At 41.3% G+C, this 288,358-nt stretch overlaps 1 protein-coding gene and 2 long non-coding RNA genes across 8 annotated transcripts; 1 reads left to right on the top strand and 2 right to left on the bottom strand.

Moving 5' to 3' along the window:
- Window positions 1-99,438: 99,438 nt before the first annotated feature.
- Window positions 99,439-123,365, bottom strand: LOC134516961 (uncharacterized). Its single transcript, XR_010071509.1, has 4 exons — window positions 123,260-123,365; window positions 119,388-119,568; window positions 116,101-116,200; window positions 99,439-99,850 (listed from the first exon to the last, which is right to left on the bottom strand). It is a non-coding gene; the product is annotated as an uncharacterized LOC134516961 (long non-coding RNA).
- An 8,541-nt stretch (window positions 123,366-131,906) lies between these two features.
- On the top strand, window positions 131,907-152,688 carry LOC134516963 (uncharacterized). Its single transcript, XR_010071510.1, has 3 exons — window positions 131,907-131,998; window positions 150,133-150,173; window positions 151,221-152,688. It is a non-coding gene; the product is annotated as an uncharacterized LOC134516963 (long non-coding RNA).
- ARHGEF7 (Rho guanine nucleotide exchange factor 7) lies at window positions 146,281-273,714 on the bottom strand. 6 transcript variants are annotated; one of them, XM_063337793.1, is made up of 22 exons: window positions 273,411-273,714; window positions 256,931-257,017; window positions 221,875-221,959; window positions 217,418-217,548; window positions 214,765-214,966; window positions 206,542-206,630; window positions 199,803-199,897; window positions 199,421-199,516; window positions 191,702-191,824; window positions 181,296-181,434; window positions 180,316-180,375; window positions 178,896-179,042; window positions 177,040-177,126; window positions 173,594-173,672; window positions 172,043-172,182; window positions 171,148-171,372; window positions 169,123-169,216; window positions 166,081-166,170; window positions 162,678-162,854; window positions 153,364-153,463; window positions 152,695-152,749; window positions 146,281-149,406 (listed from the first exon to the last, which is right to left on the bottom strand). In XM_063337793.1, the coding sequence occupies exons 1-22, from the start codon at window positions 273,573-273,575 to the stop codon at window positions 149,284-149,286; spliced, it is 2,589 nt and encodes an 862-aa protein (XP_063193863.1). In that variant the 5' UTR covers window positions 273,576-273,714; the 3' UTR covers window positions 146,281-149,283. The 6 variants fall into 6 exon arrangements, with proteins under 6 accessions (XP_063193863.1, XP_063193899.1, XP_063193909.1 ...); XM_063337829.1 differs by lacking the exon at window positions 273,411-273,714 and adding an exon at window positions 257,117-257,335; XM_063337839.1 differs by lacking the exon at window positions 273,411-273,714 and adding an exon at window positions 257,134-257,335.
- Window positions 273,715-288,358: the final 14,644 nt, after the last annotated feature.

Raw genomic sequence — 288,358 nt, 5'->3', positions numbered from 1 at the left:
GTCAAGCACAACCCCTGTTTCATATTTGAAAATTTTGCTGTAGAAATAATGTTTTTTAACAGTAACAATCACAAAACCCAGAAAATAAATCCATGTTGTGGGAGTATGCAACTTTATCTTTGCACTTCACGTAATTTGGAGGATGCCTTCAGACACAGTATCTGTGGATCTGTTGTGATATATTATCACTTTTAATGACTAAAGCAAACCTAGGCATACTGGTGAGTTGGATGGCAGAAAGCCAAGTAAAGAAAGTAATAATAGTAATTGAGGAAACTGAAGAAAAAAAATCTCTAAATGCTGTCACAGATGGTATTAACTTCAAGGCCATAACCTGACCCTGAGCGTGCAGTTTTCATAAGTTCCAGCTTCTCCTTTTAGAAGAAGCTTTTATTTTTCTCCTGGCTTAATTCATTCTGTAAAGCTCAGGCTTCCTTCTCTACGTCTCCGTTACAACCAGTAACTCATTTTCTTAGTTTCCACAATTCAGTGCCTCTCATATTTTATTCTTCATGTTAATTAGATAAAGTTTGCCTCATCAGAGAAAACATAAGAATTTTGAGCTCACCTATGCCTTAGAACAAACCTTGTGAAACTGAATTTCTCCCCTTTTGAGAAACCTGACCTGGATGCCTATCAGACAGCCCACGCAGGGAGCCTGGTAAGTCAAAGCAGAAGACTCATTTCAGCTAAATATAGCATCTAAAGAAAGTAACTTCTTCTGGTAGACACCTGAGGAGATGTGACTAACTTCCACTCCAACCACCTCTTTTTCCAGAAGTAACCAGAAGGATGTCCATTTGGTTTTACGGTCCATAATCGGGTGCCAAACCCCTTCATTTGTAGTAAGCTTCTAGTGCAGGTTTCTGCATGGGGATTCTGCACAGCCAAAACATGTACAGTGCCTCCAGTCAGCCTTGTCCTGTTCTCCAGGAGTACCTCACAGCTTGGCACCCTCACATACATGCCTACATCTGGAGTTGCCTATTCTCAACCACCACAGAAGAATACCGGCTATTGAAGCATTCAGGAAAAACATAGGAATAATTATTTGCCGTTCTGATACAGAAGAGAAAGAACCTCTGCCATGTTGCCCGTACAGAAGTCCAGGACAGATTCTAAATTTAGAGAGGTATCATATGGATCTCTCAGCACTCCTGCTGTTACCTACTACACTTCCTAAATTATAAGGATTGAATTTAGCAGAAGGTTATTTGCTGTAGACACTTTGCTCTTTTTCCTCTGTGCTAGAATACCATTTATTAGGAACTCCTCTGGGGAAAATAACTTTTAAAAAAATATAGTGGATGCTAAGTAACTTAATGGATAATAAAATGCCTTGCGCTTCTGGGACTGCTATTTAAAGACCGACCTGATGTTTTATGTAAAATAAGTATTGCAGTCTTGGGACCTCACCCTGCATTTCTGTAGGATTGACTATAGGTAAAGTACTTCTTCCCCAATAAGAGCACATGTTTCTAGGAGTCATTAACAAGCTCCCACAGGACAAGTGGCCTTTCTTGCCACCAGCCCCCCCCCCCAAAAAAAAAGTGGGAGTTACTAGGTAAAGAATAGTAAAAAGAAAATCGGCAATGAAATTGAATGCCTCTTCACCACATAGGCAGTGGTGCTAGAGTACAGACTCAATTAGTAGCAGTGCAAACAATTTTGTATAAAAAAAATAGCTTTTTGTCCTTTCACCTACAGTATGAAAATTTGCCAATTAACCAGTTCTAGTGCATATATTCTATTGCATATAAGCTCATTTATGACTCGAGTAGGCTGTTCATCTGCTGTATTCTGCCTTGGCATAGGATGCTATAAATTCCTCCAGCACTGATGTCAAAGAGTGTTTTTACAAGGACTTCAACTATCTTCAGAAACAGTTGAAAACGAGCTGCACGGAAATTGAAGCAGCAAGCTACACAGCGCATATTGTCCACGCCTGTGAGAAGTGATGCAATTAACAGAGAAGTACTGGCTCAAACCTTCCAAAGTGTCTGAGGACATCTATGTTCAAAACTAAAGCTGTACAAGAGCTGGAAGCACCAAAGATGAGGAGCACTTTGTCCCTGAGAAGGAGCCCTCATACTGTTCTCCAGATAACTGCATAGAGGGCATTATCCTGTGTAAAGACAGCTGTAACTAACCGTAAATATCGGGGTGGAAGCTCATGGCCAAGAAGGATTCAGGGGAGGAAACAAAGGGTACAAAACTTATGTATGCTACTAGGTACGCCAAAGGGAAAAAACCCAACATATTCCAGCCTTCTCTTGCTACTTTCTTCCTTGTTGTACAGACTGATATTCCTGTATCAAGATAAATACCCTTTTTTTTCAGAATAACCTCTGTCTTTGAGATCTTTAGAGAAAAGGTCTCATTGTGGCTGGGCAGGGGAAACTGAAAGTTAGAAGTGTGAACCAGTTACTTCTTTGTCCTCTTAGAACCATGCCAAAAGATTTAAGTAGGTGGTCATGGGCCACCACGAACCTCAGTGAGCTTACTGAAAGCTGAAAGAAATAGTTAATTCAAACATAAAAAAAAAAAAAAAGCTGAAATGCAGAAGAGATGTTCATTTAGATTTTGTGGTTGTCACTGACTTGGTTGCAGAAAGAACCCTTTGAGTAAAACTCGCACTCTCCTGACACACAAGAGAAAATTACTGCATAATATTCCTACCACTATAAAGAAAATATTCGTCTTGCTCAGTGATCACAGCCACGATAAGCTAAATAGAATAAATTTAGGAAATGTTCAGAGAATGGCAGAGCATTCTGACAATGAGAGGTCCCACTTTGGCGCTCTCAAAGGAGCAGGTGGAAGAGCCAGCGGTAGGGTTGTCAAGGCAGGTAGGGGCGGTAGGGCCACCTCCGTTAGCTCACTCGGCAGAGATCTGGAGCTGCTAATGTTACTCAGAGAAGACACATTTGAAATCCCAAGGAAGTTCATTACAAAAGAGGCCTGACTGGGGGAAGGCAGTCAGTTGGAAAACAATATTTCAATGGAAGTTGTGTACGTCTCCCCGGTGTGAACGCCCTTTCCTGCAATTTAAACTTTGCTTTGAATTCAGTCTCAGTTTAGATGTGGCTAGCAAGGTTTGAGGTGACAGTTTTCTCAGCTCTAATTGATTTGCAAGTCTAAATGGCCTACTCGGTCCAACATTTTGTCTCTTTCTAGCCATGACACTGTCTTTTATTAACATTGATTGGCCTCTTTCATGGTTGTATCTGTATAAGCCCAGAGTAACAGAGCGCCTCTGTGAGAAGTCTTTGTGGCTTATTATCTGCTTTCTATGTTTTTATCCACCATCATCAAATCCTCTGAAAATCCACAGATTTCTGTGCTGTAGGTTTACCTTGTAAGAGCTATCTCCTAATCTCCCTTATCAGCTTTTCTCAAATGTTACCCCAAAACTTCTTTGCTGCTACTTTACTCTCCATCCTAAGCCTCTGACTCCTCGACATTCTTTCCATCTTTTCTTGCTTTAAACTTGAATATCTTTAACCAGCTTTAATCTCCTGCCAGTCTGGAAGTGAATTCTGGTCTATATGTCTTGGTCAACTTTGAGAAAATTATTTTCAGGACTCAGTTCTTTGGGTCTTCTAGATGCTGATCTCCTGCTTTCTTCAAAAGTTACAGGTTTGGCAGTTCCTTTGCATCATTACTCTTTTTTTTTTTTTTTTAATTCCACATGTGTACACAGCCTGCATATTTATTTGGTTAGACCTATAGTATAATATACATGTACATGATATTAATTAGTATTTTTATGAGTAATACAGGGTATGCATAACACTCCAGTGTAATGTACATACACGTGATACACCTAATAGTGCATGTGAGGTGCCTGTAATGATACTTTATACATTATCTTATAAAAAAGTGATTGCCCTGAGCACTAGACACATTTTCAAGTCCCACCACATTGGTGTGAGATCCCAAGCAAAAGTGACTGAGACAGGACTTATGATTCCAATGGGAGAATTCAGTCCTTTAAATCACCACTTATTTTGACTCTGTGCCTGGCTCCTGACTAATAGCACTTTTGGTTCCCAGCACTTAGTCTCCATGACCTGCTTCTGGCAGCATTATCAGCCTCATCTACCCAGTAGCAGACCCAGCTTTGACTGTATAAGTGAAAAAAATATTTTTAATTTCTTAATAATGACTTAACTCTTTTTAAAAGGAGCAGAAATAATGGATTCTGAAACTTGGAGAAATTTCACAGACCCTTTGATGACAAAGGGCTTGTTTATGAGCATTTCATTCAATGTGTCCTGGACAGCTGTGTTTTCAAGATTGTCTACCAATGTTACATTATCAGAGAAGGCACTTTTATATTTGTACATTGACCTGGTAAAAATATGTTTGACCATTAGTATTGATTCTTTCTCATGGAAAGTAAAGAAAATACAGTCTTCCCACAGACTGGCTGCCATTAGCACCGAGCCACTGCTGACAACATCCTCCTCCAGAATTACTTTAAAACTAGTTTTCAAAGATGCAGATTTTATGTGGTAAAAGTCAATAGGAAGTGAGTTTCCTTCTGCAGCAAAGCTATTCTGAGGAAAAAACTACCATTCTTCGTAACCGAAATGTGATGAAATAAAACATATAGGTGCTTTATTTAGCTGATGTTTATTTAAACATTCTATCTGGCAGTCGATTCTTACAAATGCAATGCCACAGAATATGGTTACCTGACACCACCTGTGAATTTGTTTTTTACAGCTCTTTTATTGTGAAATAACACAATTGTGTTTGAGGGCTTTTTTCTTAATTTATGCTAGCAACAATTTAAAAACTTCTTAAACCTGTTTTGAAATAAATACTTCAAACATAAAAAAATAAAATAGATTTTTTCTACTGCCAGGAGTAGAAAACTCAAAGCGGGAGTTTGGTCTATCATCATCATTAGTTTTTGGCTGGTTTTCACTGTGTTTGAAAAAGTTTTGTTTGAGTTCTTAAGGACTATAAAAAGTCTTGAAAATCTAAATACTTATAAAAATCTAAATGTTGTTATAAGAAGGATCATGATCATTATGAAAGGGTGTTAACTATCCTTGGTCTATATTCATATTACATATATACTATTATTTATCCCTGTGATAAAATAGGAAGTTATTAATCAAAAAAAGAGACACTATCCAAGTAGGTTAATTGTACAGTAAGTAGAATGAAACCAAGAAAATAGAGTATTTTTTCAAATGTGAAAAGGACTGTCAACAGTAAGTACTAAACAATAGCTGTAAAGGAAAAAAAGGCCTTGGTTTTTGGCGGAAAAAAACGTTGTTGTTGTTAGTACGTTTTTTAATGAAATAATTCCTGTTCATAGTATGTTTAAAAATATGGCAATATATAAAATGTTGCACAAAACTATTAGGACTCGGAAGACATTTATTCCTTTAAATGACTTGTGCTAATTCAGAAGTCTCATTTTAATTATGATCCACTGTCCCTAGCCAAAGATATAAGTGATTGCATCTGAAATCCAGTGTAGGCTGCAGTTCCTAATATATCAATAAGCCAAACCCGAATAGGCTGTAACAAGCACAGGATGAATTCATTTTATGCATTGATCTCCCACATCCATTAATACTTTACTAACAAACCAGCTTAAAAATTGTTTTGGGAGTGGATGCTTACCCTTACTCTACAAAAAATAACTCCTTCTGGAAGGCCAAGAGAAAATGATAGATAAAAGCAAAGTGCTTCTTCAGAATTGAAGGAGCCTGGCAGGCCCACAGAAGTTTATACCAAAATAAAGGCCACAGGGAGAATATCTATAATGTAATGCATGTGTGAAGACAACTCCTTTCTCCCTCTGGAAAGACTTCAAAAACTCAGAATGATATTTTCAAGGGAAATGCGAACAACGCTGTGAAACGAAATAAAATTATGCATCCCTGTGATAAAATAAGAAGTTATTAATCAAAACCAGACACTATCCAGGTAGGTTAATTGTATGGTCAGTAGAATGAAACTAAGAAAAGAGAGTATTTTTCCTAATCTGGAAAGGACTGTCAACAGCAAGTGCTAAACAATAGCTGGAAAGGAAAAAAATATTCTTGGCTTTAGATTTTCACCAAGAGTTTGGACAGTCTGAACTCAACAGGGCACGTGCCATTCCTGCGCTTGCAGTGTGTTAACCACTTCCATCCCAAACAAGAATCTCAATGTAGCAAACAGCTCAGCTTCAGAGCTGGGTTCTAGTAAAGGTGTTTTTTAGCATGCTGATCTAAAGTCAGAAATGGCTAACTTCAGAGCATGGGACTGCAAAATGACAAAAGAACATAAAGCAGGCACCAGGAACAAATTTTAAGTCAGTTACATAAGACAAAGTCATTGGAAGTCGAAGGAAGTTAAAAACACAGAGAATATAAAACGAAAAGGTCTGGAAGCTCTTTAGCATAGCTGAGCAAATTCATTGTAGGGGGTTGGACTAGATGACCTCGAAAGGTCCCTTCCAACCCAAACTTTTATGATTCTATGTTTACTAAATTATCATAGGCAGGGCTTACCACCAGATGTGGCAAGAGAAAAACATACAGAAAGATGACGAAAACAAAATATTTGGTATAATAAATGATCCTGAAATGCATATTTGCCATTGGAAAACATGAAGTAACGATACAGTCTAAAAGCCACCTAGAGTTAAAAATGACCCATGTTTGACAGTATATCCTGTAAGACCAACACTTCTACCCTGACCTCCAAAGACATGTTCAAAGACATAATTTGCCTGTTAGTAATAGCTGTGTGGTCCAAAACTATTGGGTTCTTGGTTCTTCTAGAAGTTAGGATATCTCATTCAGCTTTTGCAAAAAAAAAAAACAAACCCCAAAAAACCCACCCACCCACAAAAAAAAACCCTGAAAAACTTGAGGAACAGTTTGGCTTTAGAACCGACCGTACAGATGGGTGAAATACCAATGGCCACTTTTCTCGTGTTCTCACTTCAGCATAAATATATTTAAAGAGTTTAAAGGCAGGGCAAGGAGGCATCTTTGTCCAGCAACAGAGATAGGTAGCTCAGGGCAGACTAGGAATATCAAAAGTAGTATACAAAAAGTTTTGTCCTGAGGGTCATCAGGGCCTGTAAAAGTGCCCACCCTTTCTTTGGGTATTGATTACACGGGGTCTTATGGCATACTTAAATTTGCCAGGACCAATTTAATAACCATAAAACTTCATGGTTTGTCAACGAATTTCAGATTTATGCCAATTTATGCATGTTGGCACCTCATCTCTCTGATTCTCGTGATTAGACACTAACAAATGTACCATAGTACTAAATATTGCTAGTACAATACTGAGTACGTCATTGACAGGGAAATGCTGTTCTGACTGTGGAGAGCAGATTGCAGCAGCTTTACTGTACCATACATTTCCCAACCTGTGTTTGTTTCTGTGGTTCCTGTACAGTACAGCTTTTCCAAACTTGACAAACTTAAAATGACCATCAAATACCCGAGGTCTTCCCCGAGTCAAAGCAGACCCTCAGGGTGAGCTGCACTTAGCACGAGTTAATGCAGCAGTGGACTGTGGTTAAATCTTTATGGTTTGAAAAAAAGAAAACATTCACAGAGCAACCATCTTTCCTGGTGTGAACTTGTCCTGAGGAACCCCTGGGACAACAGATGCCCAGAGTTAAGGCTTACGTGAAGGCCCAGGGAAGGAACACCTAAGAGTGAAGCAGATGAGAGCTGCACTGCCTATCCCTTCCAGCCTCTAGAGATATGAACACTGGGATGAAGATTTATGGTCCTCCCAGCTAATCTCCTGTACCAGGTTGCAAAGTTTCCCCCCCGAAGTTCCCCAGTTTGAGCTGTAGCTCGTCTTCTAAAATTCATACTTTTACATGTATACCATCTTTCTTTTACGTTTTTGGTGTGGTTTTTTTTTTAACCTCATGCTGTTCTCTGTCCTCATTCTGCTTGCTTTTGTTTACTCCCTGTCTGTCTTCCTCACGTGCCTTCCCTTTTCCCAGTTTTCTTGATAATCTCTAATTTCCTGTGCCACACATTCTCCCTACCGTCTCCAGCAGGCAGTCTTTTTGCTGCAGGCTTTGGTGGAAAATAAGTAAAATCCTTCCTCTGGCCTTTGCTCCCCAGTTCTTGCCACAGTGGCATCTCCAGGTCCCCACTCGCCTCCAGGCAAGTCTGGGTCCTGGTCTCTGCAAGGTCCCCCAGTACCCCTTGGAGAGAGGTTTCTGCTCCAAACTGCCTCTGACCAGGAGGGACCTGAGGTGGCTCCTCTGCGTTAATACTCCAGAGGAAGCGCTCGCTCGCTCTCCTTTTGTCAGGTGGTGACTGCAACCAGATGATTCAGCAACGCCAATTTCTAATTAAGGACCTCTCCTTCATAGGGCGCCGTGGAAACCAGAAGCCCACCACAGTATTTTTTGTAACCAAGGAAAGCTGAACAATCTTGGATTTTTATGCAGGGTTTTCTGATCAGTAGGTTAAAAGACATGGAAATGCCACCCATGCGGAAATGTCTGGAACATCCGGCTATCCCAGATCCAGCTTGCTTTTTTGAAATAATAATTTTTAAAACTGGTTAACCGTAGTTTTCTATCACAGCTCATTTGCCCAATCTAAAAGCACTACTTTGCTGGAAGGAATACACAGCTGCCTCTTACAGGTAATAAATTAAATTATTAGGAAACAGAGAATAATACATGTGTCTGTTTCTCTGAAATGAGCTATGTGAGTTTCATAGAGTTATTTTAGATGTTTTTATATTGTCATACATATGATATTGTTTTAAATGAGTCCATAGTAGCTCATTATAATGTTTTCAATGTTTTTCTGTAATGTGGAATTAAAATACGTAATTTCATTACATACTTCTCTTTCTTAAGGGTGTATAACTTTCTGAACGCTTTAATGGTTTGATCTAGGGGAAGGAGAGGGAGTTTTTTCCCTTACATCCTATGTTCAGTCCAAGGAGGATTTTTGCAAAGTTTGAGTACTTCTCTTTCAACGAGATTGAGTAATCACAGATGAGACACTGTGGATTCCGTGCCTGTGCTGGCATTCAAGCTACACAGTTGGAATACATACTGTATCATGGAGAATTTGCTTTCCAATCAGTTAAAAATTACCTTTTTCAACTTTTGGAGAAAAAGACTAAAATACAGCGTGTCTTTACAATTTCAGATTTTTCAAGGATTTAGTCTACTCTGAAGATGAGTGGTTAGGAATATCTGGATGCGTTAATTTAGAAATTATATCCTTCTCAAAATTACATTTTTTGTGATCTTTCACTGTTTTTAGAATGACTTACCAAGTAACAGAATTATGTATGTGTTCATTTACACTACACCTCAGTAGATTTTTGAGCACTATTCCTACAGTATTCTGGCATCATGTGTGTGATATTTAATTATTTGGAAACATTCTGTGGAAACAATCAGAACCTGGGTCTGATTCTAATTTATCACACTCAGATAAGCATAGGCTTTCAGTCATAATGTCATTCTGTTTTCTCAAAAAATGAATGTATTGAAGGGTTCTCAGCAGAGTTGTCTTCCATTTTTAAAAAGAGCTGATTTACCAGTGCAAATTTCTCTGTATTGCTCCCTCCAAATATTCCCTCTGCATTCTGCAGGACTGAAACTTAAGTGAAAATCTTTTTTAATCCCTATATGTGAAATGACTGGTTTCTCTAACAAAATTGCTAAGGAGGATGCTGACTAATGAAACATTAATTTCTTTTTACTTTGTTCTAATAAAAAAAGAAAAAGAAAAAAGTTTTATTAACAAGGAAAAAAACACCTTTAGGGCTGAGAATATAAACAGAAAATCAGGACTTTCGGTCACGTTTCATGTATAGGACACTGAAAAAACAATGAATATATTATTTGTCAGAAGAGCAATCAATAAGCCTGTAAAGATTTACAGGCACAACTCTGATGACAAACACCATCTTAGGTAGGTCACAGAAAGCCTAGGGCTTAATTTAGCACAGCTTGTTAAATAAAGTGTTGGTAACATCAGACCAGAAGTCTGGGCCGCAAATGTGAGCGTGATGGCTGCCCCCCAGCAGCCCACCTAGCTACTAGTAGCCACCAATATCCACAGGCCACTGGACCTAAGAGAATCCCTTTTGCACCAAGTAACAAGCTTCATGATGCCACATTTTTGACCATCCTGGGATTACTAACATACAAGCCCACTAATTAAAGCACTGTGAGGACCAGGTTCAAACTGTGGACCCCTTGATAGTCAATACCACAAAATCCTTAATTTGTCTCCCGCCTTTTTTTTTAGGTGCTCCAACTATTAAGCTCCCAGAAAAATCTGACTAGGGTTTGGGTGGACACAAAATGCTGTGCCTTATTTGGCCCAAGTGCCAGGAATCATGCCCAGAAGCACATACATTTTAATAGCACAGATACAAACTTAAGTTTCTCTGGTAACCTAAGTGAGTTAGGTGAGCACAGGCACTTACGTGTCAGGTGAGCTTGCAAGAGACGTCTATGCTGACAATTAAAATGGACCACGTGCCATGACAAAGTTCACCTTTACAGGGTTAACCTTTCTTTCCCTATGTCAGAAGTCCCCCTTAGGAACAGTTCCTGGAACACACAATCCCCCTGTCAATGCAAGGGATTATACTAAGACTGAGGGTGGGACAGTGACCCAATTTGTTCCTTGCTTTCTTCTATTTCTAAACATAGCACCGTCATCTAAATATCTCTCTAACACCACAGAAGCCCTCACCAATCTTGCCCTGACAAATATCGTGGCACCTCTAGCACGATGGGTTTTGCACCAAAGGCAAAATCGCGCCGGGAGACAGGGGGAGGAATTGCAACCAAAATGCCTTGTAATTCAAATCTTGGTATATAAAACGTAGAAGCTTTAGTTATCCTGTTACTACCTGCTGCACCGTAACCTTGTGCCATAGCTACAGAGCGAACTCAGGATTTCTGAACGTAACCTGCTAGCCAAGAGTGCCTCAAGTGTCGCCGTAGGGGTGGTACCCAAAGAGAGGTTAACAGTTGCTTTGTCGCTTGAGTGGTGGATGTCTACAGCGGGGGAATCTGAACGTTCAGGATCCACATTAGACTCATGACCCACATGGGAGGAGCTTAATGGCGGCATATGATGGGTTATAGGGGTCTGTTTTCTATTTTTTTATGCAATTAGTTAGTTTTTTTCAAAGAAAGAGAAAGCGACCTTGAAAATGGGATTCCTGCTTTGTCACTGTTAACCCTACATTATGGTGAAGCACACAGCCAAATAGAGATAGTTAGCCTTTTGGCTATTTCTCATCTAATTTGCTTATTAGTGATTATCATCTGTTAGTTTTAAAACTGACAGATGAAATCAGTTTCGTAGGCTCTTCTGAAGTTTGTAATACAGTTGGCTGTTTTGCTGAAAGGTTATACCATGGATCACCCAACCAGTGTAAAAGCTTAATGGAAAACGTAAAAAAAGTTTCCCGTCAGGTTAAATGCAAAATAACTAAAAGCATCTGATATTTAAGCAAAAGTTTAATGTTTAAATATGAAATATTCAAGCAGTTCTGGCTGAAATAGTCAAGTACTTCTAGCAAATCTCATGACAGGTCACCAATTAAACAGTTAACGGCACTAAAGTACTGCACACTAATTTAAATACCCTTATCCCAAGCTGAATTTCTCTCACTTGTTAGTGAGAAAGATATTTCCTCGGCCACACTCAGGGATACGCAGTTTTGCTAAATACATGTCTTTGATATTCACATTATCATCTCAGAGACAAATATTTCCTAATGCGCAAATGTTATCCCATACAGTTGAGAAAAAATAAATCAGTGTTCCTTTAAGGAGTAAAACATATATAACGCGACAATGTAAATAAAGCCGAGTTACTGTTGCTGTGGGAACCATAACTTTGAATATCCTCACTATTGTACATTTAAATTCTCTACCATAATGTTGCATTAACTTTTTTTCTTTTTTGCATTACATTTATATCTAATGCGATTCCATTTCCCACTCTTTACAGATGCAGATTAGCTACTGTAATGTTCCTGATGCAAAAACTGTTTTTGGTAAATCATATCAAAATGTTTCATGGAACTCACTGAGAAGTGTTGATATATGGAAATTGGTCTTTTTAAAAATTGCTCCTAAAAACCAAATTGCATATTTTGAACGGCACCCTCCCTTTTCTATCATCACTTCCCATATTTCTGGAGAATTAAAGGGAATGGCACATCTGTGACATTTCAAAAGGAAAGTTCCTATTATTGCTGGTCTAATGCTTATTATAAATACACTGTGCAGCAAGTTACAGTAATCTAAACAAACAAATGTTAGTAATAAAAGTTAACATCTTGCCAGATTTATCAGGCTTGCATTGATAATGAATCTTTCCCACTGAACTGTAAAGATTCGGATATATGAAAAACCAGCGTAGTTTCGGAGCTTATTCAGAGGAAAGTCATTTCAGATTATAATTCATGACCGATGACCTATGAACCAACGATTGACTGTAAACTTATTATAGCATTGAATGTATGCATTTAAAACATGTCGCGTGGTACAACTTCCACTGGAAACAGTCTCTCCTTTGTTAGATAAACCCTTTGGAAATTTTCTCTCCTTTCTCTAGTCATTTCCTGCCTTTTCTGGTAGGCTTCTTCCAGTTCAGAACAAGATAATGACAAATTAATTCCAGCTAAGAGTCAAATTTTTTAGGTACTACATGGAGTATTTTTATAATGAATATAATTGTAATTATTGAGATTAATGTACTTAGGGACAAATAGAGTAGGTTCTAGAGACAGTATTATAAGAGTGCCCATTAAAATCAGGGTAGAGCATAGATCAATAGTACTTAAGAGACTGGTTGCTTTCAAACAATTCATAGGAGAGAGGTTAAATTATATCAATAAATTATATTATTTCAATGAACAGTACTGGTAGCAAAAGTTGAGAGCACAGAACCCACTCAGCTACTGCTCAGTTCATACCAAAATATTTTTCCCTTAGAAAAAATCTTACAAAGTTGTGCTGCAGTGCAAATGAGGCACAGCAGCAAAAAGCAGGGTGGTTTTTTGCTCACTGTAATCCGCCAGGAATGGCTCCACACTTCCCTTTTTGTGGCATTGCATTTGCCACTAACTCCCTGTGTAATCATCTGAGGGTTTGGGGTCTCGTCTGCTTGTCCAAACCCCATTGGTAGCAGGTCTTGCGTTGATTTAAAGTCTAATGATATGCAAAATAATATGAATTAAAAAACACACCAACTTGCAGAATAGGGCGCTACTCGAAAGCTTATACAGGGGGAGGTGGGTGTGCAAATATATGTATGTGTATATACATGTATGTATACATATATTTATACATGCACGAGTCTTTCTACATTAAGTACCTGCATACAGAAAAAACTACACACATGTAATTGAAGGGATTATTAAAGAGAGTATATGTAGGGAAGAAATGAGTAGATGACAAACTTCTGTAATTTGAAATTGATCACAAGTCATTCTGAGAAGATCCATTTATTACAGTGTCTTGCTAGCTCTGACTTATATTTATAATCTATCAAGCACTTAATCAAAATGTTACACAGCTTTGACAGAGAACTTTCCTATACTCTACAGGATATGACTGTAAAATGTCTTCCTTTCTTTGACTGCATGATTGAAAAATCAAGCTTTGAAATTTTATTTTAATAACATTGTTAGAGGTCTGTGTATTTCGCTTCATTGTCAAAGTCTAATAGAATAATAAACCTTGATATTTCATCAGCCTTAAGTGTTTTCTTTTTTTCTCTCTCTTTTTTCCCCCCCCACATAATGGTTTTAGGATTTTAGTTACTTAGTAGATTTAAATTGTACTCTTGGCATCTTTATTATTGATTCAGGTATCCTTAACCTCCTTGAACATGTAGAGACATCCTTTCATACTTACATAAGGTGGAAGTTTGCACAAAAGCTCCATCTAATTTATACAGATTCTCCGAAAACAAAACCAAAACTTAATCATTTTCTGGAATTTCTTTAACCTCTTCTGCTTTGACTTTTGCTATATTTCGGCAGGTATTAATAAAAGAATTAATGTAATAGATGAGGTTATGTAATAAACGTTACACTAAAGTTCCTCTAAAAACAATCTCCAATTACAAATAACTCAGAGGTAAAAAAATCACAAGACATGTTTCCGATCTAGTCTTTTTTTTTTTTAAATCTCCAACTCAATTGCTCTTGTGAGCTTTGTTTTCTATGTGTAACTGGTAGTACTGACCACTAAGAGGAAAAAAAATCAGAGTTTCTGTTGAGACCTTAAGATATTTGCAAATTGGTTTAATTTATATTATTTCACTAAAACACAGGACACATTTTTCTTTTGGTTGGGGGTTTTTGTGTTGGCTTTTTGGTTGGGTTTTTTTTTTTTTTTGGTTGGTTGGTTGGTTTGGGTTTGTTTTTTTTCTTTGCATCTCTAATTGACCAATAATTTAATTCAGTGTCTCAGTATTACATTTTTGTACCTGGCAATTTTCATCTGAAAAGTCAAAATATCTAGTCCCTGGGTTCTATACCTGAGTTTTGCCCTACACAACTATCGTTTGTCTTCCTTGTATTTTTATTTTTTTTCTTACAAGTATTATTCTGAGAAAGAGGGACGAATAAGGAACTACTTTCTGGCATGTGCACCTGTGTACTCTGATACCCATTTGGAACTGAAACCAAGGTGAATGATGGGAAATGCAAGGGACAACAGGTATATTTTAGCATTTTGACATACAGTAGATCTTTTAAACAGTGCATTTACATTTCTTCAGGGAAGACTTCCAAATCAGAGCCCGCTTCCTCCGTGAACTGGAGGGGCAGGAGGTTCAAAAGGACTTTAGCACAATCTTAGGCTGTAAATATTGTGTAATTGGATCACCTCTGCTTTAACCTTTTAGTTCTCACCAATTCCGGATTCATGTGCTTTTTTGTGTCCTTTCGCACGGCAAGGTGAAATATCTGTCCCAATTTGTACCCTGCAGCCTGACCTCTGATCTAGATTGCTCACTCAGAATTCAGTTCCGAATGACTAGTGTTCTGTCAGGGAAAATCTACATAATCTGCTGTCAAAGACTGTCAAACAAATGGTTGACTTCATACACCCCATTTCAGTAAAATGATCAAAACATCAGAAAGAAAAAAAAATAAAAATCCTTCCTTGGGCTCAAAAATATGGTACAAAGCTGGAGAAAATACTCTGGAAACGAAAGAAATCTTTGAAAGGGTAAAAATCAAATTATTCCTGGGAGGATGTAAATGGCTACAGAATCCTCAATGCTTATTCTTAATTTTTACTTCAGTTGCAGGAAGAATTTTTCCTATTTCAGATTTGAATTCTGGAAATTTTTTTTTATATATATATATTAAAAAAAAAAATAAAAAGAAAGAGTTCTCAGATCCAGAGTATAGTGCAATTAAGTTTGGGAAGGGGTACTAAACAGCAAGCAATTATATGTGATCCAGCAATTGCATGGGAATAATTATTTAAAGTCCAAGGTCTTTGTTTAAAAATGTCTTCAAACCGGTTGATTAGATATAAGCCACCATTAAAAATAAGCTTACATATTAGTTTTCCTCAGGGGAAAAGGGCGGTTAATACATCCATTTCTAAATGTAATTACATTTCCAGTGCTATGTGTATTTTATAGCATAACTTGTATCTTAGTAAATCATTTTCTTTTGTTCTTGTAACAAAGTTCCTTGGAATGCTGAACGAAGCGGCTGCAGGCATCCTCCATTTAATTCACGTCCATTAGAAATGACTTATTTTGCTTTCTAAGAGCTGTACATCCTTTTCATACCTGAGGTTATTTTCTTTTTACTGGCTTCATAAGTATAACGATTTCACTTTATTCTTCCTCTACATCTTTTATTATTATTATTATTATTATTACTATTATTGAACCTTCAGATATACTTTATTCTTGCCCTGGGAAATAGCAATTCACTCTGCTAAAGGTAATGTGCTATTTTGCCTCATTATAATAAACACCAATGTTTTTACAACTGCAACAGTTCTCCACCAGTATTAGCATATTTTGGCTGAGGTATTGTTTTACTGTGACCTGTATAATAAGTGTCACATTAGCAACACAACAAATCAAACGTTTGTTAATTTCCCTCGCTTTCCCACACAGCTGCTAGTGTTATCGTGTCACCAGATTTTAATTAATATGATAAGTAACACTTGCAAGACAACAGGCTGATTTTTTCCCCCCTGTGTGTATGTGTGTCTGTGTGTGCACACGTGTAGACCAGAAAAGCAGCAAATAAGAGACTTTTGTGGCAATTGCCTAGTTCGCATTTAAAACAACTCGGTATTAAAAGATAAATTCTCTTCCAGCTTGCCCTGAGAATCCCGCGCAGGAGTCTGAAAATGCGTTACGGATGTACTTGATTTGCCCATTCTACCGTTTAATTTTTATATTTTTAAGCTTTCACCGCCTGAGATGTGCGTGGCAGACTATTTGAATCTGCCTCATTTCTTTCGCCCCTATATAAGTAATAACAAATACGTGCCCGACTTCCGAAAACGCTGGCAAGTGCCGCTTTCTTTGCAGGTATGGCATCCTACCCACCGAACCGCTCTAGTACAAGTCAAAAGTGCCATCTATTTGTAACAGCTAGAAATGCACCGGAGGCCGCCGCCGGAGCGGAGCCTGTGCCGTCCCCGCACGCCTCCCCCGCACGCTCCCTCCCAGCCCACAGGGGAGTCGGGGGGAGACACCAAAAAGCGGGGGAAAAAAAAAAAGAAAAGAAAAGAAAAAAAGAAAAAAAAAAAGAGCCAGCGAATAGCTTGAGGGGATTGTCGCGGGAGGCTGAAACCCGCTTTCGTTCGGAACACGTTGACCACACGAGGAACAGCATCCGGAAAGAAATTCCCCGCTTCTGCACAAGCGCCTAAGTGGCTTTTTAGCCTCTGCCCTGGGAAGTATAGAAAAAGAAATGACTTCAGCCTAAACTAGGGAGCTTGCCGTATTTTGGGGAGGGCAAGAATCTGAGCAGTAGTTCATGACAACACATTTTTGATTCAGTAGCAGCATTAGAGATAGGTGCATATGCATAAAACCATAATTATATCTTATTATTGTATAATTACAGGAGAGTCAAATGCACTCTTATTAAGGATACGGTACAACTGAAACCGCTGGTAGCAAGTTGCCGTTTCTAGCACAATTCCGTTAGGCGCGGGATGGTGTCCTGAAGATTTCACATCCAACACCACCAAGGCCTCCCAGTAAGTGGAAGGACTCTTTTCAACATATATGAAAAGCAGGGCCACCCCTTGAAGAATTTTCACGTCAATTGTGTTCTCTATTTTAAGGGCAATATCGAGCTTCCTACAACCTTCAAGTGGGAAGGTTGAAGAATATAACATATATCAAAATGAAAGGAGAAAACCCAGAGCAGCAGGGATCTGAAAGCAGAAAAGTGAGATGGGAATGGGTCTTGCAGAGAAAATTCCCCTGCTGATATCAAAGGAAATAAAAGTGCACACAAAAAAAGACACAGAGCTGCCTTTTATAAGGCCCTGTTATAAACTACTGCTGATATTAGGCTGCTGAATTTTAATTCCCTCCTCCACTAAAATGCCCTTTTTCTTTTAACCTACTTCTCATTATAGCTTGCGAACTGACAAACTCCCCAGAAGGAGACTGCTGGGAGAAAAAAAAAAAAGCCGTGATAAACTCCCAGCATCTCTGCACCAGGCAGACCCCAAGTTAAAACACGTGCATGTGCCAGAGGAAAGGAATGGCACTTGCTGTTTTTTATTAGAGAAGAGGCAAATGTTATTGAGCATGTTATTGCCTGTAAAATAGGAAAAGGGAATGTATTGGCTGTAATTAAAATACTTGTAGATATTAGGACCTTAAAGTAGTCCTAAGGAAAAGGCATTTCAGAGCTACACAATTCCAAAAGGAACATTGATATACATACACGTATATATGTGTGTGTGTGCGTGTGTATATATACGTGTATATATGTATCTCCAAGCCTGGCAGACTGAATCTGTTCCCAATGAAGTTAATGTGATATTCCCATCCATATCAGGACTAAGATTGCAGTCGAGTGCACAAACAGTAGCACGTCCTCCAGAGTAACGCATTTTCCTAGCGGTCTGGACAACACCTTGGTTAAAGAGTGTTGTCAGTAAGATGGATGTAACACCAGAGGATAAATGGATATGTAATAATAATAGCCATGTCTTAGATATTTCAGTAGGATCAATAAGGGTTTTTATTCTGTGCTTAAACAGCTGTGAAAAGGCTATCCTGACACGGTCCTGGCTACTGGCATCTAATCCCTCCGCACAAGAGACCAGTAAATTGCTGTTTCTGTGCCTATGAATTAAAGCACACGAGAATGTGCACATGCAGTAAAAGCATCTGCATGCTTAAAACTTCTGGGGCTAAAACCAAACAATTTGAATAGTTTCAAGTTTATAACTGGGTGAAAATGTCTAGCATCTTGCCAACAACAACAAAAAAAGAAACCCCAATAGTGGTCCATCTACTGTTTAAGCAGAGAAGAGTTACTCCTGTGACCGAAGGAACTAAAATGTGGCTGTACAAACTTTGCAGCTCCATGAGCCATACCAGTAACCTACTGAAAGCCAAGTGCCAACTTAATTTCCATAGCTATTTACATAAATCTAAATGCAAATCATACATCCATACAGGCATAATACTGTCATTGTTTGCATTTTTATTCCCTTTGACTGACAAACAGCAACTGCTTCTCTTTTGGGTTCTCTAGCAATAAAACCCCACCCCAACAACAACAAAAACAAGCCCAGAGTGGCCTAATGGTTGTCCTTTCCACGGACTTGCAGAGATACAGGAAGTCTGGGGTAGGTACAGTCCCAGTTCCAATGAGGGTGCCCGCGAGCCCCACAGCCCCCAGTCGTATTAAGAAGTGTATCTCTTGGCCGTCAGTGCAGAAGGGGAGAGCTAAATCTGCACTTGGAAACTGTCTGGTTGGATTGAGAAGGCAAAGGCTTTGCAAAACAGCCCATGGAGCTAGGAGCTGGAGGCTGCCGCCTCGCAAGACGCTGTACGCCATCCCCCTGCGATACTTCCGAAAGAATTCTTCACCGCCCTGGCAATGCTTACAAAACCACTCTTAGACAAGTTAAGAATGTGAAAGTCTTTTCTGCTCCCTATTACAGCCAAATAAATACTGATGATTCTTAAGAATTCCTGGAGAAAAAAGCTCAGAAAACTTTATTAAAGGGCAAATTTGAAAAGGAGTTGCAACCTTCCTAGGCACAAAACTCTTCTGCATGCCAATCCTAGGGACAATTGTGTGGGCAGTTCGGTATCAGTATCTCAGTTTAAGACAAAAGTTAACAACCCCCAGAGATGGGAACTAGCTCAACCAGCTTGCTAAACCTTTGCTCTCCTCAAGCACTACCCCAGGGCTGTTGAAGAGATCAGAAGTGTACTGTTTTCAACTCTGAGGCATCCAAGAGCCTCCAACTGATCAGTCTGAGATGCAACAGAGCTAAAACATATGCCCAGGATGTTCTCCATATGTAAGGACACTTCCAGCCCCATGGAAAACTTTCACACTCATGTTTGTGTCTAAGTTAATGTGTTTAAACTGGATTTTTATATACAGATTTGCCATTCATCTAATAAATGTCTACGAAGGAAAACATTTATGGGCTGCGTGAGCTCGGAGTTGCTCAAATGCAAACTCTCATTCAGGCAAAAATGTCATCTTTAAAATCTTGTTTCCTGAAAATGTTAATTCATACCCTCCCTCTGTTAATTCATACATTTGCGTCAGTTGTCAGCACTGAGCTGGTAAAAATCTCTGCAAAATTATCAAGCAGATCTTGGTGTCTTTTTCCAGATTCTGTCTGAGTTTTGTGATCAAGCCAGCCTTGCAAAAGGCATTTATAACTGTTCAGCAGGAGAAACGACCAATTCACAATTCTGGATGAGTGAGCTCTTGCCTCACCTATATAATCTAAGCTAAGTAACTAAAATAAATAGAAGACAATATCGTGAGTAATACGAAGGGTGTTCTGTTTGGTCACTTAAGACATTTCTGAATGTATTGCAAAGTGTTAGGAAATATTTTTAAATAAAGAACTTTTTTTTTTCTATTGGAAAAATATGCACTATTGAATGTGGTGTGTTTCTCTTTAAGAAGGTGACTAGTCTACTCTGAAGACAGTCTAAACACTATTATGTGACATTCAAGAGGTCTGAGGAATCATGTGAGACAGTAAATGATGCAGTAAAATTGTGTTCTTGTGCTTCTTTTTTTTGTTAAATTCCTACAAAATTGTACTTGTAATGCAACAATCGCTTTGTCATGAATAGGGCCCTTTGTCATTTGTTAGCTGACCCATCTCTGCTGTTGCAAAAATCAAAAGGGAATTGATTTTGATGAACTGACATGCAGCTTTAGGGTAACACAACCACCAGATGAACAAAAAGGCAGCTTCACCACCAGTAGGCAGATCGATACTCTACCTATGTCAGGTATATGGGGCTATAACAAAAGAAGAAGAAAAAGAAAAAATTCCAAAGCTACACTCGTCTTAGAATCTGAGGCCTTCATTGTGCTTTGTATTCATCTGGGGTTTTGCTGGTCTTCTCATCAGATAATTTTTAGGTCTTAAAAAAGGAGGACCCTGACCTACGGCGATGCATATATATATGCATATGCATGTCTGGTCAAGAAACCTTCAAGACATAGCCCTCACGTCTAACCTTGGATGTTTCACTCTCCTGTAAATAATGTGCACAAATAAGCAGAGAACGCAATTTCTCTATTTAAAGAGGCCTACGCTCATTAACAGGCATAGCGTTATCCATTACATGAACCGTTCAAGTCAGTACAGGAGAACAAGTGGGAAAAAAGCGAAAGACCTTTACTTCGTATGCGATACCTCTTGCTTCTGCTAATTTTAGTGACTGCGTTTAGACTGGACATCTCATCACTTCTAACTTCCCTGCATCTTTTAATTCAAAACAGAGAGAAAACTATTATCATTCTGCAGATGTAAAGTTCAGGAAGCGAGCGGCTATGTGGCTTGCTTATAACCTGTCTGCCAGGTTTGCCTCTCATTTGGAATGGAAGTGGCAACCTTAACTGTTAAGGCTAGGTGGACTGGTTGATTGTATTGTAAACACAAATGATGTGTGTCATGTTGTAGGGCATAATTTTTGGTTGTACCGCAATGATATCCATATAATGCGTCAGCCACATATAGTTTTAAACATTTCTAGGAAAATATCCCCAAAACGTTAAAAAATATATGTGGATGCCAGGGTAGAGAAAAAAAAAATGTAGCAAGCAAATTCTTCCTACGTTTCATTAATGGGATATTTGTGGTTTTATTTCACCAAACCAAAATTAAACATGTTCCTAATGATCCAATTTACTTTTTTAACTTTTCTACAAATCAGTTACCTATTTGTTCTTAGATGTGTTCATTTATGTCTCATGAATATTAAAGATATACATGTATTAGTATGCTGACATGTAAAAAACCTCGATATATTGGTGTGTAAAAACTTGATAGCATGCATGAGAATGAGCAGCAGTTAATTTTATTCATAACTTGTAAGAAAGGCTCTCCAGCATATCACAAAAGCTCTAATGCTTAAACATTATTTATGGTGTATTATTTAACAGGGGGGAGCATGGGCTTGTTAAAAGTCTCTCCAGTTATGTAGATCTCTCCTTACTCCTTGGGAATGCTTCACATATTTTCCTATGTAAATTAACAGCATCTAATGTAAATCATATAATCTACTTGTGTATTTATCTGAGAGACCAGAATTACTCTGAAGCGTTTGTTTTATTCTCTCAGAGCTATGTGAATATGCCTTTAAAGAATTACCTTGTTATGGAGTATTTGCCGAAGAGACTGGACCCCAGTTCCTTTTCTTTTCATACCCAGCACTGAACTTCTTTTATGCCTCTATTAAAAATACTCTTGGGTAAATTAGACACAAAAAGCTGTGATTAAGTAATATTATAATGGTGACAGAAACAGAGAAATCAACAGTTAAAGTTCCCATTAATGTATGCACCTACTTCACAAAGGTATGTTATTTTATATATCAATAGAATAACGGGTGACAAAGCACAATATGTTTTTCTTGAATTTTTTAACCTATGGATGTTTGAGATATTTACGCAGCTGAATGGGTCACATCTCCTCTGCAAATCAGTTGAATTCTGAGAGCAATACAAGCTATACCAAGACAAAATTCTGCTCTGCAGAATCCTGCTCTGCAGAATTTGGTCTGCTTGCAAAAAAATTAAATGTGTCTGATGCTTTTCGTGAGCCCTAAATGCTACACAGTGCTTTAGGTGCAGCGGAACCTCATGTAAGGACACATTTACTTTATAATACAGGTGTTTTATGGGGAGACCCCATATCAAACATGTCTGATCTTGCCATTTGATGAGCAGCCAGTATTATAAATAAATAAATGCACTAGAATATTAAATGCAGCTGCAGGAAACTGCCTCAGCAGATGTCAAGCTGGATGATGAATGGTGCCAAAGAAATGACAGTCTTTGGTACCATCTTGGAGTATGGTTGAATAGAGATACTTCAACTATACTTTCTGTCCAAAATGTCTCACGTAAGGGAGCAGAGTTCGATTGCACTCCCAATACAACTCTGGAAGACAGGGGCTGATGTGACAGTAACACTCTTTTAAATGAGGGGTACATAATAGTCATGTGAAGGATGTAAGAGGTAATTTTGTATCTTCCCAAATGCTAAAACGAAAGCAAAACAAAACATAGAATCATAGAATCAGAGAATTGTATAGGTTGGAAAAGACCTTTAAGATCATAGAGTCCAACAATTAACCTGACACTGCCAAGTTACCACAAAACCATGTCCCTCAGCACTCCATCTATAGATCTTTTAAATACATCCAGGGATGGTGACTCCACCACTTCCCTGGGCAGCCTGTTCCAATGATTGACAACCCTTTCAGTGAAGAAATTTTTCCTAATATCCAGTCTAAACCTCCTCTGGAGCAACTTGAAGCCATTTCCTCTTGTCCTGTTGCCTGTTTCCTGGGAGAAGAGACCGACCTCCATATCTCTACAACCTCCTTTCAGATAGTTGTAGAGAGTGATAAGGTCTCCCCTCAGCCTCCTCTTCTCCAGACTAAACAACCCCAGTTCCCTCAGCTGCTCCTCATAAGAATTGTGCTCTAGACCCCTCATAAGCTTTGTTGCGCTTCTTTGGACCTGCTCCAGAACCTCAATGTCTTTTTTGTAGTAAGGTGCCCAAAATCGAACACAGTACTCAAGGTGTGGCCTCACCAGTGCCAAGTACACAACAAAACAAAAGAACTCCGCCCTGGACCTTAGACCAGGTGAAATAAATTAGTAATACATATCATATCTCAGGTGCTAAAAGTGAGAATTAGAATTGTTGAAAGGGTAAGACAATTAAATATCCTAATTTGTTGTTCACTGATAAATGTCTATAAACTTACCTAAAGAACCTTCCATTAAAACCTTTACTTGATGTCATGACTTTTAAAGGAAAAGTTTTGTTCATATATCTGAGGATATACCTATAATATACTTGGATGCTGCCTACCGTCCTTTTGTACATCACCTCTGCTAAAGGAGCTTCCCTTTCCAACAAAGAGGGGATGGGGGGGGGGAGGGGGAGACAACAGGGGGGAATACCTTTTCTTAAATAATAACTGTAAAAGTGCCATTTGCTGTTTTCATGACTCCTGACTGAATTGAACTGCAATCCCTGAGAGCATTTGATGTTTCTCTTTAGCCCTTTAGCACCAAAGTCATTATCCAGTTCCAGTTTTAGATGCATTTTTATATTGTTCTCTATCCTCTATGAACTCCTCCTGTCTTAAAAGGTTAACCATTAACTCAGAGGGGTCTTCGGTTCACTTGCGTGGCCTATTCTGCCCCGAAGACAGGGGCTGTGGAACAGTTCAATGCTCTTAGATTTTAGTGTTTATCCCGGAGGACTAGTAGGCTGTAAGATTATCTATTGACACCCACTTATCTAGATTTAAAATGGAAGAGCACGACTCCCACTGACTTTCTGGATATTGGATATCAGGCTGTCACCACTTTGGAGGATAAAGAGGGTAGAAAGGGCTGGCCCGAGAGCTTGAAGGCAGCTAGCTGTGTGGATCTGCTGAAACCCTCTATTCATGCTCAGGGCATCCAACGCCTTGCGTTGGGCAGGCTGGCAGACCTAGCCTGGGAAACGGGAGAAGATAAGCCTGATACTGCTCTGCAGCTTGGGGATGAACAAAGACTGGCTCCAAAAGGAACTTCTTCCCACCTTCCATGCCAAAGCAAACAGCTGCAGAGGAAAAACAAAAGCTTATTGTAATCAATCAGTGGGCACTAGAGGAAAACTAATTTCAATATAAAAAGACGGAGTAAAGCAGGTATTTAACTGCTCTGTCCGCAACCAAGTTATCTACCTGAATGGAGACCCACACTCATCAGTTTGGAACATTTCTCAGTCAAACAGGAGAGGCTGGCACTGCTTTTATATAACATAATGGCAGTTTGAGTGCCGAAGACAAACATCTCACTTGGTTTCTTTTTAGAGTTGGTTTACAGAAAGCTGAAGATTAGAAGGTGACTTAATAATAGACTGCTTTGAATTCCAATCACCTGTATTTCCACCTAAAATACTTCTCACTTTGGAATTCATCTGTAGCAAATGCTACTGCCTTAAGCCTATTACATTTTATTAACCATTTGCAAAATAACATTAAAACTTAATATAAAGAGTGGCAAATTTAATTTTCTTTAAGGGAAGTATAAATTAAACTGAATAACTGAAAATGGAAATTAAATCCCACTTTCCTCAACCAGATATTTTTCATTTCTCATTCAGTTGAATTTTGTCTTTCTTTTGGTAAGAAGCTGGAATCCAAAGCCATCCTGCCTTAACTTTGGGGACTTACCTGAGGCAGCCAAATTACAGCCTAGTTGTCTTTCACTCTATACTCCACGGAGAGAAGAGACAAATCTTCTCATAGACATGCCATATTTATTCATTATTAATATTCTTTCATTATTAAGTTTACAACATTTTGGGGATTGTCTGAGATCAGATAAGAATATTCTTCCACAACAATTTGATTTTTAAGGGCTTAATTTTCTGAGTAAAACACAATGCATAGGTTTGGGTTGAAGTATAAAAGTTTAGTGGGTCTTAGCAGCATCATCTACGAGTCATTTTCAGTGTGCACCACACACTTTATGCTGCAATATTTAATCTGTTTCGCTCCAAAACGTGAAGGGAGCTGCTTTCTTAAACAGCTCTCTGTGCACAGAAAAGGGAGCCAGGAAACCAGCTGAAAGGTACAGGAGAAAGTTCTTATGATTGCCATTTCAATAACAAGCTCTTTCCTTTGCTTTTCTTGCAATTATATAGAAATCCTCCATTTTGGAAGCCAGAATTCTGTTTATCAATTTGAGAAGACGGAACGCAATCTATTCCTTTCTGAGACCGTAGTCAACCAGAGCTCAGAAAGAAAGGAGGAATGCTGTCAATACAGAAGTAACAAATGTCCTTGTGGACTTAGCCCTCCAAAGGTAGGAGCCAAGCTCAAGCAGGGCACCTTTCAATTCTACGTCTAAAAATTTGTCATATGTTGCCTTTCAGCCTTTACCTACTAAATGGGCTTTAGGTAAAAATATCATATATGGTCCAGAAAGTTGTAGCTGATGGAGTTAGAGGCTATAGGTTTTATGGAAGTAAAACTGATTTAATTTCTGTTTTATGTGAGGCTTTATTTCACTTTAAGAGAACAAAAAGTTCTCTACAAAGCCAAAGATAAAAATTCTGTTAATATAGGTAGTCAGGAAAGTTTTGGCTGCATTTTCTGATTTTTTTTGGTCAGAGAAGACGATTCAAAACAACTGTAAGGACACAAAACAGCTGAATCAAAAATTAGCCCTTTTTTCTGCAAGAATAATCCAAATGTAGTGGAAATTTGCATCAGGATAATCTTTCAGGTCCAAGGTGTTTGTTTTGGAAGATGACATAAATGTAGTTAGGTCACTGCCTTTAATGTGTTCATGCTCCTTTTCAAGTCCTATGCTTAAGAAGCAGGCAGGAGGAGGGTGTCATCTCTAGCACAGGACATGCAAGACATCCAGCAGCAGCCCACAGTGTTAAACACAAGGGGATCAAGAAGTATGGATCAAGAAGTATGGATCCCCCCAGATCAAGAAGGGAATAAGAAGTATAGCAGAACAGGAACTTGAAGCCAATTCCCCAGTATCTTCAGTGATAATTCTTTTTCTGAGTCTGATGGGGAATCACTTGTTGTCCCCTTTTCACCCAGAAACAGTGGGGGAGTTGGGTTTGTCCTGACGTAGAACAGGGACATTTTTTTAAATCTGAAAGACTTTTGTTAGCATTTGTAAATCCTTACTCAGTGACACGTGGAGAAAAAGACAATACCCTTACAGAGAGGAAGTTCTGCAGGTACATACTAGGGATTAATATTTCAAAGTAATTATACTTTGGCTACCAGTAAATTTTGCTTTGTTTCAACAGAGTAATTTGACTGTGCTCTAATCATCCAGCAAAAGACTACAGGACTACAGAAGCACCCACTGGTTAATTTGCTTATTTGCTCAGTCAAAAGTGTTTTCTCAGGGAATTAGGACTGTTGTAATTTCATTACATTCTGAATAGTCCAGGAGATATATACTATACAACAGACTACACTCAAGTCTGAAACTGCCTTTGAAATAAATGTAAAGGAAGAGAGGGTATATGCCTGCCAAGGTACAGAAATACTGTATTCAACTCAACTCTTCACATTGCAAGCCATATGGCAGAAATCAAGTTTTTAGTCAAAAGTAGAAAAAAGAGTTTATTAAAGGCATTATAACCAGGGTAATTGAAGACTTTGGCTTAAATATTACTTAAGGCTATTGCAGAAACTATTCAGTAAGATCTAAATTGAGATACTCTGAATACAGTAGTCTGGGATATGGCTTGAAATAACGTTTTTGAAAAGTTCTCAAAAACACAACTTTGGTGCCAAAGACTAGAAATAGTTAAAGGCAATTATGCCCTCGCATCATAGCGTGTTCATTTTGAACACGAGACATTAGTCTTTGCAGTGAAGAACAACCAAATACTGGGCTACATGAGCAAGAGCACAACCCATAGGTGAAGGGAGGTGATCTGTCCCTTCTACTCAGCACTGGTGAGACCACATCTGGAGCAATGTGTCTGGTTTTGGGCTCTCCAACAGAAGAATGACGTAGACATAACTGGAAGAGTTTGAGCACAGAGCCACCAGGATTGTCAGGGGGCTGGACCACATGATGTACGAGGAGAGATTAAAGGAGTATGTTTGCTCAACTTTAAGATGACAAAGATAAGGGGAGGCCGTATTGCTGTCTACAACTGCCTATTGGGAGGGTGTAGAGAAGATGGAGAGAGGCTCTTCTCAAAGGTGCATAATGGCAAGTCAAGAGGGAACAGAAACAAGTTGGAAGATTGGCACATTCTGATTTCTTGAGAATTCGGAAATCTTTTTTTTTTTTTTTTTATTATGAGAGTGATCAAACACCGGAACAGGAACCCAGAAAGGCTGTGGAGATTGTTACAGATATCCAAAACTTGACTTGCCTGTACCAATCCCTGATAAACCTAAAGTAACTGAACTGCTTTGAGCAAGTCTCTTACAACCTGAATTACTCTACAATTAAGCAATTAAAAGTACATCAGTAAAGGAAAAGAATGCAAGGTGGTGCTTCTGTCTTCGCCCAAAGTATGTCTCTGCCAAACAGGAGACCTGATACAATAGATACCAAAGCCAGAAACTTAGCACAAAGAAAGCATGATGTTGTTACTGGTAGACTACACACTGTGAAATTCTTTTCATAAAAGAATACATTTGTAGAGCCATGGGTCTACAGAGGCACATGTCATTTAACTGCTTTTTAAAAAAACCAATATTTTCTTCATTCCTAGAACAAATATGTAATAAAAGCCAAAGGATTCTCTTGGGTAACTGAGCCTAGCAACATGAAAACCTATGCCCAGACAGACTTTGGGAAATTCCGTCTGTTGTCAGCAGCTGAGAAAGGCCATGAAACCTCAGATGACCAGGCTGTACACGGTACTGAAAGTAACAAGGTAAAAGATGAATTTAAAAAGAGAAAGGAAAATGGAGAGAGAAGCACATGCGGGAAGATGATGAGAGCATCATTAAAAAAGCCACTCCTGCTGGCATGGAAAGAGGCGGAGCGGTGGCGGTGGGAGATAAATACTTCTGTTTTTGCAAGTGAACTCAGCGTGTCCAAGAGCAACATTACTTCCAAGAGCAGGAGGGAACAGCCGAAGCTGCACACTGTCACAGGGTTGGGCTGCTTGTGCCGTGAAGTGGAGATGCTGCTGCCCTCGGGAACAAAGCAACAAGAGCCGCACTCTGCTGCACTCTAGCATACCTTTCTTGACATCTGTGTCCTACGGTTTCCTTTCAAGTCACCAGCATAGTCCTGAGAGGTACAAAGGGTCATGACTCCTTCAGAATATAATTGCAAATATTTTAAGACACTCTCCAAATATTGCAGAAATATTTTGCCCTTATATCACTGCGCTATACATATTTTTCTACTTAGCAAGTGCACATTGGATTCGGTTTTTTGTCCCTTTCTCACTATAGTCACCCAGATACTGAATTTTTCTCCCTGCTGAGTGGAACAATGAGAATTTTTTTAGCATTATTTCAAATAGTTTTCACAAGCTTGATTCAAAAAGGGATAATTCCCCACTATATTTTCGGTCTGATTATCAGATGATGACGGACAATAGATTGATAAGAGTCACTCAAGAAGATGCAAGCTCTTGTGTATAACAGCCACTGCAATTATCAGACACTACTAAACTATTATTGATCCTGTTCACATTGGGTGATAACTGAGCATTTTCCACTTATTTAAAGTGCTGTTAGCCAGAAACTCCCATCAATGAAAAGCAGTAGACGAATTTCTTCAAACACGGTTCAATAAATAATAGCACATACAGAAAGTCCATAGTTCCTTAATCTCAGTGAAACAACTAACTGTGAGGCACAAATATACCATCCAGTTGTTGCTAAATGGTTGATTACAATAAAACGGGAACCTCCACAAGGTCATTTAATATGTAACCCAAGTATCACTGACAGAACAATTGCAATCCTCCAGAAAACAGAAAAAAAAAAAAAAAGCTGTTGCCTCATATAGTTTCAATAATATCAAGACGAAAAAAAATCCTGCCCAGATCAAAAAAAAGTGGACTTCTCCCCATAACACCATGGGGCAGATTTCATTGTCTTAATCGCGAAAGCAAGGTTTCTTATATATAATTGTATTATTTCAAAGATATGTAAATCTGTGCTTAATATTAGACTGGTACATTTTGATAGAACTATAATCACAGCAAAAGTGCTCCTTATCAGTGAAATTCATATTACTTTCATTTTGTTCTCTTTAGTACTGGGGACATACAGGATGTGATCTGATATTCAGTGTATTATGTTTCTCAAGCAGGGCCAGTGGCAACGTAGCAGTGGACTAAATGTAAAACTGGCTATTAAGGATATTAACTAGTAATTGCTTAGAGTAATCTCTCTAAATAATCAGTAATTAAAAAAATAAATAAAACGGCTGACCATTGTGATTTAAGGTCAGATTAAAATTGACCAAAAAAGTCAATTGCAATAGTTTTAATTATTTATGGTGCTGTATTTTCCTTCAACAGAAATGTTTTATATTTTAGTGTGGACAAAACAGATAATTTGTAGCAACAATGGCAGTTCTTTTATCGGCTGAAAAAGTAGTGCACAGGATTTCAGGTCAAAAATAACATTTCTTGATTCAAACAAACTGTTAACATGTCAGGGTTTGTTTGACCCTCTACCACCACACCAGCAAGCCACACCAGCAATACCATCTGAATGAACAGATTTGGTGAGAGACCCAACTACATCGTCAGCTACTTTTAGAGATGAACCTTTGCAGCTTATGCCCAAAAGGAGGGAAACAGTGTACACATTATGCGTTTACCAGACTACAGTTGATGGTGACAGTCAGCCTGAGACTCAGCTTTGCCTTGCTAGGGCCCAGCAACATGGGAATCAGACTTGAAAGGTCTTCAGAGTCCAGTTCCTGCTCCTCTTGATCCGTCTAATGGAGAGGCAGGGCAGAGCTCACAGCACTTTCGGGATCAGTGAGAGCCGCCTTGCTAATAGTCAAAAAGGACGGTTGGACCCCGTCACCCCAGCAGATACTCTTTTGACCTGTTTCAGATGCTGTTCGGGGAAAACATTCAGCACTGGGTTAAACATCTGTGATGCCCATTGTGACCAGTGCAGCAGGAAACATCTGCTAATTGCCAAGAATTTAAAACAAAAAACAAAAAAAAAGAAAAAAAAACCACAAAACCACCCCAAAGCTGTTAGAACCTGAATTAAACAAAATGAGCAAAGTTCTTCTGAAAATGCTGTTAAAGTGTTGCAGCTGTTGTGAGGTGGACTAGTAGAGTAAATAACTTCTTTATCTCTGTTTCACCCAATATACTGCTTATTTGGTCAAAAAATAATCACACTTAAGACTCATACATCCGTAACACACAGCCACAGAAAGTATCCAGTTACCACGTAAGAACACCGTATAAAAGACCCCAGACAACTCACTGATCACAGCACATATGACCAGTCTTTGGAAACTATGGAGAAGGTCATCAAGAGATTGTAGATTGTTAGGAAAGGAGATCCTACCTTCAAGGATCTATTCCCAACACCGATTTTCCTAGCCTTCAAGTAACCTCCTCATTTTATTACCTTATAAACAGATTAAAGTTTCTATAGTCCAAGAAGGACTGTATGGATGGTCTGGTCTGATTAATAAACAGGAAGCTTGCCAACATTTCTGTGCAACATCAGAATAGGTAAACAAAACAGTCAAAATCCCAATACTTCTCAGTACATAGAATATTTCATGCAGAGCTCTCGCGGCAACTGAGTAGGCAAAACTTACTTACAAATGCTATGACCCAGCGTGAGCTCACACATCCATGTAAATCAATGAAAGAACCAGGTATTCAGCAATCACTCCACCTCTGATCTCTAATCCTGCTCTTCAGTGCAGACCTGCAAAAATACCTTCTAAGATAAATATAAAATAATGTTCATAGCATCCATGGATAACAGAAATCATGAATTCCAGTAAGATGCAGGTTTTGTTTAGATTTAAGGTGTGCATCTCCTGTTCCAGACCTAAAGATGGGTTTCTATGACCAAGAGCTTGGCTAGATTTTCCAGTTATACTGGTTCTTCCAACTAAGCAACTATTGTTGCTTTCTGCAAGACGTCTCTCATCTGCTTCCTCAGACAGCTATAACAACAGTAACAGAAGAAAATAGGTGCATCTACTGGATTTCAACTCTTTTTATTCTTGGCTTTGTGCGAGCACATTATAAAAGATCATCTACAAATTTTAAATTCTAAAGATTAAAAGAAAATCACAGCTTTGCTTGGGGACAGACCTAGGAATAGCAACTGGCTTCTTGATTCGTTTGTTAAATTGTACTGCCTGAGCCCATGGGAAACAGTCCTGTAGAAGTCCTTCACAATGCAGAAGTGGCGTGTGCTCCCTGCTCTCTCTCTCGGAATCCTACTATTCTTATGGTTCAAAAAGCCACACGCTCTGTATTAGAGGGACCCTAACATTGCCTTTTTTCCTGTATTTGCAAGTTAATTTTGTTGAAATACTGCACCTGACAGAAAAACCAGTGCACCCCACATTCCAAAAATGCTCGTGGAGTGAGTAAAGATCTGGAAAAAAACAACTGACTCGCTTCTGAATTATTCTGATGGGAGCATTTCTCTGTTAATTCATGAGTACTTGAGCTCCCGAGTAAACTGTTCTAAAACCAACACAAAATTGCTTGTACACTGAGACAACCTGGATCTGAAAAATAACTGCATTCCTATCTTCCATTAAAAGGCTTCAAGCAGAACAGCAATTTGCAAGTGTGTCACTATCAGAGCCTGAGCTCTTCAGCAGCAGGAGGAGGACATCACTCCAAACTCAGAGACATGTTAATAATACGTTTTAGAATAGCGTGACTACTGGCTTGAAAACTAATGCAATAAATACACAGTTTGTTACAAAAGCAGACTATTTATACTGATGTCATTTTAATAAATATAACAACTTCAGCATCAGTGAAAGTTCATTAATGCACTATCGCTGCACATCGTAAAGAACCAGACTACAGAATTATGAGCCTAAAAAGATTGAAAGGGCTTCTAGTTAAATCTAAGCATATCAAATTAATTTGGGACTTTGACTCTTTCATTTGGGCGGCACGTTATTTCTGCCACTTTAAATTTAATGGGGGAAGCAGAACACCTCTGCTGCCTACCATGGGCACTGTTCACTAACAGCCAAACACTAAGTCATTCGTACATAAAACTGAAAAATATTTTTCAGACGTAAACAAGTGTTGCCGTTCCCATTTTACATGGAAGAAATCAGCTAAAAAGCTTATTTCCACGGTGATTTTCTGAAGATTAAACTGCTCAGAGCAATTAGGGAAGGAGTTTCAACGGCTTGTGCCTGAGGTCCATTATTTTAAGCTCAGTGGTATCACACTAACATCAGACCGAACCATACAGCAGTAAATCAGATTCTAGGACTCCAAATGTGCAAAATTCATCAACACAGACAACAAGCATCCAATTAGCATAAACCAGATTTTTTTATTTTTATAAGAGTGTAAACTCTAGGTTCTCTCTCTACCCCACACACAAGGTTTTCAAGCCTTCAAAATTCACTCAGGCTTGTTTTTCAGGCTTCTTGACTGACCATGAATATTTTCCATTTTTCTCAAAAGAAACACTATTTCTTATTCTTTATTCATCTTTCTGTCTTATTTTAACACAGGCTGAGATTTTCCAATATTTATTTTATTTTCCACAGCTAGACCTTTAGGTATGATGTCTGATGGCATGAGACCCATGATAAAGCTCCTGAAGGCAGCAATGCCTGAGCTGGTGCTCTCCCACAGCCCTCGCTGCAGTAGAACTTGCCCCACGTCAGGCTGCGGGGGAGGTCCACCATTGCGTAAGTAAACTCAAGGTCCAGCCCAACTGCTTTTTGATGCCAGGTGGAAAGTAGGTAGATATTTATACGTCTATTTTTTCAGTGTTTTCTGGGGGAAGCACTAAAAATTATTTAATAAAAAAAGCTGAAATCATACCTATGAACAGTCAAGTACATCTGCTTTATCAATTAAAAGAAAAGACGTAGTCCCAATTTTTTTTTTTTTTTTGCCCTTCCTCCCTTCAGCCTCATTCTTCTTGCTAGTAAAATGGTTTTAAAGAAAAATAAAGAGGAAATTTAAAAAAAAAAAAGGAACCCCCCAAATTAATCGTAAGTAAGCATTTTGATTGACCACTGCAATATGCTAATCTGGTCCAGTTAGATCTCCTTGCACAAACACTTAAGCAAAAATAGAACATTAGACAAAAATAAGTGCTTCAAACACTGACCCCCAGTTCAGCTCCTCTAGCTTATCTTCCAAATCCTTTTGGAGGGCCACTGTGTTGGATCGGCTCTGAGATGTACACTGAAAAACGTTCTTGAGGGGATCTCAGAATGGCAGCAGCTGTAAGACCCTGGAGGACTTTATTTGCTGATGTTCTCTGCAGATGCAGCGCACACATCTCACGGCAGAGCTGCATGAGCAAAGAAGCGACAGAATCCTACAAAAGCACTCCATAAAAGTAATGAGCATAACAGAACAAAGTTAGGCTTATAACCCAAACTGCAATAGCCGTAGCATTAATTACAAACACTGTTTCTGATCAGCTAGCAGCAGGACGCAGAAATGCAAGAGAAACTAGTGAACAAAGAGAGTCTTGACACTCAGTCCCTCTTAATACAGGCTCAGAAGGCATCAGCGAGAAGCTACAGTTCGGTATCACACAATTATGTGCCTCATTCATTAGTACCACATCATTGACTACACCATGAAAGAAATGACAAATTAGCAATTTCACAGGACTAGCATAATGCTATCATTTGTATCACAAAGTCAGCAAAATCTAACCTCCAATAATTCAGCTCACCATTCTAAGCCAAGGCTGGCCATCAATACGGTTTTATGTGCCTTGTACTAATCACTAAAGTCAGATAATATGCAAGGTTAATGGTTGCAGACAGTCTGGGGAAATATCCAAGATCTGATAAGGAAACCCCACATTATTGCTGTTCTATGTGTGTATATCCCAATCAAGAATAGGCAAAGGAAGGAAATCAATGCTTAAGGCAGTTATAATACATCTCTTGGTGTAACATATAAATTGGCCCTTCATTGCCCATTCACATTTTAGTTAATAAATAGTTCAGACACAGGACACATGGATAGTGAAGAAGTGTAACCATTGTATGTTTGTCTCCCTTACTTTAGATTTATGCTGTCTAAGTACAACAGAGTCTATCCAGTGTTTTTCAATTACTCCACTAGCCTTTTAAAGAAAATAAGAAGTGATGCTTAACCCTGATTGGTAGTTTGTTATGTAGTCCACCACCTGAAAGGAACTTGATGCATTTTCCCTCATTTAAATAAACAGATAATCAACCAGGATATTCTCATTCTAATTGTACCCCACCGTTGCTTACTGTCACGAATATATATCTCATCTCCATTGCTGATAACGAAAATTCCTTTTTTTCCATGCTAGTTACAGCAGACTGGAAGTTGACTTTCTTTTATATGTAGCACTGAGCTATCCAGTGATACTCTGTAGTAATTTGCAGAATAAGAAGTCTGACCTCAATATGCTCAAGCACATTTTTTAATGTAGTGTTGCTGATATTTTATAAACTCACACTATTTAAACTGGTGCCTGTCTGATGTTCCTAAAAAGTCAAACCCTACATTCTGAAACTTTTTTTTTAAGCCAGCCTTTTCCACCCCTCTAATGTAATGACATCACTTTACCCTCTGCAAACCAAAACCAGGCAGGCAGTGTATTAAATTTGTAACTGTACCACTAAATGCAAATGTAAAATTGGCAGCTTTGATGTTGCAGCATTAAATATAGCTTATCTCACCAGTGACAGTGAGAAACAGACACTCTCTTAGGACTGTGAGTTATGACAGTCTCTCCAATGAGTGAAAAATCATCCCTGTACAGCTGTCACTGATGAGATTTTCCTTTTCTTCTTCTTATGGCACGTGAGTGCTTCAGCATAGTTGGAGCCACCACTCCGGTGGCAAAGATGGTAACTGCTTTAATGCAGTGAAGTGTGCCCTTTTGTTCTGCACAGTTTTCTTTTGACATATTAAAAAAAAAACCACACACACAAAAAAACCCCACCACCAAAAAAACCCCACCACACCTTTTTCTTGGAAAAAAAAAATAATTGTGCTCGGCCCAGTAACTAGCAGATACTAAATTAATGTACTATTTGAAGAAGCAATTAGAAAATGACAAACACACAGAGCCAAGGATTAAGAGATGCTTCCAGTGCTCACATCACACAGAGCGTGACTTCTTTTTGCAGATGTATATACGTGTGCCTTTACTCACTTCAGCGTAAGCAATGCACAGTGTTGTTCTTTAAGGATAGCATCATAGTACCACAGAGCTTCAGTCACAATTGAGCACACTGTTGTTCCAGGCACCGTGTAAAGAAACGCAGAACAAAATGTCTTTCCAGAAAGTCTGCAGTCTGAAAAGAAGCGTTTGCAATTCACACACTGAATTTGCTGAGAAGAGAGCAGACTAGTAAGAAGTACTACTAAATCCTGGGAAGCGAGGCTCTTTTCATTCTGTAAGCGAGAAAGAGAGACACCTCTGTCTTTCAAAATGCTCTTGGAAGTTTCGATCATAGCAATGTTAGATAAACAATGGGTGATAAATACTGGTGAACAACGGAGACTCCTGACAGGTCACACACCCCTTCATTTACCTGCCTCTATCTAACTATATGGCATTACATGCCTATAACGCTTTTTCAGTCTTTGGGTGGGCAGCAGGTATTGCATGAGGATTGCTGGCCAAAGGACACGAGCAGGATGCCCCAGTGCAGTCACTTCTTCCACAAGAGGAGTGCAGGACCCAGACTCAGTGGGCTGCACCCAGACTAAAAGGGCAGCGGAATGCCTGCTAAGATCCACGTGAGCAACCTGTGTGTTGCTTTATCTATTTGCTATTTATCTTTGAATGAGTTGACTATGAGTTTGTTTAATAAAAGATTTGGAGGGACCTTTAACCAGCCAACGATCCCAGATCCGCAGATCATCCTCTCCTTCCCCCCTCCAAAAAGAGAGTTCCCTGGCAGATAGCATGTACACTTGACCCCTCACGTTCATACCCCAGGAAAATGAAGGGAGCGAGTGGTGACAATCCAGTGGTCAGATCCTAGAATTTCCTCTAACAAGGAAAAGGAACCAAGCTTCTCATTTCAGGTCTGCACTCCAGGGGAGCCCAAAATGTGTCTTATATGCAGCCCATTTTACAACTGCTCTATGGCTGCCCATAACCTGGTTTTGAATAACTGCGTGAGAACAGTTTGTACAGCTTTGCTGCCTCCTGCTTGCACTTTCTAGCAGATGTGTTCTAGTAATACTTGTTGCTGGATGGCCAAGTATACAGCAACATCTTCCTTCGTCCCAATTTTGATGTCCCTTCTCTCATGACCACTCTTTCCCTGCTCTTACCAACCAGCCATCATCCCTCACGCCTTCCCTTTGTTCAAGGCACTTCTGAGTGAAATTCTCTGCTGCCCTCAGCTTCTCTCTTACCTTGACCTGGTGCTTGTCAGGAAGCCTATAGGCTCCTCTACCATATCCACTATTTTCGATGCGATAGCAAGAAGGGGAGAACTGTCTGCTCTATGAGGCCATTACCCTAAATGAGAGATGTTTCAAAGAATTATTGTTATGTACGTTTTGTGACCCTTGTGGTTAGGATGACCACCGCGTGAATGTCCACAAAGCAACCCCAAAGAAGATCTTCTTCAAAATCTTCCTCAAAATAGTCGTCAAAAAATAAACAGACTACCTATGGTTACAGATGTTCATTATGACCAAAATACTGTCCTTGCTTTTATGCACTCTCCATGCATGTGTTACCTCTTGTGTTTTACCTAGGAGGAAAGTGTTGGGGAACTGGAATTTTATTTGTTCTAGGTTTCTCTAGGAACTTGTATAATGGCTCATTTCAAAACTGATAAGCTAGCCCAGAGGGCTGGGGGATTTCCGTTTTAAAATACTTCATTAACTGGAGAAAAGCTCCTTGAGTTATACCTTTCCAAGAGTCTTCAAAAGAGAAGTCTAACAAATACTCGTTCCCTTTTTTTCTATCTGGAAGATCAGCATAGATGAAAAACTTTTACTGAACTCCACTAACAGAGGATCCACACCAGGATCAAGTTTTGACAATGTGGTCTTTCTGTGGAGACTATCCATATCCTGCTATCTCTTGCATCTTTGCAGCCCGGCACACTCAAAGCCGCCTCTTTCAGGAGCAGAAGTTTTGCAGCAACATGCAGCAGCTCTCTGGTAAAAACGCTACCTTGAGAATTGCTCAGTTATTCAAGTAAGCAAGCTGAAATTGAATCCTAGACCTGCCATCAGGCTGAAAAAGCAGCCAGATTGCAAGGGGCAGAGTATAATAATGCAGTTATTCTTAAAAATACAAGAGAGAATTGACCATCAATTTGAATTTTTCTTCTCTCACTCAGCATGAGAATGCTGCAGTCTCAGATTAATGCTATCTGAAGAGAAACAAGTATGCAGAGCATTGGCAGTAAGGCCAGGAGACCTCAAACAGGATGAGTTTACTCAAAACCCTTCTGTCATCATTATGCAAAAGTTCTGTAGGGGGAGTGGGAGACTGCAAAGCACGAGGCAGCTGGGGTAGCAACCGGAAGAAATCTGAGCCAAGGAAGCAAGGCCCAGGTGACAAAATATTTTACCATGGTTTTGAGCTCCTGTTGAATATTTATTTGCGCACAAGATAGAGCTTTTATGTAATTCTCGGCTGTATCTTAGTCCCAAGGGACCATGGAGAGGGATTTCCTGTTGACTACAACACAACTTCCAACTTCGGCAAGACCCAAAACCAGGGTGCAATTTACAATAAACTCCAAAAACAGAATGTGGAAAGACTATGTGTGCAGAAATCCCCAAAGACTAGAGGATTTATTCGAATATTAATAAGAGGATCGCCTCTCCAAAGTGAATAACTTTCAGTGTTATTTGTATTTTGGTAGGGACATTTGAGGACTAAAACAAGCTCTAATTTTTTCTATAAAACAGTGGTAATTTTCACAGTTCATCAGGACTAGAATTTTTCTGCAAGTGAGCAAGCCCTCATCGTGCAAAGCACTGACAGGTTTTTTTAGGATAAAGGAATAATAGCGCTCTTCAAAATCCTGAAAACAAATGTTTTGCATTGTTTCAAAGCAAAAAGAAAAGGATGCAAAGGTTGAAAGAACAATTAAAAGATAAGAGCAGAAAATTGTCCAGCATGTTCATTGCAACAGCTAATTGGAGCTGTTTTACAGAAGCCATTTCAATTCTACTACTTACAGTACTTTTTTTTCAATCATATTAATGCAACAACACTTAATTGTTTTCTCTTGGTCTCAGAGTTACTATATTAGGTCGTTAGGCAGTTATGTTCTTTATTTCATTCATACTTATAACTCACAAATCAGATCCTTACAAAGTGCATTTCCAGCAAAAAACAGGTTTGATCACTAAAACTTCCACTTTTATCATCAAGACCTCCACTTTATATCCCTTCTTTTTTTAAATTTATGACTGTTGGGTTGGCTTTTTAGCACCCTTTTTCCTCATTTGTTTTTCTAAGCAAGTGGTTAGATTGCAAGAACAATCTTTGAAATATTACTTGAATAAAGAATTTCTGAAGATGTCTGCCTGAATCTGCAGAGAGCCTAAAACACTGGTTCTGAGGTGTAGGTTGCCCCATTCACTTCAAGGGTTGATAACTCTGTGACTAATCACAGACCTGTATCTGTCGCTGTTGTTAGTTACATCATCACTAATCAAGGCTTAAAAAGAGAAGCATTATTAGAACTGGTGAACAATTCTCGGTGACACACAGTGTAACAAAGGAGAGACAGGTTTAAAATTCAGAGAAACAAGCTTTTTCTAAAGGTTGATATATTTTGGGGAAGGGAGGGAGGACAAGGGGGTGTGTGGCACAAACAGGTGGTGCAAAATTATTTTTATTTGAGAATTATGGTGCATGACCTCAGACAGCAATATCTCATATTAGAACACAACACAAAAAAGATATAATGGGGAAGGCAGTAAATGTGGGACTGGGAAGGGAGACCTCCTACCATTAGAGCTCATGGCAAAACCCCTATTGATGTCAACCACATCAATGTTTTATGCCATGGTTTTATGTGGTGGTGGTCAAACTGGTTGCATATGGGATAAGCTGGAAAGAATATGTCTCTGTTTAAAAAGGAGTTTGTATGTGGCAAGTCAATATGCTTTTTCTCATTTTCCTGTCATATCTATTTCGTGTTAATTAGATTAAAAATGTTCCTGATGTCAGTACAATGAAAATGGTATCTAGAAATGATATGCTGCTTAGACATATGGTAACAACTTTGAAACTAAAGAAGGTGTTGAGCTTCTTTCCTGTCTTCTTTAATTTGATAGTTATATTGTCAGAGCCATTTCTGATGGGGAAGAGAAATGAAATGAAATGAAATGAAATGAAATGAAATGAAATGAAATGTTCCCAATCATGCTTTTCCCTTCAGAATTTTCTTTTTCTTTTTCTTTTTCTTTTTCTTTTTCTTTTTCTTTTTCTTTTTCTTTTTCTTTTTCTTTTTCTTTTTCTTTTTCTTTTTCTTTTTCTTTTTCTTTTTCTTTTTCTTTTTCTTTTTCTTTCTCTTTTTCTTTTTCTTTCTCTTTTTCTTTCTCTTTCTCTTTCTCTTTCTCTTTTTCTTTCTCTTTCTCTTCTTCTTTCTCTTTTTCTTTCTCTTTTTCTTTTTTTTTCTCTTTCTTTTTCTCTTTTTCTTTTCCTAATAATCCTGGAGTTATTGGGAGCAACCCAATACTTCAAGTCTCAACTTTGAATACAAGGAATTAGACAGCTTGTGTTCTGAATGGACATCCTGAAAATGCAGTATAAAAAAAAAATGTGATATATACACACGTGAAGCTTTCCAGCCCTCAGGTGAGTAACTGTATTAAGGAAAAAAACAGATCATTTATCCTACAGTGTTAACCACTGAAACACTGCTGACCACGCTGTACGCAGCAGGGGGAGAAAGGGGCTAGATGGGTCTTTGGCAGAAGTTCCTAAAGTTTGCCTCTAATGTGGGTGGCTGGATAATGGTTACCTTAATGACCTTTTTTGGCCAGTACCTTCCATACTCCAAATTTTCTGTGGAAGCAGTGGGGACCAAACATGGCTGATTGTGAACTTGAAAAAAATGTGTAAAAAGGTTTTGATTGTAAATGTCAAGACTGAAAATTACGGCTGCCTGCTCCTGGAAACTGAGGGCTTTGACACACAGGAGTAGCCGAGTGAATATACAGCCTCAGCTATAGCAGCAGCCAACTTTACCTCCCCTATTCAAGGCTGTATAATTTTTCCTGAACCTTCCGCCAGAGCTTCTTCCTGGAGGGGAATATTTTGCTTGAAGTTACCCGGCACATGGAGTTTGCGGTTCTGCCTGATAACTGACTTGAGTCACAGCCTATATACTCCTGGGGAATTATTTTTGGTGCCTTATGTGTGGTCTGTCCATCCCAAATTGCACTCCTAAAAAAGGAACTCAATTAGTAGTAAGCTTACCTATCACTTATCAGCTGACCATGTAAATAGCCTGCAAAATAGTAAAAAGGCAGGTGGTAATCCAATGGGATAATAGCTCAGGGAAAAAATATGCTATTAGCCCTGCTGGGCTCCACACGGCAAACAGCCCTTTCCACTCATAAAACCACGGATAGATCCGCTGCACAGCAAGAACACAGCCACGTTCAGCAGCATGTGTCAAGGCAGGGAGGGAGTGAACCTGCTCTTGTGAGACAAAAGGCTACACTCTGTGAGATAAACAACGCTAAGGCAGCATGATCAAAGAATATTTAAAAATAACCATAATAAAGAAATGCAGAGGGGAAAAAAATGTTCAAACAACCTGAGTGGAATCTCACTGAAAAATAAAATAAAATAGTCCTCATGCCAAAAGGTTGAAGCTACTACCTTGAAGTCACACTTTTTGTTCTTCCTTCTGCTGTTTCAAGGTCCCAAAGAAACAAATTTAGAGAACGAGGGACAGAAATTTAATCCTTGCCCTTTTGCCTCAAGTTGGTACTGGAAGCTGGGAAGCAGGGTGTGGGTAACCACTGCTGAGATTCATCCATCCCTAACTCTGGGAAAAGGCCGAGGAAAAAGGTGGAGGTTCTAAACAACTAAAATACACGTCAGTTATTTTGCTACATCAAGCCCTTTTCAGCTGTGAAACAGCAGCCTAAGTGTTTAGAAAAAAAAATGCATTATTGCGAGCCAGCGTGAGATTTCCTGTGTCTTGCTCCAGTGTTCCTGGTCACCTGTAGCAGGTGAACGGGGCCAGCACAGACAGTTTCATTGTGAATATTTGGGGCTGGAGCTGAAGGAACAGCTGGCTGAACCAAAAACTTTCTCTATGGTCTTCAGGATGTCATTTAACCTACCTTTGTCTCCCTTGCTCGCCTCATCTGTAAAATGGAGATAACATGACTTAGTCACTGGCTACTCCACAGCCGCATTAATAGCTGTGCGGCAGTTCGGGATCCTCAGGTAGTCAGGCACAGACATCACAGCAAGGATGATTAGAAAGTGATGGGCTGCCTGCTATTCTTGGCGCCAGGGGAAATGGTGCAGGCAGAGCAAAGCTGCAGGCAGCAGGTCAGCAACACAACAATTAAATCAACGGTCGAGTTTATTTACAGTTTATCGAGAGTATTTACAAGTGTTGAAGTCCCGGTTTTATGCAAGGAACTGTTTGATGTGTTTCATGGAACAGTAAGGTATAGTACAGGTTGTTTTTTTCACAGATTTGCTGTATTTATCTATATCTCACATTTACAATTTTTCAAAGCTCACATATGTACTTACTGTAGCAGATATAAAACATTTGAATTTTACTTCCTTGGCTCTGGGAATGATCTGTATTTAAATCTACTAATTCCTAGTGTCACTGAAAAATATGCACCTAGTTTATCTGCTTATGCACAGCTTGAAGTAGCTCAGCAACAAAGCAACAAAAGATTACTTTAAACACCTGAAATAGGATTTTCTGGGGTGCTGAGTGCCCAAGCATCCAAATGTCCAATAGTAGCTGCCCAAGTTCAAAGCTGTACAAAATCTACCTCTTATTTTCTTGCCTGATGTAAACTGACTTAATGAAGGAAGGAGGAGGGAATATGGAATTAAAATTTTACACTTTCAGGGCAGATGGGGCTCTTTGAGGCTGAACAAAAGCTGAAAAACAGTGGCTGAGGGAAGAATAAGCAAGAGCAGACACCAGGAGCAAACCTGGAAGAAAAACCACCAGCTCTAGTTTTTCTCCTTCGGGCACAGTGGCAGATCTCTCTCCATACATACACATATTAATACGTCACTGAATAAGCACGTGGATTGTACCACCAAAGAAGCATCGTATACAGATGAGAAAGAGGCAGAGCTTTAGCGACGTAGCAGGAATTCGGAAAATCGGCAAAGCCTCTCAACATTTCAGAAGAAATCCAGGAGCAAATCCATTTGCCAGACCATGTACTCACTACCTGGAATAAGTTCTCAGTTGTCGGAGGAAGGCATAAGGACCCTGCTTCGAGGAGTGCTGCTTCCACTCATCTTTAAGTTTTCCTGTAGCCCTCCTTTGTCTGATTCCAAGACCTCTGGGCAACCGTATTGGTCTTTTCTATCAAATTAAATATTAATGTTAAATCATGTCTAATGAAGAGCAGGATTATGGTAACAGATTAATCAAAAGAAAGAGCAAAGTATAGGGGAAGTACATTCTGTGAATATCAAACTTGAATGAAAAACTAAGAATGGTAAGTAAAGGAGGGGTGAATTTATCATCCTAGCATGCATATTTCAGCCTCTGTCTGACTCTCTCCTCCATTTTTTTTATTTGCCTTTTTTTTAAAGATGAGCACCTCTAATTTAATACTTACATTAGACACATCAGTACAAGGTTTCCAAAGACAATCCTGAAAAACACCCCTAAAGTGTTTTTTAAAACTTTTAATTAAAAAACAATTGCCAAGATAGAATTGCATAAGTCTACTGAATTTTTTATATAAAGTACTTAACTGAATATGCTCAGACATATCCTCAGGGTTGTGCCAGCCAGATCCAGACTACACTGGCCCTGTCTTTGCTTGGCCAGCCCTTTCATTACATTTCCTAACCTGGTATTCCTACTTCTTCAGACTGCAGCAGGCAAGCTTGCAGACCCGAGGCCCACCTATTTCTTGAAACATCTTTTCCCACATCAGTCACATTTTTTACTTTGCCATTTTTTTCCTCTCTCCTTCTGGAAAACTTCCAGGCAAGAGAACTCTCACAAGCAAGACTATCAAGGCTTTATATAAAAATGCCATTAACTTCTTTGGATAGCTTTCAGCCACCAGGTTCATCTAAATTCATGTTTGTTACAGATAAGAATCTATAACACTACGACTTTGAGGGATATACTTCTGTTCAACTACTTCACAATTATCTCTTCTGTGTTTTGTGCTCCAAAATGTTGTTGCTCCTCTTCCAGAAGAGAATGCCAGTAGTGCATCATCTTCTCACTAATGGTTAGCTCAGTGTTACTGACAGAAGTATTAACTTGTACTGACACTCCTGAAAAGCTGATGTACAGGGTGAATATTCACCATAGCTAAGTGTTTGCAGTCATTTAAGGCCCAGGTGCATGCTGAGGAAGACAATTTTTCCAGCTGCCTTTATTCCAGTTTCTCTTCCACCAGTTATCTGTCATATGTGCAAAGTAGAGCCATTAATAAAAGAAGCAAGCAAACAAACACCCTGTCATTTCACTCAAGGAGCAAACATTTGCTAAAGAAATGATCCAAAAGGTAAACCACTATTAATTTTGTGATAGTGAAGACAATAGAAGAAGTTAAAACAGGTGCAGCCATGTCAACATCTTTTCAAAATGGGATGATTATATGCACATGTTCATCAATCTGTGAGGTGGCTGCTGCACCAAACAGGGACTGTGGCCTTCCCTTAGTAATACCAGCAATTTGCGAAAGGTTTGAGCTCTACTTTTTAATGACTTAACACGTTCAGCTCTGAGGGTATACGACTACTTTTTGAAACTTGATCTGTCACAGCTTGCACGCTTAGTTGGGGACATCCCCAAAAGTAGGTTTAAGGGCTCTCAACCTTTACCAATAGTAACCTTACCAGGGGGCATGAGGTAGCTGAAGGTACAGACATTGGCCCCACAACACTCCTGGGCAAGTGGCAGCTCACATCAGCCTAACACCAGGTGAGTATCCCCCACTGCTCCACACACAATCATACCGGCTCCCTGTCTCGGACAAAAGCATCTTCTTCAGCCCTCTCCTCCAGCCAACTCAAAGTCTCTCATTTTATTGTGAATTGATGCCACCGCCACCCCAAATAGTGCCATGCATTCACCAGGAGCTAACTGCTTATCTTTGAGAGCACCTCACCTTTCCCCGTGACAGTCAGCCATCCCCACCACCAGCCTGACTCCTGAGAGTGAAGTGTCCCAACAAGGAAGAGAGAGGGCAGTCCCCAGCCCTCCCTCCCTCACACCACGTCAGGTCGTGTGTCCAGGGCATACAGCATGAACAACAGGCATTTTGCATAAAATGAGCCATACCTGCGGCATCTGAGAAAATGTATTTTGACTGTCTTGCAAGACTAACTTATAAAGCCAGAACTGAATTATCCAAAGTTCATGGAAAAGCAGCACTAAAGCTCTGAGAAGCCAGCAAAATATAAAATAAGGAGGAATAAGAACATATTAAGTAATTCATGTACACATTAAATCCAATGTACATATAGAAAGTGCAGGAAACTGAGGCAATGATCTGTTTCCATCAATGTAGAATGTAGAAACGAGACTTTGCCGTGGATGACACCATTGCAGACAGGCAGGGGGAAAAAGACCCCTTTCGAGTTAAACTGGTACTTACTGGTTTTAGAAGAGAAAAGACAGCAGAATGTACTAAGTCCCAAAAAGATAAAAGGGGAAGGTTAAGGGAATGTTCTCATCTGGCTTGTTCAGTTGGTAGATTGGGCTGTTGGATCAAATCAAATCGACTGAGTCTGTTACTTTGGCTCTGTACTATTAACCTAACTGCTCCGTAATTACAGTTTGCTGTGTAAGTGCTTTTCACAACAAACACATTTTACTTTGTCAAAACAGGCTGGAATCAACTGCGCTTCCAGCCGGAGACGAGAACACCTTCTCGACGCTACGCAGACTGCGCAGTGCCTGCTCACAGCACCGGCGGTAGGAACCAGCCGTCCCCCCGCCAGCAGCACCAGCCCCAGCCCAAGTGGAGAGAGCTGAGAATGAGCAGTGAGTCCCACACAGGCGGGGAGCATCGAGTCTGACAGCTCTGATGGATGTGAAAACCACCTTGGCAAGACTGCTGGGCTGTGAAAGTGCATTTCTTTTTCCAGTCCTTCTTAGGGTTTGTCTATATTGCTCTCCCCTCAAAAGCCCAGGTTCTGAAAGTGGAGTAGAGATATATAGCCCTCTCCAAGAACACCTGTGGGAGTTACTGTAGAGCAGCTGATTCACCGTAAGCTCATGCTCTTGCACATCACTTACAGTCTTTCCCACATAAATAAGTATTTTAAATATCACCTGTGCTATTTCACCAAAGTGTTTACTGTGGACACAACACGGACAGCATGACATCAGTGCACTGAGACTTGAATGGTTAGTCTTTTACACCTGTGCAAAGCAAAAATGACAGCCATTCAGGTCTGGTATTCTGCGTGAGTTCACTTACTTACACATCTAAGTATCTACACAAGATACTACTTGTAGGTATGACCCGGAAGCCCTCTTGAAACACTTCCAATCTATCTCCCACATTTTAGAAACCCCCATGTATGGAAGCAAGAAGGCTTTGTATGTTTTATAAAATTAGTCTTTATACTTACTTTGACTTCATGATATGGCATTCTAATATTAATAATAACAGGGGAAGCCTGAAGCCATGATGCACCAGGAAAACTACGACACAGTGGCTATCACAGAAACGTGGTGGGATGCCTCACACACTGGAGTGCCACAATCGATGGCTACAAGCTCTCCAGGAGGGACAGCCAGGAAAGGAGAGGTGGTGGAGTCGCCCTGTATGTTAGAGAATGCTACGAGAGCTCGGAAATCAAGTATACTGATGATGGGGTGGAGAGTGTTCGGATTAGGTTAAGGGCCGATAAAGCTGATATCGCTGTGGGAGTCTGCTATAGACCTCCCAACCAAAGCAGTGAGGCGGATAAGCAGCTGGGGGAAATCTCGCGGTCACTTGCCATTGTTCTTGTGGGGGATTTTAACCTCCCAGATATCTGCTGGGAATACAACACAGCAGAGAGGGAACAATCCAAGGGGTTCCTGGAATGTGTGGAAGATAACTTCCTCACACAGCTGGTAAGTGAGTCGACGAGGGAAGGTGCCCTCCTGAACCTGCTTCTTGTGAACAGGGAAGAACTTGTGGGGGAAGTAAAGGTTGGTGGCCACATAGGGCACAGCGATCATGAGATGATCGAATTTCTGATTCTTGGAGAAACAAGGAGAGGGGTTAGTAAAACTGCCACCTTAGACTTCCAGAGGGCAAACTTTGACCTGTTCAGAAGACTGCTGGACAAAATCCCTTGGGAGGCTGCCCTGAAGGATATAGGAGCCCAGGAAGGCTGGACATACTTCAAGAGAGAAGTCTTAAAGGCACAGGAGGAGGCTGTCCCCGGGTGCCGAAAAACAAGTAGGCGGGGAAGGAGACTGGACTGGCTAAATAGGGACCTTTGGCTGGACCTCAAGAACAAAAGGAGAGTCTATGACCTTTGGAAGAGGGGGCAGGTCTCTCATGAAGACTATAAGGATATAGCGAAGCTATGGAGGGAGAAAATGAGGAGAGCCAAAGCACAGCTAGAGCTCAACCTAGCTACAGCTGTTAAGGATAACAAAAAATGTTTCTCTAAATTCATTAACAACAAAAGGAGGATTAGGGAAAATGTCCCTCCCTTATTGGATGCAGAGGGAAACATAGTCACAAAGGATGAGGAAAAGGCTGAGGTGCTCAACGCCTACTTTGCCTCAGTCTTTAGCAGTGGAACTAGCTGTTCCCTGGGCACCCAGCCTCGTGAGCTAGGAGACAGGGAGGGGAAGCTGGACGAGGTCATCACAATTAAAAAGGAAGTGATCAGTGACCTGCTACACTGCTTGGATGCGCACAAGTCTATGGGACCGGATAGGTTACATCCAAGAGTGCTGAAAGAGTTGGCAGACGTGCTCGCCAAGCCACTTTCCATTATCTACCTGAAGTCATGGCTAACTGGGGAGGTCCCAATGGACTGGAAGGTAGCAAACATAGCACCCATCTACAAAAAAGGCAGAAAGGAGGATCCAGGAAACTATAGGCCTGTCAGTCTGCCCTCGGTAGCAGGGAAGGTCATGGAGCAGATCATCTTGAGTGCCATTACAAGTCATATAACGGACAAGCAGGGGATCAGGCCTCACCAGCATGGGTTTATGAAAGGCAGGTCCTGCCTGACGAACCTGATCTTCTATGACAAGGTGACCAGATTATTGGATGAGGGAAAGGCTGTGGACATTGTCTACCTAGACTTTCGAAAAGCATTTGACACTGTCCCCCATAGAATTCTCATGGAAAAACTGGCAGCTCATGGCCTGGATGAGCATACGATCTGCTGGATCAAGCACTGGCTGGATGGGCGGTCCCAAAGACTGGTGGTCAATGGAGTTAAATCCAGCTGGCGGCCGGTCACAAGTGGTGTCCCTCAGGGCTCAGTGTTGGGACCATTTCTGTTTAACATCTTTATTGATGACCTTGATAAGGACATAGAGTGTATCATCAGCAAGTTTGCAGATGACACGAAGCTAAGCGGGAGTGTTGATCTGCATGAGGATAGAGAGGCTCTACAGAGAGACATGGATAGATTGGACCGATGGGCCAATGCTAATGGAATGTGCTTCAACAAGGCCAAGTGCCGGGTCCTGCACTTGGGCCACAACAACCCCATGCATCGCTACAGGCTTGGGGAAGTGTGGCTGGAGAGCTGCCTGGCAGAAAAGGACCTGGGGGTTCTAATTGACAAGCGGCTGAACATGAGCCAGCAGTGTGCCCAGGTGGCCAAGAAAGCCAATGCCATCCTGGCTTGTATTAGAAATAGTGTGACCAGCAGAAGGAGGGAGTACCCTGTACTCAGCACTGGTGAGGCCATGCCTTGAGTATTGTGTCCAGTTTTGGGCACCTCAATACAAGAGAGATATCGACGTGCTGAAGCGAGTGCAGAGGAGGGCAACGAAGCTGGTGAAGGGACTGCAGAATAACTCTTAGGAGGAGCAACTGAAGGAGCTGGGACTGTTTAGTTTGAGGAAGAGGAGGCTGAGGGGAGACTTCATCACTCCCTACAACTACTTGAAAGGACACTGTAGAGAGGTTGGCGCTGGTCTCTTCTCACAGGTAATTAGTGATAGAACAAGAGGGAATGGGTTCAAGCTGCAGCAGGGTAGGTTTAGGCTGGACATTAGGAAAAAATTCTTCACAGAAAGAGTGGTTAGACACTGGAATAGGCTGCCCAGGGAGGTGGTGGAGTCACCATCCCTGAATGTGTTGACGAGTCGTTTAGATGTGGTGTTAAGGGATATGGTGTAAGGGAGAACTTTGTAGAGTGGGGTTGATGGTTGGACTCGATGATCCCAAGGGTCTTTTCCAACCTAAATGATTCCATGATTCTATGATTCTAATATCTATCAAGTAATGAAAAAAAAAAAAGTGAGAAGTGGGAAATCAGAGATAGTATCATTAGATACTACAGCCAACATTAGTTAGGAGAGGCACCCAGCTACGAATATGAAGCCAAAGTTCATGGATCACAGCCTTCATTCTATAATGGAGCAATCTTACATTAAGGAATGTAAACCCCTCCATAGCTGATTGAAGGCTTCTGAACTCCTCAAAGGGTTTTTCCATGTTGAGAAATACTGCCTTAAAAGTAATTCTGTCTATTCTTAGTGAAAATTAATCTTGTTTTTTAAAAAGGTATAATCACCAATCTAATAATATAGATCCTGAGAATACAAATTGCTTGAAAAACTGACATAAATCATGAAAAAAGTCAAAAGGGATGTAAAGTTTTGCTATTATGAAGTTTGCCCCATTGAGCCATGCGTTGTGAGTGTTGTGAGTTTTGGAGGACTCCAATACTAGCAGAATTAAAAGCATTTGCAATATTGTGTTAGGGAAAATTTCATACATATGTTTGTATATAAAAGAAAGAAAAGGTAGGTGTAAGATGCTGTAAAGTCATAAAGCAGGTCACAAGGACAAATTAGTCCATCATTCAGAGATCCTGAAGTAAAAAGAGAGAGAGAGGAGCAAAGCAGCCACGTTGTGGGAAGAAGATTTGCATCCTGGAGACATCCATTCTGTCCTGCGTGGGAAATGCACGTATGGAGCTTGCTGCCCCATTGCTTATCAGTGCCCTGTTTATCCCACGTCATTCCACGGGGCAGCAAAAGTAATCTGACCTCATGCAGCAACTAAGTCAAACATTTATTTTAGTTTATTAAATAAGCACGTACACTTACCATGCCCCAAAAACTGATAGTAATGAGTAAAGAACTGCACACAAAAATTCCTCTTTGCTTGTGCAGTTACACAGGTTTTTAGCTGAGTTTCTGAGAAGGTTCTTTTGGCTTGGGGGGGGACGTTGGGTTTTTTTTTGCTGTCGGGTTTTTTGTTTCTTTTATTACCTCCAGAGGCTTGATTACATATTCAAATTTAGGCATCATAGTTGTAATCAGTATTTCATAATACTCCAACTTTGTGGGTAGCTTGGCTGGCCATTTTTCCATTCCCTATTATCTTTATCTGTTTAATGGTCCAGATGTCAGAACAATAGAACATGTTAAATATTGACACTAGGAAAGCATCAAGAAAATTAATATTGCTTTTGTTTATTTTTATATACTAGTAAATGCTTATTTTGGTGAGTGTTACCCTAAATACTCTGCACTGTTACGGAATTTTCTTTCTAAAATTAACTGCTATTCACAGGTTAAACCAGATTCAGATATCACAGGAATTAACCATTTTACATTTTAACGGTTTGGTTACCTCAATAATCCCGTTGCTTAAGGCTATTCCTGTGTCAGCTGCATCATGCGACAGGTATTTGCTCAGCTGAACAGTGTGTATTGTTTGTTTGCAGTGACCCTACCTCCGCTAGTCTGTTTTTATTTACAGATACTTATATCATCACTTGCCTGGCTTTATCCTCATGGCTATCATCTACAACAATCATGATACAGCACGTCTAACTACAACAGCTGCTGCAGATCAAGACGCAGCCCAGTAACTTTGCAAGCAACTTGACAGTGCCCTATAGAGCGTATTTCATTGAATACTTTCTTCGAGGGGAAAACCTGCATTTTCGCTATCTCATGCTGCTATTCAAAATCTGAAAATACATTTGCAATAGTGCCGACTCATTGGAGAATTTGGTGGATGGATATTCCAAACAGAGTTTAAGTTATTTCGAGGTTTTGGAATAGCTGGCACAATTAATTCTAGTTTTAACACACAGTGCAGGAGACGTGAGGCTATTTTGTGCCCTACGACCTCCATCCCGTTTCCGTGGGACAAACCACCCAACTTTTCAGTATGACTTTCTCATAGGAATGTTATTATATTTAATACTTGTTTATTTAATGCTTTCAGAGCTCCAGAAGGCAAAAAAAAGGCAGATGGACAATGCACTGTTGTTTGTTTTCTGCTGGTGATTTATTATGTTAAAAGCTTTACAGAGAATGGATATGCGATGCTCTATTATGAAGGTGGCTGACAGATTTTCTGTGAGATCTCTTCAGAATGAGAGATAAACACGAAAGTAGCTCTTGGCTCATTATGGTTTACTTCAATTTATCATAGGAAGATACCTTTTACAGTGGTGTTATTGAATAGGAAAACTTTTTGGACAAATACAGCCATCCTTTCCGGGACTAAAGTCCCCTTAACCACAGAATAAATCCAATTCGACCCAGCGGGGCTGAATGACTCTGCTAGGCACTTGTGTTTCTTGCAGAGCTTGGGCGCCCTCTGCTCCAGAGATACTGCTGGAGGGGTGAGGCTGTCATGGAGAGAGGGCTAGGTGCATTGGGGACCATCAGTGCTTCAAGTCCATACTGCAAGAAGCACATTTGCAGTTCAGCACTGTAAAAAAATAAACATTTCAGTTTCAGCCTCAGCCCTCCTGATTGGCTTGAACTTGCTTTGACGACCTGAGCTGAAACCTAAGAAATCCAGCCCAGCTACGCAGCTAACCTGAGTTGAATTAGCCACCCTGGATTAAGAAATGAGCTGTGACAGTAGACATTTCTTTCAGCGGTGTGCCGTGCTAAGGATTTGCCTGTTATAAGGAAATATGCCTTAATGCCACGTGCAGTGAGCCAAGGAGCCCCGAGTGTACCCCAGCCCACAATAAAAAGCGGACGCTTCAAGATGTCTTCAAAGCAAATCTTGCATGGAATTCCATCCTCTCAGGCTGAAGCAGGAGGTCCAGAAGGTCTGAGAATATTCAAGGGCTGATGGTGGGAGTCTCATCGTTTCCCTGCCACCCCCTGAGAGTGGGCTCAGCTGAGACCGAGGGGCTTCCAGCACCACAGAGAAGTGACCAGAAGTCTTGTAAACCTTTGTCTTTGAGAGCTTTGCACCACAGAGAGAGCTTTGAATAGTGAAACCCTAAGGTCTGCAGGCGCTTTTCACACCACTTTCTGTTCTAAACAACTTCGCTCAAATCAACCTGTCCTGTCAAACATTCTGGTCTTGATGAGTAAGGTGTTTTTCCCCCACAGAAACCCTTTTTAATCTGTTATCTCTGCAACGCTCAGGAGTGAATGTGTAAACTCTGCATCTCAGCCTCCTCTGGCCCTCAGCATCTCTCCCCCTCACGGAGGTCAGAAGACATCACTGAACAGATTCCTGGTTGTGCAACAGAAAGGAGACAAAAGGAGTAGCTATCAGACCAGTTTCTAGCTCAATGATGGGTTTTGGCACATTTTCCAAGGACTGCAAACCACCGAGCACTGCTGTTTGACAGTGCGCGTCCCCCAATTTAATTATATCTTATTTCAAACAAAGACAAGTAAACATCCACTGTACACCAGAGCGCAGTGGAACCAAAGGCACAATAGCCGCAGGAGTGTATAATACTCCATTAAGGAGAAAAACAAAAACCATGTTAAAATAATGTTCAAACAGCCTACTTAAGCATTCAGAGATCAGAAAATACCCAATATAGGGCTGTTTATACAGTCAGCAGGCTGCCTCTGCAGCGCTGCCCAGAGATTCACCAGCCCTGGCTGAAGCTCCATAGGCTTTCCCAGCCACCTCTGCTCCCAGGACACATGGGTGCCGAAGGAGCACCCTCGGATGTCCTCCAGCGCAGTTGACACTGTGTGTCCAGGCACACCAATACCTTTGTATATGTCGAGGTTGGCATGGACCTGCTGTCAGTCGCTGTGATGGAGGCAGCTGCAGAATGGGCAGTACCTGCTTGTGCTGCACCCACGTATGGTGAGAGGTTACAACTGAGCGCCCCAAAACACAATCAGCCGCAGTCTTTCCACAGTACATAACATGATGTCTTTTTTTCCTCTTTTCTTCTTTCATTTTTTTTCTTGATTTAACATTTTATATCAAGCAAATACTGTTATGGAAAAAAATGAACAAACAAAGAAACAAACAAAAAACCAAACCACAACAGTGAAAATCTGTTTTTGATGGCAAAGGAGGGGTAAGTTCCAGTGGCATGCAGTTTGGGATGCTGAACATTAGAACTACAGGAAATTTATCCACTGCATTTTTTCCTGCTTTCTATGTGACTGAGAGGGACATAATTTCAGCTGGAATTATTTGAGCATAAGTCATATCCTAATGCATCAAGAATGAATCATTTATCTAATTATATATCTTTGTCTCTGTTCACATCCAGTTCTGCATATTAAAAAGACACATAGCAAATGTAATCTAATTTTTCTCTCATTTACACTTTTACATATTAGGTCTTGATAGGAATTCATAGAATAAAAGCATGTTATAGCAACTAAAAATGTTGAGCCTAGTGCCACTCTTTGCTACTACACAATTTAAAAGAATATACTGCTTCTGATTTGTGTTCCACGTCTCATTGCTTCAACTTGATTTTCCTTAAAAGAAAAAGCTGACAGAAAAAAACACTAGGGCAAGAGCAACTGGAATTAAACACAAGACCTTAACACAAAAGCAGCACTCTCTGCTAAAGTAAGTTGGTCTGTTCTAACACTAGCTCTGTGCCTAAGTTCGGATCAGAAGAATACAAAAATTGGGCAGGCAAAGGCAAACTACCTATCTAGAATTCTAGACTAACCCTGATAAGGAAAAGAAAAAAGTTAAGAATTGGTGATAAAAGCAGGATGAAGGGATCAGGTGGGATGAAAGGCTGGCTGAGAAATAAGGACTAAAAAAGAAATAGAAAGCCATGAATTTGAGGTTGAGGATGCTGAATTTGATTCCAGAAGAAGAAGAAACAAGCAATTAAAGGAATTCAGGAGATGAACAACATTGATTTAGCCACAGGACTTGAGGTCTTTAATGTCTATGACCTTCTCCTTTCAGAACAAAAGCAAAGAAAGCAAAAGAACATTCCTTTAAAAATGTGTTTTGATGCTCATGGCCAAGCAGAAGGGCAACGGAGAATGGAGGAGTTTGACAAAGGACCTGTGTTTAGAGGCCCCTGAGGTACAAAGTGCCTTGGATTCAAGACCTTTGTGGCTCTCTGTTCCCTTAGCCTCTTGTCGCTGTGTGACGTATTCAGTAACGTAGCCCCTGGCGGAGCACAGGGTGATCAGACCCGTATTATACCAAAATTATTACTATTTTATTAAAAATCTGCAATTTCTGTACTCATCTCCTCAGCAGAGCCTACAGGCAAATCCTGGATTTGCACAAACAAAACTTGCCGGAGGAACTGGACATCAGCTCACCCACCCTCTGTTCCAGCTCTTGCTTCCGTGCAGCTGGCATTTGGGAGCAAGCCAGCCCGGGACGTGTTTTCAGACAAGAAACAAGACTTTAAAAATAAAAACCCTGAAACTTCCTTTTCGACTTTCTGCTCTGAGATGAGCTACAGAATCGGCCTAAATCCCTGCCATCCCTATCCCCGCTAGCCCAGCTGTCGGCAGCCGGCTCCCGCTTCCCATCCCGACAGTTCGCTTTTCCGTAGGGATGCTAGCAACATCTGGTGGCGGCGGGAGGAAGCGCATCGCCGCGCGACACCAGCCAAAAAACCCGGCAAAAAAACCCCCAAACGCATTCTGCAACTTGTCAGTGACAGCAACTTGTCAGTGGAAAAGTGTTCGGTCTGGAGCAGGGGAGGCGGCAACCTGATTACGAAAGAGCATAAGGGTCTTTTCCAACCTAAATGGATCTAGAAGATGACGAGATGGAAAAAAAAAATAATCCTCAGCCTGAGTAGTACGAGGCTGCTCCAGCCAAGTTCAGCATCATAGGGAACTCTGCAGAAAAGACAGCAAGAATAATCCCTTTGCAATATTTGTAATGCAGCCTCAGCAAAACAGAGATCTGAACCTAGACCTGAACTTCATACTCTCTAACAGACTGTCTCTTGTCACGGTCAATGTCAAGACAAAGAAAGTCATTCAATACAGAAAGAACAGATCTCAAAAACTACTCAGGATTTTACTAGAAACATGAATTGTACACATACCAGATGTTTATTTGTATTTCAAACACGGCCAGCTTTTAGGAGTCCAAGACTTTTGTAGAAGCTTCATCCAGCTTCCAAAAAGAAGCAAAAGACTAAAGGAGTTGGAGGAGACCTGAAGAAACAACTGTCAGTCAGCTTTCCAGTCCAACTTTTCAGCCTATTTTTTTAGAGTTTAAGTGTCATGTCTGATTGATTCTGATGCTGCAAAGGAAACTCCAGACAAAATTGCTGAGTTTTACCTGTCAAAACCAATGAAATTCATAGGATTCTGGAGCCAGGCTCTAAACCACATCTAGTTTGTCTCTAATATCAGTAAGCCCATATACTGACTGCTTTGAAATCATAAAAACTTTACCCCTAAAAATGATAGTCGTTGGACGTTGCTGTCTCCTTGGGTGTGCTGGAAGGTGTATGCATCTGCGCATGCACCTTTCAAACATGAATGAGGTCCAGTGAATCTTGTCTTGTCCTGATTCATAACACGGGCCAACTGACCTTCCGTGGTCGTGTTGAGGAAAATGGAGAATTTTGGCACACAGACTTCTCAGTTCTAGTTTTGCCTCCTATTACAAGTACTGTCAAAATCCCCATGCAGCAGCAGTTTCTACCTTAGAGCACGCAGAGCCTTTCTACCTTAGACCTTAGAGGAACTTTTGGAAGAGCTGTAACTACTCAATACTCAGTCACATCCAGACTTTTCTTAGTTTTGAACGTCATAAATATTCAAATATACCTCTAGTCACCTAGATGCTTTAACTAAACCCAATGTAGAGTCCATAAAATAGCTGAAAATCAGTGGCATTTTGAGATTCCTCTTCCTGGTACATTCAGAAACTCTACTCAAAACTAGAACCACCGCATGCAAACACAGAGAAAAGAAAGCACAAGTACTACATAATCAGCATTCAAATTTGGTTTGAGAAGTGACTTGAGGAATGGGCTGTAATGTGGTGAAGCTCAAGGACAAATTCTTCGCCTGAATCATGTAAAGACCTCCTAGGCTAAAAAAAGAATTAGGCCCCTTGCTTCTCTGAGCTATAGGAGAGGAGGTTCTTGTCCAGGATAGTTTAGGACTTTTTTAAAATAGGCATTCCCATAGAATTATTTTGTTTATGTTTCCCACATATATCAATGTACCAAATGTGTACTGCGTTTCAGGAATCTAAGACACTACAAAGAGAGGGAAGTACAGTTGGAAACTCAGGAACCACAGAGTTGATGGGTTTCCACTTTTCAAAGAAGGCAACAATGAGTCATCCTTAGATAATCGCTGCAGCCTTGACTCCGCCTTACCAGCGTGTTGTGAATAATCCATAGCTAGGAATCAAGGAGTACAGCCTACTTTTCTCTGTAGTGGTAGGTGCATCGCTAAGAGTGGGGGGAAGGAGGGAACATGACAAGGACTCTCTTGCATCTCAGCGAGTCTTGACTGCTGGAGTGGCCTGTCGACACTTCTGGCAGCTGATATAGATTGAAGTACTTTGTGAGCCGCTCCGTCTTGCCTTACGGGGACTTCAGCTCTACTCAGCGTTCGTAAGGCAGCGGCAAGAGTGCAATGTCTAGTTTTGGGCACGGCACTTCAAGAAATCGTGAGCCAAATGGAGAGAGTCCAGAGAGGTAATAAGAGTGAAGAGAAGTGCAGAAAACATAACCTGAGCTAACAACTAAAGGAAATCTTCTAGAAAAGAGAAAACAGAAAAGAGGGTCCGAGAACTGCCTTCAAAAATGTAATCTGTTACTGCAAAGAGAAAGAGAATATGTCCATGGGGACAGGGAAAGCAGCAACAGATTTAAACTGCACCGAGGGTACAGTACATTTTTCTTAGGGTACGTTATAGTTAAAGCTTTTGGGTTTAGTTGGACATGAGTCATTTCATTGCTTAAAAGTCATCTCAACTATTTTATTCTTAATTTTCCTGTGTGCATTTTTCTCTACTGCTTTGCAAAGGTAATATATACATTCAAAATACTGATAACAGAATCACTCCCTAAAATGTGTTTACCGGTGTAAATACAACCTTAATTTCTGGACACCTCAGTTTACAGCATTCCTACCTACTTCATGCAGTTGTTGTGGGACCTGCTCAAACATCTGCTATGCTGGTTGAAAAGTGCAAGTGTGAATAGCATTATTGTACTAATATATAATGATATTGTATATATTAATAGTATATATTAATGTATGTTTAGTAGTGCTTTTTATATATTATTAATAGAACTGATACAAAACGAGAAAAATGAGGCCCCCTCACTGTGACCCTGCTTTCATCAGAAATTTTTCAGTCTGGCATTTTTTCATCATCTACAATTACACAAAGCTGAGGAAAAGGGGGTTGGGATGTATTTTAATAGCTGAGGAAAGAGCCAGGGTCAGCACAGAGTTAGCGTGCAGGTGTCTCAACAGACTAACATCAATAACCCATTTTTCCAAAAGAAAAATGTAGTCAATAAAACATAAAAGAAAAGCATTTAAAAAATTTAAAAGCTCCTTCAAATACAGAAAGTCCATATTACGACAGCAACTGGCCGCTCCAGGACGCACATTACCAAAACATGAAAGCGCTGCTGAGGTGACTGAAGTCACTCTGCCGTTAGCCTTGTGTCTCCCAGCACACCCAAGACACACATTAATGGCTTAATGGGTTACTGCTTAATTAAATGATTAAATGCTTTGTATGTGAAAGACAATCTGTTAAGTGGTAGGTTCTGGCACGCCTCACCCTGTAAACACATTAAAAGCTCTTGCCATCTGAAAAGGAAAGAGAAGAGGGCACAAACAGTTGGCTCTACATTACACAAAATGAATCCAACCAAAAGTGCCAAAATGTAATGATACTGACAGTGAGTGCACAAAAACATGAACTTTGCTTCCAAAAGCAAAGTCTCTGTCAGAAGGGAATGAGGAAACAAGATAGAAAAAAAGCCAGGAATCATATGTAAACCAGGGGGCAAATGCCTCCTAAACCTCTTGCGTGCTGTGCCTGAGATGTCTTGTAGACATACATACCAGCAGTGGGGTACAACCTAGCCTTTATATCAAGCACTTTAAGGTGTGCATTTTCACTAATAAAATTATTGCTGTTTGTAGTTTGACTAGACCTGCTATGCAAAACATCAAAAATACGCTAGTGCAACTGCCTTCCTCTTTAAGAGCGGGATCAGCATCATCTGGAGGTTGCTAAGGCTAAGAAAACCCTATTAGCTCCCCTTTTAATTCCAGAGAATTAAACTTAGTCAACCCCACAGAGAATTACTAACCAAGAGGTGTCGTTTAGGACCAGGCTTAATCACAAGGAAAGAGAGCTAAATGGCCCGGTTTGTCTTCCGGGCCTCCTCACTTCCATAATTAGACTTGTATTCCAGTGGCAAAACTGAAATGGGATTGCTTAAAGCAGATTGCTTACTCTTGTCAACTCTACAGAAAGCAACTCCGTTGCTGTTTTACCTCCCATGGGAACTTCAGGGAGTTACATGCAGTGCCAGAAAAGAAGCCAGAGGGACCCCTGAACCTGATCCAAGACCACCAAAAGTCACAGAACAAGCAGAATGCTAACCAGTGGCAAATATTTGCCTTTGAAGCAAACTCAGAAAGAGACAGAGCCCAAGTTAACAACGCACATGTTTAGGTCAGACGCCTAAAGCATATGCAGATTTCTTTTAAAGTTTTGGGGTTTTTTCAAGACCAGAGTTTTGGGTGATGGTGCATTTAGGCAGACAGCTTCCAGAAAAAATGATCAAGGTCCCCCAGTCTCCATACAGTAGGCCATGTACGGTTGTGTCAATCCCAACAGCCAGCAGGTTGAGCAGCAGGACACAAGCCGGCAGCTAAGAGCACTCCAAGAAAAAGTGCATTTCTCCCAGTGTGAGACTGGGCTCCACAGCCAAAAATTGTTTCCTGGACTACTCCGCTCTTAAAGACAAGTATATAAGGCATTTTTCCCTACCTTTATGTAGTAAAGTGCCAGTTTGGCTATAAGAAGTAGGATGCCTTGGTTCAGCGTCTCCCTCTGGCAGAGGGAGCCCAAACCCAGCTGTCACACCTCAAGAGAAGGCCCCAAGGCCCCAGCTGGAGATAGGGCTGGCACAGGAGACCCTTTGTCTTTCTATCTAAGCCCACTTCAGTAACAAATCTAACATCATGATTGCTTTGCATTCTTTTTTTATTTCGTACAGAAGAAGGGTTGTTGTTCAATGAGAAGTGGGGGAGGCATTACAAAATTCTAAGTCCCAAATTCAAACAAAATGCAAATTATATAATCTGTGTGTCAAACACCAGATTTGGGGGGCTTGATAGGAAAAAACGTTTCTATTAAAAACTTCATAGCTCTAGATTGCTTTTTAAAATTCTATTTTTAATGTATAAAAAGTCACTTTCTAACATTTTCATTTATGACTGCTATGAACTACAGCCTGAAGTTTTACTCAGAGTAGCAATGGCCAGGAATATGTGCCGTGTTGTACTCCTGGAAGGCATGTTATCATCTGAATGTGACAGGAATGCCCTAACGTGACTCATCTTCACTGATCATGATCATCAGTGAAAGCTGCTAAATTTGGCAAGTGTGAGTCATTTTGGAGGCACGTAAAGAATTGATTGTCGGTCTTTGTATTCTCCTTGAGTTTAAAATCTTGAAACAATGGTCTACTCTCTCAAGGAGCTGCTGTGGTTACAGGGAAGGTGAAATGTGTGCTGTTACCTCAGAAGATCACATTTTCATGATGGAAAATGAGGGTAGGAGAAATTTAAAGGAGGCAGTCTGTTTTCCATTTTCCCTCACCCCTTTCTTTAAGATCAGATATCCTGACAGCATTCCTGATAGGTTTTTGTCTGGTCTGTTTTCGAAACTTTAGACTCCATTACCTCCTGTCAGAATTAGTCATACGTGATAGTACGTGCTTATATTTATTACAAGAAAATATTGGGGTTTGTCTAACAAAGTTTGATGTGATTTAAATTCACAGTTTCTCATCCTGTCCGTACAGCACGTAGAAAATAGTATCTTCTATTTTTGAAACTTTTGAAACTATTTGAAAACTAGATCACCTTTTAGTATGTTGTAGATTAATTCTAAATTCTTCAGTATTTAGTCATAAAGTTTTATTTTGTCATTACCAGTCTCATGGCTTTTCCCTGAACTTCTTAAGATGCTGTGCCTCCCTAGTCCTAGATTAAGCATTGCAGAAGAAGCCTTCCTGGTGCCAAGTAGAGAAAATGCATTACTTCACAGCTTACAAACAATTTCCATTGCTTTCTCTTTCCACTAGATCTCTATGCCATGATACAGCAGAATCAATATTATCTTCTAGTCCTTTTTTAACCTGCCCCTTGTCCTTACCTAGCCTTTTGTTTCTGAATGTGCGTTTTTACCATCTTTTATCCCTGCCTTCCTCTGGTATCCTGTATTTAGTGCCATCAAGGTTCATCTTGTTCGTGGTTCCTTTTTTTGCCCCAAAGCATTCTTCCAATTTATTAAAATAATTTTTAATTCCCATCCTGTCCTTCTGTATTTGGAGCACCCTACCCAGCTTGATAATGCATGCAAACACTGCAGCACCACTTCCGCCAGTATTGACAATACTGAGTCGTGCCAGACCCAGGAGGCATTGTGAATATAGAGGTTACCAGATAGGCAGTAGCTAGAGAGTTAAAATGTCCTTATGCTTTCCCATAGATATTAAGAAATTAAGGGCCTTTCATTTTGGTCATCCAAGGTCACAAGCATGATTCATCAACCTGCAAGCTTTAACAGTTTCCCTAGTTGCAATTTGATGTTTGTTCAGATTTCTGTTATTCTTGTAAGGACTGCAGCTTCAGTCCTTTTGCTGGATAGATTGGTTCCTTTCGTCACTCATCAGTAGACTACTGTTTTTCAGTGTTAGTAAAAAGACAAGCTCCTTAGCTGACCTCCATCAGAAAACAAGAACAGAGGTCTGTTTCCATAAAGATAGCTCCAAGAGACTTATTCCCTGCATCGTACTTGAGCCTCTCATTGACTTAGTACCACTTAGCTTTGTCCCTGGTGTGATGTTTAAACTGGATGATTGGGCAACAGGCCCTTTCAAGCTGCAAGTGGGCGATAATAAACTTACACCAGTGGTACAAAACAGATTGAGTTTGATTGCCGTAATGTGTGCTGCTGGCACAATTTGGTTCAGGGAAATCAGAAGTCCAGCAGGTTGGTCAAGGTCATCGTTATGATGATGGTCTCTTCCTTCATGCCCCTGCTGTTGAAGGAATGAGTGCTAAGATAATGAATCAGATTAAATATCTTGATGACGCTTTTGATTATCCTCCTTCCCCAGAAAGGTCATCAGATTTTGGCTGGTAGCTGGCAATCATCTTTGGAAAGGAAGCAAATTTCAGAGGCACAAGCTGCCCCTTCTTCATAACGCAGTGACCTAGCAACAGTAACACACATGTTCAGGGACAGAATGCTCGATTATTGTAATTCTGTTCTAGCAGGACTTTTCCAGTGCCTGCAGCTTGCAGAGGGTTCAGAAGCACATATGCACACTGGAGCAAGCATCACAATCTTCATGTGAACTATAATTTTGCTAAGGCAATACCTTCACCTCAGTCAATGGAGTTGCTCCATGGTCGCCTGCAAGTGAGTCCCTTTATCTGAACTGGGGCAGAGCTTGGGAAGCAAAATTTTACAGCTGAAAGCCGGCCCTATCCCTGCACATTCCTTTGGTAAGCATTTGCTAAGGTGTCTGTGACTTCTCAAGGATCCAACATGCACACTGGGACCCAGGACTGGGTTGTCTGTCAGGAGTATAACCACTTGGTTCAGGAGGGCCATGGTGAAAAGGTGCTGCTGCCTTTTACGGCAGTTCCTCTGAGTGACTGCCAGATGAAGCAGCACCGTCCCGCGGCCTCTCTTGAGCTCCTTGGCGCTCACCCGTGGGTATCACAGGCTGTGGGAGCACCAGTCAGATGAGCTTGTCACCTTGGGCACACCTTGAGATGGGAGAGAAGCTGTGGCACTCTGTAGAGGATGTCTGAGGTGCAGGTTTAACAGGAAGGAATAGTGAAGCCAGGGCTGTTTTTTTAGATTTAATGCTTCAGGTGGGCATAATGATTCAACTGTACAGACAAATGTGGGTTTTGCTTGTTGGCCCTTAAAGTTCCATCCATCGTCACATAGAATCATAGAATCATTTAGGTTGCAAAAGACCCTTGGGATCATTGAGTCCAACCATCAACCCCACTCTACAAAGTTCTCCCTTACACCATATCCCTTAACACCACATCTAAACGACTCTTCAACACATTCAGGGATGGTGACTCCACCACCTCCCTGGGCAGCCTATTCCAGTGTCTAACCACTCTTTCTGTGAAGAATTTTTTCCTAATGTCCAGCCTAAACCTACCCTGCTGCAGCTTGAACCCATTCCCTCTTGTTCCATCACTAATTACCTGTGAGAAGAGACCAGCACCAACCTCTCTACAGTGTCCTTTCAAGTAGTTGTAGGGAGTGATGAAGTCTCCCCTCAGCCTCCCCTTCCTCAAACTAAACAGCCCCAGCTCCTTCAATCGCTCCTCATAAGATTTATTCTGCAGGCCCTTCACCAGCTTCGTTGCCCTCCTCTGCACTTGCTCCACCACCTCGATATCTCTCTTGTATTGAGGTGCCCAGAACTGGACACAATACTCAAGGTGTGGCCTCACCAGTGCTGAGTACAGGGTGGCTGAGCTTATCCATGTGGCTGAGCTTATCCATATTGGAAGTTTCTTTGAACTCCCTCACAAAGTAAATACTCTGGCTCTCTTATTTGAATGACAATTCCAAGCCAATATCTGTTAGTCAAAAGCCTGTCTTCACCGCTGCTGTGTTTCCTTCTCTCTCATGCCCTTTGCTCTTTACACAGTAAAGGCATTCGGAAGAAATCAGACAGACACAGGTGGGACCCAAGGAAGCATGTCTACCAAAAAATAATAGCAAACATGCAAAAGTTACCTTTGTAGACACTGACCAGGCGTAGACTTTGTGTGCGCAGACCAGGTTCTAAACGTTTGCGTGTTTCTAACATTCTAACATTTGCATGTTTCTAAAATATGCAAATCTTGATGCAAGTTTCCCAAACCATTTGCACGCTGTATTTCCCGTGTGTTCCGATGACAGTGATTAGTTTTGTAGAAATTTTAAACCTGGATTAAAACACTTGTGAATTATTCACATCTCTCATGATACACAGTACTCAAATAATTTGCTAAGCCAGGAACAAGTGGGTGCATTTAGCTACATTTTTAAATTTCTTAAACTGAAATTATGACATTGCCCAAGTGTTTCACGGGGGCGGGGGGATTGGTGGGTGCTTTTCATAGAAAAGGACATGCACTGTCCATCTTGTGTTTATGAGTAACTTTCATTGCCCTGATAGTTGGAGTTTTATTCATAGTTAATTGCTCCATTGCTGTTTTCACTTCAAACAGCACTCAAATACTGTCAGTTACGTGAGTGCCCTGCTCTGGGATTGTAAAGCAAGAGCAGCCCGCAGGAACAAATGAACAAATACACTGAGTCTCAATAAGTCTCTCCTGATCCCAGTTAACTTAGTGTGCCACAAGAGACACAAAGAAAAAAACACTGGTTCAGGATGCACCTAGTGTGCTGAGTGAATGCAGGCACAGCTGCAAAAGACACCTCGTGTTTTCGTACCATTTCGTTCTAAGCAACATCTTCAACATCTCATCACTAGATGGCGGCGACCTTCACAAATTTCTGATCAGTGAGCGCTTTATTCTCAAAACTGCTTGCCAAACCCTTGCTTTCTCTTTAAAACCCAGTAGTACCTCTTTCCCTTCTATTTTAAACACTTTTCTGCAGAATGCCTTTGCATACAACAAAGTAAGCCTATTTTTCAGTACAGGTATTTTTGAAAATGGGGGTATGTTTTGCTAAAACTACATTATGCCTTTGAAATAAACCTTATCTGGCTGAACAGAGGACAATCATCCTGTTCTGAGTTTAAACCTAATTTCTGTAGGAGACATTTGTTTTCATAATCTGTTTTCATATTCAAGTTTGCACGGTCAAGAGTGTTAGTAGACTTAATACAGATCCCTTAGGCTTTTCACCTGTGTTGTTTTCATGGGATTATCCCATCAGGGAAAATTCTGTGAAGTCATCCCTTTCCTTTCAAGTTTCCATTAATTTTTCTAGATGTTTGCAAAAGCCACCTCACTCAATCTGTAGAAACATAAGAACACAAAACACAAAGAGAGCACATCTGTGTAACAGGTCTCCTGCATCTCCTCAGGAGGTCCTTTGGCCCTGTCTAGATGACCTGCTGAGCACCACACTTTGTGATGTTCACCCCCTTGGCCCAGCCTCACATGCCTCCTGCCCTCTCTCTGCAGACCTGGGAACTCTTGTACCCGGCATGCAGTACTATCACTTCTCTCCAGCAGCAAAAGCCACTGGCATTTCACTAATCTTATCAGTGAGAGGTACGTCACCTATGGGAACCTGGGGCTGAGAAGAGTCTGCAGCACTGCAGAAGCCCAGCTTTTGGTGCCTCTTAGCACATGTGGTCTAAGCAGCCTTGTTGGAAGTCATGCACATCCCAGTTGCATCAGCCAGGGTGCAGAGGTACTTTACTCTGGTTCTTCTGAAGCTCACAGCAGAAAGAAAGCCTGTCTAGAAGAAACTCCACCTAAATCTGCATGTCAGTTCAGAATAGATCTCACAGTGCTGAGCGTGAGGCAAACATTGGAAATACATGGTAAAATCTAAATGTAGGACCGAAAGAAATCATGGTGTTTGTTAAAATAAATATCCGTTTTTTTAGCATATTATTGTGCCAAGTACACATAATAAGACTAAAGATTAATCTTTTCAAAAGTAGATATTTTCACTACATATCTACAGTCTTGTAATGTCACAACTACCCCATGTTTAATTAAATGATAGTAAAAGGTGTACCTACTTCAGAGACACTATTACGTTGATCTTTACGACTACCTATAAAAACAGCCTACTGTCATATTGCACAGTATAGGGACGGATTTATTTTGGTGGTGTTTGTGATTTTCTGAAGACTGAGAATTTTGAGACTTTTCCTCCGAGTTTGCTACCTAAGAATCCTCCCCAATTTAAATATCTACATAAGATCAGTTGTAAAGATGTATGTATATACGAATGACCATTGCAAGTCAGAGGACGGGCCCAGCCATGGATGGCAGATGAGTTAACACGGGGGTAGCCCAGGAACACATGGAGTAAAGAGCACAAAAAAACAAGGCAAGTATGAATTGATCCTTCTTCTCCCAGTGTCCATCAGCTAATGTAACACAGATGTGTGCAACTGATGGGCCATGGACATAGCTCACATTCGATGAGAGGTATAGCTTACCAATGTCTTGCTAACATTTCAGATTCTGGAAGTTTACATAGTCAATGCAGTGCAATGATATGATATTTCATAATTCAGGAGGCCTTCCTCTATCTCCACTTCACTGTAAGCTCCTAAGAGACTGCCCAGCCTAGGAACACAATCACTTTCTTTGTTGATGGAATAAATCTCTCTCTGAGAAACGCCTTTTCCTCCTTTCTTTGACTACAGAGACTGCTTAGGATGACTCTTCGTATTGGCACCTCTCTTAGGAGCCTGAAATTAGAAGAGTTTGCTTAACCCCTTTCTGACAATGCACTTAGCCTTCAATCTCTGGGAATAAACATGCATAATTTATGTATTTTCTTGAAATGTAAAGCAAAACCTAACAAATTTCAAGGGAAAATATTTGCTTACACTGAGCAGGAAAAAAAATGGGAATGCTATCTGCAAGCCTCCTGTACATTATTACATTGTTCTTTCCAGGATTGCAATGATGTACAAGTTGCTTTTATTAGGAATGGCCCAAAGTGAATAGGTATGAGTTTATTAGAAGAGAAATCTTTCAGTTGTTCAAGCTATCACTAAATCAAGACCAAATCCTATCAGACAGTTTCAGCTCCTTGGAACTCTGAGGGTTTGGTGCCCGCACTTATGAACCAACCCCAATTGCAAAGAGTCACCTTGTCTCAGAAGAACCAAAATGCTACAAATTGTGATAGTCAGAAATTGTGAGCCAATTGCTCTTGCAGCTTGCTCTAACCCACATAGCACTTAAGACTGAAGAATGGTTTCAAACACACACACACTTTTATAGTTGAAAAAAACCTACTGATTATTATTTTAATATGCAAAGAAAGTTTTCTATCCTCACAACCCAATGTTACACCAGTCTTTTGCTTTGTTTTGATTAAAATGTCAACATTCTATTTTATACTCTTCAGAAAGAATAGTTTGACTCAAGTCTGGAGTCTGTGTTTATACAGAGTGCTACCTTGGAGATGTACAGGAGAAGGTGAGATGAGAAGAAATCACCTGATCTGCTGCAGAAGAGACACGTTTTTTCCACACAGCTGTTTGATCATCCACTAAGGTGCAGGTCAGATCAGAGTCCCAGTGTACCACCAAAATACCTTTAAAAATATGACGCGTTAAGGATTTGCTCCACCCACAAATGGATCTCAGTGGCTCACTTTCGCTTTGGTACCTAAAGTCTAGCAAGGTCTGCAGAAATCCTGTCTAGTCACTTTGGAGGGTCAGCATCCTTAGATGCGTAAAGGTCTGCTCCCAAACCTGCTCAGAAGGAAGCACAGCCATGTGAACAAGCTTTTCAACACGGCTCATATCTAAGCATAATCTGAGTAAATTTAAAATTAACATATATATATAATATCATCAAGCAGCAAGCTCAGCTTTACTGAAGAAGGGCAGCAGTGTTTATTGTCACTATGTTACATATAAGGCACATCCTCTCCCATGTCACATGTGAAGGTGGCTGCACACTACCACTTCCCCCCGAAAAAATCAACCTAAAAACCTCAACTAAAAATAACTAAACAGCAGAAAGGGGCAATAGTCGCTAGCTGCTCCTCCAGGAAGCAGGAATCTTGGGTACCTGTGGGTATCTGAACCCTCTTTTCAGAAGTTGGAATTCCTGTCACACCTAAGTAGGAGTTTAAGGATTAGAAGTCTAGGCACAAAAAATTAAATATTTCTTTTAAAGATTTCAGAAAACAAATTATTGTTGAATGAGCACTGAAGATAAAAATGTCTTGAACATATTCATCCATTGGTTTGCCATTGGTAGGCATCAAATCATATATTTTCCAAATAGTATTTGACTAGCTGTTGTATTTGACAAATATTGGTAGAACTATGTAGGCAGTGCATTTTACTCAGCCACTTCTATTTAATAGGGTAGTTCTGCTTACTGTTGAGAACGAAGAAGTTATAGATAAGGCAATAGCTAAGCAGAGAGCACCGAGAACAGAGAGGTGTACAGGAACAAATGAGCAGCATGGGCTCTTCTGCTCCACGCTAGAGCCTCCAGTTTCTTCTGACAAACATGGGCAGGTTCTTTCCATCAGTCAGAGCCATACATAAACAAAACCGAAAACATTGCTCTTTTGTTTAGCAAGGTGCAGTCTGATATGAATTTTTCCCCTTTTGATATATGAACTTTCACAGTGGTCCTTTTTTTAGTAAAGTCTCAGCTTTTGCTCTTGTGCATGCCAATGAGACCCTTGTAGATTAAGAGATGCTGATGCAAAACTCATATCCATTAGGAAACTTTACATATGAATATGATCTACATGGTAAAATATTTAGGCATCACAATAACCATTTAAGTGTTTATGTTACATGACATCTCTTCAAAGTACAAAAGTATTATTGTAGCCATGTAGTAAATAGTCTCCAGAACTAAGTATTGTCTTTCTCCCTCAGAAGTATCCAAAATGCCCATGACAGTTTGTATATTTTATAGCTTCACAATATTTCCAGTTATATTTGTTATTTTATAAAGTGATATAATCCTCAGGTAACTGCTGTGATCAAAGCTGGATTGCTACCTGTCCTCTGAAGTAAGAACTGGTTTTGCCTGGATTGTTAAGACAAATGCTAAACATAGTCTGAAGACAAGTGGAGCAAATTAAATCAAAATATTTATTCAAACAGCTCTGTGGTATTTCTCTCATCTCCAGCTTGAGTGAAAGGATAGATAACAATTTTTAAAGCCTCGGTGTAGGTTAAATCATTCTTCTCCCACCCATCCATTTTTCACTTCAATCATTGTTTACTTCTTTTATGAGTACATTGAAATCAGCCTCTTCTCTCAAAATTCATTTTGCAGGCACCCAATATGTGTTATTTTCATCTCCTTGCATAAAAAAGGCTCCCCAGTTTCCTAGCCAGTTTCATAGCCTCCTGCCTTGCCAATTCCAGCTTGAATTCACCATTTTCCTTAATGCTCTTAAATAACCCTATACAATTATGGTTTAAGGACAGCATGTAGCTTTTCTATCATCTCGTTATCTTCTTGGTCTTTCCATTCTCTAAGTTCTCTGAACCAACACCACGAGTAAGCTTTCCACCTCTCACTTTCTGGCCCTAAGGAAGGATATGGATGTATGCCCAATTATTCTTGACTACCACGCCAGTTCCTGCATTTTCTGTTCTGTTGGCTAACCCTTTCTACTGAACCACTGGTTTACTCCGGCAGAACGCAGGCCACAATGCTGAGCAGCACCAGCTGCTCTGCAGGGTTTGGTAAGGTGAGCGTGGGCTTCTTTTCCCCTCATTGCCGATCGATCCCATAATGAAAGGCAAGCAAAGGCCCGCACCCAACACGGTGAAGCTCACATTTCAAATGCAGCTCCCACTGAAGCCTAGCAGAGGGACAGGCCAGCAGTACAGAAGTTATGGGGGACAGCAAAAGGAGGGAGAAATTGGACCTAACAGCTATGTCTAGCATCCTACAAATCCTCCTTCCTTTACCTAACATACTTATATTGATCGAAAGGTTTATAATTGATTGGGTGGTGCTATGTCATTAGCAGCAGCATGCATAGTGCAATAGGGCCTCCACAAGCAACCTACAACACCAAAAATTGGGATCAGGGAGGAGGTGGGAGGCAGATGGGGTAAGGAATGAAGAAAGGTTAAACCATTTCTAGTTCAGGTCCCAGGAAAGAATGAAGAATTGCCTCAGGGTAGGAAGAGTCATTGCAATAAGGTACCCACGAGGGAAGACCACATTTGTCTGAAGTTCAAGGTCCTTGTTAACCCACTTCCACCTTCAACACACATGCTGAACTGATGCATGTACCGTAAAAGGATACACTTTTTGCTAAATGTTGAACAAAAGTGAGAAGGAAAACTATTTACAGATATCCTAGCAGTATTTCGAACATTAAAGTTACAAATTGTTACTTACCCCAAAGATATTCTCAAAACTGCACACAGTTAAAATTCCAAAAGCACCATCCCAAAGAAAATCCTGACATAATCTTGTCAATAGCAGCCCACAAATTTATTAAGGTCTGATTGTAACGCCAGCCTCAGCCAAGGATGACATGGTTGGATTGCTAGTGCCATTTCATAAATAATAAAAGGATGCCATGCCCACAGTGGTAAAAATGATGACTCAAATGACTGAGTCACATCCACAGTAACTCTAAGGTTTTTAAGGAAAGCAAACTCTCCGGTCAAATCAGAATCAAATGGCAACATGGGAGATGATGGAAAACTCTTCTGCAAGAGTTAACTTCTATTGTTTTTCAAAGCAGTTGTTGTGTGAGGCTCTGGTAAAACAGCCTTAATCAGCTCAAACCCCTCTCTTCTTCACACACATGATGTCCCACAATATTCCCAGGAAAAACAAAGCAAACCACATGTTCAGTCTGCAAGTAAGACTTTAAGTAAAAACCAAAACCCTCAGTAAATCTTTTTGCAAAGAGATGCTTTCTTGACTTTATCTCACAGGACTTTATTTTCCCTGGGAAAGTCCCAATATCTCAGATTATAGTTACTTAAATATACTTAAGTTTTATACTCAGTTCTTCTGAGTTTAAGTTACAGTATTAACATATTTGTCCATTCTACTTCACAGGACATTTACATTTGCTCTCAGCAATATAGTTTTTCAGGTGAATGTCAGTACTTTCAAGACTGAAGCGTAGGAACTGTTGAAATTAATTGTACCTAAACTAAGCTAATAGAAAAGCAAGACACAGTGAAACAGAAAAGTTGATTAGATGAATCTTCTTTCCACATTTTTGTAGAAAACTGAAACACTAATCATTGTATGGATTATTCACTGTCTAGTGAAAGCAGCTGTGTGGTTTTAGTCTCCCACTGGTAACTGCATCTTTTATAGTACATTACAACCTTTCATGATTTATGACTCTGGTCTTGAGAAAGAAAATCCGTGATGTATCAGATTATTATCTCTTAATTGGGAACTCAGCCCATGGGAAAAAATGAAAGCAGGATGTACTAGAACTACAGTTCTGTGAGGCATAGTACAGAATTCTTCAACCCAAAATTTTCAGCTTTTAATTGCAAGTTTCCTTACGGAAAATATCCTCCCCCTGCTTCCACTGCTGCCCAGAAATTGCTTGGACATAAACTGCTATTGGCTTTGGCTAAACTGTTCTGGTGCTACTGCAAGTTCAAGATTGTTATTTTCACCTGCTATCATCACAACACTCGGAGACACCAAGAAAACTCAGATCATATGATGAAATTAAAACAAACCTAGATAATCAGTTCTTACTATCTCAAATCCCAGTCTGGAAGCTTTAAATCCCTCTATATAGTTAATTAATTGTTTTCTCCAAATGGACCCTGACTTCCCATAGCTTGTAGCTGTCAATGGCTTACTCCAAAACTTTAACAAGTGCTAGACTTTCAGGTAGTTCAAGAGATCAGATGTAGCTCATGATGTGAATGGGAAAATCATAGGATCATAGAATTGTATAGATTGGAAAAAATCTTTAATCATCAAGTCCAACCTTTAACCTAACACTGCCAAGTCCACCACTAAACCATGCCCCTCAGCACTCCATCTGTACATCTTTTAAATGCACCCAGGGATGGTGACTCCACCACCTCGCTTGGCAGATTCTTCCAATGCTTGAAAACCCTTTCAGTGATGAAATTTTTCCTAATATCCAATCAAAACCTCCCCTGGCACAACTTGAGGCCGTTTCCTCTTGTCCTATTGCCTGTTTCTTGGGAGAAGAGACTGACCCCCACCTCTCTACAACCTCCTTTCAGGTAGTTGTAGAGAGCGATAAGGTCTCCCCTCAGCCTCCTTTTCTCCAGGCTAAACAACCCCCGTTCCCTCAGCCGCTCCTCCTTACTTTACTCCTACTTTACTTTACTTTACTCCTATTACTTTAACAGGAAACGGTAGCTGTGCTGAAAAGCTGCTGTGGGCAGTAATACAGGCTGAGATTTTAGTTCATTTCTTTGGTAAAATATTAAAAAAATAAAGAAAATTTAGGGAGGGTGAAAATTCATGTTAAAAAAAAAATGTCTTCATCACTTCCAACTATTGATTTTTCTGAAAACTCTTAAAATCTTTCCTTTTGACATATGCAGAGACAAAACTTTCAGAGACATAGTAGCAAAAGTGACACTATATTCCCCCCTCCAGTTACTCATTCAGTATTAAACCTTAAAACAGAGACCGCAAAGAAGTTCAAAGTCTTTATAATTAATTCATTTTTTTGTTAACTTGGACTACTTCTAGCTGATCAGCACCTATGCATAAGGCTTTTGCTATATGATGTTTCCTTGCTTTTAAATTGTTGTACTGGTCAAATGTATCAGAAATTAAAACCAGGCAAATTTGCCTCAGATGTAATTTGAATTCTGTTATTTGGAGCACTTCATACTTCTGCAAGTATGAAATTATAAAACTGTTAACAGAAGAATTTAATTGTCACATGCGTTCATGTCCCTTCCTGAATGCCTACCCTGGCATATCAAGACGTATCTAGCCTGTAGAAATACCCATACTGAAGTATCAGAGAAGCAAATGCAGGCTAACAAGTAACCAAGCACGTGTGTGACAGAGGGCTCTGGGTTCCTTCAGATGATGCTAGGTGATGTGGGAATAGAGAAGATGAGGCAGAATAACTTTCCACAATGTTTCTCTGTCATGTTTCTCTAGAACATATTCAAAATTCCTTAAAATATAATCAGTCACACCAAATGATTTCTAGAGAACACAAGTTGTTTGACAGAAAGGTAATAGGTTTTAGCTGTGTATGTTTGAAAGCACATTTTTAACCTATCATCTCCATTATTTATGTTTTCTGTAGTAATAGACTACATCACTTTCATCCAGATGCCCGTGAATGGGAGTGGGTAATTCTCATTTTTGCAGACCTCTAGCACAAAAGCTAAGGACATCTTCTTTCCAGTTCCAAAAGGACTGAAACCCAGGGGACTTTGCGTAAATAACTTCTGGGAATCTGGCATTAAGAATTCTAACAAGGTCATATTGGATGCTAGGGAAGAACAGAAAGGTGAACCAAAGTCTCCCAACTCCTAGGTCTAACCACGGGATCACCCTTCTGTGGATGCTACAGTACAAGGCCTGATTTTGAATCCACCCCAGTGTGAAGCGGGGTAACTTCTCTTGCATCAGTAGCTGTCTAACATGAAATTCCTGGAAAGGGTAAAGGAGATCTTGCTCCCTCTCTCGTCACAGGTTGACTTCACACACACTCCAGGACTTCCTGTCGCAGCCAGGGTTGCACGACTGTGCCATGCAATGTAGTGTGCACAGCTCCTGTGTCTCCCGTTCTGATCAAGGCCGTGTTTCCCCTTTCTCCTCTTCCCCTGTTGCTACTCTGCATAAGTTGACATTCAGGTTGACATTCAGAGCTACTGCAACATCAAGGCAGTAAGTCCAAAAACTAAAAGTGAATTGCTGATTGAAACAAAAGCAAGCCTAAATTTAGTTGATACTGAGAATTACCCTATGTTTTCCAAACTACAACAATTTTTTTCTATAACAATTAGGTCGGTAAGGAGAAAAGCAACTGAAAACAATTATGCTATTTTATATTAAAGCTTTTCAGTCAGTTAATAGATTTGGGAATATTGGAGACTATTAATTTAGTTTTAAAACAGTTGTAGCTACTCAAAATGCACTGACACATCATAAGAGAATTATTTTGTAGATCCCTAATATAAACAATTAGTACAAGAGTTCAAAATGAAAGCAAATCTACTAATTAAAGACACATGAAAGAGAACTTTCAGCCTAACTGATTCTTCCCACTGCACCACTAACTTTCTTACACACTTTGAAAGCCAGAGAGGCAATCTAGTCTACCTTGCACTGGATTCCTTTGAATCCATACCCCAGTATAAAATAAAACGAAATAAATAATTTTATGTGTGATACAAGGGTGATACCATCTGTGGAGTGGCAATAGCTGCTATACTACTATTCCAAGAAGAGCTATCTAACATGTCTTTGGTCTGCACATGAAAAAAAGCCCTGGCATTGGACTTCAGGTAGCCCAGTCTACCCTGAGGTTTGTCCATAGAGGGTAGACCCTGGTACTCCAAGCAGTGTTAGAAAACAGTGAGAACCCAGGCTGTGAGCAGCATTACCACCTGTTCATCCTACACTCACGTGAAATTTGGTCACAGAAGCTAAGAGTATGCAAACAAGCTCCGTTCTCATTCTCGCAACTACTTTGCTCATTCAACCATTGCTGGAGCGCTTGGCCTACCACCATTTTCTAACAATGGTTTTCTCCTTGTCTACCGATTCCAGAGATAAAAATGTAACCGCCATCCATTTTTAGCAGATCCTCTCTATGGATGACGCCCTTTTACTAACAGGGATCAGCTAATCTCTTGTTCCCATTACACTAACATGTAATTCTTCTGAGAGCAATGAGGGAAACTGGGACCTTGCTCTTCTTGGAGCTGTTCTCAGTGCCCTGGGCAGCCTGAGCACACTCTCCCCTTCTGCTCCTCCCCTTCAGCGAGGCAAGAAATGCAAGAAATAATCTATCACTTGTAAAATGGATTAGAGGGAAGGATGTGTTTTATGTAAATTTAAGCAAAAGTCTTCTGAACTAATTGCTTGAAGTGATTGGGAAAGCTGATGGAATTAAATTGCTGTAGAGATATTTTTTTCCTGTTCTACAACAGAGAGACCCCTCAATGCCCGGGCCTAGTATAGTATTTTGCATATCAAATAGAAACTAAATTGCTAGCACTAAAACATTACTCAGTCCAGCTAAAGTGTACAATAGGCTCTATGGCAATTATATGGCCCGTCCAGGTAAGCACAGGTGAACTTTGTTTTCAGAGATACTCTTTTTTCTTTCCGATACATGAAATAAGAAACCAACTTAACGCAAGCAAAACAAAGGCTGCTCCTCCAGCTTTCTGAGGTCCTTCTTAACATAAAATATTGACAAATTCGGGGCATGCCAGTTCCTGTAAACATCTCACTGAGAGTGCCGTATGCTAGATGTCAACTTTCTATAGCACTAGAAAGTTATTACGTCATTTAGGTTTTTGTGAGTGGCATGAAATGTCACCATTGTGCCTGCAACTACACGCTGAGTGTAACCAGACTAAGAGCTCTGGGTTCTCACTGTTTGGTTCTGTCTGATCAGAGATGACACTTTCAGTAAGGCTAAACAAAAAAGCTATGTAACGCTTCTGACACTTCAGTTTTGTCAATCAATAGCTTTCTCTTTTTTACTGCGCAGCAGACCAGTTCTTTTCTTGGTGTCTTTCTGTCGCTACCGGTACATTTCTGATGTCTCTTGCTAGTTATATCTCATTTTGTTCCTTTGGCATTTCTGATGTTATATTCACCTGCTTACGCAGTCCTTTTACACTCTCCTTTAAAATGAGACTCAGTCAGCCTGAACTGTGTGTTCCCTTCTCTATATCAGAAGTCAGAGTTTGCACTGTGTTTTTCAATGAATCTTCATCTTTTTTGTCACTCCATTTCTGTCCATTTTGGCCATTAATTTTTTATTCTTTTGTGTAGAGCCATTAAGCTTTATCTGTGTTTTGCAGAAAACCTGACTCTCCCACCATAGTCTAACTGCTTCACTTTTGGTCTCGCTTCCTCGATGTAACACCTTTTTTTTTGTGCTTACTTGTTTTGCATTGGTGTAGCTGTGTTAAACTTGTTTTTTTCTTTGAGCTAATCTCTTTGTCATCTAAGTATGTTTAGCTTTCCAGGTTTAGTTTTCCTTTCCCTATACTGAGCTCATGGGAGCTCATGAACAAGACTGTTCATTTCCTTTATTGGTATGAAGTAATTTTTGCCCCCTTATTTGTGTCTTAATTCACGCTACTGGACAAACCGTGCTTCAGAAGTTTTTTCTCCTGACATAGCTACTTACATATTTCCAAATGCCAACCGTATAATATATCATTGCTGGACAAAATACACATGGCCGTATTTTGGAGCCAGTGTTTTAAGGGCTTTAAAACTGCCCTAAAACTCTAAAACACTGCCAGTGCTTTAAGGGCTTACCTCGTTTCTTGAAGTTTGTTGTGCAGGGGCTGTCAATGTTGGTGAGCTGTAAGGTCAGAGGGTCCATGTACGGCACTTAAATGAATCACGCAACTCATACAGCCTTCTGTCTTCCGTTTGGAAGAAATTATCTTTGTAGGACCCTGTGTCTGCTGGACAAAACTGAGAACTAGCAGATGACCTATAACAACAGACAGACAGAGGAACACTGATATGGTCCAACAAAGACCTGCTCCGTACCACACCTTGAACAACTGACTGCACTCAGATGTTTCTGGTGTGTGCTGTCATTACCTGGAAGGGTTGTGTCACCCAGGGAACTCAGACATTCAAAGACTGCTTCAGTTTTCAACCAGATATAGCACTGGGTGGTTCACTGCTGGATTAATTCATCTGCTTTTATCCTTTCCTCAGAGCGGACATGCGGCTTGAATTGCGGCTTCAAGCAGCACTAACAACTTCTGCATCTGCTGGTCCAATTCTGTGATTGCTTAGCAACCACCTTGTCCTCAAGGACAGTGAAAACTGGGAGTAAGCAGGTAATGTCACTGCTACTAGGACTTATTCCCACCAATAAAGTCCCTTCTTGTTTCCTAACTGCTCCTCTATCAAGCATTCATATCACCATTGTTATCTGCTCCGGCACACTTTAGTCCCAAGTTCTGTCTAATGCAGACTGATGAAGTTGTTTTCCTTAAATGCTGCCAATAGCATAAACTTCACACTGGCCCATGTCAAAATGCCTATTACACAGAAGCTTCTTTTGCATTCAATACGTCCTCTCTGGTTTTAGCTCTGAAAGAAACTCACTTCAATGTCAAAAAATAATAAAAATTACCACACACACACACAGACAAGAAATTTTGTTTTTCCTTGCAGTTTTCTGACTAGTTCTGGTTTTGTGACATTTATTGATGTGTCATGACATCTCTACTGTCTGAGATATATTCCTCGTAGCCATCATAACCAGTGTTTCCAATTCACAATATTCCAGTGTCACTACGGAGCACAGTCAAGGAAATGGAGGGATGTTATGTACAGGGAGCAGTTTAAATGGGAATCTCCTCTTCCAGGAGTCATGCGTTTACACAAAGTCAATAGAAGTTCTCTTTACAGAAAGTACAGAAAACTAAAGACATATTAAAACTAATCGGCTCGTGTTTTGAAGGATAGTCTTGAAAGGGCTGGGTTTTCAGAAAGGAAAGAAATGTATGCGCTATTTGTAAATCAGATATTACAATTATTAATTAAGGTCACAAAATCTCAGTCGGTAGTTTCATACTTTCAAGATTTTCTAGCTGCTTATTTGTACTGGTTGTTTTTTTTTTCAGTTTACTTTAATACATGCTAACAAAAAAACCCAAACTCCTGTATGAGTCAGGAAATATAATTTCAATGAAAGTCTAAAAAAAAAATCATCCAAAAAAAATCCCAGAGAGGGAGAGAATAAGGATTTTGAAACACTGCTGCAGCCATCTCCACATCTATCTCCCTTTTCAAGAAAACCAGGAAAGAATGAGGATCTTAAAAGCAAAATGATATTTTTTCCTATAGCTTTTTATTTGATCAGTGAGATAAGATATGCATCCACAATATGTAATGGAGTTTGAATGAAAATGTCAATGCTAAGCCTCAGGAGTTGTTAAACCAGATGACTTATTTGTGCTTGGGCAGTTTGCTGTAAAGAAACATAAATTTTAAAACAGCCATACTTTAGATGTAGCACAGCACATGGCTTTACCCAGCTGTCTGTAAGAAAATTGTCTGAAAGCTTTTCTAGCAGGGTATCATTAAATAAGGTATTTTTCCATTTTGAGCAAAAGCAGAAATTCATCCCAGGTACTGTTGTACAACAGGGAGGAATTATTGAATACCACACAAGTCTCAAAAGAAAAAAAGTCTGTCCTAGCAAGATTTGTACATGCTACATAGCCTATTTAAATTAATCCAACTCAGTGTAATTTTAATATGGAAATACAGAAAATTAACACCTGAAAAAAGTAGTGATGTGAAGTTCCAGTGACCTGAAAGTAGAAATCAGAGCAGAGAAGGGCATCCTGGGCTTTTTCTCACAACGCAGTCCATGGGGAAAAAGAGACAGCAGCATCACTAAATTTTAAGCACCTCAAGACTTGAAATAATAGCACTGCAACATAAACGAGACTTTGATTATAAAGTGACTTAAGAATCTTGGTAAATGTTCCATGTGGCTCAAGATACTTTTTTCAGGATAACACTCAGGCACTTTCCGCTGAAATAATCGTAGTTCATAATAATGTTTAAAGACCTGTTTCAGAGCCTTCACAGCATGCAATGCTACTTAAACTTCACTACATTCCGATTCCTTAATGCTAGACCTGTGGCATTTTATAGTGATGGGAAAGATTTAACGCTCCTGTCATTCAGAGATACAAAGATTTCCATGGTTCCTGTGGGTGTTAATGAGCAGCCAAACATAATTCTGAAAGCAGACTTAATGGCCACTAAAAAGCTCCCCCCCAAATTCAGTGCATGATGTTTTGCACTTGAATTTCATGCAGCTATTTACGCACAGTTGCCCAGTATCATTTATGCCTACCAGCATCTGCAATGTTTAAAAGACCCTCTGTATTCAGGGATTTTGAAGACAAAGTTTTGAAGATGCACTAGCTTGCCCCATGGTTTCACATCTTGTTTGATCCCACTGCATTTGCAAATGAAGAAAAGCACTCTAGCGCAAAGCTATGCAAAAAAGGAGCCTCAGTGCTTAAAGCTGGAGTTAAATATAAGTATATCTAAGTCCATCCAAGACTTTCTTCCTTTATTTTGGGAACACCTGATCTCTGGAGACAGCTCATTTCTCAATCAGTATGCTTCACAGGTGCCTAAAACTCCACCTCCAGAAGAAAACTCCCACGTTAGGGAGCTGAGCAAGGTGGCACTCACATACCATCAGCCCCCATGACAAACCTGGGTATGGGAACAGGTGTTGTCCTACCCCTCCACACTTTTTGTACAACGTTTTTCTGGTCCGAAGCACTCACCCCTGAGGTGGATACCTGCCTGTCACTCCTGAAGGTGCCATGATGATGGCAGGTGGGCTGCTGGCTTCCCCTTTGGAGTCGTTCCACTGATCAAAAAGCACTAATGATACATAGGTGTGGAGAAGGAGAGAGGGAAAACCAGCACAATGTGGCAGCCAGCAGGCTAGGGCCCCGTGTGACAGGACAGGGAAGGGAGCCCCAAATCAATTTGGCAAAGGCCAGTGGAAGGAACCTCGTGCTGAGACCCACCCTGGCAGAGCTGGGAAAGACACAGAGCTCCCTGAGAAAGGCAGGGTCTAAATGAGGGTGTAGAGATAGATGTATGGCCCTTCTTCTCTTGTCATGCTCCAAACTGGACAGATATAAGACATCTGCCACTCAAAAGCCAGGTAGCTGCGTGAAGGATGATTCCCTGTTCTTGAGATAATCAGTTTGGAGAGTACCGCTACTGCATTGGGTTACTATGCCCTAATTTAGGCAACCAGAAGATAGAGATCCCCTCAGCTCCTTCTACAGTCGATAGAGAGAAGCAGGCATCTCTAGAAAATGATTCCTTTCATCCCAAAACTAATAGGCAGAGCGAACTGCTCTTTTAAGGTGCCCATTTCTCCACAACAGTTGTATGAAGTTCTGGGCGATGAGCTAAGAGGTAGACTTCTAAAGTGGGGTGAGATGAACTCCATCGGTAATTATATACAAAACCAATACTGCTTGTAATTACCAATAATCTGTCATTACAAACTTTAACTGCTTCCCACTTTCTTGCGAAAAGAAATGTAGTGCATTATTCTAATGCCCAATGGCTGCTATACAGCATTTAAATCAGCAGGTCTTTCCGAAAACAATATTTAATTCAGCACTGTGGTGTTCATGCATCTCTGTAATGCTGTATTTGCTGCAAAATACATTCAGATAAAGAGGAAAGCATTAATCTGTGCTGCGCAACACCATCAAAAACCGCCGACCTCGCCCTTCTCCCAGTGCGGCTCAAAAGCCAAAGGAAGAGGAACAAAAAGCTCCCGCCAAAGCTCCAGGAAAAAACATTTTCTCGTGGTGTTGCTATGGCCTTTTATAGTTCCCCATAGCGACTGACATGGCTTTTGAGAGCTGTGCAGAGAAGCAAGAGGAACATTTCTGGTTCTGCGTCACCTCAGTGTTAGTGCTCTGTTAATGTGTTTTCCCTTTCAAGTAACTATCGAACAGAGAGTACAGTGCACTTGAACTCAGTTCCCCTCCCAAATAACAGGTAGCAAAAGGAAACCCATCCTGCTTCATTTTATGTATGCAGAAAACAAAAGAAAAAGATCATCTGTACCCAGAACAGCCTTCACAGAAAGGGACAGTGGTGTCAAAGGCCTCAGTGTGCCTCTGTATACTCATTAGTGCTGCAATACCAAAATATATGTTTCGCATGCAAGCAAAACCAGAATTTTATTCTGTGACATGGGTAAGAAACCAGTCAGATACGTACCTTTTTCTGGTAGTCCACTGAAAGGCAAGGTTTGACTCTAAAATGGGGTAATTTCTGGCAATGCCTTTAGGATGAATCTTTTTCTTTCTACCGTAAGTCAGTAGTACATTACATAATGCTACACTAGAAAGCCATAGCATTTTTCCACACAGGCAGGCAGTGCAGAAAAGCAACTAGGGTGTCCATTTAAGGTTTCAATGGCTTGGCATGATCTCCCATGTACTTTCCTTACTGTCATAAACCAAAGCAACATGAGAAATATAAAGCTTATTAGTTAAATTGTATTCTGTGGCACTGTCTTCCCAGTTAACATTAAATGACTTCTTTTGAAAATAAGATTAAAACCTAAAATCATTTAATGTACTTTAATTATTCTGAACAAATAACTGAGTCCTCCTCAAATTCATATAATTAAAACTGAAGTTTATTTTAGGTTCAAAAAGGGAATAGACCCATAAAGATTTCATTACTAAAAATATTCTTGACCACGATGCACAATGAACTAAAAGGTGAAGGAACACGGATAGAGGCGCTATGTTTTGTCATCAGTAAGATTCCCTGGGGGACAGAATCTAGAAGTGCATTTATTTTTGTATTTTTTCTCATCAGTAAGATTTCCTGGGGGCAGAATCTAGAAGTGCATTTATTTTTGTATTTTTCGGAGAATTATGGACCAGGTACAGAAGCATCTTCATCAGGCAGTTGTCCTACTACTTAAGCACTGAAAATCATTAAATGGTATTATATTGCAGTTTTACAGTATGGGGGTTTTTTTGTATTATAAATAATATACATGTACTTCTATAAGATTATATGGTGTTCTATTTTAGGTAATATACTCCAAAATATAGTTTCCTCTCCAGAAAATCTGTTGGAAAATTATTTCTCTTACATGAAAGACCAGGTTAAAAACTATAGAGAAGTTGAAGAAAAGTGAAGAAATTTTATTTGTTGACACAGAGAACAAACCATTCATTTGTTCATCTAATATTTTCTGGATTCGTGGAACCGGTGCAGGAATAACATCTCCCAACTACGTTTCTTCATTAAGAGTATTCGCAACAGCTTGGGCAGGAAATGCTGTTGCATACCATCACACTGCCCATGCTGTGAATGTCAGCGATAACACCTTTCAATGAAGGCGGCTGCATTGTTTAATAAAATATTCAAATTGTTGCCATTGATGCTTGCTTTTTTTCATGTCCGGTAGCAGAGAACTACCAAACAAAACCAAACGTTGATGTAAATGACAACCTTTTGGCACCCTGAAATCAAATTTACTGAAATAATGATTCATATGCCTGAATGCCTCTAAAGTCATAAATCCCATGGGAGGTAGCTGGGTGAGAGTGACAAGGGAAAATGCTTTTACAAAACACCTTCGTGCATCTGATGCCTATTTTCCTATCCCGTAGGTAGAAGTTTCACCAAGATAGCAGGGATAATAGTTATGATGATGTCTTGAGAAGTGCCTTTTATAGGTGAGCCTGTCAGATCACTTCCCCATTCTAAAAAAACAGTTATCTGGGGGGACATAAGTTGCGTGTCCTGAGGGAGTGGCGGCAAGGAAGGACCCCTAGAAAACTTTCATCCAACTTCTGTCTCGCTCTCCCTCCCCAGTGAAATGCTCTCCCTGCTGGCAACTCCATGAACATTTTAGGGCAGAGGTGAGGAAAAAGGAGAGTGAACAAAGGCTGCGATGTAAGGGAGGTGCATCCGTGTGCTGTACAGATACTCAGGTTACTCCTGCTGGTCTGCTTCCTTCAGGACACTGGGCTTTCTAATAGACTGTGTCGCTAGCGTAACGTAGGTTTTGATACCTTTGCACGGATGTGAGGAACAACCCATGATCCCTGCATTCATCCGGATGAACCAGTGATTATAGACAGCCATACCTTACAAACCCTTCTGAATGCGCAATATGTGTTTGCCCAGCCCCATAGAGCACTGATATCATTTATTGCAAACTACTCAGTCTTTGCTAAGGTCCAAGCAGTACAGGCACACCTGAATGAATTTGGTACATTTAGTTGAACCCAAATTGAAGTTGTGACACTCTTGTTCTCTGCCCAGTATCTATGATAAAACAAAGGACTGTTAGTTATGAAATATAAGCTCTACTTTAGCAGATTATTTCTCTCCAGTTAGTGTCATTGCTTTCATAAACACACCGTTATAGGCTGGCAACAGTCTAAAAATGCTCATACATCATTACAATGGAACTTACTCTATTACTGCTTAGTTTAAAAGTGGTATTCAGATGTGGATTGTGTGTGAATTCTCTTGTAACTGTATAAGCAAAACGTGAATGATTAAAGTTCCTTTGGACCTGCAGCCTTCTCAAGACACAGGGAAATAGGCTGTCATAAATATGCCTGTGGAATAATACAAAAACATTCTCTAGTCAATGTGTATTCAGCAGGAATATTGCATTCGTGTTATTTTCATTTTATTAATTTTAATATGGAAATCAGAGATTCATTACAGTGCAACAAGAAATACATAATAATATAAAATTTCAAAGCACACAAATAAAATTATGCCTTACCAGCTTTCATTTCCCCACAGCACTCTGCAAATAATATAAACAGAAGTTGTGTTTCAGGATCGGTGTGGCATAACCAATTTTGCTCAGGCGGAGAGCCAAGAAAACACAAGTTCTAATCCCTACCCTTGGGCTCTCAATTCAGCAAGCCACTTATGCCCCTATGTAACTTTAAGAAAAAGCAGTGGCGTTGAAGTCAATGAGTCTACTTCACCATTCATGCATTTTCCAAGTGCTCTGCTCAGCTGAGGTGCTAAGGTCCTTTCTGCTATTTTTTTTCCCCACTTGTAACATGGGAGTAACACTTGACTGTTTCACAGTGGTTTTGTGAGCTTTGTGATCTGTCTTTCTGATGGACTCATACAGCCCTAACGCCATGGAAAGCCAATGTTTTGTGGCCTTCAAAATGTTTACTGTTTTAATATAAATTCCATTTTACAAAATAATGCCTCCTGATTTTAAGGAATGCCAAGCACCTCTGTCTCTCTTTCACATTAGCGATACTGGAGTTACTATTACGGGAGTGCAACTGAATTCCTCTCCCACCCTACCAGCCTTTGGGCAAATCACCTGAACTCTGCTATAGTCCCTCTGCTGCTGTGAACACACCGTTCCTGTCCTCCTCATGAGCTTTTATTTGAGGGGTTGCCTGTCTATGCAGACACAGCACCATTTTAAAGTTGGACCGACCCTTCCTTCGCTGCGTCCCTGGAGCTCTGTACCTGGTGTCTGTCTGCGCCTGCTTTGTGTTAGCTCTTGTCCCAGTTCCAGGAATTGCCCCCTTCCTGTTCTTGACGCCAGTCACCTCAGACCTCTTTAAACCTATTCACATCCCTGTTACTAGGATCATCTTTCAAAATAATCATCCTGACTGCTGCGGTCCCCTCCTCCAGCTCCCTCGCTTCCATCACTTCAGTAACAGGCTCCTATTTTTAAGGCAACCACAACATGCTGATGTCAATGCTTTTCTTGCTTCTTTTCCCCCCTTTTTCAAGCTGTCCTAATTTTGTAGTGAAATTTTTATGACAATGGACAAAATTGTGGATATGGGCTTTTTAATCTCTACCTCTGACAAATCTCACCTTAAAACCATCCTCTCCTTTCTGACATTGACTAGGCAAAACAGGAGCTGAAAACTTTGCTCTCCTGTAAAACTCATTGCAGTTCTATACTTATTCATCTCCACTTTATTTTCCTGTTTCATCACGTCTTTCCCTTACATGCAGTTCACTTGTTTTGTGGGCTAAGGTCTGTCTTCTTGGTTGCTTATCACTACAGCAACATCTACAATGGTTCTCCAAACTGCAATTAGCCTTTCTAAAGGTCTGTGAAAAGTCAGACACAATCTGTTGGATCCAAACCACATGCTTGTCCCCTTCATTCTTCCCCAGGTGGGCATTCTCCGTTAGATGCTCCCAGGAAACCAGCAGTTACCCGTGCTGTGCTTTGAGGAAATGCTACTGTCCGGCGATCTCAGGGTTCAATGTTTTATATACACTGAGGAGCATCATCAGGTTACTCCTTGGTGTCGCTTGGATATTGTTATGTGCCCATGGCTGTTGCGTACGTTTTATTTTTATAAAACACAAAGCCTTTCAAAAACCTTCAGATCTGTAACTAGATGTAAAAGCCTGTAATGTTTGAGAAGCAGGGCTGAAACGGATTCAAACACATCCTAATGATGGCAACAACAGAGGAGTCCAGCCTAATTTTTTTCAAAAGTTGCTCTGTTCTGTATGCTTTCAGAGTTCAAAGCACTGCAAACCTGCTTTCAAGATATTGCATTTCATCATATGGTTTTAAATTGTTAGCTGCACATTCCAGTTTTGCACCACAAGAGGCAACAGTCGAGACCTGTTTCACATATAAATACTGGATTTGTTTCACAGTTTCCCAGCAGGATGGTCCTAGTATACATGTACTCGGAGGTCATTTTTGTTGAGACATCTGGCCTCGTTACTGCAGCTGGATTGCTTTATATGTTCTAGTGAATCCAAAACTGGCTTTGATGTTCCTCTGTTCAAATTAGACTTACTTTTAATTACGACTACTTAGACTTAATTTGGGCAATTAAGGTAGACTGACTATAGCCCCTCAGTCCTACAATGTTGACAGCACTTGGTCTTGAAGGGTACTTTCAGTGGGAACTAAGGGGCCAACTGAGCGATCTGCTATTCTGTGGTTCGCACCCATGTAACTCCATTGATTTCCTCAAAGTTTCACTAGCATGTAATCAGCACAGGAAAGCAAAAATCAAAATCACTGGCTTCTCCACCGCACAGGGGAGTCTGAGATAACGCACAAGATGCAGCTGCTACACATTGACGTGGCCTACATTCACACCTTACTGTGTATCAACATGGAAAGGTAACCAGCTTTCTACTTTAGGCACACTTTCCAGTACAAGCTCACTACCTATTCATTACAATACTTCCACCTAACACCAATAAGCACCCGTACACAGGCTTGCGTGGCTGGATGCACCTGAGGAAACAGCAGAGCGCAAGAGCTTTAAAAGCATTTCTTCACTGTAGTGACGAAAATATTTCAGCCGCTGGCAGGCAGTGGACTGGTAGTTCGGGATTGCTGTTTCTTCTGGAGAATATTCACGTTGTGGGCTGCATTAGGGGAATTGTTGTCAGCAGGTAATGGGAGGTGATCCTTCCCCTCTACCTCACCATTCATGAGACACACCTGGAATGCTCGGTCCAGTGTTAGGCTCCCCAGAACAAAAAGAGACATGGACTTACTGTCGTGACTACAGAAAAGAGCCACAGAGATGATGAAGGGCTTGGAGCACCTGTCGTATGAGGAGAGGCTGAGCACAGCACTGTATGAGGTATTTCCTCAGGCACAAGTCACAGCATTTCAGATATCTAATATATCTCACTTCAAACAAACCTTAGCATTGCATTGCTAAACAAACTCCTCTCAAAAACCACAGATGACACCAGAAATGAAAAGGAGACAGGACCCCAATAACCTCTAAAGTTCTAAACAATCCTTGCAAACTTCACTTTCCACTGTGAAACTGGGCATGAGACAGAAGTGAGCCATGAAGGTTTTAGCGTTACGGTGTCAAGTTTCCTTTCTACTGGTTTTCACCTTCCATCAGATTGGACTTTATTCCTATTTCACTGAGCTCTCCTAGCCTACCTAGACCATAAATCTGTTGCCCTCATGCTTCTAGGTGAACTCTGGTTTGTGCATCGTTCAAACAGCTCATGTGCTAGTATGTAATGGCAAGGAGATTTCCCGGTAACGACGACTGAGAGAAACCTTTCATATAAAAGAGTGATTGGTACGTCAGAGAAACCCATGGATGGCTTATTAATCTTTACAACACACTGCATTTGCAGAAAAATATTAAAAACTTATGATGGAAAAGAAAGCTTCATTTCAGCAGTCCTCAGTGAGCAAACTTTCTGCTACCTTCCTCTGAGACACTAGAGTGGGCCATTAGGCCTCGGGCTGGCAAACAGGTTCCTGTGCTGAAAAAGAGAAGTCATCACTTATCACGGGCTGAAAACCAAGGACAGTGTTTGCAGAACTGAAGTCTAATGTGCCTAATGAATTCATTCCTTTTGCTACTGAAAAAAAATATAATTAAGACAAACAATTAAGCTGTTTCCATTTTAAAATTAATACTGGCTATGTAAGTGGATGGTTTTCACAAGTCATTTTCTAAATTCTAACAACTGCTGTTCATATAGGTTAAAAACAAATATAAATGAGCTACTGGGCGAAGGTGGAGAGCAGATGTTACGAGTAGTAATTTTTCTTTCTTACGAAAATCAGAGTAAAACCCTATTTGTAAGCAAATATAATCTGTACAGAAACTCCACTGTATTTGTGAAATGATTTAAGAATTTGCCGACAACCATAAATTCAAGTTTTCCAACAATTCTAGAACAGCAAAGTAACAGCACACCACACAAGTGTTAAATATCCATTTCCAGAACATGTTCACATTGCATTTTCAAATGTTTGTGAAAATGAAAACACTATATGTGGTGAAACACTCAGGCATAGGAAATGGCACTCCATGTTGTTTTTTTAGTGTGAAAATGCAGCTCCTACTGCAATTAAATGAAGGAGTTTCATAGAATCATCGAATGGTTTGGGTTGGAAGGGACATTAACGATCATCTAGTTCCAACCCCCCTGCCATGGGCAGGGACACCTCCCACTAGACCAGGCTGCTCAAAGCCCCATCCAGCCTGGCCTTGAACACTTCCAGGGATGGGGCATCCACAGCTTCTCTGGGCAACCTGTGCCAGTGCCTCACCACCCTCCCAGGAAAGAATTTCTTCCTAATATCCAATCTAAATCTCCCCTCTTTCAGTTTAAAACCATTACCCCTCATCCTATCGCTACCCTCCCTGATAAAGATTCCCTCCCCATCTCTCCTGTAGGCCCCCTTTAGGTACTGGCAGGCTGCTATAAGGTCTCCCCGGAGCCTTCTCTTCTCCAGGCTGAACAACCCCAACTCTCTCAGCCTGTCTTCATAGGCGAGGTGCTCCAGCCCTCTCATCATCTTTGTGGCCTTCCTCTGGACCCGCTCCAACAGGTCCGTGTCCTTCCTGTGCTGAGGACTCCAGAGCTGGATGCAGTACTCCAGGTGGGGTCTCACCGGAGTGGAGTAGAGGGGCAGAATCACCTCCCTCTACCTGCTGGCCACCAGTTTATAATGGCAGACCAAAAGAAATAAGACCCTGAGTAGAGAGTTTCATATGTTTCTCAATTTTTTTTAGTATCATCTTACAGATAGCGTGGGTATTATCTTTTTCTAATAATTACAACACAATATGGGATACCTATATTTCCCCAAGTAATATCTTTGCAAGTAATATATTGCAATTACTGATTATTTTAGTAACTTGGCTGTCACTAATTAAAACACCTATTAAACTATCATTGTTGAATCATGTGGTTTATTTTGTTTAATCTTACACTGACTTGATGAAGATAGGAATACCTCAGGAATATCCCTACTGTTGGTGTAACACACATCCATTTAAAAGCCACAGGTAATTGTTTTGAAATTCTGCTGTGTTTCATCATGTGTATTTCACAAAGAAATGATATAAAAGTTAGCCCTGTCAGACTCATATATTGGAAAACATGGCAATATTACTTAGCTTCAATGTACAGAGGAAAACAGTAGATAGTTACACCTTGTGAAAGTATCCTCAGAATAAAGCTGATGTGAGTCATTTGCCCACATCCATTTTCCTTCCAAAGGAGAAAGTAACCAGAGCATCCAGTCTCAATCAAGGCCAAACTAGGAGACATGTGTGTTTATGCCCTTTAGCTGATTTCATCAGGTATTTTTGATTACAGAAAGATACATCGTTCATTGGAGAAAACATTTTTCATTGACAAATGCATTTTAATCAATGAAGAGAGATGAGAAGTTTTACTGAAATGAGAGATGAGTTTTACTCAATGAAGGAAAAAGAAGTCACTGGCATAACATGAAACATGTCTAAGGATGTGATACTTCAGTTAGGATACTTCATTTCCACACTTCAATTAAGACAAATAGCAAGATTACCACCAGAAAAACTATTTCAAAGATTTAATCTTGTCTTTCTTAGGTATCTTAAATTTAAGTTTTTCAGCTCCCAACATATTCTTCACATCAGTTACAGAGTAAGTAGCCACAGATGCTTCACAAACCACATGGTAACATGGTACCCCAGGGTCAGGAGAGGAAAAAGTGTCTACCAGCAACCAGTAATGAACAGGAAGGCTCTCTGACAGGCAACAAGATATTGGATGCCTGTACCTTAAGCGTATCACATATATGTATATAGGTGCTGGAAGCCAGTAATACCAATATTACTCATTCATAGCCCCTCCTATTTGGAGCTCCTGAGCTCCAAATGAGCACAACATTTTTACTGGCATTAGCAGCAAGTTGCCCCCTTAACACTAAGTTCATCCTCATCTGTATTTAATTCTTCACAGTGTTTAGGGAATAACAGGAATCTGCTAATAAAAAGTGAAAATAAGCATATGGTGGAAACATAACTTTCTCATTGCTTCTATGGGCCATGTGGTGTGCCTGCTGGGCGGCTTGACAGAAATCCAAGCATGCTTCTGATGCTTAGACATATCTTTTGCGAAAAGCATGCTTAAAGAAAGTATTGCAGGACTAGTGATTTAGAGATTGTCCCCAAGTGCCGTGCTCAATTTCTGATAGACATCCCACCACAAACAATTCCTCTGTTAAACTTTCTGCCGATAAACCATCCAGTTGCTTTGTTCACTCAAAGGAGCATTAGCTGATTCAGCGTATCACCTTTCTTATTTGAAGTTACTTCGAAGTCCTACGTGCCAGCAGATCTAGCAGGTGCACCAGCTGAAACATGCTTAGTATTTTCTTGAGGTACTAAATTGCCCTTCAGCCTTAATAGTGTCTTAATATGAGCACAAAATAGGCATGCTTAACTTGTAACTGCATCAAAGCAAAGGCCTTTTTATCAGGTCAGTAAGCAAAACATCCCGAACCTGGTACCTCACAAGTTCATGGCCCTGTACAAGTCAGGAACCAGCTTTTACAGAGCTCCATCCTTCATGAGAGTATGAGTCAGTATCATGGCAAAACTCTCTTCTGGCTATCAATGAACAGCTGAAGACACTCCAGAAGCTCATGCCCACAAATACATCAAAGAAGCTAAGGACGCTCTGCCAGTGTGACTGCAGAGCCTCAAATCACAACATCTTCCTAGCAGGTTACAGACGACACAGCATGAGTTCAGAGCGGCACAAGATTATCAACAGCCTAAGGGCTGAGAAAGACTTAGCGGGATTTAAAGGAGAGAAAAATCAATGCAGAGATTTGTCCTCTTCCTTTGCTAAAAGCAAGAAGCTGTAGCATCAAAAGAAGCTAATCTCTGTGGAGTTTAAAGGATCCCAAAACTTCCTTGCAGCAGAGAGAGTAAAGCCAGCAACAGAAGAGAGAGCAAGGGAAAAGGATTACGTTATCCTGATTTAGAGAGGCTATTGCTTCCTTTTTGACCAGTTTCTGTATGCTTGCTGGCTTTTCCTTTCCCCAGAGTGAGATTCAGGCAGGAAAAGACAGTGCTTTCCTCTCTTCTTCCTCAGTGTTGAAAAGGAGTAAGCTCTGACAGCATTCTCTTCTCTTCATTTAAGTATCCAGCACAAACTAAAGGAGCAGTAACTTCCCTCCGTATGCCACAAGGCAGGTCCCGTGTGGGGAGGGTGCCAGGGAGGAGGGGAGCACACCATGGTGTTCTGCATAACCCACGTGAGCATCAGCCTCCTAGGGGATGCTAATTCCCGTACAGCCAGCCAGTCTCCTCTACCCACCCCTAAACACAAAAGAGGATGCAGAGCCACTGCCACACAAGGTCAGCATCCACGTGACACTCTACCAAAAAGAGCTGGCAAGCCCTCGTTGCTGCTTTTGACAATCAAGCTTCAATGGAGCGTAGGACATTAGCCCTTCATCCACTGAGAGAAGCGTTATTGTATAAAGCTAACAGATATTTCTCCCTCTCGCAGAATGAAAATCACGGGAAGCATAATGTCCCCTGGACATTGAGAATAGAAATGTAGTTTCCAGATAACAGAGTCACTACAGCACGTGACCAGTGCTAGAGCTTAGTAACTGAACAAATATCTTTCTATCTTTAGGTTTCGAACTCATATCCAGACTGGAATGAGAGCAGCTGTAAATTATTACCACGTATGATTGTGCCATGGGCTATCCCTTATGAACAGTTAGTCTCAAAGCATTTCTGTTTGTCAACGTTACCCAGGAAAATAGTCACTGGTGGCTTTGCCAAGCTGAAAAAGGAAGAGAGCTCATAGGCTTTAGATTCACATATATTTTTTACAGCACAAAAGGTACATTCAGATCCATCCTTTCGAACAACAAGCCTAATGCTCTCTTCAGAGATAAATCCACTAATGCAAGGATTTCACTACCACCCTCTCCCAGTTATGTGGAAAATAAGTACAGCTAATCCATCACAAACAGAGCTGACACATCCCCTCCCTGTGTTAAAAAGCCCAGACAGTCTTTCATGCTCTATTCAGTGGTATTTTAAAATTTTCTTATCCCTTCCAGTGCCAGATCCAAGTCACAAACTGCGCAGGGATAAGATGTCACTGACTACCTGCCCAAGTCTGCACCATCTACCACACGTTGCTGATATGATGAATAACGTAATGAAGAGTACTCTGCTTGAGCACGTCTGACCCCACCAGGTAGAGACAGCCTTTAGAAACACACAGCACATCAACAGAGTGATGGCCATGAAAAGACACGATCTCAGAGAATATGACAGGAAGTTTGTAAAAGTTCACAGAGCGTATAGCATTGCCAGTTTCTACAGTGGCTTCTGGATGGAACTGTCAGCAGCCTTTCATCAGCCATGCATGTCCTTGGGTTCATATTCTCTGTACACAGCTATACCCCTACTTTCGGACAGGTCATTAGTTTGAAACCACAGGCTCTTGCAGCTTAAAGACTCTTTGCTTCTTTGAACAATATTTTTCCTTTTGCTGTGCTGCCATCCAAGGCAGCCTTTACACACACAAAAGCTTGATCTTTAGGGACAACGTAAATTCAGTGTTCCAAATAGTAAGCTCCCTTACTAAATTAAATACTGTGTTTTAGCTTTAAAAATAACTGCAAAGTTCGTCTTCCTAAGCTCTGCATTCAATGTTGAGAAGTATACTGAAAGAGGATCAATGCCCTCTTTCTCCTCCTCACACAAGTCTCACTACAAATACCCAACCAGACAGAATTTCTATAAGCTGATGTACTGGTGCTACTCTGGAGTGGGTTCACATCAAAAAGTTGACTCACAAGCACAGTTTTTCAGGAGGATAAAAATTCAGACACTTTCAAAGTTGGATTTTTTTTCCACTTAGTACCACAAAAGTGCTGGTCTCTTCTTGATTAGGTTAGTGTTGAGATATTGAGGCAGAATCTTCAGCAAAATGTGCTTTCGTAGCAAATGGAAGACAAAAATCAGTCTCCTCAAAATTGACCTTAAATGGCGAGGTTCTCACTAGATTAGAGATCTATATCAATTGGACCTTTTGCTATACCCAGTCAACCCAGGACATTTGCACTCAAACTTCAAGATTGACAAGAATGCCAGCAATGTCAACGTGTCTGATGCATACCTCTAATCCTGAGTAACTCAACTCTCATGTTCTTATTTTATTAGACTGATCACAGTATTAGTTGATTTTAAGTACTGCAATGCTATGTTTAAGACAACAGGCAGTAGAGTCTCATTCAAATTGCTGTTCTGGTTTGAAGACCTGTTAAAGCTATTCAATTTGTTTTAAAAACTCATCACAGTGAGTCTTCTTACAAACTTTCAAATTATTTTAGTGGTTCCTGTACGCTTATGACAGCTTATGTAGTGTTAACCATTAGTCCCTTATCCATTTTACGTATTTGTGACACAGCCTAATAAAGGAAGTGTAGTCCAATACCATTTTATCTTTTAACATTTATTGGCATGTTTGTATCGATTTTGTTAAAAAATCTCAATTAAATCAACATAATGTCACATTTTCTATATGATCCAAAAGCAATATTTTCACATTTCCAATATGGTTAAAAACTTCTATGAAAGGCCTCGATGAAAGATTAAGACAGGCTCCAGAGAGACATTGGAGATCAGCTCTCAAACAGATAAATCAAGACATGTTCTACTAGCTGCTATGCGATATGAAGTATTTGACATACTTTATACATGCTTTGCAGCTGGATGTTCCATTTCCCAGGGAGACTGAAATTACATTTCTGTAACCCTCTGTAAGTTTTGTGTCTTTGCTGATTGGTAGAAGTATAAGCTGTGCTCTTTCTTCAGCGTAAACAGTGTATAGAAAAGGGCTATTTAAGTGTCTGCGAATGGCTGTTTAATATTTCAGATATACTATCAAGCCTAGACCTTGAAGATGATTACCCATAACACTTTGAATAATGACGGATCTTAAAATTTTTCCTTTTGCTATGGTAATATGTAGTGGATGCACCGGTTGCTTCTTGCTCCGGTTATTCTGAGTTAGCTGCTATTTCGTTGGCTTCAGCATGGCAGTGGGAACATATTTTTTTTTACAGACTACCTTAAAGCTAGCAAACATGGCTGTCTTAGGGACCAAACTAGAAAAGTTGTTCACTTCAATGCTTTTACATTTGATAATAGCAAAGGTAACCTGAAAAACTTCTACAAAGCTAGCATTTTACTCTGAGAGCAGATCTGATTTCCCAGTGTTTCCCATCACTTTCACGCTGGCATAGATCTGATTTTAAATTAGTTACAGAGATTTGTAAGTGATGAAATGCTCTGGGGAAATCAGGACCAGTGCTTTTAGCAGTGAAAAGCTAAAATTAAGAGAAGATCATATTATTTTACAGCGAGGTAAGAAAAACAGTGAGAAAAAAAAATAATCCACGTGTGGAAAAAAAAAAAGGGGGGAAGAAAAAAAATACTGTCTTTCACAAAAGCACAAGTAAATTTAGTAAAAAAATTGACTGCTTCATGCTGTGTGGGAGTCTTCTCCAGATTCCAAAGAACTGCCAATTTCTATTTCCTCCTCTCCATGCTGTATGTACTCAATATACCCAATAACTATTGGTCTGATTTTGCAATATGTATTCTCTCTGGCCGGTGGCATCAGAGATGATGCTGGAAATATTTTGAGAGATCATTTGATCAAGAACTTACTTCCTTAAGTATCTGAGCCCGATTCTTCACAGCTGCGCAAAGTGACTTAAAACTCCCTACAGTTGCGGCAGGCGCTTTTCTTACATCCACAGCGTGAGTGTTGTGGGGTTGCCTGTGGTCCCAGAAACTTGCTGTGCCCAGCCACCATTCCCCATCCCAATTTTATAATCTAACCTGGAGGATGCCCTGGCCTTTGCACTGCAATGCAGCTGCCATCTCAGCCTCCCGTTTTTCACCTGCTTTCGGAAATCACCAGCGAAAGTGCAAAGTAGTAGACAGTGGGGAGTTAGGATCTTGGTTTCTCATTCGTAAGAGAAAACTGGAGGAGTTTTACTTCAGCTAACTCTTTAGTTGATTTTCCTCAGCTTATTTCCATCCCATTTTGAAATCCTAAAGGCTAGTAAAGTAGGACCCCCTACTTTCTTTCAACTGCTGAAGCCCCTTAAGTAACCCGACTGTCAGCAAAGTGTTTTACTTTTATTGACTTATTTGTACTGTACTTGAGAGCCTCAGTGCAGAAAGATGCTGTTTCAACTGTCTTTAAGAACAGTCTTGGTAAAATGTGCTAAACTACTCTGTAAAATAATGTTACCTTCAGGGCATCACATGCACTGAGAAAACTCGAGGGACCGGCTCTCCTCATAAAGTAGAGGATTCCTGTTCCAAAGCAAAATATTGGTTTTCAAATAGCTACATTAAGAAGGCCACACACACATAAGAGATCCGCTCTTCTTTTCTGGCCACATTTCAGAATGAGAAAGTGCGAGTGCGCTCATAACAGCTGACAATTCAACGCTTGAGAGTTAGAAAGCAAAGCCTTGTTTACAGAGCTCTTCCTGGATGTCTTAATAAAAATACTTGAAGCTTTTCATTTTATATGCACCGCGTGGACTCAAGTGCGCCGATAAGGCAGAGTGCATTGAAAGCTGAGAAGGCAATAAAAATTGAAATCTGCTAACCTTATATTTTAGTAGAAAATAAAAAGTCACCCGTAAACAAGCTCTTAGTTTTCAAGGATCAAAGTAGAGACAGACATGAAAGTGTTGAAGCTTTGTGATGCTCTGAACTTTTATCTATGCCATTTACATAAAGAATTACAGCATTTAACAAAAATCTACAAAGTTTAAGCAGACATAAGAATCAGAAGAGTACAAGCAGGAAGATCCATGAAACAGCACTCCTCAGATAGTCATCCACACACCGTGGGCTGCAATTTGAGACCTCCATTATCATCATTATTGATATGGATCCTCTAATATATTTTTCTTCTTAAGTATTATTTTTACACACACAAAAGCCATCAGATCTCTTCTAACACCAGAATTCCAATATGAATAAATTATCCAGTTATGCCTTTACTGAATATTTTTTTAAAAAAAACAAAACACTAGATGCAAACCTAGCCAAGGTGACCACAAACTACTGAAAATTTTAAACAGTTAGTACAGAGAAAGTAGATGTGCAAAAATACATCGAAAAGTTCTCCCACTTACACTAATCTTGAATGTTAATTCACCTTGTTTAGCATCTTATCTTAAAGGTCACCTTTTTTTTTTCAGTGTTAGGATGTGTTCATTAGGTAAAATATGCCAAACATGAATATATCAATGTTTTTTTGACTGCAGGGTTTGAGAATTTTCAATTACCTTATTGTCTGCAATGGCTGGAACTTGCTTTTTATTGCAAAATAATTACGATCAACTTGTTTCCCTTACATCTGTAGGGAAATCCATATTCAGTAAAGAATTTTTGCTCCAGCATCAGCATCAATCAGCATAAAATTTCAAGGCGAATGTACAGTGCATCATTCAACCAACTTTGTCAACAGTAGGCAACTTTAATTTGTATGTTGTAATAAGTAGCATGTAATTTATGACTGCATAGACTGGAAATGTGTTCCTTTGTGAACTTACAAATGCTAACTGCAATTGAAAATATCTACTTTTGTGAGTCACAGTGGTACGTGAAGTTAACATTGGTAAACTTCATATTTATTTATATTGTAGTCTAATATAGGCACCAAGAAATGACTTTGGAAGTCTTAGAGTGATTCATTGCCAGGTAGTTATTCATAATATTGCCAAACAACAGAATAGTACTTCGGCATAAGATACACTAGTGGTTCTCTCACGGAAAGCTTATACTTTCTTTGGTATACAGCTATCCCATTCTCGTGGTATCAGTATGGGAAATACCTAACATCAGTGAAATTTAAAGACTAAGTTTGCTTTCATGGAGGTTTATGCACATACCGGAGCTTCATTAGAGCACCGTATACTTAAGTGAAGCATCCTTTCTGCATGAATCCCAGAACAAAGCATGCATTTCCATGACAAAGGTGAACCCGGCATAAGAAACATACCCCACTTCAAACACAGTCACTGAATCTTATTTAAATATAGCAAGGGAAGAAAAACTGTTCTTTCTAAAGCTGTAGACAACACGGATTCTTTGGAAAACTTGTTATACCTATTTGACCTATTTGGTGCTAGGATACCAGCACTGTCCAACTCCAACCCAAATCTTTGCTCCTAAAGAACTCCGACAAAACAATGTACCACAACTCTGCTAAGCCTGCAATTAAAATCTGAAATCACCACCACACCTGTCAGTTAACTGGTCTCCCGATGAAACCAATGCCAACAACACATTGCTAGATATAGTATGTTTTTCAGCATAACAAAAAGGGTGGTTCTGTTGAATAGACTCTCTGTTCTCATATTAGCTAGTACCGACAAATGCTCTATTACATGCTAACATACATTTCATTCAAATGCACTTGAAAATTTCATTGTATTATCATTCTTTTAAGCACAAGCAATATTATTTACCTCAATTCAACTTTGGATGCAATATAAAGCAGATTTTCCAGTTGTGAAGAAAACTGGAATCGAGTGCATGCTACATGTTGTCTAACCAGCATTTACCCACCAAAACAATTTTTCATTTTAGAAATTTCCTTCTAAACAGAGTTAATCCAATGAGCAACAAAGATATAAATACATGTAATCTGCAAAAATATTCCTCCAATTACAGCAGTAAAACACATACCAGTCTTAAAACACTTTGAGAAATAAAACATCGTATTTCTGAGAGCCAAACACAGAGGTATGTTAAGTGAATAATAAAGCACACTTGTGTGTACTAATTGGATAATGACATATATTGCTTTGACTGTCAGTTACCACTGTGCCTTTAAAAGTTCCTTTTGTTAAGCATGTAATTTCACTGTTAAAAATGAATAAAAACCTATGCAACTGCCTCAAGACAGCTTTGCATATGGTACAGATCTAACTTCAATGTTACTTAGAAAATAATCCCCATTGTAAGTCTTTGCACTTGACATTCTCTTTTACTTTATATCTGCCTGGGGTATGTTCTGGTTTGGTTTTTTAAAACTTTTCTGAAGCCTTGGGAAAGTTTACAGGGAGAACAACACACCTAGTATGAATCCATTCTTAATTTCCGTTAAAAAGAGTGGGGTTTGCAGGGTCTGGATTACAAACCCTTTCACTGTAAGAAAGCCTGGTGCAAAGCTGCTTCCCATTTGCCGCCAAGGCACGGTCTGTCCTCTAGTCCTCCCTGCAACCGAAATCCCCAAGTCATGGCACAGTTTTGACCTGCTATCACGTCTCACACCGCATCTCCCCAGGCACTCCCATAAGCGGTTTTAGTATTACTCCTGTCCCCTGGGCAGGGAGACCGGTCAAAATTAAACCAAACCCTGAAGCAAACTCTCACCTCAGTGTCGGTGAGACTGGTCAAGCCTGCATCTTACACGTAAACAGACCCCAAATCAGCACTTTTGCATGCCTGTGTCTGCATGCAGGTTTTTTTTATTACCACTCAGAGCTCAACAGCTATCAACAATTTAAAATCATGCACTGATGGAGAGGAGGGGGGAGGGAGGTAATTTCAGGTACTCAGACTGAAGTTTACCCTCCACTCCCCGTGAGCTGAGGCAAAGAACAAGAGTCACTGCAGACAGGACACGCTCCCAGAGTTTTCTGCCATCCCCTTGCCTTTGCTCACACAACGCGGCTGGGGAGCATCCTCCACCCGTACCGAGACCTTTAGCATCGAGTCGCAAAACACAGATGTGACAACAAGGTACGCCCCAAAAACGCCACCAAGCACCAGTGCCGGGTCAAACCTCCAAAGGATCGCCTGGCTAGTTAGAAAAAAACAAACCACCGAACCCCGAGGCAAGACTTCCAAGAGCACCTCGCAGGGCACTTGGAAATCCTCGCTCTTCGCCCCTCGCGTCCTCCTCCAGCCCCTGCTCAGCTCCAAAGCGACTGAGCCCACCCCGTCCTCCCCGGGGGGCCGGGAGCCCGTTTCCCCCAGCGGCGCTGGGTAAAATCCCTGGCCAAGTTCTCCCACCGCGCTCACGGCAGCCCCGCTGCAACGCCTTCCACCTTACCCCGGCGAGAGGGCAGGCAGCCTTACCTCCCCGTGGCTCGGCGGTCCGGCTGCGTGCAGGGCGCGGAGTGATGGAGAGCGGGGAACTCTTCAGTGATAATCAGCGCTGAGAGGCTGCTCCCGTGAATAGTGTACATCCTGTAGCAGCAGGCTCTGCTTCTGGCAGCTGGCAGCAGCCTTCGCAGGAGCAGTGATGAGCACAGCTTGAGATCTTCCACAATTAACCAAATATTGTATAGCGGCAACAAATCAACAACTAAAAACCCGGCTCGCAAATAAAAGCGAAGTACAATTTCAGATGGGAGCTGAAAGCTTAAGTCACCGAACGCTACATTTCTTCTTCAAGATTATTCCAGCAAGCTCCTTCTGCTATTTTTACTGTACCATAATGCACTAGGTCTGGCTTTTACCCTATTGAAAGAACATGAATATATTATTATCCACACAAAAGAGCAGGTTATTGTTTATGAATTACCAGCCTTCCCAGCAACAAAGGCTATTTTCATAAGAAAACTCAATTTCATTTTAGCTCCAATTTGATTACCAGCTGAAGAAAAGCAGCCCTGCGCCTAAACCTCAAAGGATTTTTATTCATACCATTGAATGGGCTTTATTGCTTCCTTTTCAAAACTGATGTAGAAAGCTTTTAGAGTAAAACATTGACAAAAAATTATTGCGCTGCTATTTTGTGCAATAACAGAGCTGAAGAGGGGCAATGATTTCTCAGTCATCCTTCACTGTACTTCAGAACAGTAAAGGCTGGAATTAATGACAGACCATAGAGAGGAGCTAAGCCAAGGTCTCACAATGCATGTCAAATCTAAATGATCACTATACATTGAAAAGACCCAAAAAAGCCTGCAGCTGATTGATTCATGGCTTTCACAAGAAAGACAGGCTTGAAGAGTTTATTGCACCACAATTTACTCTGAATTATCATAAAAATGAATGTAGAGGCTGAATGTCACCCCGGCACACTCCAAAAACACACATCCAGGGACAAAGTTCACCCAGGAATTATAGCAGTGCTGTTCATGCTACTATAGTTAAGGGTCTGTCACTTTTCTCCTATTATAGGGGGTTTTAGCTCAGCTGTAAAGCTGTGCTCCAGAATAAAACTTGGCACAAAGGTCTCATTTTGAGGGAATATAATTTTTTTTAAACAAATGTAAAAGAAAAAAAAACAACACCCTTCCTGGCTGTTTTTAAGTTAAACATTTCTAAAAGCTGCTTGCTAATTTCTGAGGCTTTTTAACAATTGTATAACTCAGGATTTGGTTTAGGATTTGAATATTTTTTTTCTTTAAGAAATAAAAATTAAGCTGTCAGACCATTAAGGGCACAAATTGGTTTTGCTGTATCAGACAAAAAGACTTTAAAATTATTGATTTTTTTTTTAAATGGTTTATAGAACACGTATGATAGAAGAGAGGAACTGGGCTGTTAGTACATGGACTTTGCCAAAGACACCTGGATGCTGCATTATGAAAGCAGCCTCTGTACCATTATGATTTGAATTGGCTCAGTCACTAAATTAAGAAGTGTCCCAAAAAATACACATACAGCGGATCGGAATGACTCAAATGCAGCACATTTAAGACTACTGATTCTGAGACAATTTCTCTCTCTTTACACAGCTACGGTAAAAATGCAATTAATTCATTTTCGTCTTTCAGCGGTCTGACACCAACTTTTGAAAAGCAAAAGAGGAAAATACCCTGCAGTTGCTACCGTAAGTACCATTTGGGGCTTTCTGACTAATGCAGAAACCTTGAAACACAAATTAGTTTTACAAGTGAACCAACAATTCTCAGCTCATGTTATATTCCTGCTTTTTAATTCATTGTGCATTTTTTACCATTACCTGGCCTGAGCAGAGACGCATATTTAAGGCATTCCTTTCAATCTCACATACATTTTGTGGACAAAAAGGCTGTCTTTGGGTGTTGGTCGCCCATAACTATAGTGGAACCCAAAGCTGGAATTGCAGAATAAGCTGAACTTCCTTTCTGGTTCCCTTGCAGGACGGGCACAGCTCACGCTGAAGAGCTGCAAGAGTTCAGCTCCTGCTAAAGGCAGATGCTGCTCCTGAGGTTCATATCTAAGCCCAAATCTATTGAAGGTGAAAGGGATTTGGTTCTTGGTGCTTCAGTGAGTGAGAGTTTCTGTACTGGGATGATCAGACTGCGAAAGTCCTTTGTGAAACGTATCTGAGAAAAGAAAAAAATAACGAATTATTTCGGTAGGGAGTCCTTTCACTGGAAAATATCTAGAGAGCTTTGAAAAGCAAAAGAAGCCTGAACCCCCCACCCCGACTTCAGCAGCAGAGACAAAGAGCGTGTACATCAAAAGAACTGATTTTGAGTAAAACATTGCAGTTTGGTTTTGTCACAGCTATTTCTCGGATTCAGGTAGCTCCCTACAAAATTCAGTGTACACACAGACCACTGCCAACTCACAGAAGCTGAGTACAAAGGGGTATTTTAAAATTCCAATATACAGCTATACCTGCTACGCGGTCTCATCCTACTCACACCTTCAATTGTTTTCATTATTTCAGTTTATTTCTCACTGTGTTTGGAACAGTGTTTGGTGCCAATGGTTATGCATTCCCTTGAGACGCAACCAAACGCTGGCAAACTGATGCGGGAAACATGGGAAAATTTTGTGTCCAGATCAAGAAAGAAAAAGAAAGAAAGAAAGAATGGCATAGACCATGAACAATTACTCAGATGGTTCTCAGATTCCAAAAGCTCCAATTCCATAACGTTTTAATGCCCATAAAACATTGAGAACGTGTATGTTCATGAAGGTATGCCTGATGTAGAGAGAAGAAAGCTACAACCACTACATTCTATTTAGAAAAGTATACTGCAACTAGTGAAAAATATTTGTTCAGATGCAGCAATTCCAGTCTGTGTTCCTGAGGTTTGTTACTGCATCAAGGCATTAAGAGCATCTGTACAATGCCACAACTCAGGGGTACAATTTTTACCACAAATTCTTATATTCTTGGTACCATTTCTGTGTGAAAAAGCTACGGAAGATCAGAAAAGTACTGAACATCAAAAGAGATGTCACACCACTGCACGAACTATTTAAATGTGTGTATGTGTGCACATGCAGACTATGAAAGTGGTCTCCATATATATCTACACACAAAATCTAGCCATTTTTGCAGTGCTCTTATAATTTGTTTGTGTGTAGTTATTATATGCAGTCACGCGCACGTGCACATTTTTATTTACAGCAGATGCTTTCTGAAAATATCTTTTGTCTCTAATCCCACATTTTTTAAACATAGAGGATCCGACGGACTGGGGAAGTCGTACAAATAGACAGTATTTTAATATGTTACCACACCAGGCTAAGCTGACACAGCGTTTGGACCCTCCTGGTACTGGCTACACCCTGCTCCTTCTCCCACTTGTTATTATTTACTATCACCATTCAGGGCAGGTAGCATTCAGGGCCAGGTGTGAAAAGGCCCTTCACTCAAGACCCCACGCAAACCAGCGGCAAACAGCCTCCTGCCGCCTGTTGTAAAGCCCATACTGCAGAGATGTGGCAATGTTTGATGCGGCGCTAAACCAGCAGACAGTTTACTTGTGTAAAAGAGCGACTGGAGGTGGAAACCCATGATGGATTCAGTCCCTCGACATACACACAAGAGTCCGACATTGTGGCACGAGGAGATGTCTTTGAATACGACAGTCATGGATGCACATTAAGTGCTCTGCCAGGACAAACATAAGTAGGGAAATAGTCCCAGAACTTGTCCACACTGTTTCATTAAAGCTTTGCACAGGGAAATCAAGGATATTATAGAATCATAGAATCGGCTAGGTTGGGTGGGAGCTTTAAGATCTTTGAGTCCAACTGTCAAGCTAACACTGACGAAACCACCACTAAACCATGTCCCTAAACACCACGTCTACCTGTCTTTTAGATATCCTCCAGGGATGAAAATTCCACCACATCCCTGGGCAGCCTGTTGCAATGCTTGAAAACCCTTTTGGTAAGGAAATTTTTCCTAATATCCAATCTAAACCTCCCCTGGTGCAACTTGAGACCATTTCCTCTTGTCCTATTGGTTGTTACTTGGGAGAAGAGACCGACTCCCAGCTCTCTACAACCTCCTTTCAGGTAGTTGTAGAGAGCGATAAGGTGTCCCCTCAGCCTCCTTTTCTCCAAATTTAACAACCCCAGTTCCCTCAGCTGCTCCTCATAATATTTGTTCTCTAGACCCCTCACCAGCTTCATTGCCAAGCCACCAGTTAAGTACAAGAGATGTTTAAAGCAAATGGACTTGCCTCTACCAGGGCTTCCTCATTAATCTTCCCACAAGATCGGCATAGAGTCATCTCTTCCATGCCTTCTTCCTTTGACAAAATATGATCAGGATGCCCTTAAGCGCACAGAAAAGCAATACCAACAAAGGATTTCTAGCAGACATTACCCTGTCCCAGGCCTCTTGCTCCTCCCATTTCATGTTTCCACAAGTGTTTGCGGTAGACCCCCTCAGTGTTCCCTCCTTATCAAATGTAACTTCAGCAGCAGGCTTAAGCCCTCTCCCATCACATCCTCCCCGGCAAGCAGAGGCTGAGCTTTAACTCTCCCTGCAGGTCCTGACCTGCTTTTTCCCTTCACCTGCGCTCACTTGAGTGTCTGTGGTGAGAGTAGAGTGCCCTAACACAGGAGAGAGGGGGAATCGGCATCTCTGGGTGGAAACGTGGGATGTAAAAGCCGCCCTTACCTCGCAACAAAAATGCGAAAGTACCTGAGTTGTCAGAACTTGACTAGTAAAATCACTACTTGGCCAACACCAAAAAACTATGTCCGCTTTCAAAAGGAGGTGACACAGACCATTTTAAACTATTTGAACCAGCCAATACTAGGAGATCCCTGTTGTTTTAAAAAATGGACTTGCTGTTTTATCATTGCCTTGCGAGTGTGGGCCAAAGCACTGTCAGTCATCCCTCTGCTCCCCCAGATCGCAGGTCACCTTGCACTTCCCCACCCAAAAGGTAAGAAAAACCTTTTGGAAGTTACAAGAGGCCACAGAGGCCTCCTACAGGTAAAGGAGAAGGGACAGGCACTGCAGAACTTCAAACTACAAATTTATTTACTCTTTTTATACCATCTTCACTCCAGCTAGGATCAGATAAATTTAATTCAGATTAATTAAGGTATTGAATTTTTATTATTCCCACTTTTTCATGTGTGTCTGCTCCCTAAGAAAGGCCTTAGACTTACCCATAACTTAAACCAAACATCCTCTCAAATTTTTTATTCCTCCCACAGCCAAGTCTTCCATCAGTCTTTCGGCCATCACAGCTGCTCCCTTGCTCACCAGTTTGGGACTCTCAGACGGAGACCAGAGACCCCTACTCAGTCTAAGTCCATGAAGAAGAGAGAAAAATCAATAGAAGTTGGTAGAGACTGGCTAAATGCACTAGCATTGTGCATGTGAGGGGGTAAATAAGTGTTCATCGGCACCTTCCCCCCACCCCCCCTCGCCCCTGAAAGGAGGGGCGTTTGATGGGATCTTTGAAAAAAGGGTTAATACCTTGTCATTGCTGTTTGCATTACTGTAGGAGGTAGGAAAACTACTGATGGACATGGAACCTGTTATGTCAAACAGAAACTGCTCTCTGGTGCGGGGAGGGAACAGCCCAAAGCAGATACCAATGGACATGGGAAGAGAAGGAGGCAAGGCTATATTGTCAGTCGGTGTTATTGCTCGTGGTCTCCCTGGATATCAGGGCCTTCATCACATTCATGTTTTTATAAGTATCCCAGAGACTCTGATTTTCAGGTGGAAACTGGATCACAGTTTGTTATTGGTAGAAAGTAACCAGCTTTTCAAGTGCAGTGGTACGTAACGCGCTGTTCATCTTTGTTATCACACGAATAGATCACGTGAACCTAAAACCCAGCTGAAATGTTTGTAAGGATACAGGCAATGGTCTGCCCCTTTACAGAAATCCTCTCTCCCTCACCAGAAAAGTAAGTATTTACTTCAGAAAAGTAAATACTATTTATTATAAGTGCTATTTTAAATCAGAAAGCAAAACTCTCTAGGAGAGTTAGCTGGCAGAAAAACCCACGCAAAGTAATGTAAAAAGAATGTAAAGAAAGACTGGCTGTCGGTGGGAGGAATATTCAAAGACAGCAAGGAAAAAAAGCAAGCTTAGTTCAAAGGAAGGCTGTGATAAATGACTGCCTGAAGTAGATATAAATGGAAGAAGACGACTTAGAGACACCAAACGAGACTAACAGAGAGGACAATATACCTAAGCTATAGCCGTGAAGAGTAGCTAGTTAGTTAAGTATGGTACCAAACAACAGCAGCTGTTTTGGGCCAGTCCTACATTTCTGACAGAAAAGGATCCCTAAAGAAAATAATTCTCAATAACTAGTCTTATTTGTGACACCAGTTACATCTTGCTCATCTGGTTCCTCTCTTCACTGTGTATTAACATGCTGACAGCAGGTATGTTTGAAAAAATTGTACTCATTATAGCATTACCCCACTCTTTTATCTTTCTTTGCATTAACTTGGAAAGAACAGAACCGGGAATATCTTTTCTACTGATATTTCAAAATAAAAGATAGTTCTCTAAACATCACGGATATTGTTTGTGACAGGAAGCTGGGATGTCTGGTGCAGGGCCACTGGAAGAAATTAGCTTCGTTTGCGATGGAGAGGTCTTTTTTGAACAAGGAGAATTAAAAAGAAATGGAAAAGGAAGCTGATAGCAAAGGTTGAGGAAAACACAAAGGGTCTATTGGACAGCACTTCTATTCTTCTCTGTATGGTGCATTAAGTGCATTATAGTAAAAATGAAGGAGATTTCTTTCCTTCTCTTTAAAGTCCAACGTTATTGAACTTGAAACCTTTAACTGTGAGCAAAGCTGTGGTTTTCCTTTAATACAATTCTGCTATTGATCTCTTCATGCATTTCATCGGAATGATTCTGACAGTTTAAAAAAATACATTACCTTGATGAAAGATACAATTTTTCTCATGGAGAAAGGCACTTGGATAGGTATGTGTGGTGCACCAGGCATGTGAATCTTAAATGATGCTCTGAAGTACAAAAAAAACCAAAACCAAACCCAAACCCCCCAAATTTTAAAGAACGATGATCCAGTTCTCCTTACTGATTGAGAGTCTGCACAAACAAGTCCCACACTGCATCAGAGGGGGTCATCTTTTGAAAGCACAATCACTGTTTCTTCCTTTCTACCTCTTTCCACTATCCTAAATCCCCTTCTGGCCTACAGACCTCTTTTCTATTGCTTTTCTCCCCCTCCCTTCTCTTGGCATTTGTTCCGTGCAACACTGCATTAGCTTCCTCTTTATGCAACTTGGGTCATTTTATCTTTGCTCATAGAGGAAGGTGTATTTTTAATGCGTCTTAATATGCTGGCACAGAAAAGACCAGCTACTGTTTTACCACCTCATAACCATTATGGAAAAGTCTTCCTGTTTCCCATCACAACCTTCCCATTTGCACATGTGCTCAGTTTAGATACCCTACACCTTTATCACACATTAACAAGGCTCCTTTTCTTGCAGACAGGAACTACACAAAATCCACAGACTTGAAGGGCAAAAATAATCTTCTAGTCTAACCTTGTGCATTAGGTTTTTCCCTGTGTGTGTTATTTCAAGCTCAAAAGCCCTTCTTGAACTGGAACATACGTCTGAATTCAACTTGAATTGAAGTTTATGCAATGAAGGGCATTGTTGCCCGTGATAAATTATAACAATGGTTAATTTTCTATACTGTTAGAGTTTCCTTCATCTTGCCCTTACTTTTAGTCTGAATTTGTCTTTCATCCTTTGTGAAGAGAGAGACTCTATTCAAGCCTCTGCAGCAAGAACGTGCCCTGGTTTTGGTCTCATTCTGAACTAACAGCGGATGGATCCATTGGACCCATCTGAACTAACAGCGCTGCTGTCACTCTTTTTTTTTTATACTACACACATCCCCAGCACACTTGAATCAATCACTTGTCCTCCCAGCCTGCTGACAGCTGGCAGAAGTAGGACTCAAGTGGTCTGGTAGAAGCGTGGTATGCTATCACCAAGATCTGACTTTGAGAAGAGGTAACTGGAATTTTCGCTTTTGCAAATTACCTCCATGAAGACGGCACGGGAAAGGATTCCCCAAACAACCTTGGCCAGCCTGTTAATCCTCTTCTGTGGAACAATGTAAGAAATCCTACATGTCCATATTCCAGGAGCAATAAACTGACCATGACTTCTTAAGAGTACTAAATCAAGTTATTAACCTCCATATCTATTCTCAGGAAAAGAGCAGCTGTTTGGATGAATGGCACTCTGCTGGGGGCCTGGAGCAGAAGTTTTAATTTCCATTCTGAGATGTTCACATACTCAGGTGTCAACGCTCTTTGTAATGATATTACCAGCAAAAATATCTTTGACTGTCCCACTCTGCTTACACAGCATGACCTACAGTACCTACAGTCTGTGTAATGGGTGCATGAGGACAAACTGGAAAATGGTAGCTGCAGAACAGGCCAGCTTGACAACTACATAGACTTGAAGTTGCAGCTTCCCTTCCTGTAATGCAGAAAGTTAAAAAAGAAAGCCTTTCCATTTTTCCTGCTGCCCAGAAAACTGTTATAAGTTACATTATGTGACAGAAGCTCCCACAAAGGAGAAGAGAAAGCAATTGCAGGCAGGGATTCTGAGTTAAGCACTCCCAAGAACAGATACTCTGTCCAGGCCCCTCCCAGAGTTGTCCCAGCAGAGCCACCAGCCCTGCTGTCCAGGCACGGAGACCACCATAACGAGTCATCAGGACCAGCTCTCCACATCACCTTTCCAACTTTTAAGGGGGGTTGCTGCCTAGGGTTGGGACACATAATGAGATGCAGGGAAAAAGCAGTTTCGTGGTGGACTTGGCAGTGCTAGGTTAATGGTTGGACTTGATGATATAAAGGTCTTTTCCAACCTAAATGATTCTGTGATTCTATGTGTGTGTTATAGGGTCTGAATGCAGCAACCAGAGTGGGACCTCAGGTCACAGGGGCCTGCGTGTCCATGGTGTATATTTTCCTCTAATAGTACAGATTATCAAACCACTCTGCATTTTATCTCGTATAAACATAAAGTATGCAGTAGGGTAGCACTTTCCCCTAAAGTCAGATGTCTCAGAAGGGAGGGGAAAATGGAAGGTACGGGCTCTGTCAGCAGGTTAGACCAGATGGTGGCAGTCACAGAGACAGCTACTCAGACTGTAGTAGCCAAAGTTCAGCAAACTTTTAGCCTGTTATTCTGCTATTCCATCCATTTCTGTGTAAACATTTAGGAGCGAGAAAGAAATAGAAGCAAAATCTTTGGTTCATACCTTGGAACGTACGGGATGGGATGTGGGTGACTTTGCTCCTTTCAACACTTCCCATTCCAAAGCAAGACACCCAGGACTGTGCACACAAGATAACTACTCTCAAAGGCTCTTCTTGTAGCTTGTAAGCTCCATGAAACTTTCCTGAGTCACCTGTATATCTTGTTCAAGAATCAACAGTGTGAATGGAAATATCACAGCAGTTTCAAAATGGCTCAACCTACCTCATCTCTCTTTCAGTCAGCCAAACTGAAGTTACAGTCACATGCCCTTTGATCTCTCAGCTTTTCTACTGAGCATGGGCCAGAAGGGATGGAATACTTTGCTGGTCAGTTTTGGGCCACCCGTCCTGTCCACTCCTCCCTGCAGGTGGGACCCCTGTATGCTTTTCTGTTTCCAACCCTCCAATGGGGCAAATAACAAAATTAGCTGACCTTGGTTGTTGTAGCAATAAGTATAAGCAAGAGCCTAACTGCACACCATTTCTTGGCACTAATTGTAGACATTGGTCTTATCACTCTGAGAATGAACTGTTTCGTGCACAATATACTGTTAATTTCAGAAAGCTAGAAGATGCTTAGCTAAGAAGTAAAATTACTGAACAGAAAGTTGGTTCTGTTCTACCTCAAACCAGGACACCCAGTAGCTGGAAATACTGTCCCCAGTATATATTCCCACTCTCATTGAGGAGTGCAGGGATTTCCCGAGGCAAGTGTCACAGTCAAATAACTACCTTCAATAACCAGTGACAGACCTAACCTTGAACTTCTTTACATCTTTTACAATAAATTTATATTTTTGATTTCATTGCATCCTGTGATGTGTTACGCTGGAAATTAACACAGGATGTGATGCCTAAAAGCTGTTATGCCTTGTATTTATCATATAAGTACTATACTGTGTGTACAAGTGTATGCATTCAGTACAGAAACATGAGCTTTTTCCATATCCATAATACCAGAAAGTACTCTAGAAAAAAACCAAACACATGCACACAAATGTAACCCTCTATTCCGCGTTACAGGAACCTCATTGCTAGCTTACAATGTAAGATATCCTTGATGAAGTTTCAAATTCAAGTTTAAGTTTACTTTGTCATCCATTTAGAAATATGTAAAATATCATGTCAGACCAACAGCTGATGAGCACTCCTGTGTCTGATTAAATAAGAGGAATGCGTAAGCTTCATGTCATCTTTACTCAATATAAGCTTTCCTACAGTGGATGATAATTCACAAATAGACAGACCACTGCAGAGCAGAGGCACAGGGTTTTTTTGGGGGGCATTGCAGATGTCATTACTGCTTCATGAGGATGGCCAGCGTAGGGTACCTGGCCCCTGAAGTGTGAGCCAGAATGCCTTGTTTGGCACCACAGTTCCCTTTGGAGGGCACGGGCTGAACTGGGACCCTCCAAAGCAGCAACCTAAGCAGCAGCTCCAAACCAGCCCCTCAAGGCAGAATTTCTTGCTGTGGGTTTTCACAGGCGGCTCACCAGTGTGTGTTGCACAGGCTTGTTCCTTGAAGGCTGTGTCCTTCAAGGGTGTGTACAGTGGCTGATAAACCTTCAGCAGTATTAGACACCAGCTAATCACCTGTCTGCTTGAACTGGGGAACTTCCCAAGCAACTTGGGATTCAAGCTGGGAGGCACCAGATAAAGCTCCACTTTGAGCGGACAACTCGGAAGAGGGAGCTTGGGTCGTGACATTAGACTTCAAAGCCTTAACTCTGCCTGCATTTCAGTTTATATGTCCCTATGTGCTCTATTGAATCTTGCCCTTAGTTACTTGGGTACTTCAGAAAATATTGTTTGCTTGAGTGTATTTGCTCCACAGAAGCGAAGTGCTGTCACTGCCAATCTATAAGGAGTGAGGAGACATTCTGCTGGGTGCAGAAACGCAAACTGATTAAACCCATCCTTGAAAACAGAGATTTGTAATAAAAATATTAAGATTGGTATGAATGGAGAGTGAATGACCATGTCTGGGTGTGGAAGCACCAGAAGGAAAACCAGAATTAGGGCTGCAAGAATGGCAGGTGTTGATAGCACCCAGGTTAGCAGATCTGCAAGTTCCCAGCGCCCAGACACAGAGCTTCCCAGGACACCCAGATGGAGAAAGCACCCAGACTTAAACAAAAGATGGTCTGCATTATGAGATGATGACAGAAAGATAATGGACAGGACTGGAGTGTTGACACACACAGATGAGGAGCTAAAAGGGAATAAATCCTAATGACTCACACAAGTGAGTCAGGAAGTCCCAAAAGACCACAATTGCTGCCAGCTCTTAAAAGGCACATCTTGGTGACTTCAACTTTTTGACCATGTGCTGAAGAACCCAGGAGATATGGGGAGGGGGAGGTAACGGGCTCACCTTGTTCTCTGCCCTAGCCAGACCCTCTGGACATGCAGCTCGGTGCTTGTGAACAGGGACGCATGAGTAGAATTAGCTTTTTTTAATATGGGGGCGGGGGGGGGGAAGTCTTGCATTGAGCTTTGCTACAGTATCTTCCGGACTCTGGAGACACCAGCACAGCCTTTGGGTTGGACTCGAGCTCCTCTCTCCCATGGAATCTCTGGAAGTGCTGAAGGTCCTTTAGTCCCCTTGCCTTTGCATTTCAGGCCACATCCTTCCTAGGTAACTGTTGAAGTGAGGGATGAAACTGTTTACAAAGCCAGCCTGTCTCATGAGAGGAAGCAGATACCTCATGGAGGCACGAATCACGGAAATTATTCTTGACTGACAAATGTGCAGTTATGGAATCTCCCATTTGGAGATCGATTGCTGAGAATCTGGTAGTTATTCAGAGTAATCACAGTAGATCTGCCAACTGCTGTTAATTAATTTAGAGGGACTGGATATTTCATACTTGGGAGGATACAAAATTATTCTTGGTCATCAATGATTGGCTCCCTGCGAAGTCAAACTCAGTCACTGGAAATGAAGCACTGGGACAGTTGGTAGCGACTGCGATTGCTCTGTAGCTGTTTACAAGCATTACATTCACAATTCCTTCTCTGCAATTCCCCGTGAGCAAGTGCGTTTGTGTACCTAGGCTGTGTTTCAGCCGAGAAGTGCCGCAGGCACAGGCTAATGGGAAAATAGTCCCTGAGCCTTCAAGTATATTACCTGTGGTAAATTAATCATTTAATATAGGTATACATTTATGTAATATTTGCCTAAGAGTTGCTCCAAAATTCTCTTTGAATAATACACAATTAGGTTTAAATGTTTACCTCAGTTTTCTTTTCATGAGCATATTTTCCAAATTTTCTCTGATAATTCATTCCATAGCTGCATTTCAACTGGTTTGTAAAATTTTACTAGCTCACAAAGATGTAATTTGCATAGAAATGAAATACAGACAAAAATGCTGAAGGAAAGAGAAGGAGATTTAAACTAAGTATAGCGTCACAAACAATTTCTTTCATAGGTGCTTTCAAGTGCAGTTGGAAACAGTCATTTGAAAGAATACTATCAAAGAACATGCTGTACCGAGAAATGGTATATTATAAACCCGATTCAAACAGCCACATCTAAATTCCACATTCATATGGATTGAGTGATTGACTGATTATTACTGGCATTTATTTCACAGAAAGAGGGCAGCTTAATAAAAGTGTATTATTCAGTCAGTGGTGTGCTATGATGGATAAAGAGGTGAAAATCACAAACATTTAAATCCAACAAAAGGAAGAAGCCAAGGAAAGTAGTGAAAAAGAGGGAAGAGAATTCACTGTTAAGTGATCATCTTTTAGGCTAGCCTATTGATGGTTTACTCTAGTAACCAGTCTCAGAAAACAGAATCACAGCTTGACTTTATAGTCCAAGCTGGGAGGAAAAGCTACAATTAATTTCTAGTCAATAATAAGATATCACACCAGTCCTTGAGGAATCAAAGGGCTGAAATACCTTTTTTTTTCTAATCTGTACTTCAAGGTTTTAAAAGAAGCAAGTGGAAAATTGCATCTGGGACAGAATTTACGAACGACTCTTGGGCACAGAAGGAGCAACTGCTCATCCTTTTTTCTTTCTGCCTATTGTATATCTGCTCCCGTTGGTCTTTATTTTACTGGTAAGGCAGGTCTGTGTTAATTAAATCTTGCATGCACTTCCTAAAAGCAAATAAAATTGGAACAAACGTTGGTCTTACGTGTGAGGGAGCCGACGTGTATGTTAGCATATTGTATCATGTAAGCCAAAGGCAACCTTCAAATAAGCACTTTAAAATGACTTTTCTCCACATGCAAAATTAATTCTCTAGCTCACTTAAAAGGAGAATCCAGAACATGAACTGTGTTCCTCCAGGTGTCTCAGACCACCATTGCTGATCGCTGGTCCGAGAGATTGATGAAGCCTATAGGGAGGTAAGCTAAGTCTCTCACCCAGAGTACACCTTCCTACCACCCGGTGTTCGCACCATTCCCTTTCTCCTTTCTCACAGCCTTTCTCAAGCTGAAGTGCTTGGCAAACACCCTTCCCATCAATCCTTCCTTTTCCAGGAGCTCAGCAGCAGCCCAGGTGCTGAAATTCAAGTCCCTGCAAAGACCCATCACCCCTCTTCTGCTCCTGCCTGTCCTCCTGCCCATGCCCCTCTGAGGCCCGGAACTGAAGCAGACAAGACAACGAGGGGACAAGATTTGCAAATCACTCCCCTCCCAGCCACTCTGTGCTAGCCCGTCTCTTACAGACACAAACTGTACTGTTTCACACCCACTGAAACCACGTTCTGCAATGGCATTTCAGGAGTTTCTTCCTAGGGGCATGCTATTCTAACATATTTGCGCATTTTAGATCTCTCCTGCTCTAAAAAAAAAAAAATCTGAAAAGATTTATCAGAAGTCAGCCACAGGGGCAGAAAGGAGAGAGAAAGCAGCTCGCTGAATTTAAAATACTTTCTCAGAAAAGCTTAGCATGAGGAAGTATAAGATTTGCCCACGAGTATGTAGTGCTCCATGATACACCTAGGAAAATACCTAGCTCAGTTCCTGAGAAACTTCTTCATGTAGAATTCGTCACATACTGCTTTAGTTCAACCTGCCCTTAAAACACAGAGAAAACAACATACTTATACCTAGAACAAAAATACATTGAATTTTTATTTTAAATGGAATGAATTTTTATTTTTAACCTGAGGTTTCCAGATATAAAGAAATCCTCTTTCACACACAAGACAGTTTCTGAACGGCAAGCACTGATCTCTTCCCAGGCCTCAAATTATATCTAAACTATCCTGACAGATCAGAGTAATTGAATAATCTGCAAAATACGATTCACATAAGTCCAGGAGTTTGCACAGTTCTCAGAATTTTTCTTAAAGAAGGATGGAGAAGGTTTACTCTACTTTCTGCTTGCTATTCCAATGCTTTCTCACTCAATGCTCACACAAAGGAGGTTTGGAGAGCTGCTTACCTGAACAATGCTTTATAAATCCTTCCTAAAAATGGCATCTTGCTAGTATAGCATTCAGTTTCTACTCAGGAGATTTGTTTTAATGTCAAAACAAAAAGGGATGCTAGAATTACATAAGTGAGTAAAAAGCAGTATTCATCTTTGTATTTCCAGTTTCCGCAGTCTTTAGTTTTGAAAAATATAACACTGTAATACGTGCTTGTATTTAAAAAAACACCTTACGGGACGTTTCTCATGGAGAATGGAGCTGGGAGATGGGAGGATGGCACAAACTGCTACAACTGGGAAATGCTCTTGCTCAGATTTGGTCTCTTAACACTAACAGTCCGCAGTACTAAAAGAGAATCTTTTGTGCATATTCTTGTAAAAATGAACCTAGCAAAGAAGTCCTGAAATGCATTGCCAGCTATGTGAACCTCTGAAATAGTCTGTTCTTTCAACATTTTCTGGATACAGGACAAATACTTGGAGTCAGCAAAGAATTTCCATTATGCTTTTTCTCCTGTCAGCCTTTGCACTAGAACGAAAGGTTGGACCAGGTCGTGGTCCCTTCCAACCTGGGCTATTCTATGAAATGGTCATTGTATTCTGATTTCTTTTGCTTAATGGATATTGATTTGGAAATTGTTGCCCTCTGTAAGTCTTTTTTCAGGTGAAAGTGAAAATTTGGTGCCCAGTAGCAGTTGTCTGCCTCATCCACCCATTCTCCCCCTGCGGAGGGGTAGTGTTCAAACTAGGTGTATTCTTCTGATTACGCCGTCAGTTAAGTCCATGACAATCTTTTAGATTTGCTTTTCATGTTAGCAAGTGGTCCAACAATCAGAAAAATAAAGAAGACCAAATGCCGGGCTGGGGGCAGTATTAACCATAGCTAACATCTGTGTCAACAAGGATGCATTATTTCAGTCTCTTGCAAGTTGTCAGTAAAGAGCCTGATGCTTTTATTATGCTGATAACACACCCCACTCCTGTATCTCATGGTCATATTGTGAAGCTGGAGCCCCCAAAAATATCAGTCAAAAAGATTTATCATAATCTCTGCTCTTCCTTCAGGAAGATCATAAGATCTTGGGTGGACCTGAAACAAAACCCAGCGAAAGCGAGGTTTGAGCCCGTGTAGCCCTTTCAGGAGATTGATGTAGCTACTGCTGTAGAGAGAGCATTGACTGACTCTGCACAGGGTCCAAAAGGAACTTTATTCATACTGTATTTTCCTATCTACCTTCATTGCCCCTTGTAGTTCTTACTCATATAACAGACTCCTTTTGCAAGTAAAGCTACAGTAACTGCCCTGTTGTCATGGAACTCAAAGAAATCATAAGCCACCTTTTTTCCACAGACCCAGAAGTACAGCAGCTTCTGGGTCAATTAGACCCATAGAAGTAACTTGAGAGAAAAGGCATAGTCAAGGCTATGATATTCCATACAACATGGGCAAATGGAAGCACGCACTGAATGCATTTTTGCTTAATAGAAGTTTTTAAGCCATGCGTAGCTTAGAATTATTCAGAATCTCTAAAAGTAGCATGCGATGCTCATATTCTTCTCATGTGCTTCTTTCTTTATAACATAACTTCAGGACTTCACCCTGTTTAATGGTGTGTGAGCAAAAACAAAGAAAGGAAGAAATCTGGCAGCTTCAAAATTATAAGTTCTTGTCAACGCATATAGATTTTCACATAACATCATCAGAAATTAAATTTTGTTTTCTAACAATGACCCTCTGCAAAAGATCCATTTGAAGTCGCATTTAGTATCACTTTAAAACTACTCACTTCTAGGAATTAAAAGCCACATCAGAAATAGGTACTACAGGAATCATTGGCCAGCAATACTTTAGAAAAAGTAGGAAACATTAGATGTACCTGAAGCTTTCGCATGCCAGCTGCCAACACACACTCCTTCAGGAACAGTCAAGTAGTGAAAAACCTGTGGTAGAGAGGCTGGGGGACACCCACAAGAAGAACTCTCAGCAGCAAGGGAAAAACTAGTCTCTCTCAACATCTGGCCTAACACTATAAGACAGAATGGAAGAATCATAGAATGGTTTGGGTTGAAAGGGACCTTTGAAGGTCCTTTTCAACTAGTCCAGCCCCCCTGCAACGAGCAACCAGATCAGGTTGCTCAGAACCTCATCCAACCTGACCTTGAATGATTTCAAGGATGAGGCATCTACCACCTCTCTGGGCAACCTGTGACAGTGTCTCACCACACTCATAGTAAAAAAAATCTTCCTTCTATTTAGTTTAAATCTAGCCTCTTCTAGTTTAAAACCATTACCCCTTGTCCTATCACAGCAGGCCTTACTAAGAAGTCTGTCACCATGTTACTCCTAGCTACCTTTTAAGTGTTGGAAAGCCACAATAAAGCTCCCTGGAGCCTTCTCCAGGCTGAACAACTCTCAGCCTTTCTTCATAGGAAAGGTGCTCCATCCCTCTGATCATCTTTGTGGCCTTCCTCCAAACCCTATCCAACAGGTCCATGTCTTTCCTGTGCTGAGGACCCCAGAGCTGGACGCAGTACTGCAGGCGGAGTCTCACCAGGGTGGAGTAGAGGGGCAGAATCACTTTCCTTAACCTGCTGGCCACCTTCTTTTTATGCAGTCCAAGATAGAATTGGCTTTCTGGGCTGCGAGCGCACATTGTCAGATCATGTCCAGCTTTTCATCCACCAGTACACACAAACCCTTCTCGGCAGGGCCGCTCTCAGTCCCTTCATCCCCCAGCCTGCCTTGACCGACACAGGCGCAGCACCAAGCTAGTTTCTGCTGCTGGGCAGCATTACTGACCATTACCATCATCCTGTGCAGAGATAAGCAAGCAGCACACTGCTAGCGGAAAAGGCAAGAGCATTTTCCTTTGAGCTACTGTTCTTTGTTGGGCTTTTAGAACAAATGGGCAGGAAAAAGGGTGAAATAATTCCTTCTCAATTTGCATTGCAACACACCCCATGGAAGTGAGAAATGGGGTCTGGAAAAAAATGTAGGGAGAAATGTGAGTTTATACACATGGAAAGCAAGAGAAGTTCTGGAGATTATGGATCTGGGACAAGAGATCAAAAGGAGAACATGTGGACACACTGAACAAAGAAATGTGTGGGAGAATGAGAAGAGATTAGGAGAGCCTGGGGCAGGACAGAGGAAAGACTGGTACAAGGAGGGATTAAAGATGTCAGAGAAGAGAGCAGGCAGAAAAGCACGTTACCCCTGCCCAAAGCTGAGGAATCTCACCATACCTTTGCTGTCGGCAATGCTTGTAAAACCTCCCTACACCCTGACCTGGTTCCTTTAGAGAGCTACATTCTGTTACTGTTGTAAAATAATTGGTTCACTCAATGAAAGGGGTTTGCGTGGCAGATGTAATTGTTCCTGCTGATGATCTCTTATTGAGAGCAACTCAGTGGCATACTGTGCATTTCTGGATGGCTTTTTTGGGGTGACTGGTTTCGGGGGTTTTTTAAGAGTCCCAGAAATCCCTCTCTCTCAGACATACACATATAGAATTAAAGTCTGTGATTAGCTGTAAAGTTGCACATGTTATAATATGGGGGTGTTGAATTTGCCTGCAGCACGTTTGTAAGGCCTCCTTGCGTGTAAGCACTATGATCCTTCCATCCATCATCACGATCTAAACACCGTGAGGCAAAGGCATATGTCGCACCTACCCCATTGTACTCCGCCTTGCATTTCCACGTACAGCATCCTGAACTCTTCACCATATCACACTCTGGTGCCAGCCAGCTGCTTCTGAGACTGCCTGCTGCCCTACGACAAGTTCAAAGCGTACATGTCACCTAACAGAAGTGTCTCAGCAGATAATCCCCCCTCTTTCTGAACATTTTGTTTAAGGCATTGAGAAATTTAATAAGGACAAACAAAGCTTTCTAAAAGAGGAAGAACAACAGATCATGAGCAGGCACGGTTTTAACACAATTATTTTAGCCAAACTGGGGACTGTATGCTTGTGCATAGGCAAGGCCTGTTGCTCATGGTCTAGGAGTCAGATGTCAAGGTGTATTCGGTAGAGTTTTGCTTTGCTTCTCGTCTTCTTCCAAGTTGTTCCAGTTCTTTTACTGAGGCCTTGACAACATTGCCAGTTATAAATGTTGGACTTAGCAGGTCTTTAATATCTGTTCCTCTCTGAATAAAGACAGATCCTGAGAAATGATGAGCAGCCTTCTCTGCCCACCCAAACCATCAGGAATAAACAGAGCAAAACTTGTTTCCAGACACGAGACCAATGCATCCTGCTAGTGGCAAAGCAAGAAGCAACAGTTACCGCTTCCTGAGAGAATGGATGTTTCAGTACCTTAAATGGTCCAATTTTAAACATGAGATCCCCTGCATAGCTAAGGGTCTCTTCACTCCCCCCGACGCTGTTTCCAGACAGCCAAGTTTGGCATGTTCCACACTGGGGGTTTCTCTCTGCCATCCATTCTATAACACTCCACACCTGGGCTGCCCCTTAATTGATAATGTAATTATCAGCATAGTCATATTACTTCACACTAAGCATTTTCAACCATTTATCACAATGTTGATCTTTATTTTAAATATAAATCAGGCAATCATTTATGTCTTTTATGTTCTTTGTATTTATTCAAGAATATTTAACTGTAGACAAAAGGTGACTTATTCATTATTCATCCTGAACAAGGCAAGTATGGCAATTTGAAAAGCCTGACATTTGAGCTTTTTGCCAACACCAGCAAAATTATATCCTTCCCATTGTAAATCAATGAAGTAGAATCATTGTGCACAAAAGAATTAAATTGCCTTGTCACTTTAATAAGGCCACCTTATATACAACCTTCAACCAATGCCATTGTGCAGAAAAAGGGTGCATCCTTTGCCTCAGCTGCCTCAGATCTCAGTAGGCTTTCCAATTAAATGAACATCCTCTTAGTCTTTCACTCCACTCCACTCTTTCTCTTTTTTGAGAGGCGATGTCAGAATGTCATAGGCATAACTTGCTATCAGTGGCACGCACACATCAATGCGAATTAACTTCCTCCAACTCCTGCTTTCTTTTGGCAGCCTTTTTAACTTATTTGTCAATTCCAAAATGATGGAACTCCAAGAAAGAGGATTTTTTTTTTAATTGTTTACTGGGCTTAGAGAAAAGCTGCAAATAGCTATGTGCAAAACAAGAAAACTATACAATTGTGAGAATCCTTTGCCGGCAATGTAGATAATGTAAAATGGCAAAGAAACAACATGTCCAATCAAGCAGAACACAAGTGGCATACGCCAGAAAGAGAACAACTTTGTGTGTTCTCACTTCACAGGCTAGAACCCTGTCATTACAATCAGACCTGATTTTTCCCATCTAACACCCCTTGGATGCGTTTTACCCTGAGAGTAGAAACCTTTAACCAGCCATTTCCAGGCTTTTAAATGACTCCAGAACAGCTATTTCATAATTCAACAACAGACGGCTGTCTATAATAGTCATACGCCTGCCCCTTCCTTTCAATCGTGGCCTGCAGAGGTTGAACGAAGAACTTCAGCCCGGATTTTTCTCAGAATCAGAGAAACTAAAACAATGAAACAAAGCTGTGCACACCAGCAGCCGAAACACAGCAACGTGAGCGAATCTTGATATTTCAAAACATAGTCAAAAGTCTGCAGCTTTACAATGGTTTTGGAATCTCAATATTTTGTCCTGTTTTGATAGTTAACTGAAAGGTGCATGATAAAGAAAATAACCCATGTAAGTATAGAAACAGCGACAATATTCTTGATGTTGTTAACGTTTCGAGTTTAGTCAGAAAATGTTAATAACAAATGACCTTTTTCTGAAGGGTATTTTAAGGAGACCAAGCAATTTTCTGTAATGTGGTTACCATAGTGATTGGCCCTCTAAAAAGACCAGAAAAAAAAAAAAAAAGATGTACATCTGTAATCAACCAGCTACTGCAACAACAAATGGTCTGATAAAGCAACACTTTGAGTTTAATTCCAAGCCGGAAAGATACTGGCTTTTGAAGTTAAGTATAAAAGAAACTATTTATGGGTGGAAAATAGGTCCTCTAGTAACTATTACAGAACATTTGTGATGACTCAGAAGGGATTTTCCTTGAAAAATACATTAGTGCACAATAGACCAATTTTTTTCTTAGAAACTACTTCATCATCTGTACTGTCCTGAGTCATTCAGAAAAGAGCTCAGCAAGCACCTGGGGATGGCAAATAGGAACCTCTCACTTTCCTGCTCCCTGTCTCTTGCCTTTCCCAGAGCTTACCTGGAAAATAAGCAGTTAAAAGTAGTGCTACGATTTTAAACATTTCTGCAACTAGACCTACAAACTTACAGTGCAAATGTTTCAGGCTACCTGTCTAGGTAAGGTTGGTGATCACCACACTGTATTTAAGGACAGGAACTTTCAAATCACCCATTACAGAGCATACAATTTGATATTTAAACCCCAAATTACATTTTTAAAACTTCAGCCACCTTCATAATTCTCTTAACTGCTGCTTGACTCTGGGAAAACACCATAGACTTCAGTGATGGTTTTTGTCAGTGTTAGGTTGACGGTTGGACCGGATGGTCTGAAAGGTCCCTTCCAACCTAGGCAATTCTATGATTCAATGATTCTATAAAGTTCCCTGGAAGCCTAACATGACAAACCTGCCCTGCCCTTACTCAGAGAAACCCTTGCTACGGCAAGATGCTGCAGCCTGAAACCACGTAATGCCCAGAACCAGGTATCCTCCCTTGGTAACCTTCAAGGCTTGGGACATGTCTAACAAACCCCATCCCAGCAGTGCCAGATATTAACTGCATCTTTCAAACCAAAATATAAAAGCAAAAGAATGACCCTCTTCTAATTGTTAACAATACAGCTCAGAACAATAAACAAGGCACAGCAGCTCACCCTCATGGACAGGCATTGGGCTACTTCTCAGCTGGGATGTCCCACAGCAAAGGGTTAGGGCCAAGGCTCACCTTGGGAAGTCAATTCAACTCTTCCGTATGTTCAGTTGTAGGCATTCCTTGGGCTACTCTTTGGTCTGGGTCTCTCCCTGACACATTCAGATGATGGGCAGTCCAGAGGGAGGTTCTTCTCACTTGTTCTGGAACACCTGGAAGTGCCATGCCCAAATCTCTGTTGACCACGTCCAGCTTCCTTTATAACCAAGAGAGACGGGTATGTACACAGAGCAATTTACCTGACTAAAATTAGTCTGAGATACAATCAGTTAGGTCATAAAGCTTGCTGGCACACCCACAAAAGGAGCGCAAAAAAACAGCAGCAGTTGGAGGCACCCAAATAGCACCTTGCCTGGCAACTCAGAGGCCCACCAAATACCCACCTCCACAAGCCCAGAGAAGCACAGAGGCACAACAGTGAGCAGGGGGAACCCAAATTAGGGACTCAGAGCAAATGAAAACCATGTCTAGGCCCCTCCCAGGGCTGTCCCAGAAGTCTTTCAGCCACATTGCCCAGGACTGAAACCCAGAAAGATGGGCCACTGCCTGAGCACCTTTTGGACTGAGAGGGACTGCTGCCTAGGGGTGGGACACATTATGGGATACAAGAGAAGTGCATTATAGGATTTCCCAGGATTTACATGGGATGCTTAGGGCAGGAAACAAAGGTGGAGAAGGGAGGCATCTAGGGGATTTGGGGAAGAAAGAAATGTGGGAAAATAGAGGGATAGGCAGATAAAATGGTGTGTTTATTTGCCTGTTTGGCTGTCTCTAAGGGTGAGACCATGGGAAGAGCGGGCTACTGGTGGGACCAGGGGCGTCCCACCAGCTGCCAGAGAGACAGTGGGATCTGGGTGTCTCTAAGGAGTGAAACCCACATGTGTGTGTTTGTGTCTGAGGGTGGAAGATGACAGGAGTGACAAATTTGAGCTTTCTAAAGCAAGGAAAAAAAGGAATGATACAGAGTTTTTGTATTTCTTGAAATGTGGTAAAGCTAGAATTTTAGGAAGCAAAGCTTAAAGCCGTCCTCCAGAATTCTCATTTCAACTTGTGCATGGCCAATCTCCAAAAGCATAGAAATACCTGATGTCCTAGGTGAGGGGAGGTTAGATCCCTTTGGCCTTTGGGAATCCCTTTGGGATTTCTGAACCTCACTTACAAATTTTTTGCCCCCTTCCTGTCAGCACAAATGTTTATAAAGATCAGAAGAAAAAGAGCATCCTGAGGCAGACTGCAAGGACACTAAAGGAAGAACAGGAACGCTCGGGAGACAGAGTGAGGTCAGTTCCAGCTTAATAGCAACAGAGAATCAGCAGATTTAGAGACAAGGGAATGGCTTAAGGAGGGAAGTCTGGGGTCACAGGTGATAAAAATTCTCACTGCTGGCAGTAAATATGATGTGCAAGGTAAAGACAGTACTGGAACCCCAGAAACAGCACAGTTTACTTTTCTAGGAGGAGTTTGGCCTTTGGAGTAGGCTCTTAAACCTAATCTCTCTTTAATAGCCATGTCAGGGATGAAGAGGCATCTCAGATGAAAGGTGATTTACAAATCAGAAGCACTAAGTCAGTTTCTGCAGTGGTTCATAGATTGAAGAAAAATACACAGAAGATAGATAGATACACCTTGAACTGTTAAAACTTAAAGAGTATAATGTGTACAATAAATACGAAATTATAATAGTACAATAAATGAAAATGAGAGGATGAAAAAATCCTCTGGATTCTGAAATCACCCTCAAGATGATTAGGGGACTGGAACACCTCTCTTATGAAGAAAGGCTGAAGGATTTGGGTCTCTTCAGTCTGGAAAAAATATGAATGAGGGGGGATCTTATCAACGCTTATAAATACTGAAACGGTGGGTGTCAGGAGGATGGGGCCAGGCTCTTTTCAGTGGTGCCCGGCAACAGGACAAGGGGTAACAGGCACAAACTTGAGCATAGGAAGTTCCACCTAAACATGAGGAGGAACTTCTTTACTCTGAGGGTGGCAGAGCCCTGGCACAGGCTGCCCAGAGAGGTGGTGGAGTCTCCTTCTCTGTCTCCATTCAAAACCCGCCTGGACGCGTTCCTGTGCCACCTGCTCTGGGTGACCCTGCTCTGGCAGGGGGGTTGGACTAGATGATCTCCAGAGGTCCCTTCCAAGCCTACCATTCTGTGATTCTGTGAAAAGGAAGATAAACGTACCCCCCCCCCCTTACAACAGCAATTTACAGGGCTTTAATTTAGCCTGTGTCTGTGAAAGTGTTTTCAAATATGCACAAAGGAGGCAAAAAAAATTCCATTTGCTTCCAATGCCCATCAAAAAAAAAGGTAAGTTGAGAGCCTCTTATTTTTTTTAACTAAGGTTAGTGTCATTAATTGTTATTGCAGATCTTTAGGTTTTTTGGAGAAGGATACAAAAAAAGAATTCTTGAAATAAGTTGGTAGCTTTTTTTGTTCATTTGTTTTGAAAAAAGGAAAATGAGGAGATGGACAGAACCTTCAGGAGATGAGAAGAAAAAGTGCCAATACAGGAAGCAGCATGGGAGAAGGCACCAAAAAAATTCACCGTACCCCAGAACCACATCTGAGTGTGCAAGAACCACAAAATCTCACTTCACAGTAAGAGTGTCTGGCCTAGCATTCAAAAAGCCAACTCAGAGGGGCAGGAAAGGGGACTGAAGTGCAACTAAGCCCTCTACCTGTGGCACTTTTCACATTACAAAGCCCAGAATATATTCAATATCATAAGATCACCATCTTGATCAACACAAAAAAGACTAAGCAGGCTTGAAGAGCAGATGTTCTCCAGAAAGGAGACACCATACTGAAATCACGTGTCTGACCTGAAGGTATAAGAAATACCATCAAATATGGGTTGTCCCCTCTTGACATGGGAGAAGGATTTGTGGGGAAAGATAGTATCTTTCATAACACCATCTGATGTATTTGGAAAAGAAAGAGCAGAGCTTTTGGGCACATAAACCCTTTTTCAGGTTTGAGGAAGTGGCACAATTCAGGCTAAAGACAGAATGAGCACAACACCCGTGAGTTTAAATTAACTATGTTAATTCAATAGTTAGAAGCAGTTGGTACCCATGGAGCAGAGGGAGACCGTTAGCAAAAGTGGAAGCCTAAGGCAAAGTTGGGGGGGGGGGGGCGGAGGGGGCGGAAAAGACGTAAATATTGCCTATGGAAGGCAGAGACCGTAACAGCAGCAAAACTTACAGTGTGGAGAAGCCCAGCATTGGTGCCAGTATTTGGCTTAAGTTGTGCAACAGGAAGAATAACTTCAGTCACTGTTGAGTCGCAAGCAGACAGCAGAACACTCAGCCTTTCTGCAACCCCACAGCTCACACCCCCAAGCATTTGTAACACCAACAGAAGACGTTATAACCAAGTTCACAGCTTTTTCCCCCATCCAGGATTTCTCCAAAACCTTGGCTGGAATAAATATCCATCTCACTCCATATTTTCATAAATTTTAAAAAAATAAAGTTAAAAAACACGTCATATTCTCTGCATTTATGAGTACTAAAGGTCCATAAAGATATGGATTACCACAGGTCCAAAACCACTAGCACCATTCCTTGCATCACCACTTTGAAGTGGTGACCAGTACCTTATAGACAAATGCCTTTTATGAATGAATAAGGAAAACCAGAATATTTTTAGTAGATGTTATTTGTGTTCAGAATATTTTAGGAGCTATGCAGATGTCAGTCAGTGTGACAATCAGAAGAAGATTCAAAACGCTTGTGTATAGTTTTGTGCTATATGGGGATGCAGGATTCAGGATCAGCGGAATTCTTAATTTCTTTTTTGATTCTTCCTACAGCATCTTTGAGCCTTCTACAAAAAAACCCAACAGCATTGTTGGAGGAGTAAGAACCTTCTTACTAACCTTTGCTTTTAATACTTCAGTGTGTAAGTAGACCAGAGTGGACTAGGATGGCTCTCTTCAGGCAAGACACGGGCTGAACACTGGTTGCACCCAACCCTCCACCATCTACAAATAGAGGCCAAAGCTAGACAGAGAAATTGTCTCCATGTCCACATGGGAGGAAACGATAGGGCAGCAGCTATCTCTTCTACCACGGAAGTCTGTCATCAAGAGCTGGGAACTCTGTGCCCACCTCCTGTGGTCTTGCAAGGACGTATTGTACTGCCCTTGCTCTACAGAACTTTGAAATCTAACTCATAGCTTATATAAACATAAACAAGTTTAGCCTATTTATAATATTATACATTGTGTGAATGGCAGAAAGACAAGCCACAGCACTGCTACATTACCAGGGAGCGAGAGGTAGGTACCAAGACAGAGAAGTGTAGGGAGGATTCAGTTTGAGATTCAATCACTTGCACCTAGGTGCTGACAAGAGCTGGATGCCTAAGCTCCCATTACAGCCAACAGAGGGATAGGGCTGGGCTTAGTTGCCCAAACGTGGGTATCTAGTATCATTCGAGATGAGCTGGGTTTTCTGAGTGGCGTCCCGCAGGGCAGAGATTTCCCTTAGGTCCTATAAGACATCTGCTTGAGGCTGAAAGATGTCTTAATACCCTAGGGCACCAGATTTGGCAAGGCATGCTTATATTTAGGTAACTGGATCAAGTTCCACTAATCAGCAGAGTAATGGGAGCCCAGAGCAAGGTTCAGCTCACCCCCTAAAGCAGACATCAAATGGCTGGATGGCCCTCTAGGCTCCACAGACTATACTGACTTGCTATCAGGAGAGCTTCGACACGCAAAGGTGCCTGCATTTAGATGGTTTAATTGTAGCTGAGCTGCACAGTCAGGGCAGGATCCAGATGCCCAAGCAGCTCACGCCTGTCCAAAAGGTCACAAACCATGTTTATCAGATGCTCCCTTCAGTGGGATAAAGTTATAATCAGCCTGTCATCCTTCTTCCTCGGCTGGAAGGAGTTGGTCGCATCGAATCACCATCCAAGCTTATAGGGCAGGATACTCAAAACAGGTTTGTTGTGGCTCACCACACAGGTAATTCTCATCCCCTACCTTCATTCTGTATTCCCAGGGCAGGCAACACAGATGTTTCTGGGGATAGATAAAAAAAAAAAAAAGAAAAGAAGTCATCCAATATCTGTGAAAGCCCCTATAAACTTGAAATCGAGTTATATATGGTATTAATTCGATTTTGTCAAAGTCAATAGAATTACATTTGCTTTATAGAGGAAAAGCTCTCACCTGCTGTACATAAATACAAGGAAGACGACCACGACAAGCATTATCAAGCTGTTGAGCATTTTCTGAATGCTGAAAAACAATTACACTTTGTCATCTACAACTCCTCAACATTATTTCTTCCTCCTTCTTTAAATAATGATGGCAGCGGCCTACAGATGACATGCAGGAGTAGCACGGACAGCACACATTTGGTGACACGATTAATCACAGGAACAGGTATCATAGGAACAGCTTGTCTCTAGCAACACGTGCCGCCTTTTCACAAGTTAGAGAAACTTATAGGTTACTGTTCGGTCAGATATGAGTAGTTTAGACCCTTAGCTGAGACTTCTTAGTTTTCCTTAAATTAAGAGTCTGGTTTCCACCTTTGACTTGCAGCAGCGTAATTATTGTAAGCAGAAAATTAAGAAGTGACCGATCCCTTTGAGATACACACAAAAATAAACACAGAGAGAAATCGTGCTTTCAGCTCTTACAAGATTTTTCTTTTTTTATCTGCAATCTGAAAGATAATTCTACCTTTCAAACCCTCCACAAAGTCAATTTTTTTAGCTTTGCTCAATGAGGAAATATCATGAAAATTTAAGCTAAAATGTAGGATACCAAATAAAAAAAGCCCCCAAATTCATCTTTAGAAATAGTAATAATGTTGTTATCTTAATTGCCTTAATTAAAAACCACAATTTTTAAAAGGCTGGAATTTGACTGCTGGAACACTGGCAAAGTCAAAAAGGCACCTTAAAACACAACTTATTTACCATAAAGGAACTGAGTACCTGAGTATGGTATTTAAATAAAATATGAAGCATTTGAATGTTCCACATCTGCTTACACCACCAAGGCAAAGGGCCATGGGATTCCCATCCCCACTTTACAGACTCCCTTGCACCAGGACAAGGAAGCTTTGGACCCTGTGTCCCCGCTGGCCGGCAAATTCCCTCGTTGCTGGGTTATCACACAGGAGAGGAGAAAAGGACCACCGCATCCTCCCCGCACAGGCAGCACCTGCACTTCTCTACAAACCCACCGTGAAACGCTGCGATGTTTTATTATGGGGTCATTTGAATCACGCATTACAAGGCATCGTGCGTTTTTACCTCTTGTGGCCAGAACTGTTCCCCCATTTCAATCGGGACGTGAAACTCCGCGCAGCCCCAGGGAAGCAGCACTTTTTGGCGAGCAGATTTGTGTGAAAAACCATACCCATTTCTCTGCACAGTAATTCCTTCAGCAAAGCCTCCTATTGAGTCCAAGTTAAAGGTGCCCTACGCCAGCAGAAGCAATACCACACACCGACTTCTCTGCACTCAGCATGAACCTGCTACATCAACAACAATCAATGGGGAAATGTAGAGGAGTAAATTTTACACGACATGAAATAACCCAATTCTCTGAAAAGGATCCTGAACACGTGCATACACATACGTGTGTGTTTCACACTCATTTCACAAAGAAAAAGGAATTAGGGGGGAGAAAAAATAAAATATGAGGGGCCGGTTGGGGCTGGGAAGCTTATAATGCTGTAATCTGAAGATGAATCATAGAATCACAGAATGGTTTGGGTTGGAAGGGACCTTAAAGATCATCTAGTTCCAATCCCCTGCCATGGGCAGGGACACCTCCTGCTAGACCAGGCTGCTCATAACCGTGCAGTTTACTTTGATGGCTGTTTGTGGACTACCCTAAACTGTATGTCAGATACCTGTTTCTTCACTCTTTAACTATATTCTGTTGAGCAAAGGTGAGTTCCTGACTTACATGGCTAGAATAGAATAGAATAGAGTAGACAATTTCAATTGGAAGGGACCTACAACGATGACCTAGTCCAACTGCCTGACAATTCAGGGCTGGCCAAAAGTTAAGGCATGTTGTTAAGGGCATTGTCCAAATGCCTTTTAAATACTGACAGGCCTGGGGCTTCCTAGAGACCACCTCTCTGTGAAGCCCATTCCCAGTGTTTGACCACCCTCTTGGTAAAGAAATGTTTCCTAATGTCCAGTCTGAACCTCCCCTGGAGTAGCTTTGAACCATTCCCACACGTCCGATCACTGGATACCAGGGAGAAGAGCTCAGCACCTCCCTCTCCACTTCCCCTCCCCAAGAAGCCGTAGAGAGCCATGAGGTCACCCCTCAGCCTCCTTTCCTCCTAACTACACAAGCCTTCAGCCTTCTGGTTATTTGGGCTAAAGAGTTATAGGTCAGTAATTTTCCCCTTTTTGAGTTTCATTTTATCCCATTACCCACTCTCATAAAGCTACTGTCTTCATTTTAATGTAATTTTTTAAAAATCCTTTCCTATCTATGGCATTGCACCTTTTTTTATTACTATTATTCATTATTATTTGTCCAAGCTTCTCACACCGATCTGGTTTAACTTTCTCCTGTTTGGATAAAACATGCCCGCTCTACATTTTTACAAACCTCTTCCATAATTTTTCTGAGTATGTTTATTTCTGCTCCTTTTTTCATAAAGACCTTGCTCTCTTCTCCAAAACATCTCCTTGTCCTGTGCCTCTAGGAGAGGAAGCTGAAACCAACCCCCTGAAATGCAAGTACAAGTCAATTTACGAACATCAGCTTAAGTTCTGGACGCTAATCAGTCTTCAGCTGTCTCCAAACAGGCTGATTTCATGAAGATTAACATATATATCCTGTCCTGAATATTTTTATAATGAACCTTTAAATAATTGGAATCTGGGCATTATTCCTGCAAATTCTCCTCCTACAATTAACGGCATGGCTGAAGAAGGCTCTCTTGGTTCATTTAGTACCAGCAATGTGATGCCCGTCACCAGAGGAGGACACAGGGGCATAAGGGCATCGATCAACTTGGAATGAGAACAGAAAGACTGTGTCAGGCTTCCACAGGCACGGGCCCATCTCTTCCTGCCTGAGACATGAGCACCACAAACACAGTCCACAAAAAGACGTTAACTCCAAAATTAGAAGCAAAATCTGAGATCTGAACAATGTTATCTTTTTTTTTTTTTTTTTTTTTTTAATATCCACATGGCATAGGTTTCAGATAACTACCTTGACCACAGAAGGAGCAGTCTATGGTTACATACACCTCTCCTGGCACTTTTTAGTGATGTATTTCATAAACATGAAGTTCACTCACTACAAAATAATAAAAAAAAAAAGGGGGAAAAACAGGCAGTGAATTTAACATTAGCTTCTCATTTAATTTCACCAAAAGTAGTTGCATTATCTTCATAATCACTGAACGTGAAATCCATAATGCGTACCTAGAATAAATTAAAGTTTGAAGCAAACAAAATAAAGGTAGAATTGATTATTCATAGCACCACAGTCTTCAAGTCATAATACACTTCAGTGGAAGACTCTTGCTGATGCCGGTCTGAATAGCCCAGCAGAGCACAAGATGGACTGAATACGATAGAAATTCTGAGATTTGATTTATAACATATAATTATTCCATATTTTAGTGTATTATAAGTTTAAATTAGACACATCAAAGGATTTTAGGATTTCAAGTCTGTGTAATAGAATAGAAATTTTTACTCCCATTTTGACAGGAAGGAAGGAAGATAATGACTATGTACCACAGAAGAAGATTAAAGAAAAGTACCAATTCTGTGACTGACCGTTTTCAATATATTTACAAGTAGTTCAACATTTTAATCAAGAAAGCTTTTTATAATATCAAGTGGAAATGGGATTGCAAAATGATTACAACTAGAAAAAAAAAAAAAAACTAAAAATGGGGAGAAAGCTCTATGCTGGCACATCGAGAGGCTCACGCAAGACGCTGCCTGCCACAGAAAAAGGGAACCCACAGTAGGGGATACCTCCCAGATGCAGAGCTAATGTTAATGGAACACAAACATTAATAACCCAAAATTTAAAAAGGATTTTGTCTCAACAGAAGCCCTTTGGCAGCTGCACCTTTGGAGGTGTCTGTGGTCCAGGACCGTAAGCATGAGCTGAACATCGGCCTCCCCTTGACTGCTGAGAAGAAGGGAAAAGCCCACTGCTCATTCCAGCAGTCAGTGGAACTGCAGTTCTCAAAGATAGCTTCAAAACAACTCCGTGTCAACTGTTCCCAGTAGCCCCGTCTCATACAGCGTTTAAATATATATACATATACATATATATATGTATATATGACGAGTGGCATTCCTCAGGGGTCAGTACTGGGACCGGTGCTGTTTAACATCTTTGTTGGTGACACGGACAGTGAGATCGAGTGCACCCTCAGCAAGTTTGCCGAAGAAACCAAGCAGTGTGGCACGGTCAACATGCTGGAGGGAAGGGATGCCATCCAGAGAGCCCTGGACAGGCTTGAGAGGTGGGCTTGCGTGAACCTCATGAAGTTCAACCAGGCCAAATGCAAGGTCCTGCACTGGTGTTATGGCAATCCCAGGCACAAATACAGGTTGGGGGGAGAATGGCTTGAGAGCAACTCTGAGGAGAAGGACTTGGGGGTGCCGGTGGACGAGAAGCTCAACATGAGCTGGCTATGCGTGCTTGCAGCCCAGAAAACCAACTGCATCCTGGGGTGCATCAAAAGAAGCATGGCCAGAAGGTCGAGGGAGGTCATTCTGCCCCTCTGCTCCACTCTGGTGAGAGCCCACCTGGAGTGCTGCGTCCAGCTTTGGAGTCCTCAGTACAGGAAGGACATGGACCTGTTGGAACAGGTCCAGCAGAGGGCCATGAAGATGATCAGAGGGCTGGAGCACCTATGCTATGAGGACAGGCTGAGAGAGTTGGGGTTGTTCAGCCTGGAGAAGAGAAGGCTCCGAGGAGACCTTATAGCTGCCTTCCAGTACCTACAGGGGGCCTACAGGAGAGATAGGGAGGGACTCTTTATCAGGGAGTGTAATGACAGGACAAGGGGTAACGGTTTTAAACTGAAAGAGGGGAGATTCAGGTTGGATATCAGGAAGAAATTCTTTGACTGCAGAGAGCACCATGTCATTATTTGAGCTAGGACCCACGCCAGCTACACTGCAGCCTTGGAGACCTGCCCAGCCTACCTTAAATCCAGCTGTTTTAAGTAAAGTTCCTTCAGCAGCATCAGCAGTTTGAGCCCACTGGGTTCTCTGGTTAGTTTTCCATCCTTGATGGTTTTCAAGACCCAACTGGAATAAGTCCTGAGCAACTGGGTCTGAACACAGAGATGACCCTGCTCTGAGCTGGAGGCTGGACTAGAAACCTCCCAAAGTCCCTTCCAGCCTGAATGGTTTTATTCATGTGCCTTGCCTATACCAAAGCCTGTACTGCTTTAGCTAATCCTACCATCGGTGCTCAGGTGGAGATGATGAGGCAGTCAAGTTCAGGCTTGTTCCTCTGTGCTACAGTCACATCTCTAATTCCAATATAGGCCTACGAGCTTTGAAATTTAGTAACTGTGGCAAATCTGAGCAATGGCTCACTTAACACCTCCTAAAAAAAAAAAAACCTAAAAAAAACCCAAACAAGCACCTGGCAAGCCAGCCTAAGTGCGGGACATATTTGGTATGCGTTTAATGTCTGTCTTCCCAGAGGCAAATCTGAGCAAGAAAGCTAAACAAATGAAGATAGCTTGATATCCGTCTCTCTCATGGACAACAGGGAAACTTTCTGAAGGTCCACAAGATTTAGATACTTAAAACTCCTTGAGCAGAAACAGAACCTGTAGCCCGGAAGGACTTTTTACTTTTTTCAATATGGGGTCAGGTTTCCTGCCCCTCACTACTAACACTGGAAGGTTGTTCCAAGTCCCAGTTCCAACTCAGAATAAAACCTCCCGGTAGTTTCCAGCACCAGTTGTTACTCTGCAGCTATCCTGGATTGATGCTAACTGCAGGAAGTGATTAAGGTCCCCTTTTGGGGAAAATGACAGCTATAGTGACAGAAGCCACCACAGGAAACCACAGACCTGCCAAGTGCTGAGGAACAACAAAAGAGTTTCCGCTGAAAATGGACTGTGAACCTGCAGGAGGCTGGTTCTGGCAAGATACGGCATCTGCAAGCTGTGAAGTGTTTGGAGGCTGTACTGGGTTTGTCTGGAATCGAGTTAATTCTCTTCATAGTAGCTCATATGGTGCAATGTTTGGATTTGTGATGAAAACAGTGTTGATAACACACTGTTATTCCTGAGCAGTGCTTACACAGCACCAAAGCCTTTTCTGCCTCTCACCTCTCCCCACCAGTGAGTAGACCTGGAGGGGAACAAGAAGTTAGGAGGGGACACAGCTGGGACAGCTGACCCCAACTGATCAGCAGGATATTCCACACTGTAGGACGTCACGCTCAGCAACAAAAGCTGGGGGAAGAAGGAGGAGAGGGGCACATTCAGAGTTACGGCGTTTATCTTCCCAAGTAACTGTTACGTGTGATGGAGCCCTGCTTTCCTGGAGATGGGTGAACACCCGCCTGCCCGTAGGAAGCAGTGAGGGAATTCCTTATTTTGCTTTGCTTACCTACAAGGCTTTTGCTTTACTTATTAAACTGGCTTTATCTCAACCCACGAGTTTTCTCATTTTTAGACTTCTGATTCTTTCCCCCATCCCATGGGGGGGGTGGGGAAAGTGTTAATTCACAAGAAGGCAGACAGAGAGAAATGAAGAAAATGCCAGAGCGACAGGAAGAGGTCCCGAGAGAAAAGATTATTTGCGAGGATTTTAGGCACGGTCCTGTTGAAAACCTTCTTTTCCTTGATTGCTGCTGCATTCAGTGAGTACATAACACGGGCTCCAAAGAGCCCACAGGATCCCACGTCTCAAGGTAACTACTCAGGTACCTTATAGATGTACACATCTGTCAACGCACCGGAGCCAGGATTCACCTAGATATGTCAAAATGAACATCTGCCCCGCTCTCCCCTGGGCTATATCCCCCTCCTCACATTGCTGCCCTGAATCCTACCACAACTGGTAGCCCTGAGATAGCCACCCGGGCATCAGGACCCCAGAGTCTCAGCCTGGTGCGGACAAATAGTAGGAGAGTCCCTCCCTCCCTCCCTGAGCAGTCTCATATAATTTACTTGGGGGGGGAAACAACAGAAAAAAAAAAAAAAAAAAAAAAAACAACAACAAAAAAAAACGAAGACGGTGGCAGAGTAAAAGCCGGCGGGAAAAGATACCATCCTCCACCCCAGGAGGCCGGGGAGGGCTGCCTGCCCCTGCCTGCCCTGCCGGCCCTGCGGCGGCCCCGGAGCCGGCTGCCAGCAGGAGGAGCCCGGCCACCGCGGATGGAGGCTCTGCGGCTCCCCGGCACGTCCTCCTTCCACAGGAGAAGAAAAACAAACCGAAACGGAACGAAACAAAGCAAAACAAACCAAAAGCACCACGTGAAAGTCCCACGGCACACCGCAGGCTTTAGTCTCCTTTCAAGGAGGGGTAAAAAGAAAATCCGGAGGCACCCGCAGCGCAAAGCAGAGCACGCAGTTTCCTCAGCCAAGCGTGGTGAAGATGCTCTGTGTCACTGCAGGTGGGATTTTACCAGATCTGGGCGGGGGGGAGACGGATGGGAAAGGCTCCTCCCTGGAGTTCGGAGTTTCTTAGTGCCTTCTTGCATTTAATATGAAGGCACCAGCACGGATTGTCCCCAAGCGATGCTGCTCTGCTCCTCCTGACTGGTGTTTTCATTGCTTAATCCTCTTCCCTCATGTCAAGTACAGAACAAAACCTGCTAACAGCAGCCTGTTCTCCATTTCTTGGGGGGTCACATTAAAGTTCCTAAGATTTTTCTTTATTTTACTTTTAGTCTGTAAGCTGTCCTTAATTCACACCTTCTTCATGGGCTGCTTCTCTTCCCGCTGCTGCTCCTACATGACACGGCTCCCATGTGTTCTGTAGTGGGTTGAAGTAATTCCTACACTGGTTAGTGAACATCCGCGCTTGGAGTCACCTCTCAACTGCAGGTGTTTGCAGAGCCATAGGTAAATTGTACTTTAGAGGATGCAGGTATTTATGAACAAATCCAGCCCCATTTAGAGAGTTCATCCAGGCTCAGTGCTCTCAGGCGTCAGTACAAATCCCACGTTTTACTGTCTGCTTCACACACAAACGACATGACGTCGGCATAAACACAAATGAGAGAAGTGGGGCTATCAGATCTGTGACTCCCCTGGTCTGTACTCCTACATCATGGCTGTGCACCGCTTTTGTTATTTTTTTATGCTTGTTCCAGAGGTAATATAAAATTTATGACAAGCTCCTCTGGATCTAGTTTTGGTTTTCTATAAATTTGCCTATACTGAAAAATGCATTGTATAGGATTTATTCATCAACCCACACGATCTCCTTACAACACAAAGTCTCATAATGTGAACAAAGATAAATTAGAGTTTGGTGAGTTGTTCTGCAAAACTTATTTGTTCATCATAAATTGCACCAGATTTCAGAAGCACTCAGCTTTTGCTGAAACTCTTTCTCTATTTGATATTTTTCTGACGGGTACAGGACCGAACTGTACCATTACATTTCTGAATTTTGTTTACTGCTTTAGTAAACAGTTTAAAGTAGCATCATGACTCATTTGCAATATTGACTGTTTACATTTCAGAATTATCTCTGATCAGCTGTGCTTTTTCTAGCCCTTTAGACAGGTTGTTTCTTCCCCTGTCACCTCATGTAATGGAAGTACATCATTTACTCTTCATTCTCTAAGTATGTAAATCTAAAGTAAATATTTTCATCCAAAGCAATTTGCTTTCTATACCGCAACTTATGAAATAACAACTTGCCACTACTGCAAAGGCAAATGTTCTGAAATAACTTACTTTGAGTCGTTCTCCAAAGGCTGGCAGGAAATAAAGTTCACGGGGCTGTCAGTGGTTGCGTTCCAGGTATGCTTTAATACGTTCCCCTCAGCCCTGCTACCCCATTTTGGCAGAGAAGAGGCAAACGCTTACCCGTCCGACAGCCTCAGCTACAGCTAATTGCTAGGTTCAGCCTGGCAACTTGTCCCTCAACTGTTCCCTTTTTCCAGTTTTCACCTCTACAAGGAGCGCTTCCAGAGATCAATCCCTCACAAAACAGGGGCTGAGGAAGAGATCCAGGAGGAGGAGTTTTTTTGTTTCATAGAACTTTTCAATTCCGTTTGAGCTGGATAAGAATAGTCATGTTGGTTTCATACCAACTTAGTCAAATTCATTTAAAATATTTCTCTTTAAACAACTGTAGTGGCACATCCAAACAACCCCCTGGCAATGCCCTACGGTCATGGCTCCAGGACAGCATATAAGCAGCCAGTGAGAGTGCTTCGTTCAGACCAGGGGCTTTCATGGACAGGTGAACAAGAGACGGGTTCAAGAAGATTGTATCTGATCAGGGCTGCCTGAGGAATGGCCCTTGCAGAGCCATTGAGATGAAGAAAATATGTTGCCCAGGATCACATCAGCCAGCACAAAACCCAGGAGCTTTGTGCAGTCAAGAGCTAGTAATCAAAGGGAGAAAGGGTTTGGGAAGAGTAACAGACCCTAAGCCATGAGCAGGAGGGACAAAACGCCACAGAGACAAGAGGATGCATGTGTGTGACAAGTTCACAGAGTTGGGTTTCAGTGAGCAAGTTCAATTTTGCTCTAATTACCTTCGCTCAAGTTGCAGAGGGTATCTGTAAGCCAGTGGGCTTCCCTTAATCAGTATTCTTCAACTTTTTGATACACGTTTTTTTCTTCAAATATCCATGGCACTACTTCACACTGAATTGGGGGACAGAAGTCCAGCAACGTCATTCCCAAACTGTTCTAAAAACAGAGCTTGGCAACTAAACAAGCAAAGTGCTACTGGGTTTATAAAGGGGTTTTTAGCAAAGCTGCAAACATCCACATGACCTTATGGCTGCCCATGGGTACAACCTCCATCAGGTTTGAGGTGTGCCAGGCAGCAGACACTGCCACACAGGCACCCACGTCCCACGTCCCCATAAAATAGCAGTGTCTGATGCAGCCGGGCTCCGTCATGTTGTTTTCAGTTGTTTCAAGAGCAATAAGCAATTACATGTTTCATTACAAGTCCGTATACACAGTTTTTACTTCACTCTTCTGAGGCACCTACAAAAACTACAAAATCACTTGTCTGGCTCCTCTGCTTTGCATTCTCCCTCCCAATCTGAACAATTTTTGAACCTCCCGGTGGACTTCAACCACATTTGACAAGCGGACTGAGTTCTTGAACTTTCTGTAAACCAAAGCTCATTAGACCCAAAAAGCTCTGTAAATGATTCTCCTTAAATCAAGATAGAAACAGATGCCAAAAGGACAGTCATGGAGCACTTCCAAATTCTGCGAGACACAGTCAAGGCAAGAGGCAGAACAGCCTCACACCAGCACGTTTTTGCCTAGGAACCAAGTAATAGCTCACTGAGTAGTTTAATATATTACGATGTGCACAGTCACTGCCTACAAAACACATGAATGCACAGAGCAAACTACGTAGTCTGGAGGAGAGAAGGCTCTGGGGAGACCTTATAGCAGCCTGCCAGTACCTGAAGCGGGCCTACAGGAAAGATGGGGAGGGACTCTTTATCAGGGAGTGTAGTGATAGGACGAGGGGTAATGGTTTCAGACTGAAGGAGGGTAGATTTAGATTAGATATTAGGAAGGAATTCTTTCCTGTGAGGGTGGTGAGGCACTGGAACAGGTTGCCCAGAGAAGCTGTGGCTGCCCCATCCCTGGAAGTGTTCAAGGCCAGGCTGGATGGGGCTTTGAGCAGCCTGGTCTAGTGGGAGGTGTCCCTGCCCATGGCAGGGGGGTTGGAACTAGATGATCTTGAAGGTCCCTTACAACCTGAATCTTTCTATGATTCTATGACATGTCACTCCTTCCTAACATTACCAGGGAAGCTTCCCTGTGGACAGCTTGGACATCTTGCCTGAACATTGACAGCGAGGTTACAGTCAATGATGCTGCGTGACTTAGAGGGTGTCATGGTTAAACCTCAGCCAGCAACTAGGACCACGCAGCTGCTCGCTCGCACCCCCTGGTTGGGACTGGGGAGAGAATCAGAAGAGTAAAAGTGAGGAAAAACTCGTGGGTTGAGATAAAGACAGTTTGATAGGTAGAGCAAAAGCTGTGCACATAAGCAAAGCAAAACAAGGAATTCATTCCCTGCTTCCCATCGGCAGGTGGGTGTTCAGCCATCTCCAGGAAAGCAGGGCTCCATTACACGTAACAGTTACTTGGGAAGACAGACACCGTAACTTCAAACATCCTTCCCCTTCTTTCTTCTTCCCTCGCTTTATATACTGAGCATGACATCATATGGCATGAAATATTCCTTTGGTCAGTTGGGGTCACCTGTCCCGGCCATCTCTCCTCCCAACTTCTTGTGCCCCCCACAGCCTGCCCTCTGGTGGGGTGTTGTGAGGAGCAGAAAAGGCCTTGACTGCTTGGCAACAACTAAAAACATCAGTGTTCTACCAACACTATTTTCACCCCAAATCCAAAACATAGCACAATATCAGCTGCTAGTAAGAAAGTCAACTCTACGCCAGCTGAAACCATGACAGGGGGGAAGGCCAAGCCCTTGGCTGGAAGAGCGCTGTGAGGAAGCATGCTAAAGGAATGCTAAGCATGCTAAAGAACCAACCTTCTTCATGGTGCATGTCTGCTGTTTTTCTGTTGACAATGCCATGAAGAAGATTTTCTGGAAAGCCACAGGCTCAGCTGGAAATTAAGGGGGAAAGGGCAAGGGGGTATCTAACACATTTGAGAAAACTAAAGAGTTCAGTGCAGTTCGGGTCAGTAGCTTCAACTTTAGGGTAGTGGATTTTCCAGCTGCTCAGGACCCGCCTCCCATCCTCCTTCCCCCGCGGCGGGGGCCAATGCTCTGTGAGGTCACACAGTGCTCCGCGTTATGTGACAGTTGCCAGTGGATGGACCTGGGAGGTGTAGTGCAGAAGAGACACTGAGTAGAAAACAGCAGAACGAGAAGCTCATACTCTGTGGACAAAAAGCTGCCCCCAAATTTCCACCTTCGTTGGGACAACGCCTGTGGGTTCCACAGTGCTTTCAGTCCTGCTTACCCTTTCCCTCAAAGCAGGCTGTTCTTCCAGCCTCTTCCAATATCCAAAGTTTTGAGCAAGGCCAAGCCACTCCTCGTCTGTCGCTCCCCACTCAAGTTTTCACACTCCTGTTCCTCACAGCGCGCACAGCACACAGGACGTGCTGCCGTGCTGAAGGATCGCGTCAGCACCTCCCTCTCAGGATAATGAGAAAAGGGCATTTCCACTGTGTTTTTCTCACCTCAGAGCTCAGCCCCATGTCGTAGCTCCCTGCTTCTTCTACCACGTTCCCCCCACAGCGCACCTTTGCGCGAGGCCGCCTAATTTATCTGCATCCAAACCAGCTGATGGCCATCCTTTTGATTTGGAGTGCAGCACGAAGCATGACTGGTGCTACAGGGTGGTCGAACTGGCCTCTAAAAGTCTCTGCCAAGAAGAATCCTCCTGGCACACACCACACAGGGCCGTGCACATGAATCCTGCTTTATAGACATATAAAATGATTTGGGTAGAAATTACTTTTCCTCCTGGTATACACCAGTGCTGCTCACTTTACACAGATGCACCGGAACTCTCTATCCTCAGCCTCGCAGAAGGCTTAACAATTCATGTTAATTATTCCATGGTGGATACTGACAAAATCTGACACTCTTAAGGACCGGGAAGCTATTCAGAATAGCCAGAGAATGCTATGCTTTTTCTTTTAATTGAAGGCTTCCCTACTAGCAGGAAATACATTGAAATGCATAGAGATGTTATTTCATTTCTTGCATTGAACTGTTATTTCACTTTGCTTCCTAAAAAAACCCCGGATAATCTGAATTGTTTTAAAGGTACTTCTAAACAGATTCCAATAAATCGCAAACTGACAGACACAAAAATACTGTGAATACAAATTTTTATGCTGTGAGACTTCATTGTCTTGAGAATAACGGGCATACACCAAGAAGATAAGTCATTTCAAGGGACTAGGCTGAATTTTCCCTGCAAATTGTGCGCTTCCTATGTCCTTTCGGATCAGCTTTCCCATTTTACAACCTGCAGCAGGCAAATTACGCGCTGTTGATTTGTGCAGCTATCCATAGCAGATACTCAAGTATGCTGCACTCATAAAATTGATCATTTATAAATGTGTTTTACAGCCCAAAAACTAGGCCTGGGAATATTTCTATGCGCCAAGGCCTCAGAAGTGAAGTATTCAATTCAATCAGAAACCAAGCCTGTTAAAGGAGAAGAATTCAAGATTCTTGAACCATTTCTTTATTGCTTTCCCAAAATAATAACATGTAAATCTGGTCATTATAGTCACCCGTCTTTTTCTTCCTTTGCATGAGTAGGAAAAAATGACTCTTGGCAGCTCAAGATGTGTTGTCTATGTGTGCACACCCAACCACTCCAAACTGAAGAATGTTCTTCCCTTGCAACATTTGTAGACAAAGCTCACCTCTAACTCTCCCTCTGATTCAGCAGGTGAGATGCAAGATGGGACATGATCTTTGTGTCCCAGTTGTCTGTGAATTGCCGTATCTCAGAAGCAAGATTCATGCATAGATATCGACAGTAAAGGAGAGTGGCATGGCAGCCTACGTTGGAGCATTCTACTTTTGGATAATGCCCACTTGGTTTTCTTTCCTCAAGTGATCTATCTACTCCTCCAAGTAGTGGTCCCTCACCAACAATGCTATTGGGTGGGAGTAGGGAAGCCCTTTACACTAATATTAGAATCATAGAATGTGTTGGGTTGGAAGGGACCTTGAAAGGTCATCTAGTCCAACCCCCCTGCAGTCAGCAGGAACATCTTTAACTAGATCAGGTTGCTCAGAGCCTCATCAAGCTTGTCCCTGAATATCTCCAGGGATGGCGCCTCCACCACCTCTCTGGACAACCTGTTCCAGTGTCTCACCACCCTCATTGTAAAGAACTTCTTCCTAATGTCTAATCTAACCCCACCCTGCTCTAGTTTAAAACCATTGCCCCTCCTCCTATTGCTACATGCCCTTGCAAACACACATATTAAACATGCACAAGAGCACATCCTACCCTGTAATCCAGGTGTCAGGATTCACTGCAGCACTGGGATGGTGTGCAGCAGGCACATCTCCTCCATGACTACCTCACCTTCCCAGATGCCGTTGTACAATAGGTATGAGGCTCTGCCAGCGGAACCAAACAATGATGAGGACAACGGTCCATCTTGGTTGGAGGTGTCAGCAAGGTTAAGTCAGCCTATGCCCTGCAGTAAAACCACCTCCATTAAGAAATAAAGATGCGTTATGGTCACAGGGGACCATAACCCCTTCTGGATTCTTCTGAGGGGAACAGAAGGCCCAATATGCTGACCAGACACGCTTCTTAGGGAAGTCTGCTACCTCTCTGTAGCCTGGGTGAAAGACATTATGAGAAAACTTCCTACCGTAGTACAGCCCTCGGATTATTATCCATTATTGACCTTTCATGTACGCAGCAACCAATGCACACAGCATGGGCAACAAACAGGAGAAACTGGAAGCCATTGTGTAGCAGGAAAACTATAATTTAGTTGTCATCACGGAAACATGTGGGATGACTCACACAACTGGAGTGCTGCAATGGATGGCTATGGACTCTTCAGAAGGGATAGGCAAGGAAGGACAGGTGGTGGGGTAGCCCTGTATGTTAGGGAGTGTTTTGGTTGTCTAGAGCTTAATGATGGTGACAATAGGCTTGAGTGTTCATGGGTAAGAATGTGGGGGAAGGCCAACAAGGCAGATATCATGGTAGGAATCTGTTGTAGACAACTCAAACAGGATGAAGAGGCAGATGAAATTTTCTGTAAGCAGCTGGGAGAACTCTCACAATCACTAGCCCTTGTTCTTGTGTGGGACTTCAACTTACCAGATGTCTGCTGGAAATGCAATACAAGCAGAGAGGAAACAGTCCAGGAGGTTCCAAGCCACTTCCCATCATTTATGAGCAGTCCTGGCTAACCAGGGAGGTCCCAGTTGACTGGAGCTTAGCAAAGGCCCATCTACAAGAAGGGCCAGAAGGAGGATCCAGGGAACTACTGGCCTGTCAGTCTGACCTCGGTGCCAGGGAAGGTCATGGAGCAGATCATCTTGAGTGCCATCACACGGCACATATAGAACAACCAGGCAATCAGGCCCAGTCAGCAGGGGTTCATGAGAGGCAGGTCCTGCTTGACTAACCTGATCTCCTTCAAAGACAGTGGATGAGGGAAAGGCTGTGGATGTTGTCTACCTAGACTTTAGTAAAGCCTTTGACACCATTTCCCACAGCATTCTCCTGGAGAAACTGGCTGCTCATGGCTTGGACAGGTGTACTCTTTGCTGGGTAAAAAACTGGCTGGATGGCCGGGCCCAAAGAGCTGTGGTGAATGGAGCTAAATCCAGTTGGCGGCTGGTCATGAGTGGTGTTCCCCAGGGCTCAGTACTGGGGCCAGTTCTCTTTAATATCTTTATCAATGATGTGGACAAGGGGATTGAGTGCACCCTCAGGAAGCTTGCAGACAACACCAAGTTAGGTGGGAGCGTCGACCTGCTTGAGGGTAGAAAGGCATTGCAGAGGGATCTGGACGGGCTGGATCAATGGGTTGAGGCCAACAGTATGAGGTTCAACAAGGCAAGCGCCAGGTCCTGCACTTGGATCACCATAACCCCAGGCAGCGTTAGAAGCTTGGGGAGGAGTGGCTGGAGAGCTGCCTGGCAGAAAAGGACCTGGGAGTGTTGGTCAACTGCCGTCTGAATATGAGCCAGCAGCGTGTCCAGGTGGCCAAGAAGGCCAACAGCATCCTGGTTTGTATCAAAAATAGTGTGGCCAGCAGGATTAGAGAAGTGATCATCCCCCTGTACTGGGAACTGGTGAGGCCACACCTCAAATATTGTGTCCAGTTTTGGGCCCCTTGTTACAAGAAAGACACTGAGGTGCTGGAGCAGGTCCAAAGAAGGGCAACGAAGCTGGTGAGGGGTCTAGAGCATGAGCCCTATGAGGAGCAGCTGAGGGAATTGGGGTTGTTTAGCCCGGAGATAAGGAGGCTGAGGGGAGACCTTATCGCTCTCTACAGCTACCTGAAAGGAGTTTGTAGAGAGGTGGGGGTCAGTCTATTCTCCCAAGAAACAGGCAATAGGACAAGAGAAAATGGCCTCAAGTTGCGCCCAGGGAGGTTTAGACTGGATATTAAGAAAAATTTCTTCATTGACAGGGTTGTCAACCATTGTAACAGGCTGCCCAGAGAAGAGGCTGAGTCACCATCCCTGGAGCTATTTAAAAGACATGTAGATGTAGTGCTTAGGGACATGGTTTATGGGTGGAATCGGTAGTCTTAGGTTAATGTTTGGACTCGATGATCTCGAAGGTCCTTAAGATTCTATGATTCCATGATTCTATGATATACTAACCACTCTGTCACAACCGGTCGCAAATGGGAAAGGTTTTGTCAGGTACCAAACCAAGAATCATCTCAATGAGGTCTAGCGATTGCATTGGACTAAAACAATTTATTTCCTATTTAACCTAAGGGATACAAAGGAACCATAGCGTGGTTCTGGGGAGAAAAGAAAGATCCTTTGACAGAAATCTGTCTAAGACATAGGCAAGGAATGGGAAAGCATCTTAGGCTGCTACTCCCTGTTCAGAATTTTGAAACATCTTGGTGCTCTGGAATGCCTAGAGGATGCGCTTTTTTATTCATAATGATGTCAAAGTAAAGATGGTCGGTGAGACATACAGCAGACACATGGAACCAGGTATGAACGCTGAGGCAGAAATCTTTCTGAAGGTCTGGTGGGCAGGGCAGGGCAGAGCCGGGTCACTTTCCCGAACCTGTATTTTCAAATGCTGACCTTCAAGTCCAAGGCAGTCACCACACTCCCTCTCTACCACCTGGAAAGAACGCATCGCGCTCTCCCCTTCCCAGCATAGGTGAAACAGTCCTGTATCTTAAATTCCCAGCAGAAAACTTGCTTGACAAAGGAGGTAGTGATGAGAGAGCGCAGTGGATGGAGCATGCATTGCACTGTCCCAGAGTTTTCTCAACTTAGTCTCACAATAGAGACGTCTTGTGGGGACTGGTAAGACGAGCCCTGTAGCAGTGGATGTTTCTCAGTTCCTCTGAAATTCTGCCCGCCTTGGAGAAAGGCCTGAGATTAAACGAGCTAGTGATCACAGCCAAATTCCTTCCTTAGTTTCGCCTCAGAATAAACCTGGTCCCGTGTTACCTCCACGTTGCATTGTGCTGAAAAAGCCCTTGTGACACTGCCCGTAGAGACGCTGTGATAGTCACGCGTGCCGCGGGGAAGTGCTAAGAAAACCACACAAATCCCATTCCCGTGGCTAGGCCAAATGCTGCCTGAACGCTTTCAACTGTACTGTCTGTCTACTTTTGTTCTACGGGACAAAAGGTTAATAGACTGTATTTTCTGGAGCTTGAAAAGCAGCTCCAAAATATACAAAGAGCTAACTCCAGTTAGTTATAAAAGCATACAAAAGTACAAATATTAACAAATTCAGGGCAGCTGTGACTAGTTTCTGACAAAGCAGAAGCTAACACAGTCCCCTGCTGGAAAAATACTGTAAAAACATGTTATTTCTGTATTGCTCATCTATGTCTACAGCAAACACAGGGCTGTCACAAGCTGCTTGACAGGCAAGAGATGTCTAAGGAAACCTAGCGATACACCAGCTAAAAGAAACCTAAATATTGTTTGGGAAATCTCACCAGGCCTGCATATAACACCACATTGGACATTAGGAAAAGGTTCTTTACCCAGAGGCTGGAACAGACTCCCCAGGGCAGTGGTCATGGCACCAAGTCTGTCAGAATTCAAGGCGTGTCTGGATGATGCTCTTAGTCATATCGTTTAGTTTTAGGTAGTCCTGCAAGGAGCAGGGAGTTGGACTCAATGATCCTTATGGGTCCCTTCAACTTGAGATATTCTGTGATTCTACGATATCCTGGGTGTCACACATGGCACACCACGTTCCTGGGACTGGGGCGTAGCAGTAGCTAAAAGCTTTCTTGCAGTATCAGCCTCCATTGCCTTTTAGATGTCAGCCTAAAACCATCCTCACGACCGTGTTCCTGGGGTAATTATGAATAACACCACAGTTGTAACTGTTCACAGTCACTCAGTGAACTGTAGCTCTCATTTCCTTCTAACAACACAAGAACTGGATTTGGGCCTGAATGGTGGCTTGAAGGCAACCACTCAAATTAATGAAAAGCTCAGGAGGTTAATTTAGTTCCAAATCCAGGCTCAGCTCCCCTTCCAAGATGATACTTGATTAACATGAAGAGAAAGCTCAAGTGCAGAGCACATAAGGTGAAATATGGCAAGCCTCCATCCCTTTGCCGGATTACGAAGCACGCCTTGCAGAGCAAATTAATCTCAGATCTCTTTTCAGCATTTCTCCAAAGTGCAAATTCTCCATTTCTGGATCCTTCAGCGTCAGCACTGTGGGACCGCGGCATACATACTGATCCATACACAGCTCCCCTGACTATTTTAGACTTCCATAATCCACAGCTGTTACGTGCTCCCTCCTTTCCCCTCTGTTGCCCTGTCACAGCAAAGGTGTCCACTGCAATTAGGTTCTGCACGTGGGTTTCTCATCCTGTGAGGTAGAGCAGCTCCAACAGGGCATAAATTAGATATGCCTTAGACAAGCAGCAGCAGTTCAGAGAGGCATAACCCTACCTGGGAAATGCTGGTGGCTGCAGTCCTGCGTAGCGAAAAGCGTCTCAAGATCTATTTAGACTGGTTCCTCAGAAATCCATCACACTATGAGGAGAAATAACAATTTGTGGTGTGCTGGTAGCAGGATACAAGCTGTATCTTTTACCTGCTGTTTATAGAATCACAGAATGGTTTGGGTTGGAAGGGAGCTTAAAGATCCAGTTTAACCCCCGCCTACCGTGGGCAGGGACACCTCCCACTAGACCAGGCTGCTCAAAGCCCCATCCAGCCTGGCCTTCAACACTTCCAGGGATGGGGCATCCACAACTTCTCTGGGCAACCTGTTCCATTGTCTCACCAGCCTCACAGGCCAATATCTAATCTAAATCTACCCACCTTCAGTTTAAAACCGTTACCCCTTGTCCTACCGCTACCCTCCCTGATAAAGAGTCCCTCCCCATCTTTCCTGTAGGCCCCCTTTAGGTACTGGCAGGCTGCTATAAGGTCTTTCCGGAGCCTTCTCTTCTCCAGACTGAACAACCCCAACTCTCTCAGCCTGTCTTCATAGGCGAGGTGCTCCAGCCCTCTCATCATCTTTGTGGCCCTCCTCTGGACCCATTGCAACAGGTCTGTGTCCTGCTTCTACCAACCCAGCCTGTAATATCACCAACTTTTTCAACTCCGGGTTCAGAACTACCTGAAGGAAGAGTGGCCAACGTGGCCAATTCATTTCTCTCTTTTCATAAGCAATAATGAAATAAACATGGGTTTCACGTGCTGGACACAACTTATATTGTGATCTGGAGAAATGCTGTAGGTGACTGAAAAAGCGATGTTGGTTAAGGAGAGTGCAAGAAATTGGAAAGCAGTCATCTGGCGAGGCGAGGTGAGATGAGGGAGAAGACGTTTTGTGTTCCCATCAGACTAACAGCTCCCTCTCTCACATGTGCCATAGTGAGCGCCTACCTTCCTTTCTCACTCCTGCCTTGTGTCACAAGTTTGGAGACAGAATTGCCAGTGTTATTTAAGGTAACGCCTTAACGGATATTTAAGGTTTCAACGTATTATATACAGGACTTTGTGAGTCCTTGAATGAACCCACTCACTCCCGAGTGCTAATACATGCACTGGGTTTACAAGCCCAGGTGCTGGCAGCAGGCGGCTGCAGGGTGGCCTCTGAGAGAAGAGGTCAAGAAGGTGGTACCTCAGGAAAAACGTATTTAAGAGTGCAGCAGCGAGGAAAAACTGTGAAAAACAACCCCATGAAGATCCCGGTCAACGAGGAGGTGCTCTAGGTGCTGAGCAGGCTCCCCTGGAGCCTGTGGAGATCATAAGGAAGCAGGCTGTTCCCCTGCAGCCTGTAAAGGAACACATCAGAGCATATATCCACACTACAGCGCATGGAGAACCCTGTGCAGAAGCAGCTGCCCTGAAGGTAGCTGCAGCCCCTGGAGCCTTGTGAAGGCTCGTGGCAGGAACTGCAGCCCATGGGGGACCACCTACGTTGGAGCAGGTTTATTCTGAAGGACAGCATCCCATAGAGAGGACCCATACTGGAGCGGGAACAGTAGTAAGGAACTGTTACAGACAGACCACTACCCCCCCAGTTCCCCTGTGGCACAGGCCATCATAGAACCACAGAACATGTTGGGTTGGAAGGGACCTTATAAGGTCATCTAGTCCAACCTCCCTGCAGTCAGCAGGGACATCTTTCACTAGATCAGGTTGCTCAGAGCCTCATCAAGCCTGGCCTTGAACATCTCTAGGGATGGGGCCTCCACCACCTCTCTGGGCAACCCGTTCCAGTGCCTCACCACCCTCATTGTAAAGAACTTCTTCCAAATGGCTAATCTAAACGTACCCTGCTCTAGTTTAAAACCATTGCCCCTCGCCCTATCCCTACATGACCTTGCAAACAGCCCCTCCCCAGCTTTCCTGTAGGTCCCCTTTAGGTACTGGAAGGCCGCTATAAGGTCTCCCTGGAGCCTCCTCTTCTCCAGGCTGAACAACCCCAGCTCTCTCAGCCTTTCCTTCAATCAGGAATGAAGGAGTGAAATTGAGCCTAGAGGAGAAGGCAGGGGAAAGGTGGTTTAGTTTTTGTCTTTGGTCCTCATGCTGCAACTCTATTTTTAATTGGCAAGAAATTATTTTTCTCAGAGTCAAGTTGGTTTTGGCCTTGATGGTAATTGACAAACCATTTCCCTGTCTTTATCTCAACCCATGAGCTTTTCCACCTTCTTCTCACCCACCCAGCCTACTTCTTCTCAACAGGAGGGGTATCTAGCAGCCAGCCAAGGTCAACCCCCAAACACTTCTGAATGTGAAAAGTAAGCGAGGATTTCAAATTGTGGGGAAAACGTGTCTTTCCAATGATAAACTAAGAAAATTTGGAAAATAAGAGATTACTTCTGACTGAAGTTATAAACTGTCCCATTCTTTTTAAGTACACCTCAGAAGCAAATAAAAAATAATGTATTATTTCATACATCTAATCTCAGTTATTAATCCCACCAAATGCCTTGTCCAAAGACCGAAGCCATCTTTTCAAAACAGATTACTCTCTGCACTTTCCGTTACCCATCCCATCACCCTGCATAAAGCAATAATGATGATGTTCCGACCATAAAAATCCACACCCTCAGTTTTGCGTGGCATCAGCCAAGTAAAGACTATGATACACATTTATCACAAATTTCAGGTCTATTCAGATAAATCATGCATGTAGGCAAGTAATTATTTATGCAGTGATCTGATTTTCTAATGTTTCTTGCTTTCTTCCCTTTCATTCTCTTCTGTCTTTGATCTCCTGCATCTCTTACATTACCCTGGCAGGTCAGGTTGCCAAAGCGAAAATTCCTCAGTGCAAGACAGTTAAGATCCTCCTCCTCACCCCTCTAAACAACCCTTGCTTCGTTTTGTTTTCCAGGCATCAATTTGCTATTATAAAAGACTACAAAAAGGCCCTTTGAATCCAGTATGCTAACTATTAAACAGATGATGTTATTTATATGAAAGGCAAAAAAAAAAATTAAAGCGATTTTCCTTCTTAATCTCACAGCCCACGTATGAGATGAAATGTAACACTTCATAGGCTAGGGGAAAAATCATGGTTTAATTACAACAATGTAGCATAAACACTTTAGTAGTCGATACCAAGATATTATTGTGACGTCTAAACTAAACTTGAGTTCTCCACAGATACCGTAAACAGACACTCTAAATTCCCTAAGTGATTGGCATTAAGAAGGTTTATACAAAGGCGGTCAGTTGTTTAAGATGTCATGACATGGCGAGACAAACACACATACATCAGTAAGTACAGAGAAATGTTATGCTACATTTTGGACAGTTCAGAACTGAAAGTGCTTCACATCTATAGGATAAGAAATGGCTTCATCTCCTCATCCCTAAATGATGAGAGCAAAGAAATAACCCTTTAATAGGTTAAATAAACAGTGCCCCATTTATCCATGCTTATATAAAGTTTCCAACAATTCAGAAAGTCCACGGTGAAATTTACAATCTATATACAGTATAACAAATTGTCAAAGAAAAAAAGTTCAGATATTCCTTGGTTCCCAAAAGCCTGAAGCTCGCGCTCTGCACTAGAGACAAAAGTTACCTATCTTTTAAAAAATTCATCATCCCAATCCACCTCGAATAAAATCAGTCCCTAAGTCCCGGTCATACTTAACAACTGCTTAATCCCAGTATTTAAGGCATGTTCATTAGATGTCAGTATAGGGGTACTGTCAGAAATTATAATAATCACAGGTACTAAGAGTCAGCAAATTTACAAAGCAACACCACTTTTTACTATATAATGTAAAACAAATTGTTATGATGGAAGTTGTTCCTGAGTTAAAATTTGCTAAATACTGCTAAGATTCATGTTTTCCTTTCGTACTTCTTCTTCTGGAATGTCCTTTCCCATATGCTTAATTGAAAATTAAAATTCACTCTGAAAATAGCCTGAATGTCAGAAAGTTAAAATGTTAGCAAGACTCTAATTACGTTGGCATTCCCAAATCTAAATTTAGCCGAGATGCTATGAATTTGCAGGGTTTAGTATCACTTAGGCTTTCAGCAAGAGTATTTTCTAAATATGAAGATAATTATAAATGTCAGTCCACATTTTTGTGCAACCGCAAACAACAGGAAGAGATTTTGGTATCAAAAATTATCATAAATTTAAAGTTCTGTGAATATATGTAACTGATATTATAGACTTTTTTTTTAGTTTTCTTATCCAGTCTGCTCCTTTAGAATTAAAGGAAGACATTTTTAAATTGTAGTAACACAAATTAAAACACCTACAAATATATTCAGCTTTTTAAATGGGACAACTAATTGTCTATTTAGATTCTTAAGTATCCATTCCCACAGAATTGTTCCTCAAGTATGTAATCATTGTCATTTTTTCCTATTTGAAAAAGCTGTGCTTGGCTGAGAAAAGTGGATAGCTTTAAAAATAGATTTTTCATTAGATTCAAAGCATGCATGACAATTCCTACCACCCTAACCATCCTGGCTCCAACTCATTAAAGTTCATATGAACATTTGCTGAAGTCCAAGCATTACTTTTAACAGAGTTAAAGGGCACTAAAAAATCAGGATGACGAAAGGTGCGACTCGGGTCTGTGCTATACCTGCACTTCTGACTGTCAACTGAAGAAAAACCCCTCAGGAAATTGCACCGTCTGGAGTTTGAGCCAAATTTTCCTGAAATCAGAAAAACACTTACAATGGGCTTTCATGGGATTAGTATTTTAAGTGCTCCAACTGAAGCTCACCATTTGCAGTGATGTAGCATTTCCTATTTTAAATACAAGAAAGGATTGCAGTAATTGCACCTATCAGACTAGGGAATAAATGTTCATTTATGTATTTTCAAATTTGTCAGCAGTGCGAATTATGAATTACAGTATGATTAAAAAAAAAATATCTTATTTCCAGATTTGTTTCCATTTAAATTGTAGTAGGACAGAAACCAGCAACACCCTGAGAAAACAGGGTGGGAAAGGAACGACTCTGCTTCCGCAGTCTCGGAATTCCAGAGAGTCTGACATAGTGGTATAAAACCAAAGTTCTGAATGAAGTTTGGCCTAGCCCATGTGCCTTATGCACAAAGGTTAGCTAAAATTTAATTGTTGTGACCATAAAATACAAATAGTAACAACTTATTCACAAAATCCTGGATTAGATTGATTTTTTTTTCCTTTAACAAACTGTACGATCTATTAAATTACCAGCCAGCTGTATGTTTAAGCACAACAATAGAAAATGTAGTACATAAACACCTAAAAATCACAGTCATAAAAAGCAGGCAAGTACATCAGTCTTTTGGTGGCCAAAGCACAACAGATTAGTCTGCCAAACAAGTGTACGTGAACATAAGTCATGGGCATTCATTTTGTTAAAAATTGTTTCTACTGTCAATAAACATTTTTCCGTATTTTAATACTGTTCTCAAAGAATTGTAAACTGTTTAAAAATGTATGCACAGACATAAATAACAGTAAAGAGTTTAAATACAGTGGTCAATAGGAAAAAAAAATGGGTTTCTAAATTTGCATGTGTGATGAGTGAGTAATTTAGAACAAATCCATAATTATCCACGAAGAACTCCAACCCTTCTTAGGTAAGACAGTACTGCCCTCATTTCTAACACTTGTGACCATTGTAATAACAAGAGGAAAAAAAATAACATATCAGCCCTGATATATCAATCACATATGCATTCAAAATTACAGATATTTACAAGAAAAATATATATTTAATTAAAAAGCCACTGAAAAACATGGACTTTTAGTCAGGTGCTGCACTTTCTGCAAAATGAGGTAATTTAGATGCAAACAAATTAAGTTTAGTAGAGTTCAGGATCCACGGTCTCCACACTTAAAGTACAGATTGCTTCAGGAAATGGCTTGACTGTTTCTATATGTTCAGAGCAAGAAATCACTAGATCCAGTTAAATCCTGTTTTGTAGTGCTCTTGATGCAACACTGACTAATGTCAGAAGGCTTCCCAGCTCAGTTTTACAACTGGTCTTTCAATAGAAAGAAAAAGGGAAAAAAAAAAAAAGAAAAAAATTAGTTATAAATTGGTTTCATCCCAAGATGGATCATTCATGTTCTTTAGAACTTTTCTAACAAGCTTCTCCAAGTCCTTGCGAGCTCTTTGTTCTTCTTCTAATGATTTCTTCATCTTTTTGTTATCCTGTTTAATAGAGACAGAAATATTACTGGTTTGTTCATTTTTTTTTTTTAACAGCTCTTTTCTGACCACACATACATTGTCAATTAGAAACTCTGAAGGCTCTTCCCAGTACGACTGCTATTAGCTGTTCAAAAGCAAAGCCTTCTATTACAATTTCACAAGTTACACACCGTAACTTCACACAATGCAACAAAACCCACCAAATGGAAACTGAGCTATTTCCTATTTATACTTAGGGGGTTTTATAACGCAAGTGCCAGTAACAGATGGCCAATAATCTTCAATTCTTCTGCTCAAATCTGATCAATGAAGAGAAGAATATAGTTATTGTTAATGGAGAAGGGAAATGGAGCAATAAGCAGAACAAATACCCCTCTAAGAGCCTCCTGTGATTATAACTAGTTTCACAATCACAGAAAAGCTTCTTGAAACTTAATGTAAATGAACTTGCTTCATTAAGAAAGTAAATAGTTGAAAGGAGTATCTTGAAAACCATTAGGTTCTCTGGAAAGTGTTTTGTGACTAAATTTTAAAACAGACGGATGACTACCAACAGCCTAAGAGGAGTCTGAATTTCAAGGAACACCACCACTCTGCATGTATGTTAATGAGTCAGTTCTCAATATTTAGCGACATCAGGTAATACTGAAACACCACGAACAACAGGACCATGAGGATGTCACTGAGCAAACCACAGTAATGCTTACACTGTTTAATCCTGTACAGGGACAAGGTGATGCTGGCAACAGTGGGGAAGCAACCAGAAGGTAAGACAACATTACATTAAGGCCCCAAGACAAGAAGTTTATGGGTGTTTAACAGAACACAGGTTCTGCAATCCAGGGGTCCCGCTGGACTCCCATCAGCTGTAATTTACAGACTTTCTAGAAAAAGGACAGGATCAACAGCTGCTTCCTCCTTAACGTTATTCCCTCCTCAAGTCTACTGAGAAACTCACAAATTTCGTTCTTTTCTTGTAGGTACAGACTTGATTTCTTTTCCTTTTCATTCATTTGGGACTTGGGAGTGTTGGTGGATGAGAAGCTCAATATGCACTTGCAGTCCAGAAAGCCAACTGTGTCCTGGGCTGCATCAAAAGAAGTGTGGCCAGAAGGTCGAGGGAGGTGATTTTACCCCTCTACTCCGCTCTGATGAGACCCCACCTGGAGTACTGTGTCCAGCTTTGGAGTCCTCAGTACAGGAAGGACATGGACCTGTTGGATCAGGTCCAGCAGAGGGCCACAAATATAATCAGAGGGCTGGAGCACCTGTGCTATGAGGACAGGCTGAGAGAGTTGGGGTTGTTCAGCCTGGGAAGAGAAGGCTGCGGGGAGACCTTATAGCTGCCTTCCAGTACCTACAGGGGGCCTACAGGAGAGATGGGGAGAGACTCTTTATCAGGGAGGGTAGCGATAGGACAAGGGGTAATGGTTTTAAACTGAAAGAGAGGAGATTTACATTACATATTAGGAAGAAGTGCTTTACTGGGAGGGTGGTGAGGCACTGGAACAGGTTGCCCAGAGAAGCTGTGGATGCACCATCCCTGGAAGTGTTCAAGGCCAGGCTGGATGGGGCTTTGAGCAGCCTGGTCTAGTGGGAGGTGTCCCTGCCCATGGCGGGGGGTTGGAACTAGGTGATCTTGAAGGTCCCTTCCAACCCAAACCATTCTATGATTTTATTCTATGATTTTTTTATTTACTGCCAATTCGGGACTGTACTATTCCAGTGTAGTGCCTGTGAAGCAACGGCTATGAATAACCTATGGAAGCTGGTACAGGAGGGATCCCACTTTGGGTGGTAACTCTCACCAACAGGCAGCCTGGTGTCTACACCAGCCAGTGCACCACGTACTCCCAGACAGCCTTTATCCCTGAAGCAAGCCCTTGGTCACTTGGGACCTTCACAGCTCAGAGATTATTTCTGCCACTTCTCCAATTGGCAACATCACAGCAGCAGACCAATAAACGCTTTTACGCTGAGATTCCTGATATACATGAAAACGAACTTGGTTTTTAACAGGTCTTGGAAGATGTGAGATTCTGAAAAACCATTTATTTGGAAAGGCTGTTGCTTGAAGTTCAGGAGAAGGTGACTTTTTGTTTAGGGTCACACAGAGATCTGCGGGGCCTCAGTGAGGCAGCACATTTGTCCTTTGTGCAAAAGCAGACAGGCCGCAGGAATTTAGCGGGTTATTATTGCCGCTTGTATTAAGTGAACTGTATTTTTAAAAAGACTGTCAAATTTGCATCGAATCTGGGGTACACATGCTTTCCATGTTGAAAAGAGCAAAAATTAAGTTTTTAAGATGCCAGCTGTCCTATTTCAAGGAACATGCACCACATCCTTAGAAATACTGCACATGCTTACAGATGAGCAGAGAATTTGAATTCATGTTTATAGCTTAAAACCTACAGTAATTAGAATACAAATCTATTTTACATTAACAGAGGAGACTTAATCTCACTTTTTGAGTCACAAATCTGTTAAGGTCAGTTAGCAAATTCAAACATTGGAAAGTGAGGATAATTCAATGCTTTTTTGCCTACACATTAAGCAATGAGTACATGCAGCAACATTAACATGCTGTGTCCTGACAAGTAAAAACGATATTTTTAAACAACTCATTTTGGATACTTAAGCTTAAAACATCAGCTGTAACCTCCATACCAGCAACTCAGGTGAGATCTTGCACAACTCCTCCACGCGACAAAGCAGCAGCCTAAGCTAACCTGAAGCCATCATTATTAAAAAAGGCCACCTAAGACACCGAAGAGGACTCTTTCCCAAAATGAGAGGTTTCAAGCACCGATTCCTAAGAGGTGTTCATGAAAGACTGTTAATAAAAGCCTAAAGAGATCCAGACATTTATACTACTAAAATTATCCACTCTGAAAGCAAATACTATTTCACAGTCTCTGTAAGCTTATTTTGCTGGTGATACAGCAGAACTGAATTTGCTTAACGCTTTCAACATTTCACAAGTTGTAACATCCAAAAATACATGAAACAGCTTAGTAAGTCACCTCAGAGACAGAATACTTAAGGCTCTTCTCAAAGGTTGGTGCTCCAAGGGCAGATGACAAGCACAAGAGAGGGTGCTTTTTGTCAAATTGGTATGTTTTAAAAATGCTTTTACTTTTAAAAATTGAATCTCAGGCTTTTAAATCTAGACCAAAATTCAAGTTCATTCCTGTCAAAGTGCATCAACATACAAGCCATATTGATTTTTATAATAAGCCGTCCATCTTTCCATTCTCCATGCTGCTATAAATGTAGCAAGTTACCAACCTGTCTTAACTCCTGTACTTCATCCTTTAATGCGTATACTGTGTCAACAAGGCTTCTAAAATGAAAAAGATGATGACTGGTTACAATGGTTTTCAGAAATACATATTTAAATCTATTAGACAAAACTGTTAAATGAAATGCATTTTCAAAAAAAAACCCAAAACCCACCAGCTAACAGCTAATTTCAAACATGCATTAAAAAAATTGTCTCTTATCCTGATTTATATTCAGTAAGGCAAGGACCTGTTGCCAGCGTCTGTGACAGGATACACCTTCCCAAGCACATATAGGCCTATACTTGTTTCTGTATTACAGCTTTCTGTAACAGAACTGTATTTCATTTCCAACGTACACCTATGACGCCACACACTAACTACAAAGATGATACCAATTTAATGTTGAAATCCTACAGCACTCGGAGAAACTACTTACAAGTGAAACATGCCACTTCTTAACATGAAAAGAATAAGTTGCATAGCATATACAAAGAAACCAGACTACAAGCACTTAAATGAAGGCCAACTGCACTTAAAGGACTGGCATACTCCAAAAAACTCTGTTCCCTACTACAAATATACCATACACACTTTACTATAACAGGAGACAGGAGGAGGAAGAAGAGTGCAAATTTTACTGCTTTAATCCATCATTCATTAAGTGTTCTCTTACTTCTCTTCTATAACAGTCTGACCATTACTTTTAGTTTCTTCTACAATAATTTTTTCTTCTTCTGGAAGCAGGACTTGAGGAGCTGATTCTTTACGGGAACCTATTGTAAAAACAAATTACAAAATGAGCAACTCACAAATACTGCTGGGGCATTTTAAAGATTATTATTTCATTCACTGCATGATACACCTGCATAACCAAGGTTTATCACTTTTCATTTCCCCCTTCCCTCCAAACACACAAGTTACTGACACATTTTTTACATTTGAAACCACAGCCTTACAAGAACAAAAAAATTGTCTGACATTCCTATCCTGCTGCTGACATTACTCCTGCATCACTGATGGCGATGTTACACTGTTCAGTGAACGGTGCACCATTCAACGACCAGTAAAAGCTATACAAATTCACTAGAGCTGGCTCAGAAAAAGATAGATGTGTTTAAGTAACAGCAATTTAAGCCTCAAGGACAGATTCTGATCTCACACTGATACAAATCCAAGAAATAATTCCACTGTAAACCAATTACTCTATCAGTAAGGAGGAGAATAGTGGTATCAAATGATACAGCAATGGAAGCAAAAAAAGTTAATACCCCTTTCCCCTGGAACACTATAAACAACACAATTGTGTGTGTGCGCACACACATATACATAGACACACTTACAAATAGCCCTTTTAGACTATTTAGTCCTATAATAAATTCCTACCAAATGAAACACATACTTTGTATTTAATGTTTTTAAAAGCGCTTGATGGTTTGGCAATTAAAACTCAAAACACTCCAACACCTTCAAAACATTTTCTACAATCATTACCGTTTATAACATCAAGATAATACACACAGATTCTAAAAAAGTAGCTCTGAATAGAAAAATCTACAGCGCGGAGATCAACCATTCATACATAAAGTATGTATTCTAGAAATGTTATTTAATTAGGCTGCAACAAATTACATTTTTTTTTTAAAGAAGGTCTGTAAATAAATAGCTGTCTAAGCATTTGTTCAGAATTCAAACACAGCAGATAAGGCATTAAAGTTCTGGCATATTTTAAACAAGATACCAATTTTAACAAACAAGGTACACTTGCCTACCAATTCATTGTAATGAACTTTCATTAACCAGGAACGTCTTAATTCTAGTAAGGTTTGAACTGATAACTAGATACTACAAGGTGCATGCCTGTCAGGAGAAATTAGTTAGCTCTTGCTGTTTGTGATTACAGTGCTTTTCTTTTATGGTTCATGATAAAATAAATCATCTAAGCACACAAAAAAAATGAAAGAAGTGAAGCTTATAAAAAAAATACGAACTTCCCTAACAGCTGCAGACTTGAGTTCTGAACAATGAGCTTGTAGGGACCATAGTTTAGCAGCAGTATGCGTTAAGCTATTTGAACTATTTTAGCAAACAATGACAAATGTACTTCAATGAAGAAAACAGTTTCCTTAAACTGACAGTAAAGATCTAATGTATCAGTACATGATGGTTAAAATTTTACGGAATAAAGATAACTGCAGATCTGAGAACAGAATCTCGTCCTTGAAAGCTGTAAGCTCTTCATCTTAGAGAGTGAAGAAATCTTGTAAGGGTTAATACCCATCCACGCCCACTTATTTTCCAGGGAAGGAACAACCTATAAAGCAAGCACATCCAAACTCTATACGGAGCTCAAGGACATTTCCCTGTTTGCACTGTCAATCTCTACTTGTAAAAAGTTTTCTTACGTTTATTTCAGTTAATTGATTACCGCTCTGCTTTATTAGCCCGTGAAGTAACAGAACACCAAGCTAAAATGTTATTTTAGGAATTAGTTGGCAGCAGCTCCTAACAGGGTTATTTTGTTATATATTTATATAATATATATATAAATATATATATATATTTATAAACCCTACATTTTGGGTGTCTGCACCAATGTGGAGCACCTTGGTCCAGCACATGCCAAGGGAGACACTGACCAAAGGGAGAGAATGGCCACGTGTTTCTCACCCATGGCTCCCTTCAACCAAATGGAGCTGCATTGTATAGAGCTGCATCCAATCGTCTTTGCCTGGTCAGAGTTAACATGGGTCCTTGCAAAGCAGAAGTAGCATGGAGTAGACAGCTTTAAAAAAAAAATGTCCCAGCTGTACAGTAACATACACACATGCATGTAAAACTGATGTCCGCACCAGCATATCTTGATGTATGTACAGCATAGCACAGTAAACACTTAATGCTAGTGAGACACAAAGCAGTTTCATTAAAAACAAAATGTTCACCAACATTATACACACAAGGAGACCACACAGTACACATACACACTTACACGATGTAAAACTGTTGCTGTGAACACTGACCTTCCTGTGCCACAAAACATAACTACTGTGGAATTCAGGACTTCACAAGTTTCACCCTCGCCTTCATTGCTCTGATACCCCTGGCCATGCAACTTTTTAGTTTGGATCTCAGAACCCTCACCGTTCTTATTGTTTGTACTCATACAAAAAAAAAAAAAAAAAACAAAAACAAAACAACAAAAACCCCCCAACACTTTTTCCTTTATCTTGGTTTGCTTTTTGTGAGTTTGGGGTTTTTTCGTTTGTTGTGGATTTTTTTTTTCCCCTAAACCCCACAAGCATTTGCTAAGTATCAAAGGTACAAAAACACAGTCCATCTATCCTGCAACAAAGGACCCTGTCATCAAATGAGTATGGGCACAGTAGCATCAGACTTGATGTGTCAAGTTCTAAAGGCAAAAGGAAGCTACCTCACTGTCCTGCTTTTCTGCACCATTTATGCCAGAAGCTTTTCTTGTTTCACTTTTGGTAGGTTGTGTGGTTTTTGAGGGTTTTTTTTTTTTACATGCATTTTCTGGCAATTATACATCTAGAACGAGCTTCAAGCAGAGTCACCTCATTCCTGGCATTTAGCAATAATTCCCTAAATAGCACATTGTGCCTCCACCACGTTATCTATGCCTACGCTCTATGTAACCATGTTTCTCCAGAAAAGTTTACAAGCTACACCTTTAGGACATGAAGGCTGTGCTATAGCACAGTGTGTATTTCATGCAGAGTTGTATTAAAAGCAAGGTCCAGGAAGCTGCTGCAAGTTAAATAATCTCAAGCACCCCTTTGAGACACATTCCACGTTTTCATGAAGTAGTGCAGAAGCAGCAAAAGTTACTTCACTTTGCCATATCTGCCATTCCTCAATCCTAAACCTGCAAGTTTCACGCTGAATTTTAAGAGACACCACTCAGTCTCATTCCAAGTCAAAGAAGACAAAAGACCTTGTTTAAATTGACTTCCAACAACTCTGGCCCCAAATCACCTTGAGACAATATAACCAAAAGTACTAGTTGGGTTTTTTTTTGGGGGGGGGGGGGGTTTTTTGGGTTTTTTTTGGTTTTTTTGTTTTTAAAAAAAGAGGGGGAAACACCCCCCCCCCCCCAAGCTTTACACAACAGGGTTTTATTTTATTTTATTTTCCTTTTTTGGAGGATATTGGGGGAAGTAAGGTGGATGGAAGAAGAAAGGATGTTTGATAAACCTAGACAGTTACTTCAAGATTAGCAAACAAATGTTAAGGCTGAGTAAATTGCTCTAATTTTTCAATGGGGAGCTCCCAAATCCAGGGTCTTGGAAGAATGACCCCACCATTGAGAAGTCTGTTGCATATTTAAGGCAAAACAACTGGCTACTATGATCAAGATTCAACTCAGTCTCCACCAAGAAAATAAGGGTATCTATTCAACATTAGTATCTCTCAGCCCTAGAGTGGAAAATAAAGGATTACAATGCTTTTTGCCAATACCATACCCTAAAATTAGCCTCTGGAGTAGAACAACTAATAACATAGTCCACCAGATCAGGGCTAGAGACCTTAGCAATACCCACTATGTAATGCGGTGCAACAGCTGACATACAAGAACAGGCTTGTGGGTAACAGCCCCCTGCTTTTAATTTTCAGTGTCTGATCCCCTTTCCAGTCTAATCAATCAGCCACATCAGCAAGCAGCTCTGAGCATTTCTGGAAAAAAAGGAAAGCTGGAATCGGTCTGGATATTTATGTGGCTGAAAGGCTTCATGGCAGAAGTTCACTTTATACCCATCTGAATCCAGCAGAACATCACTCCCAGTCCTGGAGCACTGTCTTAACATCGAAATGTGAAGAAACTAGAGTGCAGACCGAATGCTGCAGAGGTTCTCAGTGATGCCTGTTTGCAAGCACAACTGCAAAACCCCAGCCTTTTATTCAATCTCCTCCAAAGGGAGCGTGACATCTTAAAAAAACTGGTTGATATGGTACCATGCTGCTTCCTGACAGAAGCCAAGCTTCAGAAGGAGCTGTACTGGTAATGAGTCTGGTCCTTCGTCCTGAATCTTTAAGCAGACACATGTGAAGACAGTCCAGAAGTTCTGCACAGATCTGAAGACAGCAGGCAGGAAGGAAGAGAAGTGGGATCAAATTCAGACACCTTTTCACCCTAACTGGATATTAAGGCTCCACCTGTGTTCAAAGACCTTGTCCGTCCAGGAACCACTTAAACCAACAGTAAAAATGGAGGTGGATATTCACATCACTCACTTAAAGTAGCTAACCTCAGGGCCTTAGTTAAAAAAAGCCAGCCCCCCCAGCCAATCAAGAACAGGGGTTCTTCCTCCAGCTGGCCACGTGGAGGAGAAGGCTCAACCTAGGTACTTCCCACAGTGATACTCTACAAAGTAGAGTTCACCTTCTTCCAGTGACTATAAGGGTCCTAATTTAAGCTATGGAAGTTAGACCTGTGGTGATGGTGGTTAATTTAAAAAAAAAAACAAAAACAAACGCGTGTCATAATTTGATGCCATCAGTAACGATTCTGTTGCACAGCTTTAAAGTACTGCCATTTTCTTTACTTTTTCATACCTTTATTGTGATTAGGAGAGGTAAGGAGGGGAACAGGGCACAATAAAGGTAAAAAATTAGAAACGGTACTTGTGAATATACAATTATCTTTTCCCCCAACTTTACCAGGCTCTCTTCATAAGCTAAGAAGCTCTTCAAAATTATTTCTTTGAGTTTCAAAGACTTACTTGCCACTGAAAAACAAGTATGTGGATACACAACTGTTTAGATCTATCATTAGCCATCAGTACATACGGATGTGTAAATTTCCTGAAGAAGTAAATATTAGACAAAAATAAGAATTACTCCTGATTTAAAACATTCAGTATTTCACTGCATTAGTTATATGTAAAATGTTAAAGTGGATGAGCAGACCTGCCAAATTAACCTTCTCTCTCAATGAATTTTTGATGAAGTCCTAATATGAAGAATCCTTAAAAAGGTGCTCCCAGATTCTGCGTGCGTTGAGATTAAATCATTGAAAAAAAAGATATCCTTCATGCTACAGATAAGCCAAAGTCAAAAGGGAGCCCTTTAATATCTTCTACAGATAACAACAGATCAGAATCCAAACATCAGGCCAAACTTCAGTTCACCGTATAAAAACCAATGTTTTTTTGCAGATTCTTGGGAGTAACAAAAATGGCTTTGGCATTGAGTGGTTTGGGTTGTTTGTTTTGGTTTTTTTTAACTAATAGTGATACTCAAATAGGAAAAAAACCCCACGACTCAGATGACAGATCTATGCAGTATACAGTAAAATGTTTTGACTAGTAAAATGAAATTAATTAAAGTGGACTGAAACACATACAACTCCATATGTGTTAGTCACATAAGAACAGAATGAAGAGTTTCAGAAACAGATACATCATCTGAAGTGGGATATTTCTAAGACAACATTTGGAAAGGGCTATCCCAGTAAACTTCCTGTATTTCAATAAGCAATACAAAACCATCCAACCAGAGGGCTGCAGGGCTAAAACTAGAGTTGCTACAGCCATAGCAAAAAAATGTGATGACCTTTTAATAGAAGTAGGTGATTACTTCGTTTGTTCTGATGCATACATTTCAGTATGAATACTAGGTTACAGTTTTGCTTAACTTCACTCAAATATGAGCATCTTTTAAGTAGAAACACTTAAGATAACTCTTGCTTTAAAGAGAAAAGTGTTGTAATATTAAATCTTGAAAATATGTAACGTTATAGAAACAAATATCATATTCATAAACAGGACCTGCAGAAGTAGGTTTTAGATTGCTCCAATAATTCAGTTCATGCTTTTACTTGAGAATACACCAATTCAAAAAATGAAAAAGAAAATAAATAAGGGGACAGGGAGGCAACAGAAAAACATTCTATCAATGGCAACATCTGCAAATAGTTATTTTAAAAAGAAGAGGATACAGAAGGATACATACGTCACATTACATTGAATTTCCTGCAGTTGGCAACTACATTAAACGAAGATTACACATTTATGTCAAAAAAGCTCTTTCACTTCAGCATTGATTCCTCCGGGAAGAAGGGAGGGAGAGAAAGGAGGCATGGGGAGAAGAGGAAGTTAAGTATTAAGTTACAAATTACGCTGTCCTTTCCCCCTGCATAATAATTAAATATTAAAGTCACAGTCTAGCAAATGCAAAATTTATTTCAACTGTACATAACAGATGTCCTTTTTATATAAAACAAAACACTTAATTGATATATGCAACCACAAACAATATGCATACTGTACAGTACAATGCAACATTCAGATATACATCCATTTTGTATTTTCAAAAGGCAGTCACCTACTAAAGATGGCTTCTCCCATTCACAAATGAAGTGCACAATATATATCATTTTTTCCTATGTTTTATGTCACTATATACACATTACTGTGTTTTGGCAAGATTATGCCAAACACCCAATTAATATTGGTTGGTTCCAATTTATGGCAAATACTAATTCATGGAAACACCGCATAAGCCATGTGAAGAGGGGCTGACAATGGCTTGGACCTACCTTCTAATTCAGATTCTCCATCCTTCCAGTGTATTTGTAACTGTACACATATATTTTACAGAATTGCATAAACGTAAGGTACTATTATTACCATGACTAAAGTTCCACAAAAATAGAAACACTGAACCTTTGGACTGAATACCACCATTTCCACATTTGCTTTTTCTTTTTTTTTTTTTAAAGCACGTTGCATTAATACTCCTGATCAGTTCACAATAGCTTATGGCCTGTAACACTGAAGACAGGGAGTGATTGTAAATGCGCAGTGATCTTCCTGTGAGAGATCCTAATTGTGATAATAGTTAACAAATGCTACAATAATTAATGGTGGTAAACTGTCAAAGCTTTGGTGCATAGAAAGTCAATAAAATCTTCGGATCTGGATAACAAAACATTCTGTGTGATAAGGAAAGTTCAAGTGCAACAACTGTATTTCAAACTCATATTTACACTATATAACATAAAACAGACATAAAGGAATTATCATTTATCCAATGCAAAAAACATTATTCAACTAGAACACCACAACTTAAGAAACAGGGAAAACAACCAAAACAATCCATACTTTCCATATGTGTTGAAAAAAACAAAACTGACTGAAAGGAAGAGGGGAGTGAAGTGGGTTACAAATGCGCTGTGGAATGGTATGGAGCACACGTACTTATCTCACTTCTCTAAGCAACGCTCCTCCACTTTGAAAAAAGTTCAACATACACAAGTTCCTGGTCATTACGTTAATATAGGACTGGTAGTAAAATGTGCCCCTGAAAACCCTCAGTAAGGTTGCTGCTTTTGTTAGTCACATTTTTGAATGCCAACAACAGCGAGAGAGGATAAAGCAGGTGATCAAACAAGACTGAATGCAAATCTGCAGATGTGAACTGCTCTGAAATAGGTTCTCCACCTCCTGGAATCGTGCACGTCTAACAGTTACTAACTTTCTGATCACGTAACCTGCAGAAAGGTATTGATTATCTTTTAAACAGTGTGATCAAGTTCCCAGGTGGCAGTTAACTGCATCATGATTATTCTGAACTTGTTGCTAGAGTAATACCTAAACACTGGATAACACGCTTACTTGAAAAGGGGTATGGGAATTGCATCGGGGGACCCTGGTGAAAATAAGAACTGTTTCTGTCCTTTTATCAGATGCTTTTCCCTAATGCTAATGAAGCTTTAGAAAACATGTCATTTTGGTTTCAATGCCAATTACGTTATCCACAAGACAGAACATCACGCACTTCACCCCAGCAGTGCCCCAGGTGCAGGTTCGAGACCTTCAGCTGTGCACAGCATGTCACAGTTCTCTGAAAAGCCAACACGACTGTAAATGAAGAGCTGCTGCTGAAAACAAACCTGCTTGTGAGAGAAGTTACAAGACACAATAAAATCTGTCACGGACATGCTCCAAACAGTACAACCCAAAAGCCAAGCATTCTATTATTCAGAACTTCAAACAAGCCAATGCGATCGCAGTTGTACCTAGAGTTTCAGATGCTGAACACTCGAGCCTCCATCAGGGGAGCCATTTTCATCTCGTCTTTTCAAGAAGAATGGTCAATTGAGAGTTGACAGCTGTTTATTTTAACAGGCAAGTAAACATCTAGACCCTGCTTTCTGCCACGCTACTGCATACAGCAAAGTGACAGCATGACCATAGGTAACATGAGATTATCAAAACACTGCATGTAATGGGCATGGACTGCTGGGTTTTCATGACAACTGCCAGGCTCGGGGCAGGGAGAGCAGTGCAGTCCTCCATATAAACGTTTAAGCAATGAAGAAGACAGCAGTATAAAACTGGAAATTTTTATGGATTAGCAAATGCTCTTCCAAACAAATGGGCCAGATACGTGAATAACGGAATAATTACACAGCTCTTGTACCGCTTATTTTTAAGCTGTATTTTTCTTATTCTACCAGCTTTGTATTTTGTTAGTAATATGTAGAAAACCCAACCACTATCTCTAAGGTATTTCCATATTGCTGGCACTCAGCTCACAAACCAGTATGGTTTCAGTACAAAATACAAAAACGTGCTGTATCCAAAATAAAAAAAAAAAAAAAAAAGACAATAAGAAAGGACCTGTTGCTACACTGACCAAGTCAAAAGGAAAAAAAAAGACCATTCAGAGCTACAAATTAACATCTGTCAGTTAAAAAAAACCCTCAAGAAGTATCATCCTTAACAGGATATACACTTTTTAGAATGACGTATTTGTACGTGTATTGAATTGGCAATAAAGCCTTCCACCAGGTATAACTCAAGTTTCAGAAGCTCCCTCAGAAGTTGTTAAAATATCACATTAAAGAGACAAGGAACAGCAAGAAAACATCTAAGAAAAGCAGGCTGTGATACAACAAGCATTTGTTAAGAAAAAGCTCAGAAGTGCATTAGTTCTGGTGAGAGATATATGAGCAACAGCTCTTACGAGATGTAGACCCCATTCTGTAACTATGGGCTGTCCATATACTGTCATAGTCAGAGTCTTCTGAGAGGTCTGAAGGCTCCAAACGAGAAAGACTACTGCGACGACCCAAGGAGTCTAGACTTGATTGGTCATCATCAGCCAAGACGTGATTATGCATCAGGTCAGTGCCTTGCCATGCTAAGGATGTATAGGTGAAATGAAATGGTGGATGTGGATAGGCAGAGGTGGGATGAGGAGGAGAACGTAAGGAATAGCCACAACCAAACACATGAAATAAAAGCAAAAAGGTGATGGGAAGAGAAGGAAAAGAGAAAATATTGTTAAAAAGGCACCAAAGATTTTTTTTTTTTAAATTTGTTTGGGGTTTAGGTATAAATTACACTCAGCATGTAGTAACGCTTGAACTGTTAACAATACAATTTTTGAAGTGGTTTTTAAGATTGTAAGCAGCCTCAGTTGAGAATTTTGAATAACCAAAATCTTGTTTGAAAGTAGATTTTTTTGGAAGAGGAAGTTACGTTCTTTTGAAGTATGGAGTCAGTTGTAGTTTGGGGGGGATTCGACTGGGGACAGAGCAATAAACACAGTAAGCCAGCATGATCCAGCGCTGATGTGAAAAGCAACAGCTCCTTCCCCACCACACATCTGTACCTCCATCCTTTCCCTCCCTTGCAATGACACAGTCATTTGTATGGCTGCATGGTGAACCAGGTCAGGGAACAGTTTCAGGTTAAAATTAACCCTACAGATGATTATTTTTCAGGGAGGTAATTTCCCCACCAGCTCACAGCACAACCACAGAAGTGCTTGTGTCACCACTGTAAAGAGGAAAATGCAGGGGAAAAAGCAAAGGTTCTCATGCAGAGCAGGGCTGCCGACGTTCTTAGCAGCAGCAACATCTTGCACCCACTCAAGGGGACTGTCAAAACTACAGCTTTTCTTTGCCTGTACCCCTTGTTATTTGTTTAACCACGTGTAAGTTAACTCAGAGAAAAACAGGGCCAAGAGGCTAACCGCAACACAGGCTGGTCTGATCCAGCCCCTCACACACCTCTTCCTACACGCCTCTATCTGAATCTATCTTCACAATTAAATACTTTAAGATGTCTACAGTAGCGGTCAAGCATAGCTAAGGACACTTTTCTTTAATTTTTAATTTTTACTTTTTTTTTTTAAGGCCTAGCAATATCTGAGGATTGAAACCATGTAAGTGGCCATTCTATGAGCCACCATACACATGATATTGCAGAAGATTTAAGCCTTCATTTGGAGAAGAAATGCAAAATAAACTGAGTATATAAGAAGCAGGAGAAAGTGAAACTCTGTTCTTTTACTTGCATCTGTCTCCCCAAATAAAACCCAGCATTTTCCCCACCCAAACAGCTGCAAAAAAGTTGCTCTGCTACCTCTAACACTAATCCCTGCCAGTTTCCACTAGTGCCCCAGCTCTGCTGAATTGACACTGCCAAAAGCAGCAACCCCTGGCTTTGGATTAAGGTGCAGGCAGGAGAATTGCCAAATGAGTGCTGTGAGGGACAGGCAGAATATTAACATGGAGGTAAGAAAGGAATATGTAAAAAAAGGGCATACTTCACAGATGACAGGCAACTCTCTCATTCTGTTCTTCTACACTGACTACTGCTCCCGCAGAAGCAATTCCAACATGATTGGGTTTTTCCCCCCATTTCCAATTCCGGTCTACAAATGGATCTTCTGAAACCTAAGTCTTAGATGACAACACTATTCTTTCCAAACAAAGCAGCTGTGTGCTTAATCAACAAAAAACTTGTTTCTTGCTGCAATTAAGAGCAAATAAAAGCTGCTGATTTCTGATGTATGCAATGATACCCACAGCACTATGTATATTTCTTAAATATACATAGAAAGGAAAAAAATAGGCAAAAAAGCAAAAAAAAATCTCATCCATTTTATATCTGCACACACACTACTGTGCAAGTCCAAATGTTTCCCCAACCATTTCTTGTCACATTATCCTTGGAAATAATCAAAAGATCACAGTCGAGACATTCAAACAGCAACCATCTCATTTAATTTTGTTTGGAACAACAGTATATCTTTTCGAACACAATCATTTCCTTTTATCCAATTAAGCACACTACTGTAATAACTCTAGAGCTATAAAATAGATTAGTATTAACAAAAATTTAAGTAATAGTCTAATTTTATCACCTTGGAGACCTACAGTTCATCAAGACAGAAAAATTAAAATGAAAGTTTTTTTCTGTTACTTCAAAAGTTTCTACAGTCTAATACAAGGGCCATAATGCCATTTAAAAGTACCTATGAATACAAAGTAATTGCATTTTTTTTTCAAGGCGATAAAAGTAAGTGAACACATATTAGGAAAATCCATGAACTAAGTTTGCAACTGCATTTTGAGACTTCTCAACTGTCAGCATAAAGTGCTTGTGCTTGGAAGCAAAACAGGCACAGAGCGCTGTGGGTAGCAGTAACGGTGACTAATACTGCAAATTTAAACAGCTTTAGTGGACGAGGAGTAAGTTATAAAGTCCACTCTTGTAGTTCCTGATAACAGCAAAACAGCCAAGTACTTCAGGATCATTATACTGTGTTCCAAGGATCCCTGAAATTAAATCGGTACTCAACAGCGCAAAAACTGTGCAAATCAGAACAAACGCAACAGCATTTTCTCCTTCCTTGTGTAAATGGAAGACATGCTGGTGGACTCCCCTGCTTTGCGCAATGTTTTACTTACAATACAGAGGAACTCCACATGGCAACCTTGATTTGGATTAAATGAAGTAGGACCCAGAGGCACGTTACAGGTTTTCAATAAGCTACGTATTGATCTGAGAAACTAAAAACGGCTTTAAGCAACACACAGATCTGAGAACAATTTCTCCAGAAATTATGACACGGGATTAAAATTTGGAATTAATACCTGAAGAAACTAGTGGCAATAAAAGAATAGTAGTTTCTATAGGTCTAGGTTACTTTTCCATAGCAGAAGTCTTTGTTGAACAGAACAAGACAGAAATAGACTCCTCCAAAATTGTCACTACTTCTTTTTTCCTCATCACTACTTACCAGCTTCTTCAAGAGCACACTGATCAACTGTCATATTCAGTCCAGACACCTCTCATTCATTAGTGAAGGTTTTGTTCAATTTTAAACCATAAAAAGTAGTCACTTTTTTGTTAAAAAAAAAAAAAGGATACTGAAAGAATTACAGTCTCTAACCATGGTCCTTGGCATCCAATCATCCAATATTTAAACACTCAGCACTGATATTACGCCAGAAACAGGTTATTATTCCTTCCAGGTCCAGCTTGCTACTTGCAAAGGCCTGAGAACATACACCTCTTTTTTGCAAACTATCTAATTGTGTTTTAGTTAGCTATTTCAGTACTTTCTAACTTACTTGAATTTAGTGTTTGACGTGTTTTGGCACTTGTGCAATATGCTTCAATGACTTTAAGAATTTGAGCATCTTCTTCTAAAGCAGCCGTACCTAGAATCAACGGGATAAACAGAATTTTAAACATGGTTATGTTTATTAATATAGGAAAGCCTTTGTAAATCACTACATTTCAGTTGAGACTAAAGTTCAGCCTAATCAATCCCTTTAAAATTCTCTTAATCATCCCATTAAAAAAAAATAAAATAAAATCCAACTTCAATAAGCAAAAATAACAGTTTAAAAAGAAAAAATACTATTTTGAAATGCTTGGAAAAAAACCCAAGTCAGAGTAATTACCCTCACACTCAAGAAATTTTCTGAGCATCTGAAGTTGCACAGAACATGTTCTGAAGTGTGGTCACTCTGGTTCTCAACCCAACAGCCACTGAAAAAAACCTGTATACTCCAGTTACTATATAAATATTATTTCATTATTTAATCAAAGAAATCAAGGAACAGAATATTAATTCACAGAAATCTTGAAAACTTTTGCATTTTGTATACATATCAGATTTACCAAGGGTTAACAACACACTATGGAAAATTACACTCAGAATTAACAGCATAATAAATCCATCAGTACAATTGCAGTCCACTTTGTAGTAGGAAAGATTTCACAGATATGTTATAGTGACAAGTGGAGTAATTAAACTTCTCAGACTTTAAAGTAGAAACAGCACTACTGAAAAAAAAAAATCTAACTAGTCAAGCTTAACATGGCAAAGTTTTCCTGAAGGTAGAGCTCCATCGCAAATCTTCTCCTTGAGGAATTCAGTAAAAATGCTGTCAAATTGTTCACTTGCAATAGAGCAAAATTCCAATCAAACTGAAATCTAGACGTACCTCTGCTATCAGTTTAGACAGACCCAGGAGTCTATATGTGGAGAAAGACATTGTTCTATTTGTTGTTTTAAAAGCATTTTTCCTGTTTTCCTCCTTGAGGAAAAAAACTAGGCTTGAAGATTTTCTGCTGTGTGAAACTGAACTGCTTTCAACATCAAAATGTAGTAGCATTCTCTGTCAGCCAATGCATCCTGATTGTTTTTGTGATTTGTTATCACCAGAACAAAGCCAACTGTCCAAAAATTTGTCAGGATCAGCTGACAAGCTAACTGTTGAAGAAATTATCTTGACCCAATATAGTTTCCCCACAGTTTAAGATATGCAGGTACTCCAAGGTACAGGTTATTTCCTTTCAAGGTAGGAGAAGTAATTGGATTTCGTTGTGGTTAGAATGCAGCACCACATTATACAGTATCAGGACATATATTTCACTTCTGAAATAAGTATTGTGAGGGCACTCAGCTGAAATACCTTACTTATTTTGGTTTGCTATGTTGTAATACTAATTTGACATAGCAGTTCTCAAAACATAGCCCATAAATCCCTGGGATTCCAGAGAACCTAAGTAATAAAATCCAAACCTATCTATCAATGAGCTTCAAATTTGATAGAATTTCCTCAGCGGGAAACTTTTACAGGTCCACGAGCAGGAGAACGCTGAAGAAGCACTAACGTGTGACAGAAAGAAACTTCTAATTACTGACATGGGGGGAGGGATTAAGGAATACCAAGAATCAGTAAGTATTTCTGTAAGGAACACTCTGGCTTAAAGCCACCAAAAATCCCATTTATTGAAAGTTGTCTCCTACACACAAAATACTGAAAGGTGTTAATTTAATCAGCAGTAAAACAATGTATTTGCAAACTATAGACCCACCTCTTTCCCCCCAAAAAGAACAACTCTAATCTCCTCTCACTAAATGTTCTTTAATAATTCCTAAATCTGCAAGTTGACAGCTTTATTACTGTCATTACCACTACTGAATCTCCATCCTTCAACATCTGAAATGATACTGTATTGCAGTACTTTCATTTTCCCTAAACAGATACCTTCCTGTAAGGGTAAAACATCCTGAACTAAAACATCTGCTTGCGCACCCATGAACACAGGATCGTTCTATTCACTACCTTAACCTTTGCCATACGAAATTCACAGCATGCTCAGAAGGACCTCCATCTTAGACAAACCAACAGTGCCCTGAGGAAAAGCGTTTTCTCTTCCACCCTACCTGAACCAGCGAAAAACAACGTTCACAATAACACACTTTATGCCTTGAACGCTCAAGGCACAGTCGCTATCTTAAAAAGCCCATAAGCAAAGGACAGACACAGGGAAGCAAAAGTTGCAGGAAAAGAATGTGGCCTTCAGCTGAAATACCCCTTTATTGATACAAGTAATTGGATTATTCACATAAATTTCTAAGGAAGAATTACAGAGACACTGACAACTAACTGAATATTGTGCTTGCTTGATAACATTAGTGTTCCCTCCACCCCAAACTATCCCAACGTCCAGATTTTGACCCTTCCGTTTTTCTATATGTTCATCAATCTCTCTCAGTTCAGTGCTGTTATTCAGACTTCAGGCAGTTTAAAGCTCTGCAATTAATTCAAACACAGACACTAGCAAATGACCTTATTTCTAGATTAGAGCAGACTGTTGGATCTTAGAGTGACTGTGGAAGCAACTAGCCTTCAAACCATCAGCAATACCCAACTTTCCAACACCCAGCTCAGCAGAAGCTCCTACTGCGAACAACTGAACACCACAGCTACTAAGTATTTTGCAAGAGTGAGATAGTACCTTCAAATTGTTGTTTACACTATTAAAAGACAGGTTTACCTTACTGAACTTTACATGGCTCCATAGTCAATCTCACTTCCCTCTGTAGCAAACAGATATAAATAGGCACTTCACAAGCATTTATCAGCTGTAGTTAACAGTAAGGCTCTAAGAAAGCAACTAACCCCACCGTGACATAAGCTCCCAAAATGAACAAAACAAACCATCCTCTGGAGATACTTACTCCCTCTCCCCTGACAGGAGAGAGGAAACCTGCTAAGATGACTTGCTTACACTGTACATCTAGCTTTCACAGAATTTAAACCGTTGTTAATTTCAGACATCATATTATGCAGACATTTGTTCAAGCCTCTTACTTTTTCTCAGTGCAAACTCTTCATCTGATGGCTTCCGTTCTGGCTTGCGTTTGGGAAGCAGCTTTTTCATGGTTTTAGGGCTTTTACTGAGATCCTGTGTGGGGAAAATAAAAATAAAAAGGAGTAGAGCTTCTCTACAATATTCAAAGTTTAACTTCTAAGATGCATACAGGAGTTACTAACTAAAAATCTTTTAACAGCACCAAAATTCAGTTTACTAATATTTTTTGGCATATCCGATTTGCCTGAACTGGCTGATTTACTCTCTACCCTTCCTCCAACTATACACAAAGTCAGATATTTTATCTGTTCTATTAAAAGAAATATACAGAAAAGCTGCTGCAAAAACATGCAGGCTGTTTGGGAGCTAGAGCGAAGGGAAGAGGCAGGCATACATTAACACACTTTTTTTTTTCCTTAACTTTTGAAGAGACAACCCATTTCACTCGTCTACTTAGAAGCAGGTAAAAAAGGACCTAAGAAGGAGCTTGGCAGGTTGTATACTCTTTAAAGCCAGAATTTGTAAACGTGTAGGTCTGTTCTTACAAAGCTCTACAGCAAAAAAATACAGCAACAAAGACAGCATTTCTGTTCAAAACGTGGTCATGCTAATTTACAGGAACAATGCTAGGTTACAGGAACAGAAGGAATATACTGGTCTACCCCTTACCTTAAGGATACAAGACATCCTCTATAAAAATGCAGAACAAGAAAGTAAAAAGGTGAATGAGCAGGACAGACAAAAGAAGATGAAGATAGATTTTGAACATCATTGTATGCTAAACACTGTAAGGATGATTGAAGTTTTTACCACATTGGAGAATTAAGTTCATGAAAACATGAAAGGAATTTAACTTAAATTACAAAATGAGCATGTAGTACAGCCAAACAGGAGAACCTCTTGTAGCAACTAAGCCTAAATACTAACCTTCCAATTGCAGATCACCTATTACTTTTTCCCTGTTGTTTAGGGGATTTACAAAAGAAAAAAAAAGTCACATGCACACAGCTACCACAAAAAAAAACCCAACACAAAAAAAAACCCAAAACAAATAAAAAAACCCGAAAACATACAGCCAGGCCACACTGGGGCACAGAATTTAGGCTACAGTTTCTGCAATTTACATGTCTGCAAAATAAAATTTTTCTATCAACACCTCATGCTTTCAGAATCAAGTGTTCTTGGGCATGACTGCATGATTCTTTCTGGGCCCTGTTGCTTCACACTGTATCAGTATCACACGAACGCATGACAAAGATACTGAAACAGGAGATACCACCAAGCCACAGAGCATCCAATAATTCTGCTGCTTATATACATGCAGGCTTCCAACACAAATCTAACATTTTCTTACTATTTACAAAACCACACAAAATGTAGTGTCAGGAACAAGTTACCCTACTGCCACCATCTTTTTGTGGTTAAAAACCCACATTTTATTTTTCTTGGGACAGATTCCTGATTCATACCATATGCTAATCAAAAACTACAACAGCATCTGGAAATCTAAGCTTTCTTTTTTTGCTAATAGTAACATTAGCCACCAGATTCTTTTGAGTTCAAAAACATTACACATATTTTGACAGTTACCATTCTTTTCTTTTGAAATGTGCTATTGTTACCTAGTAACGGTGGTAAATACTGAGGAACCAAGAGTCAATTATACCTTGCAGTGTGCTTAGCAAACAAGTTACTTCGCAATAAGCCTGGATGATCAACTTAAAGGAATTGCTAGTTTTAAAAATAAAGAAATAAAAAAATCTTATTTATTAACTGGATAAAGAGTGGAAATAAGTGAAAGCCTCTCTTAACAAGCCTTAGTATTTTCTCAGCTGCAAGACTAAATCCCTTCTTGAAATAAGCAGCATTCGCTAGTCCATCACCACTGATTCAGCACTGGCTGTTAAACCACCATTATACAAAAACACGCACAAAGCTGTAAAACGGTGGTGTGTAAAAGAGAAAGTTAAACTTCCCATGGTAGGCCTGCTACATAGTCATACTCCTTGGCTGCTGCATCTCACCTCTTTATAACAAAGAGCTGCTGAAGGCCGTAACGGAGGTGCAGGTCGTAAGCAGCTCAGACTCCAAGGCTTGGGGGTTTTCGGAGGTTCGAGAGGTCCCCAGTTTATCGTGGTATGTGGAGTCCCATGATGCGACGGATGAGGGAGCGTGTGGTATGCAGGAGTCAGTGGTATCGGCTTGCTGTCTGAATGCTTGCTGGAGGGTGTTACAGGATGGGAAGGAAGCTGTCAAAGACACAAAGATGATGGTAAGGGAAATAAAGCATATTTATTGTAAAAAAAGACGTAGTATCATCAAGGACTGGTGAAATAATCTCATTTGCTCTCTAGTGCTTCTGTTTATTACAGCTGACCTTTGAAGATTTTGACATTAAATTATTATTTGGAAAAATGCAGCTTAAAGAAGTGTTTATTGTCTACCAGAGAAAGGGCACGCAGTAAAGAAAGAACAGCTACAAGAAGCAGCCCTGCTCCCAGCTTCTCTCACCACTGAGGGTAGAGCTAAATTTAGATCCATTCATACCCAACAACTCAAAAGCAGCGCCCAAAAAGAAGGTACTTAAGGAAATTGTTTCTCCACAGCCTGTCAAGTACATCACCAATTAAAACCTACTGTTCTAATGATACTTAAAAGATGGTGAGGTATTACTTGGTCAAAACACAAGAAGTAAAGATAATAAAATTTCTTTTACCCCATTAAACCATTACACCAAGATCGATTCCTTGTTCACACAAAAACAGAAAAAGAATGATCTTTTGACCCATGAAACCACAGTTCTAACATTCAGTTCTTGTTACTAGTGGCTAAAAAATGCTGTACGTGGTGGTGCATTTGCCAGATAACCTAATTCTGCAGACACTGCTCATTCACTTCAATCCAGAAGCTACTTCTTACTGTGTGAGATGGCACAGAGTGAGGTTTAATGGTGGGATTCCCAACAGTTGTGACTTTGGTTTGCTTCTGCAGGTGATCCACCCATTCATGCAAATCTTGTTGGTTGTTACAAGACACTAGTATCCTTTCAATCATATTTCCTAGGTGACAGAAAACAGAAGATGTAGGAAACAACGGAAAAAAACTTAATCAATCTGACATGATTATAAAGATACTAATTTCCTAAAACATTATATCCCCTAAGCACTAGGCAAAAATTTTAACCTGTATTTTCAGTACAACAGCATCTCACTTTTCCAGGTTGTAAGAGACATTTCCTCCACGTATTTGTTCGTGTGGCAAGCACAGGAGTTCTACCTTTTTTTCCCCCCAGCTGTAATTACTAAAGACAACCTTTAACAATAAGAAATAGATGTACAAGATGGGCTCATCTAGTAACCTTATGCTTCTCCATCTTCCCCAGGAAAGCCAGCATATAGTCTAAAATATCACTCTGGAGTCTGTAAGCTACAATATAGGAAAAGTTATAAAATACAGGCCACTGATCTTCTCTCAGAAAAAGGCTGAAAGTTGGTCTGAACCTAATATTAAAGCGGAGGCAAAAGTCACTTGGGAAACCAGCAGGAAGATTAACCAAAGATTACTTTAATTCCTGCAGTTAACTCCATTTTAACCCGTCACATTCCTCATCTGAGGTCAGCTTCGTAACTGTTATCTCAGAAGAACATGCACCATCAACAGCTTTTTCCCCTCTGCCTTATAGCACTGATGTGTGATACTGCCTGCCACTTGAGAGAGTCAAAGTTACTTCACTTAATGCAACCTGCTTGGCAGCAGAATTGACCCAAGAAACGAATGGAGGTATAAAGCTCCACCGTGTGGACCCTGCTCCTACTGACCTTTAAATCCCTCAAGAAAATAAGGTACATGCTAAAATAAATGACTTAACAGACAGAAATTACGCAAAGTAAGCACCATGGCAACCATCATTAGCAGTGATGTTAAAGGGCTCTCAGGAAAGAGGTGCACCATTTCTAGAAGAAAGCTTTTGCTTAAAGCTCTTCCAGGTCTCTGGACTTTCTTTTCTTCCAGAGAGTAGAATACCTTGAACTGCTTCATTACAAAGGACCTTCTCGAAGGCTACTGCCTCCATTCATTAAAACACAGAAATCTGGGAATGAATCCCATGCAAAGACAGTCTGTTAACTGCTTAAGACAAGCAGTAAAAAGCAGCTTTCAAGTTAGGCTCTGGGTAACTGCCTTAAAAAAAAAAAATCTGTATAATAATAGGATGGTTGAGGCTGGAAGGGACCTCTGCAGGTCATCCGTCCCCCACGTGCTCAAGCACAGACACCTCCAGGTGGTCGCCCACGCCTGTGGCCAGACAGCTTTTGAGTATCTCCAAGGATGGAGATGTCTTCAGGCAACCTATGCCAGTGCTTGGTCACCCTCACCATGAAAAATTTTTTCCCTCTGTTCAGATAGAACATTTTCTATTTGAAATAGCATATCCTGGAGTAAGTAGTAAATAAAAATATTTATGCCAAATACCTGATATTTCAAATGCATTTTTATGGTTTTCACTGTCTTCTAGCTTTGTGATAGTCATTCCTGTCGTTGGCAGTTTCCCCTTAAAAAAAAAAAGGCAGTAACACTGAAGTTAAATCCAAAATCACACAAAAACATTGTCAAGTAAAGAATATATAAACTTCAAGCTCTAAACAAAGACACACACAGTGATTTGGCAAACACACACACACTGATGGGTTTGAAAACATTTAGAAATCCACACAAACACCTCATAATGGAAGTTTTTAATATGCCCAACTTGTGCAAACGACACCTGTGACTTCAATGAGTCTATTTGATAACTATGCAGGCTATGAAATCCATACAAACATAATAGTGGTCATCGTAGCCTCGGCTTCTCAGAACTGAGACCTTCAGGGTCATCCGTATTGCATGACTAGAGGCAATGGTGATTCATCTTTCAGCACATTTGTTTGCAAACTGGTTGATTCGCTCTCAAAACAAGGCTTGTGATACAAGTAGATTTAGAAAGGAAGATTTCACTAAACAAATACATCAGTTATTTACTGAAGATTTATGTCTCTAATAACCCCGCTACTAAATTCACTCACAGAAATATTTGGGGAAAGAAAACAAAAGCAGTAAAAACACCTTTAAATTCGTAAGGTTTCAGAAGAACGTATTAATTTTGCAGAAGATAACCTCTCATTTTAAACCCAGTCAAGCTGGAAACAAATTCAGTTTAGGGTAACTTTTTGACCCTTTAGAAACACAGAAGAATAAATAAGACTGAATATTGTCAGGGTGAAAGGCTTTACCAAAAATATAACTTTAATAAAAGTTCTTTAAGACAGATCCTGTATTCTCCTGTACAGAAACACTATTCAGCACATGCTGGCAAAAGTGCAAATACTATGTACTGTGGAATTTTGGCTCTGATGGAGGGGAAAAAGACAAAAACAAAAATTTTTCTTTTCTCTTTTTCTTCCCCAATGACTGCAGAATGGACAAAGGTTTCTTAGAAGCTTGGAAACTAAATATCACTTGGTATGCTGTATGCACAGAACAAGCTCAAGCCCAAGATGCAAAAGAGTTTTCTTGCAACAGCTTCCCCACTGAAGGAAAAACATGGTGGCATCATGCACTACGATGCAGCCTAAAACTCTTCTGGTTTTCCACGTTCACTGGTTCATGAATCACACAGCGCACAACCACACAGAGAGGTGCAAGAATCACCGACGTAGGTGAAAAGAGAACATGGGGATGCACTAAGCAAAAGACTGGTGACAGAAAACAAAGATCACCTGAGCCACATGGAGAGAAAAAGTACAAAGCCAGCAAAACACAGAGAAAATGGAACTGAATCATGAATCATTTATATTCCTTTTCAACAAAATTGCGAAGCCATCTTGTAAAGTATGGTTTGTGCCCCTTGCGACTTCAGTTTACCACTGCTAAAAGTTCTCACAATTAGCTCATGCGGCAGGTATGAGCACTATCAACCAGAACATCTGAAGCCTGCTGATAAGTGGAATATTCAGAAATACAGGGAGGGCGTAGTGTAGGATGCAGACTCCAGTGGCATCGTTTCCCTGGGACTGGCTGAGGGAGCTGCATCATCTTCTGCCTGCATCCATCACAGTTCTGAGACAAGAACCTCGTAAGAAAAGTCCAGGCAGGCCATATTACACAATCCAGACAGATGCAAACAGTGATGAAATAATTTTGCCTTGGTTGAGTATGTAGTCATTAAAATTCAAGAAGTTCTCAGTTTTGGGAAAATCATTTGAGAGGTTATGAGGAAATTAAGAGTTTTGCATTCAAAAAAGGGTTGGGCAGCAAACACTATGATTGTGGCCACACTGAGCAGAAGCTGAAGACTAATGCACAGAAAGTTGCTTATTTACTGAACAATGCTGTGCAACTGGCAGACAAGGTGGGAGAGAGGAAGAAGAAGTGTGATCTACAAAGGGAGAGGAATATCAAGCCTGACAGATTCATTGTTTATTTCATATTGTTTGTTAACGCTCTAAATTTCCAGTCAGCTACCTTTGTAATCAGTACCCAAGAATTTTTCTTCATCAGAAATTCAGAATATGCCACTTGCGATGCAGCGCTCACCTGCCCTTTTTAGTATCTGTCTTCCATCCACATCGGGATAAAGCACTGGCCAAAAATTCTGATAAGCAGCACAAAGCTAAGAAAAACTGGATTGTACCACCTAATTTGAACCACCTAATGCAGCTACTACCATGGCAGGTAAGATACAAATTCAAACATTAATTTTCTAATTTAATTGCTCTGAAAACATTGCATAGGAACCCCGAATGACTATGCTGCAGCATTCCCTCACAGCAGACGAATCACTGCGCAGAAGGAACAAACTGCGCGAGAGCCTGATTTACAGAAGCACTTATAGCAGGTGAAATCTCAGGCTTCTTTTACAACTTTTGGTGTTCTAATGTGATGTCTGTAAATCACATAACAATACTTGAAGAACATTTATACCGAATTCAGGAACTCATGGACTGTGCGTTATCTTTAACTTCACCTCTCAGGAGCCTTTGAAACTACACACCCCCAATGCAGGTGGCTTCTGCGAAATGTGTCCTAGAAGAGCCAACCCAACCAGCATTGATCCTCCTGCACTATACATAACTGCTCTACTTCTGTAGTGGGGAAACAGGCAAGTAGTACTCAGCTGGGAAACTTGCTAGAGGAGCTCAAAGACCATGTCTACCAGCAGCCAGTAGTGGGTTCCTGAAATGAAATATCTGGTGCTGAGGATCTGAAGGACACATTGTATGCATTTCAGTTGGTGTTACACTGCGCTAGCTTGAGGCTGGGGCCATGGACTGAATGCCAGTCTGTGTTCTTGATCTGCTCCCGTATTTGTAGCAGATCAAGTGCACTTTTGGAGCATGCCTTCCACTTCTGCTTCATCCAGAGGGAATCCACTCTGTGAGCCCTGCATCTGGTTCTGCACTGTGACTCAAAGATCACAAAACAGGGAAGGCTAGAAGATGAATTTCAAGAGTGCTCTGCTGGTTCAAAGATAAAACACTAATGTAGACACACCTAAAGACAGGGAGGCAAGCTTAGCCGTGCTGTCTAGTTTCGGTAAGACTCAAGCAGCAGTCAGAAGAGCACTAACAAACCTGTACAACACCACCGTTTTCCTATGAACATCTAAAAAGCTACTGGTACTTCCTCTCATTAGATACTACTAACAAGTTAAAAAAAAAAACAAACCACCACCTTGCTGATAGGAACAGCAAAAAAAAAAATATACCCCAGATTCTGGCCCAGAATTTTATAACACAGATGATCAGTTCTAACTGAAGAAATTATTTTTATCTTTATAAATGCAGAAGTTTAACAATCCTTTCAAGTTTTCTATGAAATGCTATTTATAAAAAACCCACCCCTCAACACATTTATACACATTCATATGTGTATTAATTTACCTGATAGATAAACCCACTCATTCTCGGGCTGGCAGACAACATCAGCAAAATGTTAGGGAAGAGAAGAAGATACCTTTCATTCTTTTCCTTATCAAAAAAAGAAAATGAAAAAGTAAATAACAACATCACAAGTCCTCTCCCCTCTTTTTCTGTTTTACATTATTAAAAACTACCATCAATGTTACAACTCCATAATTACTCCACAAATATTTGCTCCTGGCAAAATTAACTCTCCATAGAAATAAAAAAAAAAAAGCCAGAATTTGATTTTCTGTTTGAAAAGTGCTAGTAACACATGCCAATACTTCTTCCTGGAGAGTACACCCTAATATTTTAAAACAGAAATTTTACAGCCTGGGTGAAATACTGACCTTGTTTAATATGAGAACCACTGTTTGCCAATTTCAGCAAAACCAAAGTTACACATTGGATATATTTCTTAATATAATTTAAACAGATGCTGTTACTGCAATGTCAAGACTGTGGTGAGACCAGATTTTTGAATGATGTTGGATTATGAGCCAAAGTAGAAAAAGAATATAAAAGAAAAGTAAGAATGCTTATATTCACAACAAAAACAGTCGTTACATTGTTCTGATTTTAATTTGCTGATTTCATTTATGAAGTTGTCCTTTGTGTTTTTGTTCTGCAGGTATTTTTATGGAAGGAGGAGAAGTTTTACTCTTAATCTACCACTATAGACAGACAACGAAAGAGAGAAGCATTAAGGTATAATGTTCCTGTTTCTCAGTAAACATTTACAAACGTCTATATCATTTTAAAAAAGATAAAACCCAAACTAGTTGCTTTTGCACAAATTAAGCTCTTCTATAGCTAGTCAAACAGCTCTAATGCTATACAGAAACTTCTAAAAGTCCATTACATTTGACATTTTAGCTCATGATGAGCAGTGGGGGAGGGGTGGTGTTTTGTTTTTAAGATTACAAGGAAAGACCTTACTGCAGAAGATGCACTGTCATCTCTACTGAATCTTATTTATTTATTTTAACACCGAACAAAGTATCTGACAGAAAAATACCAGGTGACGAGTTTTTTAAATATTCAGTTGCATAAATGCTTTCTTCTTTCTTCAAATTCATGGACATCTTTGTTCTAAGGGAGGAAACTGACTGAATGAGGCTGCAATTCAAAAGCCTCCACCAGGTTCAAAGCTTCATTGATTTTACAGGGGAACAACTGACAGCAAAAACATGTCAGTAATCTGTTTAACATTTCCTTTCTGTTAGCACTTGCTTTTAAGATTAATATTATTTCTGGTAGGGCAACCTTTTCTTCGTGTGTTTTGTTTGCCTGGTTTGTTTTTAAAAAAAAAATCATCCCAGACTTTGCAGTGTCACCTTCAACTTTCTGAAGTCTCCTATTTCTCAAAAACCACTTGGTTTCTCAAGCTTCTGTTTCAAATTTTACCACTTGAGCAAAGTCCCCAAAATAACACAAAAAAAAGTGTGCCTCAGAGACCTTACCATATAAAACTAGAAAGCTTTTGTTATTTGAAACACACCATAACGACTGCTAGGAAAAACGATCCTGTAATATAACTGCACATGGAAAATCCTGTTTAATTGAGCACTTTGAAAACAGTCCTGCAAAATCATCTTACAGTGTTTGTAACAGCTATATTCGGTTATATTTCAGTAAATTTTACAGATGAGACCATCCATCTTCAAGGAAATTTATTTCATGTTTTGTAATAAAACCCTTAAATCAGTAGAGAAACATTTTAGTCTAGATTAGTATCTCTGAAGCATTCTGTTTAATTCTATTGCATAATGATTCTGATTAATTTTATTCAAAATGGAAAGAAAGACCGACAGTAAAGATGAGAAGGACATTACCTCACTTCCAGCACACTGAATCATGACCTGGGACATGTAAATCACATTGCCGAGTGTTTTAATATCCTCTCCCTCCCAACAACGGATAGCTTCCGTCAGTATTTGTAGTTCAAGCTCTTTCCGTTTCCGTACTTCTTGACATTGTGCCTAACAAAAGACAGGGAAAAATATCATCTCTATCAACTCTATCAAATTTGGAGCAGGTTAAGGATAGAAATACCGCTACAGTTGTATTTACTGTTGTGCCTGGAATACACAGAAGAGAGCACCTAACTTGAAGCATTTTCATTTAGATGACTATTACCAATATTTCTTCTAAAGCTAGTTTTGCTAACTTCAGTAGTACTTTTCCTTCCAATACACTGACTACAATTACCGTTCCAAGTTCATAGTCATAGTCCCGTTTCTCAAGTTTCTCCATCCTTTACATTTTAAATTTTTGTACTTCCAACCAAAAATGGCTACGCTTAGCAGAAAAGGGTAACACAGCTGTCACAAATATGCGTGACTATACAACAAAGCATCTTTTAGTAAAAAAAGCCATGCTAACTGTGTGAACTATGAGTGTGCTCATATTGTGCTCATATTTCCATGTGCTCATATTTCTTGCTCACAACACCTTGTGCTCATATTTCTATTAAATGCCTCCGACCTGCTCTACGAGCCGTATACCCATTCATCTCAATTTAATTTTCCTCAACAAGAATTGTTTCCTCTCATTAGTAAAGCACCCAACGGAATGGGATCCCCAAACCTCTTCTGAACAAAGATAACACTAAATTTCTGCTTTAAAAAATAAAAAATAGAAAGTGCCAGGTTACCACCAGCACACACTCGTAACAGGAAACACAAAGCATTAAGTCTGTTGTAACCAAGATTGCGTTAAATATATGCCTGTTGCAGTTGACTTTTTAAATTATATTTTTAAGAGAATAGCGGACGCCTCATCTGTTCGAATTAGGCATCCTCCTCCATTTACTACTGAAAGTTTTGTATCTTCTGAGTTTCACTGGCAGTTTGCCCTTCACAGGCTCTCCCCCAACTCTAACATCATTCCCCTCCAAGGCATGCACTTTGGAAAAAACCTCAGATAATATACTCAAGTGTTGTAATGATGTCTTCAGGACACTAGTTATGCTAGCACTCCTAAAAAGGAAGACGAAGCACGAGAGAAGAGGGCAGACCAAGAGGTGCAGAATGCTTGCGTGGTTCTTTCATCAATAGTCGATTTGCTATAACTCCCCAGCAAATTACCAGCCTTAGGCTCTGCCCACAAACAGCACCAATTTCCAGGCTTTCAAAAATTTCTTATGCAAACATTTACAAAAAAGTACACATCTTTAAAGCAATAGAGGGGGATGAAATTAGAAAACACTCTACTAAAATAAATAATTTTTTTTTTTTTTTTAATCACTCTTACAGAAAGATTTTTGAAGGCAGTCATGGATTTTTGAATATCTGGGCGATCCGGATGATAATCCTAAAAACAATGGAGAAAACATAAAAGAACAGCTTTAGTACTAGTAAAATTAATACAAAAATTTTAGAGGCTTAACTAAAAACAAATAAACAATTCTGTAGAATAGAAGTTGTAGACCTATCTGCTCTCTTTTCACAGCCTTCTTATTCTTACATCAAACACTGGTGGCTCGTAGTAAAAATGAAGAGTCATTTATAGCATTCCTACTTATGCTTAAAATAGAACCAAGGAAGTTTTACAAGACCAAGGGGACAAGAGATTCTGAAATAATAATAGGGAAGTGTTTATTTTAAAGAGTTTTATTTGGCACATTAGCTTTGTCAAAAACTAGATTCCTACAGACTGTTTGTATAAACATACTTACAGTACGTTTGATTGTCACTAACTGACAAACCAAATTGTGTGACAAGACAAAGACCCGTATGCTTTCTGTTTCTCTCCCTCCACCACACTCAAAAAATCTAACATATCAAATGCAAAGGCAGAAACCGTAGTTCCTCAAACACCTTCCCACCTTCCATACTGGAAAGATCATTTTTGAATAGTAGAAGTCAAAGGGACTATTTTGGTGATGTGTTCAACACGCTGAGTTCCTAAGATGAGAAGCAGTGTTCCTTCTACAAGATAAAGTAGCCTCAAGTAGTACGCAGGTGACACATTCAATATCAAGTCAACCAAAGATCCTGCAAGACTGCTCTAGGAGTGAAGATTAGCTTCTCTGTCTAGGTTTACTTTAAAACTTCAGCTTTTACAGGAAGTTTTACTGCACTAAGTTTTAAACCCTTGCAGCCCATATTTTAGAAGGCTGATGGAAGCGCAAACAAATGTAATTTTGGGTCCCATCATGTTTGACATGTACCTTTAAAATAATTGTTGTCAAATCATCATTAAGCTGGAACATAAATGCTGATAAGATATACCTCCATGTGCCTTTCAAGTTCTTTGAGTAACGTGGGGTATTTATCCAGACGCATAAAAGGTTTGCTGAGGCCTGTGGTCAGTACAAGGATCCCAGGGCTGTTGGCACCTTTCATCTCCATGAATTCTCCTAGCTCCTCACTGTGTACACAAGATACGTAAGCAAATTAAGATCAAATTACCAAGACAATTAAAATTACATTGGATTCTTCACTTCAGTCTTTCATCTGCAATGAATTCTGCCAATAAAACGAGAGGCCAAATAAATCAACAAGCACAAGTACAACTTCAGTGCTCCAATCAGTTTCTGCATTAAATAAAATACAGGAACAGACACTTCCAGATTTGGGGTGCATCCAGGGAACAACAGACATAGGATCAAACCCACTGTTCTAGACAATCGGCGCTCAAACCCAGTTCTTAAATAATACCCAACCCAGGCAACAGTTACAGAATAAAGCCATTTGCACTATATTTTATTACTCAGGTCTTTATTCTAGTAAAATGATACCTGACATTAGAGATGGTTTACACAGGTAATGCCCAAGCATAAACGGGTCAACGGCTTCATATTTAATCAAGCATCAATATTTTTAATGTGTCAGGCACTAATGGGAAGACACAGAATGTTTCGGAACCTTTTTACATCCCACACTTACATGTTTAACAACCTCATCTCACACATCCAAAGTATTACAGCAAAATGACCAACTAACCAACAGCCAGAAAAACAACAGACCATAGTAGAAATAATTATTGTGCAATCTATTCTCAAACAAGTTAGGGTTTCACTGAGGGTGTTACTTACAACACACTTGTTTTGACAGCAAAGCTGGTGTAAGAAGTCCATGCTCTCCAAGTATCATGAACTGCTACTTCCCCTATCCAGATGTTTTTTCATATTTGAATCATTTCCAAGAACTGGCTCAGTGCCTCAACTTCGTACATTAACTCAGTTAAAAACGCAGCACATCCTGGGAATTTCAGCTCACTTTGCTATCAAGGAAACTTAAAATAGCTACATCTTCTGCTTCCTTATAAAGCAGAGGTTTCGGGGGACTATGGTGGACGAAAAGGTTTTCAACAGTTTAAATGACCAGGAACAAAATGAACCCTTCTCCATGGTGAAAGGAAAGTACCGCAGCACCTGGACTGATTTCTAGGCTTCAGAAAATACAAGCTGCAAAATAACACGGGATTCTAAAGACAAAATCTAAATAAAGGAAATTCAGAAAGCTGTTTTATTTAAAAGATAACATCTTCTTGCATTCAGGCTGGGTCATTCTAGACATCCGCAGATGTGGTTGCTCGTATTTTGAGCCCTTGTTATAGTAAATTAACTAGTTCTCCAAAAAATACTACAACAAAAAAAAAAAAAACCCCGACAGTATTCTCATATGACAGGTGTGTAAATTCTACTCTAAGATTATTTAAAGTCCTTACTTTCTACTGATTACACCCCCGTAAGTCAGAATTACTAAAATTTTTTCCCCTCCCTCGTTATTAGCATAGTCTAATTTTTCAAAGGCAGCATTAGCTAACTACCAGATTCAGTACTTTCAGAAAGTATAAAGACAGCATCAAACACTAAAGAGCAATAAAGGAGGAAGACTTGTACATTACGGCCACATTAACAAAATGGGAAGGGCAAGGCAAACCTAGGGCATAGTATTTCCATGCAGAAGTGAAAGTCAATTGTGATGTGCTCAATTTCACCAGTGAAAAAACCACGGATAGGACACTGCTGTAATACACACACTCATTTATTAGTGAGTTGTGCTATACAAAAGCATTACATAGATTACGACAAAACAGACCTTCCTGACTCCCCCAAGACACACACACACACACTTCTTCCCATATCAGAACAAGTGATACTTTTGTCTAAATAGATAAAGAGAGCAGAACAAGAACATTGGGATGGGAAGGTCACGGTTCATGTAAGTGTTTTACCCACCATCCCACCCGGATCTCTCTCCTCCCAGCTGTTAAAGCTTCCCCAAGTTCCCAGAAGAGACTGTACCCTTCCATACAGTTTACTCCAACGTTTACTTGTCTTCAGATTATTTAATTGGTATTTACTTACGCTATCTTGCTTAAATACATACAGCACCATTTCCAAATTGTTAGGTCTGACACAACCTCTTTTGGAGCACTTCATCCCCTTTCTAACCAGGCCCAAGCACTCCTCAGTGAATATATTTGTGCCATTTCTGCTGTACTCAACTGCAGACTCAAGGAAGGGGGTGAGGGGGATTTCCCAGCACCTGCACTGCATTTTAAAGATGCAAGGAGTAAGGGCTGGGCACCCTTGAGAATGCCCACAGCTCCACTAGGCAGACCTTGCTACATCCCTCTCGAGCAAAATGTACCAGCAGCTCTGGGCCTCCTAAAAATCAGCTTGTGACATTATCAGGTTTTAGCCACAATTAAAACCCATTGAAAAGCCTCCTACAGCACCTTGCATGAAAAAATTACAAAAATGCAACATAGATAAACCTGAGTACTTTTCTAGCTTAAATTTAGGTTTAAGAATTAAAGCTGGCACACTCTGAATACCTAAAGCCTGAAGACCTACTTTGCCTTACGCTTTCTTAGTCATGGCCCTTACTCAGCACAAAATCACACCAACTTCAGACCTTGACAACTGATTCTGGTGGCACCCTAAACAAGACTAAAGATTTTGACTCCTACTTATGTTTTGGTTTTACAGTGTTACCAGCCACTTGTTCACTGAGGATTCAGGCTAATTCTCTGGAACACTGAGCTGAATAGCTACGATGTGGTGTGGCATGTCCCCTTCTCCTGACTCAGCTAAAAGGAAGCAGCTGTTTCCAGCAAGGTGATGGGGTGGACAAAAGAGGGTACAGTGCCCAGTTGCCACAGAAAGCTTTACCAAAGCTCACCTGTGAAAGCCCATCTGTCTCAAGGCATTCAGTGTATTTAAATTTCAATTCATTGTGTACATGACACTGATGTGTAGGCTACTACCTTTTTTTTTTTTGTTTGTTTCATCCATCAGTTCTCCCTGTAAGCACCCCCACCCACGTCAGCAAAGTTAGGAGTACCTATGGCACTTGATATGTATCTTCAAGTAAGCATTTAAATTCATTCTTCGCATTTCGTTTGCTTCAGCCAGATGCGCAGCCCCTGCTGCCTAACTTTATCAACTATTCCCTTTACACTTTAACTGCTTCTCTTCCCCATTTCAGGCAGCACAATCCATAAGCATGTCTATGCAGCTTCGCCTTTCTCCCCAGCATACCAGTACACTCTACAGTACACGCCAATTGCAAATACCACAGGCCACTCAATTTAACATTGTTCTGAACAGCACTGATTTTTGCCTTTAAGATTGCACAGATGCAAAAATCCTCCTTCCTAATTACTTCAACCATCTCCATGCTGCTGGATACAGTCAAATGAGTTATATAAGTGGTATTTGCTGAGTTATCCATCAACACAATGCCTTTTTTTTTTCCTCTTCCCTCCCCTTTTTTTATTTAATGCCTCAACAGTAGGAGGAACGTTGGTTACCATTTCACCCACATTCACATTTCTAATTTTCATTATCACTGTTCCATTTCTTCACGACTTCAGCATTACGAAATAGATGTGGGAGAAAACAGGAAAAAAACCTCACTGTAGCCTGAATTAAAATCGACTACTTGGAAAACTGAAATAAAAAAATGATGTTATCTTGTTTTCACTGTCTACCCTGCAATGCCTTTAGCTAAGCACACTCATTCTTGGTTACCCAACATTGCAGCAGTTTCCAGGCCATTCACTGCTCTTGGACACAAGATACTTGGTTGTTTATCACCTCTTCTTTACTTAATCACAGTATAGGAACCTACGGAGCAAGTTTAAACCTCAGCTCACTTGAAATGTACACAAAGTCCTGAAAAACACGCTTAGCAATGGCATCATCAGGAAGCCTTTAACACCGAGCAGCGTTAATAGGTGTAATTAAAACGGAATGACGCAGTTTTCCTTCCAATGTTCCCAGGAGGACAATGTTTTCTTTCATACACTTCTCTGCTTCCCTCTGACAAGTTCGAACAAGCTGGCATGTCAAAACTCTAGTGTGAGCACATACACGCTCTTTTAATATAATAGTACCCAAAATTTTGTCTGAGCAGTTCCATCATGCAGACCCCGTTAGCAGTCTACTCATGCTAAACCAACCTACCTCTGCAGCTTCATGGACATAAAAATCTGGCAAAAATGGGCGTCACTTTAGCTCAAAGCTTAAAGTGAGCATCCTTCACTTATTCACAAAGGACAAATACAATACAGAACATAATGGAAAGATTTACTTTCAATAAAATATGGGTGAGTTAAAATACTGTTTGAGTATGACAACAGTCCACAACTGCTTTTTAATTAATAGCAGCTTAAAAGTCAGTGTAAGCTAAAGAGTGCAGCTGCTTTGCCAAAGACAATGGCTCTTTCATGTCACAATTTCAATTGATGCCTGGAAGTACCACACTCTCCTAGGCAGTACATGCTAAATAGAACTCCGGCCGGCAGCTAAACAGCACGTTTCAAAAAAAGGTATCATTTAGCTGAACAGGAAAAAAACTTTTGAACAGTGAAATCATCAACTTAGTCACACCTGCCTAAATAAGTAGCTTTTCAGAAAGAGGCAGCTGAGATTTGAATTCACTACTTGCGTCATTTTACAGAATAAAATGCAGAGAAGCATACAAAAGTGCTGTGCTTCATTTATCCTGAAAGTTCGAGCCAGAGAGTCCTCCCCACTGCAGACTACAGTTAGTTCACAGCTTGAGATATTTTAAAGGTCCCCATGAAAAGTGTCTTTAAACCCTCTTAATATATTCAAATCTTTCTTAGTACAGCTGCCTCAGAAGCTGCAAATCAGACTGGAGGGAAGGAAGAAAACAAGTTCAGATGCGCCTACAGTAACAGAAGGAAAAAAAGAAAAGCCATTTAAATTTGAGGAAAGCACATCCAGGAACTATAACGTATACGTCTAAAATCACAACTTACACTTCTGGAGTAGGTGTCTGTTTGTAATAGATGGAGCAGGAGCTATCACTGCTGAGGGGTCTGAGGACTGCACACAGGCACCGCATTTTGAGAGCGTTGTGGCACAGCTTGGCTCAGCAAGCCCTCAGCCGCAGCTTTTAATTTCCTAGTGCTAAACTTCCCAGACAAGCTCCTCTCCCGGGGACTGTTGCTTGGTGTATGACATCAGCCTGCACACTTGCCGGCTCAGGGATGCACCAAAGTGGGGGAGGCACAAAGAGTTTTCTGACTCAAGCTGATCTGTATTCCACGCTCCAGTTACTCGGAGTAATTGTGATGTTTCAGCTCCACAGATTTTATCCAGACTGCTAGGTCTGTGATGCAAGAGTAGAATATGCTTGGGACACGTTATCTAAGAGAACAGAAGAATCTAGCAAAATTAAGGTTTGAACAAGCAAAGATTTGTGAATAGCTTTCTTCTAGCTGAGAACTGGCTTGACACTTGCCACTTTGCAAAATTAAAAATAGGCATATATTACTAGTTTTTTGGCTGCCTTATCATCAAATTAAGTTTTCTTTTGGAAACATTTTTCTTCCATTTTGTTTTAAGATAAACATGGTGTTGTTTAAGCAGAGTAAAAAAAGCTTAAACACCCCCCCAATAATTACATACTTAATGCTGATTACATTGGATCTCTACTCTCCATATTTCTTCAAGAGTTTTATGTCCACTGATCAGTGGGGCCTGTTAGATTTTATTTTCATTGTATTATCCACGCTTCAGTGAGTTCTATGCTCAACTATCTTTCCCTCTTGTCATTTGGGATACAGTCCACATAAAGTCTCAGTCCTAGCTTCTGCCTCCTCTTTTTCTTTTCTGGAGTTTCCCCTTGCACTGAACTTCATGGCTTGTGATCTTCCCCAGGTAGGTAACATGTCATGTTCCTGGGACTCCTTACTCCACTGCAACTATCCATTTCTGTAATTTGCATCTAACTGGGTTTTTTAATTTATTTGAGGGAAATTCAGTCTCTCATGCCTTAGGTTGCTCATCCTGTTTCTTCTCTTACTGGAAAGCAAGCATATGTCTATGATCAGAAGCACACATGGCAATCAATGTTACTTTGACTAAACGCTACGCCCTCAAGGCAGTCCTGCTCTCACCAGCTAGCAAAGTTCTCTCTAAAAATAACACCATATTATTGTATTGATTGCCTACCCTTGGACTTGAACTGGGATTCTCAAGAAAAATTAAGGGATATTAGAAACTGAAACCTCACACAATGCAGCCAAAGAGGTATGACTGTTACAGAATAAAGTAAATAAAATAGGGATCATGTACAGTGGCACTACAGCCACAATGAGAGAAGGGAACAAGGAGAACAAGCTAAGAGGCAATGGTGGGAACATGCAAAACACTGATCTCTGCAAGAGCCACCACCCAGCTGCACCTGGCGAGCTCCACCTCTTCAGCTCTAGCAAGTGGCTTGAGACACAATTAGAAGACACAATGATAGACCTAAGGAAAAATTACTTAATTCGTAAAAACTCTTGATTTGTTACACAGAAAGAATTTTAATTCTGGAAAAATTATGCAATGGCTCTGAAACAAAACCTGAGACAAAAAGTTCCCACCAAATTTCAAGACTGTCCAAAATTGCAGAAGTTAATGTTGAGTACCAACTCTTAACACTTGCGTAAAACTTACAGTGCCACATCTGGAACCAAGAAGAGAATCTGTTCCCCAACTTAATAGAAAGATTATTGTTGTTGTTGTGGTTATCAGAGACAAATACCACCTCAGAGACATGTAGCTCTGGCACCTGAACTCCTGTATGGGCTACATTAGGTTTTATTCCCATTTCTGCATATTCAAATACACTCAGGTCTCTAATGATAGTAATTTCAATATTAATGATTTACTTAAAGAAATTAAAGATGTTTGCGGCTTTGAACATTTTTCATGTTTCATGAAGAACATGAAAAATCTCTTATTCGTTAAGTAATATAATTACCCCCCTGCACCCCTACTATGTATTTATATAAATACACACATGTATGAACACATATATGCACACCCCCTCCTATTTTGTACTAATTGAATAAAAGCCCCCATGTTGCTGCTACATATGATAAAGAAGCAAGTGACAAAGAGGAGAAAAAAAAGACAGGCTGGCATTCATACTGAATGGCATTTTGAAAAAGAAGAAAAAATTAAAAAAAAAAAAAAGACAGTTGCATTCCAATTGAATGCCTCCTTTAAATCTCCATCCCCATCCCAAGTACTGCTATTTAGAATCGACTTCACAAAAATGCTATTCAAAAGAAGCTTTTGACTAGAAGTCCAAAATCATTCCAAATAAGTTATCATCATCAGGTTTTCTCTGTAACATATGCATACGCGCGCACACACACACAGAGAATCTTTACCAGGCATCAACGACATTTTAACAGGTATTACAACACTGCTGGAAGAGCATGCTTGACACTTCAGAAAGCGACATATAAAACCTAATAGTGTAACATCGCATCCAATCAGATGACGGCTTACAATTTTGATGTTACAGTGATCAAACTGGTTAAAGAAACAATATGGTTAATGCTTCAAAATGATAGCCATTTTCCCGTAAGTTGTTTTTAGTCAGTGACAGTAAAAATACAATAATAAAACTAGTATACTTTATAAAATAAGAAACAAAGTAGAGGTAAAGTTTATGAAGTTTCCCCCATAGCAATTATCTAGGAGATTTTTTTGTTTCATTTTTGTTGATACGGTTCCCACCAAAAGCAAGTAAACTTAATAAATTGCAGAAAACACTAATTCTGTCATATAAGAATCTGTCTTAAAATTATCTGCTAGGTCTTTTTGTAGAAAGGCTTTCAGAAGCACAGTAAATGCATATGTGTTCAGTTTATGAAGTGTGCGGAGTTCAAGGCAAGAAATAATCTGCTGTAGACAGTAAGGATTTACGTTCCAAATCAAACCACTCCAGACTGTTCCTTTTTCCTCTCTAAAATGCTACTGAACAGAACAGTTGTTAGAAACACGATATTCAAAACCAAGAATTCAGCAAACATATTTTTTTTTTTTTTTACCATATTTCTACTGGTATTAAAACACATATAATGCTCTTGGACTCTGCTGAAACTAGCAAACTCTAGTTTGCTAGACTCTCTGCAAAAACAGCTAGCAAATCATCACTGTTTCTTAAAAGTCTTAAACCTCGGGCTTTGACATCTCTGAAAAATTCCAGTTCAATATTAATCTAGTATTCACTGCAGTGTAGTTGTTTCACTATTATTACAATCCTGACTGTCCTCAAACCTCACAGTAAGTTTTACACTAAGGTTTACTAGGGATGCTTTTACACAATAAAAACACCTCAACTAAATAGACAAGGAGATAGTTAGGGTATTTTCTTTTTCTTTATGCCTCCAATCAGTTTGTTATTCTCAGCAGAAAAGTCTTTTCCCCCTGCTTTTAAAGCTATATAATTAAAAGCTTCCTGGCATTCTGAGAGGAAAAGGTTCAGAACTGCTTAACGCCACCTCTGACTTCACAGCAGCTGTCTCAAGAATTTTTACTCAAGCCACTTGCTACCTACAGCAATGACGTTCAACAAAAATTAAGTTAGAATAATAAAATAGAGGCAATTAAAAAAAAAAAACAGAAAACAACAGCATTCACTTCTGTTCTCATGCCTGCGAACACAATAGCATTAAACAGAAAGCTGTTTATCACAATTTACCTCACCTTGAGCCATCTCTCACGAACAGTCTAACTGCTTTGAACCTACTTCCACATCCAAATTACTTAACTGCTCTACGATATTTATATTGACTCCATCAGGATTTGATATCAAGCTAGCCTTACAGACCAGAAGCTGAATTTTTCTTAGGACAACCTATGTGCAGAGCAACACAGAGAAGAAATCCTTCTCCATTTGCAGAACAAGCAGCTTTCTTCCCTTGCATTTCTATCATGATTTCTCAGACAGGGCTATTCCCTGTGCTTTCCAAGAGTTCTTAAAATATCTCTAAATCTTAAGAAATGTAGGTGATCACTTTGCTATCACTTGCCATCTTCCATCTATAGATTAAATCCCAGACCCCTGTATGGAAAGAACATAAAGGCACAAACAAAAAACCTAAGCCTAGGAGTATTAAAAGCCCCATAGGCTTGGATCACCTAAATATTTTACCATTTACAGAAAGTGGTACTAGAAGTAGGCCATTTAAAAGAAAACCAACACTAAGGGGTTCCATGAGGGGTCTTTAAGCATATTTTGTTTTGTTTAATTTTAATTCGTCATTGCTTCTGACAAAAAACACACCACCTTTCTGCCTACATTGCAATGTGAATTTGCAGCTTGGTTTTTCAAGGTGGGGTTGGAATACAGTTAAATGTCTCACTAACGTAAGTGATAGTTCATAGTATTTGGTAGCTAGAAAGTTTTATTTATCCTATTATGAGTAAAGCTCACAAATGTCAAAGTGCCACATACTGTTGCTGTTAGAACATAACGCGAGTTCTTGGAAGAAGCTAATGCTATAGAGAACAAGGCAATTATGCTCCTCTTTGTTTAGGAAAAATAAAGAACATCCAAAATATCTTTACTTGGGTTCATCACAACAAGACAAAAAACGGTGAAAAAAAGCAAAAAGGAACAGATACCCTGCTAGAAATTTGTCCTATGTCTAACCTTCAAGAGAAAGTCATGGTTCTGTCCCGCACCACAAGCACACATGAATAGCCCCAAACTAACAGCTGCTGCAGCATATGATCATCAGGAGAATACACAGGACAAGTTTGCGAAAGCAGACTTTAATCAAATTCTGGCCACAACTTTCTCCCCTCGAGGTGATACAGGGCATCTTCTATGCAAATTCAAGGTCAGTCCCAAAGCAGAGCAACCTCCATCATGTTAATTCAGCATCCTACTACTTACCACTCAAAAGTAAAGGGAAGGGTATACCATCATGAAGTTAAGTAAATACAAATGTACAAGCTTTTACAGGGCTAAGTTACAGTTCACCAACTGTCTACTAGTAATCATGTCAATTATGCCATAATTCCACAAACTTCTTTTGAGCGACTTTTTTTTTTTAAAAAACAAAGATGACAATCAGTACACTTTGTTTTACATACTCAGAGTTCAGCACGTGTTCTTTAAATGAGAAAATGCTCTCAAATAGTTAATAACACACTGCCAAAAGTGACAAGCTGGCCCTGATCACATAGAACAGCTTTGTGTTGTGGGTTTTTGTCTTTAAAAAAAAAAAATCTACTTTTTTTTTCCTTGAACAAGCACTACCATGCCAAATGCATGTCAGAAGAGACGTTGCAGCTTTACAACACACGTGTATTTTACGCACTTTTTTATATCAAACCTAAAAGACCACAAAGCAAACGTACCTGTGTTCTGTGAGAACATTTACTGCTGATGGATGGTTGGCACAGTATGCAAGGTATAAGCTTTTCATTTGTGGCATCAAATTTAGAAAACATCCTCCAACCCTCTGCTGAGCTTCAGGCAACCTAAAAACGGAGTAATAAAAATGAAATTACTGTAATACTGACACAGAAATAAATTAAAGCCTGGAAAAATAGTGTATACTGGGAGTTTGTTTGTTTGTTTCTCTTTCGTTGTTGTGTGCTTTGTTTTTTAAAATCAGATTTCTGTGGTCACTGACCAGCAACCAAGAGCTTTCTTTTCCTTCTTTACAGCTTCAACCCTGTAACTGTCAGGCCTGATTATGCCACCACACAGTATAGGCAGAATATGGTACATGGTAAAACTGTTCGGCAAAATTTATTGAAGAATTAGCACCTTCTTTAGGAGTTTGATTTTTAGTCACCATATCTATCAGTTAGAACAGTTTACTATCCACTTATATATACCATGCCAAATCTTAAAAGCAAAATTTCAGCACTTAGATAAAAACTGGATGGAGTGACAACAGGATTCCTTCCCTCTACTCTATGCCAGCAGAGATGATAGGCTTAAAATATTCATTAAAAGATCTAAGTACCATATTAAGCTCTGATAGCACAAATAGAAGCCAGTTACAGTGCAGTAACAGGCTGTTTTTACACAATTGTCACTCATCTTGCCTTTTAAGGACCGTAAAGCACGTCGTAACCAGGGCAAGAGCACTGCTTTACCACCATCAGTCCAGAAATACTTTCTATAACTCATACTTTCTTCATCTTTCATGCTCAAATGCACCACGTTTGCTAAGCAGTGAAGGAAAATGTCACAATTCTGTTCAGAAGGGCTTATTTTGTCTAGCATAAAATGGTGCTTAAATAACAGCAGCCTCAGTGACTTCAGAAAAAAGATGACTCAGCAAGAGAAACACTACTTAGAAGAAAAGCTTACTTTCACACAGTCTTGGTGAACCTAATCAGTTTTGATCAGGTTTGTCAGAGGAATATACACACATTTATTCACATAAATAAGGGAGGACAGGCTATGAAGAAAGATAATGTGAGTATACACAGTACATTTTTCAAAAGGTTTTAGCAGAACCTGCCATCTCAAATTGCAGTAAGAAAATATCTGGAGTATAAGTATCTGAAATTGGCTGTGCGGCACCAGCTTAGAACTGGTACAACCAACAGAAAGCAGAAGTCTGACTTCTGATTTCGCATCTGTATAAGCAGGGGGAAAAAGAAAAATGCAACTCTTCCAGTCTTAATTCTTAGTATCTCCTTAAGCTGAATACTGCATATGCAAATACAAGCACACTCATACTTTTTTAAAATCTAAAATAATTTTCAAGTTAAACACAATCTGATGGGAAGTATATACTCTACAACCAGCCATGCTTCCTTACTACTACCGTTATCATCATTCTCAGAACTACTCAAAAATATCCACACTAGATTGCTTCCTATGTGAGAAAGAATAAGTTGGATGAACAAGTGAACGGTATCGTAAGGGCGTCAGAAGGGATGAAACCCTATGATTTTCTACAGAGCAACTCCCACTTGAAGGGCTAAATCTCTTCAGCAGTAGGTTATATGGCCAATAGTCAATTGTCTAACCCACAGTGAAGTTAGCTGGAAGACAGGACACAGTTTTCAGCAGTCCTGGACTACAAGCTTGCCCCTGATGCCTTGTCTAAACCCACAGCAGGTAGGAAGACCTACCCAATATGAAGTCAAAATTGACTGCACAGGTGTTCAAAACATGAGGCGGGGGAAACATGCTTCCTTATTTGAAAGCAACGTCCATTATAGTCACCCAGAAAATGACAGCTGACTCCCCCCAACTAGCACATCATGACAGATACACTCTGATTACGTTATCAGCACTCCTTACATTAAAGCCTATGGCCCATCTTTTATTGTCTGCATCTTTATTTCTCTTTCAAGAAAAGTTTAAATTCTGAAATCAACAAGAGTGGCTGCTTTTGCCAGTATTCAGGGGAAAACCAGGGGCATTCCCCAGCGTACCGAGGGAATGCTATTCTTGCAGCCTTCTAGGCAAGATTTCCTGCCTAGCAGCTGGTCCCCTTTAATAAATCTAAGCATGAGCTAATAATATGTTCTTCAAGTAATAGATGCAGCAACAGTTTCAAACTCTGAAGACATGCTCAAGGCATATAACTTGGTATTAAATAGTAAGAGGCCCCCTTTCAGGCAAACAGTTGCCTGAAAATGGTTAAATTCCATACACTACACACTGTAGTAGTCGGGGGGATGGGGGGAGTGAATTATAGCAGTTCCCACCAAGCAGACATCTGTGCCTTCTCAGTCTGCTGTTCTTTTATCAGAATGAAAGACTGACATTAGTCTCTTTTACATGTTGCACACGCATTGCAACTGTATACTGCACATGCTTTGTTGAATTAAGATAATTAAGAGACTTTATAAGGGGGTGGCAACTCATCCCCTTTGACTTTTCTAATCCATGCATTAGTTGCAAGTGTTCTACTATTTTTAGAGGAACAATTAATAAGTTACCTATATCTCCTTTAACTGCTGAAAAGCCAACAATTTAATGCCTATAAACCTTTGAGTAACTACTGCGTCCAATAAAGCGCACAGTTATTTTGCAATTTATTCTGACCTTGTCATCCCAGTATTCTTCTCATATTTGAAACTTCAATTAAAATGGAATCACATATAAATATTTTATTTATACATACATTGAGAAGATAACAACTCAGTTATAAAAAGGCCAAAGACATGTTTTAATTTAATTTACGGAATTAAGAGAATCATAACAAAGACCCTGCTGTTGTACACGTGTTAGAGGCATCATCATACAACTACATCTGAACTACTTAACAGATTATTTGCTTGTTGGGAGTTACATCTGATAGCTATCAGTTCTGTTTCTCCAGACTTAAAAAAGTTTCCCATGACATGATAATTTGAGAAAAGAAAGAAAGAAAATGCCTTGTTGCTCAATTCAATGATTCAATTCATAGATTCATAGAATTCTGTGATTCTATGATCATGCTTAGTTTCAAATTCTGACCAAAACCAGCAATCAGAACTGGACTACAGGTAGACTGGCAGCCGACAGAGTGACATTACAGAATATCTAATTATGTGAGTTCTCAAGAAATCTGCCTTAGTTTTGGTGTCAGTGGACGTTACAACGTTCTGGCAAAGGCTGTGGAAACTGTGATGAATCCAGACAAATTTAAACACAGACTACCAGAGGCAATTTTAGATGAAAAGTAGATAACAAAATGTAATCAACACTGTATGTTTTCTTTTTGCAAGGAAAAGATCAGATGTCCCTAAATTTCACTTGACTGTGTGGTTACCATAAGAGTGTCATGTGTGTGTGTAAAGAAAAATAATATATATATATTTATATACACACACCCCTGCAGAACCTGCCACAAACTGGAAACTTTCTATTATCTGGATGGCATTTTCTGCTCTTCCCCATCTCCTCCCACAGAAAGATAAACAGCAGAATTTCCTGCCCCTCTCTCATCCTCTTGAAGGAGTTGGAGCATCAGTGATAAGTTTGCTATGCTTGCAGGAGGTCAGTATAGAGGATGTCTTGAACTTAAAAGCCAATAGCAGAAAAGACACAGGACAACTGAAAGTACGCAAAAATTATTAACGTGTAATTGTGATTAATGACTCCGAGGGATGCAGTTTGTGAAGAAACACAAGATTAGATGTTATCTCCTGAGGTGTCACAGTTAACGAGGTTACTGAAATACAGGGGGACACTTCGCAAATTTCTGAGCTACAAAAGGCTTGCACAAAAGGAGGTACTATTCAACTTATTCACAACCCATCAGTCTAATTTTCAAAGCTCTCTTCACAACCATTCCCTTCACTATTTGTCTGTCTATTTGCCTTACCTCTCCGACATCTGTTAATATGCATGTTTGTTTCAGGCAATCTGAAGACACTGTGTTCAAATTCACTTAACCTTGATAGTCTTATTTCTGTTGATACTCACAATAACTAAAACCAAGGGACAATACTGGGATAAGTCTTTAACAGACTTCATTTGTATCTGCACTCCAAACCTGAAACGCTGATTAATTTTGGATTACATTTAAGCAATCTCCAACTCACACCCTGGCCTCCCCCCCTAGTTTTTGGGGATTTTGTGTTTTGTTTTGGGTTTGTTTGTTTGTTTTAAATTGCCATTCCACTCCAGGACTGTCCCAGAACACAAAGTATCTGCTGGCACTCAAACACAGAACAAGATAAACACCACAGTCACTGTGCCTGCAAGAGCAGGGACATGAAGGAAAGAGAGGGCAAAACCCAGCCATGGCTGTTATGGGGCAGGGAGATAAGTCTGCGATACCACCTAAAGGACAGCCAGTGCCTTCAGTTTTCTAGAGGAGATTATACCTAAGCAGTCCGTGCAGACTGGTGTCACCAGCCAGCCTGTGTGTTGTGTCTGTCCATCCCCCATCCCCCCTCCCCTTACTGAGAAGTACAGCCATAGACTGACAGCTTCTATTCCCAGGTGAATGGAAGAAATTTTTTTTGGAGCAGGAGACATCTGTTCAATCTACTGCTACAAAAATAGCCAAAGAGCCATACTTCCAATAGAGATCATGTAGATCAGCCCAGAGATCACCTGACGGACATTGACTTAGTTCATTCAGAGACCCTCTGCTGCATGAATCACTGCAGAACTAATCTTTGACACTGGATCACGGATCTGGAAAGAGTCACACAGCACTGGTCCATTTTCTGTCTTCAAGAGCCCAGAGTGCTCTCGCTCTGTTTTACTGTCAGAAATACAGCCTTTTGAAACTCAAGACTCCGTCAGTGTCTCTGCCTTATCAGTTACATCTCTTTTCCATTCATCAAAATGAAGTGCACTTCAAGCTGATCAGTCAAAAAAAAAAAAAAGCACTTTGGAAGTGGATCAGCCAGAAGATTCTCATTCATTGTTAGATTTGTTTCATACGCCACTTCTGTTTGGTAAATGAAGAAGAGAAGTCACAAAGGTAGAAGTAAACCCAGATGAATCTATCTAATGGTGCCCAGCATCCAAGCAGGCAGACAAGAAGTGTTCCAAGGCCTGTGACAGATGGAGCAGCCCACAGGGGCACCACAGTGATACTGCAACACAGGCCAACCTCGACAAGTTCAAAGAAGACAAACCTCCAGTAATGAAGAGCTTCAAGACCAAGGGCAGGGCAGGAGGGTGGCACACAACTAAAAGCAAACCACATCCAAACAACTACTTCCCCTGAAATACACAAGACGCCCACTACAGCATTATGTGTTCTGAAAAAACCACAACCCAACATTTAACAACATGAGGATTAAATAAGCCAAAGTGGTACAGGCAAGAAGAAAAGCACCAGACAGTTTCTGTCACTGAAGTACACGCCAGGACTAGTTAAGAGAAAACTCAAATGACAAACTGACTCAAGCAGGGCGTAGAATTCAAAAAACATTCAACTCCTACACCCAAGAACAAGAATTTGTCAAGCAAGGTAGGCTGGCAGCACTACAACTGGCAGGACATCAACACTTGGTCATTCTAACATGTCACATTAGAAAAAACACCACACCGGATGCTGCAACGTGAAGTGCCTGAATGACGGCACTATAAGCTCTCTGCCAAAAAAAAAAAAAAACACCAAAAAATTGATAAGTCTATTTTCAGCCTGGGAGCTACTCTGAGTTTACAAAACAGGTTCACCAGCCAAAAAAAGATGGCAAAGTGACAGAAAGCAAAGCAGCAGGGCAAGCATTCTTCTACATGATAGGAATTATGATAGATTAGATTCAAAACAGGAGGAAGCTGGACATTAAAGTCAATATGCTATGATGAAAATTAAACTGGAAATACAACTTGGCATGACCAGCATATTTATGAAATGAAAATAACAAAACATTTGCAGTAACCCTTCAGAAACCCTGGGGCATCACTTCCTCTGCCCACCTACTAGCATCCATTATGTTCCTAATTTACAACACAGCAACATTTCACTTAGCAGAAAGAAGAAATAAAGGACGTTATGCGAAGGTGCTCTAATAGAGTTTCAATAAAGGAGGGAGTTTGTTCTAAATAAGCTTTCTGAGCTTAAAGCTACATTATGATATCACATTAACCTACATACCAAGTTAAAACAAAGCTTGCATTAATATTTGTTCAAAGGGATATGCTCTTCCACTCTTGTTCTTAAGACCATCTTAATCAAAAGTTTTAAAAGATGACAGTCTGTTCATGCAAGGTACTTAGTTTCCCTAACTTCTGATTCACAGAAACAAAATCATGATAACAAAAGAATCTGAGACTACAAAGCGCAGTGGCAAGAAAAAAAGGGAAACATTTAACTATGTGCCCAAATGGTCATCCTCAGGGATTTAGATACTTAACTGATCAAGTCTAACTTGCCAAAAATAGTATCCTTCTTTCTCAAACACAGCATGGAAGAAAGGCCATTTCAAGAATGTTTCCATTCCACTGCTGAATAGTCATCTGAACTACAGAGTCCTCCAGTCTAAGTCATCTAGAGGCAGAAGAGAGGGAGACAAGCCATGTGCTAGGAGGACATGGGATACAAAGTCAGCAACAGACGCAGACATTACGTTACTGCCTAGTGAAGACACAGCTTATACTTTGTCATGAAAAAACTTCCCCTTCACATGGAGTAGCTCAGAGCAAAAGTGGAGGAAGAGGTTGAAACAAGACACACTGAGCTGATCTAAAGATCACTGCTGCCAAAAGAGGCATTTTCTCCTCCATGCAAGACACTCATTCCTTCTCACAGCCAAGTACTCCCAGCAGACTGAAACTTGTCTAAGCCCTCAGTAGCAATTCACATTGCTAACTTGGCAGAAAACAAGCAAATTTGGATTAGCAAGTTACCTTACCTCACCATGTGGTCAGACAAAAACAGAACACAGGCCAGGAAAAGGATATAACTGAGGATAGGAACAGCAACTTCACTTTCAGTGGAGTTTCAACACTAGAGAATTGTTAGTACACTTCAAATGCAATATGGTCTCCTTCTTTCTGACATCCCCAAGTGCTGAGGTACAAGCTGAAAAATATTCAGCTACCGCTTCAGCCTAACCTATGGACAGGTGTCTTCATCCCCTTCTTTCTGTGCTTCATGCTTCCTATATGGTACAGTAATTTTTATTTTTTTTTTCCCCCCTAAATTCAGACTGCACTTTCTGCCTGTCCTGCATGCCTCTCCCAGCACATTTTGATGACAACCACTGTTCAGGACAGAATAATACTACGCAAAAGCATTCTGATACAGCATCCTTCATCGAAGTCACCTGTCTTCTGCTGTTCCATCACAACGTAAGCTCCCTTTATTCTTTCTCTTACTTTAAGAAAATACTTAAAATTCATGCCTCCAAAACAAAAAAACCATTACTTCCTCTGACACTTCCCCACTGGTGTGCAATTGCATCATGGAAATTCAAATTGTTTTCAAACCACATCAAAATTCCTACCTCGGCAATTGCATCCTGGGGCCAGTATCTATCTGCGCAAGCAATCAATGCATTACCCAAACATCTATTACTGTACTGCTGTAGCAACTATCCTTGAAGTGAGAGGAACAAAAATTATGTCAAACAGTATACATGACAAGGAAAATAATAAAAAAAATCTTTGCTTGTTAGAATTTTACAGTATCTGGTATGTATAGTACTTACTTGGTGCATTCGTCTAAAGACTGTACAAGCATTTGCTGGAAAGAACTTATTTCTTCCAGGTTTCCCATTAAGTATGAAGTATTTGCCGAGTTTAACCTGCAGCCAAAGTAAATAAAAGGTGTTTAGGTTTGTAGCTATTGAATAATTGTGCTTTAATAAACCCTACAACCTTAAAAGAAAACGCTTACTGGTTCTTAGATCAAGGACCAGACTGTCTTAGTCATTGTGCAAACTAAATAAAAGCAAGCCCTGCCTCAAGAATCTCACAGTCCGCATAAGAAAATGCACATTGACATTGACATTTTGACTATGTAAAAAAATCCTCCCCAATACACGAGAGCGCTCAAGCTTAGTTTAAAAAAAACAAAACAAACTCACATACTTTTCACTGGCTTGTAATGGTCGCAGGTAGTTTGAAAGCATTGTTTGTAGCTCCTTAGCATATTCATTTTCTGTTTCTAATATATTTTGTAGCACCTACAAAAAATGACAGTGGCTAATTGGTATTTTTTAAGAGATACTTCAAAATGTTCAAATCAATACCAGTTTTAAAGCATAGTAAATGCATTAGGAAAACTTAAATGAGTGTTCCTACATTAAAAATTTAAATATCAGTAAGAAAGCACTGAATACACAGGAGTAATAACTGAAAATTCACAGGAGAAAAAACACCACACACACAATGAGCCATCCTTTAGCCATATGCAAAAAAAGTGGGAAGCTAACAAGAATTTCACTATGCTTAAAACTTTTACTGTAAAATTTGACAGTTATAAAGAATGTTCTTCAAAGCTCGGGGCAATTATTCCTGCTATGTACTTCAGAACAGTCAAAGATCATCAGAGGTTGGTAAAGCACAATAGAAGTTGTAAGAGAAATGAACAATTAGTGTCATTTTCTCAGTCTCAATCGCAACACATTACAACTAATCTTGTTAGCAAAGTGTTTACTTACTCAGATGCGCTGTTCTATCTAAAAGGTCTGAATATCAACAGATTTATAAATACCAAGTAACTGCCAACTCTACTTAGCAATATGATTAGCATTACTGCATTCTTTTTAAAGGGGGCTGCCTAGCCTTCCACTGGGAGTGCAATAATATACACCACCATGAGAAAATTAAACAGATTCTGATGTAAAGCCAAGAACTTATAAAATACAGCACACACTTGTTTTTTGGCTGAACATAAATCAAACAACTGGAATACCCCCAAATATGTACAATAATACATTTTACCGGGCCATGTCCCGGGAGCCTGCTTTATGATATCCTCCAATATATTCACACCAAGTTCTACTGTGCTTCTAGCCAGCAAGTTATTTTTTTGTCTCCAAAAAGTTAATGATTTAGCAAGAGAATCCTCAGAATTAAATGTAGCTCAATGAACACAGCTGAGCTTTGAAAACTTTTTGCTATTCACTGGTCATAAGCCACACCACAAACCTCATTTTGCTACATGCCATATTTGTCAAGCCTACAGTAATATCTCATTTCAGCATTTATAGTAACGACTGTAATTGAGTGCATTATTCACTGTTGTAGTCAATACTCCTTCTTAGGAAATAAAAAAAGCCATTCATTCCTAAATGCAAACCTGATGAAATAACTTTAAATAGTTCAGTATGTCAATGAAGAATTCACTGTTCCTTTCATTGGTGTCATTGATTCTGTTTATTCCTTGAATGCTTCTATTCATTTGGAGAGCGAGAGAGACCCACTTCTGAGTTCATTCTTTTGTTGGAAATCTGAATCCTGTACTGAAGATTAAAATGTCTCCATTCTCTGCTAGACACTATGACAGAAGAACGTCACAGGGAAAGTTATGGCTACTAACTAGGAAACTACAGCATAAAGTACAATATGGGCACAAAAATTTTAAAAAGCTGATGTTCCTTTGACCACTTAGACCAAGGAAAAAAAAAAAAGAAAAAATTTCCATTGATCACATCACTAATTAAACCCCATATTCTCTTACACACATATAAAACAGTCAATTGTTAAATATAAAAGTACTTAGGATCCATGAGGTTCAAAACTAAACGCAAGACCAATCTTTTCCAATATGGCTTTTCCTATAAAAATCTCCCAAAATCATTACACAGGCAACTGAAAGCCAAGGACAAAAACATAGTGTCTTGATGAAGCACTGAAAAACATTAAGAGACAAAGATAAAAATCAACATATTTGCTAGAAATCTTGAAAGGTTGCACCACTGCTCCACTTTCTTGAAGAGTATTCCCATTCTTTGCTATTTCCTTTCTTTGTCTGAACAGCTTGAAATAAAACTAGTTTCACATTGGACACAACTCCATCCTTTTAATGTGCTGGTTTGGATTTCTATTTGAGGATTTTCTTTGCAATACGGAGAATATGGGATTGGAAGAAAAAGACTTAAAGGAAGAAAAAAGAACGGGAAAGCTTAAAAACTAGAATTAACAACCTGATAAATCACTGGAAAAAGGAAAATAAATGCAACTGTAAATAATACTACGCTACAAAACCTATGCAGAGTACTAGATATACTTACACTGCTTTATGTTATTCTAGTAGTCCACAGTGTTACACTTTAGATATACACATAGTTTTAAACACTTCCCAAAACAAATTAAATCTATTCCCCCCCTTTTTTTTTTAAAAAAAGTGCAGTTTCCACTGCCTAAAACATTCTTTTACTTTGAATATCTTTTAAAAAGAATAATCTTGCTTACATAGCTCTAAAACATCAGTTCTGTGAAGTCCCACATCCTTCCAGCATGACTTACCTACCTCACGGAGAAGCCATGAGGATTAAATGCTTGGACTGTGCTTTGAAGCGATAAGTAGTCAGTATTGCAACTCAGTATTTTGGCACCAGAGCACCCTTACATTCCTCACATCCACATCTCGCCCGCATGCTCTAATAATCACCTTTCTTCCCTTTCTTGCTTTCTGCGCGTTCTGGCTGCTGCAAGACCCCATGAGACCTCGAAGACCTTGTTTCCACAACTCCACCACAACATTTGCACAGATAAGACCGGGTACCAAAAGAGCTGCATTGAAGTGGCAGCTTTTGCAGTCCGTAACACTGATGAATGGCAGGCACACACAACTGAGCTCATACAGCACAAGCTCTCTCAATCACACAGCGTGGAAAATTCAAGCATGGTTAACAGTTCTGTCACACACAAACGCCAGCCATCTCCCTAAGGCAAAAACCACCACCCCAAAAAATGGAGTTTTAAATGACTTTTAAATCAGAGGGAGAAAAGGCAGATTTCACAGCTACACCTGGGCATGATCCTGTGGCACACTCCCTTTTTAGGGGAGTAGCTTGGCACTCAGTTGAAATATCACATACTTCAGCAAAATGGTGATCAATGTCCAATTTTCCTGGATCACAAGAGTCTAAGAGATGAAGCCCTTAAAACAGGCCCTCAAGAGGGACAACGTAAAGCACCACACAAGTATACCATGTCTCAAGGGTCCTCAAAAAACTTTCATGAACTTCAGTAAACACAAACTCTTGACCCAACTTCAAAAAGTGTGGCCTTGAAAAGAGCGTTTATTTTCTATCACTTCTCAAACACTTAAATGAAAAATGAGGTCACGCAAATATCCATACTATGGAGAAAGCTGTCCGTTTATTTACCTGCTTTTAGAACACCTACTTAATTCTCAAGGCAATTATCCTGTAAGTGGAGATAACCTAATTTTATTTTTGACGCAAGGCACTAACAAGTAAAAATAAAACTCAGAGTAATGCCTGCTCCGTCTTCAGGGAATAAACCTACAATAATATGCCCACTTCTTCAGTAACAGGTTACTAAATTACTTCTACGTGAAAAACATGTCGTGCTTGATCACGAGTCTGGTTCATATTATACACTGCTAGAGACTTGTACCATTGTATGGAGGACAACACCTTGTAGCACCAGTCGTTCTAGTTAAAGACGTCTCTGCTCATTGCAGGGGGAGTTGAACTAGATGACATTTAAAGGTCCCTTCCAACGCAAACTATTCTTTACTAACCTGCATTCCCAAGCCAGGCAAAATGTAAGCATAAACCAAATGTGCTCTGTCTTCTCAGCAACACCTAGTGCAAGGTGCAGCTAATAAAGCACACCAAGACTATAAAGTGTGTGATTGGTGTTATGAACTTCAGATGGAGCTCTGTGAGTCCATAAAAATAAACCTTTCCCTTAGCCTATCCCAGCCCTTCTCCCAGAAAGGGAGATTAGCAGAGCCTCTCCTACCACTTTCTGAACTTCCTCTGAACTGCCCTCTTGTCACAGGTCCGATGAATGTGCCCACAGATGCTGCCTGCACCTGCATAAATCCTTCCCTAGGAAAAACAGCAATAAATAATCATGAGGTTTACAGGGTCTCAGCACATACCCGTATGGTGGAAGACAGCCGCAACTTAAAAATAGCAAGCAGTCAGAGTACCAGCCTCAAATGATGCTTGCTTGTCAAGAGAGCCTTTAACACAGATTTCAGTTGGAGCTACATTCTTTTAGCTACCAGTTGCCAAAGGTTTATTTGGAACTGTTCTGTTTTTACCTTAGTATGGGCTCAATTTTGTTATCGGTGATAAGACTTCTAGCACAGTGAAGTCCCATGTCTGCAGCTTATGTATCAAGACAGAACAAAAACCTCAACTCACAGGTTAAATTGCTTTCACTTCAGTGAATGGGTTTGCTGTTTGTCTTATCTACATGTAAAAATCATTACACATTTAATAATTATTAAAAAGCATTATTTTATAGTTATGCCATTGGAAGAACTTAGTATATTTCAAGAAAATCTAGATGCCACCTAGTCTAATTTAGGTTTTGAGCACAACATTAAATCTTATTTTTCTGAAACAAAGTGCATACTACAGCACAGGCTCTCATTTTTTAAACAAAACCAATAAAATGGTAAGCTTAAAAAAAAAAGTGGAGATATTCGCCACACTGTGGAAAAATGCAAACACAGGACAATTATCCAATTCACTGCAGACAGATTTAAGAACAGCACTCTGGGGTCAGTGCTCTAATTTACTATATATATTATTGTGACCTGGTCATTTCAGCACACACTCCCCATGCAATATATCATGAACAGTTAATAAATAGCTAGCAGTCAAAACAATGGGAATCTTATTACATCAGTTCAGTGCACCAAGAAAGTTGCACCTGAGCAAAATGAAAAATAACCCAATTCCAAGAGCAGGTATCATGGTCACCACTTACGCTTTTTTTTTTTATATTAAACTGCTTTAAAAACCAGCTACAGCCACCTGTTTCCCAAAGTATATAGTTGCTCAAGTCTCCATGATTACGGTAATACGTTATTCAGGGAACAATTAGAGAAATCACACAAGCCAAAGGTGGTATTTCAAAATCGCACGGTGTTTTTTAACTTAGCCACCTTAACTATGGTTTTAGGCAAATTTGAATATTTACTTCCTATTAGTTTCACCGAAGTATACTATCACCCCCAAAAATGGCCTGTATTACTCTTACAAAGGAAAATACGCAACCACAAGATTCAATTAATTTTGGACACAGCCAAACTGGAGTTTTAGTTAAGACAAATTAAACAGCTGCAACTCTTACTTTTCATCATATTAACATCTACCAGGTAAATAATAATATAAAAGATTATATATGAGGCATGTATTTACCACTGACTTTAAAAAAAAAAAAACAAAACAAAACCCAAACAGAACCAAACAAAAAAACCCCACACATCCAAACCCAACCCAAATCTGAAGAACTAGTGTTCAAGACAGTTGCCAATTTGTTCTGAATAACATAGATATATATTAAACTTAAAAGCAGTCTTCTATCTAGTGAAGGAACTAATCCCCCTCTTTGCTGCATTCACTTCAGTTTACCTTATTGAAAAACGCAGGTTTTAACATCAAAACAACAATAGAAAAGATGTATTTGCTACTACACACTACAGCAACTTTGAAAAAAATGTTACTATAAAGAGATATAGTGAAAAACAAAAATAAAAACTATCCGATATTTTGCTGCGGGATGTGCCATAGCAAGAGCATTACTCCCTGCAGTTTGAAGGAAGGCATGCCTGCATAGGTACTCTCCATCATGACTAGCAGGTGGGGGATGCAATAGCCAAAGACTCACAGCCCTCCCTTTACCATGGAATTACAGCTACTGACAGAGGCACCAGGCAAGCCATGGGGAGGAGCAGGAGGTTCCTTCATTGTCTTCAATTAGGGAACTATGTGCAAAACTGCTCTGGTCTTCCAGGTGGCTGGTATTACTCACGCCACAACCGTGAAAGATGAAAGCATAAAACTATGCTTTATGATCCCTGCTAAAAACTGACAAATAAAATGAAAAACAATGACAGCTGCTTCAAAGAAAAGGGAAAAAAACCCTTGTGTTTTGATTTTACACCAGCAGGGAGCAGTGGTTACCAAAAACAGTAAGATGCTTTTTGCTTCCCAATGTAGCTACTGTTAGTAAATAAAGGATTCTCAAAATGATTACAACAACACGTTTAAAGGCAGAATTTGGTATGTTTCTTACATGCATCTACTAAAGACATCTGAACACTAGGGTAAGAATTCCTTATACTGTGTTAAAGGCTGACTCTGGGTGTACAGTTTTTCCTGTGAAATCTATCCATCAGTGTAAGGGAGAGGTTCCCAAAGTAAACAGATAAGTTGATTTACAAGCATGAAGAAAAAGGAGGCAAATTCATTCAAAATGTTCAGTCTCTTGTTCAACAAAAAGGACAGAAATATTCTTAATCATTTTCACACAGCAGATTTTCATTGATTCATACAGATAGGGGAAGACTGATTGCATATTTGGGGGTGGGGGAGAAAAGGGAAATTAACAACTAGCAAAGCAAATAAATTGAGCATAATATATTACAGAAACGCCTATTATTCACTTACTTTAGACTATAATTTTGCATCACGCTTAAGAATCCGTATGTGCAATATTCTATTAAACTAATAATAATCTTGTTTATATGAGAATTCACTAAAACCCCTAACTAGTTTTGGCACTAAGGCTCTGACAAGACTGACGAATTTTTTATGCAGATTAAGAGCATTTAGTTAAATGACGTTCCACTGTATGTAACAGCTCACACGGAGGAAAAAGGATCACTCACCACATTGTAATAGCTTTTGTTAATTGCAGACGTATCAAAGCCTTTAGGTGGACTCTTCAATGTACCTGATTTGGGGGAGACCGGTTTTTCTGAAATGTAAGATATTTTTGTGTCAATGGGGTGCAATTTCATAGCTCAACACTAGAGGTCAAACAAACCGCTTTAAAAATATTTATCATAAGATACAGTGAAAATAGTGCTTCACTGAGAAATGTACATACTTGTGCTTGACATTATTGGTAAAGAATCAAAATGGTTCATATGTTCACAATGAATTAAACTCTAGCCTCAGTGAAGGCAAGTAGTAAAATTCTTTTTCCTGGAACCAGAAAGTCAGTTAGTAAAATTAACTTTTCCAAAATTGTTTTTTAAAAACAAAACATTATCACAGACCACAATAAAAAAAAACACAACAAAACCAAACAAAAAACCAACAGGCATTTCCAAACACCACACATACTTTCCAACAAAAGTAGTATTAATATCAATTTAATGAACTCAGTAAAAGCAAGTGACCAATCAGAGGCTGAACATACCAGAGGTGGGACATTACACTCAGTCTGGTTGAAATAGAGAATCAAAACACTATACAAGTAGTGAGTGACTTACCAGATGCCTATCCCAGAAAATCATCTTTTAAAGCAAATTACCTTTTATTCTTAGGGAAGTAAAAAAATAAAAATGCTTATGCACTTAGAACAGAGTCCATTGTAATAATGAATTCAATCCTTCCTATAATTCCATAGTGAACCTATCCCTCAGTAATGCTTGCTCTTCCTGGAAGGACAACATAAGTCTGCAAGAGCAAACCAACAGGCCTGAGAGTTACCCGAGTGCTGACTCCCAGAATGGAGCGGCACAGAAAACACACTCCTAAAGCCTCCCCCCTCTAACACTCCTTTAAGTCAATCACAGAGGAGCAAAGATGAGAGAAGAGACAATCAAAAGCATCATGCCCGATGCTGAAGAAACAGTAAGATTTACAGCATCTCTTTTTGACCTCTCACACTTGACTTTGCACACAAGCAACCAAGAATGCTTGTTAGACTGTATTTATCAGGACATTATGGTGTTTTGGTTTGTTATTTTAAATAAGCAGACTTGTCTAATATGCAGACTTCAAATAAGCACTTGAGTAATTTGTATCCAAACAATAAAATGGCAGATTGTCAAAAAACAAGCCACGAAAGAAAAGCATCAGCAAAATATACCTACTGAAAGTTTTACCTTTATTTTAAAAGCAAGCTCCTCGAGCTCCCATTTCAAATGCATTTTAATAAAGTTATATGAATAATTCAGCTCTAGTTTACCTGATACCTCAGGCCACTAAGAATAAATTATGCACGACCTGCCTTCCCAGGAGAAGCCCAGTCAGCCGAGCTAAGGGCCAGCTATGGGAAATTCCCACGGACAGTAAAGCTGACCAGGGAAATGCCACCATAAGCGGCACGGCCCACATGGTACCAGCCTCTGCCGGACTGTATCCTGGGTAATTCAGTGCTTCTTCAAGGCTGCCCACTGCAGCCCCATGGATGTTCCAATCTCAGGTGAGCAGACTACAGATGCAGGCCACCCTTTTGCCTCCCAGTGCCAGGAGCGCCGGCTGGACCCGAGACTTTAGCCAACAGTCTGCAAGGAGCAGCTCAGGCCCCAGGAGCAGCACACGTGGTATCTTGGAGGGCATTTTCTCTGTATCACACTGGAACTTGCCTCAAAGAAGCTATTCTAAAAATAAAATACAGTCTTAAAACTGCCAAACATGGGCAAAACATTCCTCCTTACCATGTTCAGAGACGACAGTAAAATCCTTTTGGTTAATATCCCCCACCCACCCACCCCCAAATCAGCTATAAGCTGACAGACAGCACAAAACCCATTAGCCCCAGCAGTTATTCAGCTGGGAATGCTGAGGCTCTCAGCCACCAGCCCTGCAGTACGTACGTGCCCTGCTATACAGCCAAGTAATTCCAAATGACAGGACTCCTCCTATCCCCTTAAAACAAAATCATAAATGCAAGCAGATTTGTCATCAAACGCTCAGTGTGAAAGAAGCACCTAAAGTCACATCATATGTATGGCTACTCATTTATATATAATACTATTCATTTATGGGACAATTACAATTTATTTCTTTGTGCGTAATGATGAAAATGATGTACTTTACCGAAACTCGGTAATTTGCATTCATTCTCTGTGGAAGCTCTTGACTTACCCTACAATTTACAGTGACTTTCAGGTTCACTAAATACCTAAAGGTTTACTAATCATGTGCCAAAAAACATGAGAGGAGAAACCAGAGTTATTTAAGGAAAAAGGTAAATACTTGTCAGTGAATTTTATCATAATACAGATGTTTGACCCTTGTTAATCTGGAGAAAGCTGGCTGGTCATAGAAATCTGGATCTTCTTCCAGCTACTTCGGTATCTTAAAGGGTGTAAAAATATATCTCTTCCCCTAACTTTTTCTTCTCCTAAGCTGCTGAAGAAAGCAGGAGATATTTTTGCTGAAATATATAGAGTCACTTATATTGCCAGCTGTTCAGCTGATTCAGTTATCCATCAGAGAGAGACAATCAAATTCAGATTTAAAAAAAAAGGACACAAAAAAAGGATCACACATTCAAATCACTTTGCCTGAACAGCCATAACCAACATTCAGCTTTTAAAATGCAAAGGCCATTTCTATTGTAGAAACACAGAATTAGACACAGCAAATCAGCCCAGCTGTCTATCATGTCTGGTATTCTGTCTCCAAGCACTGCCTTGCTTCATAAGGAGGAATAATGAACAGTCCTGTTGTAATTAGCTTATTGCACAATGCATTACACAGAAGAAAATCCTGATCTTGCACACAAGAAATCACTTTCTTACCACAAAGGTAAGTGTTATATATTATCCTTCACGAGAAAACATTAGAGTGCCTTTGCAAGCATACAGCATAATTCATGAAACAGCTCAAGGAGCTGTCATTCCCATTCAGCATAGTGGGAACATATAAAGGTTTTATAGGTCCACAGGTCTATGAAGTCCATAGGTTTCTGAAACATGAGGAATACCCTAGCACCTTGCCCACTCCAACCTACAAGCTCTGTTTCTCAAAGCACTGGAAGGGAAGAGAGCAAGAGATGTGAGCCAGACACCAGGTTTTCCCTTATACAAGATTCTTCCCTTCTCCCTATTTTTCTCAGAGTCCCAATGTAAGTCTGTTACATTAACATTGAAGATACAACGAAAACATGTATAGCATATGATCAAATCCAAAGCAAACAAGCATCTGCTCAAGTCCTGGAAGAGATCGTATCCACTTGATGACTGAAACCAAGAGGTAAGTTACCACTATCAGTTTCTTTCCTGATCAAAGCATTACATTCAGTCGCACCCAGCTACACTTGATAACGCTTTGAAGTGTCTAGTGGCTAGTGATTAACCAGATAGAATTCACTTAACAGATCATCTTTGGGTGGAGAGGGAGGTTGGCACAGGCTTCTTAACATTATTCTTCCAGCAAATAATTATTCGCAGTAGAACCAAAATAACTTGGAGCAGCTGCTCTTGTAACCTTTCTCAAAGCAGTACATGAGATGCCATGAAAATGAAGTTATCTTATTCTTTACAAACATCTACCTAAGTGACTGTAAAGGGACAATTTATCCAGTCCTTCCAATGTTTTGTTTCATTCTATTTTCATTAATATGCAAGTATTTCTTTTACCCATCTCAAATTACCTGTCATTCTCACATTCCCTCCTATCTCTCTTCTGTCATGTCTCCAATTTATGTCATACACGTTTTCATGCAACAGTCTCCTTCATACTATTCCAAAGAGCACTCCTTCAGGACATACTTTACTAAAGCATTTCAACTGTACTGCTGCAAGATCACCACCAAATGTTTCTATTACTAGGCTACGGTGCGTGTAACCTAGATGCAAAGATCTGATCTGGGCTATTTCATCCTACAGTATGGGAGAAAAGATGTGCCAATTGGGACACCAAAAGCTATGTGTTCCCTATTAGTGAAGTGCTCCAAGCAAGCTCTGTCTGTAATCAGTTCAAGTCCAGCCCCAGGAAGGCAGACATAAAACTTGTTCCTGGTTCTCAAGCTGGTTCAAGCATTGCTGCAACACGCTCCACTCTGCAACATCAACACTAACGACATTTCTTCCCTAGTAGTACCGACTTGTCCCAAACTGTATTCTATTTATGCCTGTAGAGTAACACTTGACAAGGGAACAAAATATCCATCCAAATGCATATGGCTGGGAAGAGGAAACCTAGCATTCTTGATGGGTTTTTCTTTTTTTCTTTTCTTTTTTTGAAAAGCTAGAAGTGCCATCTGTCCTTTGTGCACCACAGCATGGGAACAGGAGGATACTCTACTCTTCCACTATATTCTGGCCTTTTCACACACTATGATTTTTATTTTTTCTTACCATCTAACCAGAAGAACTAATAACACTGTCATTTGCACTGGGCCTGATCCTAACATAACTATCAAGAAAGCATAACAGAAGAAAGCCTAGAACAGTAATGACACATTAATTTCTGTGAAGAATTAGGATAACATTTGTGACATATCAAATGTCATTTTTCAAAGCTATATTCCCTTCTGCATAATCTCATGCCATTTAAATGTATTACACTGATAAAACTCAGCAAGTGACCATGTGATTTTATAAAAATCTGATTCATGTCTGACAGCAGCTAAGTAAATGCATCCCATTCTGGCTAACCCCTCTTCTCTTCATCACAAGGGAATTCTCAAAACTAAGCCTCCAAATCTCTACTGTGCAAGACAGAGGGAGCAGTGTAAGCGATAAGACTCTACCTACACCTTCACCCCTCCCTGCTCTGTTTTATATAATTAAAAAAAAATCTCAAGAAGGCCACACTGTCAAATATCTAACAAGTTTACACAGTATAAATCTTTTACCCTCTGTCATGTGCAACAGTACGGCAGGATGAAAATAAAGTCTTCTCATTTCAAAGTACTTCCTGACTGGTGATCAAAGAACATTAAAAAGAAAAGGCAAGATGTCACAGGGCTTAAGAAAGGAAATGAAAATATGCACACAGGGAGGGAGGAAGGGAGGGAGGGAGAAATGGACCATCTTTTTTTATCCATACAGTGCAGACACATACCTGAAAAACACAGTACTACTGCATTTTTTTTCTTCTGCTTACACGTTAGATCACAAGTACCCACAATTTCAAGCAAATCCTCCTTTTCCCCTTGGGTCAGGGAGTTGGGGGCAGAAAGGCTCGCAGACACTCAAAAGCAAAATAAAAACCATCTTCCATCTCAACCAAATCTATTTCCACAAAGTTTACAGTGTCATTGTCCAGCCTACAAAAACAGAATGCTGTGTTTTGCTCAATAAACTCAGTATCTGTCCTACAACCTTCATAGCTTGCCTCATACATGTATTAGCATTCTGTGCTAACACTAATCATTCCAGCACAGCTAAGCAAACACGTTACAAAGTTAGTAAACACGGGCACAGCCTTGTGATGTTTTAGCTGCTCTGAGATACCTTACCATGCAACATGCCCTGCTTGTGCAATATGTGTAATGTAGTTTACTTTTCTTCTAAAATTTTAGGAAAGCAATGTGGATAACGGCAGTTCTCATTACTAAGCAGCACACCAAATGTGAGCGTTCATTTCCTTCATGGCAACTCTTTCACACAGCCAGTATTTGGAATTCCCTCCTGGCAAAGACAGCTACTGCTATATCATAATCTCATATTATCCCATATTTTTCAGCTTCTCCTTCTAGCTCTTTTCTCCTTTCCTTGAATATCTAACTTCAGAGCAATGTACAAGCTAAGATTACAAACATACAGTTATCTGACATTAGAGGATATTTTAATTTAGAACAAAAATCCATTTATCTGAACATCTAAAGTCTATGAGTTTTGTGAGAATTCAAACAAAACCACACATGCATAAACTTCTTTCGTCTGTTACCCAGTTTGCCAAAGTCAGGTTCCAGCAGACTGAAGGGATTTATTTAATCAAACCCACCAGTTTCTCAGCACCTCTCCAAATAATGCATTATCAAAAATGATAACACACAGTGTTGCCTGTACGGAATTTCTAACTAGTTGCAGTATTTTCAGCCACATTTGAGAGAGGAAAGGTGGAGTCATACTATCGACGCCAGAATACTTTACAGAGTATTTAGAAACGAATTAGATGTCAGGGATCAACATTTTGTTCATAGAGACACCTTAATCAAAAGCAAGTATTTCAACAACCCTACCCTGATCATTTTTAAATAAATTCATTACAACACTGTCAGAAAACATATTTTGAATTTGAGCTTGCAAGCTCTACTAACTTGTTCTAAAATACCTTAGGAAAAAAAAAAAAAAAGCACTTTTGTGTTTTAACTTAATGCTCACAGCACTAAGGCACTTAAAACATTTCTGAATTAGGAAAATATTTAAGTGTGGTGTATATATGGCTGCCAGGAAAGTAAAGAAAAATGGACAGTGAGAGACTATCAACTCAAGAAGTGTCAACCAGTCTAACAAAGACTAGCAAAAACCAGCAGGAGTGCAGAGACTGTTAACCCATACATATAACCCAGATAAAACTTCTCCTGAACACCCACCAGAGCCATTCATGTAACTTCAACAACCAAGAAAGGAGAAAGAAAAGAAAAGAAAAAAGAAAGCAGCAAAACAAGAACAATTAATCTCAAATAAGTCGTCAGTAAACCTAAAAATATGGGTAAAAGAAGGATACCCACTAGTGACAACGTAAGAAGAAAAGGCTCACAAGAATGACAACTTTTGATTCTCTGTTAAAAGCTACTTCCATTCTGGATCCTAACTGCTGACCCAGGTTCCAGTCTAAGGAGTTGGAAGAGATCAAAACTGATAAAATCCAAACAAGACCTCTGCAGCAATGTTTAAATGAGCAACAACGAGACAAGACAGTCATCACAGCTGAAAGAGATTGCTACAACACCACAGGCAAAAGGAAACAGGCTTCAGGAATTGTTTTTCAGGATAAGCCGCATCTGAGAGATCTCTGAAGAACATTAAAGCTAAGTCTTACATCGTGACTATGCCTAAAAGGATCTAGTTGAAAGTAACAACAAAGTTACAGATCTAAAACTCTAGCAATCTGCAAAAACAGATCGTAGATAGCAAATCAAGGAAGAAAGTAAGAGGATGCAACTAGAGAAGAAATAAAAAGTTTAAAAACAGAGTTTTACCCTCACAAATTCAGTTTGCAATCGCATATCTGTGTGGCTGCCTTAAAAAAAAAAAAAGTCACGCCAATGGTTTCAGCATGGCCCAAAAGATGTGTGTTTTGATTGGAGCTGTGACAAGGGAAAGAATGGCAAAGCCTCTCAGAACATCCCTGGATAGTTTTATCTTACCAGGTTTATCCCCAGTCTCTGAAAGCAAGCAGACAGGAAAGAGACAAGACAACAACAACAAAAAAAAAATAAAGACAATGTCACCCATGTCAAGGTCTTGGAGAATAAAGAAGCAATGTTAGTTCTGATACTCAGTATTCAGTCATTAAGATGACATTTACAGAAGGCACTTTCACTGCATGAAGTTCAAAATAAAACTTCAGTGGAAGAGCGAAGTCTGTGTGAAGAAAAGTGGAAGGCACATGAACAATAAAGAAAAAGAAAAATCACAAATACATTACATTTCAAAAACTGTCTCTAACTTTTAGTAGATTTTTGTAGCTTTGGGGATTTTTCCTGTGTTTGTTTGCTTCTAAGTGTTGGGAGACATTTAGAGACTTTTTGGTGTAGTTTGTTGCTGGTTCTGAGGGGTTTGTTTTGGTTTGGTTTTCGGTTTTGTTATTTTTAAAGACATTTCCAGGAAACCTCTTAGTACTTAAACCCAAAGCACCAATTCAAAGCATTGGCACCAGAGCCAAAATCCAGCATTCTAGGAATTCAGATCGAGGAAGTCAGAGCAGCCCAACTGTGACAGAGACAGAGAAACAAGCAAACAGAATGGGGGACTTTTCTGCATGCTCACTGTTAATTCTTAAGTCCTAGAGCACTCTATATAGCAAACTGGGGTGGGGGAGTATGAGTTCCTGAGCATTAGTGATTGCCATGAATTAAATTTAATAAATACAGTCAAGCTTAAACAAAAAGCATAACAATTTTTAATGAATCAATCAACTATCAACCTCTACCCAAAGCCAGAATTTGTGCAAATATGCTCTCCTTCAAAACTCACCGTTTGATTTTATTTCTCGCACGTAGTTACTTGGAAACCACCCTGTTTTGCCATTTAGAGTTCCTTCCCACCAGCCTCCTTCTTCCACTCTTGTAACATGAATAATATCTCCTTTTGAAAAAGAAAGTTCATCTTCATTCGTCTGTTGAAAATTAAACTTTGCTCTCACCACCAACTGATGGTTGCTGTTATCTGTCATGTCCTAGTAAGTGAGAATACAAACAACAAAAAGACCGTGTTAGAGATTTAAACAGTTGTTCCACAAAGAAAACAAAGTATCCATAAAATGGAAATAGCCTCTCCTTCACACACAACACGCCCCACACATTTCTACTCTAAGCATTTGTAAGGGATGATTTGCCATTTCCAGTATTTCTTGTCATTTTTGATGTATGGATTTGTATCAGTCCAGGGAGTATATTGTCTTATTACAACCCCTTCAAATCAGAAGGGGGAAACAGAGCTAAAATAAGAATAGTTCTCACTCCTCAAAAAATCAAATTCTGTTTTCTATATAAAGTATAAACTAAAACTGCCTTTGGCAACTACAAAGAAACAACAGTTTTATACTAGAGTGTTTTTTTCCTAAACCTTTCCATGCTCAGAGGAGGGCGGAACTGAGTTGAGTTTAATTTAATGCTGGATATAAATAAAGAGTTTGTAGCTTAAAACTTCCCCCCTGCCCCGTAGCAGATCAGATTGGAAGGTTCCACACCTGAATATGCAAGTCTCTAGCCTGCCAATGGAGAAGGATAACATTCTTCCACCAAACCTACGGAATAGTTATGGAATTTATCTTGAATAACTACTCACAAATCATTTGCTTCACGGTTGGCAAAGCTGCAAGTCTGCAGCATGTCTAACTTGCACCTGTCCATGCATATATATGTATGCGCTCATCCCCTGTCACAGATGTGAAGGCTCTATTGTAACAACTAAATGTTAATTGCTACTTCTTAGAAGTCTTTCAAATTCGGCATTTTGTTCTCGGATGTCAATTTTGAATATTTGCATCATTTAAGCATTTCATGAGAGTTAGGACAAATTTTTATGCTAAAAAAGCTAAATAATTGGATAGCTTTAAATAATCCAGATACAATTCATTGCACTGGAAGAGAGAACAGGACTATAAATCATGTCTGTCTGTATCATAAGTAAGGATCAATACCTGCATTACTAAAAAAGTAACTTATGAGGAAATGACTGTGTAAACAATCCCAGTCAGCTATCCAGGTAGCAGAATTTCACCTACATGTTGTCTGTATAGTTGAGATGATTAAAAGATGCACTACATAATATCACTAGGATCACATAACATGTCACCTTAATTCATACCCCCAGCAATCATGTTATTGTGTCACAACTCAATGTAATCATCAGTCTTTTAGTGGCTGAGAAACTTGAAAAATGAGGGCAAATGCAACTTTGAAAACATACAGAAAGCCCCAAGACACTCATAAGTCATGATGTTCGACAATTAGATTGGCACATTTTCAAAGAAGTGCCTCTGCCTAAATTCTCTGCTTGTAGATCATGTGCTTCTCTCTTGTTAAGCAGTCACAGCAGATCAAAAGTTTTGCCTTAGTAAACGGCAAAAAAACACCAAATGAGCAGAAACATTGCACAGTGACTTGAGTCAGCTGGGATGGCTCTCCAGTAGCAGAAACCGAATACAAATTTAGTGAGAACAGCTCCAAACGGATCATCTACAGTAGCAAAACCAAACTAAGAATTTCCCAGGTTTAGACACTAGCTCTCTTTCCCTCCTTCTTGTACTTCTCTCTGCCCCTTTGTAACTTTCTGCAGAGCTGCTCCGATCTCCAAAGTAACAGAAATCCTTAAAACTCCGATTAGTTCAGTAATCCAGCTAACAGCTAGTCCCACAAACAGTTGCATCAGCAAAACTGAGTGGGTGGTGAACAGCAGAGGGGGAGCTGGAATTAGTGGCCTACGGCAAGAACTTGCAAGGGCTTTGCTACCAGAGAAAACACATCAAACCACACCTAAGAAAGCCTAAGCAGAGCACTGCGTTTAAAGTTTCACATAGCAATCATCACATAGTTCAAAATAGCCTCCTTCAAGCATAGAAAAAGCAGTTTACAGTAAGGATCTGAATCCTCCTTGCAAACCTTTTAGTCACTAAAAGCACCTTTCGTCACAATTAGTTTCAATACAACACTCCATCCCGATTTCGGCTGTACTGTAAAACAACTGCCCACGCTACTCAGTTATCTGAAGGCTGGCTGAAGGATTCACCTTGAAACATAACAGAAAACAAGAATAACTACCAATACTGCCAGCATTAAAAGTACCACCTTTGCTGAGATTTGAATATCCTTCAGTCACCATCCCTAAACTCACAGACATGGAGAAAAAGAGATTTTTGCCTTTGAAAAAGCAAGTCCAGGAGGATACTGCCTATGTAGACAACATGGAGCGGTAAGTGAGGGGAAAAAAGTTAGAAGTTCACAGAAAGCTGTACATATTTCAGAGCATCATAAGAAAAGCTGCAAAAATAGAATGTTACAGGCTTGAAATACAGACATGAGAGGAAACAGTTACTCTGTTACACTATTGTTTACTTATAAGTCTTGTCAAAAGAAAAAAAAAAAAAAATCACACCACAGCATGTTTCATTTCTTCTAGAACTTACCAAACTCCGATACTGTCCCTGAAAGAGCTTTGAAGTTCTACTGTGTACAGACTGGGATCCCAGAGAATCGAAAGATTTTATCCGATGAGATGAGGGACGTGCGCATACAGAGTCACTGCCCAGCCCTATGTCTGTAGGTGGGGAAAAAAAAAGTAAATATTAGAATCTGAGAAATCTGCATATAACTTCTGCTTACTTCTGTAAAACTTGTGTGCTTAAAGCAGATTTGATCTATCTGTAGTTGCTCAATAATTCAAGATTAAAAAAAGTTACAATAATAAATGATCTGAAATCCTGATACACTAGCAGTTTCTTCCCTACGCAGACAGGAAAACAATTTGAGATGTTTAGGAAGAAGAAGGTTAGGGTTGTACTTCTCCATTCCTACTCACTACTAGTCTATTTAAAGGTAATTAACCAGCATCATTTTAGCTAGTGGCCAAGAATTTTGAATGCATAAAACTTGCTTGAAGTAAAGCCAGCCACATCTGTTTCTTAGCTCTTCTCCCCCCACCACCACCATCTCCTTCTCAATTAAAACATTCCTTCCACTGTCTTTTTTCCTACAGTCCTTTGTCTCATCCCTTTTTTGCCAACTAAGCTATTTCTTCTTCTTCGGAGGGAGGGGGAGGGATAAGAGAAGTGAAGGGAGGAAAGCTGCTTGCTTGAAAAAAAAAAACAAAAAAAAAAACACCCCAAAAACTACAGACCCCCAAACCTCTCCCATCTTTCATTTGCCTCTACTCCAACAAGCACACCCATGTGAGATGTTCACCTGAAGGGTAGCTCTACATGCTGCCAGGGTGCTGCTGGGGTCCCTGTGGGCTGGGAGGCACCCAGCGGGTGGCAGGACAGGGCTCACCCCACCACCCTGGCCAGGAGCGGGGAGCTGGGGCACGGGCACAGCCGCAGTCCAGAACATCAGGCTCCTCCCTGGGGACGCGAAGTCAGCCCACCTGCGGGTGGGGGGTCCTGGTGCAGAGGTAGGGGACAGGCTGCACCCAAAGTGGCTCCTAAGGGCCATGGCCTCCCACAGTGCTGCTGGGAGCCTCTCCTAGAATTATGGTGGGACAGGAGTTGCTCCTGGCTGTACCAGCTCCTCCAGCCCTCACAGCCAAACCCCCGGAGGAGGCTGCTCCCACAGCCCTTCCACAGGTGACGTTACCGGAGACAAACATCGCTCCTTTGCACGGGTATGGCACATCACTCCTTTTCCTCATGTTTTCCCACACACAAGGAAATCACCCAGTGAGCATCTGGGCTTCAAGGAGCCCCAAAAGCAATGCAGTATTTTGTGTCCCAAACTCACAGATGTTTTCATTAGACTATGTAAGTATCCCAACTGCCCTCCTGGCTTTTATGCCTCTGTTACTCTTTCCTAGTAGTTTGCTTTGCCTCCAACACTCTACCTTCATGAGAAGTACACACACACAACTACAGTCTCTCAGTTACTTTCAGACTAAAGCAGACGATTATGCAATCCAAGTTATTTTTGCTCAAAGGGAAATACACATACAGGTGCAGTTCCATGAGGAGACTCCTGAACAAAGCGTATCTGCTGTTCCACCTCAAACCTGAAGGGAGAATTCGATTCATCTTAACTGGAAAGCCTTTCAACTTCAGCACAGCATCTAACAGCAGCTGAGATGAAGGAGGAGGGAAAGGCTTTGAGATGGACAATGAGCACAGAAGAAAAGTGTTGACAACAAAGGATGCTCCAAGTCCACAGCGACTGAGCAGAGAATGCCTTCCTCAGGTGCATCTTTTTAAATGAGTTTTTGTCATCCTTTAAAAATCATTTAAAAAAACCCTATAAATATTCACTCTCCAGTCAAGTAGTGAAATATTAGAGCAATTCATATTAAGTTGAATATTTTGTATGGGTAGTGTTATTAGACATTGAAGTCACAAGACCTCACACTTTGTGAGCCTGTTTTCCCAAAAGCATTTGAAAGACATTGTATAAACACTGGTGATTATAGTCCATCACAGAAAGAACACACATCTTTGTTTTCAGAGACTGGGAGAGAAATGGGACTAGATCATGGGCTTCGTTTGTAAATCATAACTTTGTGGTTAATTCTAATGCTCCCAAGAATGTTCAAGTTGCCGTAATCATCAGTAACTAACCAATAGAACTTCAGGGTTATAAGGAACCTGAAGCATCTCCATGTCCAGTTTGCTATGTTTCCTATCTGCAGTCAAGTAGAACAGACACACCACCAAATCCACCATTATATCTTGACACGGTTCACCTAGGAAAACAGGATCAGGTTTATTCAGTGTGTCCCTGACTCTGGGCAATCTTAAAACACACTACCTAGAAATTGGTTTAGTGTGGCTTGATTCCCAGAGTTTTCTAGTTCACAACAGCAGAGCTAACAGAACAAACACAAGGGCGCCTTTTGAGGCTTGAATTAGAAACTACATGTGTTTGAGCTGAAAAGTAGTAATAAAAGTATTACAAACTAACCACATGCAAATTGCAAGCATTTTTACTAATAATATCCAAATACTTTCAAATGAGTTTGAACTTTTTATAGACTTAAAGGGCTTGCAGACCCCACATATCCATTAAATCTTCCATCAAAATACTAAACAAACATGTTCAATGAATTTCTCAACAGGATTATTGTCAGAAAATAATTCAACTTTGCTGCTAAAAACTCAAGAACCTTGACTAGCAACAGAATGTGCATGTTTGACAAGAATTAATTTGGTAGATTTCACAGAAGCATCACACTTCTACCCATCCATCCAAAGATTCCTAGGGTTGGTAACACCCTTTCTTTTTCTCCACCATTATCACAGCTTCCCTACACCAGCTCTTCTCCCCTTACCTGTCCCCTTACCAGCAGCAGCTGGTACCTCGGATCCTACCACTTCTGAACTTAAATAATTAGATGGGAATGTATAACCATAGTAGCCTTTCGTCAGCCTTCATACTCATGGTTCGTCTTCCACTGCAGAAAGACCCATCTTAGAAGAACACGTGTATACCTGAAATTCTTGCAGACACAGATGGGGATCTGAAAGCCATTTTCCAGTACTAGAGTAGGGAGACAGAGTCTAATATGCCTTCTACACAATCACCCAACTAAAGGAAATTGTTTGGAAGAACAGTTGGTCAGGAAGATTTATGCAGCTCTGCTTGCTCCTAGGAATGAGGCAACACCACAGTTCGCATGTGGTTTTGATTTTTGGTTTCCATACCACCACCCCCCTGCCATGAAACAGATCACTCTGTATCCTTTCTAAGGCCAGCTGCAATTGTGGCTTTTTGATGTGGGTATTATCTATTGATGTTTGGAACAAATAACCACACTTTTTCTCCCCTTAAAAGACAGCTATGGTCAGTGTACAGCAGCTTTAAAGATGTACTGAAATGGGTTACATTTGCACTTGCAGTTAAGATGAAAGGCAGTATCTTTAACTGGTGTAAGTAGCTTCAAAGTTGTCAATGGTATTACTCCATGCCCATTCATTAGAACTAAGCGTTTGGTTGTAAAACTCACTCCTAAAGGGTGTTTTCTGATGCAAGCAGGAAACAAAAAATTCACAAAAAAAAACCCTGTCATAATGGACCAAAGGAATATTATGAGTGACAAGATATTTACCATATTATTATTTTATAACTGTAATTAGATAAAATTACACTGATCCAGCACTGACTTTTCCATCAACTTCCTTTTCCTTCCCACATAAAAATTGACGAGCACAGTCCATTTTTAAATAATATCTCTCTCTCACCATACTCCAACCTGATGACCATTATTGGAACTTGCTGCTGACAACATAAAACCCCAGCATGAAGCAGCAAAAAGGGCCACCAATGTTAACGTTTCTTGACTGTCCCAGGGTCCAGTTGACATTGTTTAGTACAGCCTCACCCTACAACAAAGCATGGTCACCTCTCACCTGTGTACTATATCTACAGCTCTCTCTTCCCCCCCAAAGAATTTGAGGTAGATGGTTTGTGACTTCTAGCTGCTACCTAAATGAAATATGCATAGATTAAGGGATCAGAGACACTGGCTATCCTTTTGTTACTGTCAAGAAAGGACAGTGCTTGGGAATGAGGGGCGGGGGGGGCATGGCAGGAGAACAACAAAAACATTGACAAAAGTGCTTAAACACAGGAATGACAGTGTGGCAAAAGTAAACTCATAGTATTTCAAACTGAAAAAAAGGAAAGGAAAAAAAAAAAAAGATGGGGACTTCGTCTAAGAATTCTTGCAAGCTAAAGGCTCAGCCTTAGTTCCACTGCAAAGCTTCCTTCTGCAGACAGAGACAAGAGAACTCAGAAAGGCTGCTGCCAAAAATCATAACAACAAACTGCAACAAAGAAACTCTTTTAAAACACTGGGCATGTTAATTTTATCCTGACTGGTATATACACATTGATATGAGTTGAAGGTAAAGTAAGCAAGCACCAGGACAGAGCAGAGTGTACTTACCTGCAGTCACCTTATTTAAAGCCACGAGAGAGCTGAGAACTTTGCTGAAATTCTGTCCCTGATACAGGTCATTTGCATCAAAAGTCTGAAAACAAAAAGAACATACAATAAGCCTTTGAACTAAGCATTTCCATGCTATCGTGTAAACCATGACTGCAGAAGCTATCGCCTGATCAAGGTGTTAGTCTTTCAGTGGCTGTCATGGACCAGTAAAACACTATGGGGTTTTTTTCCCCTTTAAAAAACAAAACAAAACTCGTTGTTAAATATAAGGAGACTATAGAAACGGCTGCATTTGAGAAAAAAAAAAAATAGGAACATACAAGTTAAAATTACCAGGAGTCATTTAAGTTACATGAGAGTTGAATAAAACAATTATCAGAAGAGAGCAGCTTTCCTCAGACAGCTTGGCCAAAAACGTTACTGGGTACCATTACTCATCATACTCCTCTTTTTCTGTAGCAGCTCACAGGCACTGTACCTGATTGTTCATAAAATATTTTCAAAATTACTACAAATACTTTTAAAAGTACTACAACAAAGTACATACTGTCTCTTTAATCTTCAAGAGACAGAGGAAGAGTAGTGAAATTGCTGGATACGTTAGATGGAGAATGAAGTTTGGGAAGGGGAGGGATGAAAGCTGGGGGTTATTTTATTTTTAACTGTGGGAAAGAGATCCAAACCTCAAACTATCTTGTAGAAAACACTCCAGTAACTTTCAAGCACTGGGTGATGACATTAAACATCTGGATTTTCAGGGGGGAAAGAGGAGATTTAAAAAAAAGAAAAAAAAAAAAGAGAGAGACCCTGAATATTTGCCTGAGGTAATGGAAACACTCATCCGAAGTCTCATGAAAATAGCTCTCACAACACAGTCTGCATAGGTTGAAAGGAGACACAGTATTCCCTTGTGCAAAAGTATAAAGAGGACAATAAAAGACAGCTATTACAGTTGTTCCAACTGATTTAAGAAACAGAAAGAGATTCAGTTTCCCCCAGCGTAGCAGCTTTTATCTAAAAAAGTCAACAAAAACCTGTTTATTTTCCTGATAACAGACCCACCCCACAGGCACTACCAGAAAGTCTGTACCCCAGAAAGCAGCCTTCAGAGGCAGGGGAGGAAAAAACCCATATTCCCAGGGGAGAAGAGAAGAAGGGACAAAAGGAAGGCTGGCAGGAGAAAGAGGAAGGCTGGTTAAACCCAAGAGAAGTGAAAATTTTCATGAAAGCTACCTAAAGTAATCACAGAAGGGACTGCCAGAGCAGTTGTGACTGGTTATGTGATCTGCTAACCAAGGTAGAGCAAATTTGGGAAACATTTAATCACAGTGTTATTCAGTAAGGAAAAAAAAAATCTCCCAAAGCATTCACAGTATTTGAGGTACTTGCAAACATTAACATGTACATTTTTTCCACTCAGACTGAGGATCATCTCTGGTCCCAACAATCAGCAGTTCTACCTCGGCTGTTCAGGTGCTGACATCTCTCAAGCTCAGGTAGCATCTACACAGCTCGGAAGAGCAATGCCACAAAACAGACGCAAAAAAAAAATCAAGTGGAGGCGAACACTAATAATAGACTCCAAGCCGTTATCACTCACATAAAATAAGTCAATAACTATTTCACCACGTTTCACTGGGCTACAGAAAATTTAAATACTACTCTTATTTGAAGCTGTAAGGAGTGGGACCAGGGAACTACCCAGATGTGAATTTTGTGGAGTTTTTCCTGAAACATGAGGAAGTATTTAAAAACTACATGCACAATAAAAGACATTAAGGAAATAAGAAGGTATTTGATTTTACACAAAGAGACTGAAGATATGTTAAGTTTTATTAATAGCAAAATTTATAATAGAGGTGAGAAAGATAACAATAAGGTGACAGCAGAATACATAAAAGCAAAACCAGATGGGAAATAGCTTAACCACTGCTCAAACTGGGGAGAATGAGAATAAAGCAAGCTGTTATGGAACAAGAAAGCATCAGGAGTGTAAAATTTTCATTGTTAGCTATATCCTTATTGTGGTAGCTTTTAAACAAGCCAACGACAAGTATGAACAGAATCACAAAATATTGGCTGTGATCCAAAAATAAAGAAAATACAAGAGACATGGGTGCTTGTGCAAACACAAGAACTGGATCAGAAAGGTACTGAAGGGGAGAGAGAGAACTATTTAAAAAAGGAACGTTTAAGAAAGATGTTAGAAACTACAGTCTTAACTTACAAAAATTTTAAAAAAAATAATCCTAAATCCACTTTAAGCTCACCTTCATTCTGGATTCTGCTAGAGCCAAGAGCTCTCCAAAGTCAGGCTAACTGGAGAACAACAGGATGCGAGGAAGACTCCCTTCCTGCTATGCTGAGACTATAGAGGATACCAAGAACGATTTGATTGGATCATCCCAACACGTATAGTGCCATAAAAAAAGCCTGTATCCAGGACACACATCCAGTCTGCTACTTCACAGGAAACAGAACAATGGGAGGATACGAGAAACATTTGCTTCCTTGCGATTTTACATAAAGCAATTCTGACAGGAAGCCACTCTCAGCACCCTCATGGCCAGTATGTCCATCAGTAGCATTTGATAGAGGGGGATGTGGACATGACACCCTCCGGACAGATTTTCTCCTAATGTAACAAATGTTTAAGAATAAACTAACCTAGAGAGATAAAAATGGAGGAAAAAAGCCTAGGTGCTCTAAAGTTTTGAGGCTAAGTCGTTATGAACTCAATGACTTGATTATAAAAACCTTGTTTCAAGAAAAAAAAAAACAAAGAAAAACACCAAAAAACCCCAACCAAACGAAAAACCCCCACAAATCCACACAACAGAAATCCCACCAAACACACCCTTCTATCTTGGTAGAGGTTTGCTCATTTTGCAATATATTTGAAAACTCTCTCCAACATGAGTAAAAGCATCGAGATGCTTTCAGAGAAGCTTCCATGGGATTGCCAGAGAAAACAGCTTGCTCCAGGTTTCGATGTAAGTCCGACTTGCATGTGGACTATTTACTGACAGATCAACCGTGATAACAGGCTCTTTAAAACATCGTATCTCAATGTAATAAAGAGTCATTCAGTAACTTCTCTATTCAGTGTCACTAGATGACAAACACCCCCACATACAACACCCCAATTCTGCAACTGCAAGAATCAAGGCTGAATTTTGAGATCCAAGTATCAAGGAACGTTATTTTTATATTGCAAACTATTACCACATAACAAGGTCTGCATGCTAAATTATCTTCTATACTAGCATAATCCACTTTTCAAGTCATGTCAGAAGCACAATGTTAATTCAAACTTCCATATGCTTACAACAGCTCTTAAAACCTAAAAATGTAAACATTTAGAAAGATATTACCTTGGAAATATTGAGATTTGTCTTTTAAACATTACATGACAGGTATATATGGACGTTAAACAAGGCTTCATGGAAAAATATTTCTAATACGTCCTCACTTTGCAGGCAAACAACATTTTTAACTCTGTAGAGACTCCACCTGCGATTAAGTTTACCCTCTTGTTCAACCAATACTTATCTTCCACCAAGACAGTCAGATAAAACGTTAGTCAAGATGCAAGTATAAAACTGTCATAAATCACATCAGATGAGGACCCAGTCAAGCCAAATCTTTTGAACAAACTATTTAAATAAAATACCTCTGGTTTTAAGTTCCATAGAATTGACCACATGCAGATGTGTCTTATGTATTAACATAAAGCACACCTATTAAACAAAGACAGACCTGGACTGTATTAGGAGCCTTGCACTGGAAATGCTTTGTAATTTATAAATAGTTAGCTGGGAACCAGTGAACTTCAAGCTTAGCAGGCTCATCTCTGTATGCCTCGTATTATCCGCCTGTTTTCCCATTCTCTAACACTTTTCTCAGTCTTCTGTTCTCTCCTGGATTTTAATATCTGACACATCAATACCCCAGGCAGATACTGTGTTCTATAAGCAGACCAGACCAACCTGCCTAATAGCAAAGGCTCTTATGTGACCTATAACATTACACAAACTCCAAAGCACACTGGCCCTTTCAGTCACAGGATACTGACTGCCAAAGCCTGCTGATTGCCTACCCTGACCCACAGATTCTGGCTTCCCTTTCCATCACCCCCCACCCATCCCCAAGATACAAGCCTGGCTTTCCATAACTATGCTTGTATTTTTTGCCCCTAGGATTTCAGTTGGCTGCAAACTTTATTGATAACAATTTTATGACCTCTTCCAGGTCATTAATGAAATGTTAAATAATACAGCTGAGTACCAATGGCAGCAAATCCCCTATAGCAAGGTATACATTGGATGGCCATTCCACATTTGTAACTGTATTTAAACCTATTAATTAGCCAGTTTTAAAATTCATTTCATATGAGCCCTATTGATTTTTCCATCACTGACATTTCTTACATACCCAACAGAGATCTGTTTCATCCACATACTGGTTGTTCAACTACCAAATCCGTCCTCTCATTTTAAAACAAGACTGACCTCTGCATGCATATGCTTAAACTCCAGCACATTCAAGATGGCCACAGTAATATGTTCAGGTAATTTTAAGTCATCTAAACCACTAACCCTCAGTGGATGGAGGCTTCTGTTCAAAAGGTGTTTATGAGCTAATAGCAATAAAGAAATAAAAGTAACACAGCAATGCTCATCCCTCATGTCAGTGGATGGAGGCTTCTTCTCAAAAGATGTTTATGATCTAATAGCAATAAGGAAATAAAACCAACAGAGCAATGTTCCTCCCTCACATCCCCGCAACAAGCAGTACCTACTGAAATTGGAAAAATATTAAGTGAGGCATTAGTGAAAGAAAAATGAAGTTAGAAAATAAAGCTGAGAATATACGTGGGGAGAACAGACTAAGGTACACAGTAAGCCTGCAGCAGCATTATTTTCTTCAAATCAGTCACTTTCAAGGCCTCAGGTATCCTTTATACTATTTTATTCCTCTCTTCTAGCCTATTAAGTCAGAAGTCAGTTATGGAAGAAATATTTTTAAATTAAGCTTTTTCTCCTGATAAGGTAAGGTCTACAACTGGAGACAAAAAAAAAAAAAAAAAATCAGGGGTGGTTCAGTCCAGCTTCCAGACACACACGTTTACTTCAAATGTGTCTTCTACCAATCCTAACTTGCTTGTATCCTTAAACCACAGGAGCACCAGTAAGGCTGTATCTAACAGTCATAGAGAGAAAATTCACATAGTGGTTAAGAGTAAAATAGAAAGGTTTTTCTTAATAAATATTTCCTTGCTAGGCTAGTGCCTTGAATATACACAGGTACAGTATCCCCAGTGGATATTAACATTTTAAGCATCTGACAAAGACAGACGACAGCTTTCTTTACAGCACTGCACCATAAACTGCAGCAGCTAAGGAGCTAACTCAGGAGCAGCCCAGACATCTGTGCAGCACAGATAGGGCTGCCGCTGCGAACCTCGCCAGCCAGCCCCAAAGTAAGCTGTAGCCCCTAGGCTGTGCGTACTAAACTGGCAGGACACTTTCCAGCTCAGCTTGGTGGCCTCGGGCCCCTAGTGCAAAAGATTACGAGAACGTTGGCTTGGCTCACCCGGAGGAAATGAAAGGAAATGAGCAGGGTGGCTTGGCAAAGCGCAGCATGACCACATACAACGTGTCGCTCCACCTGCTCCTAGCGCACAGGCTGCAGCATTTTTGGCCACGGGAGTATGAATAAACAAGTGGTAGGAAAAAAAAAAAAGAAGCAACTCACAGTTAGAACCAAGTGACCTCCTTGAAAAACATTAAGAACCTCCAACACCTCGCTTTGTGCGCCACCACCCCCAGTGTGTTTCTACCCCTAGAGCAGCAGCTGGCAAGGGGAAGCCATGGAGGCCATCCACAGTCCACCTTCCCGTGATGGCACCTAATATGCCCAAACTGGGAAAAAGATCCCATAGGTAAGCCGACATGCAAAGCACAAATTTCTTCGTTTATTCTCACATTAGGTCAGCTGTAAGTGGTACTGAGTCTCACTCAGCTGTTATGCAGCAGCTGTTCCTCGAGCCATGAATTATCATCTGAAAGCTGCAGCAGGAAAAGGAGAGATAAGAAAAGCAGGGAACTATGACAACAGAGAGAGGAAGGGGCGGGGGGTGGAAGAAGAGATGATTACAAATGTTCTGGAAATCTCTATGAAGCATACTGTTGTACAAATGTAGTAATGCACAGCACAAGAGAGCTAAAAAAAATTAAGTTCTATATCAAAAATTAAAAGCGAGACAACAGGAAAAGTTTGAAAATAACCAGGAGAACAGAATTGCAGTGCAGGATTTCTGTGTGATTTCATAACAGTTCACAAGAGAAACTAAAACTCAATGGTAAAGTATACATAAAACTTGAGAAGAGATACAGAGTAAGTTTTACTGCTCATATAAACCTGTTCCTCGAAAGTAAAAACTTAATTGTACTAAAACCAACACATCACCTAAATGGTTTTAATTCATATAACTGGTAATACTTTCAAGACCTAACATTTTACCTACAAAAGCAGGCACAGCCCGCAGTAAAAATGTGTATGGAAGTTCATAGTGTGCGTGTCTCTGTGCACATCTGTCAGTGTGCATGTATCCAAATACACATTTACGATACAAATCCCAAGAGGACAAAGGATAAAAAAAAAAAAAAACACACACAAACCCTTGTTTTTGAGTCCCTGAAGATGTACTGAAGCTTTCCAGCTCCAAGAATTTTTCCCCAAACCAGCTGCATCAAAGCACTAATGATCCTGCAGAGCATTAATTTCAAATACGACATAACATTTTAACTAAACCACTTCTTCAAAGGCAACATCTAAGCATTGCCAAAACTGAAAATCCAGAACTTATTTTTCACCAACCCCAGCAAAAATGGCATAAAGACGTCTACACAAAGAAATACTAAGTTTCTTTTCAGAGATGAACTGTACAATTTCTGAAGCTTTCAGAATCTGTCTGTTTTTAGAATGTGACATAGCAAGTTAGTATCCTCAAATGAATTCTTTTGTAAGGAAGTCATAGAATTTGGTATTTTCAACCATAAACTTCAGTACAAGCAAATCAAGATGTAACTTAGAAAATAGAAAGGTTAGCACTGCCTACCTTTATATAAGCACACAAGAAAACATGAGCCTGCTCCAAATTTCTATCTGCACAGCAAAACAACTGCATCTGTCACATTTTCATCCTAAATCACTTTCAAAATGCTTTGTAGGTTTTGAATCTTAGAGGTGATGCCGCACAGTGATAATTTCAGCTGCCACCGAGAGACATTCAGTGGCATACAGTATTAATATACGATTGAGTACGAAGGCTTAAGGAAGCTCACAGTCCTGGAACTACAGGCAAAAATAAAACTTGTTGGAATGAAATTACCAAAGACAAAATCTGATGGGGGCACTGAAGTTTAGATGCCTGAGTACTTGCCAACGCAACAGGTTACACCTGCTTGATTAGCCAAAACAAAACAATTGCATAAGCACCTTCTAGTGTCAATGAAAAGAGGCACCTCAACAGGGAAACTTGGCCAGAAACATACCCCGAGGAAGATTCAGCCAGTAAAACTCACCTCTCTCTCATATACACAGACAAGAACTATGTAAACTACTCTGCTAAAATAAATCAGGAAACGCAGCTGTGGAAATCTAGGCCAAAATGCATGGGGAATACGGTGTGTAAGCAAGAAGACAGAGGACTGAGGAAAAAACCCACAAAGTACACACTTGGAAATGAATACAGACAGCTCTGCTATGAAGCAGGGTAAACATTCAGTGATAAAAATGGTAAAAAATAATTTTTGGCTAATAAGTGCACAAGCCATCACAGACTGACGGCGCATCTGATAAACAAGGACATGGTTAAATAGTCATACTTTCTGGGGAAGACCACAAGAGAAAGATGAAGGATATCCTACGGATCTTTAACTAGCTTTTCTTTCTAAGAATAACTGAAAAAAACCACTTTATCCTTCTCCAAACAGACCAATTCCTAAGAATGAAAGAACCAAAGGCATTTGAATGAGGAGTAAAAATTAGACCCAAGCACTTCACAAGGCTTGACGTACAATGTCCACCTGCTTAGATAGGAATAACAAACAATACATTTGGATGACCAAGATTAGGTGCTCAGTTAACTACAGCTTACATTAATTTCCTTAATTTGCTGATGGGTTCTACCTAACCTTTTGTGCCCTACTAAACCACCCTTGTACCCTAGCAATGCTCCAGAGGTCAAAGCTCAAGTCTCTGCACTGACAGAGCTGCCTCACAAGAAACTAGTTGAGAAGTTTCTGAAGAGTGTCACAAAGTATTTTTCTTCCTGAAAGTGATTTTGTCATCTGACCCTGCAATGAAAAAAAACACACATACTTGTGCAGTGCTTATCAGCATAGATATTACAGAAGAATGACAATGTGCCAGTGACCTTTTACTAAAAAGAAGACTCCTGCTCACATAGTGTTTCTTTTAGATAACACAGATGACGAACTTATTCAGCACTAAAAGGTGCAAGTGGACTAGAAGCCGAAACTGCCATCGGGATTGGATACAGTGCCACAGCTCATAAAAAGGCTGGCCCAAATTTTAGAAAGAAAGGCAAACAGCAGCAAAACTCACAGAACTAACAAGAGATTTTCCAAGAAGTAACAGGCTGCAGAGAAGGAAAGCAGCTTCTGGAACGGCTTTTCCCCCCAGCCCCCGAAGAACAACACTAACATCTACTCCAGGATTAGGCCTCTGAGAGTAGATGCTTATACTTAATGAAACCAGTTTCTTCTTACATGAATAATTCATTAAATATCAATGTAGCAGGAGAAATCCTGTGAAGTCAGTTTTTAGGCCTTTCTATGATAATTATTTTTAATTAGTTTTTCAATAACTTGCAATTACAAAAAAAAGACGTAGTAGATTTTGTTCTTTCAAATTCACATGACATTTGTGACAGTATCAACTGGTCACATTTGCAAGACTACAAGACCCCTTAGATGTGAACAACTGCAAGTCATGGGAGTGGCTGGTCACTTGAGTGGTGGCACTTTTTTTTTTTTTTGAAGTCACAGTAGTAGATAATGGTTTTGGGAAGCTACTCCCTCATCCCACAGATGCTGCTTCAGACCCTGATGGGCACCTTTCCTTCCACCAACCTCATTCAACACCACCACGATGGAGCAGCGTGGAGAACACAAGCCTTCTTGAGTTCCATTTTAGAGGATGTCTATCATGCTCTGAAGTACTCAGTAAAGTTCACAGGCAGATATCCACCTTCTCCTCCATAATTCATAGATAAGTGTCGCACTTGCAAGCAAACTTACTGTAACGGAATCTGCAAGCTGTTTCCCATCTTCAAGTATAAACATACATCGCAGCTCCATCACTTTCATACACCTACAATTTTTTCCTGACTTTTCTTTTTTCCCCAATAATAAATTAGAAATAAACAAGTTAGGAAAAAGCCTTAACAAAAGAACAACACAAAAAATGGCTCTGCACAAACACTGGACCAACACTTCATGCTAACTGAAAGTATCGAGAGCACTGAAAACAAAGGCTGACCTCAAGCAGATCACACACAGTCACAGCAGAAATCAAAACGACAGGACAGCAACAATGACACTCACTTAAGATTACCAAAACAGTTTGCTCATTTGGCCTGGCCAGGGTCTGAAAGCAGATCCTGAATACAAACAATTAGAACCAAATCATCTCTGTGCAAGGGTTTACAAACTGCTGTTTGCCAATGGCTGAAATCAGCAGTGACACACCAAATTTTTTAAGGCTCAGAATAAATCAGTTCCTAAGGAAGAAGGAGTTGATATAATCAGGAAACTTGCAACTAGGTTTGAAACATCAGGAAGGGAGACGTCTCCTTTCATAATACTTGAATTTTAGAATTATTTTCTAAAATAACAGAAGTACACATCAACTAAACTGTGAATATCTCCATACTCTTACCTAAAAACACAGGAAGAATGGTTTGCCATAACTGATTTCAGATGCCTTCTGTCTAGATACGTGTTTTGCCAACATTTCTCAACAAATTTCTGAAGTATCAGCTTAGTTTCAAAAGCGATGCTGCATGGAGTGAGGAGAAGAGGCCTATATAATGAAGCAAAAAGCTTAATTTATATCATGAAAAATTTAAAAAAGAATAGGAAAACCAACTTCCCTGAGTCCAAAATAGGTAGTGTTACCTGCAATCCAACTCTCCATTTGCAAAACAGGGAAAATGGCAGCTAAATACCAGTTTAAGTCACTACCATCAAATCAAAGTATCACAGACACACAGTAAGATCGCCGAGACAGACCTTTTGATTTAAAGCAGCAGTATTCATAGATATAGACACACCCAGAGCATGTCAGAGAGTAAGAGCTGGGGGGCGGGAGGAAGGAGTCATCTTTCTGCAAAAGATTTTGTTCTACATGAGGTTATCATCTGCCCTCTTAAAATAGCCTGCTGGCTGTTTTACTACACTACCACGTGCTCTAACCACAACTTAAATGCTATCACATGCTCACGTTTCATCTGGAAGAAATGCATACAGCCAAGTGATCAGATGATGCACAGATTCAGCATCAGTGGAAAAGGAACTACAGGCAAAGCATGAGCCACAAAAATGGCCCCACTGACCTCAAACATGCTATCTCACCTACTGCTTATTAGCATGCTTGGGAGTCTCATTTCATTGTGCACGCACACTTTTTAAAATAAGTGTATTCACAGAAGAAACAACAAAATACATGTGGCATTAAATATGTATTAGTAGCTGGAGGAGAAAGACTGAAGGGGAATTGATATTTTGAGATTTCTGGCATAGGTCAGAATTTGACTAAGCGTGATTAGATGCACGGAAAAAAAAAGTGGGAGAGGGAAAAAGAAAGATAACTTAGAAATGCAACAAAGAAAAAAAAAGAAAAAAAACGGGGTGAGCGTTACACCCTTCTAGTAAGAAGGGATTTATCAGAAATCTCAATTGCTTCCTGAATACATCGTGGAAAGTGCCAAAAATTAAGAATAAAGGCTTACTGAATTTCCACATAGCCTGTTAAAGCTTTCATTCAGAATTATGAACTGGAAAAAAGTAATTCCAAAATAGTTATCAGAAACAAACAAGCCTCCAAAACCAAGATTTCAGGTTTCAATTAGATCAGAGTGAATGTATTTCACTACTTCCATTTTAAAAATTCACTGAAAAGAACAAAACTGCATGCACAGCCCCTGAGGTACAGCTCCTCCCAAGCGAACCCTTTTCGATTCATAGCTTACCATTTTGATCTCAGCCAGTACAAATACCGCTGAAAAGAAGCCTAAGGCTGGATCCCTCCCTCTTGCCCCGGCACGTGCAATAATGTGATCTAGGATCCTCCATCATTTATAAAATCCCTTTTGAAAGAGTAGGCACACAGGACTTCATCCAGGAAGCAGGGACGAGCCTCACCACCACCTGCTCTGGTGACCACTCCTGTTGCACAACTGGTGGAGTTGCCTAAGCAGCAGCAGGACCGCCAGAGGGACCAGCACCTTCGGGCAAGGAAGACAGAAAACTGAAGCCAATTTAATGCAACAGCCTGTAACTTAAGGGCATTCAGCATCCGACAGGTCATCTCTATGAAGGGTGAGACAGACACCCAGCAGCAAGACACACAGCACAGGTCTAGGTAAACCATTCCTGCTCAGGACTCACAAGCCCACAGACCGGGGCAAGCTTTCAGGAGGGAAATTTCATACACTCCCTTCTCCCACATCACCTCACACTCCATTCACTCAGGGGGTCATTAAATCCCCACAGCAATCCAGTTCTAGCAGCTGAACTGGCAAAAAAATAATCCAGCAAGAAGCGGGAAGTTTGCTGCAAGTTTCATGAGCTAAACCAGTTCAGTACCGGACAAGATTAGCACCTGTACCAATGCATGGGAGAGAAATATCTTGTCTGTCAAGGGAAAAAGATTCACTTGAGGTGCTGCGAAATGGTACAGGGGGGAGAAAAACACACCCACACAACACAACAATCCACCCCCACCCTAATCATCCCACATCATTCAGTAATAAGCTTCTGTAAGAAATTCAAAATTTATAGTTTATGGGAATATCTATAAAAATTTCCACATTCCAAATAGTAATAAAAGATGGCCTCTAGCAGGTTACATGCAACAACAAAAATGAAATCCACACCGATTCTGCTTATTCATAGTAATGTCTGGGACACAATCTGAAAGAAATAAAGATAACTTCTCCAAGAAACTAGCTATCACAAGAATTTTATAGTTCCGATTCATCAACTGATAGGCTTTATGATGGACTTGGGTAGCCAATGTGTTACTATGAGCAGCTGGGCCCAACAGTCTGTCTCAGTTCCTCCTCTTTTCCTAAATATTCTCATCTCAATGGTCCAGGATTCTTCTAGCCTCATGCCATCACTTTCCCCATTGTAGATGCCCTAACTTCAATGACCTCTCCAAAACACAACCACTCACACTCCAGCCTTCACAAAACGGAGTCCTAAATCCAACCTGTAACTTGCAACACATACTACCTCACCAGCACTGCCTGGGCCCTGATCTAGAAGGCAGGTCCTGGGTTTCCAAAGCAGTCACCATACAGAGCAAGCTTCAGCCACCATCTGGATCAATGGTACCCATACGGAGATATCCTATTCCCATCACCTCTATGCAGCCAACCACCGCCAAGGAGCCCATGCCTGTGGTAGGTGATGCCCTGTAAAGTCAGGGATCTATCTGTCCACAGGTACCAGAGCCTGGGACCTTCTGATGAAGACTCAGGTATGCTAGCATGTGCTTTTACGAGTTACAACAGTGCACTGACTGGCAAAGATTGTTTCAGTGTGAGCTCTTTTGCTAATGTAACTGCTGCTCACACAGCAGAACCCATGAGTTAAAGCAGCTCCTCCTTGGACAACAAAAGTTTCTAGCGGAGTGCCATACTCTCCTCCAATCAGCATCTACGGATGCCATCTGTGGAATCAGGACAAGCACTTAAAAAAAAAAATCAATGACAGCCTAGCCAGTCCCAAAACTCGCATCTAAGAGTTCCCAATAAGGAAGAATACAGAAAGGCAAATATTACATAGTAATAATTAACCAGGATGTTCTTCCAACAGTTTCTGTCTCAGGGACTATCTGCATTTAAAAAAGCCTTACATGGATTTTTTAGACTTCTCTAGTCACTTCTGCAATCCATGTAATTTGCACTTCTACAGAAACCCACAGAAATTGTTTGCACAGCTCAGTTACAGTGTGAAGAATCACTTCCTTTCATTTGTTATGACCTTGCCAATTGCGTGCTTTTTCTGAGTAGCCCTTAGCTCCTGTTCAAAGAGAAACAGAAAACAACCTTCCCACCTTCTCAATGCCACCCATTACTGAGACCCTATCAACCTCAGATACTCATCTCTTCTGTCAACAGAAGAGTCAATACATTTATGTGCAACTCACATGGACTCCATTCCTTCCTTTTTTTTTTTTTTAAACAACTTCTGTTAAGTTTTGAAATGGCAGACTATTCCATTTCCTTTAAATACAGCATTTCTCCTGGCCATTGCTACAAATGTAATTCATCTTGATGCTACAACTCACAGAATAGTCAGGGAGAGTGACCTAGCACAATACCTTTATGATTTGCCAGGACTACATCATACCTGTCAGTTCAAAGAACTCAAATACTAAATTGGAATTTTAACTATAGCATGCAACATAGTACTTGGCACAGCCTCAGTAGCAGAGGAATGGAAGGCAGCAAACACGCACCAAGCCTTTAAAGATCAAGGAAGGAAAGAAGGGAAGAGATCCAGAGAACTACAGATTAGTAAAGCAAATGCTTAAGACCGGGAAATTGATAAAAGCTATAATAATGAACAGAACTGGTGGGGTTTGCATAAATATGGAAATAGAAAAGAATTAACGTTGCTTTGGTAGAAGGAAGTAATCTTTCCAAAATGCATCTGTGGTCCTTGAAGCAATTAGTCATAAATGTAGGGTAGTTCAGTTAACACGCTATATCTGAATATCCTTTGAAAAGGCACCTCATCAAGGGTTGGCTTTGTTTTAAACAAAGGTGATATAAGCCAGGAGACTTCTCCTGAAGATTCAGAGGTGCTCAAGTAGTAAGAAACAACAGCTGTATACAAACTATTGGTTTTCACTATGGAGTATCAAAAGCATCCAATAGGGATCTGACTTAGGACCCACACTACTCAACACAATATACATGTGATTTCACAAAAAGTATGAAGAGTGAACTTTGGTGAGAATACAAAATGATTCAAGGTAGTCAAAACCTGAACTCGTAACAAACAGCTACCATACGACCTTATGGATGCGCAAATGTTAAAAGTGGCAATTGAAATCCAGTGCGAACAAATGCAAAACCTACCCTCAGGCAAAATAATAAAAAAACCCAAACCCCACCATTAGACTTGCATAAAGAATTAGTTCTAAATTTGCTATTCGCATTTACAAGTAAAAAACAACAGTTAGCTAATAGCTTCACATCAAGGATCAGCCAAGTCATGAAGTCCAAGAAAAACTATACTGGAAGATTAGAAAAGACAGAGGCAACAAACAGATGGCTTTTATTATTTCCATAGCATCTCTGCAACTTAAGTACAGCTCTGGTCCACCACGATACTATAAAACAAGAAAGGGTACAGAGATGATGCTGCTTAAGCCAACTAAATTAACGCAACAGTTTTCATACAAGGGGAAAGTAAATAAACTAAAAGTGTTCATGTTGGAAAGAGATGGGATGTAGCGAAGTATACTAGTGCCATATGAAGTCATGTATAGCATAAAGACTCATAATGTATAAGAACAAAGTCACCCACTGCCACCAGCTGCAGCAGCTGAACAAACGAAAGGAAGTTTTTACAAAATTCCTAATTTAGCCATGGAACTTACTGACACAGGATGCTGTGAAGGTAAAAATGCTCAAAATAGCTTTGGAAAGCTATTAAAAAAAGCCACGGAAGAAGGTCCATTGACCTGTTAAATACACAGTGCTACAGATACCATCACTGACTCGTCAAGAAGCTCCTCAGCTATGGACTGTCAGAAGCTAGGAAGATTTAACAGAAGGCATCACACTGTATTTTCACACCCTTTCTCCCAGGCATCTATTACAGACCCTTACCTCACAGGATAACAAGATAAGCAGACATTTGACCTGAACTTGCACAGTAACCCTTAGGTCATTAAAGACGGTAAAACTATTCCTACGTTTTTTATCTCCAAAGCCAAGTTAGGCAAAAAAAAAGTTTGTTATGCTAACTTAGTCACTACAGGAAACCCCTCAGTAAAACAATGCTTGAGCAACAATAATTAGCCTTTATTCCTCAAGTTCTCAAAACCATGCACCAGATGTCATTTTACAACTAATACAGGATTTAAAAGCCGAGTTAAGCAACTGAATAGTCATACTGGAATATGCAGAAATACTATCATGACAAAAATTACCTGCCGGAAATTTGAGAAAACATTTTACCTAGGTCAGTGCAACTGCATCCTGTTACCCAAAAGGGCGATGCTGACCCAGCATCTCCCACAGTTGTACCCCACACACCTCCTCAGCGTGACATCTGGCCACAGGGTAATCAAAGGGTGAGTCAGTTCAGCTACAGAAAGCCCTTCAAGCTTAGTTTTCCATAAGATCAGCTCACTGAAACAACTCACTCTGCAACTGCACAGCCTGTAGATCTGACACTGGGGAAGTGACAGGGCTGCATTTAAGACTGTGGACTATCGGGATTTCCCTTCATAAGGGCAGCCCACAGCTACAGTGAAGATGTTGAAACAACTGTATTCACCATTAAGAGATGCAAACACTGTAATGCATCACTAAATGCATCACTTAAACACTGATGTGAACTTTCCACCACTTCAAAATTAGCTAGTAATTGTCTATGTTTAAATGACAGCAAGGAGACCAGCAAGAAACAGCTCCATATATCACTACAGCAATATGTTAAAGTTATGGCACAGAACAGCAGTAATATTTTGTTAGAAAAATTTCATGTGGTATATTAACACGTGGTTTCCCACCACCACCACTGCTTAATCTTTGCCATTTAAATACCACAAAAATCAGCCTCGGTTTAGAAGAACAAGTTATGGATTACACTGACCCATCTTCACAGTTGATACTAATGGGACTTCTGCAGGAGGCTCACAGTTTTCTCAGACGCATCAAAGTTAAGTATGCTGAATTAAGGCTGAGGCTTCAAGTGCAACTGAAACCCCTACAGGGAAGCACTTAAAAATGAATCTGTCATTTACATATCACTAAGAAGAAAGGATACCAACCAAATCACATCAAGCTACAGCACCCTCAGAAGCACAATTCATCATAGACATCATTGTAAAGGCATAAATGGTTATAACACTCTGGCATTTGGCACAAGTCTCAAAACAAGCCAATGTCAGAGCGCATATAAACCCCTTTTAGATTGTGATCTCCATTACAACAACCCCCAAAAAAACATGAAACTCCTGCTGCTGAGATCACTGATGTGACTGACACCAGTCTTAAGGCACAACCTTTTAGCTGTGAGATAAGAGTAGATATCCTGTTATTACCAGAGTCGTACTGCACTGGAAGCATAACTTCTACAAGAGATGAAGTCTGCAAAATATACTGCTATATTAACATAGAAAATGCCAATGCAGCATAAAGATTCCAAGTGAATAGAAGAAATAGAAAAATAAGAGGTTGTGCGTTAAAAGCAATTAGGGCAGTGATCGTAAAGATCCAGCCTCAGAGGAGTTCAATACACACCAAAAATCCACCAAGGTGCTCTGCATATGGCAAAAGCAGGCATCACATCAAGCAATGCCCAAGGGGATGCCCTCTCATTTCCCTTACTTCTTAAAGCAAAGGCACATATGGCTACTTACACCTAATTTAGCTGCAACAGAGGGAAGAGATTTCCTGTGTGTCTAACCATACCTAAAAATACAGCCTATGAGCTAAAGATAAGAGGTTATCAGGTACCATGCTCTATCATGCATCTAAAAATCTAGTGCAAATAGCGTCTGTCTTCAACTGATCAAATAAAAGCAAAGGCTTCTCCCTTGCATGACAATGGGAAACAGTGAAAGTGCTCTGAAGCCACTAAACCATCACTAAGAGCTGTTTGTGCACTGCAGGACTGCTCTTGGAGCAGGGGTCAACTGCCACGATTTTTAATCCAGATTAGGACTGCAACAATGCAGAGCAACATGACAGAAAACAATTACAGCAAGACTTTGTTCTTAGGAGACATAATAGCTAAAAAGCTATCCATACCTGTTCAGAAGCACAAAAGCTTCCATGTGCATACCACTTCTGTTCCCTGAATCTGGAACAGTGATGATAATGCTCATTTTCTGTACTGGCTAATCCAAATCTGTCCTGGAAGTGCATCCTCTTCTTTCCCAAACAACAAATGTTAGTAAAGTCTGACTGTTTTCCAAAGTCCTGTTGTTCCCTCTCATATGAAAAACAAGTGACACCAGATGCTGCAAGCAGGAAGAAATTAAATAATAATGGAGTAAAATGTGCCATTTTAGAAGCAAGTTGAAAAATTAAGCTAATATTTCCAATAGAATGCTCCAGAAACAGTTAGAAAAAGAAGATGTGCTTCCAACAAAGTGGGATTACTTGAAAATTTCCAGCAATGTCCTCTCAAAAAAGCTGGTGCCACAAGCACATTATCTTTATGGAAGACAACATCAAGAAGGTGACTTGTGTTCCAAAAAAAAAAAAAAAAAAATTATGCTCTTCTACAGGTGAGAAACCCGTTCGGATACATTGCAAGAAACATAGTGCAAAGCTAACAAACAGGGAGTTAGGGCAATATTGGAGTTTTCCAACAGATCATAGCTCCTAGGAAACAATTTCAAGTTAATACACTTTTTAACCTCTTAGAAGTAAGAACTGTATCTCTGAAAGCAAACATACAGTTTTTAGACAAATATGACCCATAGAACAACTATTAAAAAGGACCTCTCATTTAAGAAAACTGAAAACACTTATTTTGTACAATCAGTCTGTCAAGACAAATTTGTTTTACACAAGTCTTCGCAAGGTTTCTAGAAAAGTCCCTCTTATTTTGTACAAAGATTGGCACCTTGTCCAATGCCACCTGCTAAAGCAATACGCGTACAGTACATACTCCTCATATTTAGCATCCTGCAATGTAATTTAGGGTACCCAGACAATAAACCCAGCTAAGATTGCTCTTAAAGCATGCAGCAGTAGCTTCTACAATATCTTTTACTAGCTATAAAAGCAGTTCCTTCCAGACAGATATTCACACCACCATCTCCAACATCACACCATTTTTTAAAATGGAGTTACTACAACATGCTTCAAATAAAGTCACAACCACTTCTGGATCAGACCAAAGCAATGCAAGTTCTGCTTCAGGGCAACTCATCACCCTAAACTCCATGATCCTAGTGCTTTCCAAACTATTTAACTTACATAGTCCTATGTAAAGCTCTTGTGACTTCCAACTGTCTCCCCTTCCCAGTACCACCCTGCCACCCCAACTATCGGCCAAGGTATTCTGTCCAAATCTCTTTCAAGCCAAGAGACAGGTGAGCAACTGTGCTCTCTGCATGCTGCTCAAGCAAGAAGTTCTCTGACTGTCAAACAAGCCACAGCTCACTGCCTCAAAAGGCAGGCTGCGTCTGCTTGAATAAATTCCCTTGGAGAGATAGTTTTAGAAAGGCAGGAAAACAAAGGAGGGGTGAGTTTCATGTTGTGAGGGGAATTTCATGTCCTTCATTAACTCACAGCAAGGGCACCTGAGGCTTCCTCTTTAGGACTACAGAGCCTCCATATTCTACAGAAGCAAAAGAAATATACGAAGATTAAAAGGTTGTCTTTAATACTAAAATCAGGATTATTTCAAACCAACCTCAACGTACCTCACTTCAAGCATCGCCACCATTACCTGAGGGTAGACACTGCCATGAAGATATAATTATTTCACTTGGGTAGTTTATATAGTGAAACTATGAGTATTCAGTAGGCAGTGAGGATACTCTTTGACAAGACCTACCTTAACTACTAGAAGAACAGATTCAAACTTCAGAGCTATTACAGGCAGCAATTAGATGGAACTCAGTCCAGTTTCAAGACTTTCAGTAGTGAAGCAAAACCACCGAGACCTCATTTGAAGGGCTGAGCACTGCTGTACATCACCACCCCATCAATTCAAGTCTCTTCAAGAGACACTAGTAGATGTCTGATAGGCTTTACTGCAGATCAGCAGCCTGCAGGACCTGGTAGCCCTGTCAACACTAACACTTTCCATTATTGGATCTTTTATTTTCTTTTAAGCTTTCTTAAACTTCAAATATTTGGACTAGTATTTTTCATGTAGTGCATGTGCCTCATGCTTCACTTTATCATTATCAGTATTTTGAACAGAACTTCCCCATCCTGTCACTACCAGAACTGACACTAAGAAAACAATGTTTGCCAGAATTTAACTTTGGGAAACCCGAAACTTGAAACAATTCCATTCCGTTTGCTGTGGAGCAGAATTTTTAAAGGCTCTCTACCCTATCAAAATTTCTTTCCAAAATGTACCAGAATTTGTCCCCTGTAGAGGGGGAAAAATCCACACAATTTTGATTAGTTTAAGACACATCGGTCCTGTTCTGTTTGTTTCTTCTTTGAAGTAGTCTATACACATACTTAGGACAGACTAAGCATGTCAGAGGTTCACAGAGGTGTCCACTTGCAAAGCACGGAGCAGAACGCTTCCTGGAGGTCTCAACACAGTTTGGACACTAATGTCAAAAGAGGGAGCCTCCAAGAGAAAGCAAATGCCCAATTGGAATGCTGTGAAACAAAAACTAGATCCAGAACTGAGGAGTTGGAGGTGGAAGAATGACGTCGCCAAGACTAAGTTTCAACTAATTTTAGGAAACTATTTTTCAGATGTCTGGGTCCATGTTGACATGCATCCCATCCACCACAGGTCATGCTCTGGAGAGGCCTCTGTTGTTGACTATAAAAGGAAGCATCCCCAAAGGACCCCACTTTAGCTGTGGTCCAGCAGATGGAGCTGAAAGCAAGTGAAGGGAAGCATAGTGTTACAGAGACTTCAACCTTTGGAAGAAATCACACTCCCCCTTAACCACCCTCGCAGCTACAAAGTTGCACCCTCCCTTTCCCACTGGCTTTTGAGCCCATCACTCCCTTCACTGTAACAAACTGAATCCGCTTAAGACTAAGGCAACCAACCCCCTTTTTTGCTGGGATACTTCTCTGTGGCTTCAGGGGCCTGACCAGCACCAGAGCTGGTCTACAGTAAGTAAGAGGAACAGACAGAAAACCACCTTTCTCTTTCGTCAGAGATGACGCTGACTTACATGCCGCAGAGACCTCAGAGATCAGGGCTAGACAGCTGATGTTAGGCTAGGAATAACAGGAAGCAGGAACAGCCAGGCAAATCACTTGTGAAGACGCGCAGAAAGGAAGATCAGGACTCAAAACCCAAGTGGGAAAACAAAGCCAACAAGAAAGGAAGAATGGGAGAGGAGAAACAGAAACAGTTGTCAAGAGCTTGGTGCAGAAGCCAAGTCATGTCATCCCTCTGCTATCAACAAATACTTACAAAAATGCAGCAGTTGAGATCGTGCCAACCTCTTCCCAGCTTGGCACAAAGAAGAAACATGAGTTTACCACCACCAGCAGAGACGCTGCCAGCTCAGGTGCAGAGGCTGAGCAGGAGAGACAGCAGTTCTGCCCCCACACATCCGCATGCTGCACATGGAGTGCTTCCACACACACCCCCCACCTCCTTTTTTTTCAAATCTAGGATCACCTAAAGATGGTCTGCATACTCACTGTACAATAATCATCTATTACCATTTCTCTCAAGATCTCTGTCCCCACATAGAGCAAGGCTGGTCAAAGGGTCAATCAGAAAGCCTTAAAAAGCCTCAAGAGGCGTTTAGATGTGGTGTTAGAGGATATGGTGTAGGGGAGAACTTTGTAGAGTGGGGTTGATGGTTGGACTCAATCATACCAAGGGTCTTTTCCAACCTAAATGATTCTGTGATTCTACGAAAAAAGGATTTGTCTGTAAGGGCATTTTCCCAAGCCTGAGATCTCTACCATATAGGACATCCTCCTACCCACCACATTCTTTACATTACTCAGGCAAATCATTTCACTTACCTGGATTAAAAGCAACTTCAGAATATGGGTCCTGATTTGCAATTTAGCTCTAAGATGAACTGAGTTTGCAAAACAAGGAGGCTGGTACAGTCACGGGTAGTGCTAAACTAGTATTGCCACTGAGCGAGAAGCTCACAAAACCTGCACCCTTAGGTGCCCATGTCATTTACGGCAGATATTAGAAGGCACGGTAAGAAGCCAGCAAACTGTGTGCCTCATGGTGAAGCCAGCTGACAGCTACAACAGAGAAATTAATTCCCTCTATCTGCCACAACATCGTTACATCACTACAAAGAAGCAACCTCATTTCATTTGAGTTGATCCATTGCTTGCCTCCTCAGCTGCTCAGAAACGAAGACTTCGAGTTAAACAAGAGTTTAAGTGAACTGGAGGCAGCACTGCAACTATCCCCCCCACTTTGTGCCAGCCCCAGCTCCCTCCTGACCCCCACCAGTGAGCCAATTCAGTGGGAAAGAGAGCAGATGAATAGGGTTACTTCTACCAGCCCATCTCCCTGCACCACCTCACCTTGGAGCCTGCCAAGCATCTGTGCCAGAAGAGGAAAGGGCAAGGAATATGCAAGCAATAGCATGGGTCACTGCTGCTGCGCCACTGCAATGGGTTTATGCTACTCTAGGACCATAGCCTGGCTTCAGTCTGCTCTGCGGCATGTTTAGCACTCACAGCTGCAGCTGAGGTCCACAAGAGCTGGGTCAAACCACAGGTACTTTAGCCTGCAGCTCAAGCACTATGAAATAGAGTTAACACCCCTCCTTCATAAACAGTCTTAAAACCAAACAGAAAAAAGTTTTTAAATATCTGACACTATTGTGAAACACACCACAGAACATCCATGCAGAAGCCAGTAATTCTGCCTCCAAACTGAGACTTAAATCATATCCAAGAAGAGTCTGAGACCATCCAATGAACAAAGGAAGAGCACCGAACAGCTTTCCAGCTGAAACCAGGCACGGCTCCTACAGAAAACCAAGCAATTACCTATTATCACAATGCACATACAGAGGGGGCCCAATAAAGGTTTTTTGTTATTGGCATAACAACTTTCCTCTGGTCAAAGACTTAGTAGCATCCACAGCAGAAACAGATTTTAGGAAAACATGGTACACAAGAGTTATTTGTTCTGGTCCTGAAATGCTTTTACAATACAAAGGTAAGTACCCTGCTTACCTACTTTTAAGCTAAATTAATAGAGAAACTGATTTATTTACATCTGTGCAGAATAATCTCAAATTACATGCTCTGAATGTGTCAATTAGGAAAAAACAGACCACACCATTTTAAGTTACAGTATTCTTTTTCTCATTTCTATCTTAAAGAGCACTTCCCTGAGATCTGAGCTTTTTGGACTGCTCTAAAGGCACATCTACATTTTCTTATGCATTTGCTGACAACAGCTATAAATAAGATTACAATCATTCACTTAATTCTGAATTATATACTGGCATCTGAAAATGAGATACTTCTCCTAGCAAACAGTATTAACAAAAAATTAAAAGATAAGCCATCTTAATAAGCAAGTACAGGCAGGAAAGAAATCAACAAGCTGACAGGCCTCTTTGAAACTGCAGAGCCCTCTAAGCCAACTAATTAACTTAGACCATAAATAATACCTAGATGTGGTCAATTTAACTATCAGCAGTTTACAATATCAAAGTCAGCTAATTACAACAACTTTGTATCTTAACAATGAAGAACTGCTCTTTCGGTTTCACTGCCAAGTACAGAAAATACTTTAGCCATATTTATAGATGAAAGCTACCTTTTGCAAAATGTTCACTTGATACCGGGGTGAAGAACTAGCCTAAGGCAAGGGGTATGAAAATGCATTTTCTTGTATTTTACTTTACGATGCTCACAAACATGCAGGGTGGATGGATTTAAATGGCCTATTCAAATAATGATTAGATTACTATAGATTAATATCCTGTTCCGTATTTGTAGTTTAAGCAGTTTCCTAAACATTGGGTATCAATCTTGAGGAAGAAAAAGTGGGAGATTACCCTATCTCCACACACTTAAATGCTTTAACATACACAAAACCAAAGAATTTGATCAAGTGACAGAAAATGATGAACTGTGTAATGATTTCTGCATTGAGGCTGCTTTTGTACAAAACATAGTAATCAGTTAAAGTGCACATTTTGAAGGCACTCTATGTAGCTAATAAATATACAGAACATGCAAGAAAAAATGTTTCAACATGTTTTGCATGGAAAACTTGTTAATTTAACAAACAGGAAGAAGCACTTGTGCCTGCTGATTTAAAGTAAACTGCTTCTAGGCACTTTCTGCTGACAGATTTTAGAATTAGGGACTGTCTTTTTCTTAAACCTCATTTTTATTCATTAAGTGAACAAGGTGGGGGGGAGGAGAGGGTGATAAATTCTCCCTCTTTGCTTTGTACTGACTGAATGAACTCAAACCATTTGAAGAATAGGCTGATCCAGCTGAAAAGTAAGTAAATGTCTATTTATTTTAGGCTGGGTTGCTGCTGCCAAAAGAGGAGGTCCTGGTCTCCTCCCTTCTCCGCCATGTCCTTTGTGCCACAGTCCCTCAACTGATCCACTCTGATCCAGTTCAGGGGGTCAGTTACACTAGAAGAAAAAAAAAAAAAAATCTAGTCCACTAGAGACTGGTAGGGAAGCAATGAACAGTTAACTGGAAGTCTGGCGGTTCATCTAAAAATAAAGCAAGGGGTGTTTCTGCTCATATTTCATTAGATATAAACATGAAACACAGCACAAACTCATCTAGATAAAGTAAAAATAATACTCGGGCAGTACATGCTTGCTGCCAGAGTTGTAAGGAAAGTCGGCATTGGTGGATGCCTGGCTAGGGGTGTTTCCATTGCAGCACATGCTAATCTAAACCAGGGTGCTGCCACAGCCTAACGCTCCCTCCCACTCCCCGACCAAACTACACACCCTCCTTACACAAACAGATGCTTGAGCAATTGCCCAGCAATGGGATTCTCAAAAAATAATTTCTTCTCTTTGAAAGCTAGAGGAAGATTTCAGATTCCATCCAGGTATCTGCTGAAATATGCAGTCCTGCTCATAACAGGCATCCCTAACTCCTCCCTTGCACCAACCCTTCACTCAGACCCTGCGCTGAGGCAACCATCCCATCAGCAGGGGGCTTGAGGGAAGCACAATTTTCTGTTGTTTTATGGAGTAGGTTTGTGGGGATTTTCCCCCTTCCCTTTTTCTTCTTTGAGAAGGCAAGGAGGGAAGGGGCTGGATTTTTGTGGATTTACTCAGCCAGCTGGCACACATGAGAACCAGCACAAGATGAAATGGCCGTGGCAGGGAGGGCAGGGGAGAGAAAGAGTGGGAGCAGACCTCCTCTTTTGGCAGCCACCACCAGTTAAATCATCTTCCTTTGTTACACATAAATTCACCATGAGTTAATGTTACACTGAACCACCAATAGTCCCACCATCCAATATTTTTGTATTATTTCAATTTGATTTAATTTTCCTGGCTGAAGAGGAAGCTGCTTAGCACGTAGCTACACACGAAACCGCTCAGCACCCCTGGAAGCTTTGCTCCGCAGGTGGGCAAGGGGAAAGCATTTGAACCAACACTCAAACCCTGTCCATTCTTAAAATTTTTCAGAGGGGAACTTCATAAAAAAGAGGAAAAAAAAAAAAGAAAGAAAAAAGGAGTGTCAGTGCTTTCAGCACAGAAACCAGAGTCCTATTTAGAGCACACCTTAAGTCACCCTAAAAACTGAGGACTGTTTAATTTGTTCCAACACTGCAAATGCCATTAAAAGAAAAATGCCCCTCACACACACCCCTTCCATTCACCTGCCAAGTGATCTGCATGAAGGAATCCAACCAGGTAAGGCCCCTTTTTGGAGAGATGGAAGAAAAGGGGGAGAAAAAGGGATAATTTAATTAAAGCTAGGTCAATGATTTGTTTTTCAGCAGTACCAGCCTAAGAGGAAAAGAGATACTACTTTTGCTGGCACTTCCAGCTAATAATCCCCTGAAATCATCATGCAAAACAGTCCAGGGGTTCTTGTGAAGCAGGAGTGGACATCACATGGAGAAGACTTGATCAGGCAGGAATTTTGCAAGATACTTAACAAGTATATATCTAGGAAAAAACTATGAAGAAAGTCATCGCTGTGTTCTCATTAACCACCACTAGTCTGATAACCACTCTCATGCCCTCCTCCTTAAGGAAGTAAGTCAGGGGTAGAAAATAAGACGGGGGTCAGGGGGAGGGACAGAGCAGTAAAAATTTAAAAATATACATATGTTAAAAATCACTCAGCACTACCAGGAGAGGATCTGTGAAGGTATCCTTCACAAACAGGAAGTACAGCAGCTAGTAATGGGACAAATCTGTTGTTGGATTTTTCCCACCTCTGTTTTTTCCCTTATTATTTCACCACCTAAGGCAGTTGCACTACTACACTGTACCTTTCATACAGCTGGTGAAGCAAGTAGCATTGAGAATTTATATTGGAGCAGGGGCTTCGGACTCTAAAGCAACTGCTACTTAATAGTTTCTAAATACTTCATTCAAAGAAGTGCAGTCAACTGGATGATGAAACAGAGCAACATTCTACGCTGTGCAAAATACACAACAGTCAAAAAACTGGAAGAAGTTTGAGTTCAGCTGAAGCATAAGGGAAGAAGGAGTAATCAGAATTTCATCTGCTAAATATGAGCCTCTGGCCCCAACCCTTCGGGAAGCATACCTCACCTCCTCCCTGCTGGCCCCAAAGGACAGGGCAATGTCAGCCCTGTGCCATGGGCATTGCTTCTCCCATGGACACTGGCAGCCCTCCACACTAGCCCACCCAGGTGGGTGAAGAGGGTGGCCACTGGGCTGCCCAGACAGGGTCTCCCCACTCTCCCCAGCAAAGGCTGCCAAGCAGGGCAGAGCCACCTCAGGACACCAAGCATGGAAAACTACACTGCACCAGAAGGGATAACCCCTCTTCCTTCCAAGCCACCAGTGATCAGGTTCATGTATTTGCGCTTGGCCCATGAGATGGCACTGACAGAAAGGCTTTGTTCCCTCTTTTTCCCCCCTCTCTCCCTGCCTCCCTGTGACACCAGACTCGCTACTGGCTCTGGACTGATTCAGAGAAGGACTGCCACCTACTGAAACATCTCATTATCTTCCCACGCAGCCGAGTTTCCCTCCTCACCTGCCCTCAAGTTGTTACCCAGACAGCTGTATCCTCCTGGCTTAATCAGACAGGTAGGCAATGGACTGGGGCAACACAGCTGAAGACAGTTTATTTTCAGTAACAAGAGCCTGAGGTTTTCAGCACAACAACTTTCTCTGTTACCTCGTGTTTTTCAGCATTTCCTGAAAAACGTAAAGACCCGGAAAAAGCTAGCAGTGTCAAAACCCACAATGCTTCCCATACAGGCAGACTCCAGCTCTCAGTAATACCGACAAGATCAGCCCAGCATCTGACAAAACATCTAAACACAGTTAACTACAGCAAAATAAAGGGCTCAAGCTGAAACATGTGAGAGCTAGGGCTATCTGGATATTCAGCTGAACCGGTAAGAGAAGATTAACTCCCCTTAAGGAAAAGGAAAATTCACTGTATTCTAATATGCCTTTTCCTTTCAATTAGAGGAAATGAGGAAGGCACTTTTCTCCTCTCATCAATGCAATCTTGCAAAATCAAGCCTGTGAAACCTCCTCTCCACAGCAGAATGCATATCACCTTTCCCATACGTGCCAAGACATTTACATGCAAGCAGAAGTCAGGAAAAGCTGCAAAGCTGGAAGCATTTAAGAAATCAGAGCAAGTCATAGAAGAGCTAGATTTGATATTACATCATTTTCACATAAGACTCAACGCAAATCACTTCAGTTAAGTCCCAAGTAAATATCAAAAGAAGATTCTGCCGAGATCATAGTAAACAAGAGCAGCAGCCTGTACTGTGAAGCTGGACTCTCTTCTGCATAGTCCTCATCTCAGGTAACATTCAAAGCAACCACTCTGCTAGAGTTCTCCCCTTGCCAAAGAGATGCAACATAAGTCAGTTGATGTCACAAAAGAAAGTCTTCCAAGCTCCTGCAGAGACTGAGCACTGCCATCTCATATATTGCAGAATGCACTTCAGCTGTGAGGACCTCAGTAGTCCAAAAACACACCTTAAAAACATACAAAGCTGCATCATTAGATCTGCAGGTATTCAAGTTTTCTTCACACAGAATATCACCACCTATAACACTCTGCATAGAGGTACATCTTCTCCCTCTGTCACGCCCAGGCTTGGAAAATCCAGCTGACACACAAGATAATTGTGTTCAGTACACACAAGTGCAGTTGTAAAGTGCAGGCTTTATCTGAATTTCTATCTTCAGTATGTGTGTCACTTAAAAAAAAAAAAATCTCTTAGAAGTCTTCAAAACTATTGAAGAGAAGTGTGTGCATGGGGAGGGAGTCTGAGACTTCTGAAGTACAACTTCACAAGTCATTTGTAAAAACCACAATAGCAACTAACAAGACCATAGCCATCATCTGTGAAGGAAAAAGGCAGGGAGGCAGGCCCCAACGTGTTCACAGACCTGCCTTCTGAAACACACTTCACTGCTCAGCACTCACCTCACAGCAGGTGCAGCACTACCCCGATGCCATCTCCATTACCCTCTCTCACCATTCAACATACCCTACCCTGCTGTCACTCTCCTCCCAGCAAGAGAGCAGGTGAGCTGCTCCGTCCTTCTCAAGCACTCTCTTCACACATTGGCACCCACACCACCCCTGCACAGCTTGCTCCTTGCTCAGGGCTAATCAGAAGTCCCTCCTCCCTCAGCTCTCACCCTTCAGAAAGCCAGCAGAGATGAGCCCTTCCTCACTGCACTGTACACCAAACAGCTGGAAAGCAGGAGAGGGATAAAGAAATTAGAGAGCAAGAACTTCTCTGACAAGTCGGGAAAACAGTGTAAGTTGGCAAAGCAGTCTCTTCTCCCTTTTTTCCCCCCTCAGGGATTTGGAAGCTCTGCCCAAAACCTTTCTCCCCTCCAGCCCTCTCTATCCACCCTTTTCTCCCAATTTTCCCAGTTCCATGCTTCCCCTCACATGATTAACTCCTCTTCTGTCAAAGAAGCACTGAAACCCTTTTGTGAAAACAGTTTGCTATATTTGAGCATAACGAATATGATGCTGAAATCTTCTGTGCATTCTAGATTAATAGTGCAATACATTTTAATTGCTAGATGAAGGTTCATTTTACTCTTAAGATCCAAATGAATGCCACAAATGAAGCAGTTACACTGAAGCCTCTCCCAAACCACAGAACAACGCGTTTGCAAAACTACACTGAGCAGATCTGTACTAGATAACATTTGCAGTAAAGTGCAGGGTGCCACGGCAACTCGTTTTGTACGTAATGACCTCTAAGACATGTCTGAAACATTTTGGATTTATTTAGACATGCCAGACTCACCCTCATGTACAGTCCACGCAGCAAACGAATCTGCAGCTGTGGCCGATTCACCATGCCAGGCAGACTGTACAGTACTGTACTTATATTTGTGTTCAAAGCATCACATCAGCGTGCAATACAAAAGAACTGGCAGAAATTAAAATATTTATGGTCCAGTTCAAAATTTCCAAATTATTTTTTACTTGGAAAATATTGATATAGCCCTTAAGTAGTCGAAAAAAACCAAAATACTAGCACATTCACAACCATGTCTGTTACAGTAATCCTTACAATGGCATAAACCTGTAATCCACTTTTATATTTGCTAGCTTTTTTTTTTTGTAAAGTCTTATTAAAATTATTCAATATCAGGTGCTTTTGAACACATACCCTAATAAGGAAAAGCATTCTTGCTATTTAATGAAAGCCACAGGAGTCACTTTAGTTAAGAAGCGATAGCCCGATACCACAGTACTGGTGATGCAACAAGCTTGGCAGAACCACAAAAAAAAAAAATTCTCGTGGGAAGAGAAGGAAGGTTTAAGTGAGCAGGAAACCGTGCGAAGATCTGAAATGCTACCATGCACATTCGTGCTTTAAAGGATAAAACTGTAATTTTCTGGTACTATCATTTCTCCCTATCCAACACCTTATTTTCCTGCCTCTCTCCATCACCTCCCCAGCTGCCATGACACCACGTATACAAGACGAGGAACCGGTCTGACCTCAAAAAAAAAGACTATTTTTCCACCATTCTATTTGTAAGACACCCTTAAAGTAGCATTCAAAGGCTTCACCTCAACAAGAATACAAAAATTGGTAAACACATGAAACCTGTCGCAGTCCTAGGCTACTCCTTTGTGCATCACACAAGCACTTCATATCATAAGAAGCAGCCATTCTATAAAAATAATGTAAATAGTCAACAACAGCATCTTCCTGTCTTAGAAAGGCTCCAAGATGTGCTAACATGGCCTTCCAATCATGCAAGTGAAGCTGTACTTCTCTACTATATGTGACAGGCAAAACAGACTAAAAAGACAAGACCTGAGGAAACTGCATGAAACACCGATTTTCAGATCTGTCATATTAACACGCGAGAAAAAGGATAGAAAGTGGGGGTAGGGGGAAATACAGTGACATATCTTTAAAGAGAGATGTGTAACTTCTCTGTATAGTTTTTCCCTTTTGAAAAAAATCTACCAGTAAGATCTCAGCCTCCAAATAAAACGTCACAATGTGTGGTCTGTAAGCAAAGAATAGTAACTTTAAAACATCAAAATTCTGGAAAATGTTTATGACAAAATCATGAAGGCACTCGGCAACACACCTTCTGGGTTAGAAAGACATTCTTTTGGAATAAAACCAAGAGCAAACCTAAAGAAAATACTGTTCTTGACAAAAGAAAGACAATAGTCTGAACAAGGGCTGAAAGGAGTAGGTGGGTGACTGAATTTCTGTATCATCATCACAAGATTGGCCTAAAGCTCTTCAGTAGTAGAATCCTTGTCATTCCTAATTCACTAGCAGATGTCAACTAAGTTCATCTATGCTAGCAGCTTAGCTCTATGCCTTCCTCTTACAATGAGGTCCTTGAAAGCCAACTTGCAGAATACCTTTCTAAGGCCACAATGGTAGTAGGACTGTAGCCACGATGATCTAAAGTAGTACACAAGGCTCACAGAAAAGAAGTGTCACCTAATAGATGAACTGCTGTGGTTGGGGTGCATGTGAGGGAAGCAGACAGACATGCACGCTTGCTCCCAAAAGATCAGCTGGTCCAGCAGAATGACACTGGCACCCCTGACAAGTTTTTTCCCCAAGGCTAGAGCTGTATTATAGACGTTTGTATATCTTGATATAATTCATTGCTCGCGAGATTTAATATCCCAAATTTGCATGCAGTGTTCTGAACCTTAAGGACAAATCCTTCTTATACAAGAGATTTAATAAACAAACAAGGGGTCTTCTCAGACTGCATGAGACTGCCGGGTTTGTTTTATTTATTCTTCGGTTAGTTTACTGCAGAAGTAATCCTCTGTAATAAAATGACCATACTGAATCCCAGAGGCAAGCAGGTCTCTTGCAAGGTATGGAAAAGGTTCTCAGATCCATGGCTTGTCTATCTTTTTCCATTAGGCACTTGCCGTCTTTCCCATCAGTATAGAAGTCAGAAATACAAAACATTTTTGAGCTCAAGAAACCTGTTAACATTAGATACTTGCAGATAAGCGGGCATTGATCTTTCACTTGATGAAAGCCAGCAGAAAAAATGCTGCAAGACACCACTCATGGAATTTGATCACGTAGAGCTTGGTATTGTTCACAGGATGTATCAAGCGTTCTGCCCTTTAAACAACAGACACTAACACGACTTTCTATTAACCCATTTTTGCTGATTATTCTACACTTAACCGCTCCCAAAAAAACCTTCTCTGCTGTGATTTCTCCAGGGCCTCTTTTTGGCCCTGCAAGCTGTCAAGCAGCTCTGGTCAAAGAATGAGGAAAGACTGCGCTGTATTCAGGAAGCTGAAACTCCTTTGAAAGAGAACAAAACTGGAGTAACATGACACAGGTACAAGATAATAATTACAGCAAAACTTATTAGGGCTCAGACAGGAACAAATCCTCTGTGACCATCAACTTTTCAGTTTTGTTTCTTTTGCCAGACCTCTGTGGAAGATACTGTACACCTACAGTGAGTTCCATATCAACTATGCATACCCACCCATATTCTTCTAGAAGGGAGTTCATCATGTACCACAATTGTCTAAGACCCTATTTTGAAAAGCAGGTCATTCTTCTCAGGCAGGAGTACAGTTAAATTTCTTCCCACCCAAAGATAAAACTGTGGGGGAAAACAGCCTTTAAAGCAAAAACGTCAAGAGCAGTACATAGCAAATATCCTCTCCCTCAGGAAGATGTGCACAGCAAGTTGTGAGTGACAACGTAGGCAGCTATTCTACAGTCCCTTCTATCTACATAGACGTTCATCATAGGCAGTGAAGCTTCAACGTAGAATAAAATACTCAACACTACCACTATTATAAGCTAACACTGTTTGCTAAGAAACTGTTAAGTTTCCAAAAGGGAAAAATAATATGGAGTTGCAAATTCAGTCCCTGGTTAAGGTCTTAGGAATGTTTTTCCATTAATAGATATCAGGTCTTTGTATCTGCATATGAAAATCATGGATTAAAAAAATAATTAAAAAACCCAATACTTGCAGAACATTCTTCTGGTTATTACTTGAAATTTGCTCTGCTTTACCAACCCCAATTTCATCTTACAAAGGATTGCTCCAAACTCCAGATTAAGTACTCTTTTTGCTCTGGAACACTCAACTATCAAAAAATACTGTGCAGGGGGGAGGCGGGGGGGGGGAAGGGAGCCACTGGTTTCCTTTGAGGAACAGCAATCCTTCTCATTAGAATTTGAAATATTCTTTCTGAATATCCTATTATCTTTCTAACAGCCCAAACTTACATGGAAGTAAGAGGAAGAAGGTAAGAAGAACAACTTTCAGACATCAGAACATTTCCAATCAAAGTTTCTCACCTCTATCCCTTATTTTTAGGTTAAGAGGATAATAGTCATCATGTCCTCTAATAAAAGGATGCCGCAGAGGAAAGCCACCTACTGCTGTGCAACTTTCCACTAACCGCAGCAGTATATCAAGTTCTCAAACATGTCATAACAAAGTCTCCAAAGCTGGAACCATACAGAGCCCCAGCAAACCAAGGAGCTCTGATACAGGTTTGTAAAGATACAATTCTACTACTTCCAAGATGAGTTCAGATCTGGAAGCAAAAAGCGCTTGTGCAGTGCTGAACCTAGTCTAACCAAACCAGTATTGAGTTTTTACCACACTCAAAAAATCACGCACAGAGAAATCACCTGATCCAACTACATATAACTCAGATTCAAGTGGACTCCTTGTAGAGCCATGCAAAACTCCACATTGTGGAATACTTGTTAGGAAAAGCAGCACATTAGCACACAGAACAAGGTCACATCTCCCCACACCACTCCAGAGCTTTCTCCAATACTTATATCATCCAAATGCTTCTACTATTTAAGGTATCACAGACACATCCACCGCTTTGTCAAATTTTTATACTCACCATTAACTCTTAATTGGCTAACCTTCCCTCTCTGAAAATATCCCCTTCATCACTTCCAGAGATGCTCTTCACACTCTTCGCTCAACGCAATCTCTAAACCTGATTGCAACTAAGGAAGCGTTACATAGATGCTGCACAGAGGAGCTATGGCATCTCCCCAGTTCCCACAGCGAGGAAGGCACAGATCCACAAGGGCTGACTCACACCTTGTTACAGGAGACAGAAGAAAGAGCCCAGGATCAGCGGATGACCAAGAAGCCCCTGCCAGCTACTCACTGGTTGAATCCAGGTTGCCATTCCTCTCATCTTTGGCCACAGCTAGGGGGCTGGAAAAATTAATGAGAAAACAACAGGGAACGGCCAACGTACAAGCAGTAACTACGCACACAAGAAGCTCCATAAGCCCAAGCATTTGTACCCCTTCCTGCCAGCCGCTCAACTCTTCTGGTAGCTTGGGAGTAATACCTGTTCCAACATGCTGAGCTGGAAGCTACTGCAGCCAGTTACCTCCACGTAAGAAAGGAGTTTCCGGCAATCTTGCTGAGAAGCCCCTGAGGCCAGGTTAACAATTTGACTATGCCCAAAAATATTCAGGCTCTGAAAGTCAGACCAAAATTATCTTTTCTTTTAATCATTTTTCTTCACTTTCTTGTCACTCTGAGGAAAAGAGCTGACAAAACCTTTCTGCAACTACAAAAGAGAGACCAAACTGCAATGCTGTGATTATTCCCAGCCTGCCACAATTACAAAAAATTCAAGCTTGCTGACAGACCTGATGTAGGAAGTGAGTAAAGGGAGGGAGGAGACATTAATGGTATTTTTTCCCCCTTTTGCTTTAGCATTTGCAAGACTTAATTCATTTTGAATTGAGATTTGAAGTGCCTCCCTCCCCATAGCTCTCTAGCTCATGCATGTCTACTACTTGAATTTTCAATCAGTTCTCACACATGTATCTTCAAAACATGAAAAACTTAGTGCAGCCCTAGAAAAGACAAATGGAGAGCTAGCTGCTTTAAGGCAAAACAGAATGCTTGAGATAATGCAAAGTTCACCCCAGCTGGCTTCTGAGGATTTTAGAACTCAATTTGGTTTTTGTCTCCCAAAAAACCCTATTTATTTGGGGTTATAAGGCAAAGGCAGGTAAGAATGCAAGGTCTTATTTCACAAGGAATAGCACTAAAAGCTATCTTAATTTCCATTTTTCCCCATGATGGAACCTAATATTAAACGCAAGTCCTATCAGTATCATTAATTTCACTAATGATACTTCACTGTTTAGAGGCCTCAGGAAGGCAATCAGAGTCTTTTTAATGATACTCTGTTACAGCCTGGCAAAATCACAGGCAGGACCAGAGGTACTGTAAGAACCTGAGAACTAATTAAGGCAACACTTCACTAATTTAAGCTCAACAGCACTAGAAACCATTTTTTTTTCCACCAAAAACAACACCTCTAAGAACTGAAATTACAATACTCCTCACTTTCCAACGCACAGAAGTTGAAACCCGTTTTTAATCACATCAGTTCCTTCCCACGCACACACATCAAGTAAACTCGACAGCAGCGTGTGCTCGCTATAGCTAAATATACTGGTAATATAGGACTACATAATTTGCAACCCTGCGGACGCACGTTTGGAAAAGATGGCAGTTTGCTGGGCTTTTATGTAATGCGAATTTAAATAGGCGAAGCAGCACCTTACCATTTTCTTTAATTAGCATTTCATTTGGCTGTTACCAAGTTAATTTCCGTAAGCCAATTCCGGCACTGCAGAAGCAGCTTCACGAATCAATCGGGTACAATTTACACGTGTATTACCAAAAAATCCACTTGAACAGAAAAGCAAAGGTGTCATCCGCACCGGAGCCGGACAAACCCCCCCCCTCACCTCCTCCATCCCACCCCCGGCGCAGGGAGTCCCGGCACCATCTCCCCGCTCTACCCTGACAGAGGGACGGGTCGCACCCTCCCTCAGCGCTCGGTGAAGGGGAGGCGAGGGAGGCCCTTCCGTGCCCTTTTCCAGGCGGTACAGCACCTTTTACCCTCATGGAGGCCGCGATGGAGACCCATCGGGCAGCGGAGGCCTTCCCTCCCGTCGCCCCCCGGGCCCGCAGCCAGGGGAGGGGCGGCCGCCACCATCTTGTCAGCCGCCCCCGCGTCCCCGGGCACAAAGGCAGAGCAGCCGCCGCCTCCCGCGGCGCCGGGCGGGCAGAGGAACCCCACCACACGCTCACCCCGGGCACCCCCATCCCGGGCAACCTCCCTCCCGGCTCCCCGGTCCCGACTCACCTCCAGGCGGAGGGAGGCACCGCAGCCCCGCAAGAACTCGCGGATGTTGCTCAGGCACTCGCCCTCCGTCCGCGGCTCCGGGTACACCTGCAAGAGAAGAGGCCGGAGGAGCTTGAGCTCCGGGGACGGACCGACCGACCGGCACAGCACGGCGCGGCGCTCCCCCGCCCCGCCGCTCCCCCTCACCTCCCGTTCCCTCCCACCCTCCGCAGGCGGCTGCAGCGGCGGCGCCGATCGCTCCCAGCCTTGAACCGGGAAGTAAACAGGGAGCACAGGAAATGGCGTGCGAGGGCAGGAGGGGGGCGGCGGGCAGGAGCGCGGGCAGGGGTGCCCCGGCCAGGCGCAGCCCCACCGGCTCTGCCCCGCCGCGGGGCGGGCGGATGGAAGGGAGGGAGGGAGGCGCGGCCCGGCCCGGCCCGCCCCCGCCCCGCCCCAGCTGCAGCCGCAGGCCCGGCCGGCGGAGGGAAGGCCGGGAGCCCCGCGTCCCCAGGCCTCGCCGCTTCGTATTTTCTAATTTTAAAAAAAAAAATAAATAAAATAAAACACTAAGACACAGCCCGCCGTGGCACCAAGGTTTTGGGCGGCAGGGCGAGGCCAGGCTGAGGGGCACAGCCCCTCCTCGGGACAGCGTCCCGCCCTGGGCCGCGGTAAAGCGTCGATGGCAGGTCGCCCCATCCTTCGGTGGGGCTGCCAGTGGCCCCCGGTGTTTTGGCTGCGGTTCAGCCTTAAGTATAGGTTTTCTAACAAGGAAATACCTCAAAAACGCCCCAAAGATCTCAGTGGAGAAAATACCAATACCCAGAGTTAATAATCTACCAGTTCCAGGGTGCAGGGTTAACGAGTTTTGTTTATCTGTAGTTTGTTGAACAGCGGCAGTCTCTTCCTACCCCAGAAAAGGAGCAACTCCACAAAACCTTGACTGAACTGGGAAGAAAAGAGCTTCTGGCCAGGCAGCCGTGTGCCCTCCAGAGCCACATCCACCCTGCCTTCAGCTCAACCTCTCGCCTGGAAGCCAAGCGCTGCCCTTCCACGGAACAGCAGACGGCCCCACGGGCTTCAGGGTTGGAGCTTAACTTTCCCACAGCCTAACTCGAATCCTGCATGCACGTTAGCGTGGTTTCACAGTCATCTCATTGATTTCTATGAAGCAGTTGAGCAAACAAAGCGTTGCCCAAACCGAGAGGCAGACAGACCTGCAGCCCCGGGCACCTCGTTCTGTTGGAAAGGGGAAAGCCTTTCTGCAAGTCACTGGAAGCTAAGGTGGCAACGCACGGCCTCGTGTCCTATGATTACACATTACGCTTGGAAGGAAGTTTTCTTAGATGCATGTGAACGTCAAGGCTACATAAAGGCAGGCATGATCTATTTCCATAGCAGTGGGAATTTCACATCAGGTTCACTCCAAACGTTGCATCAAGCTGAAACCGAGGCAGTGCCTTCCCGTATGTTTATACCGTATCAAAGGCATTTCTGCCCCTATGATACCACAAAAAATTAACAAGTACAACAGCATGACAGGGTGAACCTGGAACAAAGAGATTTAAACCACAAGTCACCCTCACTTTCTAAGCACAAAATTCAGATGAGCTTTAAATGAAAGCCGCTATTTCATGATACAAGAAATTTGGTAGCAACAGGAATCGAAGAATTTTCTTTTCCTCACCTCCACATGCCCTGCAGACTCCTCAAATTGTTTATTACTATGATAAACCGCTGTGGTTTAAGAATAACCCTTTTACTACACAAAACCATACAGTGAATGCCAAAGAAGTCCCACATGGGTACAACAGCCCAAAAGATGATCTCAGTAAATTTGGAAAGGATACACACGATGAAAGAACCCTCCTGGAAACATCAAGAGCTTCCCCCTTCTTGCATTGTTTTGGCTGGTTTTGCATTTATTGCTTATTATACTTTTTGATTACTCTGATTACTTTACTTCTTAATTCTAGTAAGAAATCTCAAGCTTAGTCAATCATGCTAACAACCCTTGCTGGAAAGGGTTCCTGAGAATCCCATTAGTATTTCCATGGGAGTTGATGCATCTAGTATGCTCTCTTCTCCATATTCCTAATAATTACACAATAATTAATATAGTTGCAATGTATAACATTTTTTTTTCTTAAGTTGTTTGCACAATAACTGGTTTTGATCTCCCTTTACAGGTCATACTTTCTCATCTCTTTTTTTCACCCGTAATTTTCTTGGTTCCTTCATCAAGGCCTCTTTTCATTCTGAGAAACCTTAAAATTACTCCTGCTCCCCCAAAGAAGAATAACCTCTAACAAGAAATCACAGTAAATCTAGATTTCTCCTAAAAGAAACAGACATCTTGTCTCATAACATGATCAGGTGCACCATTTTAACACTCCCTATTGCCCAAGTCCCCAACGCATAGAAATCAGTAATTTTAAGAAACCCAGATATACGTAATACCACCTTGTAAGAGGCTGCACGTAACTCATAAAACACTGCACAATATCTGGAAATAGGCCAAAAAAAAAAAAGGGGGGGGGGGGGGTAAAGGGGGACATCTGATTAAATGAGGACAAAAACTTCCAATTAAAGAAACAACAATCAAAGCAAACCCAAACTCTACAGAATTGTCCTCTTTCAGGTCTAGAAGTGTAAAACACAGGCCAAATACAACCTGTGAGACCTCAGCCTTACCAGCACTCTAATGCATGCTTCTACTTCAAAAAATCATCTTCCCTCAAAAGAATAAAATAAGTTACAGTAAGTCTTTAGAAATGCCATTTCTTCCCTTACAAAACAGGGAAAAAGACTTCAGGGTCAATGCGAGAAGCAGGCTACATTTTCTCAGCTCTGGCTACACTGGCATTTTTATCTAGTAGGAGACAGAAGCGTATGGGTAAAGAATTTAAAAATATCTTAGCATTTGTAGCCTGCTAAAAATTTAAAGTGTTAATGATCCCATAAGAAGAAGCAAACCCGTTATTTACCTGGAAAATCTTAATGTGATTCTGGCAACCGTCTCCTACAGATGGCTGAGAAACACGCTGAGGGACCCGAGTCACAAACTCGGAACTCCTGACAGAATCTCAAAGTGCAATTATGTGGGCAAAGCCCATGTGAAAATCACACTTCTGGTACACGGCATCCTTTACATACAGTTATAGGAAGCTCAGGAGGGTGACCTCTCTCTCACAGATCACATTTATAGCCTCACAGACTATTCAAAAACTAACAGAACATAAATGCAAGCAGACCACAGGCAGGTTAAGTCCTAATCTGCCTGAAAAAAGGCAAATACACTCAGAGAGAAAGGACAAACAAAATAAAATTAAAGTAGGGTCATACTCCAAAATTACTTAGCTTAATAAGAAGTAGATTGCATTTACATAAAGCCAAAGAAATAAAGAGGTTACATATTTTCCTCTCCAGTATTTGCTTCACCCTCTTGTTTTCATAGACTAACACCGTTAGTTCGTTAATAGGGACTGTCTTCTTCTTATATGTCTATACGACTCCTAGTACAAAGAGGCTTCAGTGTCCAACTGGAACCTCTACGTGCTCTAGTAATACAAATAAAAAAGGTTAATAGTAATTAGAAAAGACAAGGATTCCAGAGGGACCTCACAGATCCTTAATTAGGGACCAGGGCTCCACAGTGGAATCCAAAGAGACAAATGGAAGGTAATACCCAGAGCAAGAACAGTTTAAACCACTTCTTCATGGTTCAGGGACAGGTTCTGATTAAGATTTAATCTCTCAGGGAGTAGTTCTAGAAATCACGGATAGTTCAACGAGGACACTTATGTGATGCTCTGCAGCTATCAAGGAGCACAGTACATCTTCTGCCAGCCAGAAAAGATGGAGAACAAGGTGTGATACAAATAGATGGCACATAGCTAAACATTACATCCATTTTGATCAGTTTAAGTCTATGATTTTAATCAACAAATGCATTAAAAGAAGACAAAGTGGAGACAAGACAGGATCAAGGAAATGTATATGACTGGGGCAGTCTTAGAAAAAATGAAAAATTCTACCATTAGTTCATTCGGACAGGGAAAGTATATGAAGAAAATAAGTAAGGAATGTATAAAATAACAAGTTCAAAAAAAACCCACAAACAATGGTCCTTTGATTGCAATGAGAAATTAATAAAAAGTAGGAAACATCTTCAGCTGTATGTATAGAAAACTAGCCATTTACTTGCATTTGTCTGTTCAACAAGTTGACAAAATGGGTCAAAGGAAGAGAGGTGTATGAGGTCTTTAAATATAAACAGAATCTACCATGAGGGCAACAGGAAGAGACTGAATGACAGCAGGGTTACTACAGAGAAGTTTAAAATAAATAAATAAATAATTTATCTAGCATGACATACAGTATGTACAACATGGTTTACTACATAAGACAACCGTCTTAGTTACTAGCAAGCAGAAACTAATAGAGAACATAACAGGTAGCTGCAGACCAGTAGGCACGTCCAGCAGACACTGAAAAACATCCTGTTCAGGAGTACAGCTGCCCAAGCCTGAAGTTCAAAGACTCAGCCCTCAAGTAGGGATACTAGGGGAAAATCCCGTAAAGACGCAACCCTGCCCTGTGAAGAGCATCGCAGAAGAATGCAGTCCCAAAGGGAGGCGTTGTAGGGACAGGGTGTGACAGAGGACAGTGCCCTCGTCCAGTGGGCTGGATCATTTTTCCCGCACCCTGTTGACCCTGCCTGGAGCCTTTTACATCGTATCCACCTCGCAGCAGGAAACAGTTTTCTCTCCAGGTTTCAGAACACCTTGTACACACAGAGCATTACCACAATCTAATCAGTAAAAATACTATAAATGAACTAAATGAAAGAGTCCTATTGATCACACTTGGTCCCACAGCAGCTGTGTTTTCCGTCCAGCCCCTTTGAGTGGCCAAGGTACAACACCAAGGGCAACTGATCTTCCGATGGAGCACGGTGGCACAGAGGCAAACACCTGCTGCACAAGCGCTACAGGCTGGGGTTTGTCACCAGGGTTCGTGGTCAGGGACAAAAATAAGATTTAAAAAAAATAATAATAATAATGAGGAGGAAGACAGGCCATTCTCACGCTAACCTGGGCTGCAAAGTTGCAGGTGATTCACTCTCCAGCAACTCCTGCAGGTTCCTTCCCTCCCCACTGATCCCAACTGTGTTGCCTCCTGCCTGCTCCTGCACCCATGCCCAACAGGGCCCATCCCTTGGGGCATTTGAGTTTCCTGCTCTGTCCACAGTCCCAGAGCACCCCCCCCCGTCACAAACTGCACCCGGCAGGGATGGAAAAGAAAGACTGGTGTCACAGCGGCATCCTCCATAGCTACATGGGAAGACATCATCTGCTTCTTGAGGAAGCATCCATTGCTAGGGACCGATGGCAGGTGTGGTGCTCCCCCTGTCATCAGCGATCAGAGCTGGGCTCAGAGGAGGATGGATGGAGCCCCATGCTCCCTCCCAGGACAACAGGAGTCACAGCTGCACTTTAAAGGGTCGCATCTTCCACATCTCTAAGTTAGGAGCATTCTGTAGTTGAGCCCAACCACTTGATGGATCACACGTCTCGCTAGTGGTGTTAGGTGATGTTAGCAGGATGCTATAATTAAACTAAAAACATGGATCAGGATTCTCAGCAAAGTGCAGTTTTGTTTTAAAATCAGGTGTCTTGATGGAGCACCAGACCTTACCACAATACTGCTTCTCCCGTGCTGTAGCTCTTTAGTACAGACTTTTCCCAACCTATAAAACCTGCTGCCCACAAACTTTTCAGTAATAAGCCACGCAGCAGCTAGTGTGTGCTAGACACCTGTATTTTGGCATGAGGAAACACATGCTCTTAAAATGCAGCAGCAGGCAGTCAGCACAGATAGTAAGAGCTAGATCCAGTAAAAGACTGAAGCTCTTACAAGACATGCACTGAGGTGCCTAAATTTTAAATTTCCAGGGTTCACATAAGAATTCACGAGGCTCTGCACACAACACAAAGGGGAAGGCAGGTGCCTTAAAACATGCCCTAAAATTCTTCTATGCTGAGAACGATAGCGAGCCTTGAAGTTAACCATGAGCTAAGGCACAGTAGAAGGCAAAAGCAAGAGTGCAGCTACGTTCTTGGTCCCATCCAGGATTTTCACACAGTGAGCTTCCAACTGCTTAGTGTCACAAACTCCAGTCATCTCCTGGACTTAGAAAAGTCCTTTAAGCGTCCTTTGGAAGAACTCAACAGTGTTGAGTTCTGTCACTCTCTGAGAAGTGTCAGCTGCCCGCTTTTTATGAAATAATTTAGCATGGAGGTTCCCAAACCTCTTGCCCTTGGACACCACTATTAGTGACAGCCACAGTAACAGCTCTTAGATCCCACTGCCTTGTTCCACAGCCATCAGCATGGCTAACCCCACATCCAACACTCCTCTGCTGCACATCCTACCCTCCTCTGCTGCACATCTACCTCTCCACACCAGTCCCTGTACGCCATCCTTCCATCTGTCCTACCTCAGACCACACACCACCACCTTCCAAACCAGCAACTCCAATCCCACATTTAGCCCTACTCTTCTACCACACAACCTTATCCCACCACTCTTCCTTTACTGTCCAACAGGCCATGCTGACTCATCAGCCACAGCTCCATGCTTCCTCAACTTCCACCCTGCTTTAGCACCTGGAACCATGTGGTGGGTTGACCTTGGCTGGCAGCCAGGTGCCCACCAAGCTGCTCTATCACTCCCCCTCCTCAGCTGGACAGGGGAGAGAAAATATAACAAAAGGACCATGGGTCAAGAGATCACTTACCAATTACCATCACAGGCAAAATATACTTGACTCAGGGAAATTAGTTTAATCCAACCATATCAGAGCAGGGTAATGAGAAATAAATAAAATCTTAAAATACCTTCCCCCCCACCTCTCCCTTCTTCCTAGGGTCAACTTCACTCCCAATTTTCTCTACCTCCTCCCCCGAAGCGGTGCAGGAGAATGGGGAATGGGGGCTGTGGTCAGTTCATCACATGTTGTTTCTGCTGCTCCTTCCTCCTCAGAGGAGGACTCTTCACACTCTTCCCTTGCTCCAGTGTGGGGTTCCTCCCATGGGAGACAGTCCTCCACAAACTTCTCCAATGTGAGTCCTTCCCACGGACTGCAGTTCTTCATGAACTGCTCCAGTGTGGGTCCCTTCCACGGGTGAGGTTCTTCAGGAACAGACTGCTTCAGCAGGGGTCCCCCACAGGGTCACAAGTCCTGCCAGCAAACCTGTTCCAGCATGAGCTACTCTCTCCACAGGGTTACAGGTCCTGCCAGGAGCCTCCTCCAGCGCAGGCTCTCCAAGAGGTCCCAGCCTCCCCCACGGGCATCCACCTGCTCCAGCATGGGGTCCTCCATGGGCTGCAAGTAGATATCTGCTCCACTGTTAACCTCCATGGGCTGCAGGGGGACAACCCGCCTCACCATAGTCTTCACCACAGGCTGCAGGGGGACCTCTGCTCTGGCACCTGGAGCACCTCCTCCCTCTCACTGACCTCTTCACTGACCTTGATGTCTCTCACATATTCTCACTCCTCTCCCCCAGCTGCTGTTGCACAGCAGTTTTTTTCCCCCCTTCTTAAATATGTTACCCCAGAGGTGCTACCACCATCGCTGATGGACTCAGCCTTGGCCAGTGGAAGCTCCATCTTGGAGCCGGCTGGAATTGGCTCTATTGGACATGGGGGAAGCTTCTAGCAGCTTCTCACAGAAGCCACCCCTCTAGTTCCCCCCGCTACAAAAACCTTGCCACATGCAAACCCAATAGAAACCAGGAGCACTTTGGCTGACTGAAGACTCCTCCAGCTGTTCGAGTTCTTCTGCATGTGTTCAGAAATGCTCACCTGCTTGACCAGCCTTCATTAACAGTGACCTACATTCACACACACTGATGTGCTGCTTTAGCTGCCTCAGTCCCTTATTGGAAATAGCCCTCAAAGACTAAGTTCAGATAAGTTTGTAAAGGAAATTTACAGTTTGGTTAAAATGCCAGCCAGGTCTGTGGCAGCCTTGATAAACTGGTTCTTTGAGTCTTACACAACAACTAGAGGCACTTTTTTCTTTCATCTGCCCTGTGAAAGTGATACTGTAAAACTGACACAGCTGTTTCAGCACATCCCTTCAGATTTGCACCTGTATTAAACAATATCCAGGAAAACAGTATGTTCTTTGCCATGGAAGTACTGCACGTTCGTTACTTCCCTTGGAGCCTGATCAAATTTGCATCGAAGTCTACAAACTTACCCCCAGAAGGTGGGTATTTGACCAAGCCCTAAGATACAAACACCATAAGTTAAGGGCACCAGGACATTACACAGAATCACAGAATGGTAGGGATTGGAAGGGACCTCTGGGGATCATCTAGTCCAACCCCCCTGCCAGAGCAGGGTCACCCAGAGCAGGCTGCACAGGAACCCAGGCGGGTTTTGAATGTCTCCAGAGACACAGACTCCACCACCTCTCTGGGCAGCCTGTGCCAGCGCTCTGCCACCTTCAAAGTAAAGAAGTTCCTCCTCATGTTTAGGTGGAACTTCCTATGCTCAAGTTTGTGCCCGTTACCTCTTGTCCTGTTGCCAGGCACCACTGAAAAGAGCCTGGCCCCATCCTCCTGACACCCACCCTTTCAGTATTTATAAGCATTGGTAAGATCCCCCCTCAGTCATGTTTTTTTCCAGACTAAAAAGACTCAAGTCCCTCAGCCTTTCTTCATAACAGAGGTGTTTGAGTCCCCTAATCATCTTGGTAGCCCTTTGCTGCACCCCCTCCAGCAGTTCCCTGTCCTTCTTGAGCCGGGGAGCCCAGAACTGGACACAGCACTCCAGGTGTGGCCTCACCAGGGCAGAGTAGAGGGGGAGGATGACCTCCCTCGACCTGCTGGCCACGCTCTTCTTGAGGCACATTCCAGACAGTACTTTTGTTTCCTCAAGTTTCCATTAGTCACCAGCCCCAGTTGCAATATTACCAGTCTCATGCTGCGGAGCTCCAGGGGTGCCAGCGTTAGGTGCCCGCAGGAAGACACGTATTTCCCTGAAGTCAGCGACTGGAAAAAGCCCAGTGAAGCGCTGCCGCAGGTGTGGGAGAACCTACCTAAAGAGGTATTTTGGGAGCTCCACTCGCTGGCGTGCCCCTGCGAAGGGAGGCTGGTGGGTAGAGATTTTGCACCCCTCCTGACGGAAAGCCCACATCCTTTCCCGCGCAGCATCGCTGTCTCGGTGCAGCGCGAGCTCGGGCTTCAGGAGTCCAATCACTCAGGGTTTGTTTACACTGGGAGAGTTCTGCTGCTAGATATGCTGGCATCGCTCCTCAGTGTGGATGTAACATATGCCAGAGAGGGAATTCCTCTGCCAGTCTAATGGTACCGCTTCCCCCGGTGACATTAACGAAGCCAACAAAAGCACTTCTCTGTCAGCACAGCTGCACCGTCGGGGGGCCGGGGCGGGGGTGTATCTGATTTTTTTACCGCTTTTCCACCCCCTCCGTGTGTGGAAATATTCCGTAGGACTACCAAAGCCCTACAATGGAGACCTTCTCCTGGGCAAGCTGCCAACATTGCCTGACGGCGCTCGTTGCAGAGCCGGAAAATGGAGACCTGAATGAAACGCTCTTAATATCCGAGCAGCCTTTCGTGAGCCGAGAGGGGACTCTGCCCACCAGGGGCCAAAAGCCCGTGATGAGGAGCGGTGCCACAGGAACTTCTTGCAGATGAGGCCGGCCACCCCTCCTCGACTCTGCAGTGCCCGCAGTGGGTGATGGCAGCAGCCACGTTATCCCAGGAGACGCGGAGAGAAGGGAGGTGGCTTTGCTCCAGGTGGCGAAGCCAGGGAGAGCGCGGGAGTGTCACACCGGCTGAGGATCAGGCAGTAAAGCACAGCCAGCCAAGGTGCAAGACTGACGCCGCTGCCAGCTCACAGTATTTCTGCAAGCCCTGTCATGCTTGAAATGTTTTAAGGTTCCAGCTCTTCAAATCACAGCCACTAGGTAATGACTAATTAAAATTATTATTTAAGAAAGATGTATATTGAATTCCCCTCATTGGTTCAAAGCCAGATTTTACGTACATATATGTGTGTGCATATATCTGTATAAATACACTTATATACATACATAATTTGGAAACTTCAATTCAGGCTTCCAGTTTTTCTAAGGCTTGAATTACAAGCTTCAACATTTTCAGCTGAAATATGTGATGCCCTCAGCCACTAGCATGCAGCAGTAACCAGAGGGAGCGTGCTGGTGGCATCCCCACAGCTCTTCCTTTTCCCCACACAGACACAGTGTTCGGAGGATGGTCTGGGTAGCAGTAGGGCACCTAAGGGCTAAGGAATTGCCTTTTCTCTTGTCCATATTATGCACAGACCTAGAAAGAACATATCTAGAAACTCTGGAAAGGGCATTAATGAGAGTAAGACCAGCAAAACTACATTATCTTTCTGTATTTTCCTCACAAAAACAATTTAATCGCTAACAGTTGGCTTAATTTCCCACTCTTCTCAGGGTCTGGCATGCCCTTATTTAATTCAGTCTAGACCCTTATGCATTAATAGGGTCTGATTTTCAAGGAAAACAGCAAACACAGATACAAGTCCTCTGCTTCCTCAGCACACACAGGCAGACTGTGTTTCTCTGGATAACATCCCAGTCACCAGAATTACAGAGCCAGTGCATAGATGGGAAAAGCACGGGAATCCTCCTTCAGTGTATCCATGCACCCCTGCTCTCACGAGGCAATAGGAGTAACACGGTAAATGACAACGTGGCCAATGACAACTCCGTAACAGGACCAAACAATCCCATACAAAGCTCACAGTAACGCTTACGAGAATAGCACGTATTCAGGAAAAAGGCACTCTTAACAACTTCGCTCGGGATAACTTTCCCCCGGCGCTTGGCTTGCCCTCGCAGTGCTTCACCCTGGAGCAACAGCATCCGCACGCACGCCAGTGCTCCCTGAGCACGCAGCCACGGCTTGTGCAGCTGCCGGCACGGATTATTCTTGCCAGAAGCACAATAATCTCCTTGGGAGGCTCTCCGTGAGGACTGTTGCCGGGGGGAGAGAGCATATGCACATTAAAATGCAGATTTTGCTTCCTGCCTCCCAGGTCTAGTCCTACAATGACCTTCTGCTGCTGCTGCAATACCGGCGTCTGCAATACCTTCCTCATGGATTTCAGTGAGCGAAGGCAGGACAGTCCTTCAGTTCAGCCAGGCAGACCCCGAGAGCCTCCGCAGGGCTGCAGGGGCAGAGCCATCCTGCCGGAAGAATTTCCCAAATGCAGATTGCTCGGGCGGGAAACCAGCACCTGGCAACTGCTAACTTAGAAGTAACCTCTGCACCGCTGGTGGGATGCTCACCACGGTTCCTCAGCTCTGCCTGGGCTGCACCCCCTCCAAAGGTACTGGGCTGCAAAAATCACCGCTTGTTATTACCTCTGGCTCCCCAACACCTTCCCTTCCTTCTTCCTTTGCAACACTTGGAATACCACATTCAAGTCGCACCTTGTGACAACAGGACAGAAGTGTTTGGCCCCAATACACCTGTGTGGAGTCAGAGAGAAGGGAACATAGACCTCCCCTTGCCAGAGCTGTGGGTGCTCACACCCGTTGCGAGGACAAGGCTGGCGAGACGGCTGCCGCACATGGCAGCCCCAACCCTCCTTTCGGGGACCCCGACACTTCGGCAGTGTCCACACTCATACACAGCGATTCACTTGCCCTGCAGGTCACCAAGAGTTAATTTCTTCCTAACCTACAATTCAGAACGCCTGGTTTAGCCAAAGACCTCCACCATTAAAATAATACCAATATAGGAGGTATTTATAAAAAGATCCTAATCTTTGCTGCCATCAGTCCTGATTCTATCCCAATCAACGACCAAATTAACATTGACACCAGAGCCCCATCCTCCACAGTGGAGAACAAAGTTTTCTTCCACCAAGTCTCAGCCAGCAAGAGAGAGATGTATTTATTTTCCCAGGGACTTCCTCGCGCCTCGGGGGCAGCGACGGGAAGGGGCCGTGTCTCGGATCAGCCCCCCACGCGTAGCAGAGCAGCTCCTGGGTTGTTTGATCCTCCATTTGCCCGGTGGAAGGGCTGGGGATGGTCTGTTCGATGGAGACCCAGCCACGCTTCCCCATCCCCTAGCTTCAAAGCACGGAACCAGCTGCTCTCGCCCCCCTCCGGCAGCCCCTGAAGGGAGACGGGGGGGACCACAGAGTGGCAAACGGCTGCTGCATCGCATCCCCCCACCACACGTCTTCCCTATTTTCCCTGAAACGAAAGAAAGCTGTGCTCCAAATGATGCTTTCTGTCGAACAGCTGACCAAAAATGAAAGTACAAACAAAACTTAATGGAGCGCGAAGCCTCATATGACAAGGAAAATTCCCGCTCCAGTTCTGATCTCTGTTTACAACGCCAAAAGTGGGTCAAACTGGTCTGCGATGGAGGAATCTGTCTGGAAAATGATCTCTGCGAGGCAAAGCATCTCAGCGGCAGACAACTGCACTGCAATGCTTCCGCGGGGATCCTCTCCCCCACCATCAAAGTAACTTGATTTTGCAGCGCGGGGTCGAAATCCTGTAACTTGAAACCGCAGCTTTTCATTCGAACAACTTGAATTTGGCAATCCCAGATCCTTCGGGGCAGATCAGCCGACCAGGGCATTTCACTATGGATCTCCGAGCTTTAAGAAACTAAGACATGGCTGGGTTGGGTCAGGGCTGGGGGAAGCTGTTGTGGGTTTTGTTGGGTTTGTTGTTCTCGTTTGGGGTTTTTTTGTTTTGTTTTTGGTTTTTGTTTTTTTTTTAATTAAATTACTGCACTCCCTTTTGTTCCTTTCCCACGTTCAGGATAAGGTTATTGAGCAGTACCATCACGCTGCCTAACCCAACTATTGTGTTTTACCCTGTCATGTTCTCTCTCAAAATGCAAAGGAATCACAATGACATTAAATGGGAGCCCAAAAAATGAGAGAAACAGTCAGTAATAACATTAATTTCCAAAGTATTTTCATTCAGAGTTCTCGGAATCTGGTGAATTTAATATCTGTCCTTTGCTGTTGTTCAAGATAGAAGACGAACGCAATGTAAACTAATTCAGCCAAAACTTCCTGACAAGAAGCTCTGTATGTTATTCTGTGCAAGGATGGCATAGAAATACACAGCAATCTAAAGAACGAACATACTAAACAGCCTTCAAACCCACTAATTTGCTTTATCGACTTAAAAAAAAAAATCTGTTCTTTGACCTTCAAGTGCTTGATTCCTTTTATGGTCACAGAACCTTTACTAAAAATCTTCTTCTAATTATTCTTAGGGTACCCAGAGGCTTTAAAAAGCAGAAAACACCAAAAAAATGTATTATTGCATTCCTGCACATATTGAATCCTCTTTCAAAGCAGTTATTGAAAGAAAGAAATGCATTTATAGCCTTTTCTAGAAAACATCTTTTAAAAAAAACAACTGATAAACATTCCTTCTTATTTATAATTTGTATTTTTTTAATGTTCTCTTTGGTTTTAGTTATTGCTTTGTATTTACAGAAAAATGAGCTCTGTGAGTCTTCAGAGTGTCTGCTGATGTCAGATATTTATAGAAAGTTATGATCTCAAATGATTTTAAGAACTGAAACAGTCTACATCTGTGGGACAAGCCTTGTATCTTTTAGACTTCAAAACTGTCCAGTTTGAACGGGAGTCTTTCAGGACAAATAAGGAATAAAAGGGCTTATTTTAAAATGCACTCAGTATAAAAACATATGATGTTAGTGAACAGTAGTAGCAAAAAAAACATTGAAAAAAGTAATAGAATACAGGAAAGGATATAGATTTTATATGTTTTAATTAGAAAAAAAAAGAAAAAGGTATTATGGAAATAGCTCAGACTCATAATGGTAGCTGAGAGTATGAAAGTAGTATGTGGTACATACTCTGAGTCTGTAGAATAGGAATATTCACAAAGCTGGATGGGAAAATGAGTTCATGAGTCTTTCAGACCCACTGATGAATTGGAAAGCGCCATGTGAAAGGCCCACAAAAATAAGTACAGTTCCCCTCACAAAAGGTAGAGTGCCCCTAAAACAACAACAACAAAATTTAAAAAATTTTAAAAAGGGTTATTTCTCTCCAGACTTTAACTAAGCTGAAGCTGGAGGAGACGCACCAGGTTGGCTGGGACCTCCGTCAGCCACCCGTCCCAGTGCCCAGCTTGATGCGGGGCGAGCTCGGGGAGGTGGGAGGTTGCCAAGTGCCAGCTCTCCTGCCACCCTGGCCACCATCCCAGCCCGCACACCACCCCCTGCAAACCCCACGCCTCCAGGTTCGTGACAGCCCCCCCTGGCCGGTGTCAAGGGAGGCTGTGGGGAGCTGTGCCCCTCTGCAAACCCTCCCTCCGCTGGGTGCGGGGGCCGTGTGGGGAAGCCCTGCCCGAACACCAGAGGTGCTCGCTCCTCCGACGCGAGAAGAAAAGAGAACTTCTCATTCACTCTAACCCACCCGCGCCTAGTTATACCATACACGGAAAAGCACGTTTTAAGTTGGGAAACGCTGTTCTAACATTTCTGTCGTGCTTCTTTATTTATTCCATTGCTCAGCAGAGCCCGTTTCCCAAATTGAGTTCAGGACCCCGTTTCAGTAGGCTCAAGACAAAAGACCTTTTCTGCCCCAAAGCTCAGGACCCAAAACCCAAGATTTCAGAGAGGTGCTCAGAGAGGGTGCCTGGAGCAGCGTGGTGGGACGGACCCTCCTTGGGCTTGGTGCCACCACGCAAGAGAGCCTGGGAGGCACAGGCAGAGCCTGACCGAGCAGGTGGGGGATCCCCACGCTGAGGGGGTCCCTGCCCGCATCCCCATGTCACAGGCATCACCCCAGACACCAGAGAAGGACATTTACCTGCTCCAGAGACGCAGTTTACAGCCCAGAGCTCAGTGCGCACCTCACATACCACAGCCATAAAGCCTCAACACCTCAAGGGGCGGACACACGTCCTCTTCAGCTCTATTGCCCAAACAGCCTCTTCTGGGAAAATGGTGGCAGGGAAAGCAGGCAGCAGCAGCAGTGGCTTTAGCTGTCCCAGCTAGCTCCACCGGTCACCATGGTGGACCCCAAGCTACCCACGCTCACACCAACGATGACACGCTGCCCCTGCTCTCATCCCTTCGATCAGCCATTGATAGCGCCACAGGATCCTGCAGGGTCTCCGTATCCCCATGCTGCCTCCTGACTTGCTTGTGACTTAGGTGGGCAGGAATGACCTAATCACATCCAGCAGAGTGGGACTCCAGGCCAGGACCAGGACCTCCACGCTCCAGTACAACACAGCAATCCCAGTTGGTGGCCAACTGAAGAACTGAAGGGAGACAGCCCACTCCAGTGCCCTACCCAGCTCAAAGCACCGGGTTTCAACTTTGTGGGTCAGCAGACTACTTGAAGAAGAGCCACAAAAGGTAACAAAAGCCCATTGTCAGCAGGCTCCAATGCCTGGAGTGGTCTGCCAGCTCCAAAAAGGTGAAAAACTCAGCGTTACCTTCAAGCCAAGAGTTTCCCCATCAGCACAGCAGATGACCTTCATCAATCTTCTCTTCAGCCACCTTGTGCTGGCTCATAAGGAAAGTTTTGTCAATACGCGGGTCGCTACGTGTGCTCGCGCTGTTGCGCACCAGGTGGGACACAGCACCGTCCCAGGTCTTGGGGCACAGTGTCAAAAATCAAGCCCCCCCCCCCAGCTGAGCTACAACCGGAATTACATACGCACGCACCTAACACAGAAAAGTTACCTGACAGAGTACATTTTCTTCAAACGCAACGTAGAACGGAGCTGTAATGTGTTTTTTCAACCCGAAAAGGACGAGGTTTCTTTTTCCTCACAGGCTCCCCGAGCAGTAAAAGACCCAAATAACGCTAAAACAGCCTTCAAGAAAACTCAGCATCAAACGCTAAGGTGTCCTTCAAGGGGCTGAGCCGCGTCACCTCCCGAGCGAGGTGAGGCACCGACCGCTCCGGCAGTTGCGTAGACAAGTTTACAGCCAGCTCACGGCACGCCAGGAAAGGTCCATAAACCACCAAAAACAACCCCCCCCCCCAAAAAAAAAAAAAAACAAACCCCAAAAGCTTCTCCCATGCACATCCACACGTGGAGAGCAGAATATTTTATATATATAAATATATTTTTTTTTTTTAATGTAAAACACTTGCAAAATCCTGGCCCTGAAGGGGAGAGCCCCCTCCAGCCCGGGCTCCCCGCTCTCGCCCCGGACCCCCCCGGGGCTGACGACCCCCCTCCGCCCGCCCCACCGCCCCCTTCACCCCCCACCCCCAGTCCCGGGGACCCCCCGCCTGGGCGGAGGCGGCGCAAAAGGGGGGCCCGGCGGCGGGCGAGGCCGGGTCCAGGGGTGGCGGGCCCGGCTGCACAAAGGGCGGCGGCGGGGAGGAGGAGGAGGAGGAGGGTTGGCGGGGGGGGGGCGGGGGGTCGCCGGGCACTTACTTTGTCTATGGTGCCCGGGAGCAGGCGGTCGAGCAGGCGGCAGAGCACCACCCCGTCCTTCAGGGAGGACTGGAGGAAGCCCTCGGGGTCGGAGATGGTCTTTTTGGGCGACTCCAGCACGCCCAGGGCTATCAGCCACGTAACGGTCTGCTCCGCCGAATTCATGGCGATGGCGGCGGCGGGGCGGGCGGGGGTCGCGGCGCCCCGCGCCTCGCGTGGGTTTTTGTGTCTCCCCGGGCGGGGGCTTCAGGCGGAGGCCGGCGCCGCCCCCATGTGAATGCAGATGACGACGCCCCGGCCCCGCCGCCGCCGCCGCTACAGACACATGCAGCTGCAGTGCCGCCTCCTCCCCGCCTACCCACCCCCCCCCACGCCGCCGCCGCCGCCGCCGCCGCCGCCCCATGACATCACTGGCAGCGGCGGCCGGGCGGCCCCGCCGCGCGGGGGCAGCGCGCCCGCGGACACCCGCGCGCCGCTCCGCACCCCTCCGCGTCCCCGTCCCCGTCCCGTTCCCCCCCCCCCCCCCGCCCCGCGCCCCCCCCCGCGGCGCGTCCCGCACCGACCCCCGCACAGGCGGCGGGGCGGGCGGCGGCCGCCCCCTAGCGGGCGGACGGCGCCTCCGCGGGCGCGCAGCGGGGCTCGGGGGAAGGAGCGGCCGGTGGCCACCTTTCCCGGACCCTCGTTTCGGACCCCCCACGGGCCTTTAGTGCTGGGCTAAGGGCAACCGATTCGACACCGCCGCCCTCCGGGGCCACGGGCAGCGGGTTCTTGTCCGGGCCGATCCCGTTAACTCCATTTTTTTGCTCGCCGTTGCCGTGCGCGAGGAAGCCCGTTATGTCCCCGTTAGGGCTCGCCCCGGTGGGCTCCGGCCCCGCCACCACACCATCAGCTTGCCCTGTGCTTCCCGCCTGGGCAGCGTATGGCACCGGCCGGGGAGCCAGTGTCAACGCTGGGAAGGACTGGGAAGGCTAAGCTGAAATAGCGGTGAAAGCATTCCCGTGCTCTTTGTTCCGGCAAAACCCCATTCCTCCAGACTTTGCTTGGACAGCACCCTGCGTGCAATCACTAACTTTCTTGCTGAGACCCAACACAGGCTCCCCAGGGCCCCTCTGTCGCCATCGGTCTCCCCCACCACGCTATGGAGGTGATGCCACCGCGGTCCTTCCCCTCGCAGCCCGCCCGACCCCCTCGAGGGGCAGAGCTGCCATCAAGGCAGTGTTAGAGGGGTCGTGCCCAACCCAGAACTCATCTCTCTGGTTTTTCTTCAAGCCCAGCTCATCGTGTCCGCTGCCACCACAGCCCCGGAGCAGCATCTCTGGAGGGTTCTTCTCCTGGCCCAGCGTCCCCTCTCAAACCACATGCCAGAAAGACAGAGGTGCCTTTGGGTCTCAGACGAGATAATCAATCTCCTTCTAATCCATAATGGAAACAGATTTCCTTAAACTGTGACGCCTGAGGAGTGGTACCTCTCCCCAGATTTGTTAGCATCATTCAAAACTTTGTCTTTCACCCTTTCCATATATATTTTGAGCAACAGTTTCCCACCCAAGAGCCAGTTAGCTATGAAGAACACAAGCATGGCTAGTGTTTGCCATCGGGAAGCCGTGTGGATGGCCTACCTGGAGACTTTTGAAAGAACCTTGCCACCGGTGCAGGAACCGTTTCCAAATCTTTAGAGGGAAAAAAGTGGAAGTGCCCAAAAGATTTAGGAGCATGCCAATCTCTTCCTGTCTTCCTGTCTTAACAGACTTTCCCCTACAAGGTATTTACTGCAAACTACTCAAACTCTCTGCACAGCTCCCTTGTTTTATCCTTTCCTCCCGTGTGCCCCTGTCCTGAGCGTTTATCCCGCAGCATCGTAGGACAGACGGATATTTTGCATCTGGCCCATCCAGCAAGTGGAACCCGTGCCATGGTGGGAGTTTTGAAGTATCACAAACAATGAAACATATCATTATGGCCAATCTGCACTCCTTCTTCTTTATTTCACAATTAAAGCCATTCTGATTCTCTTTCTGTCCTGACTTTGGTCCCACTTTTGCCTCTAAATCACCAACTGATGATATCTTTATTTAAGCACCCATTGTGATAATGTTTAAGCAATCTAAACTCTTTCTGAAGGCATCAAGAGGCATGATTTTAACCAGCTTTTTCTGTAAAACATTTTAAATATATGCACAGCTGAAAAAGTAATTTTGGTACTGACTCTCATAAATAAAGGATAGATATGGAGCACATATGTCGGTTCAGGTAACTTCCAGGTCTTAAATCCCTTTACGCAAGCAAAGAGATTTTGAGATTTTGATTATTTTTTTCAGTTTAATAATATCTGGACCCTTTTTTTTTGTGAACAAGAGAGAAAAAAATATTCTATGAAATACGTCAGCCAGCTTTGGCAAAGATCGAGTAGATTTAACAGCGCATCATTTTCCGTAAATAAAGACTAAGCAGTTGACAATTTATTTGGCTTCTCCCAAGCTTTTGTCATATTCTTACGAGAAGTTACTAAGGAAACAGGGTAGGCATGAGGTAGAAGGTAAGTTTCTGCCACGGATTAGCAAATGGTTGAAAGACAAAGCAGCAGGAATAAATTGCCGGTTTTCAATTTGACCAAAAAGTTACCAGTAGAGATACCTCCTCTCTTCTGCGCTATACATTAACTGAAAGTCACCAAAAGGCAATTGTACTTCTGCGGGTTTTATTTAGTCTCTTAGCCTGAGCAACAGGTTTTAGAGGAGGGAGAGCGGGAGAAGGAGGAAATGGGAGGCAGAGAAAGCTGCTGCTTTATTTTGGACTCTCATTTGCCATTTTTCTTTTTCAGCTGTGAATACCTCGCCTGCCTGCCTGCCCCTGGAGCAGCAGTGAGATGCTGTGGCCGGCCATATGACTCTGCTTTCCCTGTGCCAAACAAGGTCAGGGTTTCAGTGGGGAGGAGACTAATTAAATATCGGTCCGACTGGAACAGAAATTGCCTTGGCAGTCTGTAATTAGCTATATAGGGGTCACACTGGATCAATGACTGTGCTGGGATTCCCATGCTATATGTAATTATCTCTGTAGTTTTAGCCTAGGGAGGTTTACATCCCCCTGAGTAAAAACCTTGCCCCAACAAAGCAACACTTTCATATTAAACTCAGAGATGTATTTCCATGTCCAGTTAAACCTACCTTTCAAAAGTATCTCGAGGCTTGTAGGGCAGCTGGTCTTTTGCAGTTACTTGAAACCAGCCGTCACAAGTTCAGTGTCACCAGCTCTCTTTGCTGCTGGTTTGCCGACTACCTGTCAGCTTGAAGGCGTCAGTTCAACTCTATAAGCCAAAGATGGTGGTGGTGAACTCAGGAAGGCAGATCCATGAGCTGCGTGGTACTGGCAGAGGTGACAATGGAGAAAGAAACCACAACAGAGAACCAATTATTTCATTATCTTAACAGGCAGATGCAAAATTTCTGGTCCTGAGAAACCCTGTCGATGGAGCGTAAATAAATGAGTACCACACAGAGCGCAGCTGAAGTGCTGATGCAAAATCACGAACAAGGGATGCTCAGAGTGGGTGTTTGACGAAGGGCGACAGCAGGGTGATGCTTGGGGCTGCCGTGAGAAGGACAGGGAACTGCTGGAGAGGGTGCAGCAAAGGGCTACAAAGATGATTAGGGAACTGGAACACCTCTCTTATGAAGAAAGGCTGAGGGACTTGGGTCTTTTTAGTCTGGAAAAAAACCTGACTGAGGGGGGATCTTATCCACGCTTATAAATACTTAAAGGGTGGGCGTCAGGAGGATGGGGCCAGGCTCTTTTCAGTGGTGCCCGGCAACAGGACAAGAGGTAACGGGCACAAACTTGAGCATAGGAAATTCCATCTCAACATGAGGAGGAACTTCTTTCCTTTGAGGGTGGCAGAGCACTGGAAGAGGCTGCCCAGAGAGGTGGTGGAGTCTCCGTCTCTGGAGACATTCAAAACCCGCCTGGACGCGTTCCTGTGCAACCTGCTGTAGGTGACCCTGCTCTGGCAGGGGGGCTGGACTAGATGATCTCCAGAGGTCCCTTCCAACCCCTACCAGTCTGTGATTCTGTGATTCAATGCTCAGCTCCAGGGCAGCGCGATGGCGGGGCCCAGCAGACTTTGGCCCCTCAAACAAGGTTCACGGCACACAATGTGCTGTATGTGGAAACGTCCAAGCCAATCCCAAAAAGAAAAAAAAGCTAAGGAAAAGGTGCTTTTAAACATCTCTCATGGGGGCTGCTGGCACCTGTTGCAGGGCCTGAGGGAAAACAGGGATGCCTGAGGATGGTGAGGGCTTTCCGCTGGGAGAGGGATGCCCCAGAGCTCAGCTCCCTGATTTATTCCCCCTGGACATGGATTTCAGATCTCTCAGGCCTCTAGCCCACTTGGTCTACTACTTCCTGGGAAAGAGCCTTTAGGATCTACTCAAAAAGTAGAAATACTGTCATCACATCTTGGTTTTAAATCAACGCAGCCTACTGGCACCATGCTCTGACCGAGCTCAGAGCCTGGGCTGCTGCCAGGTCCTTCGTGATCTTAGTCTTAGCAGTCGAAATTTGTGTTAACATCCGCTTCATTTGACAGGGCAACTAAGACAATTCTGTATGTTACAAGTTTTATCACAGTCATTGGTGCTTTTGTAGCTTTTACTCTGGCTATGAACTTCGGCTGGAAATACCCGCTGAGTCCTCTGGCAAATCCATGGCAGCCCAAAACGTCGCTTTTTCTTCCGTGCTCCCGAGAGCATCAGTTCAAAAGCTACACTGCCTTTGTCTTCTAAGTGCAGCTCAGGGTAATGGCATTGATCCGCCACATTCTTTATACCTCCACAAACCAATAATAAGCGTCTCTGCTTTAGGCAGAGATGAATATAAAACCAAGGTCCTTGCCACGAAGGGCTAATCACAGATGATAGAAGATGAAGTATAGATCGGAGAAAGGAAGAAACGAAGAAGGACAATGGGCAGCAGGGAAGTCACACATAGGCTCTCTCCATGGAAAAAAAATCTACTTTAATTGCCATTTCAAAAGTTTTATTCACACTTATTGAGGACTGAGAAAGAAATGAAGGACAAGAATTGAACGGTCAGAAATCAAAATGGCTAAAATGACTGAAAATGTGTTGAATTTAAACAAAACAAAAAGACCTGATATTTTCAGGTTTTTTTTGTTTTTTTTTTAACGTGTGCATACTGAATCAATAGCATTTGCCAAATTTTGCCTGGTATTCTGTTAGCATGAGATGGAGTAAGTGCTTTTCTAACGTTGCAGGCCGGGCGGAAGCAAATCAGTGGTTCCCCCTGGGGAAGGTCTTGGGGGAGGGGAGTTGGCAGTGAGCTCCACCGTTTCGGGCCAGCTGCAGAGAGAGCTGTGTCCTGCAAGCTGAAATATCAGATGCAGATCCCCAGCTGGTGGCAGTTGTCACAGCTCCCTTGAAGTTGACGAATCCGTGACATTTTTTAAACAGCGAGCTCCAAAACTTTTGCAATGAGCTCGGATTACAGAGGACCAACATGACCATCCGTAAAAAGGGCAAATTGGATTCTAGGATGTACCTGATGAAGAATTTGGGGGCAAAGTAAAGGTAAGAAAGAGTGTTACAGCGTCGTTAATAAAACCTCATTTGGAGTGTAGCACAGAGACTTGGACACTCATGTTCCAGAAAAATTAAATCACACTGAAACAGAGTCATTAGGAGACTGACAGTGATCCCACGGGAGCTTGGCTTGTTTGCCCTGGCGAAACAAAGCCTGAGAAAGGGGACAGGAGGGCTGTCTATAAATACGTCAGTGGGTAAATATCACAGAGAGACAGGCAAGAAGCTATTTAATCTTAAGGACAATGCTAGCACAAGAACAAGTGGATATAAACAGGTCCCGAATAAATTTCTGCTGGAAATCAGAAAAAGTTATTTGATTCTTCTAGCCATAAAAATCTTCGGTGATGATAAGAACTAGTGGGGCAAATAACCCAACTGTTTTCAGAGGGGAATACAATGAGTGGGTTTAAAGCGATTATATGAGTTGACTGCAGTAGCAGGGACTGGACTTCGCCCAGGCTCCGCTCCTCAGCAGACTTTGCGTTATGCCTACCAGCATCAAAGTGGGCCAAGCATTCATCATGATGGATAAGGTTTAGTGAGAGAAGTCAAATAAGCAGAAGCACAGTCAAAGCCATTCTCTCACTCAGGGTGAATGCTAATGACACTGGTTCACTGCCGCATGGAAAATTCACTTAGTAAACTAGGTTAATAGAAGGAAATCCTCTTCTCTGTGATACAGGCCCATTGGGTTGGAAGCTACACATCGTGACCCTTGGACATATTTTGTAGACTCCTTTTCTATTCATATTTTTCAATCCTATAAAAGTTTGCTACAGATCTATACCTCTTTTGTTTTTAAACATGCAGCCATTACCAGAGTGAAGTAGTGTCCTGCTACTGGTGTGAATAGCCTGTCCTCCGCTTTACCCCAAAGTCCTTGGCAGAAGACAGACAGTTTTCAACACATTTCTGAAGTACAGAAGGGTGGAAGGGCTCCCATGGGATGGGAGAGGGGAGGAAAACACAGAGATGCTGGAGCAGGAGCAAGAAAATGTGCAACTCTCCCATCAGCATATTCATGATAACATTGCTGCACTTTATTCCCAGTGCAAATTACAGAATCACAGAATGGTAGAGGTTGGAAGGGACCTCTGGAGATCATCTAGTCCAACCCCCCTGCCAGAGCAGGGTCACCTACAGCAGGTTGCACAGGAACGCGTCCAGCTGGGTTTTGAATGTCTCCAGAGACACAGACTCCACCACCTCTCTGGGCAGCCTGTTCCAGTGCTCTGCCACCCTCAAAGGAAAGAAGTTTTTCCTCATGTTGAGATGGAATTTCCTGTGTTCAAGTTTGTGCTTGTTGCCCCTTGTCCTGTCACTGGGCACCACTGAAAATATTCTGGCCCCATCTTCTTGACACCCGCCCTTTAGATATTTATAAGCATTGATGAGATGATCCCCTCTCAGTCTTCTCTTCTCCAGGCTAAACAGACCCAGGTCCCTCAGCCTTTCTTCATAAGAGAGGTGCTCCGTTCCCTTTGATCATCTTTGTAGCCCTGCGCTGGACTCTTTGTCCTTCTTGAACTGGGGGGCCCAGAACTGGACACAGTACTCCAGATGTGGCCTCACCAGGGCAGAGTAAGGGGGGAGGATGACCTCCCTCGACCTGCTGGCCACGCTGTTTTTAATGCACCCCAGAAAAGAGGAAGAGGACTGATCAGGTAATTTGATGGCATTGGTTAGCTGCTGAGGTTTGCAAGAGGATTCTTATTCGCAGTTGTAGGAGTGGTCAACATACCGGGTACATGTGACAAAACTATAAAAGTGGATCGCTCCCCATTCACATGGAAAATCGCTGTCACACACATTAGGCGTTGCCCTCTGCTGGGTCACCCTTGCTGTTCGTGGGGTGCAGGGGTTGCACTGGCCGGCACTGTCAGCGGGGCACGCTCAGGGGAGGGTTTGGGGAACCCGCTGCCCCTGGCGGCCTGGCCGGCAGCAAGGCTCAGCGCAGCGTCTGTCGGCTCGACCAAGCTTTCAAGTGCTCTCCAGACTATTTTTGCAGCAGACCATGTGAGTTGATGGAGCTTTTTATTTTTAGTCCTACAGTACAATTTGTTGACTATGTCTGTTTCCTATGCAGCAGGTACTGAAGTGCCAAGGCGATAGAAGGCTTTTAATGATCCGTCAATAAATGTTACAGTCAATAAATGTTGCAGTCAATAAATGTCACCATCTGCCTTACAGTTAGCATCTGCACCCTTCCAGCCCCCATGATCCAATATTTATGTTATATCCGTTTAGGTTCTAGACTTTGTATCATCACTGGCTCACTTCAGATTTACTTCTGACCCTCTCAGTCAGCAGCAAGATGTTCTCCAAGTGCTCCTTTTGAAAGAAACCAAATGCAAAATAAACTCTTCCAGCACAAGCCCTGCTGAAGGGCTTTACCTCCCGAGATTCAAGGTGCTGGGTACCCAGAGGAGGGCTGAGGGCCAGCTGGGGAAGCCGCTTGCTGCCGCGTCAGACAGGACAGACAGACAGCAGCAGCTCAAATCTTGCGCTTCAATGCAGAATCTCCGGGCACCTCTGGCTGTTTTCTTTTTTTGCTGATCAAAACTGCACCCACCCGATGGAGATGGATTGTGGTGATGGCTGCTCAGCTCAGTCCCCCTGCCTTTTTCTCTTTAAGGTCCCACTGTTTAAGAACCGCAGCCTTGCGTATTTTTCCTTGGCTTTTATAGTCCTGTTTGCAGTGATTATCACTTTCAGTGCTCTTAATTCTGGCCAAATAAAACTACAAAGTGCATTCTGACAAGCAGCTTGCCAAACCAGGTCTTCCAGAGGCCTTGCATCCTAAAGACCTACAACTTTATAAAAGCCAAGGTGCGCACACAGCATCCCACCCCAGCTCATTAGAAAGGAGAAATAAGAGTCACTGACATGCTGGATTTTCTAGGATTCCCAAGCTTAGGTGACATCGTCGTTTAGCAAACAAAGCATCTATAAGGTCTGCCCTCCCATGCCATATGCCATATTTTCCTATGCCATATTCTCCTGGCATATTTCAGGTGTAACCCACTGAAGTTATTACCCCATATACAAATGCCCCTTGTGAAGGAGAGCGCCAGGCTTTCATTACTCAGTGGCCTTGTGTTAAACCTCGTGTTTCCAACAAAGTAATGGGATATTCCTGCTTTTAAACACAAGAACTAGGTTATTAAACATTGTAAGAACCCTGGGCTGAAGACTGTCTGAAATTTTTGTCTCCTTTTTCTTTGTCCATGTTTGCTATGCTCGCAATGGAGAGTTTCTGTAATCATGTAAAGTATATTTTGAAAGACAGCTCTGCAGTCATTATTTCTGCACCTTTCAGCCCCTTTCCAGAAGGTGTATTCCAGCCTCGTCAGATATAGCTACAAAAAGGAAAGACATTGCATAGGTAAGATAAAAATCTCTTTTTAAATTAAGCAAAATAAGTTTTATAGTGTTTACCTTGGACTTTCTAGGGCACCTTCAAAGCACTACAGATCTCTATATATTTCTCTATGTATTTTCAGCATGTTACATGTGATGGCTCGATGTGATGATATTTATAAGCCTGTATTACATTAATCAGTAATTGATATAATGGATTGACTCTATACCTAGTTACTTTTCAATCTGGAGAGTGTTCAGTCCCATCTCTATTAATACTTTCTATCTGATCAGTGAAACAGACCATGATAAAAGCTGTGTAAGAAAGCTTCCTTCTTTACTAATTGGACTAGACTTGGAAACCAGAGGCTTTCCTGGGAGCATTGCCTATTTTCCTCATAATTATTTGCATATTCAGTTCAACAGCAAAACAAGTCTGTAATTGTTCAGTTCCGAAATGAAAAGCTTCTTATCACGTATGTCGGTCAGAAAAAAACACGTGCAATAGCTACATCAGTGCCAAATAGTACTAAATCAGTCCTACCTGCACTAATTTAGGATTAGGAAGTGTATTAAACAATAACTTAAGAAGCAAAGGACATTAAGGGAAGGAAACCGGCTGGAGACATTGTTTAATGTATCCTTGTTAGTACAAGGAAGGATTTTTCCACTGCTCAACATGTAAATTATATTCACCATCTAATCACACCAATTGAGGCAATCTGAGGCAATTTAAACATTCAGAAATGTTGTGTAACCAATTTATATTTGATATGTAACTCGCAACAGTATTGACATCATCTTTAAATTTAATAATATGGGCGGGGTCAGACCTAAATGTGAGCCTCCCGCTTTGATGTCTGGCATAACTCGTGTACGCAGAGACCCTCAACTGTTGCTTGGCTGTGCTGCTGTGGATCGAATGTCACCGCTTAATGCCACGGGGAAGAAATAGCACCACCAAAATAACTTGAGCTAGCTATTTAGCCTTCCTAATATATACTAGGAAATGAGACAAAGCCTGCAAAAAATGGTGGGATGTTGGTTAAAAAAAAAAAGGCTGAACTTGTGTGTAGCCCTTGAAATTCAAACCCACATCATTTTCTCATCATTTCGTCCCGTCCAAACTCACAGGATTGTCTGGACCAGTAATGATTAGTTTAACATCATTACATTCCAGTATATACATTTGTGTCTACTGGTCAATACTCCTTGGAAATAGGATTATTTAATTAGTTGATATAGAAGCCAAACACGAAAGTTCACGCTCAAGCAAACTCTCACTAAGTTACTAGGAGTTTTACATTAGAAAGGAGTGATGAAAAAATTCTAAGCCCACTTCTATCTCTTTTTCTATTTTAGTAGAATTTCAGACAAACAAAGGAAAAGTACTGGTTTAAACACAAAGTATGAAACCTCATATTATCTTTGATTCAAAAAACGTTACTGAGGCAGACAAATTTCATCTGTGGCAACTTCTGCCTGCAACTTCTGTGGACGAGAATAAACCCTGCTATCAAAGCTGTAGCTGAATAACATTTAAAAGGTAACACCTTATTTTCTTGGGTGCAGTTTCCCAGGCCATGGAGTTGATCACAGAAATCTGTATAGGACGAGTACAGACACAGAACGTGGACTTTCACAGGGACCACTCCATCCTTGACTTGAAGCTCAGACAACTCAACCGAAATGGCACAGATGAGGTTGAGCCACCAGATCTTTCGCAAATGTGCTGCCCCGTGCCAGTTTCAACTTCTTGTTCTTGACATTAAAGCTGTTCAGAAGTTAACTTCAAGCTTGGGTTGTTTCCTAAACCAGCTACGAGAAAAATGCAAGCAACCACTGTTGTGGCTGTATGACTGCACTGCTTTTGCTCAAACCAACATGAAAATAAGTCTTTTGAACACATCTTCCATACAGACATGAGACATTTCAAGAGAAAAGTAAAGCATTGCTGTTTCCTGTCATTCATAATGTTCTGAAATGGCAAATGAAAAGCTAGAGACCTCGTCCACTGCTCCTATTTCCTTAAAAAAGAAACCGGACCATTGATCAGCTCCGATATGGGAGCACCCCTCCGAATCCGCGCTTAGCATCTTTCCAAGAAGGATGCTTCTCTGTTGCTTTAGAAGACTGATCATACACCACCATGCACCACTGCACTGTCCTGCCGTGCAGAGACTGGGTCCAGAGATCATCTGTGTATGGAGCAAGTGCAAAATGACGAGAGCAACATCAATTCAGGAAGACTGTACATTTTCCCACGCTCCTTGCCTCATTCCATTGAATACCAGTTTCATTTTTCCCAAATTAAAAGTCGATGGAGAGAACTCCAAGGGGAACTTTATAGGGATGTTCCTTCCTCACTCTCTCCTCTTGATTTTAATGCATGAAGAAATAATTCATGTTCAGGGAAAATTGTTCTGAATCTTTCCGGATTTTGAATATTGATGTAAATGAAGGTTGGTCTTTACACAGAAGTTGCAACAAATTATTAATTTAATAAATGAAACATTGTGTTTGGACCAGAGCTAAAAATTTCGCATACATGAAAATTAAGCAGTGAAAATAATAAAGTCATGAATTCTGCAATAACTTGAGGTCTTTATTTATGCTCTTTCAGCTAGTATCCAAGTTTCTTCAAAGGCTTAAGCCGTCTTCAAAGGCTCCAACTGTTGAGAATTATGAATCAAGTAGTCTGACAGCATATATACTTATTTAAGCATTACACGAAAACAGTCCATATTGCTTTCGACTTAAGCAATAGTAGCTACGGAGTGACCCCACCATTTTTATTCAGTCCCTAATAAATACACTGAGATCCTTGCCTAAACACCTGTAAGAGCAGTTCTTCTATAGCAGTAATGAAATATAATTAGATATTGGGTGACAAAGTTGGATAGACTTATGCACATGGAAAAGGACTTTACTCATCAAAAAGACACAGCAGGACTATTTGAGGAGTAGCTACTATTCGATACAATAAAAAGATCCAAATTTGAGCCCGAGACATTTTTATTTAAGACTCTGTTTGTACCTTCTAATTTGCAAAGCACAAGACAGATTATTTGCTTTATTTTAAAGTACACTTTAGGGGTGTACTTACTAAATGGGGTAGGTCTATCTGAAATATACATATACAAAATAACCTAATGCAACGAGAAAGAAATGATGGCACATCATGCCTGCGGGACTGCAAAGCTGGATATAATTTACCTTCCTCTTCCAAAAGGAAAACAAAAATGCAGAAAAACTAAGCAAACACACTTTGAAAGAATTCAGCCTTTTGTAGTCAAAAATTGTTCTTTTACTAGGTTGTAAACAATAGAGTCTCACAAAAGCAAATTTTGCTTCAACAAAGGCATTTAATTGTTTACTGTAAATTACAGCTGTATATATTTTAATCACCATTTCAAGCCAAGAAAAATCTTCTTTCAAGTTAAAGAACCTAAAAATAAGATGGTTGTCAAGAAATATTCACTTTTAGACCATGAACTTTGACACTGCCCTTTAGTCATCAGTCCAAGAATAAAAGAAAAAACCCCCTATGTGCTACAACTGTATTTCCTGTAACATATGTTCGTGATTGAGGTATTTCACTAGCACAGGATGTGCTCAGATGAAACGGAAATTGCCCCTCCGTAACAGCCAGTTGAGCTCCCAAAATAAAGTATAGATGAGTTTGCCGACCGCAGCGCAATTAAGCTTCAGCTTTCTTCTCAGGCAGAGAGGTATTAACCCACTGACAGCAGGAATGCTGCAAATAATTTGAATATTTGGTTAATATTACAGAAAGGTATTCTAGAAGAAAATTAAATCTGCAGACAGCTGTTCTTTTGAAGGCTTTAGATGATGCAAGCCTGCAGATGGATCGATGGCCAGCACGGCCATTCGTTACCACAATCTGGTTAAAGACACGGAAAGCATGTGGCACTCGTAGTGCAAAGGAGCGAAAAAGACTGAGGAGAGAGGCGTTTAAATGGATGCTGAGCTCTACGTAAAAGTTACCCGTATGGGGCCTAAGCAAAAAATACTGCTTGTTCAGAAGAAAACTCATAGGAACATCTTGAAGGGGGGGAAATCCCCCCAAATTTTAAATCCCTACGGAAACTTTATCTCACCTACATTAACCCCATGCTGCCTCAAGTACTCAGTGCTAGAGTGTAGCCAGCAGTGATTTTTCTTCTTTCTTGTCAGGCCATTTTTCCCACTTGAGGGGCTACATCTGGAGTAGCGCATCCCATCCTGGGCTCCCCAGCACCAGAGACTTGCTGACAATCTAGAGCCATCCAGCACAGGGCCACAAAGATGGTCCAGGGCCTGAAGAACACCACAGAAAAGGAGAGGCTGAGAAAGCTGGGCTTGCTCAGCCTGGGAAAAGCTGGCTCCACGTATCTCATGTAGAGGAGATCACACCAGACGCTTGTAGTTATTCAAAACTCGACTACAGAAAGCCCTGCATAAGCCTTGCTTTGAGCTGGAGGCTGGACTTAGAGACCTCCAGAGGTCCCTTCTGACCCAAGTTATTCCGTGATTCTGCTCTGAGATTACGTGAGGTGAAGTGACCGAGGTCCACCTTGCAGGAAGCGCAGATGTTTCATCACTGGAAGCTGGGCATGGAAGGAGAGTACCACCAACCCCTTCTAGGGGCAGACTAGTCAAACTCTCCGCCAGCTGGTAGCACCAGCCATCGAGCTAATTCGAAGCTAAATCTTTCCGATGGACAAGATATATAGCCCTGCTGCCAAAGCTGTTTCCCTGGAAGGAAGGGTACCTGCACAAAATCGTCCAGTCTGACTTCCCAAAACCAGAGGCAAATGCGAGGGATCCCTACTTGCTTTTCAGGTGGAGAGCATTTTTATACTGGAGAGCTGAAAACGGAAATCAGTGTTAAAAAAAAAATAAATGAAGTATTTAAATTCTAACAACTTAGCAAAATTTCCTGATGTACTGACTTCAGAAATCTTGTGCCTTTACCAGTATGAATAAAATAATACAGCTAAAATATAAAAGAAGTTTTGATGATTCACTATTAAGAAGTGATTCAATGTGAACATTCTAACTTTAAGTACTTGAGGCAAAAATAAAAGAATGTTAATAACAACAGATACACGTGCTAATGAAGCTACCGATAATAGCAAGGGGAAAGTGAGAATGCAAGGCAGGAATAACAGTACAGTACACAAAATATATGACCTATAGGGAAAGACGGAGCAAATCTTCAAATACATAGAAATGCTATTGCAAACCAGATGGAAATAATGTGTTTTCCATGTCTGTGATGCATGAAATGAGAAAGAACAGGTTTAAACTGCAGCAAGGCAAATTCAGATTGGACACTGGGAAATGTCTTTACAGATTTTCTGCGGAGGTGCTATAACCTCAGCATTGTTAGCAACCTTTAAGAAAACATGAGACAAGTATCTGTCAGAAGTGATATATCTACACATGTTCCTGCCTGGCAACAGGAAGATGCACTAGATGAACTTCGATGTCCTTTCAAGCCCAATGATTTCATACAGAAGCTTCTATATATCAAACACAGGAATAAAAAAATACCACTAAGTCTAAATTACAGCCTACAATACAATCTGAACTAGAATTACAACTATAAATGAAAGATCAGTAATCAATGAGTTTTACAGAAAAATAACTAATCTTTCCTTGTGATGGTATTTGCTAACTGAAATTCATAGTAATCACCTTGACATTAAAGGAACTATATAGGAATAAGCTCAAGGCATTTTATTACTCAGTACTGAATAAGCAGATGAGACAGCAGCCAGTTACCAAAGGGAGCCTCCATGACTATGACTTCAGACCTGACCTGTGTTATGGGGAATGTCAGACTAAATAATCATCACTCTCACTTCTGGTCCTAAAATGCAGGCATAAAACAGGATTTCTCTTTGGTCACCCAAGACCAGAAAGACTGAAACAATTACAGTGATTGCTTATGATTTCCCAGGATCAGAGGTGGCATTCACA

Source organism: Chroicocephalus ridibundus, chromosome 1, assembly GCF_963924245.1.
Source record: "Chroicocephalus ridibundus chromosome 1, bChrRid1.1, whole genome shotgun sequence".
Lineage (NCBI taxonomy): Eukaryota > Metazoa > Chordata > Aves > Charadriiformes > Laridae > Chroicocephalus > Chroicocephalus ridibundus.
This window is presented reverse-complemented; position numbering and strand designations above follow the sequence as displayed.

Bases quoted from the DNA above. Each gene is read 5' to 3' on its own strand.
- ARHGEF7 (XM_063337793.1), bottom strand. From the start codon at position 273,575: ATGAATTCGGCGGAGCAGACCGTTACGTGGCTGATAGCCCTGGGCGTG. The intron at 179,043-180,315 runs GTAAGAGTGATT...GTCTTTTGTTAG, and splicing joins CTGCCTTCAAAAATCTTTCT to GCACAATGTCAAGAAGTACG. The intron at 149,407-152,694 runs GTTGGTAACTTG...TCTATTAAACAG, and splicing joins AAGTACAGGAGTTAAGACAG to GATAACAAAAAGATGAAGAA.